Source organism: Aquarana catesbeiana, linkage group LG01 (assembly GCF_042186555.1).
Source record: "Aquarana catesbeiana isolate 2022-GZ linkage group LG01, ASM4218655v1, whole genome shotgun sequence".
NCBI lineage: Eukaryota > Metazoa > Chordata > Amphibia > Anura > Ranidae > Aquarana > Aquarana catesbeiana.
Window position 1 is genome coordinate 720938291 of NC_133324.1, and position 288358 is coordinate 721226648.

Below are 288358 nucleotides of genomic sequence, written 5' to 3' on the forward strand. Positions count from 1 at the left end.
GCGCAGCGATTTTTCAAACGCATTTTTTGGGGAAAAAACACACTTTTTTAAATTTTAATGCACTAAAACACACTATATTGCCCAAATGTTTGATGAAATAAAAAAGATGATCTTAGGCCGAGTACATGGATACCAAACATGACATGCTTTAAAATTGCGCACAAACGTGCAGTGGCAACAAAATGAATGCATTTTTAAAAGCCTTTAAAAGCCTTTACAGGTTACCACTTTAGATTTACAGAGGAGGTCTACTGCAAAAATTACTGCCCTCGATCTGACCTTCGCGGCGATACCTCACATGCATGGTGCAATTGCTGTTTACGTTTGACGACAGACCGCCACTTGCGTTCGCCTTAGCGTGAGAGCAGGGGGCGACAGGGGTGCTTTTTTTTTCTTTATTATTTTTTTGCTTTTTTTTCTTATTTTTAAACTGTTCCTTTCATTTTTTTTTTTTTTTAATCATTTTTATTGTTATCTCGGGGAATGTAAATATCCCCTATGATAGCAATAGGTAGTGACAGGTACTCTTTTTTGAAAAAATTGGGGTCTATTAGACCCTAGATCTCTCCTCTGCCCTCAAAGCATCTGATGACACCAAGATCGGTGTGATAAAATGCTTCCCCAATTTCCCAATGGCGCTATTTACATCCGGCGAAATCTAAGTCATAAAATGCTCGTAGCTTCCGGTTTCTTAGGCCATAGAGATGTTTGGAGCCACTCTGGTCTCTGATCAGCTCTATGGTCAGCTGGCTGAATCACCGGCTGCATTCTCAGGTTCCCTGTTGAGACAGGAGAGCCAGAGAAAAACACGGAAGACGGTGGGGGGGGGCATTCCCTCCCACGGCTTGTAAAAGCAGTCTAGAGGCTAATTAGCCACTAGGATTGCTTTTACATGAAAGCCGACCGCTGGCTGAAAAGAATGATACCAAGATGATACCTAAACCTGCAGGCATCATTCTGGTATAACCATTCAAAGTCGTGAATGGTGTACCTGAAGACAAAAAAATGGTTAACAATAAGGCACAGTAAACGGTAAAGTATAAAAAATTGCATACCTGAAAAGCAAGCATGATAAAACATAATAACAATAAAACATTGCAGAATAGAATACAGTAAAAAAGAGCAGAACAAGAGAGAGAGAGAATAGAGAGAGAGAGAACAATAAAACGACAACTATTTTTTTTTATTTTATATATATTTTTTTTTTTTTACACTTTTTTTGTAACTAACTTTTATAACTGTAAACGGTTCCAGGTTCGGGTCTCTCAAAATGCGATGGCATCTTGGGAGACCCTGTGAAAGTGTGCCTAGTCTGTGCAATGCTGTACCCTACGCTAATACTCAACTAGTGTATGGTAGCGTTCAAAACATTCACCAATGCAAAGACCAGGATTGTCAGGACAGGAGGGACAATAATAGCGGGTGTCACGCCTATATCCGCGCTTGCTGCAGACACAACATCTTTTTTGGGGGGGTTCGTTGGTTAGGGGTGCTCGGGAGGACATAAAGAAAATGCCTCTCATGCAGCCGACTGCATTTGGTTGGGGATGTGAATGGGGGAAGTACGGGCGCTGCAGAAGCGGTGGGTTCCCAATTAGGATTGGCGAATGCAGCAGGAAGGGCACTATGGGCACGACGGGCCTGTGTTTGTCTTCTTGGTGGCAGCGGGACACTACTTGTGCTTGCCACCTCACCAGCTTGAACTGCACTTATGGGACTTGCCACGTCACCAAGTGTTACTGCAGTGCTGGTTTGACTACGACCGGGGTGTACTAGGCCGCTGGCGCTTGCCAGTTCAATAAAAAGCTACCAAAAAAACTGTTAGCGATCGCAGGGATTAGGCCTGACTCTGCGAACACTGCAGTTATGCGTTAAGTGTTTTGTAAGTGACAGTGATCGATCGATACTGCACTTGGGTGGGCTGGGCTGGGCCGGGCGGAGGGGCAAAATGCAGGTGCTAGCAGGTATCTGGGCTGATCCCGCTAACACTGCGTTTTTGGGAACCCTAAACTGCTGGGGACGCCAGTATAGATCTGATCGGATCAGATATTGATCCGTTCAGATACTATACCACTAAGGGAGGTGTACGGTGCGTGCGTGGGTGTTAGCGGTACTGGCGCTAATCTGACGCTGCTTGGGGCTGGTGCTTGCCAGTTCACCAAAATACTACCAAAAAAACTGTTAGCGATCGCAGGGATCAGGCCTGACTCTGCGAACGCTGCAGTTATGTGTTTAGTGTTTTGTAAGTGTCAGTGATCGATCGATACTGCACTTGGGTGGGCTGGGCTGGGCCGGGCGGAGGGGCAAAACGCAGGTGCTAGCAGGTATCTGGGCTGATCCCGCTAACACTGCGTTTTTGGGAACCCTAAACTGCTGGGGACGCTAGTATAGATCTGATCGGATCAGATATTGATCCGATCAGATACTATACCACTAAGGGAGCTGTACGGTGCGTGCGTGGGTGTTAGCGCTACTGGCGCTAACCTGACGCTGCCTGGGGCTGGTGCTTGCCAGTTCACCAAAATGCTACCAAAAAAACTGTTAGCGATCGCAGGGATCAGGCCTGACTCTGCGAACGCTGCAGTTATGCATTTAGTGTTTTGTAAGTGACAGTGATCGATCGATACTGCACTTGGGCTGGGCCGGGCGGAGGGGCAAAACGCAGGTGCTAGCAGGTATCTGGGCTGATCCCGCTAACACTGTGTTTTTGGGAACCCTAAACTGCTGGGGACGCTAGTATAGATCTGATCGGATCAGATATTGATCCGATCAGATACTATACCACTAAGGGAGGCGTATGCTGCGTGCGTGGGTGTTAGCGGTACTGGCACTAATCTGACGCTGCCTGGGGCGACGCATATCACCGCCGGGCGATCAGGGGGCTAAACCTTTATTCGGTAATAAACGGCGGGTGCCCTGACACTACGGAATATACGGTGATCAGTGGTGAAAGGGTTAACTAGGGGGCAATCAAGGGGTTAAAACATTTATTAGATAGTATATGGGGGTCCCTGACGCTATAAAACGCTGACGGCGAACCTAAATATTTACCTCACTAACTAGCGACACTAATACAGCGATCAGAAAAATGATCGCTTAGTGACACTGGTGACAGGGGGTGATCAAGGGGTTAAAACTTTATTAGGGGGGGTTAGGGGGGTATCCTAGACCTACAGGGGGGTAATACTAACTGTCCCAACACTGTAACTGTCACAAACTGACACCATGCAGTAATCAGAAAAAAAAAAAAACTGCTGGTGTCAGTTTGTGACAGGGGGGGGGGGTGATCGGGGGGGGGGATCGGGGGGCGATCGGGGGGGGGGATCGGGGTGTTTTGTGTGCCTGGCATGTTCTACTGTGTGTGTGTGTGTGTTGTGCACTCACATACCTGTCTTCTCTCCTCGGGCCGGAACGGAAATTACCGAGCCGAGGAGAGATGACATCATTTCCTTTGCTGCTGTTTAGCATACAGCAGCAAAGGAATGTTCTCATTGGCCGGCGGCGATCGCGAGGGGGGGGCCACGAACGGATGGCCTCCCCCTCATCTCCGATCGCCGGGGGACAAAAGACGACCGCCTCGGACGTATATGTACGTGATTTTGCCTGTCCGTGCCACCTTGCCGACGTAAATCGGCGTGAGGCGGTCGTCAAGTGGTTAAAGAAGGATGCGGGAATGTGAATAGGGACTGCTTGCAGTAGATAGAGGAACTTTGGCAGAATAGTCATTTTGAGTATGCTACACCGGCCGAACCACGAATGGAGGCCGCTATCCCAGTTAGTAAGTAACCTTTGGACTTCTTTCAAAAGGGGTGGGAAATTTAATTTGAACGTTTGGGCAATTTTTGGTGGGACATATGTTCCTAAGTATTTCAATGCTGTGTTCGTCCATTTCAGTCTAAAATTGGCTTTGAGATTTTCTAGTTGTTAATGGTGGGACTCCTATACCCATTACTTCTGATTTGGTGAAATTTATTTTTAGGTTGGAAAGTCTTCCGTATATCGCAAATTCGTTCATTAAATTGGGGAGTGAGATGTTTGGTTTTGTGATTGAGAATAACATGTAATTTGCATACGCAGATACTTTATACTGTGTAGTGTTAATTTCTATTCCCATCTATTCCCATGATGTCTGGATTTGAACGGATATGGCAAAGGAATGGCTCTAAGGATAATGCAAACAATAATGGAGAAAGTGGGCAACCTTGCCTAGTCTCGTTAGTGATCGAAAATGGTTCTAAAATTACACCGTTTGCTCTAACTCTCGCCGTCGGGTTTGAGTATGCTGCACTAATCCAATTAAGCATTTTGTTGCCAACTCCTATATGTTGTAGAGTAGCAAACATGAATTGCCAGTTCACACGGTCGAACGCCTTTTCGGCGTCTGTACCTAAGAATATGCTCGGTATGTTGTTTTTATTGGCTAGATGGAGTAGGTTGAGGACTTTGATGGTGTTGTCCCTAGCTTCTCTGGTCGGGACAAAGCCGACTTGGTCTAGATGGATTAGGTTTGGAAGATGGTGTTGTAGTCTGGAGGCAATAATTTTAGTGAAGAGTTTTAAGTCTGTATTTAGTAGAGAGATGGGGCGGTAACTCCCACAGTGTGAAGAATCCTTCCCATCTTTCAGTATCACAGATATCTGTGCTTGTAATGTGGAATTATGCAGGTTCCTTCCTGTACTGAGGTCGTTGAATAGATTGACCATATAGTTACCTAAGGAGGGGAGTAGGGTTTTGTAATACCCGATGGTAAGCCCGTCCGGCCCTGGTGCTTTCCCTGTCTTCATTTTCCCTATGGCCAGTTGGAGTTCTGATAATGTGATCGGCTCTTCTAGTATGGTTTGGTCCTCGGTCGTCAAAGTTGGCATATGGGCTGCAGTTAAATAGTCTAATGTTTCATTTAAGTGTGAGGACAGATTGTCCAAGTTATATAGAGAGTCATAAAATGATCTAAACTCCTTTGATATCTCTTGGGGTAATGATAGTTTCTGGCCTGCAGAGGAGGTAATATGTGGTATATATGATGCCTGTTTCTGTGTTCGAAGGGACTAAGCTAATAATTTCCCGCACTTGTTTCCCGACTCATAAATTTTCTTCCTGCTAATTTGTAGAGCCGCTTTGGCCTTATAATGTAAGAGGTCTGTAATCTGTCTGCGAGTAAGATCCAGTTCTGTGCTAACGCTCTCGGACGATGTCTGTTTATGTTTCGACTCTAGTGTGTGTAGTTTATGAAGCAATGAGTTTAGTTGAGCCGTCCTCTGTCGTTTGAGTCGGGACCCATGTTTAATAAGAATACCCCTAATCACAGTTTTGTGTGCCTCCCAAACCACCCCAGGTGTACTGTCCGGTGTGTTGTTAGAAGGGAAGTACTGCCTCAATTCCTGCACTATCTCTGTTAAGACCTCAGGGTCTTGGAGTAGGCTTTCGTTTAATCTCCAGGGTGGTCTCTGTGTTTTGTAGATGTCTGACAGTGCATATCGTAGTGTAATCGGAGCATGGTCTGACCAGGTGATCGATTCAATTGTGGTGGCTTTTATCGCTTGTAATTGTCTATGAGTGATCAGGAAGTAATCAATGCGCGAGTAGGACTGATGCGGTCTCGAGTAGAATGTATAGTCGCGCTCCCCGGGGTGGAAAAGACGCCACACGTCGATCAGTTGCGCAGTGTGTAATGATGTAGAAATTCTTTTTCGCATTTCCCGTGAGTTCGAGGTCAGTCCAGAGGAGGTGTCCACTGTTGGCATCAAGGGGATATTAAAGTCTCCTCCAATAATGAGTTGCCCTTCTGCGTATTGTGTGAGACGGTCTAGATGACGTGTCAGAAATGTGTCTTGGTGGGTGTTTGGAACATAGAAGTTTGCCAAAGTCACTTTCACACCTCCAATTTGCCCTTTTAAGAATAAATAGCGCCCGTCTTTGTCAGTCTGTATGTCTGTCAGAGACCATGGTAGCTTAGCCGAGATTAGGATGGAAACCCCCTCTAGATTTCGACTCGGTATACATAGAGTGATACACCGTGGGGTAATATCTGTTTTTGAGTATTGGGAGGGCATTTTCTCTAAAATGAGTTTCCTGTAGAAGGACAATGTCGGCCTTCAAGCGCCTCATATCATGGAGCAACATCCTCCTTTTTTCTGGTGTATTTAAGCTCTTTGCATTTAACGAGATTATATGTAGTTCGTCCATGTCCGTGAATTTATGGGTGGGTAAATAGGTTATAGAAGATAGGGTAGGTACCGAGGAAGGAAAAGGAGGGAGGTAGTCCGGGCTACTAGTAAAATTAGTCCAGAAAAAAAAAAAAAAAAAAAGATAAGGGATCTACACAAAAGTGCAGAACCTCTAGAGAAAGTAAGTGCTAACGTAGCTGTTCACAGCTATTACGCTCCCCAGTGTGTACTGGACTATGAGCGCAGTCCTAGGTGGGTTAGTGGATAAACAGAGCCGTGAAGCGAGCCCACGGCCCCTCCCTCCACCCCCGGCAATTGTAACTATAATGCCTGAAATCGCAACACATTCAAAATAAATGACAATAAACTGTTTTTTTATTACCGTATATAACTCGCCACATATGTTAAGGTAACTAGTGACATGAACTATGACACACTATAAAGTATAATAAACTAGTGCAGCAGTGAACTGGTTTTCTATCGATGCTTTACTGTATGCCCCCTACCAAGGTCTTATTAAGGTCCCATGTTCTCCCTCAGGTTTTTGCAAATCTCAATCTTATCCCAGATAGTCTAATCTCCAACACATATGCTGCTTACCCTCTTTTTCCTCCCCAAAACCAGTTATAATGAACATCAAAAGAAAGAGGAAAAGGAAAATAACAGAACCGAAAAGTGTGGGATACCGCAAGATGATGATCGTGGATGTTGGGAGTGGGTTAGAGTTCAGTTCCTCTCATCTCGCACTCTCCCAGTGGACCCCCCTCCTCAACTCCCGCCCCGAACGGAGCTTTTCAGGGAAGAATAGTTGTGGCACACAGATAGAGTTAGTGCAGATTTCTGTCCGTTGCTTGTCACAAAACACATACATTAACAAGAGTTCCCCCTTTCCTAAGCTTCAGGAGCTTCCAATTGCCTGCTAGAACATAAATCAGAAGGGAGCATCTGGTGTGTATGTCCTTCCCAATTCTGTGTCTTCTAGCCATATTACATCCGCACGCAGGCACATACTCCTCATGAAACATAGGTGGAGCAGATGTGACCACTCCCCTAAGCCTCCAGGATCATTTCCTTAGGTGTTTTATGATCTAGGCTGGGTCGCTGTACCAAACAAATAGTTCTCTTGCCGATCAATTAGAGGCATGACACTAGGCCGGGTTTGAGGGAGATCTCCATTTTGTCCCCCAAGCTCTAATGTTAGCAGTGCTGCGTAAGGGATAGGGGAGGGGGGACCCGAAGGCGGGGGGCATCGAGAGTTTACTCCACTGAATCCAACTCAGAGGGCACTTGAAACTGCGAGAAACACTAAGGGCATGTCAGAACAGGGGCATAAGCATTGTGTTACAGTTGTGTGAATTACTCACGTTGCTCCTCTCCCGGTTCCGCTCTGGACCTCCTTCTGTTTCTCTGCAGACGCTGTGAAGCTGGTCCTCTGTATGTGGAAGGACCTGATCTGCCTTCAGGGCGCGGGAGCAGCTGAAGCCAGTCTGGGACCTGTATCCGGTCTGCGTCCAAAAAGCGAAACAGTTCAGGAAGGTCTGCTGGTGTCTGCAGTGTGAAGGCGCCTCCATCTTTCCTGAATGTTACCGCAAACGGGTAACCCCATCTATAGTTGAAGCCCTTCTGTTTCGCCAGGTCTAGCACTGGTCTGAGCATGGCTCTACGGCGCAAGGTAGCCCTGGAGAGGTCAGGTAGAACTGTGATGTGTGTGCCGTCCAGACGGATCCCTCCTTGTTCCCAGGCTCTCCGTAGTATTGCATCCTTCTGCGGGTAGCGGGCTAGCCTGCAGATCACATCTCTGGGTCGTCCTGGATCTGCCGGTCTCGGTCCCAGTGCTCTGTGTGCGCGGTCTATATCTACCACGCCTTCAGGGTCTTCTAGGATGGCACGGAACATTCCCTGCACCGTCTCCTCCAGGGAATCGGTCTCTACCGTTTCCGGCAGGCCACGGAGCTGCAGATTGTTCCTGCGGCTCCGGTCTTCCACATCTTCCAGATGGAGCTGGAGGGCGACAGCTGTGTCTCTATGCTGGTCTCGGGAACTTTCCAATTCTGTCACTCTACGTTCCAGTGTTGTGAAGGAGGCTTCTCCCGAGGTGACTCTCTCAGCTAGGGTGTTCACGTCCTCTCTCACCTCTTGAATATCCCGGCGGTGGGTTTCCTCTAGCTTCAGGATAAGTGCCTCTATATCAGTTCTTGTGGGGAGGGCTTGTATGAGAGCCCTAATGTCCTGATCCGCTTGTGACTGCTTAGGTGGCTCCATTACGGGATGCAGCGTTCTTGTAGGACACGGGGATCTCTCTGATGGTTCAGGAATGGTGTGCCACACGTCCCCCTCTTGGGCCTCTGTATTGCCTCCACGTGGGCTGCCGCGCGGTGCTGCTGCTCTGACTCCGGTGGAGATCCGATGTTTGTGTCCAAAATAGTGGTGTAAATCTCCGGCGGGTAGGCTGAGTCGGGTCTCCCTGGATAAGGCTCTAGTTTTATACTTCTTGGAAGATTGCATTCCGATTAATTATGCCAATGTTGCCGTAAGTAGAAGGCCAGGGCCGGGAGCTCTAAGAAAGTGCAGCCTCACTCAGCCATGTCCATGCCACGCTGACCAGAGGGTTTTTAATTACCGGCTGGCCAGAGCCAGAAGAGTGGTGGAGAACATGTTTGGAATAATGGCCAGCCGGTTCCGCCTATTTCTTACACTGATGCACATGGCAGAATATAAACTCAATCACATCATCCTGTCTTGCTGTGTTCTCCATAACTTTTTAAGGAGAAATTCTTTGAACTATGCTGCCTCAGTTGGGCCTGAGCCCGGAATTCAGAATGAACCAACCCTGACGGCGCTTGAAAATGGCCGTCCTGGCTTGCCCCCCCAGAGCGCCCACGAGGTCCGTTTAAGAGACCTGGAATACTTTGCAGGAAGGGGGGCCATCGAAATGCCAGACAATGTCTGAGACATTTTTTAACTAAATATATTTGAAACTGAACAAATATTTGCTTTGATTCACTGCTTGGCTTTCTTTTAGCTGTCTCCTCGGTTATCTTTTATTAATGTTATTTTTTTTGGCCTTTTTATTCAACAGTGCAAATGAAATTTCTTTGACACATGAGGTGACAATCTCTTCTTCGGCTAACTATTATTATTATGATGTGGGTCTGCTACACACAGACCTTGTTTTTGTTGTTAATGTATGTAATGCATTACTGACAAAAATATTAATAATTTTCAGCAACATGACGGAAATTTAGGGAGTCATGAAAATGGCGTGATTGTGTAAAATTAGAAAGCACTGTGGGTGTTATTTACTAAAGGAAAATACACTTTGCACCACAAGTGCACTTGAGACTGCACTGAAACTGCACTTGTAGTGCAAAGTGGATTTGCCTTTAGTAAATAACCCCCATTGTCACTGAAAACACCAACTTTACTCCAAAAAATGCTTTTGAGCATTGAAAGAAGAAGCCACACATTGTTGATTATCATACTTTTTAATCAAAGCACAATCACATGTGCGTTTATAAAATGGTTTTTGAACAAACCAACATGTTTGTTGTATAACATTTTTTTAGGTCACATTAATGATAAATGCCCTTTTATAGGTAAAACAGGCATGTTTACACCCATAAAACAATACACAACTCTGGAACTTACAAAGTTAAACTTTTATAAAGTGAAGGCAATATCAGACATGAGTATGTACAAACTGTGTTTGATATTGCGTTCAGCAGATGGGGTGATGTCACCCCTGTAAAAGCCAAATTTTGAAGATGCACACAAATTGCCTAATGTCAACATGTGCTAGCTGCCATCATGGGGGATCAATGGACGTGTTTTGTGGGTGCAACCCCTTCCTCTCAGCTACTTTATTATCGAGGAAGGTGTTGCACCCACAAAACGCGTACATTGATCTGCCGTAATGGCACATAGCACATGTTGACACACTGTGTGAATCTTCAAAATTTGACTTTTAAAATACGTAAAAAATTAGTAAAAAAAAAAAAAAAAGCTGAAGAAGGGATTTCTGGGTGTTTTAGATTCTCCCTAAAACATCAATGATGTTCTTCATTTTGTTTTGAACATCATTGATGTTTTCCTTTAAGTTTTCTAAATCTCTATTACACCCCATTATCTCCCCGATGAGGATCTGGGCACTTTCACTGGTAAAATGACATTCCTCTTCCACAACATCCTGATCACCTACAGAAAAAACAAAAAAACACACCATGTATTATAAATATGCAGGCATCCATCTATTACTTGAGGCTGCGGTCGCAGACACTCACCTGTTTGCTGTGGTGACAATTTCTACAACGTCTCCCTCCTCCTCCTCTGGTTGGGTTTGGGGGATTTCCCCTTCTTCCTGAGGTGGGGGGGTCCCTGGTGTCCTCTGATGAGTGGTGTCCTCCGAGTCTTTTCTCCCTTATGTGAACAAAAATAGGTATACTTAGCACACAGATATTTGATGGCAGAAATAGGAATATAAAACATTGCTTGGAAGTGTCGTACAATTGTCTGTTTTGGCAGAGTTACAAGCAGAAGAAATGTTTTTGTCCTTTGTAAAGATTGAATACTTACCTGTTTTGTGCAAGCTTCACAGATGGAGACACCCCTATAGTATACACTGGAGCACCTGTGTGAGCCCCCTAATATAAAGGGTGTTCTTGTGTCCCACACTAGTGCTCCAGCATCCAGATGTGTAAACAGCTGCTGAGTGTCCTGTCCTCACACAGAATCTAGTTTGCATTTCATTCTAGTTACAAACCCATCTAGACAACAAACTTTTTTTAATCGAAGTAGGCCAGAAAAACGGTTTTGAACTGCATCTGGCCAAAACATTGTATTTTAGTGGCCGAACGAACAATGTTTACTACGAGCGATTAATGTGCCCATGAACATGAAAGTTGCCATTTTAAACTGTACAACAGTAAAGAAAAGCACATGGAGCAGCACGAACATAATAAAAATAAAGAATAGGAACACAGGACAACTAGTTACTTTTTTGCAGCACTCTCCTGATCCTTCTATACTTATCATGCTCCTATAATTTGAGGTCCGACCACTGTTTCCTCAGTTGATCCTTGGATCGTCGTACCCCCAAATTCCTGACTTTTCACAACAAGGCCATGGTCTTGGCCTTTCTCACATTTGGGTTGGGTTAAGGACCATACTTCCTGTCATAGTTGTCCCTTTTCAATATTTCCACCATCTCCACCATCTCAACAAAGGCCATATTTGAGGCCTTAAATCGCCAGTGAGATCCTGACGTTTCTGGCTCCGGGCTTTCCTCCTAGCTCCTCAATGCTGGAATTATTACGCACCTGTTGTCTCTCCGCCATGTGCTCTCCCCCACTGCGCCGAAAGAGAAGGGGAGGGGAATAGACTAGAAAGAACGTCAGGGGCGGGCGGAGTTTCATGCATGTGCAGTGTATATAAAGCGTAACACGCGTGTGTTGTGCGTACGATCTGTGAGCGGAGGAAGGAGTATCGGAAGCGGATAACCATCGGATAACGAAGGTACCATTTTAACTTGGGCCTATACTGCTTATAGATTGAGGCCTATGTTGAGACAAGATTAGGAAAGTTTAGCCTGACATTAGGGTTTGTCTTGTGTTGTCTTGTGTTGTGTCTTGCAGAGAAAATGGATGGCTTCAATGATCACAGCTTCCTCCCCCTGTTCATAGACAAATACAGGGAGCTGCCCTGTCTGTGGCAGGTCAAACACCCATTTTATAATCATAAACAAAAGAGGCAGGCAGCACTGGAGAAATTGCTGGAGTTGGTGAAGACGGTGGTCCCCACGGCAACCATCCCCTTTTTAAAAGCCAAAATTGGTGGCCTGAGGAGCACATATCTTAGGGAGCGCAAGAAGGTCCAGGATTCCCAGAGATCAGGAGCTGCAGCAGATGACGTTTATGTCCCCAGGCTGTGGTACTATGAGAGACTGCGATTTCTGTCAGACCAGACTGAAGTCAGGGAATCCCTCTCAACCCTACCTTCCACCCTATCTTCCACCCCAGCTGAGGCTTCCGATGTCCAACCTGGGACTTCCAACCAGGAAGAAGTGGAGGAGCCCAGCTGGAGTCAGGTATAGCATTCTTCTACAGATTTCTTGACAAAACATAAATGATGTTTCCTAGATGTTATTATTGATCACTAATTGCTGATTTAATAACGGCGTTTACATATCAATAGACAGTAGTGGCCAAAAATAATTGCGACAAGAATGAAAAATGCTGGGCTCAGAATGATAGTCTTTTCTATTTATTAACATTCAATTTGCAACAGTCATGAGATGAAAATTGTGTGTGATTGATGGAGAAAAAACTAAAGCTATGTCCCTTTTTCATACACAGGAAGACCTCAGCCAGGAGGAGGCTGTGGAATGTAGCAGCCAGGAGGAGGCAGAGGTTAGTGGCAGCCAGGAGGAGGCGGGGGTAAGTGGCAGCCAGGAGGTGGCAGGGCCCAGTAGGAGCCTCACACAATTACAGGTTCCTCCCCTCCGCCTTCCAAACAAAAGACCCAAGAAGGGGAGTAACGTGGAGGAGTCAGAGCTCAGGCTGATTCAGGAAGCTTCTGCGTCCCCCAGAGCCACCCCCACCCGTGAAGAGGCCTTTGCTTCCATGGCTGCCACCAAACTGCAGGACATGGAGGAGGGCCAATGCCTCATGTGTGAGGAAATCATTTATAAAACATTAAATAAGGGGTTGAGGGCCCAAATCACACCCAATACCCACCTGTGTGAGTTGCATCATCCTCCTCCTCCTGCCACACCTCCAACACCACAGCCACAGCCTGGAAGGAAGAGTGAAAGGAAGACAAGAAAGTGATGGCCTGGGTTCACTCTGGTCTGACAAAAGATGCAGGCTCTTGTATGACCGCAGCCTGGGGACATGTATGTCATCTGCTGCTGTTCCTGATCTCTTGGACTTCTGGACCAGATTGTACTCCCTTAGATAAGGACTCCTCAGGCCACCAATTTTGCATGAAAATAGTTGATGTGTGCCCTGGGGGCCAAAGGCTTCACCAATTTCTGCTGTTTCTCCAGCGTTGCTTCCCTCTTTATATGGTTAGGACCCCTTAATAAAGGGTTTTTTTTTTAACTAATACTTGCCTATGTGTGTTTTCTTTCAAAAAGGAGAGTTTGTTTGTAGGCAGTAGTAGGCAGGTACATTTCAAAAATACAATGTGAAATTAACGAGGGACACCAACAACAACCAACCTCCTTGAGATTAAAAAAGACAAGATAATAATGGTGTTGTGGTAACTTGACACACAAAACACACCCAAAACAATTCTGGAGATCACTAAAAAAGCAAAAAACAAAAAGATAAACCGGAGATCTGGATTAAAAAAAAAAAAACAGCAAATAATGCAAAATAAATAAATATAAAAAATAAAAAAAATTTCGGTAGATGTGACAAATAAAAATATATTGTTGAAATCACGATAAATAATAAAGAAAGAAGTTTGTGAGAAGTCTGTGTGAATATGAGCAGCAAAACAACTTCATTCTTCTAGCATTATAAAGAAGAAGAGAGTGCGCTGCATTAGACAATTTAAAACATTGCAGCGTGACGAAAGTGCTCTATCCATTACGAACGCTAATTTTACCAGACCGAGCAGTTCCATCTCGGAATTTATTCTGAGCATGCGTGGCACTTTGTGCGTCGGAATTGTCCACACATGGTAGGAATTTACACGAACGGATTTTGTTTGGAAAATTTTATAGCCTGCTCTCAAACTTTGTGTGTAGGAAATTCTGATGGATAAGTCCAATGGAGCCCACACACGGTCGGAATTTCCGACAACAAGCTCCGATCGCACATATTCCGTCAGAAAGTCCGACCGTGTGTACAAGGCATTAGAGTGGAAGAAAAGCCTAACACTATTTTTAAAAATGTTTCCTCTCTCCTTCTCTTACCAATCCTGCATACTCAGTGTAAAAAATATCTGTTCACTTACCTATTTTTAATCTGCTTCCGTGCGGTCATCTGATACTGCACATCCGGCTCCCCTATGTCAGTGAGTGGCTGCTGCAGGGGAGAGGGGGGAGCCCCAACAATGGCTGGGCCATGGGAACCTATGGATGATATCACAGCTCCTGGAATTCACAGCTCCCTTGCCACCCTCCAACCGCAAATTAAAGTCCAATAGAAGATGTGACTGCCCTGAATGTGCATATTTGTATACAATGTAACTTGTTTGTATTACAGAGAATTCTTAATACTAATCAATTTCCTAGAACTGCTATCATATGTGGTATATTAAATAATTCTATATACATATTTTTTTTTTATGTGCGTATATTTCTGTGTGTTAAGCTGGCCTTAGCTGCATAGAGGAATACTCCCAGCTGGGTCTTTGTATTCTGACAGTGTCACCCATCGCTGTTAGGACTGATTATGAAGAATGAAGCAATGTTCATTAACACTCCTATAGTGTTTATGATGTATTTTTGTTTTATTTTGAAGTGTTGAAAAAGTATCAATGTATAACTTGTTATATACTGTGCTTAGGTATGGGCTAGGGCTGCTGCCTCCCTTAAGGAGGCCTCAACTGGAGCACCCTTATAGAAAAGGATATTACGGATGTAGGGTTGGTGGCGCTGCCCATCACCCGAAGAGTGATCCTCCACAGTCACTCTTCCCGGGTGAACGTGCAACAACAGGGTAATATTCACTTCCGTCACCTGAAGAGCTTTCCTCCAATTAGGTCACTCTTCCCAATTGGAAAGTGAGAAGTCTATCACAGGTGAGTGTTATACTGGTGTTCTCCGTGATTTGATTTTTTTTAATTTGAGGAAATAGGAAGATATACTATGGGACTTTGCATGAGGACAGTGGGGCCGTTCAATACCCCTCCTCCATCCCGGTTCAATAATAAAATAAAGGGAGAACAAGGGCGGGACTTTGAATAAAGCACATGGGAGCAGTAGTATAAGTTAAATAAGAATGCGGTTTATTAATAAAAATAGCACATAACATGATACAAAATTTCATATATTTACATATTTAGGCACAAAGGCTCTACATATGTTGGCACATAGCTCTATAATGATAATCTGTAATCATCGAAAAACGCATTCCAGCAAGGACCTCAATAATGAACAATTGAATATAATAAAATAGGAACGTTCATACATATATGATTGGTAATGTGTACACATAACGGTAGTTGTAAGCTCTACGCCGTTTCAGGACCTTATAGCCACTCATCAGGAGCATAACCGTAGTGACAACCTAGAAAATGGGGGAGATAGCAATATTGAAATATTTGAAAGATAAGTGGGTAAATGTAAAGTATGAATCCCACAATATATCATTTGAACCATGGACTTACAGTACATACATACTGTAAGTCCATGGTTCAGAGCACCCCCCAGTCCATTACCAGGCCCTTTGAATATTAAGGGGAACCCCGAACCAAAGTTTAAAAAAAAATTGCGTGGGGGGGGTCCCCCTAAAATCCATACCAGGCCCTTCGGGTCTGATATGAAAATTAAGAGGAACCCTGCGCCAAAAAAAATGGCATAGGGGTCCCCCCCCAAATCCATACCAGACCCATCAGGTCTGGTATGGATTTTAAGGGGAACACTGCGCCAAAATTTTAAAAAAAATGGTGTAGGGGTCCCCCCAAAATCCATACCAGACCCTTATCCGAGCACGCAACCTGGCAGGCCGCAGGAAAAGGGGGGGGACAAGAGAGCACCCCCCTCCTGAACCTTACCAGGCCACATGCCCTCAACATGGGGAGGGTGCTTTGGGGTAGCCCCCCAAAGCACCTTGTCCCCATGTTGATGGGGACAAGGGCCTCATCCCCACAACCCTTGCCCGATGGTTGTGGGGGTCTGTTGGCGGGGGGGCTTATCGGAATCTGGAAGCCCCCTTTAACAAGGGGGCCCCCAGATCCTGGCCTCCCCCTTGTGTGAAATGGTAACTGGGTACAAATGTACCCCTACCATTTAAAAAAAGAAGTGTCAAAATGTTAAAAACGACAAGACACAGCTTGGGGACATGTCCTTTATTAAAAAATAAAAAAATAAATTTGTCCCACGATGTCCATTCATCTTCTTCATCACGCCGCGATGGACCAAAAAAGAAAAAATATCTGCCACGATCCTCCTCTATGGGAGGCTCCCGCCGTGTGATGCCCCTTCGCTGATGACAGCTCTTATATAACTGAGGGCGGGCCACCCGGTGACGTACCCAGGTGACCCCGCCCCCTGTACCGCCACGGGGACTTTCCCAAGGCTTCCCATAGAGGAGGATCGGTGGCGGATTTTTGGCTACCCCAAAGCACCCTCCCCATGTTGAGAGCATGTAGCCTGGTACGGTTCAGGAGGGGGGGGTGCTCTCTCATCCCCCTGACAGGTTGCGTGTTCGGATAAGTGTCTGGTATGGTTTTTGAGGGGGACCATTTTTTTTTAAATTTTGGGGCAGGGTTCCTCTTAAAATCCATACCAGACCTGAAGGGTCTGGTATGGATTTTGGGGGGGACCTCATGCCATTTTTAAAAAAAAATTTGGTTTGGGGTTCCCCTTAATATTTATACCAGACCCAAAGGGCCTAGTAATGGACTGGGGGGGGAATCCCATGCTCTTTTTTTCAATGAGTTTTATCTATATTGCAGAGACCCGACAATTCATTAAAGCCGCGATCAGTTTTAAATGACAATTTTTCCTTTTGAAATGTAATTTTGCTGTGGTACTGTTCTAAGCACGGGAAAAATGCACCACTTTACAGGCATACTATAGACACCCCCCAGGCACGATATTTAAAGGAATATTTAATTTTTATTGTTTCACTTTAAGCATTAAAAAAATCACTGCTCCCGAAAAAACGGCCATTTTAAAAAAAAATTTTTGCATTGATACATGTCCCCAAACACTTTTTATGACAATAACTTGCATATAAGCCTTTGATTTTTCATGTTAGTGTCCCTTAGACTTTAACAGTGTTCCAGCGGCTTTCGAATTTGCCCCGAACACAGCATATTGTTCGGTGTTGCAGAACATCCGATCAACCAAAGTTCGGCCCATTCCTACTGATCAACATATGCTATCTGATTTCATCAGAAATGTTTCATTCCTAGTCATATGTGGTAACCTTATAACCCACGTGAATAGGGGTTACTTACAATATCTCACAAAAGTGAGTACACCCCTCACATTTTTTTTTATCCAAATAAAAGTTTATTGAATTCGACATAAACAAACATAACCAGGCTTCGACGAAACACAGTTACATTGCATATATTGTAAATTCTCATCACTAATTGGCAGAATTCCCTGCCTAAGTGGGGTCCTGCGTACAAAGCAATAAACTATATAAGTGTATTTAAAGAGCATTTAGACCCAGCAATCTCCCCATCACCAGATCCACCGGAACTATTTCAGGCACATCCAACCACGGGCCCCAGAGTTTCTCAAACTTTCGAGTGCATCCCCTATGCTGATATACCACTCTCTCCATTCTGATCATGTTCCCAACTACAGAAATCCATTCCTTAACTGTGGGAGGGTCCTCTGATATCCAGTGGAGCATTATCATCTTACGTGCTAATAATAGGGTCCTGGTAACTGCTATTCTAATGCTCTCCTCCCATTCAAAGACCTCCAGCACATTTAATAAGCAGTGTTTTGGGTCAGTGGGCATTGAGATCTGAAATACCCTGTTTATGGTATCCACCACTCCACCCCAGTAAGAGTGAAGCTTCGGGCACCTCCGCAGTAGATGGATCAGATCCTCATGGTCCCTTTTCATCTGGTCGGAGTAGATCTAAGACCCATTCTGTGTAATTTATGTGGAGTATAGTACACCCTCAGAATTAAGTACAATTGTGTTAGCCTTTGTGACACATTCAAAGAGCTTATGGGCACCGCTTGTATAATCTCCTCCCACTGGTCTCCATCTATCTGCCCCACATCTCTTTCCCACTTTTCCATCATTCTCAAGGGATGTTTAGTCAAGAAGCTCTGCAAGAGCATATTATAACATTGAGAGATGAAACCTTTAGTGTTTGTGGCTCTCATAACTAGGTTAAATAATGGTGTTGGTGAAGGAGACTACTCTGAAGCTTTGCTCTGAGCCTTCACAGCATGTTTCAATTGCATATAATGGAATCGCACATTAGACGGCAAGCCCTGCCTTTCCTGCAGAGTCTCAAAGGGTAATAGAATACCATTCTGAAAAATGTCTCTAATGTATATCACTCCAAATCTTTTCCATAAGGCCCCATGCTGTAACTGCGCTATTTCAGGGTATGTCCCATTGGACCATATCGGACTGAATTCCGTGTATCCTGTCACTCCCTGTAGGTATCTAATTTTGTTCCAGGTTTTCTGGAGAAGATTATAGGTCGGGTAGTTCTTATTTGGTTTCCCAAAGGCTAAGGCTTCAAGTGCCGCTGGCACTGAATCTCGTTTTACTGTGTGTAGCATCACAGTCTCTGAAGAGCTACGGGTAATACTCATCCTCTCTGTCTCCCCACCCATAACCCCCCTCACATTTTTGTAAATATTTTATTTTATTAAAATTTTGTAAATTTTTATTATATCTTTTCATGTGACAACACTGAAGAAAAGACACTTTGCTACAATGTAAAGTAGTGAGTGTACAGATTGTATAACTGTAAATTTGCTGTCCCCTCAAAATAAACACACAGCCAATAAAGTAAAAATCCGCTGGCAACAAATGTGAGCACACCCCTAAGTGTCCACATTGGGCCCAATTAGCCATTTCCCTCCCTGGTGTCATGTGACTCTTTAGTGTTACAAGGTCTCAGGTGTGAATGGGGAGCAGGTGTGTTAAATTTGGTGTTGTCGCTCTCACTCTCTCATACTGGTCACTGGAAGTTCAACATGGCACCTCATGGCAAAGAACTCTTTGACGATCTGAAAAAAAAGAATCGTTGCTCTACATAAAGATGGCTTAGGCTATAAGAAGATTGCCAAGACCCTGAAACTGAGCTGCAGCACGGTGGCCAAGACCATACAGCGGTTTAATAGGACAAGTTTCACTCAAAACAGGCCTCACTGAGAGGTTGTCTTTGGGAAATAGACATATGAGTGTTGCCAACATTGCTGCAGAGTTTGAAGGGATGGAGGGTCAGCTTATCAGTGCTCAGATCATACAGAAGGAAGCCTCTTCTAAAGATGATGCACAAAAAAGCCTGCAAACAGTTTGCTGAAGACAAGCAGACTAAGTACAAGGATTACTGGAACCATGTCCTGTGGTCTGTTGAGACTAAGATAAACTTATTTGGTTCAGATGGTGTCAAGCTTGTGTGGCGGCAACCAGGTGAGGAGTACAAAGACAAGCCTGTCTTGCCTACAGTCAAGCATGGTGGTGGGAGTGTCATGGTCTGGGGATGCATGAGCGCCGCCGTCACTGGGGAGCTACAGTTCATTGAGGGAACCATGAATGGCAACATGTACTGTGACTTACTAAAGCAGAGCATGATGTCCTCCTTTCGAGAACTGGGCCACAGGGCAATATTCCAATATGATAACGACCCCAAACACACCTTCAAGATGACCACTGCCTTGCTAAAGAAGCTGAGGGTAAAGGTGATGGACTGGCCAAGCATGTCCCCAGACCTAAACCCTATTGAGCATCTGTGAGGAATTAAACGGAACGTGGAGGAGCGCAAGGTCTCTAACATCCATCAGCTCGTGATGTCGTCATGAAGGAGTGCAAGAGGACTCCAGTGGCAACCTGTGAAGCTCTGGTGAACTCCATGTCCAAGAGGGTTAATGCAGTGCTGAAAAACAATGGTGGCCACACAAAATATTGACACTTTGGGCCCAATTTGGATATTTTCACTTAGGGGTGTACTCACTTTTGTTGCCAGTGGTTTAGACATTAATGGCTGTGTGTTGAGTTATTTTGAGGGGACAACTAATTTACACTGTTATACAAGCTGTACACGCACTACTGTACATTGTAGCAAAGTTATTATTATTATTATTATACAGGATTTATATAGTGCCAACAGTTTACGCAGCGCTTTGCAATATAAAAGGGAGACAATACAGTTATAATACAATAAAAATACAATAGGATTAAGAGGGCCCTGCTCAGAAGAGCTTACAATCTAATAGGGTGGGGCAGGTGGTACAAAAGGTTGTAACTGTGGGGAATGAGCTGTTGGAAGTGGTAGGAGATTAGTTGGAGACGTGATAAGCTTTCCTGAAGAGATGAGTTTTCAGGGATCACCTGAAGGTAGCAAGGGTAGGGGATAGGGTAAGGGTATAAGTCTGGTAGCAGCATTCATGATAGACTGAAGAGGGGATAGCCTATGGAGAGGCAGGCCAATGAGAAGGGAGTTGCAATAGTCAAGGCGAGAGATAACAAGGGAGTGAATGAGGAGCTTGGTGGCTTCATTTGTTAAAAAGGGGCGAATTTTAGAGATGTTACAGAGGTGAATTCTACAAACTTTTGACAACGATTGGATTTGAGGCTGAAATGACAAGTCAGAGTCTAGGATTACACCTAGTAACCTGGCGTGAGGGGAGAGACTGAGTCAAAGTGTCATTTTTTCAGTATTGTCACATGAAAAGAAATAATAAAATATTTACAAAAATGTGAGGGGTGTACTCACTTTTGTGAGATACTGTATGTGTGGAAAAATATATATATATGAAAGTAAGACAATCATAAAAATAAACTGATAAAAAAGATATATAGTAAACGGATGATGAAAGTCCAGTGAAGAAGTAAAAAATGCAGAATATTTGAAATTAAAATAAAGTTTGTTCATAAATGTTGCAGATGAATGACAAGATTTCAAGTGACTTTTGTGCTTTGCCAAAATGACTTGTGCCTAGATTTGGCCACAGGCATGCAGTGGATCAATCGTGCTCCCCCTCAGTTCCCCACTCACCAGAACCCTGCACCCCTGCAGGGGTTAAGTGCATATAGTAAATGTCTGGCAGCTCCCGGAACGATCACCTTCCCCTTGGCTCAGTAAAAACTGGGGTGTCTGGGTGCCTCAGCCCCTCCGGGGATTTTCCACCTCGAATGGGAGAGTTTACAATAATCACCTCTGCGGTTCACTGCAAAATATGCTCATGGGCGAAAGAGACGGGCACTCATAGGGGGTTATTTACTAAAGGAAAATCCACTTTGCACTTCAAGTGCACTTGAAAGTCCACTGAAAGTGCACTTGGAAGTAAAGTCACTGTAGAGCCAAGGGGGACATGCAAGGAAGATAAAAAACAGCATTTTAGCTTGCACATGATTGGATGATAAAATCAGCAGAGCTTCCACTCTTTTCAGATCTACCCCTTAGATTTAGAGCGACTGCACTTCCCAGTGCACTTTGAGTGCACTTTCAAGTACACTTGCAGTGCAAAGTGGATTTGCCTTTTGTAAATAACCCCCATAGTGTAAATCCGAATAGTTTGTTTATTTAAAACTAATTAAAAGTTTTTAAGAACAAAAACAAAACTTGACACAGTCATGTATAGCAGCTGGCATATCCTGGTTGCAAACCATGAGCTCCGGACCGGCGTGCGTACCACGGGCCAGAATTTCTCAACCGGAAGTGACGTGTGTGCGTATCAAACTCCACCTTACGCGTTTCGTTATAGGACGTCGTCTGAGGCGGTGCCAGGTTGGTGCACCTCACGTCTAATTATAGCGAGCGGTCTGCAGGGTCCACCCCTCCAGAGGCGAGTTTAAAATCTTTTATTTTTTTTATTACCACAGGTTTCCTCTATACTCCCTTATTAATCTCCTAATCCTAGGATCCTCTCTTTGTAGAAAAAAGGGGAGTATGTTACTCATACGTGTTGTATAACTGGGCTAATCTCTATACCTCCCTGGACATTTCCAGCCCAAACGCCCCCAGTGGTCAAATTTGGAACAGCCCCCTGTAATTCCACTCTCTGTTGCAATTCAGATATTATCCAGTAAACATAAATATATATATATAAAACAATACTAGTAAGACTATGGAAAGGGTACTCCAGTGGTACCAAAAACAGTAATAAACCCTAGTCTATTACTCTGTACAGTTAATGTGTTCCAAGGGAAGGGTATATCAATGGCTGATGTTTCTTTATGTTAATTTTATATACCATTCCTAACTTTACATATATATACTTTGCAACTAGATAAAATCATCAGTATATTTTACATATATGGCAGTAGATGACCATGCATGGTTCCTACCCCTCTTTTATAGCCATTATATCATCATAAACGTTTACTCCTTTTTTACAAAAAGAATCAAAATTAGATATGAAGATATAAACAAGAGGCTCCAGCTTAGCTATCTGTTTTATCTGGGATATACTATGTTACTATGGGCTGTTATCTTGGGAAAGTATTTTTACTTAGAAATTGGATATAAAGCAGTAATTAATTATGCTTAGAAGTTGGATATAAAGCAATTGAGGTCAATGTCGAGATTGAGGCCTCCAGGGGACAGAGACCCCAATCTATATATCCACCTTGTCTCATTTCTGTGAGACAAGGACATTTTTGTTACTACCTCTCCAATGATCATTGATTTGGTCTATCCCATAAAATATCAATCCTGTGGGATCCCTGTGATGTACGTCCTTAAAATGCCTGGAAAGGCTATGTTTCGGGAACCCTTTCCTTATGTTGTTGATGTGTTCCCTGATTCTCACAAATAGAGGGCAAGTAGTCCTGCACACATATTGGAGGTGACAAGGGCACTCAATAACATAGGTGACATGGGTGCTGTTACATGTGATCAACTCTTTTATTTGGTATTCCCTATTGTTAACCCTAGATTTGAATGACTCTTTTTTCCGCAGCTGTTTTTTGCTTACTCTACAGGGGAGACATTTTTGACACCTATAGAATCCTTTCATTCCCGAGAATAATTTGACAGGTTTTGGGGGTCAATTACATTGTGAACTAGACAGTTTCTAAGTGTGGGAGCTCTTCTATACACAAATCTGGGTTTCTACTGTAGGATCCTGGAAAGGATTCTATCTTCTTTCAGGATGAGCCAGTACTTTTTAATTATATGTTCTATTGATTGATATTGGGTATTGAACCCAGTGATATAAGCCACATCTATGTAGCTTCCTACTTTCTTATCTTTCTTGACCAGTAGGGCATTTCTATCCATTTTCTTTACTTAAGTTTTCAATTTTACTAGATTCTTCTCCTGGTAACCTTTTTCTTGGAATCTTTTGGTCATCAGCTTGTACTTCATGGTCTTCAAGTTTGTGGCAGTTTCTTCGCATTCTCATCATTTGACCCTTGGGGGCTTTGGGTGGTGGCAACTTGAAGTTGGTATATAGCCGTTACGGTCTGTAGCTTTAAATAATGTTTTTGTATATAGATCATTTCCTTCCTTGAATATTTGTAAGTCTAGATAGTCAATTTGTTGATGGTCCCACTTCCCATTAAAAAAAGAGATCTCATACTTATTGTGATTGATTCCCCTAAGGAACTCCTCAAAGGATTCTGCTGTTCCTTCCCATAAGATAATTAGATTGTCTATGTATCTTCGGTACAGCTTCATTTGGGGTATTTTCTTGCCATAAATGTATTTCTCCTCCCACATATTCATGAAAAGGTTGGCCACACTGGGGGCATAATGTGCCCCCATGGTCACACCTTTTGTTTGGACATAATAATTCTTCCCGTACCAGAAATAATTACTTTCCATGGTAATTGGAGGCCCTCAAGAATGTATCCGATTTGCTCTTGTTTCAGCTCGGTGTTCTCATGTAGTGTATTCTCTACTCCTTCCAGTCCATCTTTCTGTACAATACTGGTATATAAGGAGTTGACATCATTAGTGGCAAGTTCTCAGCTCCTGTGATGTTTTGGAGTTCCATTATCAGTTGTGTAGTATCTCTGAGGTATGATTTCCCTTTTTGTACCAATGGTTTCAGAAATTGGTCAAGGTACTCTCCTAGGCGAGAAAAAAGTGAGTTGATCCCGCTAATAATTGGTCTTCCTGGCAGCTTATCTATTCTCTTATGGACCTTTGGCACATAGTATATCACAAGGTTCTTCGTAGATTCCGATAGGAGATATCCAGCTTCTCTCTTGCTTAATATTCCTTTGTCTTTCCCTTTTTACGAATGCTTTCAACTTCTTTTCATATCGTAGTTTAGGGTTCCCTTTTAGTTTCTTATAGGTGTTCTCTACTTTAAGTAGATTCTCCATTTCTTTTTCATAATTGTTTTTTTTCAGTATGACTAAGCCACCACCTTTGTCGGCCAGGCGTATCACTACTGCCTTCTTTTTCCCTATTTCCTTTATAGTTTTCAATATATTCATACTTTTGGATCTCCTACTATCTAATTCTTTCAGGTCATCTTCTACCATCTTCTTGAAGGCTCCAAGGCATTGACTCCCAGGTGTTTTAGGGTTAAAGGTGGAGTTGTTCCTAAGTTTTGTTTGAACAAACCCTGAGTCTTCGGTATTCTGGTGTCTTCATGTAGTGCAAAGTGTTTCTTCAGGTTCAATTTTCTCACGAACTTCTGAAGATCAATATAGGCTTCAAATTTATCCAGTGTTTTAGCTGGTGCAAACTTCAGGCCCAAATCTAAAACACCCATTTCTTCCTCAGAGAAGTGGGCATTGCTTAAATTATATATTCCTTCTCTTAATACTCATTGCCTTTTTGTTTTTCCCTCCTCTCTTTCCTCTTGCTTGTTTCCTTTTTCCATGTTTCTTTGTGTGTATCCTATCTCTCTTTCTTGAATACTGGTCCGACCATTCCTCATGTCCGTCTCTTGTCTTTGGTGTGGGGGATATCTGCTGTGACCCTTGGTCCCTCTCCTCCCTTGGAGGTTCTTCCCACCTCTGGGTACCTCCTCTGTTTCCATATTGTCCCCTTCAACTGGGTGTCCTGTAGGGGACGCGAGCATTCCACCTTCCTGGCGGTCTCTCTCGCTGTCCTCCCTTGGGAAAATCCCTTTCTTCCCTAAAAACTCTCCTCTGTTGGAAATTCCGGTAGGGGGTGTATTGACCCCCCCCCCTAAAGGAGAGAACCTATTATTTGTGGGGATATTGTATCTTGGGGTGGTTGGTGTTCTAGGGTATGGGGGTTCATAGTAATTATTCCCTCTCATATCAGATCTTCCTGGTCCTTGATTCATTGATCTAGATGTTCCTCTATGTCCCTGCCCAAACTCAGGGTTAAATCTTATTTGGGATGTGTGACCCCCTCTTGTAGGTCCATTTCTCCCATTCCGTCACTTGAGCTCACCTCCATTGACGTGTTATCTGGTTCCTCTGTTAGTTCTTCGATTTCTGCTTGCCACTTAAAGACCTTATTATTCTTATAGTCTAAACCATCTCTCTTAAACTTCTGTTTTTTCGATGTCATATTTTTTGATAATCTCCTGCATTTCTTTCTCTTTATCCTTATACTTTTTTTGGTTAGAAAAGGATATTACGGATGTAGGGTCAGTGGTGCTGCCCATCACCTAAACAGTAATCCTCCAGAGTGAGTCACTCTTTCTGGGTGAATGTGCAACAATAGGGTAATATTCACTTCCGTCACCTGAAGAGCGATTCTCCAATTAGGTTACTCTTCGCAAATTTTAAACCCGCCTCTGGAGGGGTGGGCCCTACCGACCGCTCGATCTAACTAGATGTGAGGTGCACCAAGATGGCACCGCCTCAAACGATGTCTTATGACGAAACGAGTAAGGCGGAGCTTGATTCGCACTCACATCACTTCCGGATTCAAAGTTTCGGCCCGTGGAACGCACGCTGGTACGGAGCTTATGGTTTGCAAGCAGGATATGCCATCTGCTATACTTGACTGTGTCAAGTTTTGTTTTTGTTCTTAAATACATTTAAATACTTTTAAATAAACAAACCATTCAGATTTACACTGAGTACCCATCTCTTTTGTCCATGAGGATATCCTGCAGTGAGCCGCAGAGGTGATTATTGTAAACTCTTCCATTCGAAGTGGAAAATCCTCGGAGGGGCTAAAGCGCCCAGACACCCCCAGTGTTTACTGAGCCAAGGAGGAGGTGATCGTGATTGGGAGCTGCCAGACATTCACTATATGCACTTTAACCCTGCAGGGGTGCAGAGTTCTGGTGAGTGGGGAACTGAGGGGGAGCACGGATGTCACTTGATCCACTGAAGGCCTGTGGCCAAATCTAGGCACAAGTCATCTTGGCAAAGCACAAAAGTCACTTGAAATCTTGTCACTCATCTGCAACATTTGTGAATGAACCCTATTTTAATTTCAAATATTTTGCATTTTTTGCTTCTTCACTGGACTTTCATCATCGGTTTACTATATATCTTTTTTATCAGTTTATTTTTATTTTTATGATTGTCTTACTTTCATATATATTTTTTTCCACAGATAAGTAACCCCGATTCACTTGGCTTATAAGGTTACCACATATGACTAGGAATTAAACATTTTTGATGAAATCAGATAGCATATGTTGATCAGATCATCACTATAATCTTGCACATGCATTTGTATATTTGTTTTGAGATTAGAAATTAATCACAGGGGAAAAACATTAAATAACAAAGGAGCACCAATTAACACATTTTCAAAAATCACAGGGAACACAAGTATAACACTCACATGTGATAGACTTCTCACTTTCCAATTGGGAAGAGTGACCTAATTGGAGGATCGCTCTTCAGGTGATGGAAGTGAATATTACCCTATTGTTGCACATTCAACCGGGAAGAGTGACTCACTGTGGAGGATCACTCTTTGGGTGATGGACAGCGCCACCGACCCAACACCTGTAATATCCTGAAAGAGTAGCAAGAAAGCTAGTTAAATGCCTATGAAAGTGTTACTTTTCTAAGGTAAAGTGCTTAAACTGGAAGAGATGTAGACAAAAAAAAATAGGCTTTGAGGCATGGTTAGGTTGTGTGATAGCAGCCATTTCTGTGAATTCTCTGCAAGATGGATTCATATACTTTGACATTTGGCTTGGTTCAGCTCAAGACAATCTTGGACATAATGGCCCAATGGAAAAGGAGGAGAGTATTGTGGTAGTATTGGGTGCACTGAATCCCATAGTCTTGCAGAGAATTTACAATGGGCATTTCCATACCCTTTACCATGAATTGCGACGTACCCCCAAAAGCTCTTTGAATATACCTGCATGAAGGTGTACACGTTAGATATCCTTATTGAGATTGTTAGACTCCAGCTGATGAGAGCCACATCCTAAATGAGGTGCCCTGTGTCACAAAAAGAATGCCTCCTTTTAACCTTGCGTTAAATAGGGATGGGCTTGGGCGTGTTTGGATCGTACCCACCAGGAAGCCATCACTGCACCCTGACAATCATAGGCAGTGAGGCATTTCCTCGCCTGCAGCTGCACATACACACGCTGCCTATGATTGGCGGTGTGGAGTGATGGCTTCCTGGCAGGTACGATCTGAACACGCCCGAGCCTATCATTAGCGGTAAGTCATGTCTAAGTATTCTCTTTATTGCTATTTCTGAAGACAATTACCCCATCAAATGATTTACCCCTCTGACTTGTGATTGACCATTACATCTGTCCACTATCCACCTCTTTTATGAGTACTGATACATTAAACTAAAGGCAAAACTTTTTTTTATAGCTTTGGATAGAGTGGAGATGGATTAGAACGCCTGTCAGTTTTTATTGCTGTCCGTACCCCTATTAAGGAGACCCCCCCCCCCTATTAGTCCTGTTTACTATTATCATTGAAAGTGAAAATAAAAGAAAATCACACATTTTGGGTTGTCCCCACAAAAGTTTTAAAGGGGAAATCTTCTAATAGGGACACTAATTCTGGAGACCTGGAGGTCCCCAAGGAATTTGCAGGGATTTCCTCTCAATTCCTGTTTGGCTATGGGACAGGAAGTGAAGGGAAATCTCCACAATGGGCCACAAATAGCAAAAAAAAAAATCTGATAGGGGTTATATCCCTCCCTTACTCTATCCAAAAAGAAAAAAAAAGTTTTGCCTATAGTTCTGCTTTAATATCAGACGTCATGACACTTGATGGTACCATAATTTCCATGTACCGACACTTGCTGGGGGGGTTGCTTGCTAGCACTGACTCTTGCTGACAAGGTCGCTTCCTGGCACTGATGCTATTCTGACACAAAAAGCTTTGCCGTTTACAATAATGCTGAATGCCTCTGCTCTCGCCTGGCACTGTCAGTATTGCTGGCTGGCTCAATGCTTTTAACGGCACACGGAAGCAAATGGTGCCATGTACAAACAGGAAGTGTCTGGAGCTGCTGTGTCCTAGTTCCCTATCCCTCAGTGCATTCTGAGATAAAGGAACCTCCACTGCCTCTACCCCAGCACCCAGCTAACACTTTATAAATGCTTCACTAATGCCTCATAAATGCTCTGGGTGCAGTTACAGTATGCTACTATTGAAATGAATGGAGGCGGCTGATAAGCGGCAATACCTCCTGAAAGCGATATGCTGCCTCATTTTTACAAAACAGCATTGTCGCTCCTGTGTGTACTGCACTGTGTAGTGCCCATTGTAATAATTATGGCAGGCATTAAAGGACAGTTATGGGGACTTAAATACTCTGCTCAAATGCCACCTAAAGGATAAGTTCACTTTTGCTTCCTCTTCAATAATCTTTTTTTTCTATTTGATTTATTTCAATCCATTTTATTTAATCTAATATCATTATAAATAGATATGGATTAATATATGCCATTTAATCATGAATTTTATATATGAATTTATTAGATGATTTCTAATGTATAATTTTATATATATATATATATATATATATATATATATATATATATATATATATATATATATATAGTCTGTGTGTAATTGTTTTTAATAATAGAGCTTAGATAAGGTTGCTTTTAGCCCCATCTGTTGCTATTTATAGGTATTTTTTATTCTTTTGGTATGAATGGGAGGTGATGCAACTACCAATAAATAGCTGTACATGTGAGGTATGGGTGCGACTTGATAAGGGAGGCCACGCCTCCGAAACGCATCGTCATTGCAACCCTGCAGGCTGACGTACTGCTCTCTGTCTCTCTGTCTTCATTGTCTCTCCTCTCCCGTACCGGGTCCGGGCACATGCCGGTCTGCAGTCTACACCGGAGGTGATGTCAGACAGCTTGTGAGCTGCCATCTGGCTTGTGGGGAGGTTGGATGGTCCTCATATGTTGGTACACCTTATAGGGGCCACCCAGGAGAGGAGAACATGAGCCTTACATGCCTTACTTGTACTTCCACAATGTGAGTGCAATTTATGGAAAACATATTTTCAATTGTTTATTAAACAGTTTATTAAACAGTATCACACTAGGGCGGCCATGCGCTCTTTTCCTTTTCTCTGTTTGTATAAGTTCACTTTTGGGAACATGTTCCTTCCGTTTTTAGGGTGTAACGTGTTCCCGATCCCGCAGCAGCTCCACGACCCCCCCCCCTTCCTGTCACAGCAGGCCGGAGAACATACTTGCTGTCAGTACGTGGCCTTGCAGGGCTCCATCCACACAGCCGCATTGTTCATTCACAGAGTTCTGTGAATAATTCACCTACAAGTACCAACAGCCTTTGCCGCTGACGGCTTGCAGTTGACCACTCTAGGTAATTCGTGTAATTCCTGTTATTGTGTAACTGCCTGGCCATACGAGGTACGAGCAGAGGGCTTACACTGACAGTCTGCAAGAGCCCTGCTTTGCACCCATGATCTGCTGATCGCGGGTGCAGTGCTTTCCAGGCTCCTACCAAAAAAAATAAAAAATAAATAAAAATAGTAAATGCACATTTTTTTTTACCTGCAACTTATGCTTCAAACACAGGTTATTGATGCACATGTGAATGAGCCATTAAAATACACTGATCAGCTGGCAGCATGGCCAACTTTACTGTTGTCCTGGTTGGACTTTAGTTATTAGTATGACAAGTGGCGGCCGCTCATGCAGGGTGCCGCCCCCCTAATCCATGCGCCCGGCCCCTAATCTACATGCAGGGCGCTTGATGCATGGATTTCAATTGGGTTTTTTTTTAACATATGATTAGAGCCCGAGGCTCTAATTGACTTAAAAAAAGGGTGGGTTCGGGGCACAGAGCACTGCGCCCTGAGCCCCCCTAGTTGTGTTACATTAGCGAATTAATATTTGTTAATGTCTTCCTGCTTCTCCTCCCAGCCAATCAGGAAGCAGGTTCTGAGACCCAATTGGCCAGGGAGTCTTAAGACTCCCAGCCAATCGGGTCTCAGGACCCACTGCCTGTCCGGCTGGGAGAAGAAGCAACAGCCCCACATCTTACCTTGGAAAGCTGGAGCAAGAAGCAGGAGGTGGAGGGGCAGAGGGACAGCAACAGCCTCTTTTAAGCTTCCAGGAGCCCTACCCCAGATTCAGAACCACCTCATCATTGGCCTCTTAAGGTAAGGCCACTGATCGCCACCTTCCTGTCCGTCCTGCGGTGAGGGGGCTTAGTGCAAGTGAGGGTGCCAGGTTTGTTTGCCGCCCCCCAAAATATTAAGCACCAGCCGCCACTAAGTATGACTAGGTCTCTTTTAAGCCACTGAATTGACCAACGATTTTGTGCCACAGTTCTTTACACCATATATAATGTAAATAAGTAGACATGTGCGATTTGGTTCATAACTAATAGATTTTCGTACGAATTTGTTAGTATTCGTACATTCGGATCAATTCGAACATCTGAATAGCTGAAAGAACCAAAATACGAAAATTACAAATAAGCAAAATAACGAACACGCGAAAATACGAACAGACGAACGGACAAACTTACGAAAATACGAAACTCTGAAACAGTAAAATAAAGAAAATGACATCTATAACAAATGATTTACATTTTGTATTTTCAACCCTTTGTTCATAATTTTGTATGTTCGTATTTTCATTCGTGTGTTCATAATTTCAGTGGACAGTGTAAGTGTATCTTAATATGTATGTTCGTAATTTCGTGTTCTTGAATTGTTCTTTCGAATGGACAGTGAATTAGTGAGTGATGTATCTTACTTAATATCTTTAGCCAATCAGCTTATCCCTTCTGTGTCTGTGTCACACTGCATTCCTGAATCCTTTTAGATTCAGTTGAGGAGGAGACTGGGTCAGGTCTCATGACTGAGGGAGTGGACTGGAATAAGTACAAGACTTATTAGAAAAGAAAGCATAGGATTATTATTCTTTATTTCCTACGAAAGTAAGAATCAACGAAAAAGACAATCTCACAAAAGTAACAATTACTAAATTACGAGTAGCGTACTGAATAAACAAAAATTATTATCTAACAAAATTACAAATTTCGAATCAAAGAAAATTAGACTAACGGACTTACGAATCGTTTTGTATCAAAGAAGATATAACTGTTCCGAAAATACTAACGAGTCCGAATATGAAACATCGCGTCTTACGAAATGCAAATCATTACGAATCAATGGAAAGGTAAAGAAACAAAAGGAAACAAAACTTTTTTTGTTGTGCACATGTCTATAAATAAGTATTTTTTTACACATCATGAAATGCTAATTTTCTTCCAAAATTTACAAAGTGCATATTGGAGGGATCTGAATGTAATGTGTGCCCTCATAGTATCAGTTTCTTTCCCTAATATTTTTTTATCTTATGATCATACCAGATTCCATTATCAGTGTCCTTACAATAAAGCAGATAAGTATTGACTAATGCTAAAATTGCTGTTATAATTTAAGTCTCATTTGAAATTACTTCATGACTGGATTCATACACTACTTTTGCTGACAAGGCTTTGCTTTACAACTGACCTTTTATCCTCTTGTATCTTTTGTTTTACAACCAGCTGTACTTTATGATGGCATGGTTCCAGTGACACTCCTTTGATGAAGAGCTGTGAGAAGTCCCAGGCCACTGTGGGAGTGTGAGAGGCCGGTACACTGCAATCCTATAAAGTCTTTTGACCTTCTACCTAAAATTGATAAATGTACTTGTTTCCTGACTTTACATCGATCAATAAAGAGTTATTATGCATAGTGATAATGCTTAGGAGCAGTAACCAATAGCAACCAATCAAATTCCACATACTGGTCTGACTTCAGTACAGGGAATTCTAATTGGCTTCTCGGGCTTACTTAAAGAATATCTAGAGTCAAAACGTATTTTTTAGATATGTACCACACCCCGTAGAGACTGCAGCTGAACTTGGATCCCCTACTCCTGCACAGCCAGGCACACCAAATTTTCACAAGCACCCAGAGTCAGAGAACAGTCCATAGCTTTGTTTTTGTTATTTATTTGAAGGTTAATAACTTGAATAGGGATGTGAGGTTATGGGATGACCTCTTGACTTGAGCAACACTTCAGGGACATCTTCCTATATACATCTATATATACACACCCCTTCACTCTCCTCCTGCATATTCACTTGCTTGCTCCAACTAAATCACTTGAATGATCTGACAGGCTCCCAGTCAGATTATCAATGGCCCATTACAGGTGTAGCGGTCACACATTTGGTATGTAACTTAATGTATGTTATATCTTAGTATCTGGCGCCATCTAGCGGCCAAAATATAAAAGTACTGCATCTTTATTTTTCATCATTTAAGAAGTTGACACGGAAGTGTTTTGTTTGTTTACATTTGGACATTAACTTGACCTACCCATGATGCCCATTAACTCCCATGAACATCAGGAGAACAGAACTGCATTGTGGGAAGGTTATAAAAGGGCTGGGGGCAGCCATCTTAGGTCTCTTGGACACGCATGGCCAGCCTGGGAGGATCTGTGTAAAGTCTCCAGCACAGCACGGCCTACCTCCACGGAAGAGCGATCTGAGCAGCAGTGCTGCGACGCACCAGAGAGCGGGACTGACGGCGGGGCAAGACTGGGAAGGAGTCAGAGGAGCCTGTTGGAGTCATCTGGGAGTTCCAGAGCGTCTCGTTGTGTGAAGCGGAGCAGCGCAGCAGTGTCGGCCGGCCTGAGACAGAACCCTGTACATCAGGACGGAGTCTTCTGACAACACTGACCTGGTTGGGTGAGAGGGCTGTTGCCCAAAAGCTTCTTGATGCACTTTTACACATCAGTCTGTACAAGACAGAGTTGCTGGGACCCATAGTCCCACAAGAAGAGTCAAGAGGATTAGATTGAGTTAATATTAGGCTTCGGGCCTGTACCTCATTGAGGATTTAGTACTGAGTCCCTGACATCAAAGTTAGTTATAGTGCTGCTGTACCAGAACTTTGCTTCTATATTTCAGCCTACTTTGATCAGGAGTCATTAACCCTTGGATTACAAATTTACGTTATTTTTGCTAGCAGGAGAAAGAAGAAAAGAAGGACTGTTTAGTAAAACAGAAGGCCTTGTGTTCCTTTACCATATTAAGGTTAATGTGATACTAAATATGGGAGCTCTCTAATTATTGTATTATACTTTATCAAGTTAATCTCTGATTTAGTATAGTTATAAAGCGCGCATAGAATAGGATAGTGCTCATAGTGAGATCAGTTCACTCTGACGGTTATCCTATTTACTTTATTACATTTCTCACAAATTACTGTATTTATTGGTGTATAACACTCACTTTTTCACCATGAAAATCGGGTGCAAATAGCGTGTGCGTGTTATATGCCAATACTTCAATTTTAGCTGCATCGGAAGGGACGGGGGGGGGGCAGGACGAGCGCCATCAGATTACATACAGTGAGAATCTCCAATTTACTTAGCGGCCTCTGTAATAGGAAGTCCCATCTCCTGGGCCGCTATTGGACCACTGTTCTATCATAGGAGATTCTCATTGTATTTAATCTGTCGGCGCTCGCCCCGCCCCCCTCCCTGTCCCCTCTGGGCTGCAGATGGGCATTGATCAGGCTGCACTGATGGCAATGGTGAGGCTGCAGATGGGCATTGATCAGGCTGCACTGATGGCAATGGTGAGGCTGCAGATGGGCACTGACACTTATTTTGCTTCAAAGTTCCTTATTTAAAATTTAAGTTTTTTTCCTGAAACTTCCCTCTTAAAATGAATGTGCGTGTTATACGCCTGTACGTGTTATACGCCGATAAATACGGTATTTCAGACTCTTTATATCTGTATAATATCTTTGTAAGATAAAGTTCAGTTGACTGTCAGACTACGTTGGTCTGACAGTACAACCATTGTAGTACTTACTTTAAAGCAATTACAGTAAACAAAGATTTACTTAAGTATAACTGTGTGGGTGTTGTTTTCCTTTGCATCATCAAACAAGTGGAAATCCAGGTAAAGACAAACAGGTATACTACATTGTACACTGTGGATTTACTTTAAGGTGTTGTTTGACTGCATACTATTGCATCACAGCTGGGTTAAAGGGAATTGAGTCTGTGCTGTTACACATGATGGAACCCGAAGTGTCAGAGGTAGGGGTAGCTCCAAGGGTCTGGGATGGCCAGTGGGAAAACAAACAAATTAGCAGCTCCTACGGGGGTAGTGCGCTTCACAGGCAAGAACTCGTAGCCCCTTTTTGTGTAGCACAGTTGTAGTGAAAGAGCTTGTAACTTCTCCTCTGTGGCTACTGATCCCAGCACCACTTCTTCAGGCATTGCCAAACCATCTGGCTGCAGCCACTCTTTTCACCAGCCCTCCCTGCTGGTGAAAGCCCTCCCAGCTGTCTCTCCACACTAGTTCACCCGACTTACTCTCAGGAGATCTGCACACTGCTGTCTTAGGGAGACGGGCTACATGTGGCAGTTCCTCCCCCCACAGTTTTTCTCTACTCATTCTGTACTCTCTTGCTCCCGTGCCTCCAGGAAGACCTCCTCCAGTGTGTTTTGGCAGGATCCTTCCAGCACCCGAGCCCCGGCCCAAGGCAGGACACCCCCCCAGGAAAACAATCAAAAAGAGAAGGGGGGTCCTCAAAAAGGGCCAATAAATAGGCTATGGACAATAAATGTCCCAAAATGCAAAAGCCAAAAACTGAAGAGTGGATACAACCACATCTGGACCTTTACTGCATCTTGTTATGTGAGGAAATCATAGAAAGCTCTATCTAACAACCAATAAAGAACTAATCAGACCACTATAATTATAGAGGATGAGGGGTGAAGTGTGGATAAAAGAAGTGTGCTCATCTGCTCGCTGACCTGCTGGTATGGGGTGTAAACCAGGGCAGCAGTGTACACCCCATGAAAGGATCCACCTCTGGAGTGTACCTCCCACCGGTTGGGCGGTATTGTGGGTCTCACCCAGCTGAACTAATTAGGAGGGGATACACCTGGTTGGATTTCAAGGAGGGGGACACTAACCGGCAGCGCTCCGGAAATTATGCAACCGGAACGGTGCGTCACAGTGCTGTGCGTTCCAAATGGGCGGAAATGAATACCCGGAATGACGCAAACCGAAAGTCGCGACATTACGGGACTCTAATTTTTTATATTTCAGGACTATTTATAAAGTGGTCTCAGCCCCCTGCCAGCCTACTTTGGAGGATTGGCCAAGGCTCCATAAATACTTACAGCAGCCCCTCCTAACGTCCGCCCACTAGCTCTAGAACATTCTCCAATGTCCCAGAAACAGGGGAAGGCACCAGAGAGCTGCTAGGATGAGTCATTCAGCCCTGGACCTTAGTAAACCCCTGACCCAGATTCAAGAGATTAATTTTACCATGAGCCAGTAAATTTACCTGTACTAATTCCTAGCACACACTAGTGCAGTGATGGCGAACCTTGGCACCCCAGATGTTTTGGAACTACATTTTTCATGATGCTCAACTACACTGCAGAGTGCATGAGCATAATGGGAAATGTAGTTCCAAAACATCTGGGGTTCCAAAGTTCGCCATCACTGCACTAGAGGGTGCTACATAATGTTTAGGATAAAGTAGTAAAGGTTTAAAACAAAGGAACATTTCCCCAAAGTGAGAGAGAATTGCAATGTTCACAGTTTCAGTTGAACAAGTGTTCCAATTGGGAGATTAACATTAATCTCTTGTTCTGGTGACAATTGTAACATTTTAAATGTATATTTATATTCTTTCTAGGTGACAATAGTCTCTGGGGGAAAAACTGAGAGTGAATCTTCCCGATGGGACAGACAGCAATAAAAACCTGACTTTTCCTCCTTTACGTTTTGGGTGGGTTTCCACTTGAGGTTATGGATCTTACCCTCTACAGAGGGACCCGGTTTTTGACCGCACACAGTTGCTGTTTTATAGTCACTTAGGAACTGCCAGCTTATGTAGTCATAAAACAAGCAAAAGTCAGGACTGACCATACCCCTTGTCCTAACATTGAAACACTTTCTCATTGGCTACACTGCATATCACATTTGGTTGTCTTATGTTATATTACTTCATCACAGCCCCCTTGTATGTACCCAAAGACATGAGGTGATTGGCCCGATTGTATGTTAATCTATGGGGGAAACAAACAATTGGTCAGGTTGGATGGTTTTCATAATTTAAATACATTTTACAGAACAGAACTCCAACCAGATATACGACACAAATTCATACAGCTCTCTTTTTATTCAAACACCATTAAATGTATTTGTTACATAAAAGTAGTGTAAGTACCTTATTTTGACATGCTATCAGCCACTTGTAGTCCTTGTATAGAATAGCTCAGACTGGCAGAAGGGGCTGCACTAGAGGCCAACCAAGTGTGCTGCAGTGCTTATGTGCTAACAAGGGATATGCTGGTAGTAGGAGAGAGCAGAGTGAGAAATAGATGAGCACATCAGTTCTGCTTCTCCGTTCACTTTTCAGCCACCAACTGGGAGAGAGACAAAACCTGTAAGTGTTACTTAACTGTAACACAGCAAAATCAGATATCCTTCCCTGCCAGACAGGGCTATGCCGTGTGGCAGACCTGAGTAAATTTAGGACTGGATTGACAAAAATATGAATGCTTGGGCAGGTAAAAAAAAATCAAAAATCAAAAATAAACTCCTCCCTTATGGTAAAAGTATTTAATCCGTGTATTTGGTTTGCCTAGACTTCAGCTTTGATCTATGAAATGGGTTTATCTAATAACATTATCAGCTGTAGAAATATACTGACTTCTTTAAGTAGCATGCTAAATAAAACACATTCTTGTTAGTAGTACTATCATTTTTTAATGTAGTTGGTAGTATTGTAACTCTCAGCCTACTATTAGTACTCCTACTTCTTGCAGCCTCAGCTATATGGGAAATCCCGCTGTCCCTATGGAACCTCTCTGCTCTTATGTAACAGAAATCACCACCCCCCTATTCCTAAACAATGACAATATTTTATGTTCTTCAAAGTGTAAGGTAAGCCCTGAAAAGAAACATATGAGAGAAACATGCTTTTCTACTAAAACATTCTAATTACCTTATGATCATGAAAATGCTTTAACTTCCAGGAGTCAGACTCCTGGAACAGGTATGCAAATATAGACTTTTTATTGACTTTTCTGATCTCCTGTTTTGCCATCGCCACAGTTACTTTAGCTAATGTTCATAAAAATTCTCAGACAAATCTTGCTCAGACTTGATAAAGTTACTTCTCAGTTCTAAACTAGTTTTAAGATATATTACATACGCTGTTCTGTAAAAATAGGGAGGTTTTTTTTTTCTATCCTGTAGTTTATTATACTGACACCTTTTGCAAAAGAGCGGGTTTATGGTTACAGCTGCCTTTGGCAAGCTCAAATCTGCACACTCATTTGATTAGCGCAGAACACAGGGTATAGGCAGGACACAAACAGGGAACAAAGTCTAAGTAATCTGGCTTCAACCAGCTCTCAAGCTAGATTTGACCAAGCCTAATCATCAACTTCACTGCTATAGGACTTTATATGTGAAAGGAAATGCTTTAGCTATCTGCAAGAATAAAGATTGCATAAACAAGTGACACGCAGAAGATAAGGTGTAGTGACAGTACAGTCTGTTGCCTGTTGGGACATACTATACTGGGATCCAATACTTTACTAGGCAAAAAGGACCCAGTCACTGATCACTTCCATGGTTGGTTACCACAGCTCTTCTGGGGCGTATTAATACATATTTAATAAGACATGGCAAATAATCAAAAACAGATTAAAAGCATGGTAACAATCCATGTGTATCACCAAAATAATGGTCCCCAAACGGGGAAGATCACAGTGGGATAATTGATCACAGATAACATCTCAACTAGTTTTGCGGTCTACGGCCGCTTCGTCAGGAGGATATCTCTAATTTGATTGACAAATTATCAATAACAATACAATTGACCAAGTAATAACAACAATGCATATAATCATATCAGTACAAAATATACATGGGGAAAGAGCAAAGTTGCTTACCAAAACCCGGCATGCACAGAGCACAGGGCGTCACCAAAAGGTCCCCCATGACGACTAGGGGGGGATAACAAGTCAATTGACTGGTATCTAAATAGATGGAACAACGCTGTTGGAATAGAGAAACTATGCACTGCAAAGGACTAAGAGAGGGTAGGTGTGACTGTGGTAAATGTGTCGGGATGGAAAGGAGGTGTGTATGTGAAGTGAAAAAACAGGTAAAGGGGAAAGGCAGAAGAAGGGGGGAGGGGAGGGATGGGGGAAGGGAGGGATGGGTGGGATGGGGGAAGGGAGGGATGGGTGGGGGGGGGGGGGGGTAGGGATAAGGCAAGAATGGGGGGGAAGGGAGGAAGGAGAAGGGGGGAGGGGGAAAGGGTCCCTTAATCCTGACTAGTCTCCCAGTCCCTGCCGCTGAAAAACGTCCCCACAGCATGATGCTGCCACCACCATGCTTCACTGTAAGGATGGCATTGGCCAGGTGATGTGCGATGCCTGGTTTCCTCCAGACATGACGCTTGCCATTCAGGCCAAAGAGTTTAATCTTTGTTTTATCAGACTAGAAAGTTTTGTTTCTCATGGTCTGAGAGTCCTTCAAGTGCCTTTTGGCAAACTCCAGGCGGGCAGTCATGTGCCTTTTACTGAGGAGTGACTGGTGGAGTGCCGCAGAGATGGTTGTTCTTCTGGAAGGTTCTCCTCTCTCCACAGAGAAATGCTGGAGCTTTGTCAGAGTGACACCTCCCTGACTAAGGCCCTTCTCCCCGATCGCTCAGTTTGGCTGGGCGGTACACTCCAGGATGAGTCCTGGTGGTTCCAAACGTCTTACATTTATGAATGATGGAGGCCACTGTGCTCATTGGGACCTTCAATGCTGCAGAAATTTTTCTGTACCCTTCCCCAGATCTGTGCCTTGATACAATCCTGTCTCGGAGGTCTACAGAGAATTCCTTGGACTTCATGGCTTGCTTTGTGCTTTGTGGGACTTTATATAGATGGGTGTGTGTCTTTCCAAATCATGTCCAGTCAACTGAATTTACCACAGGTGGACTCCAATCAAGTTGTAGAAACATCTCAAGGATGATCAGTGGAAACAGGATGCACCTGAGCTCATTTTTAGGTGTTATGGCAAAGGCTGTAAATACTTATGTACGTGTGATTTTGTTTTTTTTTTTTGTTTTTTAGGCTTAATAAATTTGCAAAGATTTCAAACAAACTTCTTTCATGTTGTCATTATGGGGTATTGTTTGTCAAATTTTAAGGAAAATAATGAATTTAATCAATTTTGGAATAAGGCTGTAACATAGCAAAATGTGGAAAAAGTGAAGCGCTGTGAATACTTTCCCAGATGCACTGTATTTAAATGTTTTATACAGTGTCTGATGGATTTGTTTGACGCCAAAAAGTTAATAGGGGTTGTTATTTTTTTAAAATTTTACAGTTCCTTAGGCCCCTTTCACACTGGGGCGGTAGGGGGCGTCGGCGGTAAAACAGCGCTATCATGTTGTCATTATGGGGTATTGTTTGTCTGCACTAGACTTCTACGTGTATGACATCTGTGGGATTTCCTGTAAGCTGCAACAGACATCTTAGATCACAGTTATGTTTCTGTAAATATGGAAGGAGGAGCTGAATTAAGTCTTCCATAAGGCCCCTTTCACACTGGGCCCTTTCACACAAAACAGCGCTATTTTTAGCGCTGTTTTACCGCGGTATTCGGCCGCTAGCGGTGCGGTTTTAACCCCCCGCTGGCAGTCGAAAAAGGGTTAAAACCCCTCGTATAGCGCGGCTATAGCCATGGTATTACCGCGGTATAGCCGCGCTGTCCCATTGATTTCAATGGGCAGGAGCGGTTTAGGAGCGGTGAATACACCGCTCCTTCACCGCTCCAAAGATGCGGCTCGCAGGAGATTTTTTCTTCTCCTGCCAGCGCACCGCTTCAGTGTGAAAGCCCTTGGGCTTTCACACTGAACAAACAGCGGAGGCTGTTTAGGGGTGGTTTGCAGGCGCTATTTTTAGCGCAATAACGCCTGCAAACCGCCCCAGTGTGAAAGGGGCCTTATGGAAGACTTAATTCAGCTCCTCCTTCCATATTTACAGAAACATAACTGTGATCTAAGATGTCTGTTGCAGCTTACAGGAAATCCCACAGATGTCATACATGTAGAAGTCTAGTGCAGACACACTATTGGAAGCCCAGAAGCGAACGTATTTAGCGCCTGGGTTTGGCTGACACTGGTCAATGGGTGTTCTAACCCTTAACCCTGCAGGACCTAAAGATACCCAATGGTGTTGAACACTGCACTGTGATTGAGAAGGCCTTCCAATTTCTAGGCTTAAGTGGAAAGCTACATTGAGTAAAATATGTAGACTTCTAGCATTGACTTTAGATGACCCAACTTCAATCAACTTCAAAATGTGTGTGCTCCTGAAATTTGCAATTAAATGTCCCACTGCAGTCAGAGGAAAACTGAACCAGGCACCAAAAAGTGTGCATCACAGAGCAGCATATGATGTAAAAATGTGGAGTGATTTGGGAAGCTCCTGGTAAGCCTGTCTTAAAAAATTGGGCCAAAATATGGGATACAGTCTTATGCATTAGCACCTCTCTTGAAAAAATGTATTTCCATTCATTTTGTGGTGGTAACAGCTTTGGCATTCAGGGACAGCAGCAGTAACAGCAGTAGGAATAAGGCCAGAAGCAGTGTTGATGTAACAAATGGTGTGAGCCACTCATCCAAAAAATTGTACCATAAATATTATGATTTTACTCAGAATTTTGGTCTGGTAAGTATCAGAAGACTTGGGGGGTGGCAAAAAAAAAACTAGAACAGTAGGCAGAAATACAGTAGTAGCATGAACCACTTGTTCCAGAAGTAGTATGATATTACTTTTGGACCTGGAAGAAGCATTGGAGTAGTAAGGTAACTACAGCAGTAGGAAAAGATGCACAAGCCGCATTCCAAAAATCTACCTAGGATAATAATGTAGCGCTGGTAGATTTTAATCTACCGCTGATAGGTAAATCTAGTGGGTCACTTATTATAGGAAGTTATATTTGCCTCTTTTCCAGCTTGGCTGACGTTGCATGTAGTTCCACACTGTGCCGGTGGGTGTCGTTGTCGCCATGGGCCAATGTTGGAAAAGCAACGTGTTGAAGCGTATGAGTGCTCCTCTGTCCCAGAGATAACTCGGTGGAGGTGGTCCTCCGAGTTGCATTTTGGGAGAGGGTATTTATGGGACAGACGCCATGTTCTGGGGTTCGTTTTCAGCCACCTGCTGGCCCTCCTGGCCGAAAGGTATGTGTTAAGAGTATCATCTCGTGGTCCTCCGTTCCGGAGGCCCACGTCGCTGCGGCGTGTGGGTGGGCCCAGAAGCCTGTCTGGGGCCTACCACAGCAGCAGAGGAATGGTCCTGAGCTGTCTATCCTGAGTGAAGAAGCTGGACAACTGAGAAGATCCCAGGGGAGGACCCGTCATGGAAGGATCATGCAGAGTGCTGCTCTGGAGAGGGGCCTGGTGACTTAGTTGGAGGACGTATCCTGAAGTAGTCTTACTGCATAGTACTGCCGGGTTGGCTTAAAGGTTCAAGTACTGTGTCTGACATTCATCGCAAACCATTACATCCTGTGGCAGAGGATTGTACGGGTTTTAGTTCAAACAAGTCTGTGGCAGAGACTTTTGTTCGTGCTGCGTACTGGCTGCTAGGCAAGTGAGAGAGGTCTATCCAGGCGGGCAAAGATTGAATCCCACAAGGGGAGTGCATTCAACTACAAGTGTTCAATCACAAAGAATGTTCTGAAGAATACTAAGGAAAGGTATTTGAGCTTCCCTGCAGCTTTCTTTCTGCCTCTTTCCTGCTACTTCCTTTATTTGTTCATTAAAGCATTGAAAAACCTACTCAAGTGTTAGGTGCTTATATCGTCCAGAGGTAAACTCAACGGAACCCTAGACCCGTTGCCGGGGAAACAGAGTTATCGAGAGTGAAGGTAACAAGCCCACTTTAAACCAGCAGCTCCACCGAGAGTTAGTGCTACAATAAGAAAGAAAGCTGGGACCTGGTAGCACTGGCAGTTAAACTAGGGTCCTCAGGCAACAGGAGCACATGTTTTTTTTGAAAAATGAATCATGAAAAATAAAACTGAAATGTTAATTTTTAGCTCAGGACATCCAAATACATGAAATGATGTCCCAATCTAACACTGTCTGCCTATTGGGATCAACTCTGATGCCGATTCCCCTTCAAATGCTATTTGGATGATCAGTACTTAAAACATTCCTAAGCATTATACCTAAATGTGTGAACAATACCAACAGAAAAAATACAGCTGCTGTTGTCCAAGCTTTTCCAAGTATCTCAAAGCTACTAAATACTTGGGAACACACTTAGACGCATTTAATGGCAATGAGAAGGTCAGCATATACAAATAGTTGTAGTGTAATTCAAATAGCATTCATACTGCTTGCATCAGTTCACCTTATGCGAAGTCCAATGAACTTATATTGTGATTACACAGTCAGCTGTTTGCGTAAGGAACTTATACAAGCTGCTCACTGACACCAGAAAGGGGCCAGACTTTCAGCTGTATGCAATACTTAAATACGACTAGTTATCTTTATTTGATAGGAACATAACTTCCCAAAAAGGGTTATACTTGTAATGTCTTTTTGTTCTTCACATATTTGTAAGTGTGTAATCAGTGCCGGTGTTCTGCCGAGAAAGTTCCCCTCGGCGGATAAGGACCCCCCTCTACTGCGCAGGCGCAGTGCTTGCGCAGTAGGAGAAGGTGGAAATAGCCGAAGCCGGATAGTTGTAAATCAGCTGTACACGGCGCCTGTAAGAGGGCCCCTCGCGGGCTCGCTTCGCTTGCCACGCTTCGGGCACGGCCTCGCTTAGCTCGGCACTTTTTTATTCTCCCTCTAGGTCCACTTGGATGGTGTGGCCTGAACCTGGACCCAGGGCGCAGGCGCCGTGTACAGCTGATTGAAGGTTTTCAGCTTCGGCTATTTTCGGCGGCTCCTTAGTCGTTCGTACTGTGCAGTACAGGGGGGTCCTTATCCGCCGGGGGAACTTTCTTGGCAAGACACCGGGACAAGGTCATCTAGAGCCCAGGGTTAACATGCCAAACTATGCCCCCCCCCCCCCAAGATGTATGAGCAATATGTGTCAGCAGAAATCCCCCCCCCACACACAAAAATCTGTATGCTTACCCCCTAAGCATTAAGTCTCCCTCCTCCCAGTGCAAATCAGTCTCCATGCTAAAATCTCCCTTCCCGTCACAAATCTTTGCCCCCTGTATCCCCCAGCTCAAATGTCCCCCCCCAACCTAAAAAAAATCACCTCCCCTAGCAAAAATCCTTGACCCTCAAAATGTCCCCTCCTAGTACACATTTTACCCTCAATCCCCCCTCCTTGTACAAATCTTCTTCCCCCCTCCCAACACAAATCCCCCTAAATCACCACTCTTAGCACCCCCCCCCAAATTTCCCCTCCTAGAACAATACTTACCCCCTCCAGCCCACCAAATCCCCCCCTCCCAACACAAATCCCCTCCCCACAATCTCCTTTTGGTGCCCTCCCATCCCACATGATACCACAGTGTCCAGTGCAGCCGCCCCTCCTGCCCACCCCTTGTCCTGGCCCTGTGTGCAAGATATCATTTGTTTTGTGATAGGATGACTTCTTTGAGTTGGAGGTGCACAAAAAAGGAGTAATAAAGCAATTAAATGTGAACAATCCATGAATCTATTGGTAGCAAGTGAAAAATGGGTTTCTGGGGTTTGATACTCTTTCAGAGCTATGGTTATTATACAGGTTAATGGAAATTGATTTGGAGATTACATTTTCACAGTTCTCTAAGCTACAACCACTGGCTGAGTGTCAAAAATGTGTTTTGTAGCTTACTTATCAGTATTCATGGATCCTTATAATTTTTTTAACACGGATTAATGGTCAATGCTCCAACTACTGTGACATTAAGTAACCACTTCCCGACCAGCTGCTGCAGATATACGGTGGGGACGGAAAGTATTCAGACCCCCTTAAATTTTTCACTCTTTGTTATATTGCAGCCATTTGCTAAAATAATTTAAGTTCATTTTTTTTTTGCTCATTAATGTACACACAGCACCCCATATTGACAGAAAAACAGAATTGTTGACATTTTTGCAGATTTATTTAAAAAGAAAAACTGAAATATCACATGGTCCTAAGTATTCAGACCCTTTGCTCTGACACTCATATATTTAACTTAGGTGCTGTCTATTTCTTCTGATCATCCTTGAGATGGTTCTACACCTTCATTTGAGTTCAGCTGTGTTTGATTATACTGATTGGACTTGATTAGGAAAACCACACACCTGTCTATATAAGACCTTACAGCTCACAGTGCATGTCAGAGCAAATGAGAATCATGAGGTCAAAGGAACTGCCTGAAGAGTTCAGAGACAGAATTGTGGCAAGGCACAGATCTGGCCAAGGTTACAAAAAAATTCTGCTGCACTTAAGGTTCCTAAGAGCACAGTGGCCTCCATAATCCTTAAATGGAAGACGTTTGGGACAACCAGAACCCTTCCTAGAGCTGGCTGTCCAGCCAAACTGAGCTCTTGGGGGAGAAGAGCCTTGGTGAGAGAGGTAAAGAAGAACCCAAAGATCACTGTGGCTGAGCTCCAGAGATGCAGTTGAAAGATGGGAGAAAGTTGTAGAAAGTCAACCATCACTGCAGCCCTCCACCAGTCGGGGCTTTATGGCAGAGTGGCCCGATGGAAGCCTCTCCTCAGTGCAAGACACATGAAAGCCTGCATGGCGTTTGCTAAAAACACCTGAAGGACTCCAAGATGGTGAGAAATAAGATTCCCTGTATTAGATCAAAAGGGTGCTTTTACTAAATACTGAGCAAAGGGTCTGAATACTTAGGACCATGTGATATTTCAGTTTTTTGGGTTTTTTTTATAAATCTGCAAAAATGTCAACAATTCTGTGTTTTTCTGTCAATATGGGGTGCGGTGTGTACATTAATGAGGAAAAAAATGAACTTAAATGATTTTAGCAAATGGCTGCAATATAACAAAGAGTGAAAAATTTAGGGGGGTCTGAATACTTTCCGTCCCCACTGTATCTGCTTCAAGGTGGCTCCATTGCGCAAATTGCCATACCGGTATGGCGCCCGTGCCATCCCCACGGCCATCAGATTCGCTTCAGAACCGATCAGTCTACAGGCCCAGGCCAATGATTTCTGGCCTGGATCTGCTGATCGGTTCTGGCGAATGACAGACTGTCTTCTGCCTGTGTAATGTACACACAGGCAGAGGAAGTGATATCATCTCCCCTCATGGATTTCAATTCCAGCGTGAGAGGAGAGGACATCTTCTGTGAGTACACCAACACTACACTGACACCAGTATGCGTAGGCATACTTATAACCGATTGATCACCCCCTGATCGCTCCACCAGTTAACCCTTTCAGTCCTGTCACAGTGTTTACCAAGTGCAGTTTTCCGATTTTTCATTGACCACTGCATTGGTGTCACTTTTGACACTAAACTGCGTTAGGGCAGTTAGTGGTAGGCCCAGGTAGGTTTAGGGTACCCCCCATATATTCCCTAATTAAGGCTTACCCCCGATCACCCCCCAGTTAACCCTTTCACACCCTGTCACAGTGTCACTAGTATAGTATACAGATCTTTTTTCTGATCACTATATTTAGTGTCACAGGTGACACTAGTTATCTAGTTAGAGTCACCGTCAGTCTTGTATAGCATCAGGGTACCCACCATATATTTCCCAATAAAGTTTTAACCCCCTGATCGCACCCAATTAACCCTTTCACTCCCTGTCACAGTGTCACTAGTATAGTGTACAGATCTATTTTCTGATCACCGTATTAGTGTCACAGGTGACATCAGTTTAGGTGTTATCATCAGTTAGTGGTAGTGTCAATCCCAGACAGCGTCAAATTTTAACCCTTTGATTGCCAGTAGCACTAACACACACACACCACATACACCCCCCCTTGCTAGAATAGTGTTTGAACGGATCAATATCTTTGATCTGATCAAAACTATACTAGCATCCCCTGTAGTATAGCGTTCCCAAAAACATGGCATTAGCAGAATCATCCCAGACACCTGCCAGCACCTCCGTTTAGCACCTCCACCCCGCCCCGCCCAGCCCACCCAAAGTGCAGTATCAATAGATAACTGTCACTTTACAAAACACAGCACACAAAACTGCAGCATTAGCAGAGTCACGCCTGATCCCTGCTAATGCTAACAGTTAATTTTTTTTGTAGCAAATCAAGCAGTCTCCGACAACCAGATGCTTTTTTACCTGTCACACTAGCTGTACCTGTAGTACAGTAAATTACTTTACTGTAAATTAATTTACTGTACTACAGGTACTAGCTGTACCTGTAGTACAGTAAATTACCTGTAAATTTAGTGGCCAAAATGTCAAACGAAAGGTACGCTGTGAAGAGGCCTACATGATACTGAGCATGACAGATGAGAGTGCAGGGGTGTCAGAATCACAATCTGATTCAGGCTCACTATACGAACCTGTAGAGAGTCAGGTGTACCTGACCCCGTTCTTCTGTTGCTGAGGTGCCAAACCGCAGGGTTCTCAAAAGCAGCAGGGAGCCAGTACTAGTGCCGCTCAACCTTATGGTGAACTGGCAAGCTCCAGCAACCTAGTAAATCCTGGTCATAGACAAACCAGCACTGCTGTAAACACTTGGTGACATGGCAAGTCCCATAAGTGCAGTTCAAGCTGGTACAGTGGCTAGCACAAGTAGTGCCCCGCAGCCACCAAGAATTCATAGACAGGCCTATAGAGCCCATAGTGCCCTTCCTGATGTGTTTGCAGATCCTGATTGGCAGCCCACCACTTCTGCAGCACCTGTACTTCCCCCATTCACTGGCCTACCTGGAATTCAGGTGGAAACTGCGGATTTTACTTCCCTTGATTTGTACGAGGTGTTTTTAACCACTTGCTGCCCGCCCGCCGGACGGTGCAGCTGTTGTACTGGGCCGCCGTCATATGACGGCACAGCCTTCCAGGCAGCCGCATCGCTCGGGTCCCGATGCGCGTGCCCGGCGGCCGCGATGTCCGCCGGGCACCCGCGATTGCCCGGTAACCGAGCAGGACCGTGGATCTGTGTGTGTAAACACACAGATCCACGTCCTGTCAGATGGGAGGAGACCGATGGTGTGTTCCTTGTACATAGGAACACCGATCGGTCTCCTCTCCTTGTGAATCCCCTCCCCCACAGTTAGAATCACTCCCTAGCAACACATTAACCCCTACAGCGCCCCCTCCTGGTTAACCCCTTCTTTGCCAGTTACATTTATACAGTAATCAATGCATTTTTATAGCACGGATCGCTGTATAAATGTGAATGGTCCCAAAAATGTGTCAAAATTGAATGATACATTATCGCAGTCACGATAAAAATCGCAGATCGCTGCCATTACTAGTAAAAAATAATAATAAAAATGCTATAAATCTATCCCCTTATTTTGTAAACGCTATAACTTTTGCGCAAACCAATAAATATACGCTTATTGCGATATTTTTTACCAAAAGAAGAATATAAAGAAGAATACGTATCGGCCTGAACTGAGGAAAAAATTTGTTTAAAAAAAAAAAAAAAATTTGGATACTTATAGCAAAAAGTAAAAAATATTGTGTTTTTTTCAAACTTGTCAATCTTGTTTTGTTTATAGCACAAGAAATAAAAAACGCAGGGGTGATCAAATACCACCAAAAGAAAGCTCTATTAGTGGGGAAAAAGCTGAAAATTTGCTTGGGCAGGAAGGGGGTGAAAATGCCCTGTATGGAAGTAGTTAATGAAAGATCTGTATAGATCTATTTATATGCTGGTCACTTCAGCACCGCAAATCCAAATTTGACCATTGCCAGAGAACTTGGCTGGAAACCTATAACGGTTCCTGAATTTAAAACCTTTCTGGGCCTATCCCTCCTCATGAGCATTACTAAAAATAGTGAGTTGCAGTCATATTGGTCCACTGACCCAATTCACCATATGGTTATGTCCTCTGCTTCCATGTAATGAAGAAGGAAAATCTGGACAGCCGCACTCTGATACAAATGCCTTTATCGTATAAAATAACAAAAATTCATAGAACAGCAGGGTACAGGATGAAATAGCTAATGCGTTTCACACATATCACAAGATATACATGTGTAATAATAAACACCAAAATGCAAAATAGATCAAAATGATCTATTTTGATTCAGTTGTTTATATTTTATATTTTGATGTTCTGATATTTGACCTATGGAATACGGTCTTAGGCTCAATTCACATCTATGCATGTTGCTTTGGAGCGTTTTTGCAGTGCTTTTTGCGGTGCTTGACGCGTTTTTGAACATGCGTTTTTGCGTCTTTTTTTACAATTTTTTTTTATACTGTATACAGTGTAAAAAAAAAAAGAAAGAAAAAAACCGCAAAACGCGTTAAAAACGTGGTACTTGCGTTTTGGATGTGGGTCCATTGAATTCTATTACATGCAAAATGCTGCATTTTGCATGAAAAAATTGATGTGAACATGTTCCATAGGAACCCATGTTAAAAAATTCCCATGCATTTCTGAAAAATGCATCAAAAAAGGAATTAGTGTGAATAGAGCCTTAAGGGACGACATTACCTACCGCATAGTGCATTTGCATTATTTGATCATTATAGTAACTACTATTTTTTGATATAGACAACACAGTGGATAATATCTTTATGATATGATGACTATCGAGGCCACTACTGATTTGAGATATCTATTCTAATGGATGGTATATACTTTATGAATTTATTGTTGAATGTATTTTTTATTCATCATTCATTTATGGTTTGCTGGTTCTATAGTTTTTCTATGCATATGCGATTTTTGTTTTTGACCTCTAAGTTGTTGTCGATGCGCGTAGCTTGTGAATGACTGATTTATGGATGAGCGCACCCATATACATTTATTAATCAATTGGCCAATTCAGCCGATCAAATTTGGCATATAACATTGATCAGGCATGAACTCATATGAACTGAATAGCATTTTTGGTTTGTGTCCGTCCCACACCATGCGATTTGCTTTACCTATCTTTCCTTATCTGATTTTCTCTTATTCATCTTTCTTTACCCATCTTCTTTTTTTCTTACCGATTTCCTTTTTCTCTTGATTAAGATTTGGACCATTGTGACAGTCATGATTTTCTCGTGGTTATTGTGATAATGGTAGAAAAGTATGGAATTTATGAAAATGATTATGATATTTTGATGGTTATTATTTTTGCTTTCTCCCATTGACAATCCCATCTATTTTATGTATTATCAATACATGTATATATCATCATTTCATCATTTTTTTTTATGTATACATATACAAGTGAGGTTTCTGTGTTTTTCCTTTGCCCATCCAGGTCACCTAGTCTCAATTAATGAATTATGTACAGTATATATTTTCTAACTACCAGGTATATTAGGTTATTTTATATTAGACTCTACAAAACTTTTTGGCGATCAATGAATGGGCATTAGTGCACACAGTTTTTGTGCATGTTTTATACACCTTTCAGTCTTGAAATGTATGCTTTTATACATACTTATTTTTTCATGTTCATATTTATATATTTTTTTGTTAGCATTTTGGTGTTTATTATTACACATGTATATCTTCCTTCCACATATAAATGCACTATATACTATTGATATCTCTAAAAATATGTTTTAAATTCTCTGCTTTCGTGACCAGCAATCGATACAAGCAAATCTTGCACTTCAATGACAATGAACTCTGATGCCCTCGGGGTGACTCTTATTCCGAAAGGGGTACCATTTATACGTGGACAATTTTTATACAAGCGAGCCAATTTTTAGACACCTCTTTCAATTAGGAATTGACACATGTGGCACTGTGCAATCTAATCGCAGTCTTCCATTCATGCAGACACGGCAGTCCAAATTACTACGGCGACTGGTTTTGAAAAGCTCCTCTGTGTCCATGAAGACAACCTTAAAATGGCAGGGGTGGACTTCAACGACCAGATGATGGCACCATACTTAATTGCCCATAAAGCCAGACGCTGGTACAAAAATGTGTCTGTATACCTATTCCAATTAGCTCTGTTCAATGCTTATGTACTATACAAAGTGTATGGACAAACTGGATGGACAAACTGGATGGACAAACTGGATCCTTCCTAAAATTCCAGGAAGAGATCATCACAGCCTGTTTCCAGAAGGTGCTGTGGCCCAATCCAAATGCAGTGAGCCAGCTGCATGAGAGGCATTTTCCAGATGTCCTCCCTGGTACCCCTGCCAAAAGATCACCCCAAAGAAGATCATGTCTGTAGAAAACGTGGACATAGGCGTGACACATGCTATTATTGTCCCTACTGTCCAGACCAACCTGGTCTCTGCATCAGGGACTGTTTCCATCGCTACCATATACTAGTGGATTATTAGTATAGGGTACAGCATGGCACAGTCCTTGGGCACACTTTCAAAAGGGTCTCGAAAGATGAGATGGCCATCACATTTTGAGAGACCCGAAACTGGAACCTTTACAGTTACAAATGTAACTGTTTTATTGTTATGCCCCGTACACACGGTCGGATTTTCTGATGGAAAATGTGTGATAGGACCTTGTTGTCGGAAATTCCAACCGTGTGTAGGCTCCATCACACATTTTCCATCGGATTTTCCGACACACAAAGTTTGAGAGCAGGCTATAAAATTTTCCGACAACAAAATCCGTTGTCGGAATTTCCGATCATGTGTACACAAATCCAACGCACAAAGTGCTACGCATGCTCAGAATAAATAAAGAGATGAAAGCTATTGGCTACTGCCCCGTTTATAGTCCCGACATACGTGTTTTACATCACCGCGTTAAGAATGATCGGATTTTCCGACAACTTTGTGTGACCGTGTGTATGCAAGACAAGTTTGAGCCAACGTCCGTCGGAAAAAATCCTAGGATTTTGTTGTCGGAATGTCCGATCAATGTCCGACCGTGTGTACAGGGCATTACTGTGTTTTATCATGTTTGCTTTACAGGTATGGTGTGCTACTGTTATACTGTACTGTTAGTGTGTTTTATTGTTAACCATAGTTTGCTCTGCAGGTACGCCATTCAGCTGCAGCACGGATTTATTTATTTTGACAGCAACAGGTTTGCTCTCATGATACATAAATCCGTGACTCCAGTGCTGTAGAAGGTGATTTCACAACCACAGTTAAAAAAAAAAAAAAGAGCATATATGCTGAAGCATAGGGGCAGGGTTGGATCACCCCTATGCTTCGGCATATATGTTTATTTACTTTTTTGGCAGAGATTTCTTCATCCACATCGATCAATGTAAATGGAGGAATCTGTTGGACTGAAAAAAAAAAAAAACCACGAACGGTGCATGTATGCCCATCATTAGAAGTGGGTGGATGCAGAGCGATATTCTAACGGTCAGCATACAACTGATAAATCAATGTGAATGAAGGAATCTGTTAGGTTCTCTTTTTTCATTTAACCCACAGGCTGCATGAAAAAAAAAAAAAAAAAAAAAAAAGAACAATACAATATATGCCCAAGGACCAGCGACGTACTGGTACGTTGCTGGACTTTAAATGGTTATACCAGAATAATGCCCATCATCTCTGTATCATTTTTTTTCAGCCAGGGGTCGGCTTTCATGTAAAAGCAACCCTAGCAGCCAATTAGCCGCTAGACTTCTTTTACAAGCAGTGGGAGGTAACTTCCCCCGCCGTCTTCTCAGGCTCTCCTGTTCCACTGGGGAACCCGAGAATGAAGCCGGTGGTTCTGCCAGCTGACCATAGAGCTGATTGGAGACCAGAACAGCTACAATCATCTCTATGGCCTTAGAAACCAGAAGCTACGAGCATTTAATAACTTGGGTTTCACTGGATATAAACAGCGCCATTGGGAAATTGGGAAAGCATCTCATCACACCGATCTTGGTGTGGTCAGATGCTTTTAAGGGCTGAGGAGAATTCGAGTCTAATAGACCCCAAATTTTTCAAAAAAAAGGACTACCTGTCACTACATATTGCTATCATAGGGGATATTTACATTCCCTGTGAGAACAATACAAATGATAAAAAACAAAAAAAAATTAAAGGGATAGTGTAAAAATAAAAAAAGCAAAATTAATAATGAAAAAAAAAAAAAAAAAAAAAAAAAAAAAAAAAAAAAGCACCCCTGTCCCCTAATGCACAGGCAAACACATGCATCGGTCTTGTGTCATATGTAAGCAGCAATTGCACCATGCATGTGAGGCATCATCACGAATGTCAGATCAAGGGCAATAATTCTAGCAGTAGACCTCCTCTGTAAATCTAGTGGTAACCTGTAAAGCAGGGGTCTCAAACTGGTGGCCCTCCAGCTGTCACGAAACTACAAGTCTGATGAGGCATTGCAAGGCTGACAGTTACAAGCGTGACCCCCCTAAAGGCAGAGGCATGATGTGACTTGTAGTTTCACAACAGCTGGAGGGCCATCAATTTGCGACCCCTGCTGTAAAGGCTTTTAAAAATGTATATAGCACGGATGTGCATAATTTTAAAAGCATGTCATGTTGGCAAGGCGTTCTCTGTCCCGCGCTGCGGGTCGGGGGGGTGTCAGTCACCCGCCGTGGGTGGGGGAAGGGGGGTGTTGTCAGCCGCCACTTTTGGACAGAAGGCTAGGCATGGATCTGATTTTGCTTTCTCAGGTTCATTTGGTGTTTCCCTGCCTATTGTGCTATGCTATCCACATCTCCCCCTGACATTTTCTCTGCTCGATATATGTATCTTGTATAGGAGTGTCTCTTTTCACCCTGCTCTGCCTTGTTTTTATCTGTCTTCTTTTTCCCACTATCACTTGGTCCTCTTTCCAGTAGGACTGCAATTAGAAAAAAAGTATTCAATCATTTTATAGCAGCCACTGCTGGAACATGACTGCTTATTTAAATATCTGTGCCTACCTTTATTTAGTTCAGACTCTTGATTTTGTGTTTGCAAGTTCTATATATACTCTGATATGTGAGGCTGAGCTATATACCCCTGATCTGTGAGGCTGAGCTGTATACCCCTGATCTGTGAGGCTGAGCTGTATACCCCTGATCTGTGAGACTAAGCTGTATACCCCTGATCTGTGAGACTAAGCTGTATACTCTGTCCTGTGATTCTGGGGCTGTATACGCCTGACATTATGGGTGGAAGCAAGTTTTTATAAACAAAAGTGTAGAAAAAAAAAATATAAATTTTTTCGATTATCGCAAAAAATAAAAAATCCCAGAGGTGATTACATACCACAAAAATAAAGCTCTATTTGTGGGGGGAAAAAAAAGGATGCAAATTTTGTTTGGGTACAGCATTGCATGACCGCGCAATTAGCAGTTTAAGCAGTGCAGGGCCAAATTGTAAAAAGTGCTCTGGTCATTAAGGAGGTAAAATCTTTCCGGGCTGAATGGTTAATGTTCACTGTTCCAGTCTCAAAATTTATTAGGACAAGAGCAAGTCTGCAGGTACCATTATTTAAAACAAGAAGATCCTTTGTAATAATTATGCGACAACCATAAAAAATTAATGGATGAGACCCCAAGCTATCTATATACTGTAGGCCCAATACCATTTTAATATGCAACAGCAAGCAATACCCATTGTCCACAAAAGTGTTTTTTTTTTTTTGACGGTTTGTCTTTTTTAGAAATAAACTACAGCCCAAGCACAACATGCTGCAAAGGAGGACCCTTGCTCTCTGCTTGTAGAGATTTAAACACCCTTGCCGTGTCAGAGCTAGAGCTCTCCAATCAGCTGGGAACATGAACTTTACCGATTACAAAGCTTCAGCTTCAGTATTTTTGGATTTACACAAAGTAAAATACCAGGCTAAACCTAACTAGTCTTAAAAATGCGCCCAACATTTATGCTGAATAACCTATGTAAAAAAAAAAAAAAAAAAAAGAAGGATTTAGATTGTTCCCTTTTCAGCCTGCTCTGATCCGGTCATGTGATCCGACTCCCCTGTATCAGTCAGTGGCAGCTTCAGGGGAGAGGAAGAGCGCCAACAACAGATGGGCTATAGGAGCCTATGGAAGGCTTTACCACTCCAGACATTCCCAGCTGCTCTCAAGCATTTTTTTCTCCTCTCCCCTGCAGCTGCTGCTGGCTGACACAGGGAATTCATGTAAATGGACTGGAGCGGGCTGAAAATAGGCAAGTATACATCTTTCTTACAGAGGTTAGGCAGCATAAGTGTTTGGAGGGACAAGGAGCATTTTTAAGACTAGTTTGGTTTAGTCCAGAATTGTACCTTAAAGTTCAAGGCTGTGATCCTTATCCTTGCTGCACCATCTAGTATGCACGGATCTAAAACAAGTGAGAGAAGGGTCATAGCCCTGAAGCATGTTGCTAACAAGTTAGCAGTGGTGGTTCTCACAAAGTTTACCATGACAGGGTCCCAAGAGTCTCAAGAATAAGTCCAATAAATATTTTATTTGCGGATATGAACCCGGTTTATTTCTCATAAATGGCAGAACGCAACAGCAGCATCATTTCATCATTACAACTTTGTAACATTTAAGGGGTTCGATTTATATACAACATCAGTATGAGAAATAATAAGTAGCTTAAAAAAATAAGATTTTACAAATAAAAAAAATTATATACACAAATAAAATGCACTGATGGGTAGAACAACAGTAGATCACAAACTGGCAACTCATGTCCATCTCCATTAGCACATCTAATGACCTTGACTGACCACCACGAACAAGTTTATTTTATTAGAGGGAAGCAAAGCAATAAGGTGCAAACTGCTGTAACCTATAGAAATCAAATCAGTTTACTGTAATCTGATCCGAATTAAAATGTATTTAGTTACTTTGGGTAACAGCACTTTATGTTTTGCCCTAAACCCCACTTGTGTGGCCCTCTTCCTACAGAAGTTCAGTGTAGATCAGTTGAGTAAGGTACTGACAATGCAGCACTGTTGTGTTGATGCCAAAGCTTACCACTGTATATCAGCACCAAAGTTGTTATTGTTTGATGAATGCATAGATTTGGCTTGGAGCATTAAAAAAAATAAAAAATAATTCAGGTTGATAAAATTATTGGAGATAGTATAAACTTTGCTTGAGGTTTAAGGACCAACTCTAACCAAACCTTTTTCCTGTTTTATTTTGGCTAATCAGAGCTGGGCCAAGGCAGAGGCACCTGCCTTGGGTGCCATGCTGCAGAGGAACATCTGGGGCAGAAGCCTCTGCATTGCCCACCCATATCCCGTGCAGGACTGTGCTGTCAAACTCACAGCTTGATCCTGCAGATTACACTGGGAATTCGCTGCTCTCCCTGTGTAACTAGCAACGCTCTGCTGTCAGGGTTACAGCTCCTGGCTCTGTATCAGGAGCTTTGTGTGCTCCTGAGAAACAAAGCACAGCACCAGACAGTCACAGAGCTCTGATGATTACACGGGGAGAGCCACATTTACTGGGTCATTGTGTAATCTGCAGAAATTAGCAATTCATTTGACAGATTTGCATACCTCCCAACTTTTTTGAGATGGGAACAAGGGGCACCTATTAGCAAAACTATGTAGGCACAGGACACACCCCCTGATAGCCCTCTTAACTGCTTCCAGACCGCCATGCCAATTGGACACAGCGGGAGCCAATCAGTGGGTCCAGCGCCCGCCTCGACCTGCCGATCGTTCTGTGAAGAGACGGATCAGAGGTGTGCCTATGTAAACAAGGCAAACCACTGATTTTTCAGGGAGTAAAGGAGAGATTTGAGTTTAAGCTGGAACACGATCTCTTGTCCTCTAGTCTGTCCATACCCCCCAGTTAGAAAGCACCTCCCAGGCACACACGTAACCATTTGATTGCCCCTTGGTGTTAACTGCTTCCCTGCCAGTGTCATTTATACAGTGATCAGTGAATTTTTTCTAGCACCGATCACTGCATTGGTGGTCTAAAAAAAAGTGTCAATTTGACCACTGCAATGTTGCAGTTCTGCTAAAAATCGCTAATCGTTGCCATTACTATTAAAAACAATAAAAAAAGAAATAAAAAGTCCCTAAATCTAACTCAGTTTTTGGACGCTATAACTTTTGCGCAAACCAATTATTGGGATTTTTTTTACCAAAAATATGTAGCAGAATACATATTGGCCTAAATTAATGAAGAAATTTGATTTTTAAAATTTTTTTTATTGGGAATGTTTTATAGCAGAAAAGTAAAAAAAAAATTTTTATTCAAAACAGTCGGCCTTAAAAAACAAAAAAAACAAAAACAAAACAAAACACTGCAGAGGTGATCAAATACCACCAAAAGAAAGCTCTATTTGTGGGAAAAAAAGGACATCAATTTTATTTGGGTACAGCATCACACGACCATGCAATTGTCAATTAAAACAACGCAGTACCGTATCATAAAAAATGACCTGAGGAAGTGGGAAAAACCTTTCGGAGCTGAAGTGGTTAAAAGGAGAATTATACAAATATAAATATATAATTATTTGTATAATTATACAAATATTAAAAAAAAAATAAATAAAAATAAATATGGATTAGTTAAACCCACAAGTCATAGGTGTGTGTGCACAGCCTATTGCATTAGGGTGTGCACCCCAAAGCTCAAATACAGATGCCTTTGCTGCCTCAGCTGCACTGGATAGTGATTGAATGGAAGTACCCTGTGCTTAGCAGCTTCCTTTTAATTCACAAAATGAAGCATAGTAAACAGTGTACTATGCTTCAGTTATGAATGAACATAGTGACTGAGTGTGTTCACTGTTCATTTAGGAAAAGAAAAAAAAAGAAAAAAAAAAAAGGGGTCAGTAAATGAAATATTTACTAGCCCCTTCCCCCATTCTGAAACATCCCCGCAGCAGCTGGAGGAAAAGGAGAGAAGCCACACTTGGCACACCACCTGTGCACACATACAGCATCTCACAAAAGTGAGTACACCCCTCACATTTTTGTTTGAGAATTTTTTATATCACGTTTCATGCGACAACACTGAAGAAATGGTACTTTGCTACACTGTAAAGTAGTGAGTGTACAGCTTGTATAACAGTGTAAATTTGCTGTCCCCTCAAAATAACTCAACACACAGCCATTAATGTCTAAACCGCAGGCAACAAAAGTGAGTACACCCCTAAGTGAAAAGGTCCAAATTGGGCCCAAAGTGTCAATATTTTGTGCGGCCACCATTTTTTTCCAGCACTGCCTTATCCCTCTTGGGCATGAAGTTCACCAGAGCTTCACAGGTTGCCACTGGAGTCCTCTTCCACTCCTCCATGACGACATCACGGAGCTGGTGTATGTTAGAGACCTTGTGCTCCTCCACCTTCTGTTTGAGGATGCCCCACAGATGCTCAATAGGGTTTAGGTCTAGAGACATGCTTGGACAGTCCATCACCTTTAGCAAGGCAGTGGTCGTCCTGGAGGTGTGTTTGGGGTCGTTATGTTGGAATACTGTCCTGCGGCCCAGTCTCCGAAGGGAGGGGATCATGCTCTGCTTCACTATGTCACAGTACATGTTGGCATTCATGGTTCCTTCAATGAGCTGTAGCTCCCCAGTGCCGGGAGCACTCATGCATCACCAGACCATGACATTCCCACCACAATGCTTGACTGTAGGCAAGACGCACTTGTCTTTGTACTCCTCACCTGGTTGCCGCAACACACACTTGAACCCATCGGAACCAAATACGTTTATCTTGGTCTCATCAGACCACAGGACATGGTTCCAGTAATACATGTCCTTAGTCTGCTTGTCTTCAGCAAACTGCTTGCGGGCTTTGTGCATCATCTTTAGAAAAGGCTTCCTTCTGGGACGACAGCCATGCAGACCAATTTGATGCAGTGTGCGGCGTATGGTCTGAGCACTGACAGGCTGACCCCCCCCCCCCCCCCCGCCCCTTCAACCTCTGCAGCAATGCTGGCAGAACTCATACAGCTATTTCCCAAAGACAACCTCTGGATATGACGCTGAGCACGTACACTCAACTTCTTTTGTCAACCATGGTTCTGAGTGGAACCTGTCCTGTTAAACCCCTGTATGGTCTTGGCCACCATGCTGAAGCTCAGTTTTAGGGTCTTGGCAATCTTCTTATAGCCTAGGCCATCTTTATGTAGAGCAACAATTCTTTTTTTTTAGGATCCTAGAGAGTTCTTTGCCATTAAGTGCCATGTTGAACTTCCAGTGACCAGTAATAGAGTGAGAGCAATAACATCAAATTTAAACACACCTGCTCCCCAGTCACACCTGAGACCTTGCAAAACTAACAAGTCACATGAAACCAGGGAGGGAAAATGGCTAATTAGGCCCAACTTGGACATTTTCACTTAGGGGTGTACTCACTTTTGTTGCCAGCGGTTTAGACCTTAATGGCTGTGTGTTGAGTTGTTATTTTGAGGGGACAGCGAATTTACACTGTTATACAAGCTGTACACTCACTACTTTACATTGTAGCAAAGTGTCATTTAGTGTTTTTTTTACAACTACTATTCCTTTATACTGGCATTTGAAATTAAAAAATCCAGCAATTTAGAAATTGGATGAAAGGTTTAGCACTGTGAAACATTTTTCGATAAGTAGTGCATTTTATATATAGCTATATAGATCAGACCAAAATGAGGGACAAATGATGAGAAAAGAGGGACTTTGTTCCAAATCAGGGACAGTTGGGAGCTATGTATTGGGTCCTGCTCTGTCATTTGTAAAAGAAAGCTACTAGTGCAGCTTTTAAAGAATTTTTTTATATTAAAAAAAATGTAAAAACATTTTAGACAGTCGTTAACCCCTAGGGCCCAATCACACTATTTTGGTGCATTAGAGCACGCACATTAATGTGCATAGTGCTTTCAGTTGAATCGGGTACCATTGCAGTCCTTTCATTTGAATGGGGTACCAAATGCACAAAATATAAAAGGTATTTATACCATTTATGCAAGCCTGCCACAAGGCATGTTAAGGCACTGACGCATGTTGAACTGAAACACATGTCCATCAGCAAGGTGCTCTAGGGTGACAATGCATGTAATGTGCGTGGCACACAAAAACACAACATAGTAGTGTGAATTGGCCCTTAGTGAACCCTCAGTTTTTATGAACTCCTTCATTCCCCTATTCTTTTACAATGTTTTCTGATTTTCATTTTAGTCTAAATGTAAATTAGCATTCCTTCATGTTTGTAGCATACAATTAAAAAAATGCTTTGCACCAGGAAACAGGATTCTAGTGCCTTTAAAAAAAGGGGGGAAAAAAGCTGAATAAAATTTGTAGTTATCACTAGTCCTGTTATTGGTTCTAACCCTTCCCCACTGTAAGCATCAGGAAACAGGATTCTAAGCACCAGGAAACAGGATATTGGTTCTAACCCTTCCCCACTCTATCCAAAATGTCTTTTTAAAGTGTTGCCTGAGTTTGGCTTCAAACTAAGGTAATTACATTCCATTGCAATGCTTTGCAGTAACGCTTGTTAATGCAATAGACTTTGGAGGGGACAGGAATGGTATCTTTGGAAAGATGTTGAACTTAAAGCAGCATTAAACCCAAAGCCAAAGTGAAAATCTACGGAATATTGACAGACCTAGAAGGACAAGGAAGACCTGCCTATATAGAACAATGGGAAAAAGAACTGGATCTAAAATTAGAAGACCAACAGGTTGAGAAGATGATAGGAGTGGGATACAATCATGCCTGGGACATGAATACTATTGAAATGAACTATAAAAATTTTTGGCAAGATGGTACCTGACCCCAGAGAGAACCCATAAATATCAACCAGATGGATCACCATTGTGCTGGAGAAACTGCAAACAAAGGGCAACAATGGCACACATATGGTGGGAGTGCCCAAAAATAAAGGAATATTGGCAAGAAATAGTGAGCCATATAAAAGGAGATAACTGGTGAGAAAATAGAAAACATATAGACTTGCTTATTCCACGATTCCAAAACCACAAAGAAACCATATATGAAAACACTATCCCAAAACTTCTGAAAGCTGCAAAGGGTCCCGATACCAAAAAAATGGTTAAATAGCGAAAAACCAGGCATCAGAGAGTGATTTGAACAAAAAGATTACTACAGTAAAATGGAACGCCTATCGTAGTGATAAATGACAATTAGGGAAATACAATAGCATCTGGGGGGGGGGGGGGGGGGGGGGGGAGAATGGAAAAATTTCAAAACTTCGCATAAATATCTGGAGAAGATGATGGAAGGCGAAGGGCTCTGAGCCAGAAATAGAGGGGACCTAGAATGAAACAAACCAAATCAGGGGAGGGGGTGGGAGGGGTACGAAACGGAAATAGGAAGAATAGTGGTTTTGCGCATAAAGTAAATTAAATATTTAAACAACCCATAAAAGGTAACGGAGAAATGCCACAATGATGTGAAAACGAGAAGGGACAAAAATAACTGCAAAGTTGAAATTAGTGTCTCGGAAAATTTCGCTGAGGTGAAAAAAAAAAAAAAAAACCCAAAGCCAAAAATGTAATATATTGCAGCTTACCAATTATTAGATGTGGTGGCTGTATTAGTTTTTCTTTTTTTTTTTATTTTTAGGCGCGCCCCCCCCCCCCCCCCCCCCCCCACCCCCCCTTTGTTTTCACCTGTGATCTGGCCACACTGTCTACACTCTGTATAAAGGAGCACCTTTGGACAGCAGCATTGTCAGTCTAGGAGTGGGAGTGTTAGATGAACTAGCAGTATGTACTGTACTGTACTGTAGATGTGCACGGCTATGGAGGAAAGATGTTGCCAGTTTCTGACTTATAAATAGACAGTAATAAAACCAAAATGTAAAGAAGTAATTCTGCTAACAAAGGAGCAAAATTTCAAAGTGCAGGTGCATAAGTACAGTAAACACTAGCTCAGGGTAGGATTGGTATTCATCTAATAAAGTGGCATTGCATTCCCACTGACTTCATATACAGCAGCACAGACGTCCAGTACACATTAGGACTTATTTACATGAAATTACATTATATTATCCTGGTACATATAATTAGGCTTATTTAATAAGGAAGTATAAAAAGCAATTGCAATGCGCTAACCCATTACGACCAATGAGGAATCATTTTTATGTGGCTTTAGCAAACAAAATTCCAATTGGTCATTCATTACAGGCTATTGCGCTTTGCACTTCTTTACTCAATTACCAACCTGATGTTCTGCTTCAACAAGAAGTTCTTTATATCTAGAGGACAAATAATACACTTTATATTGTACTGTGATAGATTAATATTATATTTATATGTTATTTAAAATCCCTCTTTTAAAATAGCTCCACCCATGCCTGTACTATAGTAGTAGGTCTTTAAAAATGTTGGTTTAAAATCTGTATTATACTAATAGGTCATATATTTAAGGTTAGGGGAGTTGTGCATTTTTTACCGAAAAGATTAAAAGCATTTTTTTTTTGTTTTCATCCAGTCAAATAAAAAAGTCAATTTTATGGTCAGCTCTATCCAGAAATAGTTGGAATGTCATAGTCACTTGGTAAAGTTTTCCCCATCATTCTGACATTTTTAGCATTGGTGATCCTTGCCATCACTGACACTGGCTTGTCAAAGTATCTCACCAGGGCTGGCTCTGTCAAGACAGAGGCAAGGAACTGCTCAAAGGTTATGGCCCAGTCTTGGTCTAGACTTGTGCTTGATGGCAAAGAAGCATGATGGTGACTGCGCACAAGAATGGTGTCATCACCAATGTCTTCACACTGCAGTTTGTCATCTTCATGGGATCCAGCACTCAGTACAGAGTAAGATGACATTGAGCTATCGTCTTTAGTGTCATCATCTGATATCAGCATAGATGAGCAGGCCCCATTGTCTCTTGGAGAGGAGTCTTCTAGCTTAACTTCCTCCATTTGATCTTCTGCATTGTCATTGGATACCTGGCTGTTGGAGAAAACTCCCCCCTGAATATATTGGCATATCTGCAGGGGTTTCTTCTCACCGATTTTGCCTGGAGTCTCCTTGGTGTTTTGATTGGGTGTCTCTTCTGGAACCTGGGCAGAGAAAAGCTTGCCCACCTCTCCAATCTCGAGCAACAAGCTGGTGACTGCAGCAGTGGCATGATACAGTTCTTGCTCACAAAGGTCTTCACTGAACATATTGTACATAGTTTTACACAGTTCAATAAACTGGCCCTAAGAGACAATAAAACTTCTTAAAAAGTATTCAATATGAAAAAAATAGCAAAACATGTTTAAAAAGGAGATCTCCAGGCTATATAAAAATCAGTTATGGATATTCAAAAAAAAAAAAAAAAAAAAAAAAAAGCTATGGTTTAACCATCTCCATTACATTTTGGACCTAGGGTTGGTTTCCATACTAGTCATTACCTTCAATGCCACTCATCCAGCAATGAACTGTCCCCCATTAATAACTAGTATCTTTTCCCTAACTGAGGGAACCTATTCTGTTACATGCAACCTTTAATCTACATTTACTGCTGAGTGAATCAAAGCAGCACAGCAAGGGCATACCACCTGATATTATAGAGGTTTTGGGATTAGTTATATTCCTATTGGAATTCTACTTTAAACTCTATATTTTCCCCACATTGGATAGAGTAAGGGGAGGTTATAACCAGTTTGCTTTTTTCTCAATTTTTGGAGATTTTCTTTCACTTCCTATCTCATAGGGAAAAGAGGAAGTAAGAGGAAATCATTGGTTGTCAGCAGAACTAATGTTCCCATTGGAAGATTTCCTATATATTCCTATTCTAATCTAAAATTTTGAATTTTTTCCACTTTCATTCTGAACAACAGGTCAGCAGGAAAAATAGAGAGGGTGAATCTCCCTAATGCAAAAAAAGCCTGATGGGTGTTTAAATCCCTCTCTACTCCATCTAAAAACCATAAAAAGTTTTGTCCTTTTATCAACGTATTTATTTCAGGTCAGAGTTTAAAAGTGGTTGTAAAACACATACTGGGTAAAGTGCAGTGGCTGGTCCTCTCTTTTACATGCAGCTGTCAAATACAGGTAATAAACAGATTGTATGTTTGGTACCAAAAGCACAGAAGAGAGACAAAAAAGGACAACCACATTTGTTCGATGTTGGAAGTTGGATCAGGTACACAAAGACTAACATAACCCTAAGCCAGTAAGTGCATACTAATCTTTTCCTCTTCTATAGCCTCATGCACACTGGGCAGAAAAAAAAAAATGCAGCTTTTACAGACATTTGGCTTTATTTTTCAGCCTGTAAACGCACCTGTACCTTAGCTTACGTGTCCATGCGCACACAGGAGTTTACAGGCTGAAAACAAAAAAACACACAAAAAAAAAAAAAAAAAAAAAACAAACACACACACACACACACACACACACACACAGAATTTGGTGGAAAGCGCTTGGGGGGAGAAAGAAGAAAGAAGAAAGAAGAAAGAAGAAAGAAGAAAGAAGGAAGAAGAAAGGAGGAAGAAGAAAGGAGGAAGAAGAGTGTACCGCACATAAAAACGCGCCCGAATGCTTGCAGTATTTATTCACTTTACTGCATTCTAATGGCCAGAATAAATGAATATTCTGCTTTCTAGCCAACAGAATGCATTCTTAATCGTATTCTCTGAGTAGAACAAATCAGTACAATACCTGTTTTAATTTAGGCAACTCCTTTGGAACCTTTTGCCTTGATCGGTTCTCTTGTGCCCATAAACGAAGAGAATTCCGATTGTCTTGGCTTGTCCTCTTAACTGGTAAAATAAGAAAAACACATGTAAAACCTTACTCATCAGTGTAGTATAATCATAGACATAGTAGTGTCTTGCTGTTACCTTTAGTGATTTTAAGGCTGACAGCCACAAATCCTTCTTCTGGCGTTTTTTTGTATTTTGAATCAATTGCCGAGACTTTAGGACAAAAGATGTAAAAAAAAAAAATAAAATAAAATCTGTTAGATGGTCTGGAGAATGTGAAAGGAAATTTGTACTGTGAAAAATGTGTGGCCTGCTATTTCTGACCTCTCTCTGAAAATGCTGGTTGCCTGATGGTTTTCAAACTGGCCAGGAACAAGCATTAAAGTCAGAACATTGCTCCACGTTTACATGGGATTGTAGCCAGCAGCAGAGTCAGACAACGGGGGCATTTTATGGAAGAGGTCACCATATAAACCCAATAAATTTTATATACACATTCTGCAACTAAATTAGCAAATAGAGAATATAAATCAGAGTTGCAATATTACAGTGTAATGTATAGATTATTTTAAAAGAAAAAAACAAAAAAAAAGTACTTGTGCGAGAAGGTTTGGATATAAGTTGCCATTATTGTTCCTAAAGCCTACACGCTAGTTTTGGGGAAATTAAGTCAACCAGCAATAGGCCAAGGAAATGGCAACTTCCACCTGAGACTTTCCATGTGTTTTTATTTTTATTTTTTTCTACATTCCACCTAAGGAGTGTTCCCTGTTAAAACATTATTACAACTATATTGAATGCACTCAGTGCCAATTTTTAATTATATATCTGCTTGCTATCACAAGTAGCCCAACAGTGAATCATGTGATGATAACTTTTTCCATAAAGCTTATACACATAGTCAAGGGATTTAGGATGGGAAAGAAGTGCAAGCAAAGTAACTTTATTTTTCCATGTAGTATAGTCTAGAAGTCAACAGAGAATACCGCGGAAAAACAAAAAAAAAACAAAACAAAACGCCAATGACTAAAACACTGTAGCCAGATTTAAGCTGACGGGAAGGCCACAACACGTTCAACCTCGAAGTGGATGGGTAGGCTTCAGCAGTAGCTAATCATACTTGATTGGAAAGAGGCTCTAGTGAGCATGACAATTTCCAAACTGGAAAATTAAAAAAAAAAAAAATGTTACCTTCTCTAACAAATCTCCATCACTGCTGCCATGAATAAACAGTGGGGTCAGTACGCATCATGAACTCATGGTCCTACCTTGTCTACAGGTGTTGGGTGCAATAATACAGGGAATGTTTTCTTAGCGTTTGGTATACCCTTTAAAAACCACTAGGCAAACCTGATTGTTGGTGATGACCACATGCCCCCCTTTTAATGTGGCAGATGTACCTAATAAAGTGGCCAATTTGTACAGTGTCATTTTTTTATTTAGCTTATTTTTAGGCCTCAAAGCAACACATTTGACTTGGAACAGGACTACTTTTCCAATCACCTAAAAATATTGTTTATTTTCATTTAATAATTAGACTACCTGTTAGCTAGCACTATTTGTCATTCTGTAAAGATATAATAATTCTGTAAAGGATTGCCGATAAATTGTACTGGTTATGTATGATATAATTTGTGCTCCCTCTACTGGTGATATTAATCATTACATGGCCATTTTATTTGTCTTGCTGTCCAGGTCTAAGGCTGGATTTGCAACTTTTTATGTGCGTCAACAGGCATTGATTCATGTTTGTAACATGCATTTTCATGGTCAATAATAGGTGTTACCGCAGCAAAAAACAGACACGAACTATAACCGATGTCACACATATATAACCTTAATTTCTAACAAAGGTTAACCTGTATGCATGCATGCATTAAAATGCATAGATGTGAACAGTCCCTAAAGGAAACTAATGCAAAGATTGCCAGCTAATCTCGTTCAATGTTTTTAATGAGTATAGAAAACTGAATGTAACAGTACAGTTGCCATTCAAAAAGTAGTGCCATACATAGGTATAACAATAAAAAGGCACAAAGAGGTTCAATAACAAAAACATCACTAGGATACCATACAAAGTAGAGCTGAATACCAAAGTGCAAAAACACATACAGTAAAATGTGGAGGCCCCTAATTTGCAGGGAGAAGCACGCTTAAGAGCTCCAGTACTACGAGTTCTGCCAGCTAATCTCCTTCTGGAAACAAAAGTTAATAGTCATGCTAATCATTTGAGTCAATATGTCTTGTGTTCTTGACCTGGAACACACATGCACCCAGGAAACTCAGAACATTAAATCTCATATCATATGCCAATAAATCAATCAGTATGACAGCCAAGTGATTATTTTAAAGTTCGATTAGCAATGGCAGCCCATATTTTTCATTTACAACAGGGATTTCATATTGCACATTTGTGACCATGACCATTTAATAACTGGATAAGCAACAGCTTCCTTTTAACTGATGGAGATTTTCATTATCAAGGATTTAAAGTGGAGCACAAGGTTTTTATTTCCTCTTCCTGTCTTGTCACTTGAAGAAATGAAGGGAAATCGGGGATACAGAAAGCAAGAACAGTCATTTTGGTGAGCAATAGTTGGCAAATCTACGTTTATCATCCCAAGTGTGCACACTTAGGAGTTTCCTCTTCAAAATGAATAAAAATAATTGTTGTTATCCTAGTAACATGTGGGGCAGTTAGTTACACACCTGAAATACTATAGGGCCTAAAATAATGGTCTCTAATGTTGCATTGAAATTCACCTTTTAATTTTTAAAAGCTTAACAAGGAAAGCTCGGATGCCCCATACCACGAACAAGCCTAACAGATCGTTTTGTAAAAAAAAAAAAAAAAAAAAAAAAAAAAAAAAAAAAAAAAAAAAAAACAACAACACATGTAATCAGGTTAAACAGCTTGCATTTTTGGGGGGGGGGGGGGGGTTTGTACAGTACATGATGGCGATTTACACAGATTTTACCTTACCTTGGCTACATTCTGGTGTGATATCTTCAAAAAAATATTGAGTGGCCTCAAAAGCGGAATCTGGCTCTTCCTGGTCAGGTGGCAGGTCTGAAAAGGACATATAACCACTCATAATAAAGTGCCTGTTAAGAGTCACTGGAGCAAGGTAAGAATCTTCAGAGATAAGCTGGAGTAACATTTCTTCAGCCACCAATCAGCATCAAATTTGCCTTTGATTCTTATTGGTGGCTGTCGGCAAATAATTTCAGCTCTTGGTAAGAGTACATGTTGTGTAAGCTGGTAATGTCCAGCAAACCCTGTGATACTGTTTAAGTTAGAACACCATTAATACCTTTATCCAGCTTTAGTGCCTTATAAAGAGTGTCTGTCTCTGTGCAACACCAATCATAATCAGGCTGGGTTCACACATGTGCGGCCGTGGGCTCGTGTCTGGGGTCTGGTGTGTTCCTGTACAGCGGTTCAGGTGCGATTAATCTCTGAATTTTAGCCTGATTTCACACCTGAACCAGACTCAAAGATGTACCAGACCATTTTTTCAATCCGGACCACGGCCGCCGCAGACATGTGTTGTCACACTCACATGTCATGCCAACTGGATTCGGGGGAACCCGCATATGTGTGAACCTGGCATTAAACTTACAATGTAAGTCTGAATCTGATCAGTGGCTGTGGGAAACTTTGTGACTTTGATTGTACTGATTTTTATCATTAGGCTTTCTGTATATATGAATGACAACAAGAAACCTTTGGGTGCATTGGGTGAATTTGGGAATCGCTCTCCTGCATCTAAAGTGGGTGTTTTCAGATCAGCAGATTACTGTACTGACAAAACAGACTGTAGTAAAGCAATGCCTGGTTGAAAAACTAAGTACTACAGCTATGCGGACTGCCTCAAGGGTACATTTTCCATTTTGACTGGAGTTATGCAGATTTGCATAAAAGTTAAATTTCATTATAAATTAAATGAATACATTATAGTCAGAAACAGCAAACATCAGTAGCAGAATGGTCACAATTATGTTGGGAGTGCTTACCAGGCAGTATGTGCATCCTATATAACAGCTTCAATTTGTTAGTGAGGTCCCCATGGTAGATGTCACCTGAACATTAATGGAGAAATGTAGACAGTATATTTGAGATTTTTCACAAAGTTATCAGTAAATTAAACTACATTGAAACTAATCACTTCCTCTTAGATGTGCAGCCCTAGCACTGTACAGATGCTCCATTACACTGCACTGGTTGGTTCCAATGGTTGCCTACTTGTTGCAGGTTAATGATTTCGAAAATATTAGGGTCCAGTCATACAAAAAAAATGGAGCAGGTCTGTTTTTTTATGTCCGTGGTGGTAGGCTGGTAACACGCTTGAAAAAAAATAGGTTGCCTTGATGCAATGCATGTTAACGCATGTGTATTAATACAGTGCAATAAATTGGATAGATGAGAATGGGTCCTCAAAGCCCTTGGCTTTAGGTGCGTTTTAAATTGAGTTATGTATGATTGTTTTTCAAATGCATTTTCTACTTTGTGTTTTTGTAATGTGCATTTTTAAAGCATCCTCACAGGAATATAGTGATAGTACATATAAAACTAAGCTCAAACATATATACACATGCTTTTTTATTGTAGAAAGCTGTGCACAGAAGTCTAATACTCTTCATAATAAAAACACAAAAAATTCACAACTTTAAAAAATACTTTTACAAACACATACATTTCTAAGCATTTTTAGTGGTCAGCAATAGCAGCCTCCATCTGAGTTCTGATTTCCTTTAATGAAAATTACACAAAGAACCCACTAGGGTTCTCTCGTCTCAACCTGTTTCAGTTTTGAACAGATTGACAAACTGAAAAAAAAAAAACCCAAAAAAACTCATCAATTGCAGCCTCACTGTGCCCGTCAAATGCAGCTTCATTGTGCCCGTCAATTGCAGCCTCACTGTGCACAGTATGGGGGGACAGATGATGTATACCTACAGTCAGTAATGGAGAAAGGTGGGTGTATATAGCTATATATACACCCACCATCTTCCTTCCTGTATATGGAGACCTTCCGCCATCATCACTTACTGCAGGTATATATCATCTGTCCTGTATACAGCTATATACACAACAACAGGACAGATGATGATCATATACAGTCAGGAAGGAAGATGGTGGGTGTATATAGCTTTATACAGTTATACTTGACTACAGGACAGATCATACTATCTCTCCCTCTGTGTACAGTGTCTCACTCTGCTCCTCCAGCCGCATCATCATACCCGGGCACAGTCTGCACTGGCTGCTCTACTGAGTGGTGGGGAGAGAGAAGTGGGAAAGTATGACTGTGTACGCCTCTGTGGAGCGAAGTGGCGCCTGTCAGTGCCGGGAAAAATCATTCATGACTTTCAATCCATGTCCAGCTGAGGCCCGCAGGCGTCACTGAGACAGACGGTGCTGCTTAGCTAAGTTATTAGCTTACCTGTCGGGTCCGGCAGGCCCTGCTCTCCGAGTGAGCGGTGGGAAACCGGAAGTGACGGTTCAGCAAAAAGCCCCGCCTACCGTCCTCTGGACCCGCCAATCACAAATGAGCAACAGGTGGAATGAATCAATGTAGAGTGGGGGAGTGTTCCAGACCCATAGCCTGCACCCTGTTTACACTCCAAAGACCGCCCAATGAAGCTTTTCAGCTGCATTCACGTGATTGCAACAGTCAAGCTTCTAATGGACAGCTCAGTGTCCGAACACACATAAAAGGACCGTTTTTTTTTTTTTTTTTTATGTCCAGCTGGGGGGGGGGGGGGTAGTGCCTCATAGCACCCCCTATTGACGGGCTGCCACTCTTCAGATTTCATTATAAAGTAGTTCTGCCAGAATTTTTTTTAAACCATTAAACTCTTTTGTTAAGTGCCAGATTTCTTTCACTAGAACATGTAGCCTGGATTTCTATTACTGGAGCCCATGGGTACATAATCTTTGGCTCTCAGAGCAGAACTTTTCTTTTATACAGAACAATTTTCGTTCACAGTGTGTAAATAAGCTTATATGAGATGACTGCACATCTTCTGATGTTGGGGTAAAGCATATTTCACCAATAATTCTACAAAGAAAAGCTGTCTCTCACTCTGCAAGACTATAGGGCACAGGTCTACTGTGCCTAATGATAAATTGCAAACAAACTGACAGTAAAGTCATATGTATATATATATATATATATATATATATATATATATATAAATAAAACTATCACACATACATATACACACATATATGTGTGTATTTAATAAATTGTATATGTATATATATATATATATATATATATATATATATATATATATATATATATATATATATATATATATATATATATATATATATATATATATATATATATATATATATATATATATATATATATATATATTTTTATTATACACATCATTTATTAATCGGGTGCAGCTGGGTGCACAGTAACAAAATGACACTTCTGTGAAACATCCATTTGGCTATAAAGTGATCCCCTATTAAACATCCTAAAGTGATATATTTTGCCTACACAATTCGAATACCTCTGATATTACAATCATTTTTTAGCCTATTTGTCGCAAACATGTTTTATTGGTCCACCTATTGCCAGTGCTTGATATGGGATCTTTAAAAATAAAAAAGGTGACGTAGCTGCAAAGGAGGAGGATGTGACGTGCCGAGGATTGGGGGCGGGTTCCGGTGGTGGAGCGGTGGACAAGGCAACTTTGAACGGGATGGCGTTCTAGAAAGCACGGGGTGAGAGCCCGTGACTGAAGGATATACCTCCTCCGAGGCGACAGGTAGACCCGCTGTACAGCTGGCTCCAGAGAGTAGCAGAGGCGGCCTTACAGAAGCCGCGGACCAGTGCTGGTATCAGCGCAGCTTACGGAGGACTGGTGGAGCGGAGGTGCGCCGCTGCAGCGTCCCCTGGCTCTCCCCCCCCCCCTCGCCTGTGGCTCCCTGACGGTTCTCTGTCCTGCCCTCCTCAGCCTGGCGGTCGCGTTGAGACGGAACATGGAAAGTGGATGTGCTATGTCATATTAAAAGAGTGGGGGGGAGGGAGGGTGGGGGAGGGTTCTCTCCTGAGCAGACTCGCTCTACAAAGAGCACCTTAGGTAAACACCAGGTCTTAAGTAAGGTTCAAGGTCCAGGTTGAATGAATTTGAAATGCTTGACTTATAATGTTAAAGGGTTAAATTCGCCCAATAAGAGGCATAAAGTGCTGAGAGAGCTGCACCACTATGGGGCAGACGTCGTTTTTCTACAGGAAACCCATTTAATGTGGGAATCCGGTATAAAGCTTTATTCTAGGTATTTTCCAAAATGGATATACAGCGATACTCCTTTGAAACGGGCAAAAAGGGGTGGCAATTGGTTTCGCGAAAGGTTTGAATTATGTCTTAATAAATAGGAAGACAGATCCAGAAGGACGCTTTCTCTTCTTGAAGATTAGAATTGGAGAGAGGACCCTCACCCTGGCCAATGTTTATTGCCCAAATAGGGATCTGACCAATTTTCTTTCTAAGGTACTCAATAGTCTGCTGGAATTTAGAGAGGGGGAAATGATAGTAGCAGGGGATTTTAACTTCAGCTTAGATCCATCCTTGGATAGTTCATCAAATGCACGGGGGATGAGTAAGAGTACCTTGAGAAGAATAGGGAAAAAAATTACATGACTGTCAGCTGATAAATGTGTGGAGGGTTCAACATGCTGGGGTCAGGGATTATACTTTCTTCTCCCCCGTGCATGGGACTTATTCCAGATTGGACTATCTGATGGTGGATCATAGGTTGCTGGAGGCAGTTGAAGAAACCAGGATTGAGATCAGTACACTGTCAGATCATGCCCCTGCTACGATGAAATTAAGATTTAAAGAAGTGCAAAAACCCCCATTTACATGGCGCCTAAATGAGAGTTTAATTAGAGATGTTAAGATTGCTGAAAAAATTCAACAGGAAATAGATTCATTTTTTCTAATAAATGATACGGGAGAGATTCCGGGGGCCACTGTATGGGAAGCCTTTAAGGCATATATAAAAGAGGGGTCCTGATCTCTGTGGGAGCAGGAATGAAAAAAAGGAAAAAAAGAAAGGAAATGCTCATGGCAGAAATATTTAAATTAGAACAGATACATAAAACCCAAACAGGATCCGGTAGGACCACATTGCAACTGCTGACCAGCAGGCGAGATGAATTAAGAGACTTAATGGAAGAGGAGACTAATCAAATTATGAATAGACATCTTAGAGACAAATTTAGGTGGGGTAATAAAGTAGGTAAACATCTGGCAAAAATTCTGCAGTGAAAACGTGATAAAAATTTTATCGATAGGATTCAAAATAAAAAAGGGGACCTGAGGTTTTCCTCAAGAGAAATTGGCGAGGAATTCAGACAGTATTTTTCATCTCTGTATTCTGTCGATACAAAAGGATGTAGTAGGGGAAAAAAGGAAAGGGTTGAGGCCTTCTTAAAGGAGGTAGGGCTAAATAAGCTGACTGAAGAGGACATAAAAGATCTGGATAACCCCATAACGGAGGAAGAAATCCGCTCGGCTCTAAGATCATCTCCCACCGGGAAGAGCCCCAGCCCTGATGGTTTTACGGCTTGTTTTTTCAAAACATTTGGGGACTCTTTGGTCCCGAGGCTGTGCCAGCTATGGAATGAGCTTGGGACGCAGGGAGAGCTGAGCGAGGGCGCTCTGCTGGCGGCTGTGACCTTAATACCGAAGGAGGGCAAGGACCGCACCCTGTGTTCCAGTTATAGGCCTATAGCGCTTATAAACGCAGACATTAAAGTGTATGCGAAGGTGCTGGCAACACGGTTTAAGGAGAAGACGGTGCACCTGATCCATCCGGACCAGGTGGGTTTTGTCCCAGGGAGAGAGAGCAGAGACAATGGGGTGCGGTCCTTGCTCATTACAGAAGCCATCAAGAGCAGCGGAACCCCAGGACTATTTCTGTCAATAGATGCCGAGAAGGCCTTTGACAGAGTAGACTGGGGTTTCATGATTAATACGCTGGAAGCATTAGGTGTTGGAGAAAAAATGATAAAGTGGATTAAAATTCTATATAATCACCCCCTAGCTTATGTGAAAGTCAACAATATCGCCTCAGCCCAGTTCGAAATGAAGAACGGTACCAGGCAAGGTTGCCCGCTTTCCCCTCTCCTCTTTGTTCTGACACTGGAACCCCTGTTGGCTGCTATACGAAAAAACCCAGACATAAGGGGTTGTACTGTTGGAGGGGAGGAGCATAAAGTGGCTGCTTATGCCGATGACGTTCTCCTAGACGTTACAAACCCTAGGATCTCGATTCCTAATATATTAGCCATAGTGAAGAGGTTTGAAGAGCTCTCAAATTATAAAATTAATTTGGGAAAATCCGAAGCTCTAAACATAAACATAGATAAGAAGGAAGAGGTGTGGATCAGAGAAATATTCCCCTTCCCAGTAAGAGAAAATATAAAGTACCTGGGAGTCAAGTTATCAAACTCGGTAAAGAAGACTTACATATTAAATTTTATCCCGCTATTGGATGAAATTCGAGCGGAAGTTAAAAGGCTGGTTCATCGCCCGATCTCATGGATTGGGCAAATTAACTCAATAAAAATGGTGCTGGCCCCAAAAGTGTTCTATAAAATGCAGATGCTGCCAATCCCGTTGCCTCAAATTTATTTAAAAAAATTAACACAAATATTAAATGGGTTTGTGTGGAATAATAAGAAACCTAAAAGTAGCACAGAGTGATTTGCAGAGAAAAAGCACAAGGGGGGTTGGCCATGCCAGATTTTAAAAAATATTTTAATGCAATAGTAATTGCACGGGCGGTGGATTGGGTTAAGGGAGGACATAATAAAAGATGGGTTAGTTTAGAAATGGGGTTAAGTGGTTCACGTTTGAAATATTTGTTATGGAATCCCCCACGGTTTAGAAAATTAGGCCCAGATACACACATTATCACACAACTCACCTGATGCACACAAACAATAGTTGGGAATATAATTCACCACTGATATACTTAAAAAATAATGAACTGTTTCCCCCGGGGATGGAGGGAGTAGGTGGAAACTGGATCATAAATAATGAAGTACAATTAAAAGATATTACGAAGAATGGGAAATTTTGCACTTTTCAGCACTTAGTTACACAAAAGGATTTAATGAAAGTAAATGGCTGGCGGTACATACAGCTCTCTCATTTTGTTGAAAGTCTTCCTGGGCCCATAAGGGAGGAAAAAGATCTTAGACCAATAGAAAAAATATTCCGCAGTAGCAAGTCCAGAGGATATGTTTCTGTGATTTACAAAATGTTATTAAACAGTGGAGCGATGGAAATGCTGCCATTCATTAAAAAATGGGAAAGGGATTTGGGGGCAACATTAGAGGAAAACGCAGTGGGTAACATTTTGAAGGCAACACACAGTTCGACAATGGATACAAAAATGACAGACAAACGACAAGTGCTTATCCAGATGGTATACTACGCCGGATAAAATTAATAAATACCAACCAGATAGGTCTCCGAACTGTTGGAGGGGGTGTAGGGTGGTGGGGACTATGGCTCATCTTTGGTGGAACTGCCCGGTGGTCAAAAAGTTCTGGCTGGATGTACTCCAAATTATAGAGGAGGTCACGGGCAAAACGATCCCTTACGACCCTTGGGTTTGTCTGTTTCACAGTTTGGAGGGAGGAAAACGGGAGTACAATATGTCCATTCTCCCCATTTTACTGAATGCAGCAAAAAGTGAAATCCCTAATAAATGGCAGAATGTCGAAGGCCCCAAGATTAGCGATTGGCTCCTAAGAGTGCAGGAAACATATAAGCTAGAGAAAAAGGAGAAAGACCCGTCAATTAGGGAGCATGAGACATTGGGAGGTAGATGGGCAAGTTGGGTGGCCTTTAAGAAATCTGCAAGGTATGCGGAGAAGAGGTTGTGTTGACCTGGTAGAAATGGGGCAAGTAGGAGATGGCACTTGGTAGGAAACAAAAGAGTGGAGTCTGCGGGGGAGGGATGGGGGGCCTATAGGGGATATGAGGGGAGTTATTAATGTATTGGTGTTATGATTATTGTAAACTTTTTTTGTATGGATATATATATATATATAAATTAAATAAAGAATTAAAAAATAAATAAATTAAAAAAAAAAAAAAAAAAAAAGGTTTAAGCCAGCCCATAGGTGCACAACCCTATGGTCACTATGAAAAATTTCATTTTTTTCCCCCTCTGTATTCAGATGTATTTTGTATTGTAATGTTATGTTTAACCATAAAAAGTCAAAATGGTTATACTCACTTAAACCAGACACAAACTCTTTAAAGTTGATCAAGTTGTCCCCATTTTCATCTAGGAGTCTAAACAGACGGACGGCCATGACATCTGTGTGTGCTCCACTTGCCCATGGGAACAGCAGTGTAAACAGTCCCTTGAATTGCTGAACGTCTATGCGGTACTGCTCGAGATAGGGAAGGGAAGGGTCATGACGTTCAATGAGTGAGCTGTTGTTACCTCCCCAGTAGCAGCTTGTCATGTGCTCAGCCTAAAACAGTAATGGATTTAAATTGACCATTGTTAACAGAATGATTTTTTTCAAATTGTTCATGTATGCTGTGCTTATTGTATTAAGCAACAAAAAGAAAATGTACCAGACACAACATTCGTCTAATCGTGAAATTAGGTTTGTGTCCTATCAAGTTTAATTTATGGAGTCAATTTTAAAGTCACATCATTCCTCAAGTAGTAAAATTATAGTAATTTCTCACTATTTGAATAAAAAAAGTCAGTGATAACCATGTTTAGTTCTACAAGACACCACTAGTTATTGTTTCCACTCCATAAATGTCAGAATGTAGAATAATACAGGTTTCTAAATTTAATCCAGCCACCATACAACAGAAGAGCTAAGACTTCAAGGGGTTGTAAAGGTTTGTGTCTTTTCACCTTAATGCATCCTATGCATTAAGGGGGGGGGGGGGTGCTGGGGGGCAGTCACCTGCCCCCCCCCCCCCGTTTTACTTACCTGAACCACTTTATTCAGTCTGCAGGGACGCGCTGTCTCTCTCTCCCCACAGGCTCCCAACTCTTGATTGGATAGATTGATAGCAGCGCAGCCATTGGCTCCTGCTGCTGTCAATCAAATCCAATGACGCGGGGCCTAGTACTGCATTCGGCCTCTATTGACGCGAATGCTGGACTCGGGGGCACGCCCACAAGGTAATCCCATGGAAGAGCACTTCTCCCAGGGGGTTATCCGATGCGGGGAGGAGCTGCTAGAGCCGCCAAGGGACCCCAGAAGAGCAGGTTTGGGGCCACTCTGTGCAAAACGAGCTGCTCATCGGAGGAAAGTATGATATGTTTATTTAAAAAAAAAAAAAAAAATTACCATTACAAATCACTTTCAGCTTAGTTTTTATAATGGAATTCTAGAATCTTTTCTCCTAGTTATTCTTGGGTGCACTTTTTTTAAAATATATTTTCTTGTCTATATTTTGTTCGGTTACACTGAATTGGAAATAAAAAAAAAAAAAAAAAAAAAAAAAGGTTCAGGTGTAGGGGTACAGTTGAGATTACAGCTTAAAAATTTTTTTGGGACTGTGCACTTTTAAACTTGTGGCAGCATTTCAGGGAAGGCCCTTTTGTGTTCCAGCATGACTATGCACCCTACTGAACACCATGAGGTGAAATCGAATGACATGTCTTCCTGTCCAACATTAGTAACTGATCCCACAAATGCTTTTTTGGCTGAATGGGTACGCTTTACCATTGACACCAGGGCCGGATCTAGACAGTGTGATGTGGGGGTGCAGAGGATGGGAGGTCAGCAGGGCAGTATACAGAAACCAGAATCAGTAGTGCAGTGTATAGGCGGGTAGCAGGGCAGAGGACAAGGGTCAGCAGTTTGTAGAGCAGAGTACAGTGGATCAGCAGGGCAGTGTATAGTGGTCAGCAGGGCAGTGTGTAGTGAATCAGCAGGGCAGAGGCTGGGAGGTCAGCAGGCAAGTGTACAGGAGTCAGTATGGCAAAGAACAGGGGTCAGTAGGGCAGCGTACAGGTGTCACAAGGACAGGGAAAGGGGTCACAAGGGTGGAGGACAATGCACAAGTGTGCTAGTGTGGGGTCCCAGGGGTTAAAGAAGGTGGTAAAGAGGTGATACAACTCCCCCTCACTGCCTGACAAGTTCTATCTTAAGAACGCAGATTGCTCGTCAGAGACCCTAATGGGGTGTTGGGCAGGAAAAGGTTAAAACAGAAGCATCACAAACTTGCGAGTAATAACCCCATCAGTTTATCAAACTATTATATTGTCAGCCATCCCCCAACAGTTGTTGTTCCTGACCCCCGGTTCACATCTATGCGATTCCAGTGGTTGCATTTGAATGGGCTGCTGTACCTCCTGAAAATGCAGGAAAAAAAGTCCCTGCACCTCTTCCAAAAACGCAACTGCATGGAAACCACTTAGCGCAGTGAGGTTCTCAGTAAAGGACACCGTGCTGCCGTTTCCAGTGCGTGGAGGCGCCACTAGGATTAAAATGGTACACCCACATATATCTGAAGGTGTGTTTTTCTCTGCAAGTGCGATAAGGCATTTGATTACATGCCTTCCCGAAACCTGCTCAGATGTAAACCTAGTCTAAGTGCTAACTGGTCATTAAATCCTGGAAGAACAAAGATGGGGAGGAACACATATGGGGGAGAAAAGGGAAGGAGATAGAGACCGTTTAGTGAACTGCTCACTCACCCCAGGCTGGTATCTGACGGCTCACACAATGGCATCAATCACTGACACACTCCAAAATCTTGTGGAAAACCTTCCCAGCAGAGCAGTGGTGGCTATCCTAGCCACAGGATATAAAATGCTTGTGGTTTTGGAATGGGATTTCCCACTAGCTCACATAGGCGTGAAGGTCAGGTGTCCGCAAACATTCAGCCATTTGATGCGTTTTACAAATGCAAAGCGCATAGTGATATAATTTCTAGACAATTCACCAAATCTAACCTTCTAATGAGCAGCTGCTGGATTAAAATGCAGTGAACACAACAAATACAATCTGTATTTTGCTCATACCTTAAAAAGTGCATACAATTCTTCCAATTCATCAAAACTTAATGGAGTTTCCAGGACAATATTGCGGACCTAAATTGAAAAAGGATATTTTTAATTGCTAGTATTCCGGTATGCTTTTACCATTGACTTAGAAATGAGTAAAAAATAATGTAATCATTGAAAGCTTGTTAAAAGGAGTTTCCTCAACACTGCAAAGTCTACCAAACAAAAAACAATTCTTTGTCCTAATTAAATGCATGATAACAGGCATTATTGTAAGCCTTATCACAAGTTTTAGATAACATATGGTGACCATACAGTTAGAAAAGCTTTTGATACACTTGATCATTTGACTTTTGAAACATTAGTGGGCTCATTTTGATTCTTGCAATGCAAGGTTTTATGGCAAACAATACAAACTGTCATGCTGGATTTTTGTAGCATAAACGATAAATTTTCTAACTGTTGGTAGAGGGATCGATTGGAAACAGTTAAGAAAAAAAAAAAAAAAAACCCACCTACAGCACATGTTCGTGTTAAAACTAACCCAGGAAGTACATGCAACAAGAAGAAAGATCTCTTTTATATACATGTAGCACCCTCTAACCTTAAGCAGGTAGGTGCTAGAGTAGTGGGTTTGTTTTGTACTGTCAGCGCAGGTAAATTTAGGCAGGCCTATGCTGTGCGCTATGCCTGTTATGATCTGTGGGCAGGGGAGTGGTTTAGTGTAGCAGCAGGTGACTGACATGTGCTTCAGCTCTTAGGCGCCTCCTCTGGTTTTCAGAAGGTTCTGGAAAAAGGAGGCAGAGTGCTGGAGTGACATGGGGTGTATGTGGGAGCCCTGACCAATCCCCAACTAGGATAGGCAGGGGGCAGGCCTCCTATATATACCCATGGTCAGCCTGTTGTGGGAGAAGGAGTTGTCGGGTGGAAGAACTGAGATGATAGCGTGTTAGGCTGTGGTGGTCCTCGAGGGACCCCCTTTCTGGGGGGGAGGGGGGTGACCTCGGGCCTGGAGCTTGGGAGCTGGGAGGGAGCCTCTCGACACGGTCATTAAGAGGTGTCCTGGAACAGGAGTAAGACAGCGGGGAACACGGCCAGGAAAGTCATTCAGGAGGGATCCATGTCGGGGTCGGTGAGTGAGAAGCACAGTGTGAAGCTCTGGGAGAGACATGCCAGGATTGGATGTGGAGTCAGAGGGAGAGACTGTGGTGTTGTTTTGGAGTCAAGTCATTGCAGCCACGGGGGCTTTCAGGATGTGCTTTGGACGTGCTGGGATCAGTAGTCAGTTAGCACATCTATTCTTCTCAACTAAAACGGTTGCTACCACAAAGGGGCCTGCAGACCCCTGCCTGTAAAGGGCTACTAGGAAAATGTTAGGACTTATTCAGAGTGGTGTCTAGCCATGTGCTAATGGTGACAGGAACCTAGATTTGGACAGTGAAGTTAAGCAAGTGATCTCAAGTAGTGTGCTGGAGATGTGCAGAGGAAGAGACTGTCAAATTTAGACTCAGCCAACATTGCTACATACAGTTGGCGAGTGCAAGGGTTCACAAAGTTCAAAAAATCTTTACATAATTTCGGCTGGTTGATGAAAAATGTACCATTTATGTTGCTGACGATCGATAATATGACGACAATTGGGGGTAATATTTTGATACAATGATCATTGAACACAAGTCCAGACTCCAATTTGTTTCTAAGATGACAATTTACAAAACTGTTTGAATGTGTAATAACAGACCCAGACCTAAGAAAATCCTAAGGCCTACTTTTTATAGATTGGGGCACATTCAGTGAGCAATATATAAAAGTAAATTTCCACCTCAAGATGAACACCTGATTAGTGTGTACTTACCACATTTCGTTTTGTAGTATCTTCAAGAACCTGAATCACTTTTAGCCGTTGCTTAAATCTCATCTGCTCTATCAGGTCTGCCTGTATAGTTCCGAATTTCTGCAGTGATAAAAACACATCGTAAATGTGCAATCCACTACATAGGAGGTGCTCACTCAGGAAAGAAGGAATGGGGAAATACTAAGGGCCAATCAGGATATGCTGCAGTGATGTATCAACATGCTTACAGTCAGAGAGAAAATAGAGAAATTTTCTTGCTGATGTTCTGCTGCTCCTTCATTGAGCAATTAGCACAGTGAGGGTGAGTTTTTGTACTGCCATTGCAGTAGAGAGAAATGATCTGGCTATGCTGCCTGGCATGGGATTTCTGTATCTTCCACAGAATTACAGAACAATCCCATACACGCATCTCAGCTCTGTACTTGGTGGTTTGCCTGGAATTCAGCTTAAGTTTAACTATAAAGATGTTAATTTAACAATGGACCATTATTGTATACAAAATACCTGATAAGATGCAGCTATCAGTGTAAAGATGTCCACTTCTGGATAAGGCTCTGTGTCATCCATGATTAGGGAATGGAGATGTGGAATTGGTGGTAAAGTGCTGTCTTTATTACTCACACTGTCTAGATACCTTTTAAAAAAATAAAATTGAAAAACCATTTAAAAAAAAAAAAAAAATATATAATTAAAACATCCCTAGCCTAGATTTCAGAACCAGAATAGTTATAGGTAGGTATATCTGGAGCTGAATTAATCTGACCATGACCTTAATGGTTGTTTTGTATTTTTCGCTGCTCAATCCTTTTTCCACCAAAGCCATGGTTTCTTCTGATGAAGGCCAAGCTTGTCAATTCTAAATGGCGCTATAATTATGCCATATGTCTGTACCTCACTAACTGGACTAGCCTGATGCTGAAACGAATACTTCTGTAACCAATGTTTTGTTGGAAGCCTCCATCTTTTACCAACTACCATCATTATTATACAAAAAGAAAAATGTATTCTTTATACTAGTTTACGTATATAAATTATTTACCAGCTCAACATTGGAAGGCTTAAATCAAATTTGTTAAAATAACTATTGTCGGGCATAGTCACATTTGTTCCTTCCACTCAAAATCTTTAAAATCAGGACCAAATCCCTAAAGGAATATTATACAGAATCTGTGCAATATTGTACTGAACATCTAGAAAAGCTTCTAAAGAGAAATGAGAACTTTAACATACCTCCCCAAGACAGTCATAGCTTCTCCATCATCTTTACAGTTAAGTAGCTTGTCCACATTGGCCTCCAACACAGCAAGTGCCAGCTGGAATATAACCTTAATGCCTTCATAGAAGAAACAGTCCACTACCACCACAGCACTTTCAAAAGGCATGACACTAAGGAACAACGTGAGGAACCAAGACAGGGAAATCGTGGAAATTACACCCAGCTCTTGCATACAGTCATACAGCTGGGGCACATAATCATGAGCCAATTCTTCAAAAACACCCTGATCCACAAGAGCTCCTAGAAGAAACAAAATGTGAATAATTCACTTGGTTACTGCAAATGTTCTGTAAAACATATTTTATTGTAAGTTATTCTTGATTCTCAAAAAAAAAAAAAAAAAAAAAAAAAAAAAAGCTTAACAGATTAAACCAGCTAGTTAAAGAAGTTAGTCACTATGGGTACCTCTCACTACTTACATTTAGGTGTGCCAAAGTTCAGTACAGTGTCTAGTTTTAAAACAGAATACCATAAATTTCTTCCAAAACGTACCAACAACTCTTGTATTGTAATAATCAGGAAGCATGCGTTCACATAGAGCAACAAGCAACCAAAAGGCTTCTTCTTCCTTTGCGTACAGCAGAAGCACAGAGGTAACAATATTCATGGCCTACAAAAAAAAAAATTAAAAAAATATTAATATCTATATCAGGAAAGGCATGCATTAATAGGAAGGTAAAAAATCTGGCTATAGGCAAATGCTGTTGCATTATGCCAATTTTTTTTTTTAAATAGTGCAGGTTAGAAAAAAAAAAAAAGTTCAGCAATGGGGGTTTAAGTAAACAATGGAATTCCCAGCATAATATGTACATTTCATTTCTAGTTCCTATTGACTACAGAATATGCTGCCAGGTTATGAGTTACAGTCTCTCGTTGTCCTGCCATAAAATCAACCTTAGTATCTATGGTCCAAAAATTGGCATAATAAAGATTGAATCCCTGTTACCCCTATGTTTTTGGGATAAAAGCTGACAAAAATGGTCAGACACACAAGCTCCAGAGATGTGACAATTTCATCTTTCTCTTATGCCAATGACATATACTACAGTACCTTCACTTACCATCATGCAGTGTTTAATTCAGGACCTGAGACATAATATTCCAAGTGTTTATTTAAGAGGTTTGTCATCAAAAGGGAACATACAGTTGTGTTCATAAATTTACACACCCTGGCAGAATTTATGATTTCTTGGACATTTTTCAGAGACTATGAATGAGAACACAAAAACTTTTTCACTCATGGTTAGAGTTTTCTTTACTTAGTACTGAGGTAATAGATTAGGCACTTTAGGAATGCATTTTCTCAGTAGGTCAACAATCTGATGTCAACGTTTTTCTGCATTCGACATGCATTATTCCTTTCAATAAGGCTTGTATCCAAAACCGCACACACTTACCCTGTACAAATACATTCAGATTGTTCAAAATTTATCAATTTGTATTGTATATCATGGAGAAGTTTACTGTTGCACACAATACAATCCAGCCAGTTAATTAAACAATTTTAGCTAATCTGATCTTTTTTCATACAGTAACATTATAGGTATTTATGATCATATTGTACTGTTCATGCCCCATGTAATAATTTTATACAATCGTCCCTAAATGCAGTAAATTATTTAAGCAGATTAGAATGTAAATTGATACCTTTAATCATTACAATACATTCCACATCAAGGTTCGGGTGGATAAAGAGATACAGATAAAAAGAGTAAAATCTAAAAAAAAACACCATACAATGTAGCATCTTCTATTTGTTTGAGGCAATGTGACTTTTTTCCTGTAACTGGGTAATGGACTAAAATATTTGCAAAATTATTCTGCTTAAGTCATCAAATTAAAAGGAAAATGAACCATAAAGGAAACAAAGTCTCAGATAAAACTGCTGACTCTCCTTTGTAAACACCCACAGTTTGACAGTCTTTGATAGAGCTTTAACCACTTAAAGACCAGCCTCGTTTTGGATTTTAGGTGTTTACATGTTTAAAACAGTTTTTTTTGCTAGAAAATTACTTAGAACCCCCAAACATTATATATTGTTTTTTTTCTAACACCCTAGAGAATAAAATGGCGGTCATTGCAATACTTTTTTTTGCACCGTATTTGCGCAGCGGTCTTATAAGCGCACTTTTTTTGGAAAAAATTCACTTTTTTGAATAAAAAAAAATAAGACAACAGTAAAGTTAGCCCAATTTTTTTTTTATATTGTGAAAGATAATGTTACGCCAAGTAAATTGATACCCAACATGTCACGCTTGAAAATTGCGCCCGCTCGTGGAATAGCGTCAAACTTTTACCCATAAAAATCTCCATAGGCGACGTTTAAAAAAATTCTACAGGTTGCATGTTTTGCGTTACAGAGGAGGTCTAGGGCTAGAATTATTGCTCTCGCTCTACCAGTCGCGGCGATACCTCACATGTGTGGTTTGACCACCGTTTTCATATGCGGGCGCTACTCACGTATGCGTTCGCTTCTGCGCGCGAGCTCGTCGGGACAGGGCGCTTTAAATTTTTTTTTTTTTAATTTATTTTACTTTATTTTATTTATTTTTTCACTGTTTGTTTAAAAAAAGAAAAAAAAAATTTGGATCACTTTTATTCCTATTACAAGGAATGTAAACATCCCTTGTAATAGAAAAAAGCATGACAGGTCCTCTTAAATATGAGATCTGGGGTCAAAAAGTCCTCAGATCTCATATTTGGGCTAAAATGCAAAAAAAAAAAAAAAAAAAAAGTCAAAGTCGTTTAAAAAAAAAATGACAAAAAAAAAAAATTGTGCCTTTAAGAGAAGTGGGCGGAGCCGACGTAATGACGTCACTCTGGCCGTCCTATGGTATAGAGACGGGTGGGCGCCATCTTGGTCTCATTCGTCTCAATACCTCAGCAGTGACAGGTCCCGATCTCCTCCGCCGCTGCCGACGGCTCCGGTAAGCGGCGGAGGGGGGGTGGCACCTCTCCCGCCGCCGATAATGGTGATCTCGCGGCGAACCCGCTGCAGAGACCACCATTATCGTGTACAGAAACGCCGGCCCTAAAGATGGATACCTCGGTTGTGGCAGCAGCTGCTGCCGTTACCGAGATATCCATCTTTAAAAAAATGACGTATATATACAGTGGCCGGTCGTTAAGTGGATAATCTAAACCTGTTGAAATACTTTCCATACGTGATTAGATAGGAAGCATTAGTAACCTACTAATAGGCTTTGTAAGTTACAAAGTTAAATATTTTGGTATTTTACGGATAACCAATGCTGGCCTCCATGGGCCACTTTTACATTTTCATCACACTGCCCATAGACCTCTATGTGTTGTCGTGATGCCACGAAGTGTTATTCTTGACATTAATTTGGAAACAATGTAGATTTTTATTTCAGTTCAAGAAGACCATAATGCAGTGTGCTGAAACGTGTTTTCGTATGCTGAGGGATTTTGAATTAGGCAGACCATTCAAAATGAATAAGCTGTCAATGCACAAAAAATTAGGTCCTGCATGATTTATTCTATTCATTTTTAGAGGATATGCATCTGAACATTGTAGCGGGCTATAACTCAAGTGTGTTGCAGTGCACTATGCATGTGCTTTGCAAATAACTGCACTGCAACACACATCTATTGTGTGTACCATGTATTGAGGTAACACATTATAACATGTGCTATGCTGTAAGCGAGCCCAGAACTTAAGTACCAACACCTATTAGTGTTACTAAAGTAATGTACATTTTACCAAGCACAATGCACTTGTTCGTCTTCTAGGCCAACCCTCCACAATGTACATTTTTAGTTACCTGGCAGTATCCAATGTTTGGATTTCTGAAGGCATAAGCAGTGAGGACCCTTCTCAAGGCAGAGATCCCGATTTCGTTTTGGAATGCTGGATGTTCTGGAAGAGAACGATGCAAATCCCTCTCAATTTCTTCTGTGGCAAGGTTATACTGACCCATGGACTTCTCGACCAACTCTTCATAATACCCAGGATGAGTAGCCATTTCATTTATAGCACCTGGTAATATAGAACAGCTAATAAAGATCTGCATGTCTCTACAGCTACCCATCAGTCATTAAAGTTTAAACTGTAACTGACCAGAGAAGAGCAGCCACAGTTCTCCACGCATACTCTCTGGGATTCCTTTCAACACCAGGTCTCTTGTCTTTTGTGTTCGGTACATACAGATTCCCTGGCCATACTCTGCAAAATGAACCTTCCACGCTTGTTCCTTCAGAAATTCTTTGGCCTTTCACAAAAAAAAAAAAAAAAAAAGAAAGAGCAATTTCTCAATTTATAATGAGTACTCTGTTGATTCAGATTTTTCCTCCCCTTTGAAATGTAATATATATTGATAATTGGGGAGGACACACAGTATGCTGTTGCTCAGGCTCCACAGAAAAAAAAAGTCCAATAAAAAAGATCTGTTGAGGGGTGGGGAGAGAGAATAGTGGTCATACGTGAGAATGGCTGAACAAAATTTCCTCACGCACATTTACCTTTAACACTTTGAGGAGAGTACATGGCTAACAGTGATATTGTGAGAATCCAAGTGGACAGCACACCAGGAGTTAAAAACCTAAAATCTTTACTGGGGTAATTTTTAAATTACTACATAGCTTGAACAATAGGAAAAACAAAACAAAAAAACACACCTATATGTGGTATGTAGGTATAGGAGCAAGATCTCACAGTTGGTCTGCTCATCAGGTTTCTTCAGCTTAGCCTTTGAGGGATTTTGTTCAATTACATTATAGATCTTATTTCTACACCATTTTTATTACAAGATTTAACTTTCACATTTCAAACACGTTTAACTATTACATTTAAAAAAAAAAAAAAAAATATTGATTCTTTAGGAATTGCCACAGTCCTGTGAGAACTCAAAAATGTTAGCGCAGATTTGTGTTTGGAAGTAGGACTGAACCTAGTTATTATATTGTACATTTTAATATTTCTGACTATAAAGATAACATCTCTCAAAATGACACAACTATCATTAAAACAAGGGACTCTCACTTCCCTATAACATGTGTGGGGGAGAGGGGACTATGACAGGAGCTTCTTTAACAAGCCTAAATGCAATCCCTGTGGGTTCTTTTGGTGGGCCCTGTGATACCTTGCGTTAACACAATCTTGAGAAAATAATACTCTGATCAGGATGTCAGGATCATGACACTTCACAGGAAGTGACGGAGGTCCCCCAATGTCATTTCTAATAGAGTATGGCAATTTGAAAAGTGACAGCAATTTGGGTCTATATGAGACCACCATGTCCACCTCATCTTGTAACCAAAACCACTTTACTCTTTTCTTTGAAAAATCAGCACTGATCCTTCAGCTAAATTTACCAAAAAAAAAAAAAAAATTTTTTTTACATAATATTTTCATGGATATGTAAATGTGCTGACTAGGAATGCAAATCATTAAAAAAACTGATGTGCAGTCCAGTAAGTGAGAGAGAGTCATTTGTGGTGCTTGGGCCCAATGTTTTTCTTCCTAGTAAAGCACTGATGATTACCAGTTTAGGGTTGAATTCCACTTCTGGTGACCTCCTGCGATACATTGTCATTAAGGTTTGAGTGGCAGTTGGAGCAGTGTTGCCATTAAGATTAAATAGCCGATTGCCATCTACTTCTGTCCGGAGTCTCAGCTGAGGACTGCAGGAAACAAAGCTGCTTGCCTTAAAAAAAAAAAAAAAAAAATGTAAATAATCGCAACAACATTTTAGACTAGGGCACAGCTATCAGGCATTTATTTATTATTGCCATAAAGATTAAGGATGTGTGAAAACAAATGCAGAGTAGAGAACATAATCGTAATCTATGTTCTCTAATCATAATGTAAATAATTTAAATGTATTGCTTGAGCATCTTTTTCCTACCCTGTGCTGTCATACCTCTTCACTCATGCTGCTGTCACTTCCAGACATGTCCTTATCAAAGTACATTTTCAGGGTAGTTTGCTGCAGGAAATCAGATATCCTCTGCACAAGAAAGTCTCTGTCCTTCAAGTTGGCAAATAGGAAGGTCATTCTGTTCTTTGTGCTGATAGACAGTGGACTAGGCAGGACACTGGAACTGTCTGCCTTCTCAACAATGGTCACCTACAGAAAATGAAAACCCTTTTATTTGAACAAGTATCTAGGCGACATTTTTGTATAAACACATTTTCTATGCCTCAATTTTCAAAATCTTAAAAGGGTCCATTCACACCTTGGTGTGCTTGCCTTCACACACACGTGCACTAACTTGCTTTTTTTGTGCATTAACAGGAGTTTAATTGAGGCAGCACATATAAATGAATAGGCTGACAAACGCTCCGAAACGTCCATAAAAGTAGACATGCAATTTTGCTAATGCCGCACACTACCAGCACATGTGTTACTGTGCATTGTGGTGCACTCAAATGTGCATTGGAGCTGCGTTGCCTAATGCCGCGTACACACGGTCGGACTTTGACCGGACTGGTCCGACTGACGCAGACGGACCAAATCCAGCGGACAATCCGATCGTGTGTGGGCTTCACCCGACTTTTCCAGTCGCAAATCTGACAGACTTTAGATTTGGAACATGCTTAAAATCTTTACATCGTAACTCCGCCGGACCCAGAAATCCGTTTGTCTGTATGCTAGTCCGACGGACAAAAACCCACGCTAGGGCAGCTATTGGCTATCAACTTCCTCATTTTAGTCCGGTCGTACGTCATCATGTACGAATCAGTTGGACTTGTGTTTGATCGTATGTAGTTAAGTCCGTTTGTTAGAAAGTCCGCCAAAAGCCCGTCGAAAGTCTGTCAGACGGGCTGTCGGACTTTTGTAGCCGAAAAGTCCGACCGTGTGTACGCGGCATAAGTGTGCTAGCATGCTATTCAAAATGAATGCTCCTGCAATAAGCGAATGTATGTTAAGTGCATTGCAGTAATGGAAAATATTACCACAACACACCCCAAAGTTTATCCAAGCCCAAAAGCAAAAAAGCAATACATTTCAGGTTACATTTCTTAAATTGTGGCTGCATAGTTTATTTTTATTTTTTTAACTTCATAGCTGGATCACCAGGTGAAAATTAAGTGTTATTTTTCAACTTCCTTTAACAGACCAAGCTGTCCAGCAAAAGTGGCAATTAGAGGGTTTGGACAAACCCTTTAACACTGACTGGGTTGATTACAATGGTCAGATTTTATTAATTTAGTTAAAAGCTATTGTATATCCAAAATGGAAAAAAAAAAGGTTTCTGTAGGTGCTTAAAAGTTAGACTTTAGTTTGTTACAGAGGCGTAGCTTGAAGCTTGTGGGCCCCGATGCAGAAGTTGACCTGGGCCGGGCACCCCCCCCCCCGAATTACTTCCAACGTGCATGCAGATACACCCACCGCACGCCAAGATACTCAAAAGTGGCTTAAGAGTTGAGTTCCCAGAGTTCCATTTTACATCAGAGGACAGGGACCCCTGGCAGGTCACTTGGCAGAGCTCCTTTCCCATCCCAGCACTGTATACAGCTCCCCCACACACTACACAGGGCTGAAATCACATTCCTTTACACACAGTCTGTCAGTCTTCACAGGGTGTATCTGGCTTTTATGTTGCCCTTCTGACCTGTGAAATTCTCTGGTCGGAATGGCAGTGTAGTTGCAGTAGGCAGATACACCCTGTGCAGATCATGGCTAACTGGCTGTGTTGTAAAGGAATGCGATTTCAGCCCTGCGGAGGAGGAACAGTATAGAGTGCTGTAAAGAGAAAGGAGCTCAGCATGCATGGTGGAGGGGGTGGTCTGGGGGGGCAGAGCCATGTGACACAAAATCTGGAGCCTGCAGCCCTTCAGGGGCACCCCGAGGAGGAGTTAAGGGATTTGTTTTAGCAATTTCTGAAGGTTTCTCTGTCAGTGTTGGCAGGTGTTAGGGGAAGGTCACCTCCTGGAGGTGTGTGTCTTTTCCCCAGTTGTCAGGGAAGTGGGGTAAGTAGATATCCCCAGGTGGGGGGGGGGGGTACAGAGAATCCCAGCTGACTAGGAGACACTGAGCTCAGTGTCATACCTCACCAGTGACATCAGTCCCATTGTGACTACAGGACAGCACTCTCTTCCTCTTGCCTCGCTGAGCTTGGTTACCATTCCATGTTGCCGGCACACAGCACAGACACTTCCCCATCCTGAGCGGTCCTCTACTCTTGCCCCATCCTGGGCTGTTCTCTACTCGTGCTCCTCTCCATTCAAGAAATGTCTCACAGCTTCTCCCCAGCCAATGGGAACAAAGGGGTGTGGACTGTGGAAGGCAAAGTAGAAGCCCAGTACTGAAGTGTGGCTGTGGGGCCCTAGGGCAGATCGGAGCTGGATTTTGTGGAGGATATGATATGACAGGGAGGCTGCAGGGGTCCCCTGGAGCTAGGAGCGGGGTTGCAATTGTGACCCCTGCAACCCCTTATGCTGCGGCCATGGTTTGTTAGTTATTTAAGAAAAGTCCATCTAAATCTACTAGTCCATCTACCCTCTTCAGACAATGATGCTCTCCATTGCTCCTCTGCAGACAGACATAAGCCTATTACTGGCTGGATCACCGGGTGAAAATAAAGGAAATAGAGCCTAAAAACAGAAAACTAGTGGAGTCACCACATCTAAGGATGGGTAAGCTGCAGTATGTTACATTTTTTAATTTAGATATGCTTTAACCACTAAGGCATTGCCCTCGTAAGCATTCACACCAAACAATGATCAGCAATATGTCTACTTGCTTGTAAGTTGTTAACCTTGTGAACTGCAACATTTCCTAAAGTAGCACTAAAGTTCACTCTGAAATTGCAAATTCTAAATAGTGCATGCATGTACACTTGCAAAACATGTACATGCAAGACTCACTTGCAGTAAATGTTTGGTAGATGTCATATTCACTGCTTTATAATCATTCCTCTTGTATCATACTATACTCCGAGGCCAAAAGTTACACTGACGGGGTTAAAGTTAAAGCCAGTTTTTCCTGTTCGTAAATGTTTACATGCATTTTTAAACGTAAAGGCCAAGTTCACCTTTCAGAATATATTGCAAGATACACTCATATTCGGGGTGTAACGTTACAGCTCCTGACCCCCCTTCCACTGTGACAGCGGGCAGGGGATCCTCTCCCCTACAGCTGCTGTCACATTTCAAATAAGTGAGGCTGTGCAGAACTCCACCCACACAGCAGTGTCATACACTCGCTTCTGTATGGCAGATGGCTTGAAGTTCTCAATGGACTGAGCATGCTGATCAGCCGATTTGTAGTCCGTACACACTTATTCCAGCTTTCAAACTGATAGCTCATACAAAAGGCACAGGCAGAAAGTTGGAGGGAGTGTGTGCAGGAGCCTGACATTGCACCTGTGAGCCACTAATCGCAGGCGCCGATAGTAGAAAAAAAAAAAAAAAAAAAATTGAATGCTTATTTTTATCCCTGCAAAATTATATGCATTTATTATTTTTCCTAAAAAGGTGAACTTATGCTTTAAAAGACAAACTTTTTCTTACACTATCTGGCTTACAATAGGGTCAGATGACTCACTGCTAATTATGGATGAGCGAAACTGAGCACCGCAAAAATCCCCTCAACCTTTACCTTTTTTCCCTGAGATTTATTTTTGTTTCTCCCTTGTTTTTTCAAAATAAAAAAATTTTGATAAAATGTCACCTATTTGGCTTAGAAGTCAATAGGGAAGGCAAAGTTAAAGTGCCTCTATGGCCAACACTTTTTTTTTTTTTTTTTTTTTTAGTGTAGGATTATAACTCCTGTCAGGTTTTACCATCATCAGAGGCTCAGTTGGTGAGATTCCTTCTCTTCCTTTCTGGTTAAAAAAAGATTTTCCCCAGGACAGGGAGTGGAAATCTTTAAAAGCAACACAGGACAGAAAAAGAGGAAAGCTAGAACTTCTGTAAACTTTTACTGTCCGTATTCCTACTGTAAAGCATTACAACCTGACATCCAAAAACAAAAAAAAAAAAAAAAAAAAAAAAAAAAAAAAGGTTTTGGAGTTAGATACACTTTAAGGTGGTGTTAGAGAGTTTGTAAGAGTGCATACAAAAAGAGGAAAATAAATATTTATCAAGGATGCCAAAATAAACCAAACGACCCTAACTACACCAAAAAAACAAAAAAAAAAAACAAACAAAAACCAAAAACCCACAGCCTTTAAATAAAAAATAAAATTTAAAAAAAAGTAGTTTGCAGGCAGCAAAAACAGTAATTTTGCAGTAAAGCTGAAATTCTCCACTCTTCCCTCCTGATAATATTTCTGTTTTTTGTGGACACTGGTAGACTAGGCCACTGGTTCCTTCTGTGCTGCTATGAGGCGGTGTCAAAAAGTTTCAAGACTAGGTTTTTTTTTTTTTATATAAAAACTATTTTTAAATTTATACCCATATACAAAAAACACACAAAATAAAGTGCACCATGTAATTAAAATACAGTATACATTTTCCATCCCTTCAAAAAACAAATGGACCCCCCCCCCCCCCTTTCTTCTTCCCATTCTACACTACACTAAGTTTCCTTTATTTTTGTCCAGTTCTCCTAATTTAGACCAATGTTCTTCTGCTTACAACCTCCGCATACCTCCTGGTCTACTTAAACACTTTCCAATCTTTCCATCTATTTATCACTCCCTCCATTTCTTCCTCTCCACTATATCTCAGATGTTCCATATTATAGGTCTCTTCTACCTTTCTAATCCAAGGTTTTATTGTAGGACATTCTATTTCTTGCCAGTGCCATGGAATCTGACTTTTAGCTGCGTTTATTAAATGGGGGGGATCAAAGATTCTTTATATTGTTTTATCAAACCCACTGTTCCGTGAAATAAGCACGTCCATGGGTCTTCTGAGATTTCCTTTATTAGCTGTATAATCTCATTCCATTCATTTTTAATTTTTGGGCAGTCCCACCATAAATGGGCCATTGTTCCTACTATTTTACATCCCCTCCAGCAGAATAGTGATTTCTCTAGATGATACCTACTTACTTTATCTGGGGTTCTATACTACCTTGATAAACAAACACTTATAGTTCATATCTGCTGTATTAGAGTCCACTGCAGAGGTATGTACCAGTCTCATAATCTTTTCTAATTTAAATGTATTACTTCTGGCTCCCAATTCATTTTCCCATTTTTTTTTTAAATATATATGGCGGGGCCTCCAGCCCGTCCACTGCCAGCAAGATTTTATAAATAAAAGGCAGTCCCCGAGTTACGAATGACTCCTACTTATGAACAGCCTCAAATGCCGGCCACTTGTGCTCCACGCTGGTCCTGGATACCTCCAGACACATCCCATACTGCAGTACTACATGGCCAGGAGAGCCCCATTATAACATAAGTGCCCGGAACATCCCACATCCATGCACGGGCGGATGTTACACTTAGGAATGCAGTGTTCTGACCGGAAGTTACACTTACAAATGCAGTGTTGCGACTTACGAACAACTTCGACTTACGAACAAACGTACAGTCCCTATTGTGTTCGTAAATCAGGGACTTCCTGTATGTAATATCCCATTTTTTGTGCTTGATGCCAAACTTAGCTGCTCCAGCAGTCTAAGATTTTCCACTGATCTTATTGGTTGAGGCAGCATACTGACAAAGTGTTTCAGCTGGATCGTCATAATTTCTGTCTTGTGTTTTAATTCTTGAAATGTGTGTATTTTTCCCCTTTTCCATTATATCCTTTAATTGTACATTATCATGTTTAATCCAATCCCCAAATAATTTACCTTTACCAGGTAAAAAAAATTTGTTGTTCAGTGAAATTAATGGCGAGTTATATTTCCATTTACTTTATGTATTAGATCCCATATTCTGAGTACATTACGTGTCATAACATGTGTATCTTCCCTCAATGCTCTATATTGTGGTGGGAGCGACATACTCAACCGTGTGTCACTCATTGTGTTCTCAATTTGTATCCTTTTTCATATACTACCTTAGACCGTTCCATTAACTGTGAAATTACCACTGCATTATAGTATTTTTGCAGATCTGGTACTTTTAACCCCCCTTGCACTTTATCTCTCCTTAATACCGAGAATGCAATTCTTGGTTTACTGTGACATGGACATTCACTGTATTGTTCATTTAAGCACAAGAGACTCCATTTTGTTCTCACTGTTGAAATGTGTTCTGTAACCTTCACCTAAAACACAGACACATCTTCTAATAGAAGCTCTCTCTGTCCCTACTCCCCCCCCCCCCCCCCCCTCAAGGTTTTACTTCTCCATTCGCTAGTTTTTAATAATATAGTTCTATTTGTTAGTTTTTAACAACATCTCACACCACCCATTTCTTATCCATGTATAAAACAACATGTAATCATACATTTAGACACTGAACGGACATTTTAAAGTGGATGTAAACCCCAAAATTTTTTTTATATATCATACTGTGTAGAGTATACGATTTCCTATCATTTGAGCCCAGTCTTGCCACACAGAGTTAATCCATCTCTGAGCAATCCTCTTTTATTGTTCAGTGAGAAAAATCTTGACAAACTGAGAAAAACGTTGTCAAATACTCCCCCTTGCTGTGAGTGACAGCCTAAGACACAGGCATTATTTTTTAATTCCCCCCCCCCCAACTCCTTTCTTCAGTAGCTCTGCAAGGATTGGCTGTTGCCAAATCATGCTGAGGTGTGGATGCTGAAGTCATGTGGTTACTTTTCTGTCTTTTCACTGGATGTTAGAGATCATAGCAGAAGTTCAGTGTTAGAAATACACAGGAGAAAATTCATATTGAGAAAGAGTGTAGAGGTGGGCGGGGAGTCTACTGACATCACGACTCCACCCACCGAGCTCCAGACAACAGACCCACCCACAGAATATGCAGTTTTTTGGGTCTAATAACAGAGAGAGGGGAGACATTTGACAGGTAAAGATACATGCAGGAGGCGTGTATACACCTTATAGATAACCACTATGGCAGTAGTTTAGAAAGGATGACATTGGGTTTACATCCACTTTAAACACAGTGATCCTGTGAATCTGTTCCTGCAGCAGAGTCCCAATCAGAAATAATTCCATAACAACTGTTCTGCCAGATAAACTTTGATATCATATTTTTTAATGTTTTAACCACTTCAGCCCCCAGAAGGATTTACCCTCTTCGTGACCAGAGCACTTTTTACAATTTGGCACTGCGTCACTTTAACTGCTAATTGCGCAGTCATGCAATGCTGTACCCAAACGAAATTTGCGTCCTTTTCTTCCCACAAATAGAGCTTTCTTTTGATGGTATTTGATCACCTCTGCGATAAAAAAAAAAAAAAAAAAAAAATAGATATTTTCTACTTTTTGTTATAAAAAAAAAAAATTCCAATAAACTCAATTTTAGTCATACATTTAGGCCAAAATGCATTCGGCCACATGTCTGGTAAAAAAAAAAAAAAAAAAAGTCAATAAGCGTATATTTATTGGTTTGCGCAAAAAAGTTATAGCGTCTACAAACTAGGGTACATTTTCTGGAATTTACACAGCTTTTAGTTTATGACTGCCTATGTCATTTCTTGAGGTGCTAAAATGGCAGGGCGGTACAAACCCCCCCCCCCCCAAATTACCCCATTTTGGAAAGTAGACACCCCAAGGAAATTGCGGAGAGGCATGTTGAACCCATTGAATATTAAATTTTTTGTCCCAAATGATTGAATAATGACAAAAAAAAAAAAAAAAAAAAAAAATTAATTACAAAAAGTGGTCACTAAATGATATATTGCTCACACAGGCCATGGGCATGTGTGGAATTGCACCCCAAAATACATTCAGCTGCTTCTGAGTACGGGGATACCACATGTGTGGGACTTTTTGGGAGCCTAGCCGCGTACGGGGCCCCGAAAACCAATCACCACCTTCAGGATTTCTAAGGGCGTAAATTTTTGATTTTACTCCTCACTACCTATCACAGTTTTGAAGGCCATAAAATGCCCAGATGGCACAAACCCCCCCAAATGACCTCATTTTGGAAAGTAGACACGCCAAGCTATTTGCTGAAAGACATGGTGAGTATTTTGCAGCTCTCATTTGTGTTTTTGAAAATGAAGAAAGACAAGAAAAAAAAATGTTTTTCTTCTTTTTTCAAAACTTTGTGACAAAAAGTGAGGTCTGCAAAATACTCACTATACCTCTCAGCAAATAGCTTGGGGTATCTACTTTCCAAAATAGGGTCATTTGGGGGGTTTTGTACCACCTGGGCATTCCATGGCCTCCGAAACTGATAGGCAGTGAAGAGTGAAATAAAAAATGTATGCCCTTAGAAAGCCTGAAGGCAGTGCTTGGTTTTCAGGGTCCCGTACGAGGCTAGGCTCCCAAAAAGTCTCATACATGTGGTATCCCCGTACTTAGGAGAAGCAACAGAATGTATTTTGGGGTGTAATTTCACATATTCCCATAGCATGTTTGAGCAATATATCATTTAGTGTTTAAATAAAACTTGGATCCATTGGGCCCACTCCCATAACTTCCAAATTACTCATCATGAACCCCTAGTCCACCCTGTCGAACGCTTTTTCTGCGTCAATCAACAGGAATAAACCAGGGGCCCTTTCCTCTCATTTTTTGAAGCAAGAGCAATGTTCTCGCCCATTGTCTCTCTCTTCTCTCCCAGGTATAAACCCCACCTGATCCGGATGTACCAGCTCCGACATCAAATCTTTCATCCTAGTGGCCAAAACCTTTGCAGATAATTTTGTATCAGTATTAACCACTTAAGGACCAGCCTCGTTTTGGATTTTAGGTGTTTACATGTTTAAAAAAGGTTTTTCTGCTAGAAAATTACTTAGAACCCCCAAACATTATATATGGTTTTTCTTCTAACACCCTAAAGAATAAAATGGCGGTCATTGCAATACTTTTTTTTGCACCGTATTTGCGCAGCGGTCTTAAAAGCGCACTTTTTTTGGAAAAAATTCACTTTTTTGAATAAAAAAAAAAAAATAAGACAACAGTAAAGTTAGCCCAATTTTTTTTTATATTATGAAATATAATGTTACGCCAAGTAAATTGATACCCAACATGTCACGCTTGAAAATTGCGCCTGCTCATGGAATGGCGTCAAACTTTTACCCTCAAAAATCTCCATAGGCGATGTTTAAAAAATTCTACAGGTTGCATATTTTGCGGTACAGAGGAGGTCTAGGGCTAGAATTATTGCTCTTGCTCTACCGGTCGCGGCGATACCTCACATGTGTGGTTTGACCACCGTTTTCATATGCGGGCGCTACTCGCGTATGCGTTCGCTTCTGCGCGCGAGCTTGTCGGGACAGGGGGGGGGTTTTAAAAATTTTTTTTTTATTTTTATTATTTATTTTGCAATATTTTATTTATTTTTACACCGTTTAAAAAAAAAAAAAAAATGGTGTCACTTTTATTCCTATTACAAGGAATGTAAACATCCCTAGTAATAGAAAAAAGCATAGCAGGACCTCTTAAAAATATGAGATCTGGGGTCAAAAAGACCTCAGATCTCATAGTTACACTAAAATGCAATAAAAAAAAAAAAAAAAAAAAAAAAAAAAGTAATTTAGAACTGACATTTGAAAAAAATGTGCCTTTAAGAGGCGTGGACGGAAGTGACGTATTGACGTCGCTTCCGCCCAGCAGTGTATTGGAGACGAGTGAGCGCCATCTTGGCCTCACTTGTCTCCAGACACACCACAGGATAGAACGCGATCGCCTCTGCCGCTACCGACGGCTCCGGCAAGCGGCGGAGGGCACTGGATCGTGGCGGGAGGGCCCCTCTCCCGCCACCGATAAAAGTGATCTCGCGGCGAATCCGCCGCAGGGACCACTTTTATCTGAAAGCCGGCCGCCGCACGAAAACAGGGATACCGGGGTTATGGCAGCTAGCTGCTGCCATAACAACGATATCCCCGTTCAAACTTAGGACATACATCGTCGTGCGGCGGTCTTGAAGTGGTTAAGCAACGGTATTGGTCTATAACTTGACCATACGGTACTGCCCCTTCCCTCCTTTGGAATAATAGTGATTCAAGCTGACAGGGCTTCTCTAACCATCTCATAGTTTGAAAATAATAATATATATTTGCTAAAGCCATTTGCTAAAATCATTTAAAGTTCATTTTTTTCCTTATTAATGTACACACAGCACCCCATATTGACAGAAAAACACAGAATTGTTGGCATTTTTGCAGATTTATTAAAAAAGAAAAACTGAAATATCACATGGTCCTAAGTATTCAGACCCTTTGCTCAATATTCAGTATAAGCACCCTTTTGATCTAATACAGCCATGAGTCTTTTTGGGAAAGATGCAACAAGTTTTTCACACCTGGATTTGGGGATCCTCTGCCATTGCTCCTTGCAGAGCCTCTCCAGTTCTGTCAGTTTGGATGGTAAACGTTGGTGGACAGCCATTTTTAGGTCTCTCCAGAGATGCTCAATCGGGTTTAAGTCAGGGCTCTGGCTGGGCCATTCAAGAACAGTCACGGAGTTGTTGTGAAGCCACTCCTTCGTTATTTTAGCTGTGTGCTTAGGGTCATTGTCTTGTTGGAAGGTAAACCTTCAGCCCAGTCTGAGGTCCTGAGCACTCTGGAGAAAGTTTTCGTCCAGGATATCCCTGTACTTGGCCGCATTCATCTTTCCCTCGATTGCAACCAGTTGTCCTGTCCCTGCAACTGAAAAACACCCCCACAGCATGATGCTGCCACTACTGCTTCACTGTTGGGACTGTATTGGACAGGTGATGAGCTGTGCCTGTTTTTCTCCACATATACCGCTTAGAATTAAGGCCAAAAAGTTCTATCTTGGTCTCATCAGACCAGAGAATCTTATTTCTCACCATCTTGGAGTCCTTCAGGTGTTTTTTAGCAAACTCCATGCAGGCTTTCATGTGTCTTGCACTGAGGAGAGGCTTCCGTCGGGCCACTCTGCCATAAAGCCCCGACTGGTGGAGGGCTGCAGTGATGGTTGACTTTCTACAACTTTCTCCCATCTCCCGATTGCATCTCTGGAGCTCAGCCACAGTGATCTTTGGGTTCTTCTTTACCTCTCTCACCAAGGCTCTTCTCCCCCGATAGCTCAGTTTGGCCAGACTTCCAGCTCTAGGAAGAGTTCTGGTCGTCCCAAACATCTTCCATTTAAGGATTATGGAGGCCACTGTGCTCTTAGGAACCTTAAGTGCAGCAGAAATTTTTTTGTAATGTAATATCACATGGTCCCAAGTATTCAGACCCTTTGCTGTAACTCATGTGCTGTCCATTTCCTCTGATCATCCTTGAGATGGTTCTACACCTTCATTTGAGTCCAGCTGTGTTTGATTATACCGATTGGACTTGATTAGGAAAACCACACACCTTACACCACACAGACCTTACAGCTCACAGTGCATGTCAGAGAAAATGAGAATCAGAAGGTCAAAAAGGAACTGCCTGAAGAGCTCAGAGACAGAATTGTGGCAAGGCACAGATCTGGCCAAAGGTTTAAAAAAAAAAAAAAAAAAAATTTATATAATCTGCTGCACTTAAGGTTCCTAAGAGCACAGTGGCCTCCATAATCCTTAAATGGAAGATGTTTGGGATGACCAGAACCCTTCCTAGAGCTGGCCGTCTGGCCAAACTGACCTATCGGGGGAGAAGAGCCTTGGTGAGAGATGTAAAGAAGAACCCAAAGATCACTGTGGCGAAGCTCCAGAGATGCAGTCGGGAGAAAGTTGTAGAAAGTCAACCATCACTGCAGCCCTCCACCAGTCGGGTCTTTATGGCAGAGTGGCCCGATGGAAGCCTCTCCTCAGTGCAAGACACATAAAAAGCCAGCATGGAGTTTGCAAAAAAAAAAAAAAAAAAAAACACCAAACACACACTTGAAGGACTCTAAGATGGTGAGAAATAAGATTCTCTGGTTTGATGAGACCAAGATAGAACTTTTTGGCCTTAATTCTAAGCGGTATGTGTGGATTAAACCAGGCATTGCTCATCACCTGTCCAATACAGTCCCAACAGTGAAGCATGGTGGTGGCAGCATCATGCTGTGGGGGCGTTTTTCAACTGCAGGGACAGGACGACTGGTTGCAATCGAGGGAAAGATGAATGTGGCCAAGTATAGGGATATCCTGGACGAAAACCTTCTCCAGAGTGCTCAGGACCTCAGACTGGGCCGAAGGTTTACCTTCCAACAAGACAATGACCCTAAGCACACAGCTAAAATAACAAAGGAGTGCCTTCACAACAACTCCGTGACTGTTCTTGAATGGCCCAGCCAGAGCCCTGACTTAAACCCAATTGAGCATCTCTGGAGAGACCTAAAAAAGGCTGTCCACCAACGTTTACCATCCAACCTGACAGAACTGGAGAGGATCTGCAAGGAGGAATGGCAGAGGATCCCCAAATCCAGGTGTGAAAAACTTACATTAAAGTAAACTTAAATGATTTTAGCAAATGGCTGCAATATAACAGAGTGAAAAATTTAAGTGGGTCTGCTGAATACTTACTTTCCATCCCCACTATATACATATAGCCAAGTTTACGGTAATTTGAATTTTGTATTAAATAGGTCATAAACCCATCTGAGCCTGGGCTTTTTCCTTTTGCTGATTCTTTTAGAGCCCTATTGATCTCTTCTTCTGTTATGGGTGCTTCCAATATACTACGCTTATTTTCATCTATTTGGGGTATTCTGGCATTTTTTTTTTTTTTTTTTTAGGAACTCTTATCTTTTCTGGTTGCCCTTCTTGTTTTATTGAATTTAGAGATCCATAATAATGCTGGAACACTTTTGCTATTTCTGTTGTTGGATATATTATCTCCCCATTACTACTCTGTACTTTTTCAATATAAAATTTAATGTTTTTTTCCCTCAGTCTTGCCAGATGTTTCCCCATACACATCTCTCCTTTGCAACTCTGGTGAAATCCCTTCTAGTCTCTTGCTCGAGCACTTCTTTTAATTCATCTCTTTTTTTTGGCCGGTGCCTGATACCATTCCCCTGCTCCCTTTGTTATGCCTTTGTTCCAATTCATGGATTTCCTTTATTAATACTTCCATCTTTTTTTCCCTCTCCCCCTCTCAATCCTATTGCCATCAAAATACCCCTAATATAGGCCTTTTGGGCCTCCCAGAGTGTAGCTCCTGTTACCTTCTTAGTGTAATTTATTTTAAAATAATGTTCTAATTCTTCCTTTATTTTCTCTTCTTCATCTAAGTCCTGTATTAGATCTTCATTTAATCTCCATGTATATGGCTGTCTTTGGGCCCCTGGTATCACCATTTCCATGATCACAGGGGAATGGTCTGACAATGTTGTTATTTGGATGCTCGTCTTAAAACACCCATTCTAATATCCTGTGTTCAACCATTATATAATCAGTTCTTGAGTACATTGCATGCACAGGGGAGTGGAACGTATAGTCCTGGGTCTTAAGATGCTGCACTCTCCATATATCCAAGAGTTGACATGGAAACAATTTCTTTGTTATTGCTTTCAATTGTACCTTCCTAGTCTCCTGTGCCCGGGACATACTATCCAACTTTGTATTCATACAAAAATTCAAAATCACCTGTCATAATCACACTTCCTTTTTTGAAATCCATTAGTTTCCCCATAACCGGTCTCAAAAAATATGTTGGATTCTTATTGGGGCAATAGATATTTGCCAAGGTGCATTCCATATCGTATAATTTACCTCTTAAAAAGAGGCATCGTCCTTCCGAGTCTGTCATCCTTTCCTTCAATATGAACTGTGTACCCTTGGCCAATCCAATAGCTACTCCCTTTGCTCTTCTTGTTAGAGAGTCACCATAGTACCAAGTTGGATAGTCTCTTGAGAACAACCTTATATTGTCCTCATGGGATATATGCATCTCCTGTAGGAACACTATTCCTGCTTTGTACCGTTTAAGCTCCTTTAATTACCCATGCCTTTTTGTTGAAGTGTTGCGACCTCTAGCATTATATGAAATAAATCTTATTGATACTATTATTAATAATAACTAAAGCGCTGGTATGATTAAAACTAAAAAGTGAAAAAAAAAAAATTGTAAAAAAAGATAACAGCAGCAACCAATAAAGTGATCTTACACTAATACAGTACATAAACTAAAAATAATTGGTGCGCCAATATCACACTATGACGAAGCACAGTGCCATCTACAGGGAGGAGCAGCCAGTGACGTCACCCTAGTGTGTGCGATACACGTAGGGGCTGTGAGGAGGAGTAAGCCTACGAGTCTGACTGTTACTAACACGCTCACTTTACTTGGGCACATGTGAGTATCCATTTTTAGCCTATTTAGCCCAGTTGTTTCCAGCAATATTGCGCTATTGTTTATTTCTTTTTCTGAGACCCGGGACCCATGTTGAAAGGAACATTTTGTGTCAAGGAGTAAGAATATGCAAAAGGGGTTTAAAGAGCCCTACTGATTTCACCGGAGATTGGAGTCCGTTTGATCGGCAGATGTATGCAAGAAATGCAGAGACTTTTTGTGCCTAGTTTGTGAGGTGAATGGGTATTGCACAGGAGTTTAATCACTATTGGATTTTTAGATTCTGTTATAGAAGATCCACATTGTATTTTGTATTGAATTTATATATTTGCCTTGAATATATATGTAACTGACAGTTTGGTTTTTTACTTTTGATACACTGTCACAAATTTCCATGTTTAATGGGTGGCACTGTGCTTCATCATAGTGTGATATTAGTGCACCAATTATTTTTAGTTTAAATCTTATTGATGTAATCTTTGATCGTAGTGTACTCTTTCTAGGCTGACTGGGCACCTCATAATCCATCTAATATAGTAGCATGGATGGGGTTCTCCAGGACCCTCTCTTTTCCTCCCTCCCTTCGCTCCAACCTCCCTCCAATCCCAGAGCCACGGGTGTATCCGCATCCTTCACTTTCCGTCAGTCGCTCCGCAATCGTGGGGTGAGACTCCACCTCATTTGTAAGATTTAACCCCTTCAGATGCATTCTTCACACCATAAAAAAAGTAAACACTCAAAACAGCAACAGAGTAAGCCCCTTGAAACAGGTGTTAGATTCCCTGGGAGCCATAAAAATGCACGGAGACGATTAAAAATTCTGGTAACTGTCTATAAGTGAAAACTGTTTTGAATCAACTGATGCTTCAATAATGAAAACATCTTGCAAAAATTTCTCCTGGAAGCTTGTTGACATTCAAAAAGGATAATTAACAAGTTCAATAATATTTCAGCAAAGGAAATAATTATCCTTGCCTTGAGCCACTTAAATTCCAGGATTCACTAGATTAACATTCACGCTCTAAATGATTATTCATATTTTTTATAAAAAAAAAAAACCCACACACACCACACACACACCCACCCAAGTGGAATCATCTTGCAAGATCTGCTGACAATGAACAGGTTGTTGGCGAAGGAGGTGGTGAAGGGCTGCAGCATATCTACAGTATGTTTACATCCCTTTCTTGCTGTTCGGTTAATAGAGTAAGTAATTAGGTCCAACAGACAGGGAAAATTTGCATAAAATTACTTAGACTGGCATTAAATGGGCTAGAAAATTCTGTAAAATGACTCATTTCTAGACAGAGGGGGTGAAGAACCTAATTACATGGATGGCTTAGAAAAGGTCAGCGCTGAGTGACTGCACATTGTCACAACTATATAAATACACAAAGACGCACCTCTCTCAGTGGAATGATTAGGCTGCACAGGTTCTCTTCTTTACTAGTGAAGCAGATGTAATTGGTGGATACAAACATCTGGCCCACAATATGTCTTTTACTGAATGGTGTCCATAGAGTACAGTCTGTATGTCCATCTAGCTTCTCATCTTTGGGGAGGCGGAAGAGGGAACGATATCGTTCGCTCTTGGCTCGAGCATCTAAATCTCTGCAATACACAAACAAACCAGTTTGTTAGGAGTAAATTTGATGTAAATATACATGTTTTACGAAGGGTCTGATTTAGACAAAGGGGCTATATAGAAGATGCCGATTCCTAGCAGGACCACCACCAAAAATGAATCTGCTTTAGACCCCTTTCATGCCGTTGTTCCAGAAGTCCATTTTTAACTAGAACAAGAACAAAATATATGGAATCCCTATGGGTGATATGCAAGTGGATAGGTGTTTGTTTACAGCCAGCCAGTCTGTTCATATTTGTTGGACTGAATACAATAAGTTTGCATACAGGTCTGCTTTTGTAGCCCTGACCAAATGTGGTTGGATGTAGAAAGACATATACATCCGCCAATATCTAGCAACCCATAGTGATTACATGGGTTTGTTTTTCCTCCATCAGCTTTCCATTCTCCTCCAGCTCAGCAGGGGATAAGTCAATGTATCCCCTGCTGAGACGGAAAAGAGGGCATCCATGTGAAAGGGGCCTAAAAGTCCAATGGTGGTTACACAGATATAACAACAATCACTCAATTGGTAATTTGGTGCAACCACAAATTTAATATAAAAAAAAAAAAAAAAAAAAAAAAAAAAAAAAAAAAAAAAACCCCACACACAAACCAGAGACCTCCTGTTCAACTATATAGAAAGCTTTTGATCAATGTCAACTTGGCCATGGCAGAATTTTGTCTATCAATTCTGACTGTTGAAACAAATACAGATACATTTAATTGATCATTTACATTTATGATCAATATTTTTAGGCAAAAGCAAAGCACAAAACAATGCTATGTGTGTTGCACTCAAAATTTTGATGATGAATTGCTTGCTTATGGATTACTTGTACCCACACAAATCGCTATTTGCATGGCCACCTTTACATTTCATTTTTTTTTACTAATGGTTAAATAAGTTATAAGTGTATCAAAGGTCAAAGAAGAACTCTGATGTTAACAGTAGAACAGGATCATAGGATTGGTTCAGATGTATGTATTAGCTTAACTGTACTCATTTTGTCGACCCAGCAAATATGCTTTATACAGAAGGAAGGTCTGTAAAATATGACCCTAACTTTGCAACTTTCCCTTACCGTTTTAGGGCAGATACTTTTTTGGGAGATTTCTTTTTCAGTTTGGGAAGAGAGCGGTCCTGCTCAAAGCCTTCATTGTCCAGAAGCTGCCTCATAGCCATGTTGGCAAGCTGCTCCATTAATTTGAACGTCTCTGTGATGTTGAGAAAGACGGAGAAGAAATGTTCGCTAGACCGGGTGCTGGCTTTAATCATGTCAGGAAGAATCAGGGTGGCCGTCTTTTCCAGCTGCGTTATATCCACCCAACGGATCACCAGCTTGGCTGAAAGAGAAATATATGACAGCATGTCAGAAGAAAAAACATCACTGTCATTGCCTGAAGGTTAGAGGTCAGTGACAAATGTAATTGTTAGCAGTGGCCTAATAGCATGATCAAAATAGACCATGCTACTGCATCTTCCTAAGCTTTGTTAGTGAAACAAGCACTCTGTATAATGGATTCATGATTCCAGTATGGACAAGATGGAGCAGTAACTTTAAAAAAGTAAACAAACAAACCCTGACCTCTAATCTGGTTCTCCCAGTAGAGGTAAAGATATTCAATATAAAGAACATAACTGTCTATCCAAACTGTAGTTGAGTTTCCATGCTTTATAGGACTCTTGTCATATACATTGATTCTTCATGGGTGCTCTCAGTTTGAGCCTCAACTTAAACTTAAAAAAGGACAGGCATATTAAAGAAAGCCCAAATTAGAGAAACAATTATTGCAAACAAAAATGCAACATGGTTGCAAGATAGATTGCAAATAGGCCTATATAGTAGTCGTTACACAAAATTTTGACTTTCAATCCGACTTAAAGCCAACTCCTCATAAGTTCGGTAAGCATAGTCCATTGACACTTCCTCCAGTTCTCCAACTGAAAACCTGTATCTTCGTACGCATATAAAGCTAGAGGAAGAGTCTTCAGGAGCCTGGAATTTCACCCACAATTCACTGATTGTGCGTGCAATTCTTTACAGGATCCTATGCAAAGCATAATAGATGCACATTTTTTTTTCCTGCAAATATGTGTGCATTTAGTAGTTTTTACTAGTCTTTTTTTTATCCTATACACAATGAAAGGACCTTCACGATGTGGGGCTTTCCATGGTTATCAAGCTGATCAACCACATACAAATACATAATAATGTACAAAAGCAAAGCAGCAAACATGTTATCCAAGTGTTTGTTGGGGTTTCAGGCTGCTGTGATGACCTTACACTTCGTTAAGGCTTATGCATATAGACGTGAATACAGGTGAATGGGCATACAACATAGAATACACCTGTAATTGTGGTGGAGCATGGGGAGTGAAGAAAAGGTGAATATGTGCAGCTGTTGGGTGGGTCTGACATTAAAGTGTACCTGTTTTTGCCCTGCATTTGGTACATTTACTGTTACATTTGTTCGAACTGAAAGGCATATTTGCAGTGGTGCATTGTAACTGTACTAATGTTCTATAAAAAAAGTTACAAGTGTATCAAAGGTAAAACAAGAACTATGCTTGATTGTTGGGATTCACACCTTCTGGGCATTTTAATTTCTTAAAAAAGTAGCAATTAACGTTTTCAAATTTATTCTTTGTTTTTACGTGCGTTACATTGTCATAAATACATCTAGGCCTATAAAAAAAAAAAAAACAAAAAAAAAACAAACAACCAACAGGACCTCGACATGCCTATATGCGTAAGTGGGAGCAGGCCCTGGGTGAGGATATACCCTTGAAGATATGGCAGCTCATATGGTCACAGGCCTCCAAGAGCTCCATTTGTACGCTCTATAAAGAAAATCAATACAAGATTTTACTCCACTGGTACCAAACCCCAGACCTGCTCCACTCCATATATCCCTCTGCTGATTCCCGCTGTAGTAAAGAAACGGTGACGCTATATCATACCTATTGGACCTGCCCTCTAATCACCCCCTATTGGTGAATGGTACATTCTTTACTGCACTCCATCTTTGACTCTTGGGTGCCATTCAACCTGAAAACTTTTCTTCTGGGCCTTCCACCCCCCTCCTTTTCCAAACTGTCTAAAAAGCTCTTAGCCCAGGTGCTAACAGCAGCGAGATGCTTGGTAGCTCTGAAATGGAAAAGGAGGGAACCCTCCCCCACACTGTTCGAACTGCACTCTAGAATCAGATGTTAAAAAGGATGGAGTATCTGACAGCCTCCCTAAACAACACTCGATACACACAATCGACTGTGGGAACCATGGGTTATGCTGGAGATCCCCACTATCCAATACCCCAAGGATCCCTGACCTCGAGGGGGTCGCCAGTGATTGTGTTGGGAGACTCTGGGCGGAGCAGAGCCCTTGGAGCGGTTGGTCGTCCTCCCCCACCCTTTCTTTCCCACTCCCCCCGCTCTCGCTTTTCTGACCTTTTCTAACCTTCTCACTATGCTCTTTACCTCCTCCAGAAGCACTTATACAGGGTGAACTCGGTTGTGCCACAGCAACTCTGAATACTATCCGACCAACTTGACGATACCACAGACTGCCTATGGATATATGCATTGCACGTCCTGACCGAGTTGTATCACTGGCTTTAATGTATATTTGATAGCTAGTCAGATATATGCTGTATACAAATGATAAGTTTTTTCCTATGTTGTAAATTTTTGAAAATCAATAAAAATTGTCAGTTTTCAAAAAAAGTGGCTGCACTAATTTGAAACGATTTATGTATAGGCATTTTTTTTTTTTTTTTTTTTTTTTAAGATTACCTTCTTTTCCCAGCAGGAAGGAATAGAAACAAAGATGATTGATGCTCAGGTACATCCATCCTTGCCGTGGAACTCTGCCCTTCCAGTAACTGCAAGAGTAGTAATTCACCAATTTCTCTTCATCTGGCATACCAAAAAGCTTGTGGAACTTTACAATTGCCTCTTTAAACTTGTCTGTATCATCATCTTCTTTAACATCATTAATTTTATTATACTCTGCAACGATACCCTATAAAAACAACAATAAAAATAAAATAGCTGTAGTTATTTCTTGCTTACACAATTAGTTTGGAAACCTTTGTACAGCAGTCACAGTCAAAATACTGCTGAGCAGATCAGCCCACTGACATCTATAATTTTCCCCGGAGCACCACAGTTTGAATCAAAATGTTGCATTATGTTATTTTTGCTATTATAGAGATATAGTCATATAAATAAAACTACCTGTATCTTTCCTCTAACAAATGTGGTAATGTCATTTTCATTTTCAAAACTGGAGAGCGTTTGCAGCAAGTTAACTTCAAGCCATTCCCAGTGCTCAGTCACCTCCCTCCGAGAACCACCTGGACACAAGAGAGATTCAAAATTATTGCATCATCTTCATTGTCACATTTGTTAATATTGGAATGCGTAATTGTACAAGCTAAATGGAGCCTATCGAAAAGATAAAAAACATTTAAAGTATATTTTAAATTACAAATGTAAAGTGTAAAGCCAGTGTAAAACAACTGTACCAAAAAGCCTAGATTAACAGACTAAGTTATTCCAAACCAAGACTGTCAGTATTCAGGCTTGATGTAGCCCACAGACAAGACAATCAATTGATTCATTGTTTTTTATTGGACACCGATCCCAGAGGAACCATTAGAAATCAAGGTTGGTCCAACCTAAATGCTCAGAAGACAGTCATGTTGTGCCTGAACATTCATCCACTCTGATTTATTTAGGTAGCCAAGCATTGTGCCCTGCTGACTTTTAAGTACAGCAAATATGTGGTCGCTGTCATCATACAAGGGGGCCATATCTGTAGTCCGCAGGAGATGGCTTCTACTATAACCCGTACTATACAAGCCTTAGCAATTTTTAGAAAAAATATCTAGAGAATATGATGTGCAGCTTACCACAAGCAATAGTCCAGTACACAAGGGAGTCTGGAGTCTGATAAAGGATGCGATAAGGTGCCACTCTTGCACTTGAGTCCAAAACAACATCAAGTGTCCCAACCAATAAACCTGAAAATTAACAAGGAATCCATAAGCAACAATCTCAACTTAGAGATTAGTAATAAGATAATTGGAAATAAATCATGCTTATCAAACTGCGACAGTTGATATAAACCACTTATTGTATACATGCTGTTTTTCAAGAGAACAAGGTAACTACTGATTGTAATTCAGAAGGGACATAAGAGTACATAAATATCTTGGCATAAGTAAAGAACCAGTTAAAATTGTATAAAACCAAACAGTGCTAAAATAAGCCACAAATGCCTTTTTCCCCCAAATTTGATAGAGTAGGGGAGGGTTAGAAATGCAATCAGTCTTTTTTTTTTTCCTGTTTCTTTACTTCCTGCAGCAGGAAGTGAGATGATATCTTTCCAGTGTGACATCTGTCACAGGAACAAATGTCCCCGTTGGAAGGTTTACTTGGACGAGTGAGTGCCAATCCTATTGAGGGGTGGATTGCAGATATTTTTGGAATAATAGCATATGTTGGGATTTGCACTAATGGTTTTATTGAACAATGAATTGGGTTATATATGCATTTTATCAAAACCAGTAAAAAATTAAATATAAATATATATACACACACACACACACACACACACACACACACACACACACACACATACACGATGTGAAAAAAAAAATAGAACGGGAAACAAAAAAATAAATAAGTCCAGTAACAGTCCTTTTTGACCAATGAAGAAAATCTAATAGTTCCCAGTGATATCCCAATTAGGAAAACAACCGTAGATATCCACTACCATGTGTGTCACATCAGACCCGCTCCTATCAAGTAGAAACTCACTAAATAGAATGGTCTACCACTCTCATGGTTAGGCTAGTAAGCCATAAGAATCAGTTGTTCAAAGGTTCCTTAATAAGTCAATCCACTTCACAGTTCTTGCAGTAAAGGTACACATTCATGGGTACATAAAGAAAGGCAGCACTAGTGTAATATTGTCAAAGCACATTATTACACTAGTGGAGCCTTTCTTTTTTATGTACCTTTACTGCAGGGTCCACTTTTAAATTCCACTTTAATGTCTATTTTACAAAATCTGTTTCTGTTAGGGAATACTATTTTAGGCTGCATTCACATAAGGAATAACACTTGCTACACAACTTACAGAGTAATTAACCACAGTTTCAAAAGTGTTCATTCACTACATCGCTGTAAGAGAAATTACTTGCATTGCTATAAATGCTGTCCTAGAAAGTAAATGATCATAAAAGCAATGTCAGCAAGGTTACATGAGCAAGCAAATCATCTATGATCAACGGATAGCTAATGTTCACATGCTGCTCTTTTTAACAGAGATCAATAAATGGTTTCTGCTTTAAGTAGACGGTATCTAGGTAGACAGACTGCATCTACTTCATCAGCTCTATAAAATGTGTTTATGTGGCATATCATTATCAATGCGTATGCCTGTGCCTGAAGCGATTAGACCACAAAGATTTTAAAGAGCATTTTATATATTGCAAAAAAAAAAAAAAAAAAAAAAAAAAAAAAAAAAAAAAAAAAAAAAAAAAAAAAAAAAAAAGTGAATGTTGAAGAAAAATTCTTGGAAGAAAAAAAAGTGTAAATATATAGTTTGTGCTAAGGGAAGTTAACATTATTATACAGGATTTATATAGGACCAACAGTTTACAATATAAAAAAGGGACAGTTACAATAAATACAAGAGGGTTAAGAGGGCCCTGCTCATAAGGGCTAACAATCTAAGGATTCATTTAGAAATTGCATACACAAGTATTAAATAAACAAGAATTCTTGGAGCCAACTGTGATACAGCTGCACAGGATTCCTTCTTCCATTACAGGCCCTTTGCTTGCCTGGGATGATTGTTTGCAATGCTACAAAGTGTAATCAGCTGCTCCCCAACCACCTTCTGTGCACTGCAGTGGCCTGGAGTACATTCTCATGAGATTTTGAGCCCCCAGCCTTCCTGGGAGGCAGCAGTAAGGCATGGTGTCATCACCTATGCCTCCTCGAACCCGGGTCTGAGGCAAGCATTTTTCATTCTTTATGCAATATCTTTTTTCCCATGCCATTTGTGTTTGGTAGGTGGGTGACTGACAATACAGTAAGCCTTTTGTTTTCATAGAAGGTCTGCTTTAAATCTGCTCTACAAACAGTTATACAGTATATACACACACACACAAAATGCACTTCAGCCCTGAGAGTCACACAGCTCCACTACAAGACCTGCCAGGCAGGGGAGGGGACCCGTTTTTCAGCACACTGATATTCTCAACTCTGGCACTCTTCTTTATCCTCCGATCAGTGTGCTCCTTGTACTGCAACACACCTGACTGACTCCTTGTGCTGCCCCCCCAGAAAATAGCTGATGTCAAGTCAAATTCAAATACCAACTCGCTTTGTATTTAATGAAAACATTGACTGATGTATGAGTTACATTAATTTGCGTTCAGCTTTAACCCCGTAAAGAAGGTATGGGTGGAATCACAGCAAATAATCCTGTTCTGGTCACCACAGAGCTAACCAGGGGTGGCCCGTCCATTAGGGGAGCACGGTGTTCCTATATACTAGAAACATAAAGATCTGTCTCCTCTTCCCTGACAGGACATGGATCCTTGCGTTTACATACACAGATCCATGTTCCTGCTCTGTCACGAGCAATCGCGGTTGCCCGGCAGACATTGCGGCTGCTAGGCACATGCGTCAGCACGCGCCCCTTATGCCGACGCGAAGCTGAGGACATCATATGATGCCCGCCCAGGATGGGAAATCCCACCTGCAGACGTCATATTACTATGGGCAGATATTGAAGTGGTTAAGTAACGTTTCCAGGATTCTTCTGAGGGTACGAATTTATTTGCTGCACCTAAAAGAAGGTCATTTTTAGGCTTTCATTGATGAGTGCCTTAACGATTGAAAGCGGGTTATAATAGAAAAGGTTTCTTAGGCCTGGTTGGTGAACATGCAGAAAAGCCTGTTTAGCTAGAGAGGAAGGCTTGGGAGGCTAGGGGGATTGATGAAAGGCAGTCACACTTACCTGAAGTTCTTCCACCTGTCAGAGAACTTATTACCCACTCTGCCCTATATTTCTTTCTTCTTTTATAAAGTTTTTATTGAAAATATGAAAGACAAAGCAGATAAGAGCACAAACGCGGGCGCAGCCGCTGTGCTAAACATATGGATGGAACAATATGTTTGTTCAAGATAGAATGCAAATGAAATAAGAGAACGTATATCACTGTGTAATAGGCAAATGGTCTAATAAAATTCAATGTGTCTTTGTTCTTTCAGATATCAACAGGTGGTATGATATGTAATTGTTTCTATAGCGGGTCTTGCATCTATATTCTGGTGTGGGGATCTGAGATATTTGGATAAAGGGTTAGTGTTAGGAGAGTGATGGGGAGGAGGGGTGGAATCAGGGAGGGTGATTAGAAGATATTGGATTGCTTTCTGGTATAATGCTGGAGAGGATGGTTGAGGGGGAAAGCCCGGAGCATTACCCAGTTTGCCACCCCGCCACAGCACCCGAGGCCTTTTCAGGTCAGAGCTTGTTTGTATTAATCTGTCGTGATAAAGCGTAACCAGCAAGACCAATGTTTGCTAAATTTAGAGGGGGTGTCTTTTGCTTGATTTACCAGTTCCTCCATTTCTGTGTTTTTTTTGTATGCGTCTAAACCAGTCTGCTACAGACGGCGTTTCTGGGGAGTGCCATTTAGCTGGAATGCACATCATCGCTGTATTTAACATTTGCATGGCGAGTGAGCGAGGGTAAGCGGCGTTCGTGGAGTAGTGTAGTAAGAATTGCACTGGTGAATATTTCGAGCGTGTAAGTGGTTATCCGGTTAGTCAGTTGGTGACCCTCCCTTTCCAGAAAGTTTGTAATTTAGGACATGTCCACCAAATATGTAAAAGGGATCCCAGACCCTCCTCACATCTCCAACAGTTTGAGGCAAGTGAAGGATAGATTTTGTGTAGCCCAAGGGGTGTTCTATACCATCTTGAGAATATTTTGAATGCATTCTCTTGTCTATACACATTAACTGCTCCTTTGTGTGTATGTGTATATATATATATATATAATCTCCAGTCTTGATCTGATCGATTGAGAGTTCTAGTTCCCATCTACGGCTGGCTCAGTTAGATTTGGGATTTTGGCCTGTGAATAGCAAAGTGTATGTAGGAGATTAAGCGACATTGGGGTTCTGTTTTTAAGCATAAAGATTCGAAGGGGGCGAGTTGTCTCGACCAGTCAGGTCTTGGTTTAGGTTTGTCAAGACAGTGTCTGATTTGCACGTATGTCCAAAAAGGAAATGTGCCATTTGCCATCAGTGTATCTAGCTTGGATTGGGGGATGAGGTGGCCTTTTTCGAAGAAACGTTCTGCTCGAACAGTGTGGTGTGGTCACGATTCTGTTAGAAAGGATGTGGAGGTTCCTGGTGAAAAGTCTGGGTTGTGGCGTAATGAGTCATGGGGCCTAGTAGCGAGGATATATTTTATGTTTGCGGCAAGTTTCACAGAAGGAAATTAACGTAGGGTGAATGAGTGGGTGATTTTTGCAATTCAGCGGGGTGTGTTTTGGGGCTATCCATGGGGTTTGAAACAGCGGGATAGAGGACATGAAATGTTCCAGCTGAACCTAAGCTTTAACCTTGGAGTGAATGTTCCAGTCTATAATTCTGGACAAATGGCAGGCTTGGTGGTATTTTCGTAGGTCTGAGAGACCTATACCTCCTTTGAGTTTAGGGAAGGTAAGTCTGGAGTAGCTTAATCTCGGACACGATGTGCTCCAAATGAAATCTGTACAAGCTTTCTGATATGTTGAGAAGAATGTGGTTGAAAGTTTAATAGGGACAGTTTGTAGTATGTATAGAATTTGGGGTAGAACGTTCATTTTAATAATAGCGGCTCTGCCAAACCAAGAGAAGAGAAAAGTCCTGTGGACCATGACTTCAGGTTCTCTATGATGTTGCATATGTACAGTGGGGCAAAAAAGTATTTAGTCAGCCACCAATTGTGCAAGTTCTCATATATATATTTTTTTTTATGAGGCCTGTAATTGTCATTATAGGTATACCTCAACTATGAGAGACAAAATGTGGAAACAAATCCAGACAATCACATGGTCTGATTTTTGAAAGAATTTATTTGGCTACCATCAGTAACACACTACGCCGCCAGGGACTCAGATCCTGCAGTGCCAGGCGTGTTCCCCTGCTTAGGCCAGTACATGTCCGGGCCCGTCTGAGGTTTTCTAGAGAGCATTTGGATGATCCAGAAGAGGATTGGGAGAATGTCATATGATCAGATGAAACCAAAGTAGAACTGTTTGGTAGAAACACAACTCATCGTGTTTGGAGGAGAGAGGATGCTGAGTTGCAACCAAAGAACACCATACCTACTGTGAAGCATGGGGGTGGCAACATCATGCTTTGGGGCTGTTTCTCTGCAAAGGGAACAGGACGACTGATCAGTGTACATGAATGGGGCCATGTATCGTGAGATTTTGAGTGCAAACCTCCTCCCATCAGCTAAAGCATTGAAGATGAAACGTGGCTGGGTCTTTCAGCATGACAATGATCCCAAACATACTGCCCAGGCAACGAAGGAGTGGCTTCGTAAGAAGCATTTCAAGGTCTTGGAGTGGCCTAGCTAGTCTCCAGATCTCAACCCCATAGAAAACCTTTGGAGGGAGTTGAAAGTCCGTGTTGCCCAGCGACAGCCCAAAAACATCACTGCTCTAGAGGAGATCTGCATGGAGGAATGGGCCAACATACCAGCAACAGTGTGTGACAAACTTGTGAAGACTTACAGCAAACGTTTGACCTCTGTCATTGCCAACAAAGGATATATAACAAAGTATTGAGATGAACTTTTGATATTGACAAAATACTTAGTTTTCCACCATAATTTGCAAATAAATTCTTTCAAAAATCAGACAGACAATGTGATTGTCTGGATTTGTTTCCACATTTTGTCTCTCATAGTTGAGGTATACCTATGACAATTACAGGCCTCATATTTTTAAGTGGGAGAACTTGCACAATTGGTGGCTGACTAAATACTTTTTTGCCCCACTGTAGTTAGAGTAAAGGTTTGTGAGGAAAGCTGGATTCCTAAATGCGTTATTGCATGTTTATTCCACTTAAAGGGGAAGTTTGATTGGCATTGTCGGCAGGTGTCTAATGGTAAAGTGATGTGAAGGGTGTTGTTGGATTTTGTAAAATTGATTTGTAGGTTGGTTAGAGCTTTAAACATGCTGAAGTCTAAGTAAGTTTGGGATTGTCGTAAGTGGTTCAGTAAGGAAAAGCAGGATGTCGTCTGCAAAGGCGGCTAGTTTGTAGGTGTGTTGGCCCATTTCGATTCCTTTGATATCTGGGTTCGCTCTAATGTGTCTTAGTACTGGTTCAAGGGTAAGGATAAAGATTAGTGGGGATAGGGGGCATTCCTTGGAGAGTTCCATTCGATAGGTGGCCATTTACGCGGACTCTGGCTGTGGGATTGGAGTAGAGTGTGAGTATAAAGTTTAGCATTTGGTATGGAAAACCAATGGACTTTAATGCTTCCGTCATGTAGTTCCAAGCCACTCTATCAAATGCCTTTTCTGCATCGAGAGAAAGAAGAAACCCCTGGCAGTGATTGGATGTGAGCCAGAGGTGGATGTTAATGGCCTTGCTTCCCTACCTGGAATAAAACCCACTTGGTCAAGACAAACCAGCTGGGGGAGCAAGGGGAGGCTAGCATTTTGGCAAACCACTTAAGGTCCATGTTCAGTAATGAGATTGGTCTATAGTTGGTGACCAGCGAGGTGTCTTGCCCTGGTTTCGGAATTACTGCTATGTGGGATAGAATAGAATAGAATGATAGATAGATAGATAGATATATATCCCACTGTCAGTCCGTCTGGGCCCAGGCTTTTGCCCGGTTTCAATTGGTTTGGAGCCAGTTCGGCTTCTTTTCCTGTCAGAGGGCCGTCTAGATCTTGATCCAGGGTGTTTGATAGTGGGGTGGGACTATATTGTGTTAAGAAATCAGTAATTAACTGTGTCCTTGATGTAGTGTTTTTTGACGGGTCCGTTGGGGGTAGGTTATATAGTTGTGAGCAATAGTCGACAAATTGCTTGTCAGGGGATAAATTAATTTTACAGCCCGATGCATCTGTCAAGGAGTGTATCGTGGAGGCAGCTCTCTTAGCTTGTAGGGCTCTAGCTAATAACTTTCCAATTTTATTACCGTATTCATAGTAAACCTTTTGAGATAGGATGTATTTGCGTTTAAGTTGTTTGCCAAGAATTTCCAGAAGTTCGGTCCTGGTTCTTACGAGGGTGTGTAGGGTGTTTGCAGCTTGTGTGCGTTTATGTGCACACTCCAACTTTTGAATTTGAGTGGCAAGTTACAGGATATGTTTCTTTTTCTCCCATTTTCATTTGATGCCTGCTGCAATAAGGATTCCCCGTATTACACATTTGCGGGATTCCCAGGTAATGACTGGGGAGGTGTCAGTAGGTTTGTTTTTTGTGAAGTATTGTTTAATGCAGAGCTTAACCTCTTCTGCAATAGAAGGGTCTGTGAGCAGAGAGGGGGTCTAATCTCCAGGACTGTGGGAGATTGTGAACGAGATAGACACGGAGATGGGGTGGTGGTTCAATAGGATCATGGTGTACTCTTAAGGAAGGGTAGGTGGGTTTGCCCGTTTGCAAGTTTTGGTGCGAACCAAACCAGGGAGTGTTCGGCTCATCCTTAGTGCTCACTATGTAGCATTTGTATTATTATGCTGCACAGCAATTATACACCGATCAGCCATAACTTCATGACCACTGATGTATTAAAGCCAGACTCCAAGCAAATGTTTTTTTTTCCCCCCATGCAGTGGTGCTGTGCCCACATTGCATGGGTAAAATGCTCGTTTTCTATAGGGGTGAACACAGCGCTTATACTCACCTGGTCCTTCGACTCTCAAGGACACGGAATGCCCCCACGTCCAGAGGTGGGCCGTTCCTGACGTCTTCATGTCCAGAGCCAATCAGTGGATGTGATGTCCAGAACAGTCCACCGCACAAGATGGGGAAGAGGGAGGGGCAGGAGGGACCAGTCTCGGACTGGGAGCATCAGACGATTAGCCGAGTATATCTTGGCTCTCCAAACCCATAGACCAAAACGAGCAGTTAACCCATGCAGTGTGGGCCCAGCCCCACGGCATGGGGAACATAAAAAAAGTTCAGCTTTAAGTGAATAACATTGATTATCTCATCACAATGAGATCTGAAAATCTGTGGGATATATTAGGCAGCAAGTAAACATGTTGCTCCTGAAGATGTGTTGAAAGCAGAAAAAATGGGCATCACAGTTTGTTGTGTATGGGGCTGTGTAACCGCTGACCAGGCCGGATGCCCGTGTTGACCCATGTCCACAGCCAAAAGCACCTACCATGGGCACATGAGCATCAGACCTGGACCACAAAGAAATATTAGAAGGTGGCCTGGTCTGATGAATTACATTTCTTTTAAAGTAGGTGGATGACTGGGTGCATCACTTACCTGGGGAAGGTTGCACTATAGGAAGGAGGCTAGCCAGACAGGCTACATAATGCTTTGGGCAATGTTCTGTAGATAACCTTGGGTTCTGTTATTCATGTGGATAGTACTTGACCCATACCACCAACCTAAACATGGTTGGTGACCAAGTACACTCCTTCATGAAAACAGTATTTCCAGATGGCCGTGGCCTCTTTCAGCAGGATAATATGCCCTGCCATACTACAAAAAAAAAATAGTTCAAGAATGGTTTGAGGAACACAGTCTTGACTTCGCCTCCAAATTCTCCAGATCTCAATCCATTCATGATGTGGGATGTGCTGGAAAAACCAAGCCTGATCCATGGAGGCCCCACTTCGTAACCTACAGGACTTAAAGGATCTGTTACTGAGGACTTGGTGCCAGATAGCACAGCATGACTTAAGAGGTTTAGTGGCATCCATGACTTGACAGGTCAGGGCTATTTTGGCAGCAAAAAGGAAAACCTACTCAATCAGAAGCGATTGGTGTTAAGATTATGGCTGATCAGGGATTATGAACAATAATTGAACCCATACGTCCAATGTGCAACTATAAGCAAAGAGCAGAGTCTCATAGCAGCCATTCTTATTACAAGTCACTGTGGACAGATGGCTTACTATACTGTGCACTACCATAAAAAAAAGTTAATCTGGATGGAAAAGTATAATGCCCCGTACACACGATCGGAAATTCCCCCAGCAAAAGTCCGATGTGAGCTTTTGGTCGGAAATTCCAACTATGTGTATGCTCCATCAGACTTTTGCTGGCGGAATTTCCGCCAGCAAAAGATTGAGAGCAGGTTCTCTATTTTTCGGTTGGAAAAAGTTCCGATCGTCTGTACAAATTCGACACACAAAATTCTTACGCATGCTCGGAAACAATGAGACGCATGCTCGGAAGCATTGAACTTCATTTTCTTGGCTCGTCGTACTGTTGTAGGTCACTGCATTCTTGACGGTCGAAAGTTCAGAGAACTTGTGTGACAGTGTGTATGCAAGCCAAGCTTGAGCGGAATACCGTCGGAAAAACCATCCAAGTTTTTTCCAACAGAAAATCCGCTCGTGTGTACAGGGCATAACAGCAATGCCTGGATAGCAGTAATGTCTTTAGTTCAGAATTAGAGATAAGTGTACATGTTTGTATAGTTCACATTTTCATTGGGAAATAAACAAGTGTCATTGACCAGAGAAGCAGCCAATGGGAGAAGTTACAAACTGGGAAGGAGTCATTTACTCCATAGACCTGTGCCATCTGAAAGCAGCCAAACTTTTCCGGGTACTGATGTCACTTTATTGTCATGCTGTCAGATGCCTGTGAAAAAGGGAAGTGTTCATTGGTCATAGCTCTAGAGTACAAAAATCACATGCAGACCATATTGCAACACTTCTTTATGCAAAATACTCCGAAGTGTAAGAAAGCTCCACTATTTAGTCATTTTAGAAAAACCAAGATTCAGGTTTCCTGTAATTTAAGTTAGCCAATAAAAATTACAAGGTATTACATTTAACCCCTTCATAACCACGGTCAAAACAAACTCCCACACCCAATTTGCAACTTTGACATTGCATTAGTAGAACTGTATATATCATTGTAACTACTTCAATAATTCTGGGTGAATTATACCTTGCCTTTTCAGGACAGACTGGGCTTTCATTTGGTGGCAAATGTTAATGGACATTTCCTGATTTTATATTATGAAAAGAAATAAACACACACACACACACACACACACACACACACACACACACACACACACACACACAAAAACTTGCAAAATAAGTTCTCCTACTCCTGGTGATCACAGCAATGCCACATATGTGTGTGGTATTTGTTCTTTGTATGACCAAGAAACAATAGTATGCATTTTTTTTTTCTTACCCAAAACATGCGGCCATTGACATACTGCCATTAACTAACTGACATCCTGCCACTAAATGACAGTTACACTGACCCCAACTGCCACTGATACCTATTGTACATTGACACTAACACTAACTAAATTAGATCATGCACTGAACTATTCTCCCCCCCACATTTTTTTTTCCTTTCCTGCTATAGAACTAGTCTGTTTCTACTATTCAGTCATTGTTAAAGCCAATCAGGGGCAATCACAGCAACCGAGTCCCGATTGCTAGTTCGCAACCCGGGGCTGTCACAGACAGCCTGGTCTATTTGCTGGGTGCGCGCTCCCAGCACAAACACTAGGACACATATGCGGCTCCCAGATTTAAAGCCCAGTTCCTGGACGCCGCATATGTGTTACATGGTTGTGAAGGGGTTAAAATAGTTGTAAACCCTTACTTTTACCTAGTGAAGCGAGTAGCCTCAGGTCATACACATGAAACAAATCCCGTTACATCAGGGCTGGTGCAAGGATTTTTGACACCCTAGGCGAAACCTCATTTTGCTGCCCCCTTGGCTCCACCCCTGACTCCACCCCCTTTGCCCTGCCCTTGTAACATGTGGCCTACCTGACACATACACAGACCCGCCTACCTGACACATACACAGACCCGCCTACCTGACACATACACAGACCCACCTACCTGACACATACACTGGCTCACCTACCTGACATACACTGGCTCACCTGACTCCTATTTCCTGCATTACTTAAACACACTTCTCGATGTAGATGAGGAGGATCCATCCTCCTCCTTACCTCTGCACTACAGCGACCATCACACCAGGGATCTCCATAGTGCTGGGCGGGCAGTATTGATAAGGTGTTCCCTGCCAGCGCCGCCATCCAGCCACTCCATGGTGTCAGCGCAGGCTGGGAGGTCAGCTAACAGATGGTGCACCTCTCGATGCTCTGATCTCCACCGAGCCCCGCCCCTCCGCCCCTGCACACACAGACACACGGCGTCGCAGCAGAGGGACACGCTGGAGCAAAGGAGTCCCGGAGCGGCGCTGTGTGAGGAGATGTGACAGCGGGCGCTCAGCGGGACATTGGCGGCACGCAATAGATGTTTTCCCGGGACAGCGGGCCGGCACTGAACAGGGGCCAGCTAACACACGCCTGGGGACAGACGCAGACAGAGGCCATGGCTGCGCCCTAGGGGGTAGTGCGCCCTAGGCGGCTGCCTACTTCGCCTAGTGGTAGCACCGGCCCTGCGCTACATAAGCTGTTCCTGTTTATCTGCAGTCTTCTCTTCTCTACAGCCCTTTAGCCTGGGCTCACACTAAAGCGACGCGGGAATCAGCGCGATTACAGCTCCGATTCCCACATCGCATCTCTCCCGCAGGCAGTTCACACTGCCTGCTGCGAACCGCTGTGGGTGTCAATACAATGTTAATGACATCCCCATATCAGTTCACAGAGCAAACTGTAGATTTGGACAGGAATCAGTCCGATTCAAGTGCGGGGGGAAAAAAAAAAAAAAAAAAAAAAGTCCCTGCATCTTTCTTATGTATATACAACTGTATGGCTGAACTCACATTGCACAGACATCGCATGGGATCGGCACAGCAGTGGGGGTGTGAATCCCAGGCAATGTCTCTGTTCTCTAGTGTAAACCCAGGCACAAAGTCCATAATTTACGCAGCTTGTCTGAGCTTCCAGAAAACAAGGGTTGGGGAGCTGCAGTTACACTGCAGAGCTCATTGATTGCTGATTGGAGGGATGGGACACAACCCCTTTTATATATAGCACACAGGAACAGAGCTGAGGCTGTCAACCACAGGCAGTGTGCTGGAGCTCCTCCCCATCACCTTTGTTTACCTCTCGGTCTCAGGAAAACTTGTCAGAAGTGACTCGTGCAGATCACAAAAGGAACTAGGCAGCATACAGATATGAAACTCTGGACTGAGACAAGTACACACTATAGAGGGATATGCTTTGTTCATATTGTAGGTCTGAAATTTTACAACCACTAACTTTAGAGGTAAAAACACAATAGGAATTATTTTTTCGTTTTCTACTTCAAGGGCTTGGTCAAACCACATGCATTGGGCTGCACTGGTCAACACAGTTTCAACGAACAAACAAGGCAAAAATGCCTGGTTTTGCATTGACACAGTTCACACCAACATGCTGCAGAATTGTATTGCAATTCAATGCAGCAACGGTTAAAAGGAAAGTAATGCGAATAGTTGGGATTAAAACTGTAGGGCATGCAAAAATGCATGAAGGTATACATCCCCATTGCACGTCAATGCATATGGAACCAATGTGTGCGCTGTGGTGTGAACCTACCAATAAGAGCAATTCCAGGCAAAGCAGTAAAATGTGATAAAATGTCAAGGTTCACTCAATTTACCTTTCACCGGATGTAGCATTACAATGCAGGAACCTAAAGAGAACGCCACATACCTTTCTGGCGCACCATGAGTGCATTGGATTCTGAGGTTCTTTAATACGCCATTTTTGACAGTTACTGATAGGGTTGACCAGATTTTCCTGAACTACAAAACTCCCATCCCTCTCCCAAACTGCACACCATAAGGGGTAGGTGTTCTATAGTTCAAGGGATGGGGGTGAGCTGTTTAGATTGCTTATGTAACAGGAAGAGTACACAGTTCAGTCGTGAATTTCTGACAGGATCAACAAGAATTTTGGTCACTCACTTGTTAAGTGATCATTGAATTAATGCAAAGGGTCATTTGTGTTCATACTTACATAATGTGCCTATAAATGACATTCTAGCAATTCCATGTATACATGTGATCCTAGCTGTATGATCCATGCCATGATAGATTACAAATCTGATATGATAGAACTGTACTCAGGCTAGGCGAGGTAGGGGTGACAAACCAGTAAGATACAGTAAGCAAGCTGGCGATAGATATATAGAAGTGAAAAAACCCTCCACACACTGACCATGTGTAAAAGGGTAGGTACCCACAAACAAGGCAATTTAAACAGGACATAAGTCCAGAGGATAACCTGAAATCAAGCATGGTCATGTCCACATATGGTCAATTACGTCACCCAGGAGACCCTACTTTTGGTTATAACAGCTGTCATCCATTGACTGACATGGGCCTACTTTGCTGGATAACATGATTTGTGATAGATGTACACCGCGGGACATTTTAAGTAGAGGACTTGTCAAAAATTACGTAAGACTTTAATTTAATCTTTATATTATGTATACCTTAATGCATTAGGTGCTCAACCTGTTGCCCTCCAATTGTTGCAGAACTACAAGTCCCATAAGGCACTGCAAGACTGACAGTTACAGGCATTACTCCCAAAGGCAGAGGCAAGATGGGGCACCCATGCCTTACTGATTCACATGGGGGTAGGAGATATTGGTATCTGGGTGCCCCCTTATTGTTAACCACTTCAATACCAGTCACTTATACACCTTCCTGCCCAAGCCAAATTTTCAGCGGTCGCAATTTGAATGACAATTGCACGGTCATGCTACACTGTACCCAAACAAATGTTATCATTTTGTTCGCACAAATAGAAAATTTTGAAAAAAAAAAAATTGTTTCTCTTAAAATTTTTTGTAAATAAGTATGTCTTCTTCAATGATGGGCACCGATATGGCTGCACTGACCGGCACCGATGAGGTGGCACTGATGTGCTGATAGGCAGCACTGATGGGTGGCATTGCTGGGCATCACTGATTTTTATTCGTTCTATAATGGTGCCAGTCAGTGCCCATTTGTGGGCACTGATTGGAATATGTGGGCATAAGTTGGCACAAGTGGATGGCCATGGAGGATGTACCTGGCCATCCACATGTTAGGGGTTTCCCTGGTGGTCCAGTGTGGGCATCCAAGGGGGGGGCTGCACTAACAATCAGCGCAAACCCCCCGTCAGGAGAGCCGCCGATCGGCTCTCCTCCACTCGCGTCTGCCAGACGCGAGCGAGGAAAAGCCGATCAATGGCTCTTCCGGTTTACATCATGATCAGCCGTGATTGGATACGGCTGAACACGAAGATCGGTGTAGCGGTGTGTCAGAGCGACACACCGCACCACCGATCGCCGAGATGCGCGCCCCCACAGGCGCGCGGCGGCTGTTATTCTGCTGGATGTCATATGACGCCCAGTCAGGATAACAGAACCACTACCCAGCCATCATTCTGCTATAGGCCGGGGCGGGAAGAAGTTAAAGAGGGATTCCAGATTCTGATAAGCCCCCTACCCACAGACCCCCACAACCGCCAGGCCGTGGCTGTGGGGAAGAAAAAAAAAAAAAAAACTTGTCGTTATCAACATAGTGGTTCAGGAAGTGGGGGCGCATGTTTCTCATCCCCAATCCCTTTCAAATGGATGGTGTGGATTTTTTGGGTGGGAACTTCGCACTGTTTTTATGCCCTGTATTGGGTTCACGCTGTTTTTATTCTTGTATGGGTTTAGCCATTAAAATCTATAGCAGGATCTGAAGAATTTGGAGGCGGACCTCACTTTTTTTTTTTTTTATAGTGGGCAAGGTCCTCCTTAAAATATATACCAGTAGTGAAGAGCCTAGTAAGAATAAGGAGGGGGCCCATGTCAGTTTTTTTTCCCTTGCGGGGGTTCCCCATTAACATCTATATCAGACCATCTAGAATTAGGGCTCTTTCACACAGGGCGGATCAGTGATGACCTGCCCCATGAACATCCGCTTGCTCAGAGGGGATCGCTCCACCGATATCCGCTGAGCAGGAAGATGACAGGTCTGTCTCTGCACACCGTGCAGCGATGGACCTGTCAGAGCGCCGCTCTCCCCTATGGGGGGAAATCGGATGATGACGGACCGTAGAGTCTGTCATCACCTGATCCGAAAACTTATGGAAAAGTAGGGTTTTCCTCCGTTACACTTTTCGGATCGGAGCGGGTCGGATGTCAGCGGACATGTCACCGCTGACATCCGATGCTCCATAGGGATACATGCATGTCCGTTTTTCATCCGAAAACGGAAGGATGAAAAACGGACATACGGATCGTCAGTGTGAAAGAGCCCAAGGGTTTGGTATAGATGAAGGGAATTAATCCCTAGCCGTTTGTTTAGTAACAGAAATAGAAGCAGTTAACAGCTCACAATCTTCTTTCTTTCTTTAGAGCATGGGTCTCCAATCTTTATAATCAAAGGTAAAATTTACTGTCCTCCAGACTTTAGGTGGCCTGGACTGTGGTCAGTGGGAATAGAAAATGCCCATTGTTAGTAATCAATGTCCCATCATTGGTTATAGTGGGAGGAATAGTGTCCCTTCAATGGTGTCAGTGGGGGAAATAGTGCCCCATCATTGATATCACTGGGAGGAATGGTGCCGCATCATTGGCATCAGTGAGAGGAAGAGTGCCTTGTATCAGTAGGAGAAATAGTGCCCCAACAGCTGGATAGTGACAAGCAAAGGGCTGCATCAGGCTGCAGTTGGAGACTACTGCTTTAGAGCAACAAGAACAGAGTCCATTCACAGAGAAATAGACTAAGCTCTTCAGAACACCAGCCAACGTTCCCTTTAGGCAAACACATAGCTGACTCTTTTCTCCAGCGATACCAGCTAAATTTACCTAACACCAGTGGCAGTGCATCCATAAGGGCGCACGGGCCCCCCCCCCCCCTCCAGCCACCCCCTCTATGACCAATGGATAGATTTATGCATAGCATGAATATCTATGGTCGCCACTGCCACTCCTCAATTACAGCGACGGGCGGCGTTTTTGAAGCACCTAATTAGAGCCATAGGCATCAAAAAAGGTGACCTGCGGGCATCCAGTGTGTTAGGAAAGTGAATATTCATTTGCTGTTCTAACACTGAACCGCCTCTCCGCCAATAAGGTGCTGGGGTCTGTTACCCGTCACCTGATAGGCATTCAATCACAGCGCCTGTCGTTTCAGCCAATCAGGAGGAGAGGACACCGCTAGGCGCCATCACCCACTGCCCCGCCTAGACAGGGTAAGTGCCGAGCAGACAGTGAGTGTACAGGGGGGGGTTTCACAGTGGCGGCGTTCGATAGGGCTCAGCGGCTGCATTCAATTGAGCACGAGCTGCCACTGCCTAACACAATACTGTAATTACAGCCACGCTGGTTACAGTGAAGCAAGCTAAACAAAAAAAAAAAAACCACACACCACACCCAGTTCCACTAAATACAGTGGGGCAGATTTACTAAAACTGGAGCACTCAGAATCTGGTGCAGCTGTGCATGGTAGCCAGTTTCTAAAATTTGGCTTGTTCAATTAAGGTTTGACAATAAAACCTGGAAGGTGATTGGTTTTCATGCATAGTTGCCCCAGATTTGGCACTCTTCAGTTTTAGAAAAAAAACCCAGCCAGCATTAAATCTAAACGAATCCTAGCACCTATCTAGGGGGGTGCTACATAAAGATATTATTAAAAACAAAACAAAACCAAAACAAAACAAAAAAGGAATCATTAATAGCTCACTTGGTTTAAAAGAATAGTGCATAGAATAAGAAAGAAAAAAAAAAAAACAAAAAAAAACACCTGTCAATCCCTGCTATCTGCTCTGCAGCCCCTGTGCTCACTGGAGCACCAGGCTGTGGAGGGTGCAGGAGCGGTTGGTTCAGAGGCTGGATCAGCTGCGGATCAGGCATCTGGGTAGAGCTGCACGACAAATCGCTATCGCAATCTTTTCCCCCTTGCAATCTTGACAAAAAGTATTTTCCCAATTTTTTCTATGCAGAGAATTCTCTGCTCTGCTGAAGCAGAAAAAAAAAAAAAAAACCACACACACACACACACACACACACAGTCTGCCAAGTATCACAACATTCTTCAGCAGTGGAACCAAGTATAAACATTGTAAGGATTTGTCCTTTAGATGAAAGGAATACACTTCAGTGTGTAAATGAGGGAAGTTTAACCACTTAAACAATAAACCTTTTTCTTACATTTGCTGGTTTCAAGTTAAAATTATTATTTTTGCTAGAAAATTACTTAGAACTCCCAAACATTATATATATTTTATTTTTAGCAGAGACCCTAGGGATTAAAATGGTGGTTGTTGCAATATTTTATGTCACACTGTATTTGTGCAGCAGTTTTGGGAAAAAAAAAAAAAAAATACACTTTAATGAATTTAAAGAAAACACTAAAGTTAGCCCAATTTTTTTGTTTGATGTGAAAGAATTTACGTCGCAAGAATCATGATCTTTATTCTAAGGTGTGGCTCTGTGATGTCTGGGTCACAAGGTGTAGAACCAAATGGACTCCTGTGGCCCAAAGGGAAAGTAGGGCCAAAAAAGAGCTTTTTCATTGCGATTTAGTGAATTGTTGACTCAGAACAAGTATGTAGGTCAGGGTCCATTTGCTTGTTTTGGATCAGTGACTTAATGATTAGTAAAGGATATGAATGACAACCCTAGATTTGGCTCCCTTTGCGTTCTGAGGTCATGACCTTTTTACATGTAGCCATAGATGCACTCTAGGTATTTAATGGACTTTCATTTACACATTAGTAGGATGTGGCCATGTTCACATATATAAAAAGCAGAAGGTGCAATAAGCGCAAAAATATGAATATATAAAAAGAAAACAACCCCCCTCATATGCAAGCTGAACACTAAATAGAATTTTTCACAAAAATCCAAAATATCAAATGTTATAGCAGAGGTGAGAGTAGATAATAAGACCGGAGGTGGAGGGACTGTCACCCAATGTGGATTTTATCAGCACTGGTGAAGGTTTTCTGGGACTTGCTGTTCATCAACTCTCTGGACTTTCTCTCATTCTACTGAAAATTACTTTCTGGGACTTGTTGTTAATCAACGCTTTGGAAGTTTCGTTTGCGCTGCACTTATACCTTGCTATAACATGTTCACATATAGCTTTAATGACTTAACCATGGACACAGTTTTCTCAAAATCAATTCCCAACTGGCCATTGCCCCAGTTGGATAATGATCAGATGATAAAATCAGCGTTGCGCTAAGCCTTGTTATCATGAACAATGCCTTCTTCACGCTCTCTTAAATGTTTCTGTGAAGAAGCATACAAAAAGAGTCAAACTGCTACATTGCGCAAAGCATTTAAGAATTTTTTTTTTTAAACAAAGAAATAATTCTTCTAACCGGGATCTTTGCAGTGAAGAATATTATTACTGGTCAAAGTGTAAATACAGTATCCTCCGCAGCAGTAAGTGGCTGCAGAGAGGCTGCAGGAGATAAGAAACACTGAAATGCAGCCAAGGATGGGAAAAAAGGTGAAAATGTAATAAAAAAAACAAGAAACAAAAACAAACACCACCACAAATACACACACACACACACACAGAGTTTATGATGATTGGTGTTTTAGCAAACTAAAGGTCATCTACGTCAGGAGAAATCAGCATGTGTAATAAAAATAGAGATGTCCCTATATATAGGGTGGCATGGCAAAGCTAGTTCTAACCAATTTAGAACATTCAGTTTTGAATAATAAAAACTGCTAAGACTGAGGATATTACCCACTAAAAGACAATGACAATGGCTGACACAATAAGACCCATAATGCTGTGAGAAGCGTGCGTAGTGAAAACAGCAAATACTGCTCCATTCACCTAAATAATGAGCAGCTCAGCCCTCCCCTGTATTCTCCCAGGAAGTGACGCCGGGCCTAGCCAGCCATGGAGCCTGGAATTGTGAACGAGAGCCCACAGCTCCAGACAGAGAACCTGGACAGAGCTGGTAAACAAAGGATCAGCTTGTCACATAAAAACAATGTTCTATCCTGCACCAAAACATGTGCGGTGTCATTTTATATAGACACCTATCTTTTCTAGATAAAAGCCACACACAAGAAACGCCTGCAGGGAACTAAATATTGTGTGTGTACACTAATATAAATATATAGATCTCTGTTCAGACATATCTGACTATTGGCGATTACATTGGCCAGCTCTCTGGGCACCATGTCTGATACACTTGAAAGCTTTTTCCCATAGAATTTTCTTGGCTTTATTTTTTTTTTAAAAAAGGTTGCCATGTTTTTCCCCAACCCCCTTCAATTGCTGAGGCTTGGGACCGACATGCAGAATGTGATAATGTTTACAGGCAATTCGTTCACACGTATTAGGGCCAATTTAGACAGGAGCCAATTAATATACAAGCATGCCTTTAGGTTCATTTCACACCTGAGTGTAGTAATTTACTAGCTTTTTTCAGGGTTTTTTTGTTTGTTTGTTTGTTTTTTTTTTTTTGTTTTTTTTTTTAAGCGTTTTTTGCAACTTTTTACAAGCATATTACAAGTATTTTAGAAGTGTATTACAAGCGTTTTACAGCTTCAGATGTTTATTGATTATGCACTAGGGAGCGGAGACAGAGGAAATTAGGGGTGGAGAGCTGCAATTTGAGCAGAAGACGAGCGACAAAAACGCTCAAGTCAGACGTTTCTAATAATCATATCTACAGTATAGGGCCAAAAACGCTTGTAATCTGCCAAAAAGAAGCTCATGTACTTTTCTGAGTGATAGGCGTTTTGCTTCAGGCGATAAAAACGCTCAGATGTGAACAGGGGCCATTGAAATGAATGTGATTTGGCTTGTTGAGCGTTTTAGAGCTACAAGCTGAAAGTTGCTCAGGTGTGAACGGGGGGCTTAAGGCTGCATTCGCACTTCAGCGTTTTGAATCGCAGGCAGATTGCCGCCATTCTGCCTGCAATTTGAAAGCGCCGATGTGTGAATGATAAATTGCGGAACTTGCAATTGAGATGGTGTTCATTTAAATGACACCTAAAATCGCGGTGAGAGTCAGGTCTGGCGCGATAAATCACGCTGCAATCGCAGGAAGCATGTCGCCCAAAAGCAGCTCCTGAACTTTTTTTGGGCTACACGCTTCCCGCGATGCGGGTTGCCGTGCGATTTATCGCGGCAGACCCACACTGTGATTTTAGGTGTCATTCAAATGAATGGCATCTCAATGTGAGTCCCACAATTTGTCACACATCGGCGCTTTCAAAATCGCAGGCAGAAAACGCAGCAAATCTGCCCGCAAATCAAAACACTGAAGGCAGCCTTTGACCCCAGACACACTATACAACTTTTGTTGTCCAATTTCCTTTAGATTTACCAAAATCATGCAGTGCAAGGGCCTGCCTGGTTGCATACAAATTGAAACTCTTAAGGTTTGACTTCATTATATGGTTCAGTATATGGAAAAATCTACAGAAAATTGTATAGGGTGTATCCAGCTTTAGAGTGTAGGAGGAAACTGGAGTACCCAGAGGAAACCCACACTAAAAAAAACACAGGGAGAACATGCAAACTCCATGCAGATAGAGCCCTGGCTGAGATATGAACCAAGGATCCCATTGCTGCAATGGTAAACAATAAGTATTTGATTATATATAATAATTTTAGTAACAAAAATGTATATAGTGTGTAACGTCCTTACCGGCCAGCCCCCCTCCTCCTCTGGTCCCATGACCCTTCCTCCTCTGCAGTATAAAATAAGGATTGGCCCTCTCGGTGATCCATAGGGCGTTCGCCAGCAGCACTTCTTCTGGATGGACCCACATTGTCAGGGACAGACAGATCTCCTATGTTATGCTCCTTGGGAGAATTCCATACAGCACAGAGGACAGAAGCAGCAGAGTCACAGCAGAGGATGGAGTTCACAGATCAGAAGCTGCATCCCATTTGACCCCAAACCATAACAAGCTCTGAGTCCAGGCTGAGCTCCAGGACACCATGGAGGGGAGGAGGTCCAGACACCTCTGTCAGCACATCCTGGGACTTGCACTTACAAGATCCAGCCAGCAGACTGCTCTGTCATCATCAGCAGATTTTTGTTTGTTTTTCCCAATAGTTGTGCTATTTTATCAGATGGGCTCACATAATGAATGACAGCTGTGACATCTGAAATGTCAAGATGGTGACAGCTATGTCAGGGATAAGCTGGCGCTGATCACCGATCCAGGGAGGGCATCCATCCAGTCTTCCAGATCCAGTACAGGCAGCAGAGGATGGTGGGCACCAGCAGGCAGACAATCAGTGGCAGCAAGGGCTGTGATCAGTGCAGGGGTGCCCTGTCCATGGTACCACCGCCAGCATAACAATGTATTAAGAGCAGAGAAGCAGCTCAGCGATCAGAGAGGATTGCACGAATGAAAAAGGGAGGAGGAGAGAGGAGACAAGAGGCAGAGCCAAGCTGAGACTAATGACATCAACATGTGAACCACAAGGGACTGACAGGCAGGAGGCAGAGCCAATACAGCAAGATTATGTGCCTGAGCAATGCTACACTACACCTGTACACTCATTCACAGGACTGTCATAAACGGCTGAATCAGAGGAATGTTACAGGACATACAGTACATGGCACAATACAAAAAAAAAAAAAAAAAAAAAAGGATATACGTACAGCTAGGAGGCATTAACATAACCCACAGTGCCCCTTTTCAGACTTGCATTGTATACCCCTAATGTGCCCATGTGCATGAGCCCTTTTTAAGTACAAAATCTGCCCCTGGACGCACAGAATTCTAATTTTCTCTAAAAGCAGCTAAACTGCACTTAAAATGCAGGTAAATGCACAACATCAACTATACAAATAAAATTTTATGCGTTTAGAAAAGTCCTAGAAATGCATTTAATCACAGGTTTGCCAATGTGAATAAGGCCTTAATGTGTAGTGTTTAATTAATTTTGGTTGGCTGTCCTTTGGTGTTCTGTTTTTAATTCAATTTTGCTACTGTCCTTTTAATTTATATAGGCTTACCAGAGTAACAAACAACAAAAAGGGAAAAACAAAGTGAACATTCTACATAATTCTAGCAGAAAGCAAGAGAACACAGATGACGATTAATGGAAATAACCATGACTACTGCCTGGTACACGATGAGATTATCGGACGAATGATTAGAGTTTTTTTTTTTTTTTTAAATCGAAAATTAAGATTTTACTATAGTTTGGAAAGTTCACGTACAACAGAATACAAATTTGGAAGTGATGTAATGTGTTTTTTTATTCCATTGTATTCTCGATTGACAACTGTACTGATTAAATGATAATCGTATGAGAAAAGTTTTCATGCTTGTCCCATCGGTTCTCAAAAGCTCTGTGCCAACGATCAGATTGTCGTACAATCACTTCAAAAGCGATATTTTCTGTACAATTTTTCTGATGGTGTGTACGGGCCATAACCCTCTTGGTCACGCAAACAGTTGCCCATTACACACTCCTTTCCTTATACCATAGCACAATAGATTTTGAATATACCATTAAAGAGGGTCTAGATTTCATATATTTAAAACAGAAAAAAAAATAAAAAAAACAAACACACACACACACACACACACACACACCTATATACTAGTGACTAAAGGGTTTACACACTGAGAAAAATTGGAAGAAAAATTTTGTACGAGGAACAATCATTCGATTTTCACATAGTATGAACACTTTCCACATACGATTCCGACTTTGCAAATTAAAATTCCAAAAGGGACAAACTCCAAAATTGTTCTTGTATGGGAACAGAACAAACAAACAATTTTCATTTAACATGTACCGTTTTCGTACTATTTTCATATGAGAAATATCAGATACGAAAGACTGCATGATCAGAAGCAATAAAACAATGAAAAATAAAAAAGCCTGTGTTGTACAAGAATTTTTGTATGTTATTTCCTTCCTACGTCCAGACCGGCTGTATAAAATGAAGGAAAAAAAAACGGATGATCGTTCGCCCAATTTTCTTGTACCAGCCTTAACTCCTTTGTGTAGTAAAAAAAAAAAAAAAAGGGAAGAAGAAGAAGAAGGGAAGAAGAACATTGCGATAAAGAGGTGTCCCTCATAACACCAGCTCATTGCATTCAATCACTGGCTCCACATGTTGCTGGTGTATCGTCACATATGGCTACCCGCTGGACGCCGCCATATGCGTTCCAACACTAAAACAGCACACTAAAACCATCAGATAGTGTGACGGAAGTGACGTTGAACTGCGCTTCCGTTACATTATCTGATGGTTTCACTGCTCCATATTGTCGTAAAAACTTTTGGAACGTATATCAGCAAGTTACGCATGCACAGTGAAATTTCTCGTCACTTCCGTAGCCAAATGCGACAAAACACTGGCAGTAGCAATATATTGTAACAAAAAAAGGGTCTTCCCTCAGACAGCCTTTAAATTAGCCTTTTCAACCAGGGTTTCCCCAAAAAGTTGCTAGGGGCTCCTTAAGCAATGAGCAAATTCTGCCTCTCAAATAAAATTCCCACTGACTCCAATGATCTTTGCAACTATCTGCAAGCCCTGGTTCACATCGATGCTACTTTGAAATCGTGCTATTTCAAAGTAGCAAGGTCAGTGTGATTTCAGGTGCTACTTGATAGACATCTGTGTAGCTTCATACACAGATGTCTATTGAAGATGCACCTGAAATCAGCAAAAGCAGTAAAGAAACTATCTGTGCGGCAACACAAAATCGGTGTTGCACTGATTGGAACAGTGCCATTGCCTCCAATAGGCTGCAACTTGTCATGCAAATTTGATCGCTCCAGTGTGAACCTAGGCTAAGGGTGGCATTCTTCTCACAGACCACCAACATAAGAAGCAGTCTTCTGAATGACCACCACCAACATAAGAAAAATTCTTCCCACTCGTTATTGTAATGGGGCCTTTCTACCAATGCCTATCAGTGTAAGGATGCCCTTATCCCACCAATCAGGCAGCTCGTGTCAGCGCCGCTGTACTAACAATCTGATGTTAGTACAGTGATCTCCCCTGCTGTATGATTGTGTTCTGACAGGGGGACGGGCACAGAACACTCCAGTCAGCGCTCTCAGCCATTGGCCCGTACCTTTTTCGGTCATGGCCCTTCGCCAGAGGCTGGCCGAATGGCCGGCTTCTGTCTGACTGGCTGCCGAATGTCAGCTAGTGTCTATTGAACCAGCCGATGCCGCCCGACATTTGGCCCGTATGTACTAGGCTTAAGACTGTTGCTCTTAAAGGCTTCCTTTTGTTCCAATTACTTGAGTCACTGTGCATACCTGCTAGCACCTGCTTTTTGCCCCTCCGCCCAGCCCACCCAAGTGCAGTATTGATCGATCACTGTCACTTACAAAACACTAAACACATAACTGCAGCATTTGCAGGGTCAGGCCTGATCCCTGCGATCGCTAACAGTTTTTGTTGGTAGCATTTTGATACAGTTGCTAACAGTCAGGAGCTTTTTTACCTGTGAGTCTCACTAGTGTACCACTAAATTTAGAGCCCAAAATGGCAAATCGAAGGTACACTAGTGAAGAGGCCTACACATTTCTGAGCATGACAGATAGTGAAGAAGAAGTCACTCATCTGTCAGATTCAGGCTCAGAATACGATCCTGTAGACCACAGCGGCTCCATAACAGATAGCTCTGACGACAGAGTTGTGGTCCCTGCCAAGGTCAGGAGTACCAGACCCAGATCTTCTTCTGCTGTTGTTGAGGTGCAAGAACCGCAGGGCTCTCGTATGGAGCAGAGCAGTACTAGCGCCGCTCATCCTTCTGGTGAACTGGCAAGCACCAGCGGCCTAGTACACCCTGGTTGTACATCCAGCACTGCAGTATCACTTGGTAACATGGAAAGTCCCATAAGTGCAGTTCAAGCTGGCGAGGTGGCAAGCACAAGTAGTGTCCCTCTGCCATCAAGAAGACAAAGACAGGCCCTTCGTGCCTATAGCGCCCTTCCTGCAGAATTTGCCAATCGTAAATGGGAACCCACCACCTGTGCAGCACCCGTACTTCCCCCATTCACTTACCAACCTGGAATTCAGGTGGAAACAGGTGATTTTAATTCACTGGCGTCATATGTAAGCAATTGCACCATCCATGTGAGGTATCACCGCGAAGGTCAGAGCGAGGGCAGTAATTTTAGCAGTAGACCTCTGTAAATCTAAAGTGGTAACCTGTAAAGGCTTTTAAAAATGTATGCAGTTTGTAGCCACTGCACGTTTGTGCGCAATTTTAAAGCATGTCGTGTTTGGCATCTATATACTCGCCCTAAGATAATCTTTATTTCATCAAACATTTGGGAAATATAGTGTGTTTTAGTGCATTAAGATTAAAAAAAAAAAAAAAAAAAAAAAAAAAAAAAAGTGTGTTTTTTCCCAAAAAATTAAAACACCCACTATTTTAATCTGTAGGGCCTTTGAACCCCCAAACATTATATATTTTTTTAAAGCAAAGGCATTTTGTCGCAAAAAAAAAAGAAAAATTTATTTTCTTTCTTAATTTTCAAAAACAAATGAGAGCTGCAAAATACTCACCATGCCTCTCAGAAAATAGCTTGGGGTGTCTACTTTCCAAAATGGGGTCATTTGGGGGGTTTTGTGCCATCTTGGCATTTTTTGGCCTTCAAAACTGTGATAGGTAGTGAGGAGTGAAATCAAAAATTTACGCCCTTAGAAATCCTGAAGGCGGTGATTGGTTTTCGGGGCCCCGAACACAGCTAGGTTCCCAAAAAGTCCCACACATGTGGTATCCCTGTACTCAGGAGAAGCAGCAGAATGTATTTTGGGGTGTAATTCCACATATGCCCATGGAATGTTTGAGCAATACATCATTTAGTGACAACTTTGTGCATTTTTTTTTTTTTTTTCTTGTGTGTCATTATTCAGTCACTTGGGACAAAAAAAATATTCAATGGGCTCAACATGCCTCTCAGCAATTTCCTTGGGGTGTCTACTTTCCAAAATGGGGTCATACTGCCCTGCCATTTTAGCACCTCAAGAAATGAGATAGGCAGTCAAACTAAAAGCTGTGTAAATTCCAGAAAATGTACCCTAGTTTGTAGACGCTAGAACTTTTGCGCAAACCAATAAATATACGCTTGTTGACTTTTTTTTACCAAAAGGCATGTGGCTGAATACATTTTGGCCTAAATGTATGAATAAAATTGAGTTTATTGATAGATTATAGAATAGTATATAAAAATAAAAAAAATTTCGCAGAGGCAATCAAATACCATCAAACGAAAGCTCTATTTGTGGGGGTTGCTTCAAAAGTTGCATCAAAGTAGTAAAGGCAACTTTCCAAAGTCACTGTAACTTTAAGTTGCATAGATTGGAACAGGTGCCAATGATATCAATGAGCTGTGACTTTGTGTCCAAAGTCGCATGACAAGTTGCCTTAAGGCTGCTACAGGTCTGAAGTCTCAGCACTGAAAGAAAGGAACAGGAAAGGGCACAGAATGAAGCAGACTGGCAGGATCCCTAGGTATTTATAGATGAATTATAATCCAGCATAAAACATAGAAAAACACATCTGGCAGTTTAAAAATAAGTTTCCCAACTGCATGTTAAGGTAAATAAATTTTATAATTATATATACATATACACACACCTCACACTTTAATCCACATACCTCCAATGTGAGTGAACAATTTTCATTGGCTGCATTTCTTTTCTGGCCACTATTAGGGCCGTTTCACACTAGAAATCACTATTCACATGCGGTTCCTTTGGAGTTATTTTAAAGGAAAATTACAGCCAAAGCTCATTTGGCTGGACTTCTCCTATGGATCACAGGAGTGCAATTAGTTTTGCCCTCCTGTGACCCGTTTTCAGCAGAGAGAGGGCTGAAGTCTACTCTCTGCTGACGTCACAGAAGTCGGCCCAGGGGCAGCATCATCCTGACAATGGAAGACGGGATCGGCCAGGTCCCTGGACCGACATCCAGCTCAGCCTCTCGGTGAGCCTCTGAGAGCCTGAGGCTGACGCTCCGCCCCCTCCACAGCCCGGAGCTCCAATGAGCTAGGAGGGGCAGAGCAGAGAGCCAAAACCATATAATATGAGGTCAAACCTTAAGAGTTTCAATATATGCAATCAGGCAGTCCCTTGCACTACATGGTTTTGGTAAATCTAAAAGGAAATTAGACTACAAAAAGTTGTATATAGTGTGTATTGGGGTCTTAGAGGTGCTGGGAGACAGATGCAGCATCCCCTGAGGCAAGTATGATGCTGTAGAAAAGCCAAAACCCATTCTTCTCTTTCAAGGGATAGTCCCTGTGAAAAAGGCTGAGAAAGGCTGCTACAGTAGTCCTAAAGGGAATGCCAACGAGATCAGATCAATTCATGCAACAGAAGAACCTGGCTTCATTGTGCCGATTCCCAGGGGATTGAGGACTGTTTTGAATTGTATCTGACGGACACAAAGGAGGCGAAAGGGGATCTCTCCATTAAAAAAAAAAAAAAAAAAAAAAAAAAAAAAGAAGTATATTGGCATGATACTGGCATGCATTCACATGCATCAGGTTTAGGCTGGGTTCACATATGCGCATTGGATGCGGCTTTCCCCGCATGACAGACGAGCGTGACCGTCTCTCAATGGAGCCGGTATACACAGGTCTGGGGCTGCTGCGGAGCGAATTGCAAAAGGGTTGTGTGTGTGTGTTTCAGGTGTGAATTCAGGCAAAAACTCGGACCTGAAATCACATCTGAACAGACATGCACCGGACACCAGGCACGAACCTGCAGCCGTACATATGTGAACCTGGCCTTAGAGAAAAGCCTCGTACACGATCGAATTTTCCACAGACAAAACCTCTGACTTGTCCGAAGGCGTGTGCCTGGATTTTGTCTTGCATACAAACGGTACACAATTGTCGGCCAACAAACACGAACGTAGTGACGTACTACGAGACTACAAAGAGAAAATTCAGTTGTCAGGCGCCACCCTTTGTGCTCCTGCTAATTTCGCATTAGTAAATGTTTGGTGAATGTTGATTGCCACTTTTCATTTCATGCTTTTCAGTTTGTTTCTGAACGGCCGTTCGTCAACCAGCCATGTTGCGGAATCGGAGGAGATAAACTGTTATTTATTATTGGCTGAGGAGGGAGGAGGATTTCTTGGACCAAAAATTGGTTGCTTTATTAATCATGACCAATTATATTATATGCCTTTGCTGTGGGAGCTCCAGGAGAATAATCCAGATGATTTTCGGAATCATCTCTGAATGACGGACCCCTGCTTTCACCAACTCTTGGCATTGTTGACCCCTATGTTAAGAAGAATTTGATTGAATAATGATTTGATTTGGTATATTTTCTATATTTTTGGATACATAGAATGCACTTTTTGGTTAAGTTCTATTGGCAGATAGCATGTCTAATTTTTTTTGTTTGCTTTTTTTTAATGCACAATAAAAAAAATACTTGGCTATGTGTTTTACTTCAAAATGACAGTTTGAGAGTAAGCAGTTACATTTAAAAAAAAAATACAATGTAAAAACAACTAATTAAATTAATTAAAGGAACACCAACATAGTTGTATCTTTGATCTTAGAAGCTGTTGTGGTAACTTGCACCCAAAAAAACCCCAAAAAAATAACAAGCATAAAAATATTCTTGATTAAAAAAAAAAAAAAAAAAAAAGAAGAAGGGAAGAAGAAGAAGCCTTTGAAAATTTGTTTGCAATAACTCCATCAGTATCACCAGCAAAGCAGCTTCATTACTATCCCATTAAAGAAGAGAATTACGCGCTGCATTTTGAGATTTCATAATTTGTCCCAAATGTTAATCCTGCATTACGAACGCTAGTTTACAAGACTGACCGCATCCGATTTGTCCTTGCTTTCAAGCATGCGTTTTTGTACTTGGAACTTTTGTCCAACAGACTTGTGTACACACGCTCGGAAAATCTGACAACAGACACTTGTCCGCGGAAAATTTTAAAGCCTGCCATCCAACATTTGTCTGCGAAAAATCCGACAACAATTCTCAGATGGAGCGTACAAACGGTCGGATTTTCCACCAACAGCCTGTCATCACACATTTTCCGTCAGAAAATCCAATTGTGTGTACGAGGCTTTAGGGAGTTAGATTAAGTTTAAGGGCTAGGTTTATTTATTTAGGGATTAAATAATTTAGGGGTTGGGGGTTAGAATGGAACTAGGTATAATTTGTAGGAATTAATTCTGGACCCCGCATTATGCTTCAGGGTTGGATGAGCCTGCATTTAATCTTTCTAAATGGAACCATGATTTGCATGAGCATGACAGCCATTCCTTTCTTTCTGTTATCACCTTAGTTTTGTGAAGCTATAGATGATTTGTATGCAGTTTGCCATTTCATAAACATGTCTGACAAAGCAGATTAAACACTTTTAGGTCTTCATCTAAATCTTGTGTTTGTTGGAATAAACACTCACATCAAGGACCTTTCATGAGACATGCACTTAAAATTCCATGACAATATTCAGCATAAACAGAGGATAATCAGCTGCATTGTTGACATTGTAATTATTGTAGTCAGTGTTATAAACTGTGACATTTCCACTACTGGAATTTCTGGATTGAAATGACACTTTATAATGTAAGCATTCCTTCTACAATATCTGCTAATATTTTAAAACATGTAACAAATACAGATAATGCAGAAAAACAGCAGACAAAGGCCAGGTTCACACTGCTGCAATCTGATTTTGTTCTGACTTTCAGTGTGATGTTGTGCGACTTGGATGCTACTTTGAAGTGCTTTGCATATTCTGTGGGGACAAAAATGTGCTGGAATTGTACCAAAGTAGTACAGGAACCTTTTCCAAAAGTGTGCCATGCCGAGTTGCATTGATGTGAATGGGAACCATTGAAAACAATGCGATATGCATTGTCATGCGATTCTGTGCAGCTCAAGTAGCATCTGAAATCGCACTAGTGTGAACTGGGCCCAAATGAAAAGAAACACCATTGCTAGACTTCAGCCAAAAGCAGTGCAGGAACTCATTTTTCAAACAGATGCAGCACCATGTGGTTTCGTGCACCTGAAAACGCACTGCATTTTCCTATGCGCAAGGGTGCCAGAATAAGATTAGCATGTCCGCTAAAGAGCAGTGTGTGATTTACATGCATTCCCGCACCAGTGTGAACCCAGCCATAGTCCTGACTAATGATGAGCTCCGGCGTGTTCGCACAGCCCTGTGCAGAGCCCGCCTGGAAGTCAGCACTGCGCTAATCGCAGACAGCGAGACATTTCCTGATCTCTGCAGCCGTGCATCGGGAAATGCCTCATTGCCTGTGATTGGCGCAGCGCAAACTTCTTGGCAGGCTCTGCACGTGGGCTGTGCGAACACGCCGGAGCTCATCCTTAGTCCTGACTGTTAGAATTAAAGAAACTGCATTCAAAATACATACCCCCTATAATAATACGCAGTAAGCATTCCTGTGGTTTCCTCTGTGCCTATAAGTCAGAATACATTTACCTTGTAACAATCAGAATTGATTTATCTCATTCTTCTTGGCATCTGTTCCGGTTCTGCATGTTCCGTTACTACATTTACTCAGCTGTCTGATTTTCATGGACAGTCCTAATGCCACTTGATATAGGAATATATCAAAAACGCACATGCAAAAAAGCATCTGGAGTGCATCTGGACTGCGTTTCTATGGTGTGAACTTGCCCCAAGACCTCATTCACACAGGTGACTAGGGCTGGCCTGCGAATTCCAGCGGCAAGAATCAAAAGGATTCTTGCTGATAGAATCACAGCTGTTTATGGCTAGATGCGGCCCAGTCTGTGTAAATGAATGACAAGCTGACAGCAGCCATAACTGTCCATGGGTAAACGCACAAGGAGTGGTTAACTGCAAGTGGGGGCAGATGACTGCCACTGGACACAGAAAGATGCATCCAAATTCAGACATCTGTCCCTAAGCACGGGTAAGCACTACATGTGCGGATACTTGTGTACAGTGATGGCTCCTCTCAGTCATCATTACTTTGTACAGACTGAGCAGCTGCCACGGTTCACATACACCTGTCATCCCAGGCACTAGAATCCAGTGACTCCCACCACTAGAATCTGGTGTATGCCCCTAATCACCCATTTGAAAGAGGCCTAATAGTAGAATGTGAAAAAAAATGCCCTTGCTAGGCACCATGCCTACTTAAATGTCAATGCACCAGAATCCCTGGAATTATAAGAAATATTGCCAACTATGACATCTCCTGGTCTGGCTCTTGTCAGTGTAAGCTGAATAACTGGGTTATAGCAGCAATTATGTGTGCTTACCTAAAATCCCATCTGTCTGCCCATGCCCTTTTCTCCTCTGCAGTAGAAAGTATGGATTTGCCCTCTCGGTGTCCCACAGCAAATTGGGAAAGAATGCTTTCTTTGGATGTACAATCATACTAGAGCGGGCCTAGTACGTCCTTCCCTGAGAAGATGGTATTGGAAGCCTGGATGAAAAGTCAGGAAGTGTGATCAACAGGCATACTAAGACAGGAAAGCAAGTGCACTTCACACCAGATCGTAGTTTTGTGATAGCCCCTGTGGAGTAATAATGAGTCAGTTCACCTGTGAATGGACACCATTGAGACTTCTAGGAACTGTGGTCAAATAGTGTTTTCTGCCACAATTGTGGATTTATTACTTTATCTTGTTTTACAAGCAAAAATTTAGAATGTATAAAGTCACTGACTGTAGATTCTGACTACTACCTATATAATTTAGTGGAGCGTATTTGCTCAGATAAGCAGCGAGACAACGATTAGGCTGATGTCAGACGGGGGATTTTGCCACTAGGGACAAATTGGTAGTGGCAGGATCAATAAGGGGCTGCTGCAGCCTGTGTGTCCCTGTGGAATCATTCCCTTTCTAGCCTGATGCAGCAAGGTGTCACTCTGTCACTGTACTGCATATTAAACAAAATTACATCTTGCTGCCTCAGCTACAGAGGGAAAGATTCCATAGGAAAAAACAGGCAGCCTCTTAGCGATCCTGCCACTGCCAATTTTCACAGATCTCCAGAGGCATGATTACTAGTGGCAAAGTCGCCACCTGACATCAGCCTATGATGGCAGTAACATTCATAAATTCCAACCTCTGCTGCTCTAAAGTAGCATTGCAACAGTATAAAATCTGGTCCTGGCCAGAGTTGAGCTCAAGCATGTTCGGCTCTTAGTTTGCACCCACCCGAGCTATCCCATCAAAAAGCTTTCACTGTACAGCACCAATCATAACCGGTTGAGGCATTCTCCTCCCCACAGCCACACATCTATACGCCCCTTGTGTATGTGCAGCTGCAGGGAGGAGAATGCCCTGGCTGCTTATGATTGGTGGTGTGCAGTGACAGCGTCCCAGCAGGATAAAGGAAAATGGAACACTTACCTTTTCCTAATGTTCCTTTCCTGGTGCCTATCCTTGGTAGCATACGCATGGTTGGTTGCTCTGCCCCCGGCCAACCCACAGGACCATTATAACTCTATAAAAGAAAGCGATGCCCCAGCCACAAGGAAAAGAGCGAGGGGGGGGAATATGCTGCCATGGATAGGCACAAGGAAAGGAAAATTATGGAAAGGTAAGTATTACATTTTCCGTTTTCCTGGTGCCTTCATGGCAGCATACACATGGTAAATAACTCGCTACCAGGGAGGGAATGCTGAAGAAAACAGAAATTTTAATTGACTGTTACAAAACAGAAAACTGTAAGGTCTTCCTCCCAAAATCCTGGGAGGTGACACTAGCTGGATCTAGGCTGTAGTGAGCCATAAATGTGGAGAACGAGGACCAGCTTGCTGCATTGCAGATTATCTCTAGGGAGACCTTTGCCAAGGCTGCCCATGAAGGTGAAATCCCTCTTGTCGAGTGCGCATTCACTTTCTGAGGAACAGGAAGCCCACTAGCCTGGTAAGTAGGGTTGCCACCTCATCCCTTAAAACCTGAACACATATGAAGTACACAGGTTCTGAGGCTAATTTAATACAGATAAGGCACCAAGTGAGTCTCATTACCACCTTAATCAGCCACTGAACCTATGTAATTCATATGTGTTTGGTTTTAAAGGGATGAGGTGGCAACCCTACTGGTAAGGCCTGTGTAGAATCTGCATAATCCATTGTGTGCTTCGATGCTGCTTGCCCTTTCCTTGCTCCACTGGGATTCAGGAAAGAAAAACAAGCTGGAAGAGGGGTGCGGAGCGCCCGCAGCTATCACACAGGTTGCAAATTATACAGACAGCTCCTCCACACTACTAAGCAGGGGTAAAACAGAGAAATAAAACCTGGCAGCAGGACAAGGCAGGACGGAGCCGCAGAGCCGCAATGGGGACCAAATAGTGAGTCCCACATACACTGCCCCAAAAAGATCCACAGAAAAACAGACTCCCCCATTCTTCAGCACATTTAGCAGCTCATGTGGTGGGACCTCATCTCAGGGGTCATAAACATGAATGGCGGTCCCACTTTTTTGGGGGCTGGCAAATCCATGATCCTGTGTGGCCTAAAGGACAGAAAAGAGAATGGAGCAGGAGGGGTGTCGCTCTCTTTTATAGAGTTATAATGGTCCTGTGGGTTGGCCGGGGCAGAGCAACCAACCATGCATATGATGCCGTGAAGGCACCAGTAAAATATAGTGTCAGCTTCCTCAAGACATAGCTCAGATGGGTTTGAACTAAGATCTAAACATGCCTGAGCTCTTCCCTATCCCTGACTATTTCTTACATGTGTGTTTTGAGAGAATATCTGTCTCATCTACAGCGGTAAGGCCTCATTCTCACTGGCATTGTCAAACCTGTGTTTATATGCATTTAGAGAACATTTTGAAGCACATATAAATGCATGTAATGACTATTCAGTGGTGCCATTTACAATGTGTGTTTACCTGTGTTTAGCTGCAGTCAGTTTGGCTGCCTTTAGAGCAGTGGTGGTCAGCTTTCTTGATATGGTGGGGGGGGGGGCTCAAGCATGGCCCTCAACATCACCAAATGGCCGCACATAAATTCTGTGAATATTCAGTGTCACAGACTGCAAACATGATACAGGAGATGGTCTAAGATGGCAGACATGATACAGGAAATGGTAAGAGACTGCAGACATGGTACAAGAGAGGATCAGAGACTGCAGAAATGATACAGGAGATGGTCAGAGACTGCAGACATTAGATAGTCATAGACTGCAGACATGCTACAGGAAATGGTAAGAGACTGCAGACATGATACCAGAGATGGTCAGAGACTGTGGACATGATACAGGAGATGGTCAGAGTCTGCTGACATGATGCTGGAGATGGTCAGAGACTGTAAATATGATGCAGGAGATGGTCATAGACTTTAGAAATAATACAGGAGATGATTAGAGACTACAGAAATAATACAGGAGATGGTCAGAGACTGCAGATATGATACAGGAGACGGTCAGAGACTGCAGACATGATGCAGGAGATGGCCAGAGACTGAAGACATGATACAAGAGATTGCCAGAGATTGTGGACAGGATAGAGGAGATGTTCAGAGACTGTGGACATGATACAGGAGATGGTCAGAGACTGTGGACAGGATAGAGGAGAGGTCAGAGACTGCGGACATGATACAAGAGATGATCAGAGACTACAGAGATGATACAGGAGATGGCCAGAGACTGCGGACATGATACAGGAGACTGTGAACATGCTTTAGGAATTGCTTCAGGAGACAGTCATAGACTGGATACATAGTATATGAGACTGCTAGAAAACAATTGCTATAACAGGGTAATAAGGAAATGCAGAGTAGTGTCTGCAGGGGCCCCAAGGGCTGTACAAAAAGTGACAAAGGGCCACATGTGGCTCCTGGGTAGCAGGTTGGGAACCAGTAGTTTAGAGAAAATAGAATTGTGTGCCTCCAGGATCTGATTAGAAACTCTAAATATGGCTAAATGCACTTTAAAGCAGGAACATCTAAACATGGTAAAAAGTAATCTGGGAGGCATAAAAGTTGTTTCTACTTCCCAGATGACTTTTCCTGTGTTTAGAAAAGCGAAACGCAGGAGTGCCATTGTGATTAAGGCCTAAATCTGTGTCTTCTTTTTTTCACTAATTGGCTTGATAGTCTTAATGAGTGTTATTTAGTAAACATACTTTGGCTTTTACAAACAGTCTACAGCAAGCTTTTACATTTTAGCTCAGTCTGCAACGATGACAGAAAAAAGATTTCTGGCAGCAGAGGAGACTTTTACCCGGACACAGCTACAAGAGATGACTCTTACTGCACAGCTGTGTACAGCCAGTGTTGAGCCTACCCTCTACCCAAAAGGAAGGCACACAGGATGTCGACTGCAAGGATTTTGAGTGGTGTAGTTGTCAGAGACTGAGTTGGAAGAAGTAAACTACAAATCCCACAAGGCACTGTGGCAAAGAGAAGTGGTTTCCTGTTGTTTTCCTTGGCTGAAGGGTGAAAGCTGGTCTGAGAAGACTAAATGATTGTTCCCAGACATGGAACAAATAGATCAGAAAGTTTGACTTTTCTCTGACATCACAAGAAGCATGTCATGTAGTGGAGTTCCTGTGTACTCACCATGTTAAGGCCTCTCTAACTCCATTTCCCACAACTTTCAGGGTTTCTGCGTACACCCAGAGAAGTTAAATTTCTCTGCATCCTCCCCTCAGCAGTTTGAAAAGGCCTCACAGACACCTGATGAAAGTATTCCAATTCCAGTGGAGTAGGCCTTTGTCCTTGGGCTGGATTCCTCCAGCTGTTCACCTGTGCTAACAGAACTACCCTGGAATATAGTGAGAGCGAGGGAAGCTGTTTATGACGATAATCACAAACAGCTGTTTGTGTTTTGAACTGTTTTACAGAAGTAGTGATCCTCAGTTTGACTGTTGCTGCAAGAGAGTCTTACAGAGACTATACTTGGAAGCCACATGTTATCCAGAGACATTGCTGTGAAGAGTCCATGTTTGTGCAGCTTTCATGATCTGTTTTGTATTGCAGTGTATGCATGATCTTTGTCGCTCTGAAACTGTTTTGCATTATTGCATTTAAAGTTGCAGCTGTTTTATAAATTGCAAGTATAGCACTGTCCCCATAGGGCTTGCTGAGTGTTGACTTCATAGGTCTCTCCCTGGTTACCTGCAGCTGGTTGCCAATGGTTCCAGCTTGGGTGCTGAGGGTACCCACTTGGGTGCAGAGGTTTTCCCACTTGGGTGCAGAGGGTTCCCGCCTGCTTGCTGAGGATTCCCCACTATGTTGCTAGAGCTTCCCGCTTGATCGCTGAGAACTTCTACTTGTTCCCCCTTACTCCTGCTTGCTCGTTACTCAAAGACCAGTCCAAGGTATTTGGGTTTTTGTATTTTATTTAGAACTTGGATGGGAGAAGGGATGAGTGGGATACTCCAACTAGAATTATTCACAGTAGATATGGACAACCCTCACTTGACCTCACCGGATTATCTGTGGAAGCAGACACACTGCTTTTGACCATATAGCCACATGTATGGAAGAATTAAGTCTTCTTGCTCTCACTAGCAGCAGATTTGATGCACTAAATTATCTTCAGGACGGTCTCTAGCATCCCCTTTACTGACATCCGTCCACTGACTCTTCTAGCTGAAGGGGGCGGCCCTTACTCGACAGGCTGGAAAGACACAGATCTGTACTCACAGTAGGCAGAATCAGATTCTTCTTGGTGTCTCCCTTCTCCCAGTCAGCTCTGCAGGACCTCTGGGTTCAGCTTCTCTCTCTCTAGGCCCCTGGGTCGACCACCCAGGGTCACACAACTGCCCCCGTGGAGGAGAGGGCAGCTACCCCTCTCCCTCCTGGGCTTTGTTCCCCGGCTCAATTCACCCTGAGCACATGTACTCTGGCTTTATATACAGTATACCACAATGCAATTCAACACTTTCCTTCTGCCAATTTCCAGGACTGTAAGAAAGCCAGTATACTCACTTATCAGGTCCCCTCCCACTGTCCAATATGCCACCCTATTGGACCAGTGGGGGACAGTCAGAACAAGCTGAGCTGCATCTGAGTACAATGAGCAGACCTAACTAATAGATCCTTCTTCCTGGTAGGCAGAGCACTCTAAGTTTTACTTAACCATCTTCCTGGTAAGCAGAAAGACCAAAAACTATACTCTCTTCCAGCACCTACCTAGGAGGGTGCTACATCCACCCCCCACCAAAACAAGCCATGTCCTCATTGGCTTCGAGCATCCGCCCCTACAAAAATATCTGTACAAAATATACAAATAGTATCCCACAAACTTGGAAAGGGGGGAAAAAGGGAAATAACATACAGTATCTAACAAAAGTGAGTACACCCCTCACATTTTTGTAAATATTTTATTATATCTTTTCATGTGACAACACTAAAGAAATGACACTTTGCTACAATGTAAAGTAGTGAGTGTACAGCTTTTATAACAGTGCAAATTTGCTGTCACCTCAAAATAACTCAACACACATTCATTAATGTCTAAACCACTGGTAACAAAAGTAAGTAAACCCCTAAGTGAAATTGTCCAAATTGGGCCCAAAGTGTCAATATTTTGTGTGGCCACCATTATTTTTCAGCACTCCCTTAACCCTCTTGGGCATGGAGTTCACCAGAGCTTCACAGGTTGCCACTGGAGTACTCTTCCACTACTCCATGACGACATCACGGAGCTGGTGGAGACCTTGCGCTCCTCCACCTTCCATTTTAAAATGCCTCACAGATGCTCAAAAGGGTTTAGGTCTGGAGACATGCTTGGCCAGTCCATCACCTTTACCCTCAGCTTCTTTAGCAAGGCAGTGGTCGTCTTGGAGGTGTGTTTGGGGTCATTATCATGTTGGAATACTGCCCTGCGGCCCAGTCTCCGAAGGGGGGGGGTCATGCTCTGCTTCAGTATGTCACAGTACATGTTGGCATTCATGGTTCCCTTAATAAACTGTAGCTCCCCAGTGAGAGGTGCTTTACATTGTAGCAAAGTGTCATTTCTTCAGTGTTGTCACATGAAAAGATATAATAAATTATTTACAAAAATGTGAGAGGTGTACTCACTTTTGTTAGATACTGTATGTACAGGGCCATGGGGCATACCCCATATGTGGCCAGTTAGCACAATAAATTACGTAGAAAAATATAAAACTCCACTGTACAAATATTTACATATATATATTTTTAACCACCTCAATACAGGGCATTTACACCTCCTTCCTGCCCAGGCCATTTTTCAGCTTTCAGCGCTGTCACACTTTGAATGACAATTGCGCGGTCATGCTACACTTTAACCATGTGAACTTTTTATCATTTTCTTCACACAAATAGAGCTTTCTTTTGGTGGTATTTAGTCACTCCTGAGTTTTTTATTTTTTTCCTAAAAAAAAGACCAAAAATTTTGAGAAAAAAAAAGTTTTTCTTAGTTTCTGTCATTTTGTAAATAAGTAATTTTTCTCCTTCACTGATGGGCGCTGAAGAGGCAACACTGATGGGCACTGCTAGGCTGCACTGATGGGCACTGATGAGGTGGCACTTATGGGCACTGATTAGGTGGCACTGATGAGGAGGCACGAATATGCCGCACTTATGGGCACTGATAGGTGGCACTAATATGTGGCACTGATGAGCACTGATAGGCAGCACTGATGGGTGGCACTGGTGGGCACTGGGCACAGATGGCGGCACTGGTGGGCACAGATAGGCGGCACTGGTGGGCACGGATAGGCTGCATGGATAAGCGGCACTGATGGGTGGCACTGATGGCCACTGATGGTCATTAATGGGTGGCATTGATGAGCAGCAGTGATGAGCATTGATGGGCAGCAGTGATAGGCATTGATGGGCAGCACTGATAGCCAGCCCTGACTGGCATCACTAATGGCCACTGATTGCTGGCACTTGTGGGCACTGGTTGCTGGCACTTGTGGGCACAGATTGGTGGCAATTGTGGGCAATGGTTGGCACTGATTGCTGGCAGTGGTGGGCAAACATTTCTGGCACTGGTGGCACTTAATTGTAATCAGGGCACTGATGATCAGTGCCCTGATTACATCCCTAGATGTCCTCTGTGAGGAGATGCCGCTAATCGGCTCTCCTCTCCTCACACTAAGTCAGTGTGAGGCGAGGAGCACTGATTACCGGCATCTCCGTGTTTACATGTGACCGGCTGTGATTGGACACAGCCGATCACATGGTTAAAGAGCCGTGGCCGGGCGCGTGAGAGTGGTCATTCTGGGAGGCCGTCATATGACGTCACCTAGAACGAGAGCCGCGCCACCCAGCCGTCATTTAAAAAGGTTAAAGAGCATTTTTGCCAGGTACACTAAGTTTAGTGCACCCCCCACCAAACTAAGCTGAATGACGGGGAAATGGCTGAACATCCCTGACTAACTATGCTACACATAACCTTTTTTCATATGTACAAAATATATTATATATATACAAATGGACTGAGGACAACCTCTGCAGAGGCATGAAGATTTTTTGCAGGCCTGCAAAAAAAGAAACACAAGTATATAGCATCACTCACCCTATATACTTTCAGTGAGACTGTCCTCTCCTCAGAGGGGACCTTCTCACTTTACCAATCCCTATCACTAATCATCACATAGAGATTGTCAATGCATCCAGCCCCCTAAGGGCAACTCTTGACTCATCGTCCTGTAGTGTTCCTGTAATAGACAAACAGAATAACATCCTAGTTTGATTAACTGGACACATTTCACATTTGAACAATATGACTAGCAATAGACTCAGTCCCACTCAATCACCAGGGTACTGACTCTTGTCTATCCTAGTCAGACCCACAAGTTAGGATGAAGAAGTGCGCAGTCCACTTAACTGATGCCCACAGTGTGCCTTTCTCTGCGGCACCGAGGCAACACAACTTCTCCTGGTAGCCTGCTGTTATTGCTGGAGCCTGAGCAATAGCTGGCCTACTTGTGAAGTTCTTCTAGGGAGCCCTTTCTCGTTGGCACTCTCCTTCTCTGAAGAAACAGTGAGCCACTACTTTTTGAACTTTTTTTTCACAGGGCCCACTGGCCCAAAGGAATCTTCGCAAAGTGTCCTTGCTGAATGAAGTATCTTTGCAAAGTGTCCTTTCTCTTTGTTTTCCGAACAGCACTTGGGCAAGCAAGGGCCTTTTTGCCCAAAGATCTTCACAAAGTGTCCTTAGCAAAGTGTCTTCGCAAAGTGTTTCTGGCAAAGTGCCTTTGTGAACTAGGGGCCTACCCCCTGCAGGTAGAAGCCCCTGGTTTTGACAAGAGGAAACCCCTGTGGCAAAAGGATTTTCCTCCCAGATGACGAAACATTTGTAGCTTCAATAGTTCTCTCCTTAATTTGCAAGGATAGAAAGGAAGGGGAAACTTGATTAATAGGGCCTTTAACCCTGTGAACAACAGGCCAACTGTGGCAATTCTTCGGGCTCAACAGCCCCTTTACTGACAGTCCATGAATCCGGCTTGGACAACCTTGCCTTCTGGACTTATGATACAGAGACAAAGCCTGGCCTCTCCAATCTGGGCGATCTCTACTTGGTCAATATGTATCGACCGCCCCAGATTCCAATATTCTTTAATAGAGAGGAAGGTGTCCCATAGAGGTGATCCAGACGAGTTCCGGTGTGGCTTGGGGACCTGAAGAGGACTGAATGGGAGCATTTCAACTCCAACTCCACTGCCCATGACTTTACAGTTTCTCCTGTTGGCTCTACATCCATCTCAGACTGCACTCTACCAGTCTGCTCTCCCAACTGTGGCTGTCACTCACCAGCCCTCCTGGCTGCACTCCAGTGGATCCCTCCTGGAGACTTGCCCGGCAACACTAGCTCACGCTGTCCTTCTCGGTTCCTCTCTGTGCCTCCTGTCCAGATCATTCTTTGTTACTCAGAAAGGCTCCGACTTGCACCCGAACCCCTCAGACCCAAAGTCACACCCCCCCCCCCAGACTGGGGAGTGCCGCAAAGGCCCCGACAACCTAGTGCTCCATCTCCAGCTTCTTCCACCTGAAAACTCCTCCCCTGCTGGGCTGACTCTAGGAATTTATGGAGGCCTGCCCCCTGCCAATCCAGGTTGGGGATTGGTCAGGGCTCCTTAAAACACCTCACACAGCTCTACCTCTCTTTCCCTCCTTCCTTCTAGAATCCTATAGAAGCAGAACGGAGGTAACCGAAATATGATGCTATCTGTGAGTCAACAGCCTACTCTGAGCCACTCCCAGCCCACATAGATCAAAACAAAAAGGGCTAGCGTACTGCTAGGCCTGATTACATTTACCTGCACTTACAAATACATACTTCTACCTAAGGTAGAGGGTGCTACACTTACCCCCCACCCAAAACCAGCGGGTCCCTCAGCTGGGAAAATTTGAAAAAGTGGCTCTTGGGCCCAGAAGCAAGAGCATCCCATAAAATAAGTTGGAAGGGGAAAAGAGAAATAACTTGGATGGGGAACTGCACAAACAAATTACGTACAAAAATATATGTACTGTATACATTTCTGATGAGTATTTACATCTGTACAGTATGAATAAAACATTCCTAACTACAGATCCCTGCAGCTAACAGTATATAGATTGAGGCCAGAGCATCTCTGGCAGAAGGGAGGTAATCGAAAGATGATGCTATCTGTGAGTCACCAGCCTACTCTGAGTCACTCCCAGTGCACATAGATCAAAACAAACAGGCCTAGCTTACTGCTAGGCCTGATTAAATTTACCTGCACTTACAAAAACCTACTTCTAGCACCTACCTAAGGTAAGGGGTGCTATAAAAGTTTTTCAGCATTGCCAACATGCGGGCAGGTGTAGTTCTTGTTCCATCTAGCAGGTGGTATCTTGCCACTATACTGATGGAGTGGAGTCACAGAGGGATATTTTCTTTCTTGACCTCTGTAGGTGTCACAGGGTGAGCAACTGTCCAATTGGACGCTGAAATCCCTGATGATCTTTAACAGCCATCTTGGTTGGGGCAGTCCTTTTAAATAGTTTACCCATTCAGGCTTTGGTGCGCATTCTGTGAGTGGATAGGGTAGGGACAGGAACCTGATCTTTCAGGTAGAGAGTTTGAAGATTAGGGAAAGGTTCCAGTGTGAGGAGGGCAAGTGTAAGAATACCACTATATGCCCTCAAGACACCAGTCTCTGGAGTTGCCACTGCAGACCTTTCTACCTTCTCTTAGTGCCATCAGCCACCCCTCCAGCAGATGCCCTTCCGATAATGTATGCCTTACTTGGACGTGTTGTGGCCTACTATGTCTGAAGATATGCTGCTGTATAGCTGCATTATGGTGCCATGATATTCTAGTTTAAGCCAGCTTATCTGCACACCTATCTTCACTTGTGCCATAAGGTCTGTACCAGTACTCTGCTGGGAACTGTAATTGAACCTGTTACTGCAAGAGTTACTGTGATTATTGCCACAAGGGTTATTGCACCCGTTATCGCAAGTGTTGTTGTACCTTTACTGCAAGTGTACTGCACCTGTTGCCATCAGAGACTATACTAGTGCTAACTACTGTGTTCCACAAGCATCCTTGTCAATCTTGAACCTGCATACTTTAAGGCCCCTTTCACATAGGTGGACCGATTGGGTACGCCTGTCACTTTTTCAGGCGATCCAGATTGGACCCTTCATTATACTCTATGGAGCTATCGACATCCAATCAGATCTGCTAAAAATATACAGATGGGAATCTGTTCCCCCATCCAACTAGTGGATCATATCGGTTGGCAGTTGGGTGTAGATAGAGAGGTGGTCTATTTACACATGACCGCCTGTGTCTGTGTCCGCTGTTCATAAGCTGAGCGGACACAGACCAGCTATCTGCCTGCTCAGCGAGGATCAATGGACAGATTCTTCCCTGAGCAGGCGGACTAATGGTGGAGTCTGCCCCGTGTGGAAGGGGCCTTAAATACAATAACTGTTAACTCTTTTTGGACATTACGTGTGCTACTTCCTTCCGTTGGGTACTCTACCACTGGCCCCATCCACAAACCTCTGTATTTTTATTAAGAAAGGTTTTCTTTACCAGTTAGTGTATACCGGCTTTTGAGAACACTTTGTGTGTACACTGATTCATGAGATCATGAACTATAGAAATTCATCTATTGCATTTCACATTAATCAAGAATGTTTGATGTCAGGAGGAAACCACTATTGTCCATGTACACTAGAGCCAATCGTTTACATTATGTTGGCCTGCTAAATAAAGTGTTATTTTTTGCAAAGGTTCCCACTGTTCAGGGAAAGCCGCAGTCAGTTGTCACATGAAGACAAAGCTTTTCTCTGTAAATTCAGGTGTATGCTAACTTCCACACCTTCACAGCCCCTGTTGCTGACTACTATGCTATAAATAGAGTTCATTCCCCTATTTAATGGATGTCTTCTATGAAATATATTGTGCAGTGTGTTTTCTTGTTATCTTCTGAGTCGCTCACCCCCCGACGTCTACTGTACTGTCTTGTCGTCATGGAGACAGAGCAAGGTGGCAGCTTTTGTTTACACTGAGCGTCATGATTTTATTTGGAACATGTCCAATCTCACAAGGAAAGCTACCATTTACTGTCTTGTGATGCCAGCTCTGCCATGAGAGGGGTGGGCACCAGAAATTTCTGCTTTGATCGGTACATTTAGAAAACACAACATAGATTAAATCCAAGGCACATTCTAAACCCACAGTTGATGCATCAGGTTAGCACTGATTGCTTTATGATAGCTCAAGTCAAGACCATGCCTGTTTACCAGGGGTGTTGCTAGGATTGTAAAAGACCTGGGGCATTCAAGAGCACACTGAATGAAGGAACTCTAGTGAACAGTGGATGTGGCCAGCTTGCATTTGCCAGTGAGAATGGCTTAAGAGGAATAAGGTAAATAGAGTCTAAGCTTACTTGCTGTGTACACAGCACACAATATGCTTTATCACTATGCCACAAAAATCTTAAAGACACATAAACCTTGGCACAAAGGACTGGTGGTCAGTGCTCAGTGTGCATCTTTGCACTGGTGGTCAATGCTCAGCATGTAGGAAACGGGTTTTCTCCCATTACTTCTCCACCTTACTGTGGCTAAGATGCAGTTCCTGGCTCGGCCACTAGGGTCTCCCCTTTTCCCTTAGAACAAAGTATTACTGTGTGGAGCACAGAGCAGTAACCCAACCACTGCTCTTCTCTGTGCGATAGGGAAGCCCAATAGAGCACTGATTAGTTCTCTGAACTGGGCTTCAGTGGCTATCTTGGGGAAGACGTGTCTACTACTGAAGTTGATATATACAAAATAATTCTGCGCTGCCAGGGAAGAGACAAGCAGCTAACACAACCAACAAGATGTTACAAATAGAAAAACACAATAAGTGTAGCGCTATAAAAATATGAAAGCGTCCAATGTAATAAACATTAAACCAGCAGTTCCAAATGTACTTGATAAAGAAGAGTCATCCTTATGAATGAAATGAGAAGTCTTCAGGAACTAGACACTTCAAGCAAATATGTAAACCATCTGGAGTGGAGACATGCACAACACCACCAAAAATGAAGAGGCTTCCTCTTCCTCTGGGTGAGCCTGGGCTTTCTCCTTACTCATCGTGAGAGCCCAGAGGAGGTTTCAGCAAGGGTGTCTTACTTCACTTCTACAGAACAGATGCTGGTAAGGGTCTACAATAAAGGTTTTTAATACCGCTCTGAGGGATACAATCAACGTGTCGTTTGTTCCATATCCCTCGGTTCCAGCATCGTTTTGAGGGACACAGCAACGTGTGAGCTACTCCATTAACATCGCCCCTCCGGGCCACCTACAGCCACTCACCACCTAAGCCTATCCGACCCTACTCGGCGTACGCCCCGTTGGGTCCATCCACTCTGGTAAGCCTCTTCATTTTTGGTGGTGTTGTGCATGTCTCCACTCCAGATGGTTTACATATTTGCTTGAAGTGTCTAGTTGCTGGTTTAATGTTTTTTACATTGGACGCTTTCATATTTTTATAGCGCTACACTTATTGTGTTTTTCTACTACTACTGAAGTTGAAATCCCATGAGATTTGAGTGGTCGTTTTGGTATGACCATGGTATACAGGGCCGGTGCTACTACTACTAGGCAAACTAGGCAGCCGCCTAGGGTGCCCGGCCACCTACTCTCTTCTCTCTGCAGCAAGAAACTAAGTCTCAGCATCAGCAGGCAGCCTCCGCTTCTTTCGCACATAGTGTCAGAGGTGCAGCGGCGGAGTACTGTGTCTGTGTCTCCACTCCTGAATGAATGGAGGCAAGCAAACTTTCATTGATGGGTGCTGGTAGGCTGCATTTGATGGGCGCTGATGAGGCTGCATTTGATGGGCGCTGGTGAGGCTGCATTTGATGGGCGCTGGTGAGGCTGTATTGATGGGCGCTGGTGGGCTGCATTTGATGGGCGCTTCATTAAAAAGGTGGGGTACACATGGGCAGGGCAAAAGGGGGTGGGGTTAGGGGTGGAGCCAAGGGGGCAGCAAAATAAGGTTTTGCCTAGGGTGTCAAAAATCCTTTCACCAGCCCTGATGGTATATATCACATGCCATGCCTTGTGAGTGGAGTCCTGAGTGGGCAAGAGAAGGGGCAACATCATTTGCAGCCTGCAGCTATGAGTAGGCCCTGGGGGGGGCTCCCCTTCGGGGGAGTGAGTCATTGCCCTGACGTATACCTTCAGAGGACATGCTGAGGACTTTTAGTGGAAGGAGCTGAGGTTGAGGTTCATGTCAGAGAAAGCACATGGAGTGAGAAAGCTCCTGAGTGTAGGCCACTTCTTTAGGCGCTGCTTGGCCATGGGCTTGTAAAGCATGAAAGAGCTAGTGTAGCATCATTAACTACTACACATGTGAGTAGTGCAGCACCACCTCTTGTTTAATATTGGAAGTACATTATAGCAGCCTAGAAATAAATGTTCTGCTGAACTGTTAAAATGCCCATTATTTGGAACTGTTTGTACCATAATTTGGAATTCAAGTAAAGATACCTCTTGCATTATACTGCCTCATTTCTGTCATTCAGCCTATAGTACAAAAAATAATAAATTGAGGTATAGCGAGCAGCCAGCTCAGGGCAAGAGCAATGGTGGTCAGGTGTCAAGATGCATCTCTCCTGGAAGCTGAGTTGCTGTAATCAGCTGCATTGTAGAGCCCAGCCTTGGGACCTGCCTTGAACCACAATATGGTGAGGCCTTGCAATAGGGATGGGCGAATGGTTCGGCCCGAGCATAAGTTCGGGCCAAACTTTAGTTATTCGGATGCTCTGCAGAACACCGAACAATATGCGGTGTTCAGGGCAAATTCGAACTATGGGACATTAACATGAAAAATCAAAAGTGTTCATTTTAAAGGCTTATATGCAAGTTGTCATAAAACTGCCGCAGGAGACACGTATCAATGTTTTAAAAACATTTTTTTTTTTCCGTTTTTTCTGGAGCAGTGATTTTAATAATGCTTAAAGTGAAACAATAAAAGTGAAATATTCCTTTAAATTTCGTACCTGGGGGTTGTCTATAGTATGCCTGTAAAGTGGCAAAGTTTTCCCGTGTTTAGAACAGTCCCTGCACAAAATTACATTTCTAAAGGAAAAAAAGTCATTTAAAAGTACTTGCGGCTATAATGAATTGTCGGGTCTGGCAATATAGATAAAAGTCATTGAAAAAAACTACATGGGATCCCCCCAGTCCATTACCAAGCCCTTTTGGTCTGGTATGAATATTAAGGGGAACCCCGAACCGAAATTAGAAAAAAATATTGCGTGGGGGTCCCCCAAATTCAATACCAGGCCCTTCAGGTTTGGTGTGGATATTAAGGGGAACCCTGCGCCAATTTTTTTTTTTAAATGGCGTAGGGGTCCCCCTCAAAATCTATACCAGACCCTTTAGGTCTGGTATGGATTTTAAGGGGAACCCTGCGCCAAAATAAAAAAAAATGGCGTGGGGGCCCCCCAAAAATCTATACCAGACCCTTATGCGAGCACGCAACCTGGCAGGCCACAGGAAAAGAGGGGGGGACAAGAGAGTGCACCCCCTCCTGAACCGTATCAGGTCACATGCCCTCAACATGGGGAGGGTGCTTTGGGGTAGCCCCCCAAAGCACCTTGTCCCCATGTTGATGGGGCAAGGGCCTCATCCCCACAACCCTTGCCCGGTGGTTGTGGGGGTCTGCGGGTGGGGGGCTTATCGGAATCTGGAAGCCCCCTTTAACAAGGGGACCCCCAAATCCAAGCCTCCCCCTGTGTGAAATGGTAGGTAGGTACCCCTACCATTTCACAAAAAAAGCGTCAAAATGTTAAAAAAGACAAGACACAGCTTGAGACAACGTAACCTGGAGGCCCCGCCCCCTCTGACGCCTCGGGAAAGCCACGGGGAAGTCCACATGCATCAGAGGGGGGCGGGGTCAACCGGGAACGTCACCGTGTGGCCCCGCCCTCATTTATATAGGAACTGTCAAAGCGAAGACGCGTCATATGGTGTGTGCCTCCCATGGAGGCGGGTCGGTCGCAGCTTTTTTTTTTTCTTTTTCGGTCCATTGGTGGAGCGAGAGAAGAAAATGAATGGACTTCGTGGGACATTTTTATTTTTTATTTTTTAATAAAGGACTTGTCCCAAGCTGTGTCTTGTCTTTTTTAACATTTTGACACTTTTTTGTGAAATGTTAGGGGTACATTTGTACCCCATTACTATTTCACACGGGGGGGGAGGTCGGGATCTGGAGTTCCCCTTATTAAAGTGGGTTTCCAGATTCCGATAAGCCCCTGGCCCACAGACCCCCACAACCACCGGGCAAGGGTTGTGGGGATGAGGCCCTTGTCCCCTTCAACATGGGGACAAGGTGCTTTGGGGGACTACCCCAAAGCACCCGCCCCATGTTGAGGGCATGTGGCCTGCTACGGTTCAGGAGGGGGGGCGCTCTCTGGTCCCCCCTCTTTTCCTGCGGCCTGCCAGGTTGCATGCTCAGATAATGGTATGGTATGGATTTTTGGGGGGACCCCCACGCCATTTTTTTTTAATTTTGGCGTGGGGTTCCCCTTAAAATCCATACTAGACCTGAAGGGTCTGGTATGGATTTTGAGGGGGAACCCTACACCATTTTTTAAACAAAATTTGGTGCAGGGTTCCCCTTAATAACCATACCAGACCTGAAGGGCCTGGTATGGAATTTGAGGGGACTCCACGCAATTTTTTAAAAATTTTGGTTCGGGGTTCCCCTTAATATTCATACCAGACCCAAAGGGCCTGGTAATGGACTGGGGGGATCCCATGCCGTTTTTTTCAATGACTTTTATCTGTATTGCCGGGACCGACAATTCACTTTAAGCATTATTAAAATCATTGCTCCTGAAAAAACGTCAGTTTTTAAAACTTTTTTTTGCATTGATACATGTCCCCTGGGGCAGGACCCCGGTCCCCAAAAACTTTTTATGACAATAATTTGCATATAAGCCTTTAAAATGAGCTCTTTTGATTATTTGTGTTTGTGTCCCATAGACTTTAACGGTGTTCGTGTGTTCTGCCGAATTTTTTGCCTGTTTGGTATGTTCTGATGCGAACCGAACCAGGGGGTGTTCGGCCCATCCCCACCTTGCAAGGGTCCGTAGTGATGTGTGTACTACTGCCTTGCCATGCGGTCTAAAGGTGCTATAGACTCTGTGTGTGAAGAGAATTGATAGGAGGTCTTGGGCTATGCTCTTCTCCTCCTGAAATGCATAAGTGAGAGAGAGCTGATTCCATGCTTTGCAGCCTGGCTTGAAGACTATAAAGCAATATATAGTGTTGGTTCTGTCCCCATGTACTCAAGTCTTGACTATGACTACCTAATATCGCTTTGGGGTGCTTACAAGTGTGCCCCCATCATTGGCAGTCAGTGCTCAACGTGACCCCTTCATTGATGGTCAATGCTCAGCAGGCACCCTTCCATTGGTATAAAAATTATTGCGGCGCTGAAAAGTTCAAAAATGAAATTGAAGAGTGGGAGGAATCCAATCACGAAATATATTGTGCAGATGTAGAAAGAGTCACTCATCACCACGTGGTAATGTAGTCTGCTTACCAGAAGGTGTTAAGGATTAGGCATAGATGATAAATTCTCAGTAGCATCCAGCAAATCCAGCCCACTGGAACCCCTCATCAGACCACAACATCCGTGGGATTTCCTTCACATATAAACATCTCCCAATGGTCACTTCAGAATTAGGCATTCAGGCATGTAGTCATCATATATCCGAGAAGAAAATGAAGGACCCATAGTGAAGCCCGTAATGATAGATAAAAAAACTTTTATTGTAGTAACTTACAGTTGAAGCTTAAAACAGCATGCATCAATGATGGGAACAAACGGCAGGCTGACATCCGTACGCTGATTGCTGCAGCCGTTTGTTCCCATCATTGATGTATGCTGTTTTAAGCTTCAACTGTAAGTTACTACAATAAAAGTTTTTTTATCTATCATTATGGGCTTCACTATGGGTCCTTCATTTTCTTTTCTCGGATATATGATGACTACATGCCTGAATGCCTAATTCTGAAGTGACCATTGGGAGATGTTTATATGTGAAGGAAATCCCACGGATGTTGTGGTCTGATGAGGGGTTCCAGTGGGCTGGATTTGCTGGATGCTATTGAGAATTTATCATCTATGCCTAATCCTTAACACCTTCTGGTAAGCAGACTACATTACCACGTGGTGACGAGTGACTCTTTCTACATCTGCACAATATATTTGGTGATTGGATTCCTCCCACTCTTCAATTTCATTTTTGAACTTTTCAGCGCCGCAATAATTTTTATGCATGTGACTTTTTGTTTGTTATCTATGAACTTTGCTGGCCACTTGCTTTTTTCAGTTCAGCGCGAAGTTTTACTTGTTTTATACCCTTCCATTGGTGATCAGTGTTTCCTGTTACATAGGTGGTCAGTGTTAGGCTGGGTTCACACTGGTGCGACCTGACAGCCGTCCTACTTTGGATCCGACTTTGCCCTGCGACTTGAAGCCGACATACGTCCGACTTTCAATGAACAGGCATCCGACTTAGATCCCCGCCAATACCAGGCACTGTGCTTGGTATGAATCTTGAGGGGGAACTCCGCGCCAAATTTTAATTTCAATTTTAAATGAAAAACTGGCATGTGTTCCCCCTCCAAGAGGGGTTAGTAAAGGGGGCTCCGGGATTCCTATAAGCCCCCTGCCCGTAGAACCCGTCAACCAACGGCCAGGGTTGTCGGGAAGAGGCCCTTGTCCTCATCAACATGGGGACAAGGTGCTTTGGGGTGGGGGGGGCGCAGGGTGCACCCACCCCCCATGTTGAGGGCATGCGGCCTGGTACGGTTCAGGAGGGGGGGGGGCGCTCGCTCGTCCCCACCCCTTTTCCTGACCAGCCGGGCTGCGTGCTCGGATAAGGGTCTGGTATGGACTTGGGGGTACCCCCATGCCATTTTTTCGGTGTAGGGGGTTCTCCTTAAAATCCATACCAGACCCAAGGGCCTCATATGCACTTGGTGGGGAAACCCATGCCGTTTTTTTATTTAACCAGTTGCCGACCGCCGCACGACGATGTACGTCGACAGAGCGGCACGGGCAGGCAAAAGGGCTTACCTGTACGTCCTTGCCTGCCCGCGGGTGGGGGGTCCGATCGGACCCCCCCCCGGTGCCAGCGGTGGTCGGATCGAGGTCAGGGTCAATCAAAGGTGAGGGGGAGGCCACTCATTCGTGGCTCCCCCCTCGCGATCACTCCTGGCCAATGACAAGCTTCCTCGGCTTCTGTGAATGTAAACAGAAGCGGAGGAAGTGATGTCATCTCTCCTCGAGCCGGTCTTTTCGTCCGGCGCCGAGGAGAGAAGACATCCAAGTAAGTGCACCAACACTACACTAACAGTAGAACACGCAGGCACACTTGTCACCCCCCTGTCACCCCCCAGTCACCCCCTGATCACCCCCCTGTACCCCCTGTCACTCTGACACCAATAGCAGGTTTTTTTTTTTTCTGATTTATTGCATTGGTGTCAGTTTGTGTCAGTTACAAGTATTAGGGCAGTTAGGTTAGCCCCCTTTAGGTCTAGGGTACCCCCCTTTAGGTCCAGGGTACCCCCCTAACCCCCCTAATAAAGTTTTAACCCCGTGATCATCCCCCGTCGCCAGTGTCACTAAGCGATCGTTTTTCTGATCGCTGTATTAGTGACACAGGTGACGCTAGTTAGGGAGGTAAGTATATAGGTTTGCTGTCAGTGTTTTATAGCGACAGGGACCCCCATATACTACCTACTAAAGGTTTTAACCCCTTGATTGCCCCCTAGTTAACCCTTTCACCAGCGATCACCATATAATTGTTACGGGTGACGCTGGTTAGTTGGTTTGTTTTTTGTAGTTTATTGTAGTTTATTACAGTTTTAGGGCACCCGCCGTTTATTACCCTATAAAGGTTTAACCCCCTAATTGCCTGGCGGTGATAGAAGTTAAGTTTTTAGGATCAGATAAGGTCTGCGTCGCCCCAGGCAGCGTCAGGTTAGCGCCAGTACCGCTAACACCCACGCACGCAGCATACACCTCCCTTAGTGCTATAGTATCTGAACGGATCGATATCTGATCCGATCAGATCTATACTCCCCAGCAGTTTAGGGTCCCCCAAAAAAACACAGTGTTAGCGGGATCAGCCCAGATACCTGCTAGCACCTGCGTTTTGCTCCTCGGCCCAGCCCAGCCCAGCCCACCCAAGTGCAGTATCGATCGATAACTGTCACAAAACACTAAGCACACATAACTGCAGCGTTCGCAGAGTCAGGCCTGATCCCTGCGATCGCTAACAGTTTTTTGGTAGCGCTTTGAATCAGTCGCTGACAGTCAGGAGCTTTTTTGCCTGTGAGTCTCACTAGTGTACCCCTAAATTTAGAGCCCAAAATGGCAAATAGAAGGTACACTAGTGAAGAGGCCTACACGTTTCTGAGCATGACAGATAGTGAAGAGGAAGTCACTCATCTGTCAAGTTCAAGCTCAGAATACGAACCTGTAGAGGACAGCGGCTCCATGACAGATAGCTCTGACGACGGAGTTGTGGTCCCTGCTAGGGTCAGGCGTACCAGACCCCGATCTTCTTCTTCTGTCCTTGAAGTGCAAGAACCGCAGGGCTCTCGTATGGAGCAGAGAAGTACTAGTGCCGCTACTCCTTCTGGTGAACTGGCAAGCACCAGCGGCCTAGTACACCCTGGTCGTACATCCAGCACTGCAGTATCACGTGGTGACGTGGCGAGTCCCATAAGTGCAGTTCAAGCTGGCGAGGTGGCAAGCACAACTAGTGTCCCGCTGCCACCAAGAAGACAAAGAAAGGCCCGTCGTGCCCATAGTGCCCTTCCTGCTGCATTCGCCAATCCAAATTGGGTACCCACCACTTTTGCAGCACCCGTAACTTCCCCCTTTCACTGGCCAACCCGGAATTCAGGTGGAAACAGTTGACTTTATGCCACTGGATTTTTATTCACTGTTTTTCACCGAAGATCTCTATAGATCTATTGTGGACCAAAGCAATTTGTACGCTGGTCAACACATCGCCGCTAATCCCCAGTCCTCCCTTGCCAGAGATTGGAGACCAATTATGGTCTCCGAATTTAAGATCTTTCTGGGCCTTTCCCTCAACATGGGCATAACCAAAAAGAGTGAGTTGCGGTCATATTGGTCCACTGACCCAATTCACCATATGCCCGTGTTCTCTGCTTCAATGGCCAGGGCACGATACGAGCAGATTTTGCGGTTCATGCACTTCAACAACAATGAACTCTGTCGTCCTCGTGGAGACCCTGCATACGATCGGCTCTACAAAATTCGGCCCCTCGTAAACCACTTCAACCAACGTTTTGCAGACTTGTTTACTCCCCATCAAGTTGTCTGCGTTGATGAGTCCCTGATTAAGTTTTCTGGCCGCTTGTCCTTCAAACAGTACCTTCCCAGCAAGCGTGCCAGATACGGGGTCAAGATGTATAAGCTCTGTGACAGGGCCACAGGCTAGACATGTAGATTTATGGTTTACGAGGGCAAAGATAGTCACGTAGAGCCGATAAACTGCCCTGACTACATAGGAAGCGCTGGCAAGATAGTGTGGGACTTGGTGTCACCCTTATTCGGAAAGGGGTACCACTTGTACGTGGACAATTATTATACGAGCGTGCCACTTTTTAGTCACTTGTTTGATCAGCAGATTGGAGCATGTGGCACCGTGCGACCTAATCGCCGGGGCTTTCCCCAGCGGCTTGTAGAGTCCCGTCTTAGGCTGGGGGAGAGAGCCTGCTTGCAGTATAATAATTTGCTCGCTATGAAGTGGAGGGATAAGAAGAATGTTTTCGTTCTCACCTCCCTTCATGCAGACACGACGACCCAAATTACTACGGCGACTGGTGTTGTGGAGAAACCCCTCTGTGTCCACGAATACAACCTTAATATGGGAGGGGTGGACCTCAACGACCAGTTGTTGGCGCCGTACCTAATTGCCCGTAAGGCCAGACGCTGGTACAAAAAAGTGTCTGTTTATTTATTTCAATTGGCTTTGCTGAACGCTCATGTGCTATACAGAGCTTCAGGACGGACTGGATCCTTCCTTAAATTCCAGGAAGAGATCGTCAGAGCCCTTCTGTTTCCAGACGGTGCTCCACCTCACCTTCCCAATCCAAATGCAGTAGGCCGGCTGCATGAGAGGCATTTTCCTTATGTCCTCCAGAGTACCCCTACCCAACGAGCCCCCCAAAGAAAATGTCGTGTCTGCAGAAAGCGTGGATTTAGGCGTGACACCCGGTATTATTGTCCCTCCTGTCCTGGCAATCCTGGTCTTTGCATTGGTGAATGTTTTGAACGCTACCATACACTAGTTGAGTATTAGCGTAGGGTACAGCACTGCACAGACTAGGACACACTTCCACAGGGTCTCCCAAGATGCCATCGCATTTTGAGAGACCCAAACCTGGAACCGTTACAGTTTTAAAAGTTACAGTTATAAAAAAAAAAAGTAAAAAAAAAAAAAATACACAAAAAAAATATAAAATAAAAAAACCAAAAATAGTTGTCGTTTTATTGTTCTCTCTCTCTCTATTTTCTCTCTATTATTCTGCTCTTTTTTACTGTATTCTATTCTGCAATGTTTTATTGTTATGTTTTATCATGTTTGCTTTTCAGGTATGTAATTTTTTTATAGTTTACTGTGTTTTAAACATTTTTTTGTTTTCAGGTACGCCATTCAGCTGCAGCGCGGATTTATTTATCTTGACAGCAACAGCGTTTGCTCCCACGATACATAAAGCCGTGACTCCAGCGCTGTCGGAGGTGATTTCACCACCACAGTTACATACTTCAGCATATATGCCGAAGTGTGGGGGCAGTGGGTGGAGGAGCAATTTGCTCCTGCTTTTGCGGGAGGATGCCCCCATGCTTCGGCATATATAAATGGTGCATGTATGCCCATCATTAGAAGTGAGTGGATGAAGGGAGGTATTCTAATGGTGGGCATACCCACCGATCAATATCTTTTTTTCGTTCAGCCCACAGGCTGCATGAAAAAAAAGTTTACAATATATGCCCAACAAGGACCAGCAACGTACTGGTATGTTGCTGGACTTTGAGTGGTTATACCAGAATGATGCCTGCAGGTTTAGGTATCATCTTGGTATCATTCTTTTCAGCCAGCGGTCGGCTTTCATGTAAAAGCAATCCTAGCGGCTAATTAGCCTCTAGACTGCTTTTACAAGCAGTGGGAGGAAATGCCCCCCACCGTCTTCCATGTTTTTCTCTGGCTCTCCTCTGGCTCTCCTGTCCCAACAGGGAACCTGAGAATGCAGCCGGTGATTCAGCCAGCTGACCATAGAGCTGATCAGAGACCAGAATGGCTCCAAACATCTCTATGGCCTAAGAATCCGGAAGCTACGAGCATTTCATGACTTAGATTTCGCCGGATGTAAACAGCGCCATTGGGAAATTGGGAAAGCATTTTATCACACCGATCTTGGTGTGGTCAGATGCTTTGAGGGCAGAGAAGAAATCTAGGGTCTAATAGACCCCAATTTTTTCAAAAAAGAGTACCTGTCACTACCTATTGCTATCATAGGGGATATTTACATTCCCTGAGATAACAATAAAAATGATTTAAAAAAAATAAAAATGAAAGGAACAGTTTAAAAATAAGATAAAAAATCAAAAAATTAATTAAAAAAAAAAAAAAAAAAAAAGCACCCCTGTCCCCCCCTGCTGTCGCGCAAAGGCGAACGCAAGCGTTGGTCTGGCGTCAAATGTAAACAGCAATTGCACCATGCATGTGAGGTATCACCGCGAAGGTCAGATCGAGGGCAGTAATTTTAGCAGTAGACCTCCTCTGTAAATCTAAAGTGGTAACCTGTAAAGGCTTTTAAAGGCTTTTAAAAATGTATTTAGTTTGTCGCCACTGCACGTTTGTGCGCAATTTTAAAACATGTCATGTTTGGTATCCATGTACTCGGCCTAAGATCATCTTTTTTATTTCATCAAACATTTGGGCAATATAGTGTGTTTTAGTGCATTAAAATTTTAAAAAGTGTGTTTTTTCCCCAAAAAATGTGTTTGAAAAATCGCTGCGCAAATACTGTGTGAAAAAAAAAAATGAAACACCCACCATTTTAATCTGTAGGGCATTTGCTTTAAAAAATATATATTGTTTGGGGGTTCAAAGTAATTTTCTTGCAAAAAAAAATAATTTTTTCATGTAAACAAAAAGTGTCAGAAAGGGCTTTGTCTTCAAGTGGTTAGAAGAGTGGGTGATGTGTGACATAAGCTTCTAAATGTTGTGCATAAAATGCCAGGACAGTTCAAAACCCCCCCAAATGACCCCATTTTGGAAAGTAGACACCCCAAGCTATTTGCTGAGAGGCATGTCGAGTCCATGGAATATTTTATATTGTGACACAAGTTGCGGGAAAAAGACAAATTTTTTTTTTTTTTTTTTTGCACAAAGTTGTCACTAAATGATATATTGCTCAAACATGCCATGGGAATATGTGAAATTACACCCCAAAATACATTCTGTTGCCTCTCCTGAGTACGGGGATACCACATGTGTGAGACTTTTTGGGAGCCTAACCGCATAGGGGACCCCGAAAACCAAGCACCGCCTTCAGGCTTTCTAAGGGCGTAAATTTTTGATTTCACTCTTCACTGCCTATCACAGTTTCGGAGGCCATGTAATGCCCAGATGGCACAAACCCCCCCCAAATGACCCCATTTTGGAAAATAGACACCCAAAGCTATTTGCTGAGAGGTATAGTGAGTATTTTGCAGACCTCACTTTTTGTCACAAACTTTTGAAAATTGAAAAAAGAAAAAAAAAATATGTTTTTCTTGTCTTTCTTCATTTTCAAAAACAAATGAGAGCTGCAAAATACTCACCATGCCTCTCAGCAAATAGCTTGGGGTGTCTACTTTCCAAAATAGGGTCATTTTGGGGCGGTTTTGTGCTATCTTGGCATTTTATGGCCTTCAAAACTGTGATGGGTAGTAAGGAGTGAAATCAAAAATTAACGCTCTTAGAAATCCTGAAGGCGGTGATTGGATTTCGGGGCCCCGTATGAAGCTAGGCTCCCAAAAAGTGCCACTCATGTGGTTTCCCCGTACTCAGGAGAAGCAGCAGAATGTATTTTGGGGTGTAATTCCACATATGCCCATGGCATGTTTGAGCAATATATCATTTAGTGACAACTTTGTGCAAAAAAAAAAAAAAAAAATTGTCAGTTTCCCGCAACTTGTGTCAAAATATAAAATATTCCATGTACTCATTATGCCTCTCAGCAAATAGCTTGGGGTGTCTACTTTCCAAAATGGGGTCATTTGGGGGGGTTTTGTGCCATCTGGGCATTTTATGGCCTTCAAAAATGTGATAGGTAGTGAGGAGTGAAATCACAACTTTACGCCCTTAGAAATCCTGAAGGCGGTGCTGGGTGTTCGGGGCCCCGTACGCGGCTAGGCTCCCAAAAAGTCCCACACATGTGGTATCCCCATACTCAGGAGAATCAGCAGAATGTATTTTGGGGTGCAATTCCACATAAGCCCATGGCCTGTGTGAGCAATATATCATTTAGTGACAACTTTTTGCAAAAAAAAAAAAAATTGTCACATTCCCGCAACTTGTGTCAAAAAATAAAATATTCCATGGACTCAACATGCCTCTCAGCAAATAGCTTGGGGTGTCTACTTTCCAAAATGGGGTCATTTGGGGGGGGTTTGTGCCATCTTGGCATTTTATGGCCTTCAAAACTGTGATAGGTAGTGAGGAGTAAAATCAAAAATTTATGCCCTTAGAAATCCTGAAGGCGGTGCTTGGTTTTCGGGTCCCCGTACGCGGCTAGGCTCCCAAAAAGTCCCACACATGTGGTATCCCCGTACTCAGGAGAAGCAGCTGAATGTATTTTGGGGTGTAATTCCACATATGCCCATGGCATGTTTGAGCAATATATCATTTAGTGACAACTTTGTGGAAAAAAAGAAAAAAAAATTGTCACTTTCCCGCAACTTGTGTCCAAAAATAAAATATTCCATGGACTCAACATGCCTCTCAGCAAATAGCTTGGGGTGTCTACTTTCCAAAATGGGGTCATTTGGGGGGGGTTTGTGCCATCTTGGCATTTTATGGCCTTCAAAACTGTGATAGGTAGTGAGGAGTAAAATCAAAAATTTATGCCCTTTGAAATCCTGAAGGCGGTGCTTGGTTTTTGGGGCCCCGTACGCGGCTAGGCTCCCAAAAAGTCCCACACATGTGGTATCCCCGTACTCAGGAGAAGCAGCAGAATGTATTTTGGGGTGTAATTCCACATATGCCCATGGCATGTTTGAGCAATATATCATTTAGTGACAACTTTGTGCAAAAAAAAACCAAATTGTCACTTTCCCGCAACTTGTGTCCAAATATAAAATATTCCATGGACTCAACATGCCTCTCAGCAAATAGCTTGGGGTGTCTACTTTCCAAAATGGGGTCATTTGGGGGGGGTTTGTGCCATCTTGGCATTTTATGGCCTTCAAAACTGTGATAGGTAGTGAGGAGTAAAATCAAAAATGTATGCCCTTTGAAATCCTGAAGGCGGTGCTTAGTTTTCAGGGCCCCGTACGCGGCTAGGCTCCCAAAAAATCCCACACATTTGGTATCCCCGTACTCAGGAGAAGCAGCTGAATGTATTTTGGGGTGCAATTCCACATATGCCCATGGCCTGTGTGAGCAATATATCATTTAGTGACAACTTTTTGTAATTTTTTTTTTTTTTTTTGTCATTATTCAATCACTTGGGACAAAAAAATAAATATTCAATGGGTTCAACATGCCTCTCAGCAATTTCCTTGGGGTGTCTACTTTCCAAAATGGGGTCATTTGGGGGGGTTTTGTACTGCCCTGCCATTTTAGCACCTCATGAATTGACATAGACAGTCATAAACTAAAAGCTGTGTAAATTCCAGAAAATGTACCCTAGTTTGTAGGCGCTATAACTTTTGCGCAAACCAATAAATATACGCTTATTGACATTTTTTTTACCAAAGACATGTGGCCGAATACATTTTGGCCTAAATGTATGACTAAAATTGATTTTAATGGATTTTTTTTATAACAAAAAGTAGAAAATATCATTTTTTTTCAAAATTTTCGGTCTTTTTCCGTTTATAGCGCAAAAAATAAAAGTGGCAGAGGTGATCAAATACCATCAAAATAAAGCTCTATTTGTGGGAAGAAAAGGACGCAAATTTCGTTTGGGTACAGCATTGCATGACCGCGCAATTAGCAGTTAAAGCGACGCAGTGCCAAATTGTAAAAAGTGCTCTGGTCAGGAAGGGGGTAAATCCTTCCGGGGCTGAAGTGGTTAAAATTTGGCGCAGAGTTCGCCCTCAAGATCATCTGAGCACAAGTCGCATGCCAAAGTCTTTTTTTTTTTTTTTTTATTGAAAGCCTATGGCGTGCATAACACACCCAAAAAACTTCACCCGGTGCCAAAAAAATGTGCACACACATAAAGAGTGAACACAAAAAAGTGCAACGGGTACACAGACGTGCCAATTCCCTGATTCCCCCGGGGCGTTAGGCTCCAGATGGGGACAAGGGTACTTACAATGGTCCATCTGGCCAAAACCAGATGGACCCAGTTCTCTGGAGGGCCTGCTGAAACAGAACCCACCCAAGTACTAGGTGAGGCTCCCCCGAAGGGAGACCCCATGAGAAAGGGCGAACTAAGCCAAAAGGCCATGTCCACCCCTTCCCAAGACTTTCAGGGCTGGCCCGAGGACCCGCAATCCTACTCATCACACAGTGCAACAAACCGTTCTTAGCCTTAATGACTCAAGCAAATAACTTACATCAACGTTATAACAAAGTCCCCCTTTGATGCAAAGGTGACGTACCAGATAAAGTTCACGCAACAGGGGGGAGGGTGCTTAAGCTCTTCTTTAAAGCCAATCCTCTAACCAGCAGCAAAATCCCTGTGGCGGTGGGCCCTTTATATACTGAGCCCCACCACTTCTAGAACATTCCCAGAAATTCTATTGGCCCATTCCTACCTGCTCACAGGTGAGCAGGGATATTTAAAGGGCCAGCGTTCCCACATTGCATTACAAATTCAATGCTAATGCTCTAAATAACAGGGGGAAAAGGCAGAGGCAACCCCATGAAGGTGCTCCCAAATTAATTGTGCCCCCTTGTACATTCTCTAACAAAGTACAAGCTGCCTTCCTATCTTCTTTGCAGAGAAAGGCATGTGCAATGAAAGATTTCAAATTTTTTAAAATCATCTTTGTGCTGAGGGATATGTATGTCTGTAAGACTCTCATTTGTGCCAATGTAATGTAAGGAATATTTTGTGAGTACAAGAAATGCTGTATACATGTTTGGTATGTATATATTTCAAGAAGGCTTAAGGCTGGTACACACAGGCCGAATATTGGTCAGTATTAACCAGTTCAACAGAAATTGGCCTACATTCGGCCAGTGTGTACAGCAGCCTGTCCGATGTCAAACGGGTATCCTGGAAAACCAGTATCTGATCAGGGCTGGCAGCCACTGGCCACCGGTGCTGATCAATGTGTTCTGGTGGGGGGCAGTCCCTCTGTCAGAACACAATAGCATAGCTGGGGAAGATTGCATTGCTTAGTTAATACGGTGACCTCTCAGTTTTTTTTCCGTTCAGCCTGTTGGGTTGAATGAAAACAAACTTCCTCTGTGTACCTAGCATTAGACTGTATTACTGTAAGTCACTCCCAATATTCAGCGTATTTAGCCACGTGCGGAATGCCCTCATCTACCTAGGGCGTCCCTGTTTCCTGAGTTCTGAAGCTGTTAGGTATGGTTTATTTTAAAGCTATAGTATGTTTTGCACGCCTGGGGGTAATGTATTAAGCGTCTCTTTATTTAAAAAAATGACAAAACATGATCCATGTCAACATAAAAAAGTCAACATAAAAAAATGAATGTTTTTGTTACATGTTTGTTCCATTTCCCCATCCCCAGGCCTCACATACATACTTTTGTTTATTACAGCACACACTCCTACAGCTAACCTACAGGAAAACAGAAAAGGACTTTGTAAATGTTTTTGAGGTGAAGTACACCTCAGAGTGAAAAGCACTGAAGTCCCTTTGTGGTGTCATTCATATTACCAAGATATAAATAGTTCAGTTATCAGCATTAGTGCACCGTGTACAATATATGGTAAATTAACACAATGTAACGATTGCATACACAACCTATAGAAACTCTAAAATCTGGAAAAATGATAACCTTTTACAGTGGTAAAAGCAGGGTGGCAGTGAGGGCAGGCAAGTATCAGTAAGATCAGGCAGCAACCACCATCATTTCTTATCACGTTTACTGCTGCAGGCAACTTTTGGACAGAAGCACTTGCAGATGGAGGACCCCCTTCCAGGTCCTGGACGCGTAGTGTTACTTCTCCTGGACACAGTGTTCAGGAGAAATTTGGACATTTTCACTTAGGGTGTACCAGGGGCGGACTGATAACTTCATAGGGCCCCCTGGGCAATAGGAGATTATGGGGCCACACAGTATACACACACAGTATACAATCACACAGTATACACATACATGTACACACAGTATACACAGACAGATGCAAAAAAAACACAGATTTATACATACTGTCCCTGGTTTTACTGAGGCTGGCAACCCTGATGGGGCCCCCTAGTGGCCCAGGGCCCTCAGGCAGTGCCCGAGTCGCTCAATGGTCAGTCCGCCCCTGGGGTGTACTCACTTTTGTTGCCAGCAGTTTAGACATTAATGGCTGTGTGTTGAGTTATTTTGAGAGGACAGAAAATCGACACTGTTATACAAGCTGTACACTCACTACTTCACATTGTAGCAAAGTGTCATTTCTTCAGTGTTGTCACATGAAAAGATAAAATATTTACAAAAATGTGAGGGGTGTGCTCACTTTTGTGAGATACTGTACAGTATGTGTCAAAAGTGTCCGATGTAGCAGAATACATATCGGCCTAAACTGAGGGGAAAAAAAATGGGATATTTATTATAGCAAAAAAATTAAGATATAGTGTTTTTTTTTTCAAAATTGACGCTCTTCTTTTGTTTATAGTGCAAAAAATAAAAACCGCAGAGGTGATCCATTACCACCAAAAGAAAGCTCAATTTGTGGGAAAAAGGATGTAAATTTTGTTTGGGTACAGTGTCGCACGACCGCGCAATTGTCAGTTAAATTGACTCAGTGCCGTATCGCAAAAAATGGCCTGGTCAGTAAGGGGGGTAAATTCCTCCAGGGCTGAAGTGGTTTAAAAAGCAGTCTTCATAAACAACACTGCTCTAGATGGATTATCCTCTTGCCGACCTCGCAGTGTAGTTTTACTGCTACAGTGCGGGACGGCTGCGTAGAATCATGTATATACATGTATATACTGTATTTGTGGTTTTGCATTTCCGTATACGTGCGCCCACCCACCCAGGCGTGCTGTCACTGGCTCCAGCACATGCCATTATAATAAACAAAAAAATCAGGAGCTATTCATTTCCATTTACCACCAAATGAAAGCCCAATTTGTCCTGGAAAAAACAAGGTCTACCTGGATGCACAAAGTAGTAGTTGATATGCACAGTTTTACTAACACTTGTCAAATTTGCTAAATTGGGCTTAGGCATTAAAGCTTTAAGCACTCCTCGCCCCCTTATGCCCCATACACACGGTCGGATTTTCCGACGGAAAATGTGTGATAGGACCTTGTTGTCAGAAATTCTGACCGTGTGTAGGCTCCATCACACATTTTCCATCGGATTTTCCGACACACAAAGTTTGAGAGCAGGATATAAATTTTTCCGACAACAAAATCCGTTGTCGGAAATTCCGATCGTGTGTACACAAATCCAACGCACAAAGTGCCATGCATGCTCAGAATAAATAAAGAGATGAAAGCTATTAGCTACTGCCCCGTTTATAGTCCCGACGTACGTGTTTTACGTCACCGCGTTCAGAACGATCGGATTTTCAGACAACTTTGTGTGACCGTGTGTATGCAAGACAAGTTTGAGCCAACATCCGTCGGAAAAAATCCTAGGATTTTGTTGTCGGAATGTCCGAACAAAGTCCGACTGTGTGTACGGGACATTACATGCCACATGTGGCATGTCATTTTTTTTTTTTTTTGGGGGGGGAGTGGGTGCCTAGTTTTGAGTGGGATTTCCTGTCCCACTTCCTGCTTCCTCTTCTCGGCCACCTAGGCGACTCCTCCTCTCCCCCTAGGCGGCCCCTCCCTCTCGGCAATCTTCTGGGACACGTCACAGGTCCCAGAAGATTACCTGTCCACTCAGAGAGCCCAGCGCAACTCGCGCATGCGCAGTACGCGCCCGGCCGTGAAGCCGCAAACTGTTTCCCACAGTTTCTATGGCGGCGCCGCGGAGAGAAGGGGGAGAGGAGCGGGGCTCCGTGCGACCGCATCGCTGGACCGTGGGACAGATGAGTGTCTGATTATTAAAAGTCAGCAGCTAAACTTTTTGGAGCTGCTGACTTTAATAAACTAAAAAAGCCTGGAACTCTGCTTTAAGATATGTTTTACCCTTAGGCGCAAAGTGGTTAATCAAGACAAATTACAAAATAAAATGCACACTTTTTATGTACAGTAACTCTATTTATCTTAAACAAACACTGCTCAAAAAAACAAAAAAAAAAAAAGAGAAAGTGTGTTTTGTTTAGTTTTGATGCATTTTATTGTCTGAGGACTGTGAAAAAAATCATTGTTGCAAGACAATATACTAAAATGAAAACCTTGTTTGTCCTTAAGGCGGAGTTCCACCCAAAAATTGAACTTCCGCTTTAAGTGCAGGTGACCCCCTGACATGCCACATTTGGCATGTCATTTTTTTGGGGAAGGAGCGGGTACCCTGTTTTTACCCAGCTCCCATTTCCTCCCCTGGCTACGCGGCGCCCAAAGGAAGTTCACCTCTCCCTCCTCCCTCTCTGCAATCTTCTGGGACACGTAACGTGTCCCAGAAGATTGCCTGGCAATTCACAGTGCCACAGCCGGGCGCCCACAGTTAGAATGCTGGCACCTTGGAGAGGAGGGGGAGAGGAATGAGGCTTCCTGCACCCACATCGCTGGACCGCGGGACAGGTGAGTGTCTGTTTATTTAAAGTCAGCAGCTACACTTTTTGTAGCTGCTGACTTTTAAATGAGTGGAACCCCGCTTTAACAAAACAATACATGTTTCACCTTGGTATCTTAAAGTGATAGTAAAGTCTTGTTTTTTTTTTTTTGGTTTAAAAATAACAAATATGTCATACTTACCTGCTCAGTGAAATGGTTCTGCACAGAGCAGCCCAGACCCTCCTCTTCTCAGGTCCTTCGCTGCCGCTCCTGGCCCCTCCCTCCTGCTGAGTGCTTGCTTTGTAGGCACCTAAGCCGAGCCTCTGCTCTCTGTATCCCACCCCCTCTCTCTACACATTGGCTCACTGACTTTGATTGAAAGCAGCAGGAGCCAATGGAGCCTGCTGCTGTGTCTCAGCCAATCAGGTGGGAGAGTCCTGGACAGCCGAGGCTCTCATGTAACATTGCTGGGTCGAGATGGTGCTCAGGTAATTATTAGGGGGGGGGGCTGAGGAGAGCTGCTGCACACAGAGGTTTTTTATATCAGTGCACAGAATGCATTAAGATTAAAAAAAAAACCTTCTGCCTTTAGAACCACTTTGAGTAATGACAAAGTTATTGGCAAGTAAACAAGTCCATAGCAGAATTGTAACATTTGCTCTGGTCCATAGGGGGTGAACAGGTATGGTTAAAAAAGGTTACCTCACCCAAGATGGCCGATAAAGGTCACCAGAGGCTGCAGTGTCCAATTAGATAGCTGTTGCCTCTGAGACACTGATGGAGTCCATGAGGGGACAATGGCACAGAGCCAGCTACTGGACAGAGGAAAGCCTGAACATGCCTACATTTGCATGGCACTTTTCTGTTACCTGGGTGCACAATAGAAGGTGGAATGTACTCATTCTGTACACTGTGCTATGCATTTCCTATTGTACACTATCTTATTCTGTACACTGTGCTATGCATTTCCTATTGTACACCATCTCATTCTGTACACTGTGCTCTGCATGCCCCATTCTACATCACATAATTCTGTATGTTGTGCTATGCATTTCCTATTATACACCATCTCATTCAATACACTGTGTTCTGCATTCCTCATTCTACACCACATTATTCTGTACACTGTGCTGTGTGTTTCCTATTCTATACATGACATTCTGTACTCGGTGGTGTGCGTTCCCTGTTCCACACCAACTCATTCTCTACTCTGCGCTCTGTATTCTCTAACAAAGTGTTAGCTGCCTGGCTATCTTTTGTGAAGATAAACGCATTTGTAATGAAATAGTTTAAATTTAAAAAAAATAATCCTTTGTGCTGAGGGATATGTATGTCTGTAAAACCCACGTTTGTGCCAATGTAATTAGGATTATTTTGTGAGTACAAGAAATGCGGTATACATGTGTGGTGTATACTTCCAGTGGACTTAGACTCTATTAAAGAGGAAGTAAACCCTAATGGGTTTTTCTTCCTTTCTTCATCCCTGCAAAAGTAAAGGCATAATGTGCTAGTATGCATCACATACTAGCACATTATGTGACACTTACCTGCAAACGAAGCCCGCGTTGTCCCCGCTGCAGGCTTCATCCGTCTTCCTTCCGGGGCCGTGGACTCCGGCTCAGTGACTGGCCACGGGACGTCACTCCCATGCATGCGCGCAGGAGCTGCCGGTCATGGCACACTCACCTGAAGAAACGGCACGAGCGGCCGTTGCTTCAGAGCACATGCACCGATTACATCATCGGCGCAATAAATGGTAAATACAGTGGGGGCGGAAAGTATTCAGACCCTCTTAAATTTTTCACTCTTTTTAATAAATCTCCAAAAATGTCAATTCTGTGTTTTTCTGTCAATATGGGGTGCTGTGTGTACATTAATGAGGAAAAAAATGAACTTAAATGATTTTAGCAAATGGCTGCAATATAACAAAGAGTGAAAAATGTAAGGGGGTCTGAATACTTTCTGTCCCCACTGTATTTACCATTTATTGCGCCGATGATGTAATCAATGCATTCGCTCTGAAGCAACGGCCGCTATAGGTACATGCAGAACGTTCTCATGTTCCTTAGGTGTCCCTTTCCGAGTTCTAAAGTTGGTAGGTATGGTTTATTTGAAAGCTATGGTATATTTTTCATGCCTGGGGAGCATGGGTTAAAATGGTAGTAAAATCTGGGGAAAAAATAAAACGTCCCCTTGCGAGGTAAGGGCATAATGTGCTAGAAGGCACTGCATAATCACACATTACTAAAGACTTACCTGTAAAACAAAGCCCTCTAGCGGCGTGTTGTCACCGCTGAAAGGGCTTCCATCTTCATCCAGTATTTTTTCAAGGTTCGCCGACTCCAGACATTAGAATGGCTGAGCCGCGATGATGTAATTCATGTACACAGGAGCCACGATCGCGGCACAGTGCTCTGAAGGGATGGCATACTCAGTATGCCGTCCCTTCAAAGCGCAGTGTGTATGTGCCGGTGATGTCCCCAGCTGCAGAATTCACGAATATCTCTTAAAGCGGGGTTCCACCCAGATTTTGAACAATATCTGTATGTATTCTCTTCCTTGCCTAGATGCTGACATGCCATTTAAAAAAATTTAAATCGCCGTAATTTCCTTTTATTTTCTATTCTTCTTTGCACTTCCTGGTTCTCCTCCCGTGGGAGTAGGCGTGTTTCTAGCCTCTCCCAGACTCCTGGGAGCTAGTCTCAGGCTTCCCAGGATGCCACTGAGCATGTGCGGGAACGAGCGGTGAATGCTGGGAGCACAGCATTCACCACATCCAGGAAATAAATGCTTGTGGGCTTCAAATGCCCACAATGAAGATGGAAACCGCCTGCAGTGAATAATATAAGTTATTCTTTCCGACGAAATCTGACACAGGCGGACATATTACACACAATATGTGAGTATGTAATGCTGAGAAGAAAAGTTTGTGAATGAACTCAAAAAAAAAAAAAACGATAGATAGGTGGACCCCCGCTTTAAAAATTGCATGTCTAGGAGATATTCCTTGTAAATACAGGTAGGCTTTATTATGAGCTTACCTGTAGGTACAAATCACCAAGCGGTTTAAACTACCGCTTTAGGCTTCTCTTCATTTGAAAAATGTAAATGTTAAAAATATAAAAAAACCCCCCAAATGTTCTAGTTACATGTTTGTTCCATTTCCCCATCCCCAGGCCTCAAATACATGTTTTTGTTTATTACTGCACACACTCCTACAGCTAACCTACAGGAAAACAGAAAAGTACTTTTGTAAATGTTTTTGAGGTGAAGTACACCTCAGAGTGAAAAGCAATGGGGAGTTCCTCTCCATCACTCATATTACCAAGATAGTTATAGTTTCAGTGGCCAGCATCAGTGCACCGTGTATGTGGTAAATTACCACAATATGACAGTTGCATGCATAATCTATAGAAACTCTGAAATCTGAGGAGAAGTCAAATAACCTTTCACAGTGGAAAAAGCAGATGCTATCTTTTTTAACTTTCCCTAGTGGTTATTTGTTTTTTAAACAAAGGGTTTGTTCCATCACTTTGGGTTTCTGCAGCTAATAGTAAAACTAAATGCAGAAAAAAAACTACACCACGCTTTCCCCTATGTCATAAATCATTATTCGTTTTAGAAAACATATCTGTAATAGGTAGCAAATGTAGCAACCAAATTTTTAAAAAGTCTGAAAAATGGAGGCTGACTGCACAAATGTACTCATTTAGCTCTGTTTAATACGTAGAAAACCTGGATGCAGGCACAGTTACTTGCAGGTTTCAAGCATGCATCCAATTGAAAACCAGAGAAGAGTGAAATAATGAAAGTACAGTAATGAAGTAAAGTAAGAATGCTTGTAATCCAAAGCACTTGTACATCAAAGCGAGTTTCCACCATAGGAAATAATGGAAACTCAGATAATCTGTTCCACAGCCACTGCTTGTCTATGCAGTACCGCATGTGGCCAGAGGTGCGGGGGACGCTGGAGACACTTGGAAACACTCGGAGACGCTCGGAGACCACTGGGAGACGCTCGGAGACACTCGGGATCGGAGTGCTTCCGAGTGTCTCCGAGTGTCTCCAAGCATCACCTCTGGCCAAATGTGCTACTGCACACCCCATAGGATTGAATCCTGCTCGTCTTGAGAGACAATGCTCACAAAGTGAGTCAGGATTTTTTTTTTTTAAATAGCTTGTGTTGTAAACTGCGTTACTCGCAATCCACTGTATATGTAAAGCAAAACTTTTTTTTTCGTTTTGGAAAGTGCAGGGAGTGGTTAAAATCCCAGCCAGTTTATTGTTTGCTGTTTGTGTCCAGTTGGGGAGATTTCTATTTATGTCTTGTCCTGAATATGCAATAAGTGAAGGGAATTCCCCTGTTAGACAGTTGTCACCTTACCTTACCTTCACCTCTTCTTCTGGTGACTGTTAACCACTTGAAGTCATTGTCATTTTAACAAGTTATTTCTCACTTATGGCAAGTGCATACCTACAATTACATACCAAAACACATTCTTCCGCCAGAGTATGGCGAAACCACGCGTGAGACTTTTTCACTGCCTTTTCACTGAAAGCAAACACCTACAAATATTTTTTACGAGGCATGATGAGTCTTTTCAAGATTTCATTTTTTTGCCACAAGTTTTTTGGAAAAGGTGAAAATTTTATTAATAAGATGTTTCTAATACACAACAAGGGCATACATAGAATTACACCCAAAAACACATTCTGCTACTAACTGTATCTAGTTATTTTATGGCGCATGGATTTAGTACTATGTAGGGCTATTTCTGATGATCTGTTTGTCCGCTGCAGCTATTTGGGCCTTAGGAGGTTAACTAGGTTAACTAGTGGAGGTAGCAGGTGTCCCCTGGCCGGCCTTCCTTGCTGTTGCTGGCTTACATTGGTGTGGTGACACTGCAACTTGTTTGGCAGTAATCAGTAACACTGTTGCTGACTGTGCTAGTCTGGGTCACTGTTGCGGTGATTGGTAACACTGTTTCTGACTTATACTGGTCTGGTGACACTAATGGCGTGTATCACAGGTGGACTTTTCGACCGGGCCGGTCCGACGGGACGAATCCGTCGGACAATCCGACCATGTGTGGGTTTCATCGGACCTGCAGCGGACTTTTTCGGTCGAAAATCAGACGGACTTTAGATTTGGAACATGTTTCAAATCTTTCCACCGGAACTCCGCCGGACCCAGTTCCTATTGAGAAATCCGCTCATCTGTATGCTAGTCCGACGGATGAAAACCGACGCTAGGGCAGCTATTGGCTACTGGCTATGAACTTCCTTATTTTAGTCCGGTTGTACGTCATCACGTATGAATCCGTCGGATTTTGGTGTGATTGTCAATTAAATAAGATATTTCCCACACATAGCTTGGATACACTTATGCCACGTACACATGATCGGACTTTCCGTCAATAAAACCGTAGATTTTTTTCTGAAGGATGTTGGCTCAAACTTTTCTTGCATACATACGGTCACACAAATGTTGGCCCAAAATTCCGAACGTGGGAACGTGGTGACGTACAAGACGTACAAGACGTACGAGCCGAGAAAAAGGAAGTTCAATAGCCCTATGCGTTTCATCTCTCTGACGTCATCTGGAGTGCTCCAGATGACGTCAGAGTGACGAAACGCGTAGGACGGAGTCATCCTATGTCCTTGCATCATTTCTGGCTACAGGCACTGGTGTTAGCAACATATGCTTGTATTATTCCAGTTGAACGTGAGTACCTTTCCACATGTTTGTGTAATAAATAGTTTGCTACAGTATTACGCTATTGGGATCCCTCTCTCTTTTTATAATGTTTGGTATATGATGGGATCTCTTCATAATCAACATCAAGGACAAGACAAACCCTAAATTGCTACACAGTAGCATATACTGTGGATGCCTTAGACCCCAGGAGGGGGAGAAGTATCTGGTGAGTGTGGCCATAATAGGAGCAAGAATAACGCACGCATGGTGTGATCACCCATTGGGAAGTGAATTAGATCAAAAATGGATTTCCTCACTGGCACAAGAGCACTTTATTGATTTCAAATGTTTTTTTTATTAATATTAGTATAAGATCAACAGATGTTTTTCACTGGCACAATTAGCACTTTATTGATCTTATATAACTTTGCACTATTGTGACAGATTAACTATTATTGGAAGTTTACATGCTGGGGGATCTATTCAGCTTTATATAATTATTCCACATAACTATTTGCCTTAGACTATTGGTTTATTTTTATTCTTTATTTATTTTGTATTTTATTTTATGTTGACAAACAGAGAATGGTGAATTGTGTTCACAGTATGTAAAGTATATAAACACTATATTTTTAGTTCACGGATTTGTATTATATACACTTAGATTTTTTATTTAACACATAAGTATCATCATATCGGTTTGATTTATTCATAGTCCATAAATTTTTCACGGTCACGTTTACAGGACAAATTGGGAGATCAAGTTGTTTTTAAACAGGCACTTTTTGTACACAGCACTTACCAGCAGGTACTTAGTAGAGTAACATCATTTGTATTCCATCCTTTTTCTCTCATTGACTTATTCCACTAATTGGTAGTGGCAGTGGTTTTATTAGCATTTCTTTTAAAATCAATCCTCCAAACGAAAACACCTGATATTAGAAATATATATATATAAATAGAACAGCGCCATATCTACTTTGGTTTCGTTTACTTTTTCATTTACTCCCCTTAGTGGCAGTAACTGGTAGAGGCAGCAGTTCCATTAATTAGTTCCCAGTTCCAACCCTTGAGCTGGTACTTATTCCTTTGCGCGGAAACATTCCTTTTTCTTTTCAAATGTTCGATGGAGCATACACAAAGTCGGACTTTCCAACAACAAGCTCACATCGAACATTTCCCATCGGAAAGTCCGACCGTGTGTACGCGGCATTAGAGTTACACCCCAGAACATATTCTGCTACTTCTCTTGAGTATGGGTGTAATCAGTGCCAGATTTATAAGGGGGCAAATAGGACAATTGCCCAGGGCCCCCCTGCCAGAGGGAACCCAAGACTCTTGTTATAAAATAATGAAACATATTTTCCCTTGAGACTTCAGTAGTGTGTTCTGTGAGGAAATTCTCCAGTTTGCAGCCTTTGCCAACCTCAACATACAGTTTGATTACATGATGAAGGGCTTGCTGATACATTTTCAGCTGTTATTGTAGCTCTTAGAATATATTTGAGCATGATGGTCACTAGTTGTTCAGGAGAAAGGTTGTTCAGCAAATTGGCACTGATTAAGAATTATCTGAGAACCACAATGACCTAAGAGTGTAGTGCTCTGTAGTGCTCTGTGCCTACTGGCTGTTGAAAGCAGTGTCCTCAAGAAGATACAGTTTGAGTTAGGACCCATTCACACTAGGAACTGCATGTAAATTACACAGGAACGCTTTTCGGTTCATCTGTGATTCACATGCAGTTGTGTGCAGTGCGATTTCAGCCCATTCATTATTTTAGTACCATGCGATCCGGTGTGGTTAAATGCGCTGTGTTTGTGACCTGCGCTTGGGGTGTCATTAACTTTGCACTGACACCCACTGCAGATTGCAAGGACTGGAATGTGGTGCGGTAAACCAGCACCAAACATGGGTCTCCCACACCGCATTCTAATGTGAATAGGCCCTACATTTTGCAGATGCTAAATGCAGGAAGCAACACTTTTTGTAAATATTGTACTTCGATGCATAAATGTTATGTTTGACTTGTCAGTTCCAACTACCTGTGTAACGTGTATTCTTCTGCCGCGTACACACGATCGGACTTTCCACCAACTAAACCGTGGATTTTTTTCTGAAGGATGTTGGCTCAGACTTGTCTTGCATACACACAGTCACACAAATGTTGGCCAAAAATTCAGAACGTGAGAAAGCGGTGACGTACAAGATGTACGACGAGCCAAGAAAAAGGACGTTCAATAGCCAGTGCGGCTCCTTCTGCTTGATTCAGAGCATGCGTGAACTTTTGTGCGATGAACTTGTGTACACACGATCTGACTTTCCGACAACAGTTTTGTTGGCTCTCAAACATTTGTGTGCAGAAATTCCGACAGAAAATGTTCAATGGAGCATACAAACGGTCGGACTTTCCGACAACAAGCTCACATCGAACATTTCCCGTCGGAAAGTCCGACCGTGTGTACGCGGCATTAGAGTTAATAAAATTGAGGAACAAAATCAGAGAAGTGTCTTCTTTGGAAACTCATGGAAACTTATGCCATTTATCATTCATTTCAGTTCACTTTTTATTTGTCATATGATTTAATTTCTATGTTGAGGGCACCCAAACTTGAAGTCCCCCAAGACTCCCAAGGTCTAAATCTGGCACTGGGTATACCTTATGTGAGTCTTTTTCAATGTTTGGACTGTTAATGTACCTGACATTGCATCTTGTGCATCATAAAAATCAGCCAACATTGTATCCAAAACAGTGTACTGTAATATTCGCTTCTATATGAATGATCAGGGAATATAGCTCAGTGTAGCTTCACCTACAGCTGTCCCTGTTTCTAAAAGCCAAGCACTTCTAGCCTACTGGTATGTGGCTGCCCCTAGCAATTTTACATAATTTTATGTTCATTAGAAGTACAGGAGGCTGACCAAAAGCATATATGTGGTTCCAGGAGTTCAGTTGTCCACAGAGTATGGATGGAACTAGTGTTCCACAGGAATGTAATTAGTGAGACATACAGAGAGGTCAGTACAGGGTGGCAGGCAGAGACACAATCGGCAAACTGGCCAGGATCAGTTCAAGCAGTAGGTAGAGACACAGTAAGCAAACAGGCAGAAGGGGGTGCTGTATCTGGGAGCCCCCCTCCCACAAACTGTCACAACTACAAAGCCAAGATCGTGTGATAGGGGCCCTTGCTCTCGGCAACATGGGGAAAATATGCTATGTCAGGGGGATTTGTTAGCCTCACCTTCTTCTGCATTCCTAATGGTGGTGCTTGCCTAGGGCAAGCTCTGGGAGCTGAAAACAGGTGCTCAGGTGTCTCCTTGCTAGCTGCAGTGTTGAGAGGAGCCCTGTCTGATATTGCAGGTAGTGTTACAAGGCACCTAGGAAGGTGGGACAAAGTGCTACATGTACTTTGTCCCAATAGGGATCTAAATTCTGTATATAAAAAAAGGTATTTCTTCTTTAAAGGATAAGTTCAGTTTTTAGAAAAAATGTAAGTGGTAGTAAACCGCGGGGAAAAAAACCCTGCAAGACAATAGCATAATGTGCTAGTAAGCATCACATAGTAGTACATTATGAAATTCTTACCTTAGAACAAGCCCTGCAGCGGTGCCCGGTCACCGCCAAGGGAGCTGACGTGTTCCCTCAGCGATTCTTCCAGGATTGCTGGCTCTGGTGCTGTGAGTGGCCAGAGCCGCGATTACGTCACTATCACGCATGCGCGGGAGCCCTCCTTTCCGGCCCCTTTCTTGTAGGATACGCCGGACCTGCAGAGTGCATGCGCTCTGCAGGTTTAGAAGATATTCTTTTTACCTACAGGTAAGTCTTATGATAGGCTCCCCCTGTACTGCTGTTACAGGGAGGGGGTAGGATTGCACAGCGGCTGCAGCATTGGGAACATGTTACATGTTCCAACCTAAAAACGGGTGGAACATGTAACATGTTCCCATAGGTGAAGTTATCCTTTAAGTAATATGTTCCATGTAACTACAAGCATCACATTCTAGGGACTTTGCCTGAAAAATACAATTCAAAACATCTGAAATGCCAAAATGCTCCTTGGATGTTGGGAACCTTGCTCATTACATACATATTTTGAAATAAATATGTTTTTGTTGGTCATAATAGTTACTTGTAGTCATCACATAAATTCACACCAGTAACATGTAGTCATGGCCATAAACATCATTTTGTCATGGTCAGATGATCAGAGCACAGGACTTTGTGTTTAAAGTAATATATTGGAGGACAGTGTCTTAACACTAATATAAGTTGTTTTTCATACTTCAAACAAGAGTCCTCATTGTTTTGCAGTTTTGAAACACAGAAGTTCTTTATTAATGAGATCCTGGCTGATTCAGCTGTCATTTCTCTGCACTATTTTTAGCTTGTGTTTTGAATTTCAGCTATTTTCAGACCATAGCATGAGGAAGCACTGGAATACAAATATAAAATATCCAGGGTTGCTGGCTAGCAATTTCTTGCAAAACATTAGTTTTATAAAAAAAAAAGTACAGTGGAGTCAAAATTATTATCTGCAAGAATATCTTTTAGCCACTCAAAATACAATCTAGGGAGTAATAAGAAGAAGCGCCCTTATCAAGCAGGTCTTGGGTTTTTAAAGAACAGAGGTCTGCTATTCTAGAGTACATTACCAGCACCAAAAATTAACCCTTTATGCCACTACATACAGTATTTCTGGCAAACTTTTGTGTAAAAACAGGCATTTTGATTCACATACAGTATAGATCAATACATTTGTACATGCGTGGGTGTTGTGTTAGCAGCCAGCTAATGAGGAGACACCCAAAAACAGGGAGGCGGGTGCAGCTGTTTCAGAACCAGCTGAAAAAGAAGGAAAGTCATGTTTTTAAAGAATGCTATTCACCCTCTGTAAGTGATGACCTCCTGTGCTACAAAAAAAAAAAAAAACAAGAAATAAATAAAAAAGGTCAGTCTTTGCAGATGACATCAAATTATGCAGTGGAATAACTTCCTTACAGGATGTCTCCAATTTACAAGCCACCATCAATGCACTGCATATTTGAGTCCAGCTGTGTTTGATTATATTGATTGGACTTGATTAGGAAAGCCACACACCTATCTATATAAGACCTTACAGCTCACAGTGCATGTCAGAGCAAATGAGAATCATGAGGTCAAAGGAACTGCCTGAAGAGCTCAGAGACAGAATTGTGGCAAGGCACAGATCTGGCCAAGGTTACGAAAAAATTTCTGCTGCAGTTAAGGTTCCTAAGAGCACAGTGGCCTCCATAATCCTTAAATGGAAGAAGTTTGGGACGACCAGAACCCTTCCTAGAGCTGGCTGTCCGGCCAAACTGAGCTATCGGGGTAGAAGAGCCTTGGTGAGAGAGGTAAAAAAGAACCCAAAGATCACTGTGGCTGAGCTCCAGAGATGCAGTCGGGAGATGGGAGAAAGTTGTAGAAAGTCAACTATCACTGCAGCCCTCCACCAGTCGGGGCTTTATGGCAGAGTGGCCCGATGGAAGCCTCTCCTCAGTGCAAGACACATGAAAGGCCGCATGGAGTTTGCTAAAAAACACCTGAAGGACTCCAAGATGGTGAGAAATAAGATTCTCTGGTCTGATGAGACCAAGATAGAACTTGTTGGCCTTAATTCTAAGCAGTATGTGTGGAGAAAACCAGACACTGCTCATCCCCTGTCCATTACAGTCCCAACAGTGAAGCATGGTGGTGGCAGCATCATGCTGTGGGGGTGTTTTTCAGCTGCAGGGACAGGACGACTGGTTGCAATCGAGGGAAAGATGAATGCGGCCAAGTACAGGGATATCCTGGACGAAAACCTTTTCCAGAGTGCTCAGGACCTCAGACTGGGCCAAAAGTTTACCTTCCAACAAGACAAGACAATGACCCTAAATGCACAGCTAAAATAACGAAGGAGTGGTTTCACAACAACTCCGTGACTGTTCTTGAATGGCCTAGCCAGAGCCCTGACTTAAACCCAATTGAGCATCTCTGGAGAGACCTAAAAATGGCTGTCCACCAATGTTTACCATCCAACCTGACAGAACTGGAGAGGATCTGCAAGGAGGAATGGCAGAGGATCCCCAAATCCAGGTGTGAAAAACTTGTTGCATCTTTCCCAAAAAGACTCATGATTTTAGCAAATGGCTGCAATATAACAGAGTGAAAAATTTAAGGGGGTGCCCAGTGTCCCATCCTCCTGTTTAAATATATTCACATCCAAGAATATCGACCGTGAGTTACATTGCATAGTGACTTTAAGATTAATACGTATAATCTTAAATTTACTATGCAATGTGATTCGCGGTCGATATCAGTCTTGGATGTGAATATATTTAAACAGGAGGATGGAACACTGGGCACTTCATTGTATAGGAAACCCACGGCAGGGAATACTGTAATCCATGCATCTAGTGCTCATCCCCACCACTAATTAGAAGTATACCATACTTACAATACTTACGCATTAGGCAAAATTGTCCCAACGAAGATTTCAAGAAGGAATCCAAATCGAACTGCTGTTTGGGAATAAAACTAGCAAACAGTTAGACACTGTGAGGATTGTTACTACATATTCAAATAATCATCACATGGTAAAGGAAACATTAGACAGACATTGGCATCTCCTAAACGGTGATTGTATCCTGAGAAAGTACATTGGGGATCATCCCCAGCTCACTTACAAGAAATGCAGATCTCTTAAGGACCGATTGGGCCATAGTTATTTTCAAGAACCCTCAGTGACTACTGAACTAAGTAAGGGCATGCATCAATGTGGTGTGTGTGAATATTGCAAGTGGGTTTTAGGCCCCTATTACATGGGGCTGTCCGTTTTTACTCCTCCACTTGCTCAGCGGGGATCGCTCCGTTGATCCCTGCTGAGCCGGCAGATGACAAGTCAGTCTCTGCACTCTGTGCAGGGACGGACCTGTCAGATATCTGCTCTCCCCTATGGGGGGATCAGATGATTACAGACCGCCTGACCGTTTTCATCCGATCTGATCCGCCAGATGGATGGAAAATAGGACATAGCCATCCATCTGGATTTTGCGGAGCGGATCGGATTTCAGCGGACATGTCGCCGCTGACATCCAGCGTTCCAGAGAGCTGTATGGAGCGGCCGTTCAGATCCGCCTGAAAAACTGACAGGCAGATCTGAACGGTCCGCACATATGAAAGGGGCCTTAGAAGGAGCATCCTTTATTTTGCCAAACAGTAATGTACATAACATCAAACATTATGTTGCCTGTCAAACTAAAGGTGTGATATATATTGCATTTTGTAAATGCGGATCATTCTGTGTCGGAAAGACATTTAAACATTTTTGGAAGAGAATATATGACCACATTTACTACATTAGAAAAAATCTACTATACACTCCCATTGACATAGACATGTAGCTCTTCAACATAAGCATGACACATCAATGGTTCAGTTCACAGTTTTAGAGAGGGATCTGGAAGACCCAAGAGGCGGAAATTTAGACAAGAAACTATTACAGCGGGAGGCAAAATGGATTTTTAGATTAAACGCCACCTGCCCGCCAGGCCTCAATGAGGCCTTAAGTTAAAACACATTCCTGGGTTAGGTAAACTGCATAAATTTAATGGTCTTGAACCCCATGTGTCTTAAAAACCCTATAGATATGTAACATATGGAAGTGTATTGATATCTAACCTGTATACTAACATGCGTTTTAATTTGTCCTGTTTTTAATCAATAGACTGAATCATAAGCTACAACACTGTATTGTGAAACATACTGTAAGTAGTGACAATGTAAAAATTATATTTGGATGGATTTTAGCGCAGCATTCTCTAATCTGATTTATTCACATAAGGTGGAATAATTAATTCCCTATTTTATTGGAATTCTATTTGAGATGCGTATAATAATGACGTGCCATAGTGTCTTTACATGCAATCTGAATCAAGGTCTGTCTCTATGCAATTGGGACCCCATACATGGTTATAATCTGGTAGCAGGATGACTATATTTTTTGGCCCCCTGCTTGCCCAATGTGGTGGTGTTGATGTGGTTGGAGTGTGGGGAATCCCATGCAAACACTTTAAAGTGGAGTTCCACCCACTTTTACAACTCTTCAGCATCCCCCACTAAACTGTGCACTGTAAACGAATTGGATATTTTTAATTTTTTTTTCTCAGCACCTACTGTATATCTGCTGTATTTATTTTTCACTTCCTCCTCCCTGGCCGCGGCCCATCGCATCATTTCCTGTTTGCAATGCCTTCTGGGAAGGGGCGTCAACTTCCTCTGAAACTGCCGTTGCTATGGAAACCTGACCTGAAACCTATTACATTGCTTGTGCTGCACTGAGCATGTGTGAGATCTGCAAGGATGAGATCCAGGAAGAAATATAGTCTGGCTTCAGATGCCCACACTTAAGATGGCCACGGCCTGCTGTAAGTTTATAAAATAACAAACTACTGCTATAAACTAACAAAACAGACCTTAGTTTACAGATTAACTTTACTAGAGTACATTAAGCTTGTGTATTATAGGTGTATTTTTATTTAAAAAGTATAATTTCGGCCGGAACACCACTTTAATATTACTTAGATATATTATTTGTGACCAGGTTTGGAACCTATTTATTATGTATTTATTTGGTTAATTATGAATGTGGTGCGGTTTTGGCTATTTGATTTCTGGCTACGTATGTAGGATTATCGGGTATAGGCAATGTGGCTTTGTCTAAGGAGGTCTGTTGCCTGTTAGATAAGATCTATCTGACAGTTTTTGTCTGGCTGCCTGTAATTAAGAGATTTGCGCTGGCTCTACTGTGCATGCGCGCACTTTCTGTTTAACACAGGCCGAGAGTGATGTACGGCGCATGTGTGGACCATATGCGGCCACTGATTGATATAGGATGGCTGTATACAGGATACCCTGAAGATAGAGAATACCTTCCCATTATCCCAGCTGATATCTATGACAATCAAGATGCCGTTTTGGCGCCAAAATCCTACCTATATTAGATCTGTTTGTGCATATAAGCAATAGTGGACATTGCTTTGTTGCCTGGTGGAAGTTTGTGGAAGTGAGTGCTACTGACAATGGTAGTTTTAAATATTGTCGCTGAGAAGTTGATGATAGCTTATTGGATGTACTTATATACACTATATATACTTTGTAGATTCTCTGACTGAGAAATAGGAGTGAGGCCAGATGAGAAGTGTCTGTTATACAGTGAAGTCAACCCTTTATAGAGCTTTGAATGCAAGTCAGTTGGTAAGTGTGCAGACTGTTATTATCCTCTATATTAGGACTCCTTTCCCATTTGAACCTATGTGATGGTTGAGGATTATATATTATTTTATATTATGTGTAGATTTCAATTGCCACAAAGGGGACATCAATGTTCCGGATTTAATACTATTATTGATGAACATCTTTAATACCACTGAGGTACACCCCTTTGTTTTTGTTTTGTGTGAACTCTAGGAATATGGACCCAGTATATGGAGTATTGACTGTATGTTCTGTTCAGGTTCCGTGCTGAGAAAACCAGAGATGATTGTATATTCTCTAATTATATATTGTAGGCTCTGGATGATTCGCTTTTTCCCTTGTGTGGGACCCTACTCCTATTAAGTACTATATTGCTGTAGCTACTGTATAGCCACGCACCCATTACATTCATTATGGCAGCTTACCAACCGCATGCTTATTATTATTTTCCAGAATAGGACTATCAGGTCATCTCTTCTCTTTCCATTTACATTTTTGAGGACATTGCCCATTGGGTTGCTTATGGATGACACCTGGCATGCCATTTTTTGAGGGCCCTTCTTTACATGTAAGTGGCCCTCTACGCATATTCTACCTCTCTATGTATACATACATGAACATAGTATGTACAATTTGTCATGCTGCATTTTTTATCCAATCAAAATATGATGTTCTCTTCTTTTTCTTGAATAAGATCTCTGTCTAGTGTCAAGGGAATAAGGTCCTGAGGAAGCACGAATGTGAAACGCGTAGACCTTTTGACCCATTAGTAACAGAGATCTATTGTATAACTAACCAAGTGGTAAAGTTGTTTAGAACCAGTCAATTTAGATTTTATTCTGAATGTGTAAACATTTTTTAAGAATTTTGTAATAAAGATATTTAGTACAATTACGCTTGATAGTCCTTCACTTTTACCGGTAAAGTCCGCTCAGTTTGTCCGTTTTTTTCCAGTAAAAGATTAAATATTATTATACAGGATTTATATACCGCAAACAGTTTGCGCAGCACTTTACAAAATGAATGCGTTGTATGTACTATAGTACCACACACTCAAAAATTGAATATGCTCTGTATAAAGGTGAAGATGTAAAATACTTTTATATAGCAGACTGCTACAAAGATAATTATCAAGAAAAACTGGATTGTGGCCCCTTCCCACTTTTGTCCCCCCATGTTTCTTTCATTAGTTAGAAAACTAGATCGCAGTGAGATATATTGTACTTTATGGTGGCGCTTTATGGTAATGCCTCACTATCAGATTTTGCAGGCAAGTGGTACTGTAAGGCCCCTTTCACACTGGGGCGGTGGGGGCGTCGGCGGTAAAACAGCGCTATTTTTAGCGCTGTTTTACCGTCGTTTTTGTGGCTGTATTCGGCCGCTAGCGGTGCGGTTTTAACCCCCGCTGGCGGCCGAAAAAGGGTTAAATCTGCTCGTACAGCGTGGCTATAGCCGCGGTATTACTGCGGTATAGCCGCGCTGTCCCATTGATTTCAATGGGCAGGAGCGGTTTAGGAGCGGTGAATACACCGCTCCTTCACCGCTCCAAAGAAGCGGTTGGCAGGACTTTTTTTACCGTCCGGCCAGCGCACCGCTTCAGTGTGAAAGCCCTCGGGCTTTCACACTGAACAAACAGCAGAGGCTGTTTAGGGGCGGTTTGCAGGCGGTATTTTTAGCGCAATACCGCCTGCAAACCGCCCCAGTGTGAAAGCAGCCTAAGTTAAATCTGTAATTTCAGCTCTCTATGCTATGAAAACTTGGGAGCTGCAAATGGGGACTCCACAGATCGGTCCCCAAAAACAGACCTTTAAATTAAAAAAAAGCATGTCATTAAAGAATTGTGTCTTTTTTTTCTTAATCATTTGTTTTTTTACGCCATCAGTATCCATTTGGATATTTGACCTATCATGATAGTTGGGTGATCCTAAAACTATATGGCCCCGTTCACACACCCACACTAAAAACGCATATATCATGCAATGTCATAAATAGATCCTGTTCACATCTGTGTGCTGCACTACAACACATTTGTGAAACTAGCATGGGTATGTTTTTTTGTCTGCTTTCATGTGTCTTAAAGCCCATAGAAATCAATGCAAATGCATGATGTGTTTTGCATACATTTACAGCCCCTGGTAACAAAACAAAATCATTTTTTATTGGCTAGGATGAAAAACACATACAAAAAATACAAAAAGAAAAATACAAAAAGATACAAAAAAACCCAATAAAACACCTGGCAACGCATTTGCAACAGGCGCATCAACGTGCTTTGAAAAGTGCTTTAAAAACACGGCAAAACCTAAAGGTGTACCAGACCTCGTGAATATGGGTCATTAAGCTGAACTCCAGGCAAGCAGCTATAAACAAATACATACAAGGAAGCTGTTTAACTGCCAAATGAGTTTCATTTTCATCCATTTAGTTTGTCAGATTTTCACAGCCAACGGCTCTCTGATCTGGCACCAGTTCTCATGTGGGTTGATGATGCCAAGTGTCATCTAAACGAATTCCTGTAAGAATAGGCTATTCTAGCATAGCATACTAGCTCATTATGAATTACTTACATGAGATTAAAGCCCCCGCATCGGCCCTCGTTCGCCTCCTCCGATGCCGCCATCTATCCCGGAGTGACTTCTGGGTATCGCGGCTCCGGCACTGTGACTGGCCGATGACATCACTCCCACGCATGCGCCCTGGTGCCGCCACTAACGGCACGATCGCCATTAGAAATGGCACGCTCAGTGCTCCTGCGCCCGATGTCTACGGCGCATGCGGTGCCGCTATTTCTGCAAATATCTCCTAAACCTTTTAGATTTAGGAGATATTTCTTGCATCTACAGGTAAGCCTTAATCTAGGCTTACCTGCAGGTTAAAGTGGTTGTAATGGGTTTACAACCACTTTAAGGTAGCTGTGGACCGTTGTCTGGATGTTTCGCCCGCTCGCTCCCCCCTTCTCATGTTGGCAGCACGGGAGATGACAACGCTTCCTGCCTGTTCTTCTTCCCTCCCCATTGGCCACAGCGGAAGGGCCAATCAGAAGAAACTACAGGGGCATCATGGGAAATGTAGTCCCAGAGATAGGTAGCCTAATTGTTCTCAGCATGGAGTCCCCAGCATGCACTCGGCTGGAGGGAAATGAGAAAATCCGGAAACAAGCTGAGGAGTGCTACACTGCAGCAACTACTACAGAAGACATGGAAAAAGAAAGAGAGGATTGTGCTGGGGGAACTAATAGCCCCAGCACCACCAGAGAGAGCCACGCTGTACCTGCACCACCAGAAAGAGACACGCTGTACCCGCACCACCAGATAGAGCCACGCTGTACCCACACCACCAGATAGAGCCACGCTGTACCCACACCACCAGAAAGAGCCACGCTGTACCCACACCACCAGAACGAGCCACGCTGTACCCACACCACCAGAACGAGCCACGCTGTACCCACACCACCAGAAAGAGCCACGCTGTACCCGAACCACCAGAACAAGCCATGCTGTACCCGCACCACCAGAAAGAGCCACGCTGTACCCGAACCACCAGAATGAGCCATGCTGTACCCGCACCACCAGAATGAGCCACACTGTACCCACACCACCAGAGAAAGCCACGATGTACCCGCACCACCAGAGAGAGCCACGCTGTATCTGCACCACCAGAAAGAGCCACGCTGTACCCACACCACCAGAGAGAGAGCCACGCTGTACCCGCACCACCAGAGAGAGCCATGTTGTACCCACACCAGCAGAGAGAGAGTGTTTCTGTACCTGCACCACCTTAGAGAGAGAGCCACACTGTACCCACACACCAGAGACAGAAAGCCATGCTGTACCCACACCACCAGAGAGAGAGAGAGAGCCAAGCTGTACCTACACCACCAGAGAGAGAGAGAGAGCCACTCTGTACCCACACCACCAGAGAGAACCATGCTGTACCGCACCACCAGAGAGAGCCATGAGGGACACACTGTACCCGCACCACCAGAGAGAGCCACGTTGTACCCGCACCACCAGAGAGAGAGCCACGCTGTACCCACACCTTCAGAGAGAGAGAGCCACGCTGTACCCGAACCACCAGAGAGAGCCACGCTGTAACCAGACCACCAGAGAGAACCACACTGTACACACATCACCAGAGAGAGCCACGCTGTACTGCACCACCAGAGAGCCACGCTGTACCCACACCAGAGAGAGAGAGAGCCACGCTGTACCTACACCACCAGAGAGCGAGAGTCACGCTGTACCCGCACCACCAGAGAGAGCCACGCTGTACCCGCACCACCAGAGAGAGCCACGCTGTACCCGCACCACCAGAGAGAGCCATGCTGTACACACATCACCAGAGAGAGCCACGCTGTACCGCACCACCAGAGAGAGCCACGAGAGACACACTGTACCCGCACCACCAGAGAGAGCTACATTGTACCCGCACCACCAGAGAGAGCCACACTGTACCCACACCACCAGAGAGAGAGAGAGGCACACTGTACCCACACCACCAGAGAGAGAGCCACGCTGTACCCACACCACCAGAGAGAGAGAGCCACGCTGTACCCAAACCACCAGAGAGAGCCACGCTGTAACCAGACCACCAGAGAGAACCACGCTGTACCTGCACCACCACAGAGAGCCACGCTGTACCCACACCACCAGAGAGAGCCACGCTGTACACACATCACCAGAGAGAGCCACGCTGTACCGCACCACCAGAGAGAGCAGGTCAGTATCACTAGGCAGTGTGGGTATAATAGGAGACACAGTACTAGCATTGTATGGCCACAATAGGACTGGAACACTGTAATATAAAGGGGACTGCACTGTAAAGGTAGGGTGACCAGACATCCCCGATTTCCGGGGACAGTCCCCGGACTGAGGACACTCTCCCCGGAACAAATCTGTCCCCAGGCAATCAGGGCGGCATCAGGCAGGGCCACTTTTAAGCCAGTACAATACCCTTAATGAGTGGGTACCAGATCCATGGGGGGAGGGGCTGCACCTTCCCTGTCCTTGCAGTTTGTAAAAAGTCGATCGGGATAGCAGAGAGTCCAGCGGTATGGGGGAGGCTGTCTGTAACACTCCCCTGTTGTCTAATCAGCTTAGGCTGTTCCTCGGGGATGTTCACTATCTCCTGAGGCACCCGGAGTTGGTGGGTGCGGTCAGGGTGTGGCTACCTCCTCCACTCCTCCTACAGACTCCTCCCCTCAGGCTGATCCTGCAGCTAAAGAAGAAAGAGGAGGAGAGAGCACAGCTGCCCGGGAATCTCCATCACCTGCCATGCTGTAAGTAACTGAGCCGTATACTGTCACTACATACAGACCTAACATGTCACTATTTCACCCTACACTGCCCTAACCTGCCGTATACTGACACTACATACTGAACTAGCCTGCCGTATACTGTCACTACATACTGAACTAGCCTGCCGTATACTGACACTACATATTGAACTAGCCTGCTGTATATTGTCACTACATACTGAACTAACCTGCCGTATACTGTCACTACATACTGAACTAGCCTGCCGTATATTGTCACTACATACTGAACCAGCCTACCGTATGTTGTCACTACATACTGAACTAACCTGCTGTATACTGTCACTACATACTGAACTAGCCTGCCGTATATTGTCACTACATACTGAACTAGCCTGCCGTATATTGTCACTACATACTGAACCAGCCTGCCGTATGTTGTCACTACATACTGAACTAACCTGCCGTATACTGTCACTACATACTGAACTAGCCTGTTGTATACTGTCACTACATACTGAACTAACCTGCCGTATACTGTCACTACATACTGAACTAACCTGCCGTATACTGTCACTACATACTGAACTAACGTGCCGTATACTGTCACTACATACTGAACTAACCTGCCGTATCCTGTCAGTACATACTGAACTAACCTGCCGTATACTGTCACTACATACTGAACTAACCTGCCGTATACTGTCACTACATACTGAACTAACCTGCCGTATACTGTCACTACATACTGAACTAACCTGCCGTATCCTGTCAGTACATACTGAACTAACCTACCGTATACTGTCACTACATACTGAACTAACCTGCCGTATACTGTCACTACACACTGAACTAACCTGCCGTATACTGTCACTACATACTGAACTAACCTGCCGTATACTGTCACTACATACTGAACTAACCTGCCGTATACTGTCACTACATACTGAACGAGCCTGCCGTATATTGTCACTACATACTGAACTAACCTGCCGTATATTGTCACTACATACTGAACTAACCTGCCGTATATTGTCACTACATACTGAACGAGCCTGCCGTATACTGTCACTACATACTGAACTAACCTGCCGTATACTGTCACTACATACTGAACTAACCTGCCGTATACTGTCACTACATACTGAACTAACCTGCCGTATACTGTCACTACATACTGAACTAACCTGCCGTATACTATTACTACATACTGAACTAACCTGCCGTATACTGTCACTACATACTGAACTAACCTGCCGTATACTGTCACTACATACTGAACTAACCTGCCGTATACTGTCACTACATACTGAACTAACCTGCCGTATACTGTCACTACATACTGAACGAGCCTGCCATATATTGTCACTACATACTGAATTAACCTGCCATATACTGTCACTACATACTGAACTAACCTGCCGTATATTGTCACTACATACTGAACGAGCCTGCCGTATACTGTCACTACATACTGAACTAACCTGCCGTATACTGTCACTACATACTGAACTAACCTGCCGTATACTGTCACTACATACTGAACTAACCTGCCGTATACTGTCACTACATACTGAACTAACCTGCCGTATACTGTCACTACATACTGAACTAACCTGCCGTATACTATTACTACATACTGAACTAACCTGCCGTATACTGTCACTACATACTGAACTAACCTGCCGTATACTGTCACTACATACTGAACTAACCTGCCGTATACTGTCACTACATACTGAACTAACCTGCCGTATACTGTCACTACATACTGAACGAGCCTGCCATATATTGTCACTACATACTGAACTAACCTGCCGTATACTGTCACTACATACTGAACTAACCTGCCGTATACTGTCACTACATACTGAATGAGCCTGCCGTATACTGTCACTACATACTGAACTAACCTGCCGTATACTGTCACTACATACTGAACTAACCTGCCGTATACTGTCACTACATACTGAATGAACCTGCCGTATACTGTCACTACATACTGAACTAACCTGCCGTATACTGTCACTACATACTGAACTAACCTGCCGTATACTGTCACTACATACTGAACTAACCTGCCGTATACTGTCACTACATACTGAACTAACCTGCCGTATACTGTCACTACATACTGAACTAACCTGCCGTATACTGTCACTACATACTGAACTAACCTGCCGTATACTGTCACTACATACTGAACTAACCTGCCGTATACTGTCACTACATACTGAACTAACCTGCCGTATACTGTCACTACATACTGAACTAACCTGCCGTATACTGTCACTACATACTGAACTAACCTGCCGTATACTTTCACTACATACTGAACTAACCTGCCGTATACTGTCACTGTACCGCCCTAACTTGCCGTATACTGTCACTGTACCGCCCTAACCTGCTGTATTAATCACATGGACGACATATGAGAAATAACGTATATATCATACAATCATTCCATAAACACTGCATATATCAAAATAGGAAAATATAGGAACATATGCTTATAAAATAGTTTACCATTTGTCAATAAAAAAAAAAAAAAAAAAATGTCCCCGGATTTCATTTTAAAAATATGGTCACCTTATGTAAAGGGGCACTGTAATCATTGCAGTACCCTTTTACAGTGCTGTCCCCTTTATATCACCCCACCCACCCACGGTTCCTGTAAAAGTTTTCTGTTCAGTCTAAAATGCCTAGGCCTATTTTTTTGTCCCAGTCCCGGCCTGCTCACATTTATACATACTAGGGTTAATTTAGATTATAGGATCTGTAAACCACACATTAGACACTGGAAGTTGTTAATTCAGTTATGTTAAATTGGAACAAGCATATAAGAATTATCTATTGTAATTAGAGTTAGGTTCCAACAAAAATCTGTAAACAAATACTGTATATGCAATACAATGCATAATGATGGCTGCTTCTGGTCTGGTTTTATACTGCCACCATGTGGTTTATTATCATTATAGTTTCTTCAACAATGAATTATTCGTCAGTCATTTTTTCATCTTTCCATCTATTAAATCTTCTGTCCTTGTTGTTTTAACTTTGGATAGTAAAACATTTATTTTTTTCTGCCCGTGAATACCTTATACAGCCCACTTCCTGTTTCTTGTCTGGTCATTAGCCTAGGCTTATGACATCATGCACAGCTCTCTCTCTCTCTCACACTCCTGAGAGTTTGTCAGTACAGAATCACAGTATATATAAAATAATATGCAAAGTGGTTGGAAGGAAGCTTCAGAATGGCAAAGATGTTTTTATTACAGATTATGTGAGCACACTGCAGTTCCTCTTTAAGACTAAGCATAATAAAATGAACATTTGAACACACATTACCTAGGGAAGTTTGCAAACAACTGATTGGTTAAAAATACTTTATAGGTTAACATTTCCTAAGAGCATCACCGTGTTAGTAGCCATACAAAATTCTGATGACGCAAATTAGAAATGGTAGAGTAGAAATTGATTGTGCTTCAGGAAAAAAAAGGTTACGGGTGACAAAAGTCATAGCACTAAGATGCAACCAGTGAAGTCATAACTGCTGAACTACATACATGTGCTGGGTTAGTGACTCAAACTATTGAAACCTTCAATTTGAAGCCAGTGGATCAGCATGAAAAACACACACAAATGCTTTAATATTAAACTCTGGGCAGAAATAAAGACACAAATCATTGCAACTCTGTAATCATTATTGTATTATTGAGTAAATGTTTTTTTTTTTTTAAGTTCAGGCTATATAAGTAAGAATTTGGCTTGGTGTCAGTCTCTTACAGTCCATGTACAGCAGGGTTAGAATGTAAGAGTAAGAAGCAGAGAAGCAGTCTTTTAATTCATGTGCTAACAAGAAGCATGCAGATAACAGGAGAGAGCAGAGTGACAGAGAGGTGAGCTCATCACTGTGCTGCTTCTCCTGTCAAGTCACAGGCTGGGTGGGTCCAGAACAACCTCAGCTCAGACAACATGGGTTAAATCACCATGAATCAAAAAACAAATGGTAAGTTACTGTGGGTGTATGCTAGCCTATTGTGCATCTGACACCACGCATCTGTTTTTCTTTTCTATGTGATCACTTTATGTACCCACCATGGCTGGTGCTTGTACTTTTAACTTTGATATTTTTTAATACATTTTTCTTCCATTCGGATTCATGCACTATGTGGAGGCTTTTTCCCTTTTTTCCCCCATCCTTATGACTTAGTACGTAGATCTGATGTTCTTGGAAATACCAAACACCGTACCCAGCTGGTGAAAGATTGGAAATCAAGGCACGTCAGTCTATTGGAATTTCTGGTCTGTACCATCAACCCTCCATCGTTTTGGTTGTGACCATTGAAGTGCACCATCGCATCATTCGTGTCCTCCATTAAAGACCTGCTGGAGCGAATGGTCTTAATGCCTGTATGACCCACCGCCATATGGCGTGTGTGTCCATCTTTGTTTGGTAAGCATACCCAATCTTCCCTTCATTTCACATGTTTACCTGCAAATAACATATGGAGAAACCTATGCATTTTCACCCATCATCTGGGGAAAGGACATCACCCTAATATTTCCCTTTTATGGGACTATACCACACTCTATAGAGGAGTTTTACAGCTGAAACTACATTTTGTCACGGACGTTTTGTTTACTTTTTTTGTTCACTAATTTCTTATATATTTCTTATATATTTTTGATTTTTTGATTTTACATTTTTCTTTTACCATTCACTCTACACAGCACTGATTACGTGATTTAATTCATGATACATTCAGTAGACATTGGTTTCTCATTTATGAAAGGCCAGTGGTCATATATTTACACCTAGGGGCTACTCTGGAGATTATGCATATCACATTAGCGCTGCATTTTTTGATGTTTTATGCTATAGGCCCCCCCCCCCCCAACATTAAGGAGGCAGCAGAGACCCCACTACACATTTGGAGATGGCAGAAAAGCGAGGTAATGATATAGTTATGGGGGACTTCAACTATCCCGATATTGATTGGGGAGAAGGAACTATGCACTCAACTAAGGCTCATCATTTTTTAAAAATAATGTAGAACAATTTCATGTGTCAAATGGGGGAAGCCCCAAATAGAGATAATGCTCTGCTGGACCTACAAATTACAAACAACAAAGAGATTATTGCTGATGTGGAAGTAAGTAAGAATTTAGACAATAGCAATCACACAGTAATTATGTTTGCCGTAAATAAAATATAGGAAAGGGAGACACAGAAAAAGATACACAGAGAAATTGATTGACTCCTCTCTAAAGGGGCTGCTGGTAAATTTTCATTCAATCAGTGCATGCAGCAAATTGACTGCAGCCCTGATCAGTGTATTCTGATAGTGGAAGATTCCTGGTGTCAGAATACGATAGCTCAGCGGGGAGGACTCCCACACCCACCTCATATGTGTGGAGGGGGGAATCTGTTCATTATTTCAATCAGCCTGATCGAAAAAACTGATCAGTGTATGGCCAACTTTATTTAAAATTGCTCTGGGACATTTCTAAAAGTGTCCTGGCTATGCCGACTCCAAAACCCCATGTTTCTTGGGGGTGCAATTTGCCTACCAGGTGCTCAAGGATCCCTTGCTCCCTAGACTCTGAATAAATCCTACATGGCGCTTTCACGTTTAAAACCAAAACCTTTTTAACAATGGATAAATTAAGAAAAGAGTAAAACCCCCTTTTTGCAACCTGTGTCCCTGTGGATGGATTTTCCTTGTCTCATGACACAACAGAAAGTGGGATGAGATTACTACAAAGGGAGGAAAATCCCTTTTTAGATAGTTGTCACTGAAACAAGTACCATTCAGCAGGGACACTGACAGCAATAAAAACCTGATAAAAGTTCTAATACTTCTGTAATTTATCTAAAATATAAAAGCAAAACACATTTTGGCTTTAGATTTACACTTTAAGTCATCCTTTCTGTACTTTCCACACACCAATATCTCAAGTATCAATTAAATGATAGCTGACATAAAGTAGTGTGAATCAGAGACGTGCCTTGAGGTGAGTGGCTGGTGAGGCACTGGCTAGTATCAGAGCCAGATACACACAGGTTACATATGCTGCGAACGTTAGAGTGAGAGCAATAATTCTAGCACTAGACCTCCTCTGTAACTCTAAACATGTCACCTGTAAAAAATTTTACAGCGTCGCCTATGGAGATTTTTAAGTACTGAAGTTTGGCGCTTTTGCACAAGTGTGACATGTTAGGTATCTATTTAGCATCATCTTTTACATTATACAAAAGAATCGGGCTAACTTTACTGCTTTTAAAAAAATGTTATTCATGAAACAAGTTTCTTTCCAAAAAAAGAAAGCGCTTTTGAAAAATTGCTGTGCAAATACCATGTGACATAAAAAGTTGCAACAACCACCATTTTATTCTCTAGGGTGTCTGCTAAAAAAACGAAAAAAAAAAATGTGTATATATATATATATATATATATATACACACACAGTCAGGTCCATAAATATTGGGACATCAACACAACTCTAATCTTTTTGGCTCTATATACCACCACAATGGATTTGAAATAAAACAAACAATATGTTCTTTAACTGCAGACTTTCAGCTCTAATTTGAGGGTATTTACATCCAAATCAGGTGAACGGTGTAGGAATTACAACAGTTTGTATATGTGCCTCCCACTTTTTAAGGGACCAAAAGTAATGGGACAGATTAACAATCATCCATCAAATTTTCACTTTTTAATACATGGTTGCAAATCCTTTGCAGTCAATTACAGCCTGCAGTCTGGAATGCATAGACATCACCAGATGCTGGGTTTCATCCCTGGTGATGCTCTGCCAGGCCTCTACTGCAACTGTCTTCAGTTCCTGCTTGTTCTTGGGGCATTTTCCCTTCAGTTTTGTCTTCAGCAAGTGAAATGCATGCTCATTCATCGGATTCAGGTCAGGTGATTGATTTGGCCATTGCATAACATTCCACTTCTTTCCCTTAAAAAACTCTTTGGTTGCTTTAGCAGTATGCTTCGGGTCATTGTCCATCTGCACTGTGAAGCGCCGTCCAATGAGTTCTGAAGCATTTTGCTGAATATGAGCATATTCAGCCAAAAAGATTAGCTTTGTGTTGATGTCCCAATATTTATGGACCTGACTATATATATATATATATATATATATATATATATATATATATATACACAGTGGGGACGGAAAGTATTCAGACCCCCTTAAATTTTTCACTCTTTGTTATATTGCAGCCATTTGCTAAAATCATTTAAGTTCATTTTTTTTCCTCATTAATGTACACACAGCACCCCATATTGACAGAAAAACACAGAATTGTTGAAATTTTTGCAGATTTATTAAAAAAGAAAAACTGAAATATCACATGGTCCTAAGTATTCAGACCCTTTGCTCAGTATTTAGTAGAAGCACCCTTTTGATCTAATATAGCCATGAGTATTTTTGGGAAAGATGCAACAAGTTTTTCACACCTGGATTTGGGGATCCTCTGCCATTCCTCCTTGTAGATCCTCTCCAGTTCTGTCAGGTTGGATGGTAAACGTTGGTGGACAGCCATTTTCAGGTTTCTCCAGAGATGCTCAATTGGGTTTAAGTCAGGGATCTGGCTGGGCCATTTAAGAACAGTCACGGAATTGTTGTGAAGCCACTCCTTCATTATTTTAGCTGTGTGCTTAGGGTCATTGTCTTGTTGAGCACTGAGCACTCTGGAGAAGGTTTTCATCCAGGATATCCCTGTACTTGGCCGCATTCATCTTTCCCTTGATTGCAACCAGTCGTCCTGTCCCTGCAGCTGAAAAACACCCCCACAGCATGATGCTGCCACCACCATGCTTCACTGTTTGGACTGTATTGGACAGGTGATGAGCAGTGTCTGGTTTTCTCCACACATACCGCTTAGAATTAAGGCCAAAAAGTTCTATCTTGGTCTCATCAGACCAGAGGATCTTATTTCTCACCATCTTGGAGTCTTTCAGGTGTTTTTAGCAAACTCCTTTCATGTGTTTTGCACTGAGGAGAGGCTTCCATCGGGCCACTCTGCCATAAAGCCCCAAATGGTGGAGGGCTGCAGTGATGGTTGACTTTCTACAACTTTCTCCCATCTCCAGACTGCATCTCTGTAACTCAGCCACAGTGATCCTTGGGTTCTTCTTTACCTCTCTCACCAAGGCTCTTCTCCCCCGATAGCTCAGTTTGGCTGGACGGCCAGCTCTAGGAAGGGTTCTGGTTGTCCCAAACGTCTTCCATTTAAGGATTATGGAGGCCGCTGTGCTCTTAGGAACCTTAAGTGCAGCAGATTTTTTTTGTAACCTTGGCCAGATCTGTGTCTTGCCACAATTCTGTCTCTGAGCTCTTCAGGCAGTTCCTTTGACCTCATGATTCTCATTTGCTCTGACATGCACTGTGAGCTGTAAGGTCTTATATAGACAGGTGTGTGGCTTTCCTAATCAAGTCCAATCAGTATAATCAAACACAGCTGGACTCAAATGAAGGTGTAGAACCATCTCAAGGATGATCAGAAGAAATGGACAGCACCTGAGTTAAATAAGAGTGTCACAGCAAAGGGTCTGAATACTTAGGACCATGTGATATTTCAGTTTTTCTTTTTTAATAAATCTGCAAAAATGTCAACAATTTTGTGTTTTTTCTGTCAATATGGGGTGCTGTGTGTACATTAATGAGGAAAAAAATGAACTTTAAAAATGTAAGGGGGTCTGAATATTTTCCGTCCTATATATATATATATATATATATATATATATATATATATATATATATATATATATATATTGTACTTTTGCTGCCAGCGGTTTAGACATGGAAGTCAACGAGTCACATGACACCGAGGAGAGAAAATGCCTAATTGGGCCCAATTTGGACATTTTCACTTAGGGGTGTACTCACTTTTGTTGTCAGCGGTTTAGACATTAATGGCTGTGTGTTGAGTTATTTTGAGGGGACAGCAAATTTACACTGTTATACAAGCTGTACACTCACTACTTTAGATTGTAGCAAAGTGTCATTTCTTCAGTGTTGTCACATGAAAAGATATAATAAAATATTTACAAAAATGTGAGAGGTGTACTCACTTTTGTGAGATACTGTATATGTTTGGGGCTCTGAGTAATTTTCTAGCAAAAGAATTATGATTTTTACTTGTAGGAGATAAGTATCAGAATTGGCCTGGGTGGCAAGTGGTTAATTACATAAGCAAGTAATATACAAATTATTATGTATTTGTAGCAATATGGACTACAAGCATAAAGCACCGTACCTCCCAGTGTCCCAATACGTTGCTTGTCTCTCGAGTGATCAATGTATCAGGTGACATCATAACTGTGTGCCAAACAAAAGGATTGTGGGATGAATAGTTCTCCCATCAGACAATTGCTTTGCACGATTATGTGCCAGGACTACATATCCCAGGGTCTTTGCTGCCACCTAGAGGATGCTGGGAGTAGCTAGAAAAGAAGCAAAAGCGATCTTCCTCCTGGGTCTGACGCAAGACAGACCTCTCTGTGCAACAGGGAGAGAGAGGTCGCGGCCTACCACGCAGAATACCATCTTCCACCCGTAACCTGAGAGGGCTAAGTCCGCTATCTGTTGAACATCTTTCCAGCACTACTCCGGTCGCGTGCCTGTCGGTGGGTGTCAAGCTTCACGTCGGGAGAGCGAGATGGCAGGTCCGCTGTACGATTGTCGCTACACGAATTCTTGTCTGGAAGACATCGGGCCGTTGGTGAGAGGGCAAATCGCTCAACCTTTACCCATTCTTGTCATTGCTACTTCGAGACACTTTGCACAGACATCTTTAGTTCAGAAATACTTTACTGCATTTATGGGAACGCTGTGCTTAGACATCTTTAGCCTTCTTCATTACAAGATTTCTATTATTCCCACCATACCTAATCGGATTACAGTTAACAAGCTCCAACAAGCCAGTGAAGAACATCAGATCTGCAACGTGGACTTTATTGATAGATATATATATGTATATATAAAAATATATAAAAGAAAGAGGTCCCTTATATTATCACTCTTAGACCTGCTCTCCCTCCTTAGGATAGCGTTATGAGTTGTCTAGGACCTATCTTTTACACTGTGGCAGTATAAGCATTTGGTTGCAGTATCCATCTAAGGAGTAACATTATTCCTTAGATAAGTGTACACATATAGTATCTCACAAAAGTGAGTACACCCCTCACATTTTTGTAATTATTTAATTATATCTTTTCATGTGACAACACTGAAAAAAATGACACTTTGCTACAATGTAATGTAGTGAGTGTACAGCTTGTATAACAGTGTCAATTTGCTGTCCCCTCAAAATAACTCAACACAAAGCCATTAATGTCTAAACCGCTGACAACAAAAGTGAGTACACCCCTAAGTGAAAATGTCCAAATTGGGCCCAATTAGGCATTTTCTCTCCTCGGTGTCATGTGACTCGTTAGTGTTACAAGGTCTCAGGTGTGAATGGGGAGCAGGTGTGTTAAATTTGGTGTTATCGCTCTCACTCTCTCATACTGGTCACTGGAAGTTCAACATGGCACCTCATGGCAAAGAACTCTCTGAGGATCTGAAAAAAAGAATTGTTGCTCTACATAAAGATGGCCTAGGCTATAAGAAGATTGCCAAGACCCTGAAACTGAGTTGCAGCACAGTGGCCAAGACCATACAGGGGTTTAACAGAACAAGTTCCACTCAGAACAGGCCTCGCCATGATCGACCACAGAAGTTGAGTGCACATGCTCAGCATCATATCCAGAGGTTGTCTTTGGGAAATAGATGTATAAGTACTGCCAGCATTGCTGCAGAGGTTTAAGGGGTGGGGTGTCAGCCTGTCAGTGCTCAGACCATACGCCTCACACTGCATCATATTGGTTTGCATGGCTGTCGTCCTAGAAGGAAGCTCTTCTAAAGATGATGCACAAGAAAGCCCGCAAACAGTTTGCTGAAGACAAGCAGACTAAGGACAAGGATTACTAGAACCATGTCCTGTGGTCTGATGAGACCAAGATAAACTTATTTTCGTTCAGATGGTGTCAAGCGTGTGTGGAGGCAACCAGTTGAGGAGTATAAAGACAAGTGTGTTTTTCCTACAGTCAAGCATGGTGGTGGGAGTGTCATGGTTTGTGGCTGCATGAGTGCTGCTGGCACTAGGGAGCTACAGTTCATTGAGGGAACCATGAATGCCAACATGTACTGTGACATACTGAAGCAGAGCATGATCCCCTCCCTTCAGAGACTGGACCGCAGGGCAGTATTCCAACATGATTGTTGCCTTATGGGATTATGTGAAATCTCCATTAATCGCGGTAAAATATTGCAATTAGAAATATATTTCAGTTAGAGGGAAATATATTTAAAATACTGAGTGTTGTGTTGGTGTTATTGTAATTAGTTCAACTTCAAAGGTTGGCCCTTTGTTCTCCCTGATAACATCTTCCCTGGGTAGTAAACAACAGCCTTCTTTGACTCATCCAATCAGGCTGTGCCCAATATACATTTACTAGGTACAGTGACCAATTAGGGAGAATTATATTAGCCACACTACAGAAAGGAGGGAGGTATATAATGCTTTGTGACCAAGCTAACTCACTCTTTGGTGTGGGAACAGACAGCAGTCACCATGGGCTGACCTGAAGTTAACAGGTAATCTAATATACTTGTATTTTATACTGTACTGTAAATATGGGTGTCGTGGGTAATTTGTAAATACCATGTAAGCCAGGAGACCTACACTGTACATTGTGTTGTAAATACTGTCGGGTGTGTACTTTGTATAGATTATGTAACCCAACCTATCTATGCTATCTGCTAGAACTTCACCTTACTGGGAACAAACCTTAAATATAAGCAATGTAGAAAAAGCAAAAGAAATACCAGATCTAATGTGTCATTCAGATGTCTATGATCTGAGTCATTTGTTTTCACCAGATCCAAGGGTGAATGTCAGCGAACATATACCAATGTAAATATGTAAATGTAACAATGTGGCAGTGTTTGTTTTCTTTGTGTGAAAGAAAGGGAAAAGGGTAATAACTTTTGTCTAAGTTATATTTTCCAGGTGCAGGGAGCTCATGAAAAAGTATTTACATATTAATCAGGTGTATCAATATAGATATATTTATACATAAATACATACACCTAAGGTAATGTATATTAGGCTAGGTATTCAAACATGGTTATTAGTAATACAGGCGTTTATCTTCCCCAAAGGATCAGAAGACTGCCATAAATATTCAAAGGTATAGGGTACAAGTAGTGTTTAGTACAGAAGCCTACTCTTGCTTCATTTTATTTGTTTATTTTTATTTATTTGTTTTTGGTTGGTGTTCTTGGTTTTTGTTTGTTTTTTTTTGTTTCCTTTCTCCTGTTTGCGTAAACACATAACAATTCATTTGCGATTTATCAAAGCTCTATCCAGAATGTATGGGTTCAATCTAAATGAATGTGTGTGTCTGAGTGATGGAATGCATGGGTATGAACTTTCCATGTGTAAAGAAAGATTTTTTTTTGTAGGGGTATACTCACCATTGTTTTTATAGCCATCAATAAGTGTGATCACACTAATGCGCATGCTTTGTACTGTTTATGATTATTTTAATAATTTTTTTTTCTCGTATGTAATGAGCTCAATACTGGTACCAGTTTAAATTAATACTTTTTTTTTGGTTTACACGTATTCGCGAATAAATAACCTGTGCACAGATATGAGATCTCGATCCCTATGACTCTGAGAAACTGTAGGTATATTTTATTTTATTTTTTATTTTTTCCTTTCCTGTGGCTTAGAGTGAAGTCTCATTCACTCTGATACGTGGAAAATACATAACAATGCATTGCTTTGCACCTTGTGGCATCTTATGGATTCAGTAGGTCTTGTGTTTTGTTTTTCCTTCCAAATTGACGCATGTGCGGGTAATATGTGTAAAGGTTTTATGTCTACATGTTGTCTTCTTAAACTTTAAGTACTTACAAATACACCAGGTTTTCCTATAACTTTTTGCTTGTCAGAGTACAGATATGTGGGTCTGTCTGTACATTTTCGACTGTACTTACTGTGGATGGACGCATTATCTCAGCTGGAAGTCTGTTCCAATCATCCACTACTAGTTTAGTCCATTATGAACCTCTCAGAGAGGTACAGTGAGGTGATATTAATTTTTGAGTTTTGTATTTTAGGAGAAATACACAGACAAGGATGAATGATTGGACTCAGACTGGACAAAGTACTTTGAAACACAGAGGACCTTAAAACATAATTTTTATTTTTGTTTTAAGGAGAAGCCTTGAATCTAATTAATTGCAGTCAGGCCCAACTAAATTCTAAAAAGAAAAAATGTAAACATTTTTTTTTTAAACAGAGATCCTGCTCTCTGTAATACAAGTTCTGGTGGCCTGATTGACTTGCAAATGGATTTCCACTTAGAGTCAATTAATATGTTAATCACCACCGACAGAGGGTGCTGCCTTTTGAATAGCTACAATGTTTGAAGGCAATTTCAATGTTTTTTTTTTTTTTTTTGACAGAATACAGATTCAATTTTTTTTTAATTTGTTACATTTTTTTTTCCTCTCATTTTTATTCTTCTTTTTTTCTTAACGGTAACTTTTTTTTTGTTTACAAAAAAAATACAAAGGGGGGAAGAAAGATTTTTAATTTTTTTTAATTCTTTTTTTAATGTTTACTATTTTTCTTTCTTTCCTATAGTACCTTTATTTTTTTTTGCATGGTGATTCTTGAGTTTGGTTTCACTAGGATGAAATAAAAAAAAAAAAAAAAAAGAGGGGAGTAGGGGGAACATTATATGGAGAACATTTAAAACGGTTAGAAATGTTGATATAGAGTATTAAAGCTTCCCTATAGCATTTTGGGGATGGACCAAGTTCCAACAGTTTTTCTTCTCTCTTTCGACATTGGATAATTGTTATATAAATGTATGTGATTGTAGCTATTACCAACTATGACAGTAACACCTGGGTGTTAGCAACAGTCATGTGACTATTTTCTGTGTATATGTGACATACAATCCTCTCTACAGTTCTAATATTGGGCAGTCATCATATGTGGTCATTGATCAATTTTTTGTTTGTTGGTCAGTTTTCTTTTTTGTGCCATAACCAAGTTCAAAGAGCATTGCATGAATATCATATAGATATACTGGGACTGGTGAGACTCATAGTGATTGGCAAATAGCAGGGAGTATAGTACAATTGTACTTAAGAGTAATTTAGTTTGATTGTTCCTGAAGCCACTAGTGACTGATGACATCACACTTATCCGTATTCTGAAATCAAGTTATTTTTGTCTGCGTAGGCGACACTGCCTAATCTGCACTGAGAACTCTTAAAGTGATGACCTCTTCCGTAGCCTGCTAAAGGCAGGATTCATACAGTAGCTACACATGGTAGCCAAGGACGGAGCTATATGCCAAAAGGTTTGGCACCAGCCAAGGTTGAACTGTACCCAGTTTCAGTAAAAGGAGTTAGTGGTGAGTTGCGATGGCAACAAAACTCCCCGGAACACGTGAAGGGTCATACACGCACACACAATGTGGTATTCCACAGAAGGTGGGGCAGAGGTACTTGCAGGCATATGACAATGGAGGAAGAAAGATGGGGGGATGAAAATCAGACACCTGGCTGAAGGGCGTAACCATTCAAATTGTTACACATGTCACTGGGAAAGGGGTCTCATTACTATGTCGCAGTATATCTATGGCAATTCTAATCAAAGGTCCTTATGGCTCAGACTTACCAGACAAGCATTCAGTTGAATGCATATGTCTTAAATGTACTTGTGTTTTTCTTTCTCTACCTTTGTCCACATTAATAAAGTATAATCTTAGAAAGCCAGGAAAGCTGGTCCCCAGGCCATTATTGTATGCTGTATCCAATTGGAATCACCCGGGAAGGCCGTCCCAGAAGCAAGGGCAACAGGACCAGATGTGCATTATGGACTTTCGTACTGTTATTATTGGACTGTTGAGAACAAGGATCCTCATGTTTTTTTTTTTCTTCTTCTTCTTGTCTTGTTTTGGGGCTGTTTCTCCTGATTTTTATTATGGACTTATGACATCCAGAACAAGTAATGACTACCGATACTCTGATCCAGAAATGTGAACTGTAGGGATGGAGAGTTTAAACGTTTTTTTTTCTCTTCTCAAAGAGTTTTATTTAATTTCAGAGGACAAAGCCAAACGTGCCAGATATTGAAGGAGATTGCACATAAACCATTATTCTAGGTGTGGCCGAGTCTCATATTTTCAACTGGCCACAAGGGGCCATCTGTTGCCTTATGGGATTATGTGAAATCTCCATTAATCGTGGTAAAATATTGCAATTAGAAATATATTTCAGTTAGAGGGAAATATATTTAAAATACTGAGTGTTGTGTTGGTGTTATTGTAATTAGTTCAACTTCAAAGGTTGGCCCTTTGTTCTCCCTGATAACATCTTCCCTGGGTAGTAAACAACAGCCTTCTTTGACTCATCCAATCAGGCTGTGCCCAATATACATTTACTAGGTACAGTGACCAATTAGGGAGAATTATATTAGCCACACTACAGAAAGGAGGGGGGGATATAATGCTTTGTGACCAAGCTAACTCACTCTTTGGTGTGGGAACAGACAGCAGTCACCATGGGCTGACCTGAAGTTAACAGGTAATCTAATATACTTGTATTTTATACTGTACTGTAAATATGGGTGTCGTGGGTAATTTGTAAATACCATGTAAGCCAGGAGACCTACACTGTACATTGTGTTGTAAATACTGTCGGGTGTGTACTTTGTATAGATTATGTAACCCTATTAATAAATGTGTATTGCGTAACGAACTACCTCTTTGTTGTAAGATCTCTCAGATCTAGATATGTATATGTCCATACTACTACAATGATTGAGGTGTATGCACAAAATACAGAACTAGTCAACATGATAATGACCCCAAACACACCTCCAAGACGACCACTGCCTTGCTAAAGAAGCTGAGGGTAAAGGTGATGGACTGGCCAAGCATGTCTCCAGACCAAAACCCTATTGAGCATCTGTGGGACATCCTCAAATGGAAGGTGGAGGAATGCAAGGTCTCTAACATCCACCAGCTCTGTGATGTCGTCATGGAGGAGTGGAAGAGAACTCCAGTGGCAACTTGTGAAGCTCTTGTGAACTCCATGCCCAAGAGGGTTAAGGCAGTGCTGGAAAATAAAGGTGGACTGTCATGGTTATGCAATAGAGTTTGTTTGTCAGCTTACCTGTCTCCATGTGTTCATCTCCAAAGACCAGCTGTCTCTCACCTGACTGCTTTTATTAACTCTCCTCTAGCATGGCTCCACCCCAGCTCCTATAAGAGAACCCTATATTAACCTCTGCACTGCAGGTCAGCCCTGCTGATCAACCTTTGTGTGTTTGGCTTCCTGTTCCTGCCTGCCATGTGTACTACGTTTATTTCTGTTACCGACTTTGGCGTGTTCTATACTATTCCTGTCTGCTCGTGACCCTGACCTTTTTGGCGTGTCCCCGACTATCCCTGTTTGCCTGTGACCCTGAACCTTGGCGTGTACTCTGTTGTCCTTGTCTGCTTGTGGCCCTGACCTTGGCTTTCCTTTACTATCCTTATCCTTCTTTTGCCTACTGTGGGTGTGAGCTGGGGGACCCTGGGGGTCGCGACCTGGAGCCAGTTGCAGCCCAGTCCATCCTCACCACTAGAGGCTCTGGTGAACACCTGCTGGCTCTTAGACTCCGCGCCCCAGGGAATCCTACGCGCTAACCCCGGTGGGATCCGTGTTGGTGTTTCAGCGGCCCTGCCTTCCCTATACCCGGACTCCCATCCGCAGCAGTCAGCCGTAGAGTCCACTGCCTTGCGGTGCACTCCTGATCCCAATGGTGTGCATCTGTCACCTAGCCTCAAGGTGACCTGACAGTTTGATCAGCCATGGACCCAGCTGACATGCCGCTTCCTGCAGCCGATCCATTGCAGGGCATAGTTTGCAGACTCGAGTCCCAGGAATCTAATCGGACTCAGGTGATGCGATTCCTTAAGGATCTGGCTTCCCGCTTCGAGCAGCTCCAGGCCTCCTTGGGAAACCCGAACCTGCAGCCTCAAGTACAATCAGCAGCTGCACCTATTGCACCAGTCGCAGCCACACATTCATATTTACTGCCAGCTCCGTCCTATTTCTCTGGGGACTCCAAGGCCTGCAGGGGCTTCCTCAGCCAATGCACCGTTCATTTTGAGCTCCAGCCTCAAAACTTTCTGTCTGATCGGGCTAAGGTAGCCTATATCATTTCCCTCCTCTCTGGTAAAGCTTTAGCTTGGGCTGCCCCCCTGTGGGAGAAGAATGACCCGGTGGTTTCCAGCCTGTCCGACTTCTTGAAGCTTTTTCGTAATGTCTTTAAGGAGCCAGCTCGGGTTTCTTCAGCGGCTAGTGCCTTTTTACGCCTTCGCCAAGAATCTTGTTCAGTGGGACAATATGCACTTCAGTTCCGTATCCTCACAGCTGAATTGAGCTGGAACAATGAGGCCCTGGTCGCAACCTTTTTACATGGCCTCTCTGACCGAGTGAAGGACGAATTGGCAGGAAGAGCCATCCCCGCCGGTCTGGACGATGTAATTTCCTTGTGCAATCAGATTGACATTCGTTTCCAGGAGAGGTCCCTAGAAAAAAGACGCCAGCACCCCCTAGATCCTAGTCAGCCAGAACTCTTCCCCGTCGCTCTGTGGAGCATCCTCAGCCTGCTGAGGAACCTATGCAGCTGGGCCGGACCAGACTAACCCCCGAAGAACGTGCTAGACGCAGAACTCGAGGCTTGTGTCTTTATTGTGGGGGCAAGGGTCATTTTCGTGACTCCTGCTTGCTTTGTCCGGGAAACGCTCGGGTCTAATACATTTGGAAGGTGGAGTATTGGACCCAGAAACATCACCTTCTCGTCTTCTTCTTCCGGTGTTCCTCCATGTAGGCCCTGCTCCCCAATCGGTCCTAGCATATCTGGACTCCGGGGCTGCCGGCAATTTTATGGACTGGAGAACTGCTTCTTCTATGAAGCTTACCCTTTCTCCCCTTGCTACACCACTGGTAGTCTCGGCAATTGATGGCACTGTGCTCCCAGGGGGTCCTATACGTTTCCAGATGCTACCGATTAGGATGTCGGTAGGGATACTCCACCAGGAGTGGATTTCCTTCCTCATTCTACCCAAGGCCTCTACCCCCATTGTATTGAGCCTTCCTTGGCTACAGCTCCACTCTCCACATGTGGACTGGGTCTCTGGGCAGATCCTGGCTTGGGGTCCTTCGTGTTTCTTGTCCTGTCTTCTCAAGGTGTCCCCCAAGGAGAGACTTCCCATTGCTACCACATCCATATCTTCTGATCTTCCTGCGGCATACAGCGATTACCGGGATGTGTTCTGTAAGAAGTCTGCTGAGGTGCTTCCTCCCCACGGATCTTTCGACTGTGCCATTGACTTTGTCCCTGGAGCAACTCTGCCCAGGGGTCGTACCTACCCTCTGTCCATTCCAGAGACCCAGGCCATGTCTGAGTATGTCGCCGAGAATCTGGAGAGAGGTTTCATCTGGAAATCCTCGTCGCCTGTAGGAGCAGGGTTCTTTTTCGTTGCTAAAAAGGATAGTACCCTCAGACCCTGCATCGACTATCGAGGGTTAAACGCAGTGACCATCATAAACCGATACCCCTTACCTCTAATATCTGAGCTATTCGACAGGTTGAAGGGGGCTTCCATTTTCACCAAGTTGGATCTCAGAGGTGCATACAATCTCATTAGAATATGGGAAGGTGACGAATGGAAGACTGCATTTAACACTAGGGACGGGCATTACGAATACCTGGTTATGCTTTTTGGTTTGTGTAATGCTCCAGCTGTATTCCAGAACTTTGTCAATGAAATCTTCAGGGATCTACTGTACCAGTTTGTTGTCATCTATCTGGATGACATTCTCATCTTTTCCGAAAATCTGCTTGCTCACAGAAACCATGTCCGCACCGTTCTTCAGCGCCTTAGAGAGAATAATCTCTATGCCAAGCTGGAGAAATGTTCCTTTGAATGTCCTGAGGTCCTGTTTCTGGGATGTTTTGTTTCTAGTTTGGGTCTTCGCATAGATCCCGGAAAGGTCTCGGCCATTACCAACTGGCCCCTTCCTGCTAGCCTCAAGGCCACACAGCACTTTCTTGGCTTCACAAATTATTATAGGCAGTTCATAAGGAACTACTCTTCCATTGCCGCTCCTATTATCGCTTTAACCAAGAAGGTTGCGAATGCCAAAGACTGGCCTCCCGAGGCTGTCTCTGCGTTTCACGATCTAAAACAGGCCTTTCTTTCTGGACCTCTCTTGAGGAGACCAAATCCTGGGGACCCATTTTTTATTGAAGTAGACGCTTCTTCGATGGGGGTGGGAGCTGTGCTTCTTCAGTTCTTTGAGAAGAGACGTCAACCATGTGCGTTCTTCTCCAAAACATTTTCTCAGGCAGAGAGAAATTATGCCATTGGTGATCGGGAACTTCTCGCAATTAAATTGGCGTTGGAAGAGTGGCGTCATCTCTTGGAGGGTTCCCCTCACTCCATTACGATCTTTACTGATCACAAGAATCTACAATACCTACAGAATGCTAAACATCTGAACCCCAGACAGGCCAGGTGGAGTCTCTTCTTTTCTCGTTTTAAATTCACGATTACAAACCTGGTTCCTGCAATGGTCGGGCTGATGTGCTCTCTAGGTCATTTGACACTTTGGACGAGGAGTCCACCCCTGATCCTGAGCTGATCATTCCGACCTCATGCATTGTTGCCCATTCTACCACCCTGGAATCAAAAATTCCTCCTGGCAAGACCTTTGTTCCCACGGAGCTAAGAGCTAAGATCCTTCTTTGGGGACATGATTCCAAGGTGGCAGGTCATGCTGGGTTCCTCCGATCCTTCCTGCTCATCAGTCATCTCTACTGGTGGCCTAACCTCCGCTCGGATGTTAAAGAGTACGTTAAGGCTTGTCATGTCTGTGCTCAGTCTAAATCTTCCACACTAGCCCCTGCTGGTCTTCTCATGCTCTTGCCCATTCCTAAGGAGCCCTGGTCTCATATCGCCATGGATTTTATCACCGATCTTCCACTGTCGGAGAATAATACAGCCATTTGGGTGGTAATCGATCGGTTCTCCAAGATGGCTCATTTTGCTCCTCTTCCTGGTCTCCCTTCTGCCTCTGCCTTGGTTCTCATTTTCGTAGGAGAGATTTTCCGCCTTCATGGTGTTCCTTTCCATGTCGTTTCGGACAGGGGTGTTTAGTTTACGTCCCGTTTTTGGAGAGCCTTTTGCAAATCCCTCAACATTACCTTGGATTTTACCTCTTCTTACCATCTCCCAATCCAATGGCCAGACTGAGAGGGTTAATCAGGAGTTGGAGGTCTTTCTCCGTACCTTGGTCTCCGCTCATTACGATGTTTGGGCATCACTACTTCCTTGGGCAGAGTTCTCCCACAATAATCATGTCAACATCAGTTCTCAGAAAACACCCTTTATCACTGTTTATGGAAGACATCCTCAACTCACTCTTCCTATGACCTGTTCTTCCGACATTCCAGCCTTGGCTACTGTTCAGGAATCATTCAATTCCATGTGGGCTGACGTTCATGATTCCCTCCAGAAAGCTGCCAACAAATTCAAGAGTTTTGCTGACTGTCGCAGGCGTAAGCCACCTTCTCTTCAGCCAGGAGACAAAGTCTGGCTCTCCACCAGGAACATCAAACTCCGGGTTCCTTCTCTCAAATTTGCCCCAAGATTCATTGGTCCGTACACCATAACTTCTAAACTGAATCCAGTTTGTTTCAAGCTCCAGATTCCCAAAAGCCTCAGTCCTCAATAAGTTCTCTCGTCCTCTCTCTACCACAGCACCGTTCTCTGAGGATAATCAGGAGTACGAGGTTAGCCAAATTTTGGATTCCCGACTCTGTAGAGGCATTCTCCAGTACCTCGTGCATTGGAAGGGGTTTGGTCCTGATGAGAGGTTGTGGATCAAGTCTTCTGAGATCTTTGCACCTTGTCTGCTGAGGAAGTTTCATTTGAAGTTCCCCTCTAAACCTGGTCCCAGGCAGGGAAGGGGGAGGCCTCGTAAGAGGTGGGGTACTGTCATGGTTATGCAATAGAGTTTGTTTGTCAGCTTACCTGTCTCCATGTGTTCATCTCCAAAGACTGTCTCTCACCTGACTGCTTTTATTAACTCTCCTCTAGCATGGCTCCACCCCAGCTCCTATCAGAGAACTCTATATTAACCTCTGCACTGCAGGTCAACCCTTTTGATCAACCTTTGTGTGTTTGGCTTCCTGTTCCTGCCTGCCGTGTGTACTACGTTTATTTCTGTTACCGACTTTGGCGTGTTCTATACTATTCCTGTCTGCTCGTGACCCTGACCTTTTGGCGTGTCCCCGACTATCCCTGTTTGCCTGTGACCCTGAACCTTGGCGTGTACTCTGTTGTCCTTGTCTGCTTGTGGCCCTGGCCTTGGCTTTCCTTTACTATCCTTATCCTTCTGTTGCCTACTGTGGGTGTGAGCTGGGGGACCCTGGGGGTCGCGACCTGGAGTCAGTTGCAGCCCAGTCCATCCTCACCACTAGGGACTCTGGTGAACACCTGCTGGCTCTTAGACTCCGCGCCCCAGGGAATCCTATACTCTAACCCCGGTGGGATCCGTGTTGGTGTTCCAGCGGCCCTGCCTTCCTTATACCCGGACTCCCATCCGCAGCAGTCAGCCGTAGGGTCCACTGCCTTGCAGTGCACTCCTGATCCCAATGGTGTGCATCTGTCCCCTAGCCTCAAGGTGACCTGACATGGACACACAAAATATTGACACTTTAGGCCCAATTTGGACATTTTCACTTAGGGATGTACTCACTTTTGTTGGCAGTGGTTTAGACATTAATGGCTGTGTGCTGAGTTATTTTAAGGGGACAGCAAATGTACACTGTTATACAAGGTGTACACTCACTACTTTACATTGTAGCAAAGTGTCATTTCTTCAGTGTTGTCACATAAAAAGATAGAATAGAATATTTACAAAAATGTGAGGGGTGTAATCACTTTTGTGAGATACTGTACATATATATATTCTTGTTGTCATTAATACGTGTCTTGAATCTTAGAGGGGTTATTCTGCTGAGTTGGCGCTGTTTGCTTAAAACTCAGCAGATCTACTACCTCCTCTTTGTAGCAACATTCCTCTTTTTGGTTTAAGTAAAATATTCATAGAACCTAAATACGCTGAGTTGTCTGATTATTATACCACAGTAAAGCAAGGATGTCTGAGCCCAGAGTGTCAGGTGGGTTGGAATGTTCACCAGGTCATGGCCGTGCTGATGAGCAGGTAATTCTAAGCAGTTCCCTAGGGGGCCATGCTACATATTATTTTTAAGGTAATTTACTATATTTTCAAAAACTGTACTCAAGCAGGTGGCTTAACTGACAAATTACCGAAGTTTAAAGTTATAACTTCAAACCAGTAATTTCACAGTAAATAGATAAATAAGAAATTATTATCTTATAACATATAGCATAATATGTGAGAAAAACACGGGATTGTGGGTAAATCTTATACCCATAAACACATGTTTTTTCCTTGTTGTTAAAGGGGTTGTAAACCCTCAAGGTTTTTTACCTTTTTTTTTTCTCAAACAATAAGTATTTATTGAGCATAATCAGAAATTGTGCATACATGGTCCAGAGCAAAACAAGTACACAAGATCTGTAAATTTCAAATATATAAATTCAGTACATTATACAAAACATTCTGCAGAATGACAACCCACCAGCCCATGCATTCAAATAAAGCCTTATCCATCAACATAAAGTACAACCATACAATCAATCATCCAGGTATTCAGATAGGCAGGGTAAAAGTGTTAACAAGCACTAGAACAGTCGGTCATACACCAGATCTACTGGGGCTAGGCCAGGGATATCCAACCATGGGGCCCATAATTTATCAAATTTGCCGCTTTTACCTCTGTGTTGATAAATGAGTTTCTCTAATCGAATAGTGTCACCCATTTAGGTAATCCATTCCTGCAATATGGAGGGGCACCGTGGATTTCCAGTGTCTCAGAATCATTTTTCAGGCCCGGAAGAGAGCTCTAGCTGCAGCCTGTTTATGGATGTCTACTATCTGGTGTATGTAAAGGATACCCAGCAGGCAGTGTTTAGGGTCAGCAGGGATTATAATCTGGAAGACCCTATTAAGAGTGTCTAGGACCTGTTTCCAATATAAATTGAGCTTTGGGCATCTCCATAAGAGGTGTATCAAATCCCCATGATCTCTACTGCATCCTGTCAGAGCTCAGCCCCATGTAGTGAATCCTCGGGAGGATATATAGTTGTTCAAGGCGCTGTGCCACATTCAGAGAGCACTGGGGAACAGCCTGTAGGGCTTCCTCCAACTGCTCCTCTTCAAAGACCCCAACATCTCGTTCCCACTGCGAAACCGCCTTTTGAGGCGAGTCCCCATAGATAAGTTTGAGTAGCATGGCATAGCTACAGGAGATAAAAATCCTTTATAGGTGGTGACCTCAAACAAGTAGTTAAAGACGAAGGTATAATCCATTGATCCCCTCCCCCCTGAACCCTTACTGCATGCTGAAGCTGCATGTAGTAGAAGTGCATTGTGGAGGGGAGTCGAAAGGCCTCTCTAAGCTCCGAAAAGGGCCGTACGTTTAGTCCCCTGTCCAGCTGTGCCTGGGGATGTTTATCTAAAGCAGGGTCTGTGTAGCAATTGAAATCACCCAGGACATAAAGTGGTACAGCGGGGTATTTAATTTGGTATTCCAGTGTGCTCTAAGAGTCTGATTATTATATGGAGGTGGTATGTAAACAAAAGCAAGAATACATTTAAGAGAGTATAAATGACATAGTAAGAAAATGTACCTCCCCTCAGCATCCATCACCGAATTAATTTCCTCATAGTCTAGAGAGCTATGCACCAGTACACTCGCACTCCTAGAATACGAAGTGTGATGGAGTGGAACGCCCTCCCCACCCACTGGAAACTCAAACAGGCAACAGAGTCAGCAGTGAGCTGCAGCTCCTGCAGGGCACAAATTGCAGGTAAGATTTTATGTAGCAAAGAAGACACCATGGTGCATTTTAAAGGGTCATTCAGCCCCCTAATATTCCAGGAAATTTACTGACGTAAACTTAAGGGGGCTCGTAGGTACATTGCAGGGTAATGGGAAAAGTATCCTTCCCCTGGAACCTTGGGCAGCAGGGTTACCAGTTCCACAGATATGTGCCAGTAGCCCAGTGACAACCAGGACACCATTCACAATAGTTAACTCTTTGGGGTTATAGCAAGACCATTCTAATGCTGTGGAAAAATAGATCCAAGAAAACCAGATCAATGAGTACAATGGTGCTCCAAACTGTTGCACTGCGGCATAACAGGAAAGTAGAATAGCCTGTGAAGGCCAGGTTGTCTAAGGATCCTGAGTAACCAGTATGCCCAGGCACTGAGTTGGCAAAAATAACTTTTGATGAATAAGGGACAACAGGTCCCAGTCACTGTTCACGTGACCGCTATTAAGAACTTGAGTGAGGAACAATAGAAGTAATTCCATGAACAAACACATTTCCAAACTCACTTTATGAAATGTAAATCATTGGAGTACCCTTAGCCAAGGGATGAATAAAGGGGCGAACCTTTTTTGGATACATTAGGTTTTGACGGCAGGGCATTCAGTCTTCCTCAGCCATTGGTCTCTGAGCTTGTCTGAGAGCGTTCTCATTGGCATCCAGCTACGCTGATGCTTTGGCAGCTGTCTCAAAGAAGTGGGCTTGTCCCCTAGAGGTGATTTGGAGTTTTTGCAGGATACAGCATTGCATATGTGGCCTGCAGTTTCTGCAGGTGTTTTTTAACATCAGAGAAGCGTGATCTGCTCCTCTGTACCTCGGCCGAAAAATCAGGGTAGAAGGAAACTCTTGTTCCATTAAACTGAATGTTTCTTCATTCTCTTGGCAGCGTCAGGATAATTTCTCTGTCCCTGTAATTTAGCAGTCTCGCTAAAAGCGGGCACGGGGATGTCTCGGCAGTAATGGCCTAGTAGGGACTCTGTGAGCCCTTTCCACTGCGTTTAGATGTGTAAAGGCCTCTTTGACAAAAATGTCTGTTAGCCACTGCTCCACGAATTAAGTGGGATCACGGCCTTCCACCTTCTCGGGTAGCCCCACTATCTGCACATTATTGCGCCTCAGACAATTTTCTCGGCGCGCAGTCCTCGGTGTGCAGGTCTGTGGCTTTAGCTAGACGTGTAGTGGCTTGGGATTCTCTGAGCATAGCAGGAAGTTTGTCCTCCTTGTCAATGATTCTGCTCTCAGTAGCTGTTGTTCGCTCTCTTATTTTTTAAAGATCTTGTCTGATCAGGCTGACCTCCTCTTTTAAACATCCAAAGCGGGCTTGCAAGTTGTTAACGGAGGCTGTGTACTTGTTAACAGCCCTCAGGATAGCTGAAAAGGGTCGGCTGTTCACCCTCCTCTTCCCCGGGGTCCTCTGTCTCTTCCAGCCTAGCAGTGTAGCTGTCTGTCTGAGCTAACATGGCGCCCACTCCCTGATCTCACTGTCCTCCATGTCCTCATCACTGTGCCCTGCATCAGCGTCCAGGTCAGACAGGCTCGTCCGGTCAGATTTTTCAGTCATTTTCAGCGCATAGTAATGCATATCTTTGGGGGGTCTCCAGTCCAGTCTTTGGGGTACGAGAGCGGTTTACTCACCCCTCCTTGGATTTGTCTCCCCTACAAGCCTTCTGTACAGAGGCCAGAGTGGCGTCATATTGGGAATCAGGCCGCGGACCATCTCCTTTGTTTCCCCGGGTCAGCATTGCTGTTTTGCGGCCGTATAGACATGCGGGAGGTGCAGGTGTTCCCCGTAAGTAATGGGGCAAAGCTGGGCATCTCACTGTGCTGGAAACCAGATCAAATCAGGGTGATGTGCGGGAGCTCTGTGTAGAAGCGTCTGCTCACATGCCGCTCTGACCATGCCCCCCTCATAATTCTATGCATTAAGGTGAAAAACTTATGATGCAGCAGCCCCCCAGAACCCCACCTCTTACTTTACCTGAACCTGGTCTTTTCAGCGACAGAGATGAGCACACCAGCTCCAGCAGGTGTCTCGGGGTCGTGATTGGATATATTGATAGCAGCGCAGTCATTGGCTCCCACTGCTGTCAATCAAATCCAATGACGTGGGAGCCAGGGGGGCAGGGCCGAGTCCTGCTGTCTGTGTCAATGGACACAGCAGCAGGACACGGGAACACGCCCACACAGGTGCCCCGAGGAAGAGCGGCTCTCCAACGGGGGAACTCGAGAAGAGGAGGAGCCAGGAGCGCCACTAAGGGACCCTAGAAGAGGAGGATCAGGGCCACTTTGTGGAAAACCAACTACACAGAGGAAGTAAGTATGACAGTTTTTTTTTTTTTTTTTAAACAAATCTTTACATATCCTTTAAGAATTCTGGGCTGGAAGGGCGCATGTGTCTTTACCATTGGTCCAAGACTCCAAGCTGTCCATTGAACTTAGTGCCTCTGCAGGTCCGGTGCCAGCATAAGGCAGCCCAGACAGCCACCTGAGGGCACCAGGAGAGTGGAGCCCTAAAGCTGAGGCTTCTCTCAAGAAAAGTTGATGGTGGCCCAGCCCCCACTCGCACGTTTTTCTCGCTCGGCGCAGCAGCGCTCAGTGACAGGCAGCACAGCCCCAGGCACTGGAACTTCAGAGCTGCCTCCACACATTTACATCTGCTCTCCTGGCCCCTCCTCCGCTCCCAGTCAGTTGCAGGGCAGAGATGGTTCATCGTTTCTCTCCCTCCAGCCCGCTCTATGAACAATCCCCCGCTACAGACCTCCAGTCCAGCACAGGGACAATTGCCCACTGAACTGGAGATGATTCAGATGAGAGGGAGCCTGTGAGACCAGGGGGAGGAGCCAAGTGTTAGGTGCAGTTTTTAACTTAACTGCTTCTAGTTTATATTGCTTTGCCAAATTAGCTCTCAAAGAAGTAAGACACAGAATATAGGTTTCTGTATATCAGATCCGAGCCTTAAAGGTCCCGTACTGTCAACTGAACCTGTCGGCTCTTTATTGGGGCTTTTTATAGACTGGTTAGAGGATCGCATATTTCAGCAAATTTCCATATAAGGTAACAAGCAGTATAATTTCAGCATACATGACGCTAGACTTACACATCTGGAAAGACTTAAGCTACGTCTTACAACTGACACGCACACATTATACAGAAAAATGGAAAACAACTTATGTAGAACTCCAACCTATTATTTCCAACCTTATCAATTTTCCCCCTTTGACATCATCCCCTCCACGATTCTGGGTCCTTGCAAACAAGTGAACAGCCGATACTTCAAAGAGTGCTATCCCTGACCGCGGGTTGTCAGAGGAGGATAAGTCTTCTTTATTTACCCTCATCCCTCAAATCCATACCTGCATCTTATAAGCAAAGAGAATAGAAAAGGGGTTATGTCAAGTTACCCTTTTTGTCATTAGAGTTCCTAATACCTTTCTCTTTCCATTCTGTCTGTTCGTGCCTTAATCTTCCTATATAAGCAACAGTTTATCACAGTAAGCAGTACAAAAACTAAAATTAGAATAAGTATCGGATTGAGCAAATTAAAAATTGCCGTAGCAGTGGGTGACCATCCAGCAAATACATCATACCAATGTTGTGTTGTTTCATCTCTTATTTGTGAGGATAAATGTATTAATTTCCCTTTATCTATAACCGAAGATATTAGATTATTTTGAAGGGTATGTTCTTGTGTCTCTATGTGTTTTCTAAGTATTTCGGACTCATTTAAGATTTGTCGTAAGAGCTCTAATGATATTATAAAAGGAGTAGTATCAGTAAGATTATCTACCGTCCATTCTAGATTAAATATTCTATGTGCATCTGGTTCAAAAAGGAAAGTGTCATTTTGCCATTTAAGCATTTTAACATTCTTTACGCATCCTGAAAAAGGGGCTGTTTTATTTAAACTTTCCATAGTTTCCTGATCATTTGTAACTAAACAAATATGTTGTGGTCCTATCTCCATAAATCTGTTTCCTATACCTACTGGTAATCTCTAAAACTTACATATGTTAGATTGATGTTTCAATAAGCAAAGTTCATAGACTGGAGAACTTCTTCCACAGACTATTCCCTTATTAGTTTTAACATATAAACTTAGATCATGAGTCATGTTTTGTGTATCTACATAGTGTCCATAAATCTCAGAATACCAAAATTCAGGTAGCTCCTTTCCTATCAGGAGTGGCATCACTATTAACTTACACATTACCTGGACCTCCTCCACTTTGTATACATCAAACCTTCCAGCACACCATCTTTCCTCACATTCAACTTCTTTTCCTGGTACTTCAAACCATGTACTTTCTAAATTTAAACCCTTGAAATAGTTCATCCCAGTGCGATAATTCCCTAATCGTAGCTCATCTCAAGCTCTATTAATTTGAATGTGATAAGATAGTGTAGAAAAAGCACATTAAGTAATGTTTATAAACTCCTGATTTTCTTTCCACAACTCCAGACTAACTAGTGCTGTGTGATTAACCATAATATTGAGATATTTAGTTAATTGTACCTAACTAATTTGTGTTTCGAATGTTGTAGGTAACCATTTGCTTATGATTATTAAACTATCAGCTATGTGACTTCCTGCACATTTCCACTTATTTTGTATCATTTCCATCTGTATCCCATTCATTATTCCCATTCCAGTTCCTGCAGCTCCCAGAACTGTATCATACCATTCTCGGCGATACCTACATTCTGGTAGCTGGGGAAAAGTTACATTAAATTTGATTTTTGTTTTCTGTTGTGATACCGAAACATTTATGCAAGATCTAGGAATAGGAGTTAATACAGAGGATTCGAAGATGGTGGGTAGAGCGTCTTCTATCTTTATATTGAAACCATAATGTTGCCATTGTATATATATCCTCCTGTTGTGTTTTCCCATTTCCTTACTGGTACAAAATACCATTCGTAGTAAGGATATTGCGTTATACTCTTATCCTGATTTACCCATCTAAGATCAGTACTATTTTCATGAACTGTTACATTGATACCCGGAGTCCATGTATAAACAAACATTTGAAAACATTCAAGCACTATTATCATAGTTAGAAGAATCTTCATTCTGTTTCTCTCGGTTCAAGACTCTTTTTGCAGTGTGATGCGTGGATCCAGGCTGCTTTTCCTTCCAATTTCACTGAAGTGGCTGTGGTCAAAAGCACTTGATAAGGACCTTCAAATCTAGGTTTTAATGTCTTTCTGGTGTGTTTCTTAACATATACATAATCTCCTGGTAGCAGTGTATGTATACCTGCTATTGAGTTAGGGTCTGGAAGAGAAGAATACACACTTTTGTGGATCTTAGTTAGACGTTGTTGTAATTGTATCACATATGCAGTCAAACTATCACATTGCAATTGCATACTCTGTGGAAAGTATAGACCTAATCTAGGTGCATTCCCAAAAAGTATTTCATATGGGTTTATTTAACTCTTGCATGGCTTTTTGTATTTTCAACTTTATTGTCCCATTTACTCTTTCCACTGATCCTGAACTCTGTGGGTGGTAAGGGGTGTGGAAACTTTGTTGAACCCCTAACATGGTCATCACATTCTGCATGATTTCTCCTGTAAAGTGTATCCCCCTACCTGATTCTATAGTTTCAGGAAGACCAAACCTAGGTATTAACTCAGTGATCAGTTTCTTGGCTGTGACTTTTGCTGTAGCTGATTTTACTGGATAACTTTCGGGCCAACCTGAAAATAAATCGATACACACGAGGATAAATTCAAAAGGGCCGCTCTTAGGCATTTGTATGTAGTCAATTTGCAGTCTCTGGAAGGGGTATTGGGCCAGAACCTGGTGTTTTTTTGGGGTTTTTACTCTCTATCCTGGGTTATTCAGGAGACAGATTTGGCAGGCTGCACAGTAGTTTCTTGCAGTACTACTGAATCCAGGGGCGAGCCATCCTTGGTTCACAATCCTATACATGGAAATGGAACTGACATGTGTGAGTAGGTGAACTGCCGCTGCCATTGCTGGGTACAGAGAGGCAGGTAGGCATACTTTGCCTCCTTCCCTCCATACATTGTCAAGGTCTGGTGCTGCTCCCATCCTGACCCACTTATCTTTCTCGCTTTCCCCTGCTTGCTCCTGTAATTTACTCAACTGCTGCCATGTTGGTTCTGGGATACTCACCTCTACCGCTGCTAAGGTCTCAGGGCTTCCTTCCCCTAGAGCTGCCTGTTTTGCAGTCAAATCTGCAAATGCATTTCCTTTTGCCTCAATTGTTTTTGCGCTCGTGTGTGCTGCTATCTTCATAATGGCTACTCGTTTAACCTTTTGAAGATTGTTCAGGACTCTCTTAATCCCTTCTCCATGTTTTACAGGTGTACCTGCTGCTGTCAGATAACCTCTAGCCCTCCATATATGGCCATAATCATGCGCTACACCATAAGCGTAGGCAGAGTCAGTGTAAATATTCCCTTCTCGTCCTTTTAAATATTCTAGGGCTTGTTCTAAAGCTTTTAATTCTGCTTCCTGTGCTGACATGTGGGCTGGTAAGGGCTGTGCTTCAATCACCTGTGTATCAGTTACTACAGCATACCCTGTGTGATATTTACCCTTGTCATCAGCAAACCTACTACCATCTATGTACAAAGTGTGCTCAGCGTTTAAGATTGGTGTATCTGTAACATGTACCTTTAAGAAAAATGTACTCTGTCTTAATTAACACCAGATGTTCCCTCTAACTAGAATGACTCTATTGTAGGGATGTTTAACCCTTTCAACTCTGAAAATACACTATATATGAATGTAAAAAATGATGTGTAAAAAATATCTCATCTTGATATAATAAACATGTCCTGTCACATAAAAATGATATATAAAAACTGCAATATATCTGATGGATAAATTATTTCATCAGTAGTCAAAAAAACTAAAAAGTCCATTGTTTTTAGAATGTCCTCTCTTATCAGAGGTTCTCGAGAATTTTTTTTTTCTTCCTCTTCTTCTTCCTTATTAGCACTATTATTCCCCCTTGCCAAATCTGGTGACTGAAGAGGCAAAAAGGTGGCCAAATTTAAAGTTGTACAGCGCTGAAAAGTGACATTTGGAGGTAAAAGTAAAGTACACTGTAACCTTAATTACCTAGCCATTGAAATGTGTTTGGGCTAAACTTGAGACAAGATTGCATGTATGTCATGTGTGGTGTGCACTACAACTGGATTGTCTAGAACAATCTCTGATGACTTATCTAGGATTATCGACACCACTGCTACCGCCCATACACAGGACGGTGAACCTCTGGACACTGGATCTAATGCTGCTGAAAAGTAAGCATATACGGTACAATTTTCAAACAATCGTATAATGGCTGCATCAAAGCGCTAGCATGTGGTATCCATTGTCTACAATATGACACAATACCTAAAAACATATGCAATTGTTTGAAATTCCGTGGGGGTAACATTCCCTTTATCACTTGAACCCTCTCCTCAGTGAGATTTCTTATACCCTGTGATATACAATGTCCCAAAAAAGATAACTTTTTTCTGACACACTTGCAACTTTTTCTTATTAACCTTGCAACCTTTTTCTGCCAAAAATCGCAACAAATTAAGGGTGGTATGCAGGCTTTCAGTCTTTCACTTATCTGTGGAATTAATCCTTCCATAAACTGTCTATTGGAGGCTCAGATCGTGACTGGCAGAGCCAAATCCAATCCCTCATCTGCCATCATACTTTCCATAGATAAGTAAAATTCCGATACAGTCTGTCCTGGCATTTGTTTCATGAGTGATATTGACCCCCTCTCCTGTTGTTTTGCCTGACAGAAAGCTTCTAATCTAGCAATAAAAGGGGCCCTTGAGTCTATGTGTCTGACGTCCTGCCTCTAAATTGTCATCCCCCTCAGCTCGGTCTGCAGGTCAGTCATAAACTGGTTAAACAGGGTCAGAGTCATTTTATGTCTGCATAAATCCTCCCCATCCTGCCAGGTTGCTTCATGTGTATTTATTAACTGTGTCACAAATCTACAGAAAGCAGCTGGCTTTGCTATACAAACCCATCCTCTACCCTTAAGTACAGGATATATCTTGTGTAGTTTACATTCTATGTCAGTATATGGGGGTGGGATGGTTGAACTAAGATTATTTAAAATTTCAACATTTTTTTTTTTTTTCTGTCTTTCATATCCCAACCATCACAATCTGAATTATATTTCCACCCCTCTTCTTTTGCTCTATTTGAGACTTTAATTAAGCATTGAACCTGACACATCCATTGCTTCTCTAACACCTCTCCTTGTCTGTCCCTTTTTATTTCACTCCATACATCCGGGTCTAAACCCGCTGCTCCTTTCACCTTAAATTTACGAAGGACATCCTTTAAGTCCTATGCTTCATCTTTCCCATAGATGTTCTTAATTATCTGTGGCACCGTATAATGCACCACAATTCCCTGACGGGGTTTCGTGTTCTGCTGGCCCATTCTGACAGTCCGTGCCTAGGTAGCGTGTGGGACACTTAGTGTACAGTACAAAATACTAAAAAAGCTACACTAGTTCCTCGTTGCCTTCCTCCTAGGGTGCCAGAATACTAAAAACCTCTCCGGATGAGATTTCTGAAATCGAATTACTTTATATGCTAGCCAACTCACAAATATTATGACCAGAATGGCAGCTACAACATATACAAGCATTCCTTTAAGTGACCAGGTATCCGACTAGATCTCCGGGCTTATGGAGACCTCATTCCCCCCCCGTATCTGGGATCCCTCTCATACACTCTTATCCCTGCTTTATGGAGCAGACAGGGCTTATACTTTCAACCCGTCTATGGTTTATGAATTAAATTGAATATCAAACTTAAGCGTCAGACCCCCAAACTCATCATGTGAGGTAAAGGCGCATTCTGTCGCTCATTGGGATGATATTCTTTCAATTCATACCAACCTTGGCAAGGCTCATTTACTTTCTCAACAAGACAGACAAACAACAAACAACAAATAATTCCAGCAATATAAACCAAAATATGCAGTAATTCTAGACTCACCACTACAGAGGCTGGTGTTTTAAAACCAGGAGAACCGTAACTGACAGAACGGATAGGCACAAATCAGGGGAGCACAGAATATAAGAAAAATAAAGCTTTTTCTTACCTGCGCAGGTTTTCAATCTGTGGTTCCCGGAATGCCTGTCCTTTTGTTCCGTCAGTCCAATTCATCCACCTCTTGTAGTATCATCGGTGCGTCCCTACTTCCGGGCGCCAGAATTGTTAGGTGCAGTTTTTAACTTAACTGCTTCTAGTTTATATTGCTTTGCCAAATTAGCTCTCAAAGAAGTAAGACACAGAATATAGGTTTCTGTATATCAGATCCGAGCCTTAAAGGTCCCGTACTGTCAACTGAACCTGTCGGCTCTTTATTGGGGCTTTTTATAGACTGGTTACAGGATCGCATATTTCAGCAAATTTCCATATAAGGTAACAAGCAGTATAATTTCAACATACATGACGCTAGACTTACACATCTGGAAAGACTTAAGCTACGTCTTACAACTGACACGCACACATTATACAGAAAAATGGAAAACAACTTAAGTAGAACTCCAACCTATTATTTCCAACCTTATCACAAGTAAGAGCAGGGGGCTGGGCTAGCAGACACAGGAAGGAAGTGAAATGACATGTGAAAATCCTCTGGGGAAGGTAGGGCGTGGATTAAATGCTTTTTTACGTGTGACTGTGTGTACTTTTATTATACAGTACACTGCATGTACAGTACATGGGGACCCACTAGAGGTGAACACATGAGGGAAAAGAGGATAGAGAAGAAGAGATCGAGCAAGGGGAAAAGAGAGATGGGGACATGATGGGGGGGAGAGGATAGTTAAAGAAGCTACACAGCGCATAGGAGATGGGGCAGAACAGAAGACATAGGAGGGGGGACAGGGGGAAGACTCTGCTTTGCTCAGTGGGGGATCTATGAGCAGGGTGGGGCTGTATGGATGGTCAGATGTCAGGCTTTGCTATCTGTTGAGTCCCGGTTCACACTACTGCGCTCTGCGAGTTCGCATGTGATTTGCATCACGCTGCAGTGTAAATCACATGCAATGTCCACGCAATGCGATTTGAGCCATACAGATAGTATGGCTGATATCACATTCAGACCAATCTCACACAGGACCCTTTTTTTGGTCCGCACCAGAATCGGATCACATTGGGTGTTTACACCTATGCGATCCGATTCATGTCCGAACTGTCAGTTCACAGTGCGAGATGCTAGCTGAAATGGGGGTGTCATTAGTGTGAACGGCTATGTGATGCCGCAGTGGATTCACAGGGTTCCCGCATGGCATAAGTGTGAACCGAGCCTTACACCTGACTGCAGTCTGATCCAATCCAAAGAAATGGAACAGATCCCCTTCCATTTGTTTTTAGTGGACCGGATTTGTAGGTAGCCTCCTCACATACAGTTAACTGTTGCAGAACAGTCTTGCTGGCTGAGAGGAAAAGTGGGACTACAATTGTATCACACTTACTTCCTCATGCAGAAATGTCATATTATATTCAGAATATGTTTGTTTTCCTGCTGTTTTGTGAAATCCTATTGAGGCTGTAACTTCTCTGAATTTGTCTCCAGCAGCCATCTTGGAGAAGTCTCATGTTCTGATTGCTACCAAGATTTTGTCCACCATTTTCTGTTAGCTTTCATATAAAAGAGCCCAGCCACCATTTTGAGAGACATGTGTGTGGAATGAGTAAAGGGAAAGGTATACTGCCTGTGAGGGAAAGCTAGGCCTTACTCAGGGAGAGTGTTCTAGCCTGTAGGGACAGAACAGGGTTCCTCAGGATCATAAATATATTCAGTGGTGCTGCGCTAATCCTGGACACCCTTAATAGGAGCCTTAGGGTGATAGTAAGTGACTATAAAACTATAAAGCGCCAAAAAATGTCGGCAATAATCATACAAAATCCCACTCATAAATAAACAATAGTGGTGGCTAAAAACAAATCAATGTGAGAATAAATAAACTATAAATTCATTCATAAATAGTGCCTTAAATCATTAATCCATGACTGTAACCATGTGCAAAAAAACAGATTACCTTTTTTAAGTGTAAACAATCATCACATCATAACACAAAATCTATGTGACTAAAATGAAGTGGCACAGGGAATAGCACGTAAAGTGACAAAGTGCAAGATGAAAAAAAAAAAAAAAATTAATATACAACAATAAATAAATGTGAACCAGTGCAAAGTTCAGGGATAATCCGGAACTATAGCAAGCAATGATAATAAATAATGTGACTTGGATAATTTAGCATGCACCAGATGTGACAAAAAAGTTCTTTATAAATAGTAATGGTAGCGTCCTGGCATGCAACAGTCGCTCCGTGGTGTTTGATGTAAATCACACGGTGCTCAGCTTCGTGTAAGACCACTCATGTAAAAGATGGCCCCTTACCTTAAGGTAATAGGGCAAGCACATCTAACCAAGATCTTTACAGGGGTCCTCCTTGACGCAGTGCAGTAAGTGCATATGACCAAGAATCTTATGGGGGGTCCTCCTAGGATGCAGAGACCTATCCTCGCGGTCCTACTTTCAGGGGGGTGGTTCCCTCGGTAATACAGGGGGATAAAAAACACACGGGGAGCCCCAATAGCGTAATACTATTTAAACCAGTAGCTTTATTAGGTAAAACATGGGTACTCACATAAAAACAAACAGTCTTGTTCCTATCTCCAACGAGCAGCGGGCTCGTGACACTATCACAGCATGTAAAGCCTGTCCCGTCCTTACGCGTGACGTCACAACACGTGACTTCATCAGAGGATCATCCTCTGATGAAGTCACGTGTTGTGAAGTCACGTGTTGTGACGTCACAACACGTGACTTCATCAGAGGATCATCCTCTGATGAAGTCACGTGTTGTGACGTCACGCGTAAGGACGGGACAGGCTTTACATGCTGTGATAGTGTCACGAGCCCGCCGCTCGTTGGAGATAGGAACAAGACTGTTTGTTTTTATGTGAGTACCCATGTTTTACCTAATAAAGCTACTGGTTTAAATAGTATTACGCTATTGGGGCTCCCCGTGTGTTTTTTATCCCCCTGTATTACTGAGGGAACCACCCCCCTGAAAGTAGGACCGCGAGGATAGGTCTCTGCATCCTAGGAGGACCCCCCATAAGATTCTTGGTCATATGCACTTACTGCACTGCGTCAAGGAGGACCCCTGTAAAGATCTTGGTTAGATGTGCTTGCCCTATTACCTTAAGGTAAGGGGCCATCTTTTACATGAGTGGTCTTACACGAAGCTGAGCACCGTGTGATTTACATCAAACACCACGGAGCGACTGTTGCATGCCAGGACGCTACCATTACTATTTATAAAGAACTTTTTTGTCACATCTGGTGCATGCTAAATTATCCAAGTCACATTATTTATTATCATTGCTTGCTATAGTTCCGGATTATCCCTGAACTTTGCACTGGTTCACATTTATTTATTGTTGTATATTAATTTTTTTTTTTTTTTTTCATCTTGCACTTTGTCACTTTACGTGCTATTCCCTGTGCCACTTCATTTTAGTCACATAGATTTTGTGTTATGATGTGATGATTGTTTACACTTAAAAAAGATAATCTGTTTTTTTGCACATGGTTACAGTCATGGATTAATGATTTAAGGCACTATTTATGAATGAATTTATAGTTTATTTATTCTCACATTGATTTGTTTTTAGCCACCACTATTGTTTATTTATGAGTGGGATTTTGTATGATTATTGCCGACATTTTTTGGCGCTTTATAGTTTTATAGTCACTTACTATCACCCTAAGGCTCCTATTAAGGGTGTCCAGGATTAGCGCAGCACCACTGAATATATTTATGATCTTTTAAGGTTTGGTTTGCACCTCTCGGTGTATGCAGCTTTTCCGTAGTATTTTTATTATAATTTTTTACCTGTTAGCGCGGGAATAACCCTTTTACTCTAGGGTTCCTCAGGAGTCCTGCCTATCAGCGCTGATGCTTTGCTTGTGATAGAACTTCATCTAAGACTGTGTATTTTCCTGTTAAATCATCTCTGCTGCATCTGTGGAACCTGCTTATGGACAGCAGCAAGTAATCAAAATGTGCCTTGTACAGTATATCACTGATGTGCCTGAGAGAGGAATAATAACTACAGTGCCAGTTTGCTGAGCTGCATTCTGTATGTCTGGTGAATGGACTGTGAATCTGTGCTTTATATGCTAACAAGAGAACTGTTTACTCCACTTTTGAAAAAATAATTTTCCACTGTTGCTTATCTGACAATTAAAGTTACTTCATTTACAATACCACGCAGTGTGTTTCCCTCTATAATACAGCCACGCTAATTCCGCTCGCTTACAATTTGGCGTGGTCGGCAGGATGTCAGAACCATCATCAACGGTGGTGGGAGTGGCTAGAGAGTGAACCATGGCACCTTATGGAGCAGCTCTGGCACTGATCCCTAAATTTACTGGCACAAATATCTCCCTGGCAGACTGGATGGAGGGATTGGACAGCTGAGCCCGCTTGTTCCAAATACCCACTGAGCACATTGCAGATTTGGCTATTAATGCACTAGAAGGTGAAGCCTGCCGGCCTGTGATGGTTCTGCCAGAAAAAGGACAGAGACAGCAGAACAGCTATTGTTCGTCTGTAGAACTTTTATGGGCAGAGTACACCTATAGCTGAACTCCGGAGGAGATTATATACCCGGAGCCAGCATGACCAAGAGACCATGTCTCAATATGCTGTTGCCCTGCAGGAAATCTGGTGCCAGCTGGAGAAACAAATGGCCCCCACTGGAACAGGAGTATCAAACCCTGATCAACTCATCCGGGACCAGTTTCTCTTTAGGGTAAGGTCCTCTTCATTAAAGAGAGCCTTAAGGGATAGAGTGAGGGCTGATGACACAGTAAAGTTTGCCGTTATCCTGCAAGAGGCCATTAAAACGAGTACAGGAGGAGCTGGAACATGAACAGGCTATTTCCTGAAGCCAGGTTACCTCCACTCCTGGAGTTGGGTGACCATTAGAGCTTAAGAAAGCGACTACTCCATGCCCCTCATCAAACCCAGCTGCTGTGTTGTCCTCAATAGTAAGAATTGTAAAGGACCTAGCTGATTCCGTGACCTCCCTCAAACAGGAAATGTCAGCTACTCTGAGCGGGTCTACCCAACCTAGTGCTTCACACAACCCACTCTGGAGAGACTCGGATACAGATCGCAGGTGCTGGCAGTGTGGATGGTTAGGACAGATTTACAGGAACTGTGCAGGAAAGGGAGCAAAGATTGCTCAACAGCATCCTTTAAACTAGAGGTTCCCGTGGCAGAGGGGCAACTCATGGGAAGCGTTTCTTTACAGCCCCAACAAGATCCTATGACAGTGATGGCGAAACTTGGCACTCCAGATGTTTTTGAACTACATTTCTCTGTATATTTGTGACATGATGTCTGAACAGCCTGACAAGCATTAATAAGATTCTGTAGCTGGGTTTCTGGCCATTTAGACCCCTGTGTAGATCTCCTGAAGAAGTGCCGGTCTAAATGGCCAGAAACCCAGCTGCAGAATCTTATTAATGCTTGTCAGGCTGTTCAGACATCATGTCACTAATATACAGAGAAAGTTGGGGTCATCCGCCAGCGGGTTACTATACAACCCCGTCAAGAGCTGGTGTGCCCCCTTCGTGTTGTGGCATGTAGAAGGAGCCACTGTGATGGTAGAACCACAACACAATCTAGAAATAAAAGGTGAATGGTTAATAGCCAGGACTTTGTCTGTTGTCCAGCAGGGACAGGTATTGGTGCAACTTGTTAACCTAGGGTCTGCCCCTCTCCAAGTACCCACTGACTTGGCTATTGCAGATGTGTATACAGTACCTAGAAACTGCATCACTAATCCTTGCCCTGGAGTGGAAGCTGCATGTGCTTTGTTGCAATCTGCTCTGCCTGATTCCAAGGACTCTTATCTTTTGCAGTTATTAGCACAACTCGCACTTCCAGTTTAAAAGATGACTCCTGATCAATTAACTAAAATACAGCAGTTGGTTCACAAACATATGATTACATTCTCTCGGATCTGGAAGACTATGGCTGTACTACTGCTTTGGATCATTCAATCTACTACTGCTTTGGATCATTCAATCCACACTGGTGACGCTGCTCCCATCAGTGAAAGGTATCGTAACATACCCCCCGCCCTTTGTCAGGAAGGTAAAGACTTACTACGAGGAATGCTACAAGAGGGGGGGGGGGGATACGAGAGAGTTGCAGTCCTTGGGCTGCTCTCATAGTTCTTGTCTGAAAGAAAGATGGAAATTTACGTTTTTGTGAGGATTATCGCAGACTGAACTCATGTATGCACCGAGATGCTTACCCACTGCCACGGGTCGAAGAATCCCTAATGGCCTTAGGCCAGGCTCAGTATTTTTCTACTCTAGATCTGTCCAGTGGATACTGGCAGGTCCCAGTAAAGGAAGACGACCATGAAAAAACAGCCTTTATTATCCCTCTGGAACTGTACGAGTTCAATCATATGCCTTTCGGCCCTGACTAATGCCCCCAGCACTTTCCAAAGGTTAATGGAGCATTGCTTGGGAGACTTGAACTTTGACTCCGTTTTGATTTACTTGGATGACATCATCAGCTTTTCCAAAACATTTGAGGACCATTTGAAGCATTTGGACCAAGTCCTCTCTCGGCTAGCTCAATATGGACATAAGCTCAAACCAGAATGTTCTGATTGGTACCAAGTTAGCTCAAGATTTTGTCTACCATTTTCTGTTAGCTTCCATATAAAAGAGGGCCCAGCCACCATTTTGAGGAGAGATGTGTGTGGAATGAGTGAGGGAAAGGTATACTGCCTGTGAGGGAAAGCTAGGCCTTACTCAGGGAGACTGTTCCAGCCTGTAGGGACAGAACAGGGTTCCTCAGGAGTCCTGCCTATTGCTGCTTTGTTTGTGATAGAAGCTCAACTAAGACTGTGTATTTTCCTGTTAAATCATCTCTGCTGTATCTGTGAAACCTGCTTATGGACAGCAGCCTATGGCAAGTAATCAAAATGTGTCTTGTATACCACTGATGTGCCTGAAGAGAGGAATAATAACTTCAGTGCCAGTTTACTGAGCTGCATTCTGTATCTTTGGTTAATGGACTGTGAATCTGTGCTTTATATGTGAACAAGAGAACTGTTTACTCCACTTTTGTACATATCATTTTCCACTGTTGCTTATCTGGCAATTAAAGTTACTTCATTTACAATACCACGCAGTGTCTTTCCCTCTATAATACAGCCGCGCTAATTTCGCCCGCTTACAGATTGGATTGGAGATTATACCCGCTGCTCAAGAGAATAGAAAGTTCAATTGGGTCTGCCTGAAAAATAGACAAGCGAATCCAATTGGACTGCTCATGTAAAAGTGCCTAAAGTGCATGTGATAGAGAGAATAATTAATATATGTACATCCAAAGTGCTAGTGCAGTAAATACATTTCATACAAAAAGTCCAATAAAATCGTGTCATGATAAACTTGTGAAGATCCACTTGCAAGCTGTTTGCACCGACTTCAATGTAGCATCACCAAGACATAAGAGCACACACCATCTACTTACCAAAAAATGTGTCCTCTTAAAATGATGATGTCATGTGTTCTTGTCATCTGCCTTATATTTACAGCCACTTCACTCAAAAGGCAACAATGCAGGTATGATGGCTTTCTCCCAAAAGTGGCATTTTACCACTCCGTCCAGTCCAGTACCAACCACAGGAAACCCTGTGTATACAAAGAATAAAGCATGCTATAGTGCATGACCAGGCCAATTAAACAATTTGTATCTTTATCCGAGTGATAAAACCTTTTACCCAGCAACCCATCTGCATTTGTATCCGAAAACCTAGGCCAAAAAAATAGATTGTGTCCTCACTGGCCACATTCCAAGCATGGTACTGGCAAACCTTTCACCAGGGAGCTTCCCTCCTGACAACTCCTCGCAGGCAAAAACTTACAAACATCTTTATGGGGCCCCATATTCACTGCAAGTCTTCCATCCTGGTCTAACACTTTCATTGTTTGCTATGGAAGAGGGGACCCAAATTAAGCCTGCTGTTTTTTTAGACATGTTGAATCCTCTATGTGTTTAGTAATATTGTTTGGATTAAGTATTTAATCTTATAAGTTTGCGACATTTATATTTTATATTTTCAGCTTTTAGAGACGAACGCAGAATTTATTTACCTTTACATGAAGTATATTTGCTTTAAACTTGCCACTATCCTAGGTAGGCAACTTCCACGGCACATGGATAGCAGGACTAACCTCATGTTGCTATGTGTAACCACAATCCAGTGTTGCTGCGCAGCCTCTCTCTCACTCCTGGCACTCAGAGCAGGCTTTTCAATTGCAATAACTAGGGTCACAGATCTTTGCCTAGCATTGTGCTGTAAACTGGGACAAGGGGCACTTGGGAGCAGTATCCCCCAATTCACTGCATTAGAAGCAGTGTACTTGTCTTCTCTGGCCTTGCCATGCTGCATCCTCTTGCATGCTGTGGCACACTTATATCTTTCTGTACAACGACAGACGATCAACTTACACCAGCACCACCAGAGGCAACAGCACACACTTGCTGGGTCTGGAAATCAAGCAGCTCTCTTTCAGCACTGAGAACTGTCCTGCTTTCCTCCATATCTGGGGTTACTGCTGCCAACAGACATTTACACCATTCCACGGTAGATTAAATTGACTGGATACCTGTGGGGCTTTCCCAGATGGCGAGATCTTTTCCAATCACAGAACTCTCTCTCATCTTTTTAAAGTAGTTCTTTTCTGAACACTCCATCCTTGCAGTCACTCTGCTGCACAGACCACAGAGCTTTTGCACAGTTAACTGGTGCACTGTATCTATAAAACCTTCCACTCTGGCTTGCAGTTTCTCCACATCTGCCATTCAAAAAGAATCTCTCGCCTGCAGATAACAAATAGCCTCTACTCCAGGTTGAGCCTCAGAGAGGCATCGACGGTACACTACGTACAGGTTTTCTAGAGTGGTATGGTTGGGAAATGAAATTGGGTTGTCCCTAGGTTAAGGAGCTGTACCAAGACCTTTCCTTGGTGAACTTTAGACAAGATGCGTATGTAGCCAATGGTTTGCTACTATAGTTATTATAGTTGAATAGTTTGTTGTTGTTTCAAATGAGTTTGGCTCCCTCTAGTGGCTGCTGGGCTCTGTTAGGATTTTTTCCTATTCTTTGAGAAGGATGCAGCAAAGTATTGTGGGAGATGTAGTTTGGAGGAGGAAGTGACTCTGTTAGCTGGATCAGCCCAGAACTACATGACAGACAATGCAAAGCGTGCAGCACTGCCTGCTGGGAGGAGTGATAAAAGGAGAGGTGTGGCCTGTTTTTAGCCTCTCTGGATGCCATTCAACACTTGCCAGCAGGAGGTCTGTGTTTGTGACCAGGAGTGAGAGACTGCGGCCTATACAGCGGAGAGACGGATCGCCCGCCTCTGAGGGATCTCGGTGTACAGTCTTGCCATCCTAGAAAGCAGACCGGCCTGCACTTCAGAGCAACTTAAAGCCTTTGCACTTTAGCCCATTGGGAGTTGCAGCACAGCGCGGCGGCGCCATCTTCACCAGACGGAGACACCAGGAGGGGATTCCGGACGGAGCCTCACAGCCATTGGAGTCCATTGTGGTGAGAGGGCACCTGCCCATTCCAGTAGAGAGTACAGTATTGCTGAGTAAGTTCTTTCTACAGACTGCTGGTGAGACTTGTAGTTCTAAGGAGGTGAATCTACTTCTTCACAGGCATCATGCAGCTGGACTTCGAGGTCTTGTCTTCCCTGTGCTGTAAGGTCAGTACTGTATTGCACTCACATGTAAGGAGGAATATACAGGTGGTGATATTTCTTCAGTTTAACAGCCATCAGCATTACTTTTCCTTTGTTCTTGTGGATTACAAATACTGCAGTTTAAACATCAGAGTAGCTGAAGATATCCGGAGTTGAAAGACCTTTCATCATCTTCCTCTTTTACTAAGCACTGCTGCTACACTCATAAGTTGAACTCTGAATTACAACCTAGCGGGAGCCATAGAGTATATGCTAGATTTTACACTGTGTTCTTGAATGTAAATAATATATACTGCATTTTGGTCTGTGTGTTGAGGCCTCAGTGGGAAGGTATTTAACATATGTTTTGAAGATATTGATTACCTATTCCTCTGTGCACCTGTTCACATATACTCCTTAAAGTGATTATAAGGTTATACGTTCTGTATATGTGCATTAAGTGATAACACTTGCCAATCATAATTTGTGTTCATTCATGCCCTTCATTTTGTTTCATTACTTATTTTAGTAAACTTTTCTAAGTGGTTCAGTGATATTGTGTGAGTTTCTCATTGCTAACATCACATTGCAGAATGGAACCCAAGGTGTCAGAGGTAAGAGAGGATCTGCAGAGTCGGGGTAGCCAGTGGGGTATAGAGTCACTCAGCAGAGTCACGGGGTACCGCTACATTTGGAGGTCCCACCAAGATATCCAATCTGGGGTACCCGAGCAGATCGGTTGAGGCGTCCAGGGTGGAAGAAGTCATGGACTCAGCCACTGCCACCGAGTGGAGCCAGGAGTATGGAGTTGGTTGGAACAAACTACGGTTCTGAGTATACCAGGAGTCCGATGGTTTGATAGAGAGGTGCGGCAGTTGATGAGAAAGGCTGTCCCAGAACAGGGGTCCTACCTCTTGGACCTGAAACATGACTTGGAGGAAGATTGTACCTATGTCCTTCTAGAATGGAGAGAGAGTATTCCGGCGGAGTTCCAGAAGAAGGTTGTGAGCCTAGCCGAAGGCCTGAATGGCCATGTGATCCCAGTACAGTTGCAGGAGGAGACTGGTGAGAAGTCCCCTGGGTCACCACCAGGAAGCCCTGTTGCAGGCAGTCCAACTGCCGGTAGTCCAAATGCAACCGGTTTAGCAACAGGAACCCCAATGGCGGGGATGCCTCCTGCCTCACTCTATCTAGACATGAGCCGCCTAGTTGATAGCCTGATACAGAGTCACAACAAGTCCGCCAATCAGGGATATTGGAGGTTACTGACCTTTTCAGGTCGTGTCCCCAGACCAGATGGGGAAGAAGAATTTGATAGCTGGATGGATCAGGCTATGCAAGCTATAGCGGAGTGGGATGTGTCGGGAAGAGTGGAAAGACAGCGCATCAGCGAGAGTCTCCGCAGTCCAGCATCGGATGTCATCAGAAGCTTAAAGAGGGGGAAACCAGATTGTGAGGCCATGGACTATATCGAGGCTCTCTACACAGTTTATGGAAAGGTAGAGAAGATACCTGATCTGATGTACAAGTTTGAATATATCACCTGGGTGGATCAAATCCTGTACCAGATCATCTTAAAAAAAGGTATCGACCCCCGGGAGGCAGACAGAGTTGGATCGGATCCTACAAGGAGCCAGGCAAAACCATCCTATTGTGCTCCGATTGCTCTTGAAGGGTAACCGAGAGGCCCCTTCTTACCCCGAGTTGATGGGGTTAGTGAGAGAAGAGGAGGCTCTCCTGGATAAAAAGAATCAGGAGGCTCGACTCGCAGTAAAAACATCCCAGAAGAGTGAAAAGATAGTCGCATAATCAGTCCAGGTGGATGCCAGCGTGGTGGAGAGCGATGAAGAGTCTGAGTGGGGGGAGCGCACTAAGACCCCTGTAGTGCAATCCACCCAAAAAGTTACCCCCGTCAAGTCATCAGAAAGTGAAGCTCAAGTTCAAGAGCAGGTAAAACAAGCTTTGTTACAGGTGATGGAAGCCCAGGCCAAAGCTCAGGCTGAGTAGATGGGCATTCGGAAGTGCTACAAGTGTGGTGATCCAAGACACTTCAAAGCTCAGTGTCCACAAAGGGAAGTGAATGCTGAACTGTTGGAGGGGTTGGTGAAGCTATTACAGACATTGTTGAAAGACCAGCCAGCAGAAAACTCCAGGGGGTCTCAGTGAGGGAGCCAACTGAGAACCCCGATGAGAAACAGAGCTCCAGGAAACAAAGGAAGAGAGGGGCCAGAATGAGGCCGCAGAAGAAAAGAGTGGCCCGATCACTCTGGTCATCCCCACAGTCAAGTAACCTGGAACCGGGGTCAGGGAACCAGGCGCAGAGGGTCAATGCTTTACCGTCACCTTGGGCCACAGTCAGGTCCTATCAGAACACCCCTAAGAAGGTTTGTCAGTCTGGCCCAATCAAAAGCAGTCTGGCGACACCACCTAGGTGTCACTGTTAAGTCACCACAAAGTACCTTAAAGAAAAGGAACTGTGATCTTAACCGCACTCAAGATACTACTGCCAGTTTCCAGGAAAAGTTAGTGGGGCCGTCCCCGATTGTGCCTGTGCAAATAGAAGGCATCTATACCAAAGCTTTACTAGACACAGGGGCCCAGGTCACATTATTATACCGGGATTTCTACAACAAACACCTGAGCCACATCCCCTTACGTAAGCTGGAAGAACTCGAGATCTGGGGAATTGGAACTGCTAGCTGCCCATATGATGACTACATCCCTATCCAGATATCCTTTGGGCCTGCAGCTGTCGGAAAAGAAGAGGCTTTCGACACCTTGGCTGTCATGTGTCCCAGACCACCTGGGGACGGGCGAAATTCCATATTGGTGGGAACCAATACCGACTTAGTGAGAAGGCTGTTATCAGTCCTGAGCGAAGATGGATCCACCAAGAAGAAAATTCACCCGCAGTTATTGAAAGCTTGTCAGTGAGTGGCAACTAGGGATGAGCCGAACACCCCTTCCGGCTCAGTTCACACCAGAACATCCGAACATGCAAAAAAAGTTTGAACGTGAACACCGTTAAAGTCTATGGGACACAAACGTGAAAAATCAAAAATGCTAATTTTAAAGGCTTACATGCAAGTTTTTGCCCTAAAAAGTGTTTGGGGACCCGGGTCCTGCCCCAGGGGACACGTATCAATGCAAAAAAAGTTTTAAAAACAGCTGTTTTTTCAGCAGCGATGATTTTAAGAATGCTTAAAGTGAAACAATAAAAATGAAATATTCCTTTAAATATTGTGCCTGGGGGGTGTCTATGTAAAGTGTAAAGTGTAAAGTTTAGAACAATACCACAGCAAAATGACATTTCTAAAGGAAAAAAAGTCACTTAAAACTGCTTGCAGCTGTAATGTATTGTCGGGTCCCGGCAATATACATGAAAATCATTGAGAAAAATGGCATGGGTCCCCCCCAGCCCATTACAAGGCTCTTTAGGTCTGGTATGGATATTAAGGGGAACCCTGCACCCAAATTTAAAAAACAAATGGTGTGGAGAGGCCCCCAGGCACTATATACTTTGAACAGAAGTATATATATTATATGGCCTGCCCTAAATACTCTGCAGAAAATTTGGCCTTAGGTGTTGGTGGTGCCAGAACACTGTAACCCCTCACAGTTACTCTTGTTGTGTGCAGGAAATGGCCCTGCTGTTAAATATTATATCAAAAATTGTAATTACATGCCCCTGTTAAACGGGTGGGGGGAGAAAAATTGGGCCTTAGGCAGTGGTGGTGGTGGTGCCACAACACTGTAACCTTTCACAGTTACACTTGTTGGGCACAGGAACGGGCCCTGCTATGACATATTATATCAAGAATTGTCACTCCATGCCCCTGTTAAACAGGGGCAAAAAAAGTGGGCCTTAGGCAGTGGTGGTGATGGTGCCACAACACTGTAACCCCTCACAGTTACACTTGTTGGGCACAGGAACAGGCCCTGCTATGAAATATGATATCAAGAATTGTAATTACATGCCCCTGTTAAACGGGCAGAAAAATTGGGCCTTAGTCAGTGGTTGTGGTGGTGCCACAATACTGTAACCCCTCAGTTACGCTTGTTGGGCGCAGGAACGGGCCCTGCTGTGAAATATTTGATCAAAAATTGTAATTACATGCCCCTGTTAAATGGGGGGAGAAAAATTGGACCTTAGGTAGTGGTGGTGCCACAACACTGTAACTTCTCATAGTTACGCTTGTTGGGCGCAGGAATGGGCCCTGCTATGAAATATTATATCAAGAATTGTCATTACATGCCCCTGTTAAATGGGGGGAGAAAAATTGGACCTTAGGTAGTGGTGGTGGTGCCACAACACTGTAACCTCTCACAGTTACGCTTGTTGGGCGCAGGAATGGGCCCTGCTATGAAATATTGTATCAAAAATTGTCATTGCATGCCCCTGTTAAACAGGGGGAAAAAAACTGAGTATTAGGCAGCGGTGGTGCCACAACACTGTAACCTCTCACAGTTACACTTGTTGGGCGCAAGAACAGGCTCTGCTGTGAAATATTTGATCTAAAATTCAAATTACATGCCCCTGTTAAATAGGGGGAGAAAAATTGGACCTTAGGTAGTGGTAGTGCCACAACACTGTAACCTCTCACAGTTACGCTTGTTGGGCGCAGGAATGGGCCCTGCTATGAAATATTATATCAAGAATTGTCATTACATGCCCCTGTTAAACAGGGGAAAAAAAATTGGGCATTAGGCAGTGGTGGTGGTGCCACAACCCTGTAAACTCTCACAGTTACGCTTGTTGGGCGCAGGAACGGGCCCTGCTGTATAATATTTGATCAAAAATTGTAATTACATGCCTCTGTTAAACAGAAGCAGAAAAATTGGGCCTTAGGCAGTGGTAGTGATGGTGCCACAACACTGTAACCCCCCACAGGTACGCTTGTTGGGCGCAGGAACGAGCCCTGCTGTGAAATATTTGATCAAAAATTGTAATTGCATGCCCCTAAACTAAAAATATTGTTGGAAGCTAGCATCATCAAGATTGAGGAGGAATAGGATAGTCACTCAGCATAGGCAGTCTTCAATGGATCCTACATCCATAGAAAAATTAATCAGTTACATCAGGTGCTTGATAGCTGCTGCTGATCCAAGACTGATTCATTTTTATGAATGTGAGCCTATCAACGGACTCTGTGGACAGGCGCATTCTATGATCTGTTACAAATCCTCCAGCAGCACTGAATGTGCGTTCAGAAAGAACGCTGGATGCAGGACAGGCCAGTATCTCAATTGCATATTGAGCAAGTTCTGGCCAGTGGTCCATCCTCAAGACCCAGTAACCCAATGGATGGTCTGTTGGAAAGATCTCCAAGTCTGCTCTTGCCCCAAGATATTCCTGCACCATGTAATGCAGACGCTGGGGATGGTTGCTTGAACTGATCAGACCATGGCTCTGAGGACTGAAAAATTGTCTAAAGGCATCGGTCAGTCGGCCACCTTCTCCACCGCTCTTTCTCTGACTGAACGAAGCCTCAGCAACACGTTGTCCAGCACCAGGAAATTGTAACTTCCCAGGGTCTGGAAACGCATTGCACAAACCTTTCTTCATGGCCTCCTGAGGATGCTTCATCCTCTGCTCCCTCTACGAAGGCAGGATGAGCTCTGCAACCTTACCCTTGTAACGTGGATCAAGAAGGGTTGCCAGCCAGTAATGATCCCTCTCCTTGATTCCACGAATCCTAGGGTCCTTTCGCATGCTTTGCAGAATCAGGGAGGCCATGCAGCGTAAGTCTGCAGACGCATTTTATTGTGAGTCCTCTGGGTCACTGAGGATGACATTGTCAGGAACTGCCTCCTCCCAACCATGTACAACTCCTTGGGTTTCTGGGGACTGAAAACCATCCCTTGAAGACTGCTGCTGAGTGTTATCCTCTACGTCCATGCTGACACAATCCTCCTCCTCCTCCTCTTCTTCCTGTGTGTTTGGCGGGCCCACAGGAATGCTATCTGGTTAAAGGGGGCCTTGAGGGGTAAGGAAGTCCTCCTCTTCCTCCCACTGTTCTGCCTCAAGTGCCCTGTCCATTATTCCACAAAGCGTGTTCTCCAACAGGAAGACAAGAGGGACAGTATCACTGATGCATGCATTGTCGCTGCTCACCATCCTCGTGGCCTCCTCAAATGGTGACAGGACAGTGCATGCATCCTTGCTCAGTAGCCACTGGCGTGGAGAAAAAAAGCCAAGCTCCCCTGACCCTGTCCTGGTAACATACTCGCACAGGTACTCATTGATGCCCGCTGCAGCATTGCCAATGTTGAGTTCCACCTGGTGGCCATGTCACAAATGAGGCGGTTGGTGGGCAGGTTGCATTCCCTTTGAATACCAGCCAGCTGAGCACTGGCATTGTATGACCAGTGGAAATGACCACAGACTTTTCTGGCCTACCTCAGGAAATCCTGTAAGCCTGGGTACCTGCTCAAGAACTGCTGCACCACCAAATTCAGGACGTGTGCTAAACATGGGACATGGGTCAAGTGTCCCTGTCGGAGGGCAGAGAGAAGGTTGGTGCCATTGTCGCATACAACCATTCCTGGCTGAAGTTGGCGTGGCATCAACCACCTCTGAGCCTGCCCCTGCAGAGCTGACAGAATCTCTGCCCCAGTGTGGCTCCTGTCCCATGCCTGCTAGCCCATGAGTCAGCGGTGATATGCACCTTACTGCTGACCGCCCTGTCCAACGAGGCCAAAACATTGCCTTCCACATGCCGGTAGAGAGCCAGAATGGCCTTCCGTGTAAAGAAATGATGTTTGGAAACCTGCCACTGACGTACAGCGCATTCCACAAATTCACGAAAGGGGGCAAAGTCTACCAGCTGAAAAGGCAGCAGTTGCAGTTCTAGCAATTTGGCCAACCTAGCATTCAGACGCTGAGCATGTGGATGTCATGGACCAAATTTCTTTTTACGGTGTAGCAACTGGGGTAGGGAAATTTGCCTGCTAAAATCAGATGGAGGTGTACTGATAGCAGATTGGTTGCAAGTACTTGGGACACCTATTGCTATACCTTCATTCCTCTCACTGCAGGTTTTTGAGAGGACTGGAGGTATAGTGGGGTTGGAGATCCCAGATGAGGAGCAAGGAGAAGTCTGCCTTTTTCTTTGATGTGGGTCTTTCAAGTGTTGTTGCCAAGAGACTGCATGGGAGGTCGTCATGTCTGGTCAAGCATGTGGTGCCCAAGTGGCTGCTGTTCTGGCCACGCTTAATCCGCTTCAGACATAGGTTGCAAACAGCAACGGTGCGATCTGCTGCACATGTGTCAAAAAAGGCCCACACCAAGGAACTTTTCAAAATCAGCAGGGAACCAGCAGCGCCCTGCACCTGCAGAGCTCTGTGGTGTAATGGAGTAGGGTGGCTGCCTTTAAGCTGCCCCCTAGAGGACATCCTGCCTCGTTGGAATTGTGCCTCCTCCTCTCTTCTATCAGGCACCCAAGTAGAGTCAGTGACCTCATCATCCCCTCCCTCCTCGTCACTGGAGCAAACTTGGCAGTATGCTGCGGCTAGGGGAACATGACTGCCAGTTTCTTGCCCTTCTTGGGCACCCCCTCTCTCTAGGCTCACGTTACTCCCTTCCTCAACCTGGGAACCAACATCGGAGCCTTCTAATCGCTGCCCATCCTTCATCAGCATGTACCCGACACCGTGGTTGAATAGTTTGAGGGATTATAAGGTTATACGTTCTGTATATGTGCATTAAGTGATAACACTTGCCAATCATAATTTGTGTTAATTCATGCCCTTCATTGTGTTTCATTACTTATTTTAGTAAACTTTTCTAAGTGGTTAGTGATATTGTGTGAGTTTCCCTCTGCTAACATCACATTGCAGAATGGAACCCAAGGTGTCAGAGGTAAGAGAGGATCTGCAGAGTCGGGGTAGCCAGTGCGGTACAGAGTCAATCAACGTTGTCTGTTCATAAACAACATAATTGAGCTATTGTTTTTTCAACAGTTAGACCCTGTGAATACTTGCAATCCCATTCTGGGAAACTGTATTTCTTTGTCTTTGGACTGGATACTAACTGTGGACTATAATCATCTCTCCACACTGACAGCTATGTCTTGTTACAACTCTAACTAAGGCTGATCTGTGGGACTAGCAACTTGACTCAATCAACTACCCTTCAAACAGGGGTCTTTTGTTAAAAGGGTTTCTAGCTAAATACAGTGACTGGACGGACTTTGTCATGTATGGTTCATGTCACTGAAACCAGTAGTCTGATCAACAAATATTATTTAATCCCATTAACAATAGCCTTGTTACAGGTGTGTGCATGCATGATTGAAGCTTGATGCAGCTGCTCTTAAACAGACAACGTTGTCTAATTTTAATATGATCTTGGTGTTGGTGGTGGGTACCTGGTCTTGGCTCTTTTTGTATTAAAGTGGTGTTCCACCCAAAAAAACAAAACTACATGAAAAATCCTAAAAAAAAAAACAAAAAAAATTTGGATTTTTTTTTTTTTTTTTTTTTACTTACCTCTAAATGCCTGTTGCTAGGGGGTCCCTCGTAGTCTGCCTCTTCCAGTGCCTGGGCTGGTGACATCACTTCCCCCTCTGCACAGGAAGGGCTCGGCTCTGCTCCCTCCCTCCCTCCTGTCAATCATCTGGGACCCATTACAGGTCCCAGGTGACTGAGCGGCCAATCACGGCGCCGCTCGCGCATGCGCAGTGGGTGCCAGGCTGTGAAGCCAAAGCCCGGCGCCCACAGTTGCAATGCCGGCGCCGCGAGCGGGGCTTCGATCCCCCGCATTGCTGGACCCTGGGACAGGTAAGTGTCCAATTAAAAGTCAGCAGCTGCAGTATTTGTAGCTGCTGACTTTTAATTTTTTTTTTGACTGGAACTCCTCTTTAAATATATTTTTCTAATAAAATGTATCCCTTATTAAGCAGCATGGTCCACCTGTGTCTCTTCTCAGTGGGAGTCTTCCCCTGAAAAATTTTTTTCTCTCTATAGTATTTTAGGCACAGAGATCGCACTTATTATTATTATTGGTGAGCCTGCAAATTTTCCAATTTTTCTATATGCACTGTGGTCCCCCAGGGGATCTATAGGCCTATTGGCCTTTTTCTTGATCATTTACTCCTATTTAAAGCAATACAATAATCTTTACAGCCATAGACCTGGTGCTTAATCTGCCATAACAGTGGTTCAACTCTATCCACTATTCACAGGCACTAGGGGTTAATATTTGATCTCTAAATTGACTGAGATATATATCATGGCCTATTGCATAGGTGATGATATAGACTTGGAGATACAAACTGCATTCACTAGAGAACAGGTGACCGAAAAGACTGACAACGAACAGACTATTAAAAAACTTTTTAAAGAACATAAAAAATTAACAATCAAATATTTAAATCGTAAATGGAATATTTCCTCTCTGGAATCACATATTACATTTGGGGTTATCCCAAGAGGTTTGCGTGAGAGGGTTGTGCCTGCGGAACACCTATATACGCCTAGATTTATGGAGAAATGGAAAGCCAAATGCATTGAACATGGGCTTTCTGTTATCCAATTGATTGTTGATGAGGAAAAGATCCAATTAGATGAGCTAAAGGCAGAACTTGAACAGAGCAGTAAAGAACTAGAGCCTCTACAGAATGAAGTTGACTTTGAGAAACATAACAGTATTTTGAGAAAGGAAATAGAAAAAACATAGAAACATCTAATGACTATAAAACAGAAAAAATTTAGGCAAAACATTGAGGATTTTGAAAAGGGTGAAATATTTCATCATACGATCCCGAGAGGACACAGTCAAAGTAGAAGAAATAGAAATAGATCATCCAATCGTCAAGAAATAGGCAATATTCTTCAGATAGTGACAAAGGTGACAACACTAAAAATGTAGACTTTGCACTTGCAGATGGGACAGATATGACTAATTTAGTCCCTTTAGGGAACCCACAAAAGGAAGGAGCAAGAGTAGACATAAGAGACCAAGGAAAAGGACAAGAAAGGAAAAACAATACTCAAGGGAGGGTTTACCAGACTCGCAAATAGACCAAAACTCGCAGCACCAAGAACTAGATAGCTGCGATTCCCAAACGGTCTTATCGTCTCTGCTGAGGGATATGAAGGTTGTTATTTATCCAATTTTTTCCGATAGAAGAGAGACACGTCAATTTATTAAGTAAGGGTTTGTCCTTTTCGCCCTCAACAGCAATGGACGAATTTACAGTGTTCAAAGACATCAGTTTATTCTTGCGCAAGGTGGTATTTAAAATCTGGCACACTGGCCTAAATAATACCACGCCAAAGGGGGCTACATCTGCTATGACCCCGGAGGATAAAGAAGAAAGCCTAGCCCTAGAGAGTCTGATTGCCCTTTTGGATGAGAAGATTGACTGAGACAATGAATTTAATCCTGAACCAGTTAGAAGACCGAGTAACTTACAAATTAAGTCCAAGAAAATGCCTCCCCTGCATAAACACCATTGGATTAGGGTGTTCCTTGATTTTGTAAAGGATGACCTTAATAAAATTAACTGGACTCAACGTGGCCCAGATAATCTATCAAGTCAGGATAGACAAGCACTTTCTGATATTGAACGTGCGGACGACTTGATAGTAAAGTCTAGTGACAAGGGAGGTAACGTGGTTTTAATGTCAGCTGACATGTACGAAGGAGAGGTTTTTCGGCAGCTAAGTGATACCACCACCTACTGGAAGCTGCCAGGTAACCCCTTTCCTGCATTAGTCAAGAAAATAAACCAATAACTTTTCTTGGGCCACGAAGTGAACCTCCTATCAAAGAAGGAATGGGATTATCTGAGGGTGGGAGAATATAATAATCCCACCTTTTATATAATCCCCAAACTCCATAAATCCCTCGATAATCCCCCGGCATGCCATTGTCTCGGCAATAAAAGGCCCTCTAGAAAGGATTGGGAGATATGTTGATTCCTTCATAAAAACTTTGGTGACCTCTTTGCCTTCGTACGTTCGCAATACTCGCGACGTTTTGGCTAAGTTACATGATTTGGAGATACCGCCTGAGGCCCTACTTGTGGGTATCGACGTGGAATCACTTTACACGTCGATACCCCACGACTAGGACCTCAGAGCGGTTTCTTTCTTTCTGGAAACAGCGCATCCTGACTTCGGGGCACAAAATGAATTCACCTTAGAACTATTGGAATTGGCATTGACCAACAACTATTTCCAATTCCTCAATGGATACTATCAGCAACCGAGGGGCACAGCGATGGGAGCTCCCTGGGCCCCCTCATATGCTTGCCTCCACCTGAGCCTGTGGGAACGGGATGTGGTCTATAAGATGCCAATGTACCTCAGCGGAGTACTGACCTGGCTGAGGTATATTGATGATATCATCATGGTATGGCTGGGTGACCGTGAAGAACTTGACGAGTTTCTGTCGACTCTAAATAAGAATGACAGAAACATCATTTTGACCCATGTGATAGATGCAAATACAATTTCCTTCCTTGACTTGCAGATTACACGTGTGGATACACGACTGGTGACTTGTACCTACAGAAAGCCCACAGCAGCAAACATGCTTTTGCAGGCATCAAGTCACCATCCAGATCATCTAATCAGAGGCATCCCAGTGGGCCAGTTTCTGCGACTTCGAAGAAAGTGCTCAAAAGACGATGACTTTCGTAAGGAGGCTAGTGAAATGTTTGCAAGGTTTAAAGATAGGGATTACCCCGAAAAAAACTTTGAAACAAGCACGCAAAAAGGGCTGGTTGACAAACAGACAGGATCTTCTGGCTGACAAAATAGTCTCCACAAATGGAAACAAAAAACTAACATCTACGCAAGCTCCATTAAGAATTATTACTAATTATGGGGCACAGTGGAAACAGGTAACAGGCATACTTCAAAAGCACTGGGGGCTACTGACAAAATCGTCAATGCTGAAAGAAATTGTTGGTCCTTGCCTTCAAATGATTGCCAGGAGAGCAAGGAATTTAAAAGATTTGCTTGTACACTCAGAATACACCAGAAAAAGAAAGACAGATTGGTTATCAGATTTGCCCCCCCTCAAGGGAATGTATGCCTGTGGACATTGCCAGGTATGCAAATTTTTTGAGAAGACTACAATGTTCACTGATGCGACTCGGAGTGTCTCATTCCAAATTAAGAATTGTATTAATTGTGCAACCTCCAGGGTTATTTACATGCTGGAGTGTCCATGTCACAAATATTACATTGGAAAAACCAAAAGACAGCTCTGGGTTCGCATCGGGGAAAATTTAAGAAGCATAAAAAAAGCAGTCAAAGAAGATAACAAACAAAAAAGAGAGGACATGCCCCCACTTGCGTTACACTTCGCAGATTACCATAATGGCAATAGCGCTGACATCCATATCAAACGGATCTATACCTTAAATTTATCTACACGTAGGGGCGATTTTGACACGATCCTGCTCCAAAAGGAGAAGATGTGGATCTTCCGATTAAAAACACTCACGCCTCAAGGCCTAAACACAGAATGTAGCCTCCAGCCCTTTTTGGATTGATTAGGGCCTAACAATATATGATATACATCTGAGGTATATGGTTTCTTTATATAACTTCTTTATATACCTTATTCAACTACTTAAGATAAATACATGCATCCTCTCTGGGCCTAATCTAATTTTTATTGAAACATGCGTTTTTTTTTAAGGTATAGCTAAATTTATGTGATCTTGGAATCAAGAATCGCATAATTTCCATATCTGTTGACTACTTTAAAGTAAATATATATATATATATATATATATATATATATACTGCAAGTTTAGGCCCTATCTGGAATGAGTAGTTTATCTGCGTTGTTTTGAGCCACATTGAATGCATGCTGAATTATGTGAATATCTTTTATTTTATGGAATGCAGCTGCTGTGTATAAAGTTATTTACATTAGGCAGCTGTTATTCGACTAACTAAGATTCATATATGCATCCCCCTTGGGCTCAAATCAATTTATAATGAAACATGCGTTTTTCCAGGTTTAGCTAAATTTGCGTGATCCTGAAAGTATTAATCGCATAACTTTCATAATAATTTTTGACTATCCTAAAGTAAATCTACCTGACGCAAGTTTAGGCCCTATCCGGAATGAGTAGTCTATCTGCATTGTTTTGAGCCGCATTGGACACATGTCACATTATGTGAATATCTTTTGTTCTGTTGAATACAGCCGCTGTGTATAAAGTAAAGTATAGTAATAAAAGATATAGAAAGACATACACAGTCTTTCAGCCCTAATCAATCCATAGTGATATATGCGACTGTTTGCTGAAAAAGTTGCATAGCAATTAATTAGTCGCATAATCTTTATTCAGTCCCCCTTTTTTGTCCTCTCTGCGTTGTCTATCGTTATGTAGGTCTGATTCTATATCTTTACTATTTGAGATATTTATTAAATCAACCTGTTTTATTTTTAATTCTAACTTTGCAAAAAACGTATTGATCCGTGTCTGCAAATGTATGGCCATAATTGAGTGCCTCTGAATAGTGGAAGAGAAAGAGAGTGTGATGTTTTATATGGGAGATGACATCTAGTGGTGATGCCTTGTATATGCCTTGTATATTTCTTTGTCTTTGGACTGGATACTAACTGTGGACTATAATCATCTCTCCACACTGGCAGCTATGTCTTGTTACAACTCTAATGCCCCGTACACACGGTCGGACTTTGTTCGGACATTCCAACATGAAAATCCTAGGATTTTTTCCGACGGATGTTGGCTCAAACTTGTCTTGCATACACACGGTCACACAAAGTTGATCTTTCTAAATGCGGCGACGTAAAACACGTACGTCGGGACAATAAACGGGGCAGTGGCCAATAGCTTTCATCTCTTTATTTATTCTGAGCATGCGTGGCACTTTGTCTGTCGGATTTGTGTACACACGATCGGAATTTCTGACAACGGATTTTGTTGTCGGAAAATTTTATATCTTGCTCTCAAACTTTGTGTGTTGGAAAATCCAATTGAAAATGTGTGATGGAGCCTACACATGGTCGGAATTTCCGACAACAAGGTCCTATCACACATTTTCCGTCGGAAAATCCGACCGTGTGTACAGGACATAACTAAGGCTGTCTCTGTGGGACTAGCAAATTGACGCAATCAACTACCCTTCAAACAGGGGTCTTTTGTTAAAAGGGTTTCTATCTAAATACAGTGACTGGACGGACTTTGTCATGTATGGTGCATGTCACTGAAACCATTAGTCTGATCCACAAATATTATTTAATCCCATTAATAGCCTTGTTACAGGTTATGGTTGCCACCTCATCCTTTTAAACCCGAACACATATGAATTACACAGCTTCTGTGGCTGATTAAGGTGGTAATTAAACTCACTTGGTGCCTTATCTGCATTTAATTAGCCTCAGAACATGTGTAATTCATATGTGTTCGGGTTTAAAGGGATGGGGTGGCAACTCTGTTACAGGTGTGTGCATGCATGATTGAAGCGTGATGCAGCTGATCTTAAACAGACAACGTTGTCGAATTTTAATATGATCTTGGTGTTGGTGGTGGGTACCTGGTCTTGGCTCTTTTTGTATTAAATATATTTTTCTAATAAAATGTATCCCTTATTAAGCAGCATGGTCCGCCTGTGTCTCTTCTCAGTGGGAGTCTTCCCCTGAAAAATTTTTTTCTCTCTATAGTATTTTAGGCACAGAGATCGCACTTATTATTATTATTGGTGAGCCTGCAAATTTTGGGACATCACACAGGTATATTGAACACCCAGTGTTGTGTTTACTAATAGTGAGTATTGATCTCCAACCAATTTTTCTATAGAGTCAATCAGCAGCCCTCACGGGGGTACCGCTGCACGTACAACTAGACATTCCCCTGGCACCATCACCTTCTTGCAGGGAGAGACCAGACTACCTATTGTAGGGGTGCCAGGAGTAGTTTTTGCTTGGGCGGCATGCAGATGACTCCCACTTGTTCGCGTCGCTGCCTTCTGGTGAGCTGCATAGGCCTGTATCACATTGAGTCACTCAGCTCGCAGACCACAGCCTCGCGCACGCTGGCCAGGATGTTCAAACTTGACCAGTAAGCAGGGCAAATCCAGGTCCTTTAATACATTTATGCCCAGAACAGTAGACACTGCTAAGCTTACTGGGCCATGAGTTACCACTACTTCTACTTGGTCCACCACTTGATCATCAGTCTGGATCCTCACCCAGGTGACACCCTCTACCATGATGGGCAAATTGTTGGCTGCCTCAAGGGACAGGCAGAAAGGATCCACTTGATCTCGGGTTCCAAACTGCTGGGTGTACAGATCATACTCCATGACAGTGAACTCTGTACCTGTATCAGGACATCTTGTCCATTAACAAGGGCGGCCACCACTGGGCTTGGCATGACCATAGACTCTGTTTCGCTAAGACCTTATGTTGACTGCCCCAGGGGTCCTCCCTCTACCCTGGGAGCCGCTAGTTTATTGGCAGCCTGGGTGAACTTTTGAATTCAGGCCGGCTGCAGTTCTTGCTTACAGTACATGCCCAAAAGAGCTTCACCACCAGTGCTTCCGGTCCTCATTTGTGTCCCTCAGTAATGGGTTCTCAGCCTTGGGGGAAGAGGCCGAGTCTCGTTTGAGTGAGGAGAGTTCTTGTTTCAGCGAAGCCACGTTCAGGGCAAGTTCCCCTAATGCTGTGTGTATGGCAGACAGTAGTGAGGGGGCTAGGGACTCCTCTTTCATGTGCAATGGATCATATATTTTTGTCACTTTCATGGTTGCGTCCGCATCTTCCTGTTTCCGCGTAGCTGCATCCACCACGACATCATGAAAAGAAATGGTGGGCTGCGCTCTGATCTGCTCTTGCAGAGCCCTCCTGACTGGGCGAGCTTTCAATCTTACCACGAACTAGTCCCTCAATAGGTGATCTGAGTTGGTGATGTAGGCACAGCCAGGTGCGTCCCTCCTCTTCAGCAATTTCCACAGATTCTGGAGTGCCATGTGGAAAATGAGTGAGGCTCTTGTCCTCCTGCTGCCTCCAATCAAAGAAGCTGCACCTCAACTCTGGGACCATCATGTTCTCTCTGAACAGGCCCTCCATGTGTAACACCCTGGAGTTTAGGCAGGGTTGCTCCTCACAAATTTACTTGCCAGGAGTAGTTATCCTGGTCGATTGCTAGAGATCTATTGATTTCTTCCTAAGTTTGGCCTTGTTGCACTTTTCTTTTCTACCACTAGGTGGCCGGGTACTTGGTAGTACTAGACAAGGGCAACCAAAGGTCAGGTTATGGGTATGTGGGGTGTCTCACCCAATGGGCAGGGGTTTTCTTAAATCCCTTGGCCTGCTGGGAGAGCCTATATATTCGGGTGAGGTCAGGTGATCTGTGGTCTGTGCCAGCTGGACGGCTGTCTGGGTGGACGTGTGTTGTATTGCCTGGGTTTTCAAGGCCGGAGATGGGGCCTATCCCGGGCACATCTGGCTGCTAGGCTGTCTGAGGGCCTATCCAGAAGCAAGAGAGCAGTGCAGGGTTGGGACTGCGGCTTGCAGTCCAACCGAAAGTGACTGTTCTACCAGCCGGAAAACCTGTTGTGGTCGGAGGTAGAGGGGAAGCTATCGCCAGTAAGGGACTATCCACCTTATTACCAGGGACCACAGTGAGTAACTGAAGCAAGTGCTGGAGCAGTATTCTCACCAACCGGGGACGGTGAAGAATCGGGAAACTTCAGTGGGAATCAAGCCAGGGACCCACCCAGTGGAGGTGACGCGTGCAGAGCAGCCTTGTGTGCCAAGCCAGGGACCGAACAGGCCAGCGGGGGTGAAGCTTGAGAGGTATCTGGAGTGCCAAGCTAGGGACCCAGCAGAGAAGCGGGGTGTGCCGCTTGAGGAAGATACCACAGTGAAGATTGGAGGAGCTCAAGGGATTCAGTGGCAGTGAATCAGTGGCTCTAGTAAGAGACTGGGTGCTCAGTGCATTGAAGAACTACAAAGAGTGATTATAGTGAAAGTGAAGGAACTGTTAAGCCTTGTGTTTGAAACTGTTAAAGACTGTTGCTATAGGAGACAGCATTCCTACACATGCAGATGTGGCGTCTTGCTGGATGCCTTTCCCTGCATGACTGTCCTCCTATTGAAGTCTCGGAGTCTGCAAATTAATCTTGAAACTACCTAAGGGCGTCCTGGCCCTAACCCTCTCTCCCCCAAAAAAAGGTTTGTTAAGAGAAATAAACTTTCTTTTGCATTTAAAAAGTGTCTGGCGCCCAATAACTTTAACAACTATACACCCACCATGCCTCACAACCCACTACATACAGAAGGATGTCAGACAGGTGACCTGTCCCTACACTACCCACACGCAAAATGTGTGCCAAGCCTGGGGGCCAGGGCCTTAAATAGGCCCCATATATAGAAATAAGTGTGCAGCGCCGGATAATATGTGTTTTACAAAAGTGCAAACAAAAAACAATTTACAATATACAAAACATATGTGACCATAAATCAAAATACAAAAAGACCATCCGGTGAAAAACAGTCCATATGTGATACCATTTAAAATGTGCATAAAAAAATAAAAAAAATGCTAATAACAAAAAAATATATACATAAATGTGAAAAGACTGAAAAAAAAATGGGTCCATATATAAAGGTGCCCAAATGAAAAAATTCTCCGTGAAGGAGATGACCAAGGAAAATAGAGACTGCACACCGATAAGTGATCACGAACATCCATCCACAGCTTCGGATGGATGTTCGTGGTCACTTAACGGTGTGCAGTCTCTGTTTCCTTGGTCATTTATTGATGTGCGGCACCTGTCTTCTGTGAGTGTGCTATGGCAGGCACTTTTCATCTACACCAGCTGATCATCCATGAGGGAAGTCCATGAGGTTTCCAGGAGCATTTTCCATTGGTTCTACCAAGCCTGTTTTGACCCCCCTGAGAAGGGCAGTCGCAGGCTTTCTGGTAAGCCTCCATTGTACTTTAAGGTGACGGGCAGTGGTGGAGAACACAGTCCTTAGTCCTTCACGGAGATTTTTTTCGTTTGGGCACCTTTTATATATGGACCCTTTTTTGTTTTTTCACATTTATGTATATATTTTTTTTTTATTAACATTTTTTTGATTTTTTTTTTTTTCTTTTTATGCACATTTTAAATGGTATCACATAAGGACTATTTTTCACCAGATGGTCTTTTTGTATTTTGATTTATGGTCACATATGTTTTGTATATTGTAAATTGTTGTTTGTTCGCACTTTTGTAAAACACATATTATCCGGCCACTGCACTCTTATTTCTATATATATATTTCTCTGTGCCTTATATCGGGGTTATAGTGCTCAGCTGCAGGATATCCTTCACGGTTTTTTTCAAAAAAAATATTTTTTAACATGCACCTAGAGCAATTCTTTTCCTTTTGATTTGTTACACACTTAAATAGGCCCTATCTGACCCAAGATTGCTGCCAGAGTCATATGGGGTGGCAGCATCCAATCGGAGAGCTTCCCCAGTGACCCAAGAAACCATGGAGGAACTATGTATCTTTTGATTTCCTCTCCCACTGCAATACTGCTGCAGACAAGTGCCACCTACAGTGGAGAAGCACCTGTCTACAAGCAAGAGGACCCCGGTTGTGCCTACTGCAAGCAACACCATATATGGGAAACCTTGGAACATTTTAATCCTTTAAAAGCAACTCAAAATCCTTTATTCAGCCATCTGGCTCTCAGGGTTAGGGTCTCTGTCTGTTTCTCCACAGACTTCTCAGACACTGAGCACAAATGCACACTTCTGGTGCTCCCTTGAACTCCTCAGGAGGGTGGAGCTCTGAACACTAGTCAGCACCCATAGCATAAGGGCTGTGAAAGCTACACAATCACTAAGTGCTGGTCACCACCAAAACATAAACCTGGAGTTGGAAGCTTTATCCCACCCAATACTCTGCCAAGTTTCTGAGCTCCTGGAACCTGACCTGACATAATTAAACCTGGAGAAATTTGCCAATCTAGTTTTCGCCTCTCAAAACAAATACCCTGGAGCCCCTCCCCATGGGTGAAAACCCTGGGTGACACCAAATTCTCTTTACAACTGCAAATTGCACACTGATTTTACCTCGTGACTTGGTGCAGCCCTGTCCACATTTTGTCACGTATTGTATTTATTGGGATTTTATGTGATAGACCAACACAAAGTGGCACATAATTGTGAAGTGGAAGGAAAATTAATAATGGTTTTCCAAATGTTTTACAAATAAATATCTGAAAAGTGTAGTGTGCATTTGTATTCCACCCCCTTTACTCTGATACCCCTAACTAAAATCTAGTGGAACCAATTCAGAAGTCACCTAATTAGTAAATATAGTCCACCTGTGTGTGCGCGGCGATCGGTGATCCGACACACCGCATCTTCAGTCTAGGTAAAGGGCCCCTATATTGAAGTGGTTAAAGTAGGGTAAGGTTATAAAAAAAATATCCCAAGCTTTGAACATCTCATGGAGCCCTGTTCAATCCATCATCAAAAAATGGAAAGAATATGGCACAACTGCAAACCTATCAAGACATGGCCGTCCACCTAAACTGACAGACAGGGCAAGGAGAGCATTCATCAGAGAAGGTAACTCTGGAGGAGCTGCAGAGATGCACAGCTCAGGTGGGAGAATCTGTCCACAGGACAACTATTAGTTGTGCACTCCACAAACTTGGCCTTTATGGAAGAGTGGCAAGAAGTAAGCCATTGTTGAAAGAAAGCCATAAGAAGTCCCATTTGCAGTTTGCGAGAAGCCATGTGGGGGACACAACAAACGTGGAAGAAGGTGCTCTGGTTAGATGAGACCAAAATTGAACTTCTTGGCCGAAAAGCAAAACGCTATGTGTGACAGAAAACTAACACTGCACATCACCCTGAACACACCATCCCCACTGTGAAACATGGTGGTGGAAGCATCATGTTGTGGGGATGCTTTTCTTCAGCAGAGACAGGGAAGCTGGTCAGAGTTGATGTGAAGATGGATGGAGCCAAATACAGGGCAATCTTAGAAGAAAACCTGTTAGAGTTTGCAAAAGACTTAAGACTGGGGCCTCACTGAGGTCCACCTTGCAGCAGGACAACGACCCTAAACATACAGCCAGAGCTACAATGGAATGGTTTCTATTAAAGCATATTCATGTGTTAGAATGGCCCAGTCAAAGTCCAGACTTAAATCCAATTGAGAATATGTGGCAAGACTTAAAAATTGCTGTTCACAGATGCTCTCCATCCATTCTGACGGAGCTTAAGCTATTTTGCAAAAAAAATGGGCAAAAATGTCACTCTCTAGATGTGCAAAGCTGGTAGAGACATCCCCAAAAAGACTTACAGCTGTAATTGCAGCCAAAGGTAGTTCTACAAAGTATTGGGGGGGGGGGGGCTGAATACAAATGCACACCACACTTTTCACATATTTATTTGTAAAAAAAAATTGAAAACTATTTATCATTTTCCTTCCACTTCACAATTATGTGTCACTTTGTTGGTCTACCACATAAAATCCCAATAGAATACATTTATGTTTTTGGTTTTAACATAACAAAATGTGGAAAATTTCAAGGCGTATGAATATGTTTTCAAGGCACTGTATGTACAGTTTTACTAACACATGCCAAAGTTGCAAAACTATGTTCAGGCATTAAGAATTTTTTTACTCCCTGTCATGAAGGGTTTAAAATGCCAATTATATTTGTTTCATCTCATAAATTAGGACTGTGCGCTCTCTAAATTTGTGGAAGGCTGTAATGTAAGTATAACATATATCCACAAGGTGGCAGTATCGCCAAACAATACTTACTTTTCTGTCCAGCACAAAAAGGCACATGTAAAGTGCAGAGTCTTACAAAAATCATATATTGTAAAGAGGAGTTCCAGCCATTTCTGTGTTTATTAAATGTCAGAAGCTACCTGTCACCTGTCCCACGGCCCAGCACTGCGACTGGCCAAAGCATCGCTTCTCTCCCTCTCCTCGTCAGACATTGCAAGTGTGGGCACCAGGCTGTGACAGCTTGCTTATTCACAGCCAGCTGCACCCTGCGCGTGCGTGAGTCACGCTGTGCGTTCCGAATGGCCGGGAAATCTTCTGGTACCTGTGACGTGTCCCGGAAGATTGCAGGGAGGGAGGGGGAGAGGAGAACTTCCGTTTGTGGTGCACCGAGCAGAAGTGGGAGCTGGGTACTTGTCAAAACTAGGTAACCCCCCCCCCCCAAAAAAAAAGAAAATGACATGCTAAATGTGGCATGTCAGGAGTCCTTAAAGCGGAAGTTCCACTTTTGGGTGGAACTTCGCTTTAGACCCCTTTCACACTGGGACCACCCTTGCATTCGCAGTAAAGCGCTGCTTGTTTTAGCGTTTGCTATTTATACTGCTTTATTATATAAAGAGTCTTGTATGTATAAATTGAAATTGCATCCGTATGAATGTGAACGAACTAGTGTTGAACACACATATTAATGTTGTTGATCTAGGGCAGTGGTCTCCAAGCTGTGGCTCAGACTAGATGCTGTCCTTTACTTGCCTTTAACTGGCCCTGAGGTTACCATTCCTCTCACTGATACAAGGCACTATTCATCCCACTAACAACCAATGAAGAGGCACCATTCCTTCCACTGACACCAACAGTTGGGTATAACTCCTCCCACTGACACCAACAAGGGGGCACTATTCCTCCTCCTGATATCAATAATGGGGCACTTTGCCTCCTCCTACTGGTGCTGTGTCATTTGTTTGCTTCCAGTGACCACCAAGCCTGAGGCACTGTTTACTGACTCTGGGGCATTTTCTACTCCCACTGGTCACAGTCTTGCTCCCCTAATGTCTGAAGAACATTAAACTTGTCCACTTGTTCATTAAACTTTGTTTAGAAAGTTTGGACTCACTGATATGATCTCAGGCATTCAACAATTTATTATGAAGAGTTAAAATGTTGTTAGCCACTGATAACACATTGCACATACAGGATTGTGATTTTCTGCTGGCTGTGCCCATTGTCCTCTCCCCTTTCAGTATCTGTGTTTAGCAGCCTGCCTAGTGAAACTTAATACTGAATGTCCAGACCATTTAGTAGTAACACTAAATACAAATACTCCCTTTTTCAAATCGAGTTTATGAACTGTTACTGAAACTGGGGGATTGAGTAATAGGATAAAAACAACTGTAATGTATACAATGTACAAAGTGCATGAAATATACTTATATAGGATAAATTCAAAAGGCAATACTGACTTGTAATCATGTGTAGCAGGGAGCTGGCTATCTTACCTGCAGTATCAGAAGACACTCTGCAACATTGTTGCAGTGAGACTGTTTCCCTCTAGTGCCAGCTAAGACTCTGTGTCATCACATCCTGTCAGCAGAGTGATTATCACCAGGAAGCATAAATGGAATTGTAGTTCCAGGACTCAAGTTTCACATTTAGATTGAACTGTATGGAACCGCAAGAGCCAGCATGCTCTGGAGAAGAGGAACTAAAGACTCATAGTTACATAGTAGGTGAGGTTGAAAAAATACACAAGTCCATCAAGTCCAACCTATATGTGTGTGATTATATGTCAGTATTACATTGTATATCCCTTTACGTTGCGGTCCCGGTCGCGGTCGACTCCATCTTGCTTTGCTGAGGGATTTTCAGACAGCATGAGGCGGAGAAAGAGATCAGACCTAAGGGAGAGGTACTGCCTACTAGGTGATTTCACTGCACAATTTAGGCCTCTGCCGCCGTTGGGACACAAGCCTGAGAGAGGGGGATCCCAGGTGCACATCCAGGCGCACCTGCACCGACGGTGAAGCGTTCCAGTGTGAGGTGACCAGTCAGGTTGCCAGGAGAGCCTGCTTGTTTCAGGACATTCATTTGGGCCTTGATCACAGGATTGGGTGAGGGGGCTTTTTGCCCATTTGCAGGAAATAGGGACACTGCACCACAGAAGAAGTTAAACGAACACTGTATACAGACATCATTGCTGATAGTCATCTTGCTGACACTTGTAGTGCCACAGGGCTAAAGGATAGGGTCATGCATTCCCAGGGACACTGTATACAGACATCATTGTCGTTTCACCTTGCTAAGAAAGATCCCGCCTTCCTCGCTTGATAATCTGGGCCAGTTGTGGTGTTTGGCCCTGCTATTCAGGAGTCTAAGTGCACCGATGAAAGTGGCTAGCTGAAGACACAAAGTCTTATCTTTTCTTCAAAAGGACTGAAGCTGCTAGTGCCATACGGACCTGCACACACATATTCAGGGCTCTGTGTATGCAGTGGATGTGTGGGACAGTTTATCTAGGAAGTTAAACCATTACATGTTGATTGAATAAAGTGTTTAAAGTTGGGCCTGTGGTGTCAGGGAACAGAAGAGAGAGAGGCCTGACATAAAGTAATTCCTCTGCTCTCCTCTTGCCTGGACTCATAGAGCCAACCCGAGTAAAGGAAACCAATCTGATACGGATTGCCATATGGTGATTTAAGTGTTTGCCTCTGCTCTTGGGGTTATTCTCAGGTTTTGATTCCCTTGAAAGCAGCCTGAATATGGTATTGAGCTATATTGCTCTTAATCTCAGTTATTGTTTTCCAATTGCACTACTTGAATACATATAGTTACCGTTTGTTACTCTTTTCCACAGAAATATTGCAGTAAAGACAATTTCTGTGTTTTAACATCACGTGTGTGTGTTTCTCATTGGTCCTTGCACTTAAACTATTGCCAGGTGATCCAGAGGGGTTGAGAGGCAGAGTACAGTACCAAACATACTTAAGCAGCTAATTATGTGGGGGTCTTGTGAGCCAAAGATGAACTGATGCCTCTGTGAGGTGAAACAAATATAGATAAGCTGCAAACACTAACCACGTTTCATTGCGTGCATAAACCAAAAAATATAAATAAACGTGCCTGCGCTGAAAAAACAGATATATTCCAATAGTTGGGAGGTGCATATATAGTGTAAAACTATACTACAAAATTTCAATATATAAAAAAAAAAAAAAAATGCTAGTAATATATAAATTATAAAATGAATACAATCCTTATATAAAAGTATCCCATAAAGTGCAACATGCAAAAAAATATATATATATGTGGTTATAAATATAAGATCAAGGTGCAAAATCAAGTGTCCACATTTAAAAAGTTCAATTCATTGATATCAACACATAAAGTGCAAGTAAGTGGTGTCCACAAAAAACAGTGTTCCTCATGCTCCTCCCTAATGGTGTTCACAATCCAGCATGCTTCAGTGCTCTCTAAGATCCCCCAGAGGAAGGCACGTGATCCCTGTGCCGAATACGCATCGGGGAGGGGTAGGACGGAGCTGTCAGCAACAGAGGTAGATGAGGAACCGCACGCCGCACGCCATACAAACGCTTGTTTTATACAAACACTCTCTGGAAAGATTGGTGCACTCACGCACCTACATATTGTGAGTACCCTTCTGGAGGGAAGTTTTAATATATTTTAAATAAATCCCTACTGTATCACACTATGGAGCTTTTTCTTTTTTGTATGTGAGACTATCTGATGACATCTGAGAGTGGTGGAGTTTATACCAGCATACCCTGTATGAGCCCAAGGGGTGGCTCCAATGCGTGTTTACACACCGTTTAATTACCATGTCACACGCTCAGAGGTGAGCGCAAGCACAAGTGGGGGGTCACAGGAGAGCACTGAAGCATGCTGGATTGTGAACACCATTAAGGAGGAGCATGAGGAACACTGTTTTTTGTGGACACCACTTACTTGCACTTTATGTGTTGATATCAATGAATTGAACTTTTTAAATGTGGACACTTGATTTTGCACTTTGATCTTATATTTATAACCACATATATATATTGTTTTTTTGCATGTTGCACTTTATGGGATACTTTTATATAAGGATTGTATTCATTTTATAATTTATATATTGCTAGCATTTTTTTTTTTATATTGAAATTTTGTAGTATAGTTTTACACTATATATGCACCTCCCAACTATTGGGATATATCTGTTTTTTCAGCGCAGGTACGTTTATTTATATTTTTTATACTTAAGCAGCTCCTCTGGGGGTAGCGCTACCCATTGTTCTTTGAAGAGGAATATCGTTATGGCAGCAGCTAGCTGCCATAACCCCGGTATCCTCTTCTTCGGCTGGCGGTCCACTTTCCGATAAGAGTGGTCTCTGCAGCGGATTCGCCGCGAGATCACATTTATCAGTGGCGGGAGAGAACCCCCCCTCCTGCTGTGCTCCGGTGCCCTCCACCGCTTACTGGAGCCGTCGGCAGTGGCGGAGGCAATTGGATCTTCACCCTTGCTGGGTATGGAGGAGAGTGAGGGCAAGATGGCCCCCACCCGTCTCCATAACATTGCAGGGCAGAAGCAACGTCAAAACGTCACTTCCACCCACAGCTCTTAAAGGGCCATTTTTTTTTTTTTTTAGTGTAAATATGAGATCTGAGGTCTTTTTGACCCCAGATCTCATATTTAAGGGATGTTTACATTCCTTGTAATAGGAATAAAAGTGATACAATTTTTTTTTTTAAAGTGTAAAAATTCAAAATAAAAGGTGAAAAAAAAAAATTTAAACGTGCCTTGGCCCGCCGAGCTCGTGTGCAGAAGCGAACGCATACGTTAGTAGCGCCCGCATATGATAACGGTGTTCAAACTACACATGTGAGGTATCGCTGCAATTGGTAGAGCAAGAGCAATAATTCTAGACCTCCTCTAACTCAAAACATGCAACCTGTAGAATTGTTTAAACGTTGCATATGGATATTTTTAAGGGTACAAGTTTGTCGCCATTCCACGAGCGGAAGCCATTTTGAAGCGTGACATGTTGGGTATCAATTTACTTGGCGTAACATTATCTTTCACAATTTAAAAAAAATTGGGCTAACTTTACTGCTGTCTTTTATTTTTTAAATCAAAAATTTTTTACAAAAAGTTCGCTTGTAAGACCGCTGCACAAATACGATGTGACAGAAAGTATTGCAACGACCGCCATTTTATTCTCTAGGGTGTTAGAAAAAAAATGTATAATGTTTGGGGGTTCTAAATTATTTTCTAGCAAAAAAAACAAAAACTATTTTTAACTTGTAAACAACACATCTCAAAAAGAGGCTCGGTCCTTAAGTGGTTAATAAAACTGAATAAAAATGTTCTAAATATAAACTTAATGATGCAAGTGTTAATAATCATTAAAGCGTTATTAACCACTTCAGCCCCGGAAGATTTGGCTCCTCAATGACCAGGCCATTTTTTTGTGATACGGCACTGTGTCGTTTTAACTGAGAATTGCACGGTCATGCGACGCTGTACCCAAACAAAATTGACGTCCTTTTTTTCCCACAAATAGAGCTTTCTTTTGGTGGTATTTGATCATCTCTGCAGGTTTTATTTTTTTGCACTATAAACAAAAAAAGAGCAACAGTTTTGAAAAAAAAACACAATATTTTGTACTTTTTGCTATAATAAATATCTCCATTTTTAAAAAAAAAAAAAAAAGCTAACTTTTTCCTCAGTTTAGGCCAATATGTATTCCTCTACATATTTTTGGTAATAAAAATCGCAATAAGCGTATATTGATTTGTTTACGCAAAAGTTATAGCGTCTACAAAATAGGGGAAAGATTTATGGCATTTTTATTATTTTTACTTTTTTTATTAGTAATGGCGGTGATCAGCGATTTTTATCTGGACTGTGACATTATGGCGGACAGATCGGACACTTTTGACACATTTTTGGGACCATTGACATTTATACAGCAATTTACTGTGTAAATGTCACTGGCAGGGAAGGGGTTAACTGTGTTCCCTCGTGTTTGTTCTAACTGTAGGGGGGCAGACTGACTAGAGGAGATGACAGATCGTTTTTCCTAGGTAGTAGAAACACATGATCTGTCTCTCCTCAGAGAACAGGGAATTGTGTGTTTACACTAATACGTTCCTGTTCTGGCTCTCGTGACCGATGGCCACGCGCATCTGCACCCCGCGCGCGTGCGCGCACGCCTGCTATCCCCGCTTAAAGGGCCAACGTACAGCTACGACGGTTCGCAGGAATGTGCCGAACTGCCACAGTATAATGACGGTGGCTGGTCGGCAAGCGGTTAAACCCAAAACCAAAAATTTTATATACCGCAGTTTACCAGTCATTAGATGTGGTCACTGCATTTGTTTTATTTTTTTTTTAGGCTTTTTCTCTGTTTTCACCTGGTGATCTGGCTAGTAACACACCTCCTGTATTAGAGTGTCCCATCCTGAATAAAGAAGCAACAGGGACACCTTTGGACAGCAGCATTGTCAGTCCAGGGGGGAGGGGAATTTTAGATGGATTAGCAGATTTAGATACAATAAACAAATTAAAGGCCATCTCCAGCTAACACTTTATAAACAGTTACAGCAAACAGTTTTTTTTTCCTTTTTGGGATAAAGGTTTTACATTTAAAAAAAAGATGATCATTGTAAGCATCTCTGTTGGTAGTAAATGGTTTGTCTCATCCCTGTAACTGCTACATGTGCAGAACAGTTTATTCTGATGAAAAACAGGCTTACTAGCCAGATCACCAGATTAAAAAAAAGGGAAAGAAAGCCTAAAAAAAAGAAAACAAATGCAGCCATCACATCTAAGAATTGGTAAGCTATAATAAATGTTTGCTTCTGGTATTTATACCACTTTAAATTGAAAGTTTTTTACTACAAAATCATCTGGGCTTTTACAATATGATAAAAGCAGGCTGGATTAGGATCAACGCTGCATCCGGCTCTGACAGCTCACCACCTCCACCCCTCTGGATATCAGATGTCCCAGCAGGATTTCACACCACACCACATCAGTGAGAAGTGGACTTCACGTGACCTGATCACCCATCCTGACCTTGCTTCTGGACAGTATCCAGCCCACTCATGTGCAACTTTACCTTCTCCCATGTGAGTGGATATTGCTTTTTTACTATTAAAGTGTTTACTATTTATTCAGAGGCGCCCTTCTCCTTGTCTTTCTCAGCTTTACTGGATTTTTGGCTTCTGGTCTCCATTGGTGGCAGCCCTGACTCGCAGACCCACTACCCACTTCACACCCATTTTTGGACTGTATATGGTCACCACTGAGGTACTTAGTGTGTTTGCGCCTTTACTTGTATTTATTTATGTTTGATATATGCACTTGCTTTTATTATGAGTTTGTAGTTTTGCAGCACCGGTGATCGGGAATCAGTTATATAGATCTATCTCTATCCTCTATCCTCTATCATTACATGTGGGGACACATTTGAATGTTGGCAGCTGCCTCGGTTTTCTTCAGTCGGTTTGCACATAAGTTATCTATTCAGCTCCTGCTGCTGTCAATAAAATTGAGTAAGGTGGAAGAGGGGGTGAGGCTAAGCCCCGCTGTGCAAGTCTATGGAGAGCGGCTCCATAGACACACAGCTCAGGAGCGTGCAGACACTGTGCCTCCATAGCAAGTGGCTTGCTATGGGGATACATGAAGAAGAGGAGGAACCAGGATCGCTACCAGGGGACCCCAGAAGAGGAGGATTGGGCTGCTCTGTGCAATAGCACTGCACAGATCAGGTGAGTATAACATGTTTGTTATATTAATTAAAGAAAAATTTTGACTTTTTTTTTTCAAATGCTGGATGGCATGTCGTCTTTTGGTCTCACTAAGTTTGATGACAAAACCTGAAAACTACAGAGATTGGAAACCCACCTTCAGAGTCATGACCAGGCTATAAATTTTCCAGGCCTCAATGAGGCAATGAATTACAGGCCCTTTCTTGAGGGATTTGTATCTGGAGGAATGGAGAAATAATTTGATTCACATACAACTTGTGGTGTTCATTGGATCTCCAAGGAATCATTTGCCCCCCTTTTGGGATCATGTAGCCATCCTGCTCATATGCTCTATTCTTCTACCTTACATATGTGATGTGGTATGTATATTTACAGTTCATTGTATCCATCAATATGGAGATGTGCGTTGTGATTGAGACATATACATCTATATTATCTCATTGCTGTGTTTCTGTGCCACTGATTACATATTGATCTGTGTGTCTGTTGCTACATTTGCATGTCTCATAGACCCCCAGTTGTGAATTACGGATCAGTCCTGTTCTATATATAAAGGCGCAAACACACTAAGTACCTCAGAGGTGACCATATACAGTCCAAAAATGGATGTGAAATGGGTAGTGGGTCTGCGAGTAAGGGCTGCCACCAATGGAGACCAGAAGCCAAAAATCCAGTAAAGCTGAGAAAGACAAGGAGAAGGGCGCCTCTGAATAAATAGTAAACACTTTAATGCCCCGTACACACGGTCGGATTTTCCGATGGACAATGTCCGATCGGAGCGTGTTGTCGGAAATGTGTGGGCGCCATCGGACATTTTCCATCGGATTTTCCGACACACAAAGTTGGACAGCAGGAGATAAAATTTTCCGACAACAAAATCCGATCGCGTCAATTCCGACCGTGTGTGGCCTGTTCCGACGCACAAAGTGCCACGCATGCTCAGAAGAAATTCCGACACGGGACAGCTCGTTCTGGTAAACTTAGCGTTCGCAATGGTTACAGCACTTTCGTCACGCTGCAATGTAAAAAATGGTTTAATACAGCGCACTCTCTTCTTCTTTATAATGTGACAAGAATTAAGTAGTTTTGCTGCTCATATTCACACACACTTCTCACAAACTTTTATTTGTGTTTTTTTAGTGGGATTCCCTCAATATATTGTTATTAGTTGTCACATCTGACAGTTTTATATTTTTTATGTTTTTTTTATTTTGTTTTTAAGCCTTTTTTTTTCTTTAATGTTTGGATTTTTTCCAAGGCTGATCTTTGTTCAATGTTATTTTTATTTTTACTCCAGAATATTTTTGTGTGTGTTTTGTGTGGCAAGTTACCCCAACACCATTGATATCTTTTATTATTTAATCTCAAGGAGATTGTTTGTTGTTGGTGTCCCTTGTTCATTTCACATTGTATATTAGAAATGTACCTGAATCCTCACAAACAAACTGTCATTTTTGAAGTAAAACACATAGGAGAGTATAATTCAAAACAAAAATCCTTTATTAAGGGATCAGAACCAAACAAAGAGGAAGGCAACACTGGATCAACAGGAGAAATTAGTGAAGCCTGGGACCCCCACGGCAGACATCAATTCTTCAACATCAAAACTGGTGGCCTGAGGAGTCCATATGTAAGGGAGGGCAGTCTGGTCCAGGATTCACAGAGACTTGGATAGCAGCAGATGACATCTGTGTCCCCAGGCTGTGGTACCACAAGAGGCTGCATTTTTTGGCCGACCAGACTGGATCCAGGGTCCTCACTGTCTGGTCTTCCTTTCACACTTCCTTCCGGGCTGTGGCTGTGCAGTTGGAGATGTGGCAGGAGGAGGAGTAGGACCTGGAGGAGGAGGAGGACTGGGGGGACCTGGAGGAGGACTGGGAGGACCTGGAGGAGGACTGGGAGGACCTGGAGGAGAGGGAGGAGGAGGAGGACCATCCCAAAGCTGTGTGTGAGGTGTAATTTGGCCCCTCATACCTTTCTCCAGAGCCTCTGATATGAGGGCCTCACACATGGCTTTTTGGCCCTCCTCCATCCTCTGCATTTTATATGCTATGAAGGCAGCAATATTCTCCTGCCTGGTGTGGGGTGCTCCCAGGACCTCTGTAGCCCTCCAAAAGAATCTGATAGCCGCCTCCTCTAGGGCACTCGTCCTACTGCCACTTTCTCTTTTCAGGGGGGGTGGAGGGACCTGCAGATCAGCCAGCCGGCTCGGCCCGGCCACCTCCTGGCTGAGACTTCCCTGTGTATGAAAAAGGGACATAGTTGTAATGTTTTGCATCATCAATCACAATCCTAAATTAGTACTCCAAACTAACATCTAGTTAACATCATTGATTGGACAAGCAGAAATATTTAGAGGAATGCTATACCTGGCTCAATCTGGGCTCCTCCACATGTTGCCTGGAAGGCCCAGGTTGGGCGTCAGAAGCCTCAGCCGGGGGGAAGGAAGTGTGGAAGGAAGACTGGAGAGGGATGGCCTGGGTTCAGTCTGGCCTGCCAGAAAGTGCAGCCTGTCGTAGTACAACATCCTGGGGACATAGATGTCATCTGCTGCTCCGGATCTCTGTGAATCCAGGACTTTCTTGCGCTCCCTTAGATATGTGCTCCTCAGGCCACCAATGAAAATCTTTAAATAAGTGATGTCTGCCGTGGGGATCACCTGCTTCACAATTTCACACAATTGCTCCAGTGCTGCCTTCCTCTTTGCTTGGTTCTTGAAATGGGGGTGGGTAATCTCCCACAGACAGGGCAGCTCACTTAGCATATCAATGAATAGTGACATGAAGTCAGTATTTCTCATTAAGATATCCATGTTCACTGCAAGACACAACACAAGACAAAGCCTAATGTCAGACAAAACTCTCCTAATCTTGTTACAATATAGGCCTCAATCTAGAAGCAGTATAGGCACAAGTTTGTCTCTTACCTTCGTTCTTACGATCGGCGCGTCCAATGCTCCTTCCTCCGCTCACAGATCGTACGTAATACGCACGCGTGTTACGCTTTATACACACTGCGCATGCGTGTAACTCCGCCCGCCCCTGACGTTCTTTCTAGTGTATTCCCCGCCCCTTTTCGTTCGGCGCAGTGGGTGAAGAGCATGATGGCAGAGTTACAGCAGGTGCGGACTAATTATAGCAACGAGGAGGAGGAGGAGGAAAGGCCGGATCCAGGCACGTCCCGATCCAGAAGGAGACGTTTTAAGGCCACAAATATGTCGTTTGGGGAGATGTTGGAGATGGTACACATCATGAGGAAGTCCGACTATGACGGAAAATATGGGCCTTACCCCAACCCCAACATCCGAAAGGCAAAAATCATTGGTAAAGTGGTCAGGAGTCTAGAGCGGAATTTCGGGGTACGAAGGTCTAAAGATCAGCTCAGGAAGCGGTGGTCGGACCTGAAGTTGAGAGAGCCAGAGCAGTACCGAAAGATCCGGAGAGTGCTGCAAAAAAGTAAGTAGTTGTGCTGTGTTCCTATTCTTTCTGTCTTTATTACGTTCGTTCTGCTCCATATGCTTTTATTAATTGTAACGTTTAAAAGGGCAACTTTAATGTTCATGGGCCCATTATTCGTTCGTATCAAACATTTTTATTTCGGCCTCTAGAACACCATTGTTTAGGCCATATGCATTTTCACACATTTTTTGGGGCCTACTTGGATGACAAAGATTTGTTTGTGTAGATGGGTTTGTTACTAGAATGAAATGACAACTAGATTGTGTGTAAGGAGAGGACACCGAGCAGCTGTTTTCACATCTGGATACTGGAGCACTAGTGTGGGACCCCAGAACACCATTTTTATTAGGGGGGCACACAGGTGCTCCAGTGTATACTATAGGGGGGGCTACATCTGTGAAGCTTGTACCAAACAGGTAAAGTATTGCAGCTTGACAAAGGGCAATAAAAAAAATATACATCTTGGAACTCTGCTAAAATAGACAATTGTACCCCACTTCCAAGCAATGTTTCCTATTTCTAGTTCTGCCATCAAATATCTGTGTGCTAATTATACCATTTTTGTTTTACATAGGGGAGAAAAGACTCGGAGGACACCCCTCATCCGAGGAGACCACAGACCCCCCACCTATGGAAGAAGGTGAAATACCCCCAAACGAAGAAGAAGAGCAGGAGGAAGAAGAAGACGTGGTGGAGATTGGCACCACAACAGGTGAGTGTCTGCGACCACAGGCTCAGGTAAAAGAGATGGATGGTGGCAGATTTTTGAGACCTTTTTTTTGTTCTTTATCTCTTTTTAGGTGATCGTGATGTGAGGGATCCCGAACGCTTTACTTCAGAAAGTGCCCAGATACTTATCGGGGAGATCATGGGGTGTAATCTCCAATTGCAAAACATCCAGAACCAAATCAGTGATGTTATTAAAAAAAATAATAACATCATTGATGTTTTGGGGCGAATTTAAACCCCACAAAATCACCTGTTTTATTAATGTGGTCCAATCTTCCAAAAATTTTTAAAATGTTTAGAAAAGCCAAATTTGGAGGATGCACACAGTGTGCCAACATGTGCTATCTGCCATCACGGGAGATCAATGGACGCGTTTTGGGGGTGCAACACCTTCCTCAATTATAAAGTCGCATTGAGGAAGGGCTTTCTCCCCCCAAACACGTCCCTTGATCCCCCCTGATGGCAGATAGCACATGTTGCCATTCGTAAATTGGTGTGCATCTTCCAAATTTGGCTTTTCCAGGGGTGATTTCCCCCCATCTGAACGCTAGATCAAACCCAGTTCCTAAATACTGATGTCTGATCTAGCCTTCAGGTTTTACCTAATGTGAACTTTGTAAGTTCAAGTTTTTTGGCTTTCTTGTTGGTTTTACACAGGCCTGTTTTATCTGAAATGGATATTTTGATTTTTCATAATGCTACTGCAAACATTGTTATACAACAAACATGTTGGTTTGTTTTAAAAACCTTTGGTAAATGCGCATGTGATTGTGCAGGTATAAAAAAGTGCCTTACTCAAGAATGTGTGGATTATTGTCTCAACATTACAACACTTTTGGGGTGATGTAATTGTTGTTTTATGCACAAATGGGGGTTATTTCCTAAGGGCAAATCCTCTTTGCACTACAAGTGCAGGTTCAGTGCAGTTGCAAGTGCACTTGTAGTGAAATGTGTTTTTGCATTTAGGAAGTACCAGCCAACACTGTTTTTTATAAGGTTACCCAATCACGACATTTTCTGCACTCAACACATTTCTGTCAGGGTCAGCTAAAACAAACACAAGCAGTAAATGTCCACCAAGAATTTCTTTTGGTTGTTTTTTATTTGAAAAAGGTGTCACAGATTGTCTGGCATATTGATAGCCCCCCTACCCGCAAAGAACTCCAGGTATCGTAACCGGACATCACGGGCATTCAGGGAGGGCAAGCCAGGACGGCCGCTTTCAAGTGCCGTCATTGTTGATGTATTTGGGATTCCGGCCTCAGGCCCAACTGAGCCAGCATAGTTGGCTGAATGTTTTTGTAGAAAATTATGGAGAACACAGCAGGCAAGTATTATATGGTTCAGTTTATACTCCGCCATATGGATGGGTGTCATAAATAATCGGAACCGGCTGGCCAGGATTCCAAATGTGTTCTCCACCACTCTTCGGGCTCTGGCCAGCCGGTAATTAAAAACCCTCTGTTCCGGGGTGAGGGTCCTCATCGGGAATGGCCGCATCAGGTGGTCCCCCAGCGCAAATGCTTCATCAGCAACAAACACAAATGGGAGACCTTCAACATTGTCCTCTGGAGGTGGCAAGTCCAAGCTGCCATTCTGGAGACGCCTGTAGAACTCCGTCTGGGCGATGACTCCATCATCGGACATCCGGCCATTCTTCCCCACGTCCACATACAAGAAGTCGTAATTAGCCGACACCACCGCCAACATCACTATACTATTAAACCCCTTGTAATTATAATAGTACGACCCCGAGTTGGGTGGTGGGACGATGTGGACGTGTTTCCCATCAATTGCCCCTCCGCAGTTAGGAAAGTCCCACCGCTGGGCAAAGTGGGAGGCCACAGTCTGCCATTCCTGTGGCGTGGAAGGAAACTGTTGAGGAAAAAACAATAAACATTACTATTTTTTCACAGAAACCTGGCAAGCAGATTAGACACAAACATTATGGGTCAACCTCCAGATAGCATTTATTAAGGGGAATTTAACAACAACAAAGTATAAGGTACACCTATCATATTCCCCCTCCCCCCCTCATGGGCCATTTCTAACATTATAGGGGGGGGGAACTCTTGGACAGGTAACCCTCTTCACTTCATTGAGAGATGAATGCATAAATACAGGGTATTACTTGGAACAGCCCCTCCTTAGTTACACTATTGGCAGCCCACTGGACAGGTAAGAAGTGTCATAATACAAAGATATTTATACACACTGTACACATTTGAGGACATTTGGACATTCTGCTATGACCTATCAAGATCATAATAGGATACAAGAACTTTAAACAGTACCATTGGAAAGTATACAGGCAGGCCCTTGCACTACATGCTTTGGGGAATTAATCCATAAATCTGAGCACTAAAGAGGTGGGTATAGTGTGTATGGGTTTGGCAAAGTCAGCAGATAGATGATTGAAGATAGAGAATTGGGATCAGCTGACTTAGCAGTTGGGGGAGGGAGGGTTACAAAAAATTTGGGGACACCACAAAAAAAAGCCTCTGCCACTCTGCCTGAATTTAAATCAAAAATAACATTTCAAAACATTTTAGGGGGTGTTTGGGGTAAAGCACTACTATGGAGCTGCTAAAATACATTGTTAAGTGACTACATGAGGTGAATATAGGGCAGGAGACACCATGCTGGGGAGGTTATTGAAGGGCAAATATGTATGAAGGACCTAAAATAATAATTACATAAAAATCCAGCATGCATGAGGACAAAGGGGACATTCACAGCATATTACAATCATGGTAATTAGGGAATGAGGGAAGAAATACAATATATTATCAAACATTCAATACAATAAAATGTGATATAAAAGGATAAAAATCTTACCTTCATATACTCCTTCTGCAGGACCTGTATGATGGCAGAACAGGTCTCTGGGATAATGATCCCCAGAGCCTGGGGGGAGATGCCTGTCGAGAACTTCAAGTCCTGCAGACTTCTCCCTGTGGCCAAATACCGCAAGGTAGCGACCAGCCTCTGCTCCGGAGTGATGGCTTGCCTCATGCAGGTATCCTGCCTGCTGATATAGGGGGTCAGCGAAGCCAACAAACGGTGAAATACGGGGTCCGTCATCCGGAGAAAGTTCCTGAAATCATCAGGATTATTCTCACAGATCTCACGGAGCAAAGGCATATGACAGAACTGGTCACGCTGAAGCAACCAGATCTTGGTCCATGAACTCCTCCCCACCCTGTTCATGGACTGGACTTGTGTCAAGGTCAGGACCCCAACACCAAGCCCCCGCACAGTACGAACTCTACGAGGAGTACGCATACGAAACATGGCTACAAAACGGTCGGCTGCTCAGAACGAAGTAACAGAACGCACTGAAGAACAGCAAGGCCTGTGAAGAGCGACCTGAAAAACAGCAACGAGCGGACAAGATTGCACAGAAAACTCCAATACGAACTGACTGCACGCACTGAAGAGCAGATACAAACCCACAAGCACAAACTGAACGTCAGAAAACGATCTGAAAGCCACGAGTCTGAAAAAGCGCGAATCGTCTCTCACCAAACTTTTACTAACACGAGATTAGCAAAAGGAGCCCAAAGGGTGCCGCGCTTGGTTCTGAACTGGCCTTTTCTAGTCTCGTCGTCCGAACAAAGTCCGATCGTGTGTACGGGGCATAATAGTAAAAAGGCAATATCCCCTCACATAGGAGAAGGTAAAGTTGCACATGAGTGGGCTGGATACTGTCCAGAAGCAAGGATACCGTCCAGAAGCAAGGTCAGGATGGGTGATCAGGTCACGTGAAGTCCACTTCTCACTGATGTGGTGTGGTGTGAAATCCTGCTGGGACATCTGATATCCAGAGGGGTGGAGGTGGTGAGCTGTCAGAGCTGGGTGCAGCGCTGAGCCTAATCCATCCTGCTTATATCATTGTAAAAGCACAGCTGATTTTGTAATAAAAAACATTCAATTTTAAGTGGTATAAAAACCAGAAGCAAACATTTATTATATTGCAGAAGAGCTCAGACAGAATTGTGGCAAGGCACAGATCTGGCCAAGGTTACAAAAAAATTCTGCTGCACTTAAGGTTCCTAAGAGCACAGTGGCCTCCATAATCCTTAAATGGAAGACGTTTAGGACGACCAGAACCCTTCCTAGAGCTGGCCATCCGGCCAAACTGAGCTATCGGGGGAGAAGAGCCTTGGTGAGAGAGGTAAAGAAGAACCCAAAGATCACTGTGGCTGAGCTCCAGAGATGCAGTCGGGAGATGGGAGAAAGTTGAAGAAAGTCAACCATCACTGCAGCCCTCCACCAGTCGGGGCTTTATGGCAGAGTGGCCCGATGGAAGCCTCTCCTCAGTGCAAGACACATAAAAGCCCGCATGGAGTTTGCTAAAAAAAAACACCTCAAGGACTCCAAGATGGTGAGAAATAAGATTCTCTGGTCTGATGAGACCAAGATAGAATTAAGGGCAAAAAGTTCTAAGCGGTATGTGCGGAGAAAACCAGGCACTGCTCATCACCTGTCCAATACAGTCCCAACAGTGAAGCATGGTGGAGGCAGCATCATGCTGTGGGGGGTGTTTTTCAGCTGCAGGGACAGGACGACTGGTTGCAATCGAGGGAAAGATGAATGCGGCCAAGTACAGGGATATCCTGGACGAAAACCTTCTCCAGAGTGCTCAGGACCTCAGACTGGGCCGAAGGTTTACCTTCCAACAAGACAATGACCCTAAGCACACAGCTAAAATAACGAAGGAGTGGCTTCACAACAACTCCGTGACTGTTCTTGAATGGCGCAGGCAAAGCCCTGACTTAAACCCAATTTGGCATCTCTGGAGAGACCTAAAAATGGCTGTCCATCAATGCTTACCATTCAACCTGACAGAACTGGAGAGGATCTGCACACAACTACAGAATAGCGATATCTGTTTATTAGGTAGCTAGCCCTCAATCTGCTGAACGAAAAAGTTGTTCACATTGACAACCCTGCCGCTGGTCTTAACGCTGCTTGGGACAGACTTGAGCGTAGCTTTGGCAGCCCAGAAGCCATTAAGAAGGTTTTATTTAACCACTTGCCAACCGCCTCACAACGATATACATCGGGAGAATGGCACGGGCAGGCAGAATGATGTACCTGTACGCGATCTGCCTCCCGCGGGTGGGGGGTCCCATCAGACACCCCCCCCCCCGGTGCCCGAGGCGGTCAGCATTTCTCCCCTGGCGATCGGAGGTGAGGGGGAGGCCATCCATTCGTGGCCCCTCCCTGCGATCGCTCCCGGCCACTGGGATCTTTCCTCTGCTGCTGTATAGTAAGCAGCAGCAGAGGAAGTGATGTCATCTCTCCTCAGCTCGGTATTTTCCGTTCCGGCGCCGAGGAGAGAAGACATCAATGTGAGTGCACCAACACACACACATACAGTAGAACATGCCAGGCACACATAACACCCCCGATCCCCCCCAGTGTCACACTGACACCAAGCAGTTTTTTTTTTTTCTGATTACCGTATAAGTGTTACGGGTGACGCTGGTTAGTTAGTTTATTTTTTATAGTGTCAGGACACCCGCCGTTTATTACCGAATAAAGGTTTAGCCCCCTGATCGCCTGGCGGTGATATGCGTTGCCCCAGGCAGCGTCAGGTTAGCGCCAGTACCACTAACACCCACGCACGCAGCATACTCCTCCCTTAGTGGTATAGTATCTGAACGGATCAATATCCGATCAGATCTATACTAGCGTCCCCAGCAGTTTAGGATTCCCAAAAACGCAGTGTTAGCGGGATCAGCCCAGATACCTGCTAGCACCTGCGTTTTGCCCCTCCGCCCAGCCCAGCCCACCCAAGTGCAGTATCGATCGATCACTGTCACTTACAAAACACTAAACGCATAACTGCAGCGTTCGCAGAGTCAGGCCTGATCCCTGCGATCGCTAACAGTTTTTTTGGTAGCATTTTGGTGAACTGGCAAGCACCAGCCCCAAGCAGCGTCAGGTTAGTGCCAGTAGCGATAACACCCACGCACGCACCGTACAACTCCCTTAGTGGTATAGTATCTGAACGGATCAATATCTGATCCGATCCGTTCTGTACTAGCGTCCCCAGCAGTTTAGGGTTCCCAAAAACGCAGTTTTGGTAGCGTTTTGGTGAACTGGCAAGCACCAGCGGCCTAGTACACCCCGGTTGTAGTCAAACCAGCACTGCAGTAACACTTGGTGACATGGCGAGTCCCATAAGGGCAGTTCAAGCTGGTGAGGTGGCAAGCACAAGTAGTGTCCCGCTGCCACCAAGAAGAAGACAAACAGGCCCATCGTGCCCATAGTGCCCTTTCTGCTGCATTCGCCAATCCTAATAATTGGGAACCCACCACTTCTGCAGCACCCGTACTTCCCCCATTCACATCCCCAACCAAATGCAGTCGGCTGCATGAGAGGCATTTTCTTTATGTCCTCCCGAGTACCCCTACCCAACGAACCCCCCCCAAAAAAGATGTCGTGTCTGCAACAAGCGCGGATATTGGCGTGACGCCCGCTATTATTGTCCCTCCTGTCCTGACAATCCTGGTCTTTGCATTGGTGAATGTTTTGAACACTACCATACACTAGTTGAGTATTATAAATGGAAAAAGAACTGCGCTTTAGGGCCTGGCTATAGGATCAGAAAGCACAGGTTGCTGCCTCCCTTTCCACAAAGTCCCTAATAAGGTACCTTGTACAGTATGTGAAAGTAAAAAGTTAGGGTATATTGGCGCTACCTATAGACATTAAATACTGGGATAGCCTATACATATATCCCCCCTTATTTTTTACAACTTGTAGCGATAAGTCTGTGGGGTATATGAATTATCTAAATTCCCCTTATAGTATGAGTGATACCCCAGCAAACACAAAATATGTCTACTAATCATATAACACACGTCAAATGTCGCACAGCTTAGATAGTTCTACAGCATCTAGAGAAAAAGCCAGAGGCTATATTCCATTATGTGCATTTGCTGAAAGCCATATACCAATGCGGTGATGTGCGTATAGGTTATATGTATTAAATTAATACCCTATGCGTTTTGGGTATAACTTAAAATCGCATACAGACAAAACAGCTAATAAAAAACATCCAGCAACTAGATTTCCAACATATATTATGACAGTCCATATACTGATGTTCCTATGGCAATTTCAGATTCCCAATGGTGACTTTGGTGATGAATCAATTTGTCAGGTGACTCTCGTGCTCCCCCTTTTGGTTGCCTACTCACCAGCTTCCAGAACCCCACCAGGGGTATACCGCATATGGTGTAATATGTTGGATCACTTCACTGGCTGTTTCATCTGGTAAATCTTGCTGTAATCAGCTCCACAGACCCCACGACGGGGAAATGCTCCTGTATCTTCTAGCTGTTATATATTGCGCTGGATTCCACTTATATATTCAAAAAGAAAGGAAAAGCTTCCATGGCGTAATAATGTATAAACACTTTATTTAAAATATATATAAAAGCCCACACAGTGAAAAAAACTGGGCTGAAAAATAGTGAATTCAAACAGGCAGGACTAAGTCACAAAAATAATTTGCAGAGTAAAAATTAAAATTAAAAAAAAAATAAAAATAAAAAAGAAAGAAAAAATCAGGCGCTATTGTATGCCTCTGTCCAGATGGATTAGGGCAGCAATAGACCTGAGCAGTACAAACTTTTGTTAAAAAGTCCCTCCTAACAGGCATAGGCAGCGAGGTGGGGGTATGTAACCACCAGCCGCTCACAGCGTCCTCCTCTCTCGTATGCCCTGGAGCTGACTGACAGAGCGTGATGCCGTTGTGCGCGCTTCGTCACATGACGTCCTCAGCAACGGTATCACACTCATGCTTCTGTTGGTTTTTATAAGGAGAGGGTGTGTATACACAACCTGCGCTTTAGACTGCAAAGCTATGGAGATGGATACATCCACTCCAAAGCCAATACCTAATAATACAACAAATTGATCTCCCATTTAGTTTATGTTAGACCTTTTATGCAATCTGTATATCTATATTAATATTTTATTATCTATACATGGGTTTTGAAAGCGCTCTCCATTGACCAGAATCAGTTATAATATACAATACTCCCCCTGCTGGTTCGAAAGCAGAAGCCAGCACTACAAGTCAATTCAGTATAACACTAGTACAAGGGAAATTCCTGAGTGATATCTCATATAAAGGCCTCTTTCACACGGGGCAGATCAGTCATGATCCGCCCCGTGAACACACGCTGGCTCAGCGGGGATCGCTCCGCCGATCCCCGCTGAGCAGGAAGATGACAGGTGCATCGCTGCACGCTGTGCAGCGACGGACCTGTCAGAGCGCCGCTCTCCCCTATGGGGGGATCGGATGATGACGGTCCGTAGTGTCCGTCGTCATCCGATCCGATCCGAAAACGGAGGGAAAAGTAGGTTTTTCCTCCGTTACACTTTTCGGATCGGAGCGGGGTCGGATGTCAGCGGACATGTCACCGCTGACATCCGACGCTCCATAGGGATGACTGTATGTCCGTTTTTCATCCGAAAACGGATGGATGAAAAACGGACATACGGATCATCCGTGTGAAAGAGGCCAAAAATTAATATCATACTCAAACATGGACATAAGGGTACAGCCACATTCCCAACATATATTATTTACATGGTAACCCCCACTTTTCTATCATAAAAAATTATATATTCCAAATTAATAATGACATAAAATTATATGTTATATCAGATGGTCTGATCTCTCACAGGTTGAATAGTGTAAATTCCGTAATACTTAAATCTAAAAAATCTAAAAATAACTAAAATTAATTATGTATATAAATGTGATTATTAGTGCCTTATTCAAACTAAACCACCCATAGTATAAGGCGTGTAAGTGACCTTAACTACATGTGAATGGTGTGCCCCTATGGGTAGATTAGAGGACAAATCATAAATAGCTAATTAATATGTGTACAACCAGTGCCTATGGAGTTATATTTACATATATCTATATATGAATTACGTTAATTTATAGAGGAAGGAGAACCAGGCATATAGGGTCCTTACTGTAATTCCTACATGTCAACTTATGTGGGGATTAGCTATACCCCACATTCACGTAAAGGTAGAGAGGACCTAAGCATATCAAGAATCAGCTATGAAACAGTTCAAATCTATATCCAGGTTGAGGCCCCTAGGCGCCAGGGACCTCAACCTGTATATCCAAGCCGTTTCATTCTGTGAAATGAGGGTGCTCTTCCTCCCTCCTCTCCAATGATCTTTAATGGAATCGATACCATAAAAGATTAACCCTGATGGGTCCCTTTTGTGCACTTGATCAAAGTGACGTGACAAATTGTGTTTAGGGAAACCTTTCCTTATGTTCTGGATATGTTCTCGAATACGTACATATAAGGGCCGAGTAGTTCTACCCACATATTGGAGGTGGCAAGGGCATTCGATAACGTAAGTTACGTGGGTACTATGACACGTAATCAAGTTTCTGATTTTATATTCTTTCTGATCGACCTTTGATCTAAAGGTTTCTCTCCTCCTGGGTACCTTCTTACTAACCCTGCAGGGTAAGCATCTTTGGCATTTATAAAAGCCTTTTAGGTTAGGGAAAATCTCTATTTGCTTGGGGGGATCGGTAACATTATGGACCAGATGGTCACGAAGGTTGGGGGCTCTTCTGTAGACGAAATTAGGTTTGTTCGGTAGTATCTTGGCCAACACTCTATCCTCCTTGAGGATAGGTCAATACTTCCTGATGATTTGTTCTAAACTTTTGTATTGACTATTAAATCCCGTTATGAACGCTGTGTCCATTACTTTGTTTTTTCTTATGTTTTTCGTGAACAGTTGTCTTCTATTCATACCTGCTACAATCGCTTTCAGTTTTACCAGTTCGTCCTTTCTATAGCCTTTTTCACAGAATTGCTCAATCAGCCCATCTGCTTGGGCCAGAAAGTCCTCGATGTTGTCGCAGTTTCTGCGTAATCTCAATAGCTGTCCATTGTGGATGATGACAGCTCGTGGTGGGTATATACCCATTTTTATCAGTGGCCTTAAAGTACGTTTTGGTATACAATCTGTCTTCATTCTTGAAGATCACCAGATCTAAATATTCAATATGTTGAGGGTTCCATTTCCCGGTAAAGGTAAGGCCATATCTATTATTATTGAGATTATTTAGAAACTGTTCAAACTCTTCTGGTGTTCCTTCCCAGATTATAAATAGGTCGTCAATGTACCTCCGATAGAACTTGAGGTGGGGGTTGTTTCCTGTATATAGATACTCCTCCTCCCACATATTCATCAGGAGGTTTGCTACGCTCGGTGCGTAGCGTGCCCCCATTGCGACTCCTTTCTGTTGGACATAATAGTTGTTATTGTACCAGAAGTAGTTGCAACTCATTGCCAATTCTAGGCCTTCCAGTATATAATTGATTTGTGGTTGTCTCATCTCTGTGTGTTCATGTAAGGCTTTCTCCACACCATGTAGGCCATCTTTTTGCACAATACTGGTGTAGAGAGAATTAACGTCAATTGTAGCAAGTATGTAGTTCTGAGTTCCTCTAATTTCTTGTAGGTCTTGCAAGAGTTGTGAGCTGTCACGTAGATAGGATTTACCCTTGCATACCACTGGTTTCAAAAATTTGTCTAAGTATTCACCCAACCTTGAGAAAATAGAATTTATCCCACTAACTATGGGTCTTCCAGGGGGCTTCTCCAGCCTTTTATGAATCTTGGGGGTATAATATATGACTGGGGTCTTGGTAGAATTGGATATGAGGTATTCAGCTTCCTGGGTGTTGAGTATTCCACTATCTTTCCCTTTTTGTACAAATGCCTTGAGCTTTTTCATGTACATCTTCTTAGGGTTGTTTTTTAATTTCTTATATGTATTCTCCACCTGTAACAGATTATTCATTTCCTCCTCATAATCTTCCTTATTCAGGATCACCAGTTGAGTATTAGCCTAGGGTACAGCATTGCACAGACTAGGCACACTTTCACAGGGTCTCCCAAATGCCATCGCATTTTGAGAGACCCGAACCTGGAACCGGTTACAGTTATAAAAGTTACAGTTACAAAGAAAAGTGTAAAAAAAAAAAAACACAAAAAAATATATAGTATAAAAAAAAAGTTGTCGTTTCATTGTTCTCTCTCTCTCTATTCTCTCTCTATTGTTCTACTCCTTTTTTTACTGTATTCTATTCTGCAATGTTTTATTGTTATTATGTTTTATCATGTTTGCTTTTCAGGTATGCAATTTTTTTATACTTTACCGTTTACTGTGTTTTATTGTTAACCATTTTTTTGTCTTCAGGTACTCAATTCACGACTTTGAGTGGTTATACCAGAATGATGCCTGCAGGTTTAGGTATCATCTTGGTATCATATCATCAGACTTTCATGTAAAAGCAGTGGGAGATAATGCCCCCCCCCCCACACCGTCTTCCGTGTTTTTCTCTGGCTCTCCTGTCTCAACAGGGAACCTGATAATGCAGCCAGTGATTCAGCCAGCTGACCATAGAGCTGATCAGAGACCAGAGTGGCTCCAAACATCTCTATGGCCTAAGAAACCGGAAGCTACAATAATTTCATGACTTAGATTTTGCCGGATGTAAACAGCGCCATTGGGAAATTGGGAAAGCATTTTATCACACCGATCTTGGTGGGCAGAGGAGAGATACCTGTCACTACCTATTGCTATCATAGGGGATATTTACATTCCCTGAGATAACAATAAAAATGAAAGGAACAGTTTAAAAATAAGATAAAAAAGCAAAAAAATAATAAAAAAAAAAAAAAAAAAAAGCACCCCTGTCCCCCCCCTGCTATTGCGCTAAGGCGAACGCAAGCGTCGGTCTGGCGTCAAATATAAACAGCAATTGCACCATGCATGTGAGGTATCACCGCGAAGGTCAGATCGAGGGCAGTAATTTTAACAGTAGACCTCCTCTGTAAATCTAAAGTGGTAACCTGTAAAGGGTGGCTTTGGCCAATTATGGCTCAGGGGGTTTAGTACATGCCCCACACTATATAAAGCCGCCTGCACGGCGGGCCCTGTGTAGTGTGCTCCGGCGTTGAGAGAGATAGATGGACCGAAAAACAGTGTTATTTGATTTAAGTTAGATCGAGTAGGCAGGCGAGTCAGTTAGCTGCACTTAAAGTGTATTTTGTGTGTGTATATATGTATATGTGTGTGTGTGTGTGTGTATGTATGTATGTATGTATGTGTGTGTGTGTATATATATATATATATCTATCACACACACACTGTATTCAGTTTAGCTAGATCCGTTCCTGTTATTCTCTTCCTACTACTGACAGGCAGGCAGGTGTTTTTACAGTATTTACAGTTACCTGAAGACCTGAAGAAAATTTCTGGTGTTCTTCTGCTCCTATTAGCTACAGTGTTTACAGTTAGTGCGTCCTCTGCACAGTGTGCACCTAAAGCTACCTGAAGAAAATTTGTGGTGTTCTTCTGATCCTATTAGTACAGTACCGCAGGCAGCTGCAGTATTTACAAGTTAGTGTAGTGCATCCTCTGCACAGTGTGCACCTCAAGGTACCTGAATAAAATTGGTGGTGTTCTTCTGATCCTATTAATACCGCAGGCAGCTACAGTATTTACAGTTAGTGTACTGTGTCCTCTGCAGAGTGTGCACCGAAAGCTACCTGAAGAAAATTGGTGGTGTTCTTCTGATCCTAGTAATACCGCAGGTAGCTACAGTATTTATAGTTAGTGTACTGTGTCATCTGCACAGTGTGCACCTAAAGCTACCTGAATAAATTTGGTGGTGTTCTTCTGATCCTATATTAATACCACAGGCAGGCAGCTACAGTATTTACAGTTAGTGTACTGCGTCCTCTGCAGAGTGTGCACCTAAAGCTACCTGAAGAAAATTGCTGGTGTTCTCATACTAATAATACTACAGGCAGGCAGTAGATTCTGCTAGCTGCAGTATCAGTATATATATATACAACCCACCTTTTGTGCAGCTACATCTCACTGCAGGCCATTAGTATGTCTGGAAGGCCAACAAGGAGAGGCAGACAGTCACAAGCCGGCTCTGTGTCTAGAGGCAACAGTACTGGCCGTGGAGACGGTGCATCCTCATCAGCACGTGGCCGTGGGACACGCTTCTCCTTTTTATCAGCAACTGGCCGTGTTGAGTCGCAGCATGCGGAAGACTTGGTAGAGTGGATGACCAAGCCGTCCTCATCCTCCTCATCCTCCTCATCCTCTCTCACCCAGGCTCAGGGTACTTTGTCTGGCAAAGCAGTTGCCAAGGCGGCCTCTTCCCTTGGCTCAGTGGCATCAGTCACTCCTTCCCTAGCCCCACCATGTCCTCCTGAGGAGTCCCCCGAACTGTTTCACCACAGTTTTGGGTACATGCTTCAGGAGGATGCCCAGCGTTTTGAAGGCTCCGATGATGGTACCCAACTAGGGGAAGGCAGTAACGTGAGCCCAGAGAGGGGGTGCCCAAGAAATACAGCAATCTGGCAGTCATGTTCCCCCAGCTGCAGCATACTGCCAGCTTTGCTCCAGTGATTAGGAGGGAGGGCAGCACACCGACTGCATCACACCGCAGAGCTCCGCATGTGCAGGGCGCTGCAGTCTCTGAGCATTATTCCAAAAGTTCTTTGGTGTGGGCCTTTTTTGAGATGAGTGCATCAGATCCCACCGCTGTTATTTGCAACATATGTCTCAAGCGTATCTCGCGTTGCCAAAACATCTCCCGCTTGGGCACCACATGCTTGACCAGACATATGTTGACCTGCCATGCAGTTTGTAGGCAAGCGTACCTAAAAGACCCACACCAAAGAACAAAGAGGACCTCTCCTTGCTCCTCATCAGTTGGGATCTCCAACCCCACTATACCTTCAGTCCTCTCTGAGACCTGCACTGAGAGGAATGAAGGTGTAGAATTAGGTGTGTCACAGCAGATTGCCCCCAATTACTTGGCTATCGGTACACCAACGTCAGATTGTACCAGGCAAATTTCCCTGCCCCAGTTGCTGCACCGCCGAAAGATGTTTGCTCCCAGCCATTCACATGCCCAGCGGTTGAATGCTAGCTTGGCTAAATTGCTAGCACTTCAACTGCTGCCTTTTCAGTTGGTAGACTCTGCCTCCTTCCGTGAGTTTGTGGAATGTGCGGTTCCTCAGTGGCAGGTTTCCAAACGCCACTTTTTCTCACGGAAGGCGATTCCGGCTCTCTACCGGCATGTGGAAGGCAATGTCTTGGCCTCGCTGGACAGGGCGGTCAGCGGTAAGGTGCATATTACCACTGACTCATGGTCCAGCAGGCATGGACAGGGATGTTACCTATCTTTCACCGGGCACTGGGTGACTCTTCTGGCAGCTGGGAAGGATGCAGGACAGGGTGCAGTAGTGTTGTAGGTTGTTCCGCCACCACGCCTCCAAAATACTACTAGTGGTGATTCTGCCACACCTATCTCTTCCACCCCCTCCTCTTCTTCTTCCTCCATGGCTTCTTCCTGTGCTGATTTGTCTTCGGAACCAGCGGTGCTCTGTAGGCGTTCAAGGGGCTAAGCAAGCACGCAGGCCAAAAGATGCCATGCAGTGCTTGAGCTGGTGTGCTTGGGGGACAGGAGCAACACTAGGGCAGAGATTCTGTCAGCTCTGCAGGGGCAGGTTCAGAGGTGGTTGACGCCACGCCAGCTTAAGGCAGGTATGGTGGTTTGTGACAATGGCACCAACCTCCTCTCCGCCCTCCGACAGGGACAACTGACCCATGTGCCCTGTTTGGCTCGCGTCCTTAACTTGGTGGTGCAGCGGTTCTTGGGCAGGTACCCGGGCTTACAGGATGTCCCGAGGCAGGCCAGGAAAGTCTGTGTGCATTTCCGCAGGGCATATAATGCCAGTGCTCGGCTGGCTGACCTCCAAAAGGAATTTAACCTGCCCAAGAACCTCCTAACCTGTGACATGCCCACCAGGTGGAACGCAACGTTGGCCATGCTGCAGCGGCTGCACACACAGCAGAGGACCATCAATGAGTACCTGTGGGACTATGGCACAAGGACAGGGTCAGGGGAGCTTGTTTTTTTTTTCCCACACCAGTGGGCCATGATCAGGGATGCATGCACTGTCCTGTCACCATTTGAGGAGGCCACGAGGATGGTGAGCAGTGACAGTGCATGCATCAGTGACACTGTCCCCCTTGTCCACCTGTTGGAGCACACGCTGCGTGGAGTAATGGACAGGGCACTTGAGGCAAAACAGAGGCAGGAAGAGGAGGACTTCTTTTAGCTCTCAAGGCCCCTTTTATTCAGGCAGTGTTCCTGCGTGCCCGCCGATCTCAGAGGAGGAGGAGGAAGAGGAGGATTGTGTCAGCATGGAGGTGGAGCCTGGCACTCAGCATCAGTAGCAGTCTTTAAGGGATCATTTACAGTCCCAAGAAACCCATGGACTTGTACGTGGCTGGGAGGAGGTGGCTGCGTATCATGTCGTCCTTAGTGACCCAGAGGACTCCGGACCGAATGCCTCAGCAAACCTACACTGCATGGCCTCCCTGATCCACAGGCTTTGCAGGAAGGATCCTCGTATTCGTGGTATCAAGGAAAGGGATCAATACTGGCTGGCAACCCTCCTTGATCCACCTTACAAGGGTAAGTTTGCGGACCTTATCTTGCCGTCGCAGAGGGAGCAGAGGATGAAACCTCTTCGGGAGGCCTTGCAGAAAGGTCTGTGCAACGCCTTCCCAGAGACTGGGAGGTTACAAACTCCTGTTCCTGGACAACGTGTTGCTGAGGCTTCGGTCAGTCAAAGAAGGAGCGGTGGAGAAGGTGGCCGTCTGACCGATGCGTTCAGACAATTTTTTTAGTCCACAGCCCCAAGGTGTGATCAGTTCCAGCAACCATCGCCAGCGTCTGATTCGCATGGTGCAGGAATACCTAGGGGCAAGATCTGACTTGGACACCTTTCCCACCGAAAATCCTCTGGGTTACTGGGTCTTGAGGATGGATCACTGGTCAGAGCTTGCACAGTATGCAATTGAGCTACTGGGCTGTTCTGCATCCAGCGTTCTTTCGGAACGCACATTCAGTGCTGCTGGAGGTTTTGTAACCGATCACAGGGTGCGCCTGTCCACCGACTTGGCCGATCGACTGACCTTCATAAAAATGAATCAGTCTTGGATCACAACCAGCTACCAAGCACCTGATGCTGATGTAACTGAATAATTTTTTTTTGAAAGGTCAGATCCCTTGAAGACTGCTGATGCTGAGTGACTATCCTGTTATGCTGAGTGACTATCCTCTTCCTCCTCAATGATTATGCTGATAGCTTGTAAGAATATTTTTGGTTCTGGGCACCACCCCCAGTGGCTAAGGCCCAATTTTTCAGCCCCTGTTTAACAGGGGCGTGTAATTACAATTTTTGATGCAATATTTTGCAAGGAGGGTTCATTGCTGCACTCAACTACAGTATTTGTGAGGGGTTGCAGTGTTGTGGCACCAGTGCCTAAGGCCCAATTTTTCTGCCCCTGTTCAACAGGTGCATGTAATTACAATTCTTGATCTAATATTTCACAGCAGGGCCCATTTCTGCGCCCACAAAGAGTAACTGTGAGGGCTTACAGTGTTGTGGCACCAGCGCCACCACCACCAAAGGCCCAATTTTTCTGACCCTATTCAACAGGGGCATGTAATTACAATTCTTGATCTAATATTTCACAGCAGAGCCCGTTCCTATTTCCACCAAGAGTAACTGTGAGGGCTTGCAGTGTTGTGGCAACACCAACACCTAAGGCCCCAATTTCTGTAGAGTATATAGGGCAGGCCCCTACTTTCAAACATCCAACTTACAAACAACTCCTACTTACAAACAGAAGGAGACAACAGGAAGTGAAATGAAATCTACCCCTATGAAGGGAAATTCTCTTCTGAGTTAATATGGGAAAAACGTGTCTCCTCTCCACTGATGCTTCATCACCAATCCTTGTTTCACTAAAAACCCCAAATTGTCAAACATTTGTCATTGGGACAGAAAGTGAGGTAAAATCTTCTGAAGAGGTGCACAGACAGCAAAACAAATGTCACAGGGGTGATAACCCTTCCCTATGTTTTCCATGGGTGTAGTGTTTGCAGGGGACTGTTGGGGCTGCAGGGACTACAGGGACTTAGTAGAGTCGGACTTTGGCTCTTCGGAGATAAATCGATAATGACACCCAAATGTACTCTCTTGCTGGCCCCACACAATCTTGCCTCTTTTCACCCACTACACCCATGGAGGGAACCATTGGGAGCATACCGTAAATACAACACAGTGAGCGGAGATCAATCCGGAAACCCCAGATGATCGTGGTGGAGAGGAGCTTGTGGCCGTGATACCCTATGCTGTTTGCCCCTTTTGGGGTTGCGGGATTCGGTGAGTGGGGACCCATGAGGGGGAGCGCAACAAGTCACTAATATCATCTGAGAGCACTTCAGTCACAGTTTTGGAAATTCTCAACATTGGATCTGAAGATTTTTCGATTACTATATGGACTATAATTTTATTACTAATTGATTTGCACACATTTGGACTGAGTTTATGGGATATAGGGAAAATTATTTATTTGCACATCTAGAACTATGTTCACTGGCATACTCTAAGGTGTATGTATGGTGTGCGAACAAGCCACTACACGCTGGCTTGGTGGTGAAGATCTAACATATAATTAAGGGTTTTAGCACTTTAACCCTCTTTTTTCACCTAAGGGTGGTCACATGTGTGATTTATGGTTTAGTTTGGTTTTTATATATTTCTAATGTGACCACATGTATGAGGTATGAAATGTCTCACTGAAGATTGCACTACTGCACAATAGGTTTTCTGTACTTTTAGGGTTGATGGTACTCTGTACCAACAATAGGGGTATAATTGGAGTTATAAATTGGTTCTAGGTGCTAGGAACCATACACCCATCCCCCCCCACCACACCATCCCATTATCCTAAAGGGAGCGCCATACCCCAGTATATATTTCAAACATTTTGTGGAGTTTCCTTAGGGAGTCTTCCTTAGGGGGGCTGCATACCTTATATCTTGTCCTAAGCGCAGCGTTTTTATATATATTCAATGAAGCAGACTCTGGAAGACAGGGTAAAAAAGGAACAAGGTGCGCCAGACTAAGTGCAGTATATTGGAAACGTTTTATTATAAAACAAAGCCAATTGGCTACTTGCACAGCATCGGAGAGCAATGAGCATAAAAAATAGGGATGTCCATGATCTCTATAAAGTCATTGTGTACTCCGGAGCTGTATCCTGAGGAGTGTCCCCGTGGGCTGCATGGGCGATGTACAGGGCCAGCCTGGTCCCTGCTTGGCTGCGTGCGTGTCAGCGTGGAACGCACTCGGAGGAGTCTGTGAACTGGAAGTGACGTGTGGGGGCGTGTCAGATGATGCGCTTCAAAGCTTCTGCTTTTTCTTCAGATCTGATTGGCTCTTGGAGATGTTTGTTTTTTATGGGATCTTCTGGACTGAAGCCGACAACACGTGACAACATCCTTGTTTAGCAATAGGATTTAAGGGGCCAGAGACATATCATATCGCAAGTAAATACACTAATTAAATGGATAGAACTATGTTCATAATCTATACACATAATATAAAAAAATATATACTTTTGACGCAAAATATAAAAAAATGAATTAATTAAAAATACTATAAAAGAACATCCCTAGATATATAAACATACTCTTTATATTCATATTCATATCTATATAGATAATGGAGTGCTGGTGACATCTCCTCATTTTACAGGTACATGAATCTGGTGCAAGTAATACAAATTTCACTGTGGAGGCCCAATAGAATTCAAAAGGATGTCTACGACACTTCATGATTTTCCTCCATTGTTTTTGGAACAACGCAGCGACATTGAGCCTCGCATTTCTGCTTTGCGGTACTAGAGTCCTCGGGTAAAATGCTGGCCAGGTGTCATAAACCAGATGTGACCAGAACTGTGTGACTGCGACAGAGTGAACCAAACATAAATAGGTGAAAGTAAGTGATTTTATTAAGATAAATGCATATAAATGTGAATACACCACCAATACAAACAGAGTGAGCAAACCAAACCACCAAACAGTGATCATAACCAACCAGCATATGTAGCAAAAGGGAGTACCAGAATCGTAGTCAAGCCAGGCCAGGGTCATAAACAGGAGATCAGTAGATTGGGGGCCAGGAGTAAACAGACAGGGAACAAGATGGAAGGGATCAGGCTGCAGGGCAAAGATCCAAGGATACAGGAACAGATATAACAGGTTCAGGATGCAGGAATCAGGAATCAGGATAACAGGTAAACAGGCTGCAGGTCAGGGCACAAGGACAATACCAGGGCAAGGTGTGTGTGTGCACTTGCCGGGTATTTATACAATAGCTGCTAACGAGGTCAGGTGAAGCCTGATTGCGGAAGGTAATACCTGCTCCACACTGCCAGGATCCCTCCGCTGGCGGACGCCAGTACTGCGGTCGAAAGATGACATAATACCAGCAAGAAAAAGCTCCAAACTGCCAGAAGACACCTGCTGGTGGGCCTCAGTACTGTACGCCAAATGATCACTATTACCAGCGGAGGAGACCTTTCCTGATACGGGACACTATCTGCATAGAGTTAGCATGTTCTCCCTGTACTTCTGTGGGTTTCCTCCACACTACAAGACATGCTGGTAGGTAAATTGTCCCCAGTGTGTATATGCATGTGAGATAGGGAAAACTCTTTGATGGCAGGGACTGATGTGAATGAATAGTATGCAAAGCACTGAGTAAATTATTGGCGTTTTAAATGCCTATAATAAATGAAGGCCTTTTAGATACAATTGTTTGAATTCTTTATTATTGTGTGTTGCAATCCATAAGAGTAATTATATATTATAGTTTTGGAAGTTGGAATAGTTCCCAAGATAAACTAGAGGTGGGAATTAATTGATACCACATCTCACATGCTTTGCATTTTATTGTTGAAGACTTCACTGTGACCGATAGTTACCCTTCCATGTTTGTGCTAGAGAAGGTATATTTAGTTTGCCCTTCCAGACTTTTATACCGCTGCCAGATGCAGTGAGGAGAATGTAAAATGACATGTACTTGCTAAAAGATGTTTTATTTTCAGAAGTGTTCGTCAGACTTGTGAATGCATCAGGCTACATTTGCATATTCATCCTTGTAAAACCTAGAAAAAAAAGATGTATGCTGACGCTGGAATTTTTGCGTGAAATAAGGCAGCTGCAACTGTATGGAAATTCCATTTATATTACTGTTATAAATAACAAAACAAACACACTGCCAATTAAGTCTGAATAAATTTGAATTTTAGCTCTCATGTATGGCCAGCCTTCATCCTTAGCATGTCATAACTGACTGGCTCTGAACCAGAGATTATTGAAAAATGGATTACAACCAAAATTTGAGAACTTTGAGCTATAGTCTTTTGTGCAAATGGGCTAAAAAATACAGTAATTGCTATTTTTGATGCAATGTCTAGCCTAATAGATGTATTAGCCACAAATGTATGACTTGACCAAAGGAAAAAATATGTGTTTGCTTGAAGTAAGCGCCATTGCAAATTCTGAACTCCATTCATGAATGCAGCTCTGTAACGTCACCTCATTATTAATTTTTTTTTTTTTTAAATGCAAGCAGCATGAGTTCATAAATTTGACTCGGTATCAGCTTCTTGCTGTCCACTGTACAAAAGAGCACAAAATAGAGGAAAGAAAAGCAGCACAAGGAGCCAATCAGTTGTGCTGCAGTGTAAGGAGAATGCTGATAGGAGGAGAGAGCAGAATGACAGAGAAATGAGGTCATCAGTCTGCTGCTTTTCCTTTCACTAGCCAGTCACAGGTTGGGGGAGAGAAAAGACTTATATATTAGGTCGCCT

The 288358-nt window shown here is 43.0% G+C and overlaps 1 protein-coding gene across 2 annotated transcripts; it reads right to left on the reverse strand.

Moving 5' to 3' along the window:
- Positions 1–10075: 10075 nt before the first annotated feature.
- Positions 10076–129589, reverse strand: TBC1D9 (TBC1 domain family member 9). 2 transcript variants are annotated; one of them, XM_073604161.1, is made up of 22 exons: positions 128843–129589; positions 107923–108033; positions 107246–107364; positions 106802–107030; positions 104091–104352; positions 102785–102992; positions 87061–87267; positions 86683–86844; positions 85260–85410; positions 84964–85178; positions 81671–81788; positions 81133–81418; positions 80407–80536; positions 79903–80001; positions 78066–78134; positions 75297–75540; positions 68030–68095; positions 66996–67082; positions 64151–64225; positions 63969–64069; positions 10445–10580; positions 10076–10358 (listed from the first exon to the last, which is right to left on the reverse strand). In XM_073604161.1, the coding sequence occupies exons 1-21, from the start codon at positions 128964–128966 to the stop codon at positions 10467–10469; spliced, it is 3177 nt and encodes a 1058-aa protein (XP_073460262.1). In that variant the 5' UTR covers positions 128967–129589; the 3' UTR covers positions 10076–10358; positions 10445–10466. The 2 variants fall into 2 exon arrangements, with proteins under 2 accessions (XP_073460262.1, XP_073460254.1); XM_073604153.1 differs by lacking the exons at positions 10076–10358; positions 10445–10580 and adding an exon at positions 60982–62521 and having other exon boundaries at positions 128843–129588.
- Positions 129590–288358: the final 158769 nt, after the last annotated feature.

Bases quoted from the DNA above. Each gene is read 5' to 3' on its own strand.
- TBC1D9 (XM_073604153.1), bottom strand. From the start codon at position 128,966: ATGTGGGTCCATCCAGAAGAAGTGCTGCTGGCGAACGCCCTATGGATC. The intron at 102,993-104,090 runs GTAAGGGAAAGT...TGTGTATTGCAG, and splicing joins AAAGTATCTGCCCTAAAACG to AGATTTAGATGCTCGAGCCA. The intron at 62,522-63,968 runs GTATTGTACTGA...ATTGTCTCTTAG, and splicing joins AGTTGCCTAAATTAAAACAG to GGCCAGTTTATTGAACTGTG.